General features: G+C 39.7%; 3 protein-coding genes across 14 annotated transcripts; 2 read left to right on the plus strand and 1 right to left on the minus strand.

The window, feature by feature from the left end:
* Positions 1 to 5,367: 5,367 nt before the first annotated feature.
* Positions 5,368 to 41,730, plus strand: DUSP22 (dual specificity phosphatase 22). 11 transcript variants are annotated; one of them, XM_015854495.3, is made up of 7 exons: positions 5,368 to 5,490; positions 10,517 to 10,550; positions 16,317 to 16,399; positions 28,832 to 28,881; positions 33,524 to 33,598; positions 35,355 to 35,526; positions 38,278 to 41,730. In XM_015854495.3, the coding sequence occupies exons 1-7, from the start codon at positions 5,470 to 5,472 to the stop codon at positions 38,461 to 38,463; spliced, it is 621 nt and encodes a 206-aa protein (XP_015709981.1). In that variant the 5' UTR covers positions 5,368 to 5,469; the 3' UTR covers positions 38,464 to 41,730. The 11 variants fall into 11 exon arrangements, 10 of the variants coding, with proteins under 10 accessions (XP_015709981.1, XP_085396426.1, XP_085396428.1 ...); XM_085540296.1 differs by lacking the exon at positions 5,368 to 5,490 and adding an exon at positions 10,275 to 10,343; XM_085540299.1 differs by lacking the exon at positions 5,368 to 5,490 and adding an exon at positions 10,282 to 10,428.
* Positions 41,731 to 55,279: 13,549 nt separating this feature from the next.
* IRF4 (interferon regulatory factor 4) lies at positions 55,280 to 66,025 on the plus strand. Its single transcript, XM_015854500.3, has 9 exons — positions 55,280 to 55,380; positions 56,165 to 56,452; positions 56,801 to 56,987; positions 57,467 to 57,552; positions 58,116 to 58,257; positions 59,739 to 59,846; positions 61,061 to 61,414; positions 64,070 to 64,182; positions 65,740 to 66,025. The coding sequence occupies exons 2-9, from the start codon at positions 56,249 to 56,251 to the stop codon at positions 65,881 to 65,883; spliced, it is 1,338 nt and encodes a 445-aa protein (XP_015709986.1). The 5' UTR covers positions 55,280 to 55,380; positions 56,165 to 56,248; the 3' UTR covers positions 65,884 to 66,025.
* Positions 66,026 to 90,384: 24,359 nt separating this feature from the next.
* EXOC2 (exocyst complex component 2) lies at positions 90,385 to 209,814 on the minus strand. Of its 2 annotated transcripts, none has more exons than XM_015854490.3 (28): positions 209,738 to 209,814; positions 196,892 to 197,047; positions 192,039 to 192,215; positions 189,621 to 189,747; positions 180,488 to 180,601; positions 176,525 to 176,649; positions 165,464 to 165,544; positions 161,476 to 161,621; positions 161,299 to 161,380; positions 160,756 to 160,858; positions 158,122 to 158,240; positions 148,495 to 148,620; positions 147,361 to 147,485; positions 143,380 to 143,448; positions 142,969 to 143,126; positions 140,750 to 140,871; positions 137,812 to 137,873; positions 134,441 to 134,521; positions 133,870 to 133,929; positions 133,099 to 133,160; positions 132,136 to 132,202; positions 130,118 to 130,234; positions 127,169 to 127,310; positions 102,096 to 102,151; positions 98,304 to 98,426; positions 95,736 to 95,797; positions 94,163 to 94,222; positions 90,385 to 92,039 (listed from the first exon to the last, which is right to left on the minus strand). In XM_015854490.3, the coding sequence occupies exons 2-28, from the start codon at positions 197,007 to 197,009 to the stop codon at positions 91,946 to 91,948; spliced, it is 2,778 nt and encodes a 925-aa protein (XP_015709976.2). In that variant the 5' UTR covers positions 197,010 to 197,047; positions 209,738 to 209,814; the 3' UTR covers positions 90,385 to 91,945. The 2 variants fall into 2 exon arrangements, with proteins under 2 accessions (XP_015709976.2, XP_015709979.2); XM_015854493.3 differs by having other exon boundaries at positions 209,516 to 209,814.
* Positions 209,815 to 288,358: the final 78,544 nt, after the last annotated feature.

The raw sequence follows: 288,358 nt of genomic DNA on the forward strand, positions 1-288,358 counted from the left end.
GATACCTGTGAACAGCACATTCTTGAACTGTAGAGTGTCCAGTAGGTGCAGAATTAGATATGCATCAGCTCAATGAACACAGTGTTTATATGGAAAACAGCATCTTCCCCTTGGAAAGACACTGGTTGAAAAGAAAGTGAAAGAGCTGTCAACTTTAAAGCAAGTGGAATCCATCCCAGACTACCAATTCTTATCTTCTGTTACATAACTTTACGGTTAAACTGATGATTGTGCCTGTTGTGCTAGACAAGGCATATGGGATATTATAACGTCTGAAAGTGTCTTTAATGAACTTAGGCCAACTGCAGAAAAGTACAGGTTGACATTTCAACAATGGATGTGCTTCATTGGGCCACTTCAGTGAGATACAGCTTGTCAGCAGTTGATGCTTTACTCAGCAGACACTGCAGTGCTAGAAGGCAATGTTAAACAAACAGGATTTGCAGAAGTACAAGGAGGATATTCAGGCAAACAATAACATTTGAAGCCTTGACATTGTTTCTACTTTCAGAGCTTGACATAATTCGCATCTGTAATCATACTGATCCAACCATACAGATGCAATCTTACTTATCCAAGATGCTAGAAGTTACATCTCTGGTGGTCATACACTTACGAACAAAACACATTTTTTTTACACCTAAAAGCTAAGATATTTTGCAAGAGAAAACAAAGTGCGAGGTGGAGAATGATAGATTTAACTGTTTTCAACTTTTCAAATAGAGGAAATATTAAGACATATCCCATTAAGCAGAAAGTACAGGGAAAATGACATTAGAATAAAGATCTCTGTGCAGCATTTTGGCTGGAGGTAGGAGGTAATTACTGAATGTCACAGCCTACGTTGTATAAATTCCCCAGCAGGAAGGCTGGGGAATTATCTCCCTACCACAGCTTCTTCTGGGCTACTTCAGAGATCCCTCCTGACTTGAGAAGATCATGCAGCAGTAGCCTCCAGTTGAGGTGTGAACCAAGGTGATCACCAAGCTTCTGTGGGAACTGCAAAATCAATCTCTTTCTGCTCCAAATTGTTTCCAGGGACTATGTAAGAAAAATTCAATGGATATGATGGTCTACAAGCTTCCTGCAGAAAGGTTTTGTGAAACAACCTCTTTTCCTATGATTCCACTTACTTATATGACCTAGAAGGAGCTGTGTTTCCATTTGAGAATGCTTTGACATGTGCCCAGAGAAACAAATATATACCTTGCTTATCAAAGAAATGTGTTTGGATATTTTCATTCACACTCAGCAATGAACTATTCTTAGTAACCAATAATATGCACGTGCCACACAGTATACTTGTTGATTGCCTTGTTCTTATTGAAATAAGAGCTTTGCTTTCAGGGATCAAATATTTGACTCCTGGACTGATAGAAAATGTTGTACTCTTTTTATAACATCTCACAGTGTAAAATAAAGAGGCCTGCCAGGACCAGTTTCTTTCTTATATAAGCATTGGAGGTAAAGGTATTAAGTTGAGCTGGTAAATATATGGAACAAAGTCAAAGCAGTACGAGTTTCCATTCTACTAATGGAAAGCTTTAAAGATTTAAAAATTATGTATGTTTTAACCAGTTAGTGAAACCAGAATTTTCAAGGCTTGCTATATCGTTCTATCTTCTAAATGGTTAAGCCAATTGGTCCACAGCACTCCCAATATCAACACTTTGTTTGCAATCCTTCATTATTAAGCTGGATTATTTTTTATTAAGGCCTTAAGTATGTACAAACAAAGTGACTGCTGGTGGGTTCAGAGACACTGAAGTGCTGTAATTTTGTACATAGTTGTCATGGCAGCTGACCTACATCTAAATGATCTCGTACAGATTTCTCAGCCATTGTCTGGCGTTGTTCTTCCTGTTTGAATCATCAGTTCCTTTTTTGGGAGACCTGCCTTCCACAAAACCCTCCTTTGTGCCATTTTGGCCTCATCTGCTGGCTCAGCCCTTCCATCCTGGCACACTCCATATTCTATTGGTGTTGTCCATTAGTGGAAGGGTAAGGCAGTAGGCAAGGCAGTAGGAGACTATGGGCTCCCAGCTACTCTGGCTGTTGCAAGCAGCTTCCGAAAGCTGAGCTTTGCTGAAGCAAGCCACAGTGGCAACTCCCTTCAGTTTCAGTACGTAAAATATTCTACCACACCATTGTTTTTGATGGGAGCCAAATTTAGCCTTAAGACTGAACTTATAAAACAATGAATGAATTCTGCTCTGTGAATACATGGCCGTAAATCAGGAGGCCATCTTTTCCATCCAGTACAACAGCTCTAAAATGCTTTAGCAATGTTCAGAAGCACAATTACCAAGTCGAAGTTTACAAAGCAGAGGCAAAGAGTCTTCCACACTCTTTTCCTTCCACTGAACACCCTCACTTAGAAAACAAGACCAGTGCTATTTATGAATGTTAAGGTTTTGTGCTGTTTATTTCTGCTGAAACAGTTCCTTCCTGTCAAAGCAGCCCATTTGGGAGGAAAACTGACTATTTCTGATTAGCCATCCCTTTTATCTCCCTTCTTGCCACCTCTGAGAACTGAGCTGTGACGCAACTTCAGGGGAACCCAGCCCAGGTCTTATCAGTTCCTGGCAGATCATGGATAGCTGAGATGCCTCCTGTCCATGGCTGAATTGCAAGCTCAGCAGTCTGGGGTTTACAGAAAGTGAGACCAAGAGATAAGAAGAGAGCATTTACTCTTCTTTTTCTTTCTTTTTCCTACATAACAAACTCTAAGTACTATTGGGGCAGAAGTTTTGACTTTTTTTTTTTTTCCTTTTTTTCTTTAAGAATGCTTAGTTTCAGTATCAGTTCACTCCTGTGTGTTTGTTAGTTTTTAGGTAATTGCAAAGAAGATGATCACTGTTGCTGAACTCTTTGCATCACCAGACAGACTGCAAGTCAAGAAGTAGAGTTTACTCAATTTACCATCTTCAAATCACAGAGTGATAGAAAAATGCCAGATCTGTGGGATTATGTGACGTTTTAAAGTGATGTCTCTTTTCAATGATACTGAATGTTATGAGATTTGTTGAGAGCTTTTTGCTCTTACTTGCAAGTTGGCTTATTCAGTCCAGTCATCTAGGGAGAGCTTGCTTTTTAAAGAGGACTTTCAAAGCATTACAAACAATGCAGATATTAAGTGCAAAGAATATCACGAGGAGCGACCATCATTGAACAACTATACATTGATTCAGACCTGTTGAATGAACACCAAGGATTATGTGACAGTTTCTTAAACAACAGTGAAGAATTAGAACAATCAGCTTATGGAATAATTGGCAAGAGAAGTGAATCTGGCAACAATATGAGGATTACCCCTCTAGAATGCTGGGGAAGGGAAGCAGATAATATATACATCATGATAAATGTGCCTTTCCTCCCACTGCTTTTGAATCTCAGTATGTAACACTCTCTCACTCTGATTTTTGCTCTTTCGCTGTAGAAAGCTATACACATGCAATGAAATTCTATCTGATGGAAAGCACTGCAGGCTGAAGGGAGTCATGAAACTTGAAAACAAAACAGAGACGACTGCATGACACTTCCCATTCAGAAAAAATTGTCAGATGACTAAGCAAGATGTACTCGTATTCCATCTGCATTGCCTAAGTCAATGTAGTGATTTCACGTGCATTGCCCACACACAGGACTACTCAGTCCTCTTTGCAAAGGACAGAAATACCAACCTTTTTTAGATAATGGAAGTGACCGTGCAAGACTTTCAGCATACTGAGCACAGGGGTTTCCAGCTATCACAGATTGCTTAGTACAACACAGATGCCTGCAGTAATCAGAGATATTGTTAATTGTTTATCCTTTTGTCTCATGAACAGAAAGCGTTTGCTAGAGTTGCTGGCAAAGGACTCTTTCACTTAGGAGGCAGAATGTATTTAGTAGTTATTATGGCAAGCAGTGATTCATACCCTTTGGACCTCAGTCGTATTTTGTGTGCTATAAGAATAGAGTAAATTACATTCTAGAGAGTTTTGCCAATGAAATATTAAAGCTAATATCTGTGATAGCTCTGATTGCAATACTTTTTGGAAGTACTGAGGAGGAAGAGAGGAGAGAAGTGAAATACATTGTCAGTAACTATCCTTCCAGCCTTTCCAAGAGCTGCTCTGATGTTTTTGTGGCTAAGGATGTGACATACACATTAGGAAGTATTACTTCTCGGAAAGGGTAGTCAGGCATTGGAATGCACTGCCCAGGGAGTAGGTGGAGTCACTGACCATGGGAGTGCTCAAGAAACGTTTGGATGTTGTGTTGAGGAATATGATTTAGCTGGGAAGTATTGGTAATGGTTGGACTAGATGATCTTCTAGGTCTTTTCCAACCTTGATAATTCTGTGATTCTGTGATATACCACAAACTGTGGAGCCTCATGAAGGGGAAGATTCAGGTGTGTGTTCTGCTGTGAGCTGCAGCAGGACCAGGCATGTTAGTCAGTCATGGATGTATGTGAGATGTTCTATGGTGTAGCCAAGATCCTTATCCCTAATGGTCCACATTGAAGCATGAGAGGGCTTCCAACTAGCAGGCTGACATAGTCCCACGGAAGAAACAGAATCACAGAATCACAGAATGACCCGGGTTGGAAGGGACCTCAAGGATCATGTAGTTCCAACCCCCCTGCATACCAGGGCCACCAAACATACACATTTACTAGATCAGGTTGCCCAGGGCCCCATCCAACCTGGTCTTGAACACCTCCAAGGACGGGGCATCCACAACCTCCCTGGGCAGCCTTTTCCAGGGCCTAACCACTCTCCTAGTGAAGAACTTCCCCCTAACATCCAACCTAAATCTTCCCTCTTTTAACTTAAAACCATTTCACCGTGTCCTGCTATTGTCAGCCCTTTCGAAGAGTTTACTCCCCTCCTGGGAGTAAGTTCCCTTCAGGTATTGAAAGGCTGCAATGAGGTCACCCCGCAACCTTCTCTTCTCTAGGCTGAACAAGCCCAGCTCCTTCAGCCTGTCCTCATAGGGGAGGTAAAGAAACCAAGCTATATGGAAGGCAGAGGAGCTCTGAGCTTACCCTTGTACCACAAGTACAGGGTAATACTGGCAGTGCAGCCTGCAGACAGGCCGTATTACAGCAACAGAGAGCATCTCTGAGGAGCTCACCCCCCCACCCACAGAGTGGAGGCGCAGCTCGGCGCTCCAGGTGAGGCAGCACCGCGGGGAGCGCCGGGATCTGTAGTTCTCAATGCGAGGCGGCCAGACTACAAGCCCCAAGGGCGGCTGGAGGCAGCTCCCGGCTGCCCGGCCCTGCGGCTCGCCGCTCCCGCGGCCGGCCGAGGGGCGGGGGTGATGCTTGGCGCCTCGCCCCGCCGCTCTCCTCGTTAACCAGTCCGCTCGTTCCCGGCCGCTGCCGGCCGGCCCTGCCCCATGAGCGCCGCCCCGCCGCCAGCCGCTCGCTAACCGGCAGCCGCCCAGGGTACCGCCGGCGGGCGGCCGGCAGGCGTAGCCATGGGGAATGGCATGAACAAGGTAACGCCGCTCGTTAAGGGCCTCGGAGCCGCGGGGCGAGTGCGTGTGCGCGGGGGCGGCCGCCGAGGGTACCGCCTTTGTCTGGTGGCGGCACCTGGCTGCGGAACAAAGGCGGCGGGCGGGAGGGCTTCCCCTCGGCTCTCGGGGTTTTTTCGGTTTCCTTCTCGTTGTTTTTCCCTCCCCTACGAGGCGGGGGGAAGGGACGAGGCCGTGCGGCTCCTGGGCGCGTTTCCTGCCCGGCCGCGGCCACGGAGGGGCGGTGGAAGGGGGGTGGGGGTGCCGGTTTCGGTGGTGCCCGCCCGGGGGTTCCCCGCACGGCGGCCCCCGAGCCCTGGCTGCCACCGGACCGCGGGGCAGGAGAGCCCCGACCAGCCTGCGGTGAGGCAGGGAGGTGGATCTGTGCCGCTCAGGGTGTTGGCCTCTCGGGCTCTCGGTGTCGGCTCTCAGCTCCCTTGGCGCCTTGTGTTGTGGAAGGACAGCTGTGATTCCTGTCAGCATCTCTGCCTCTGCCTTAGGGGCAGGTTTGGAGGTGCGGTGACTGGCCCGCTGTAAGGAAGAGGAGTTGAGTCATCTCCTTTGTCGAACATCCTGCTCTGGGAGTAGCCTTGCACCGAACCTGGCCTCCTTGCAAGCAGTATAGCTGGAGATGGGTGCCTAGTGGGGTGCTGCTGTGGTCAGGCTGATGAACATCCTGGTGCTCCTCCTGCATGGGGGTGCCCCTCATCCTGTGGGCAGACACTTTGGGATAAGACAATGTAGGCAGGGAGAAGGCCTGGGTGGTTAATCCAGCTGAGTGGTAGGAGTGACGCTTCCCCTGGTTCTTCTCTTCAGCTCTCGGTTTTAAAGTGTATTGGTCGAATCATGGAATCATTTGAGTTGGAGGGAACTCTCAAGGGCTGAGTAGTCCAACTTCTCTGCAATGAACACCTACAGTGAGATCAGGTTGCTCAGAGCCCCATCCAGCCTGACCTTGAGTGTCCCCACCACCTCTCTGTAGCCACCCTCTACAAGTGAACAGTGAGGAATAAATACAGCTGGTATATTGGTAGTATTTCTCTAGGAATGTCCTGCCACTCCCAGTATTTTGATGTGGGATGCTACCATTGCAATCCAGGGGGAGAAAGCCTCAGCCCCTTCAACCTGAGCATTATTTGCTCTGTTTCTTACTTCAGTGCTCTGTGAGCAGACAGTCCATGACTCAGGGAAATCTGGTCACTCTGGGTTTGTTACGTGTTGTCCTGATGTGTTGCAGCCAGAGTGTTCAGAACAAGCACAGCACCACGTTAGTTCTTCTCTCTTTCCTATGTAACCAAGAGGGTGAAACCTCCGTTGGTCTGGAGGGGCTGACTCCTTTAAGGAGGCTGTGATTGTGCTGGGTACTGATTTATTTTTGCAAGGGTCCCGTTTGCAGGTCTGGTACATGGCACCTTCAGAATGTGCCCCTGGATCATCTGTTCCTTTTGATCTTGTGAGTCAGCGAAAGCCAGAGAGGTGAAGAGAGGTGTGGACTCATCAGCTGTTGGATTTGCTTGGCTTGGAGGAGTAGTCTGTCAATACAAATTACCTTAGTTTCCAACTGAAGTGAGGTTTTTTTGTGTGTGTGTGTGCGTGGGGCAGAGCTGTATTTTGCAATAAAAGGAAATAAGCAGTTTGTTCAATGCTGGATTATTTCATTTAGAAAATCTCTGTACTGAAGCCAAGGAAAGAGGATTAGTGGTGACCCATAATAGGGTATGGTAAGGAAAACTCTGGAGACTGCTGCTCTTGGATTCTGAGCCTTTCTCAGTGGCGCGATCCCCTCCTCTTTTTCTGTCACATGATACTGATGTATATTATACCAACTGACTTTATGCAGCTATTGCTGTTGATTGGAAGGCTTGAGGCCTGGCATTTTTATTTCCTTATTTATCTTTAATTATTGCTTTCCTCTGTAAAATTAGCCATGTTAATTCTTTTCCTTAAGCCTACCCAAATATCCTGATTTTTCCCAAGTTAAGCCGAAAGCATTGGTTTCTAATGCTATTCTTACTCTGCTTAGAGAAAAGCAATGGTCTGCTGACTGCATTGACTTCAAACTCATCTCCTGGCTGCTATTAATTTTCACATTTATTTTTATTTTTCGGTTTTATGTAAGTGCAGGATGAGTCATGAGATTGGGCTTAGGAAAGGTGGCCTTATTTGTCTTCTCACTTAATGCCTAACTTTGACTTGTATTCAAAGGTCAACCTAAGTCTGCGGTTGAAAATGACAAAGACGTTTTCCAGGAGCTGAAGTCTAGTGGCAGAAACGGTGATAGAAATGATAGTACTTAGATCTGGCTGGCTGTGAACCACGGCATCCTTAGTCAAGAGTTTTTTTCCTGGGTTGAATCTTTGTATTGTTACAGTTTAAACACCCACTATTCATACAGACCCTGCTGAAGGGGCGAGTTGAGTGTTAGCACTACGGAAAGAGCAGGTAAGCTGTGTTCATTGTAGGAGCTGATTCGTGAGGAACGTAAATCACCGTGGACAGTTGCATCTAGTTCTGTGGAAGTCAGCAGAGCTGTGCCACTTAATGTCAGCAGCAGCAAATCCCTCTCCCTTGCTGGCTGATGAGGTGGGCTGACCTGTTCCCCCCCTGCAGCCTTTTGCAGCCTCTCCAGAGCACCCATCCTTACCAACACAGCGTAACACAGCGTAATACAGCAAATAGAAGTATATTTTTTCCAAGAGGACTGGTGAGAAGCCTTAGCAATCCATGGTAGGGCTCTGTGGTCACGCATGGTGAAGAGCGCGAGCTGTTCTCATGGGAGATATGACCAAAGGCAGGCGTTGCTCTTCTCGTTGTTGGTTATGCAGCCTTCTGTTATTGAGTCCATGGTCATTTTGGCATCGTTTCGGATGATAGAAAGGAGGCTACTGTTTTTATTCAGAAAGCAGTGGTTGAAAAGTTCACAAAAACAACCACCTTGTGTTTTTCTCCTGTGACTCCCACCCCTTCTCTCGCACGCTCCTGGCAGCCATCGGCCCTGGTTGTGCACAGCCTGGAGTTGCAGTTGCTGAAGTCAGTGTGAGATGACACAGCTGAAAGTTCCCAGCCATAGTCTAGTGCTGAAGTATTAGTCAGCACAGTATGAAGATTCACTTCTTTCCAGGTAGCTTTCACCCATAGTCATGTTTCTTGCTTCTAGAATGACTAGGACAACAGGGGCAACATCTGGCCTTGGTTGCACAGTGTCCTAATTTTCTGCATAGCATACAGCGTTGCTTCATAATGCGCTGGTGCAAATGCAAACATCTTCTGCTTTTGCTGGCAACAATCTAAAAAGCCTCCATTTTAAATCTCTCCACCCTGGTATCTCTTTAATTTATAATGTTTAGCCTTAATGACTGCAGCTGAAGCTTTCATGTTCTCTCGAGAGCACGCTTTTGATGCAGAAATAATGTCCTGGAGCCTAAAATGCTGTAGTGTACTGTAGCGGGGGATGTGATTTGAGACTTGTGCTGCACATAGTCTACAATAGCAAGGCTATTTAGAATAGAAAGGTGATTAAATTTATTTGCATTTTAAACATCAGCTAAGAAAGTTGGCTGGGGTGGCCTGGTTGGTGAAGTTGGTTCCTAACTAGGCTCACTTTTTGCTTTAGAGCATGCAAGGAGCCCAGAGCAGCTATCTTTTAATAATGATTGCAGACTTGAGCTCCCTGCTTTAGAGCTGTGATCACCCAATGAAGCCTGGAGGGAAGAATACTTGTGCAAAGCATGCACGTCATTGGAGCTTTGCTGGTTTTTGAGAGGCCATGTAGTAATAGTGAACGCAACATTTTTATATCTGGGGAAAGCCATGGCATTAGGACATACTTGAAGGTATTTCACAGGTCCTGCCTGGCCTAGGCGTGGTGCACTGGGTTGTCTTTCAGCAGGCAGGCTGCTGCAAGGGGAGGCTTGAGTGATAATCCTCAATGAGAACTTGCCATGGCTTTTGGAACTTGGCGGCTGCTGGACGGAGCAAAAACGGGTGGAGTTTTACCTTTAAATAGCCACGCTCAAGAAGCTGTTGCTGCTGTTGTGATGACACATGGGTGTTGCTAAGGCTTTCGGAAGCCAGTGCTGACATATCTGTATTGGTGGTATGCTTTGCATGCACCAAAGAAAAGCGGATCATGTGCTCTCAGTGCCACAGTTCTGCTCCCTTCAAAGGATGCGGGTGTGGATCAGATTTTTCAGGTGTCAGAAGATGAAATTTTTGACCAGAAAGCATGTGCTTGGGCTGCTTGTTTTATTTTTATGCCCTTAGTGCCGTTCCCAAGTTGGGAGGGGTAGCACTGCGGTATTTATCCCTGTGTGTGTGCACAGGACCAGCCCTCAGCTTGACCTTGGTGCTCACGAGTTAATGAAAGTCTTCTAACCGAGGCCTGCGCAGGCTGCTGGGTGCAGTGGGGTGAGTGGGCAGATCTGGGAGAGGAAAATGCAACTCACAGACTGCAATCGATTCTCACTCTGTAAATGCACAACTAGCTGGGTGCAGTGATTTCCTCCAGCTAAGAGCCCGGCAGTGCTGTATCCCCCACTTGCATGGCTTTACACTTCGAGGGTTCCTCAGGATTTTGTGTTGCAGTGCTTTATCCAGCTCGCTTAGCAACTCTAGGCAAATCGCCTTCTCTTTTTGAAGTTTCATCATTAGTTAACTGAGTGTGCTCTTATCAAGCTCTGTGTGTGTGTGTGGGAGGGGGGTGTTGGGGTGTGTTCTGAGGCACACTCCATGTTTGTCAAGGGCTTCTGATATCCTTGGAGAGCGCCCGTTATGTGAGAGTCCACATGATTAACAACTCTGGTTGTCAACAAGAGCTTTTGGAGAGCCATGCATGGAGAGTAAGGCAGCTTGAGAAGGTTGCAGAGAGGCACAAAATGCTGCCAGCAGGCTGGAGATTGCATTTGACAATGGTCTGCTGAAGTAGTATGTTCCATCCTGTATGCAAATTGAACTTTGTCAAATTGTGTTACCACAAGATATCTATATTTGATACTATATTTCTTTCTCACAGATTCTGCCTGGCTTGTTCATTGGCAACTTTAAAGGTAAGATTAGTTTTATCATTATTTCTAGGCTTGCTTGACAGGGGTCTCAGGTTGTTGTTTCGCAGGCCTGGGGAGTTCACTGATGTCTGTGCAGCTGCTTTGACCTCATCTTGTTTCATTCTTGGATTCACCCGGTAGCATTTAAAGAAGAACCCGTTTGCCATCTCATCTGTGTGCTGTGCTGCAAGTAGTTTTAAGAAAAGACAAATGAATGCCATCTCCTCAGTTCATGTTTCAGCTGGAATTCCTAAACACTGGACTGCCTTGAATGATTCCTGTGCTAGGCAGACAAGCATGTGAGCCAGGCAGATTCTTTGTAAGGCTTACAGCGAGCCCTCCTTATAAGTAAAGCTTAGTGTGCCTCCTGCATGTTGCTTTCTTTATTTTGGTTATTTGTAACAGCTGCCAACCAGTTCTGTTGTCGCTGCGTGCGAGACTGGTAGGTCTGCAGATTGCTGTCTGACCACTGATACTTGCATTGCCCGTGCTGCAGATGTATGATCCTCTACTTGTTTACCCTTTTGCATGAGGTTTACCTTTTGTTCCCAGAAAGACAACCATATTTAGAAAAAAATAGGAGACTTCATATAGGCATCCAAACAAATGACCGGTTCTCAAAGCTCCCTTTTAGTAGCAGTTGCAGTTGACTGTCCCTGCTCTGAAATAAAGGAGTTGTGCCTGTACAGTCTTTTTGAGGTAGAGGTGCTATACTTGCTGTGTAACGAAGTAGGACTCATGGGGGCTACTGCAGCATCATACCCTTCTCAATCTGTCCAGTACCATAGCTGGCCTGCTAAGATTGGACAAGGTCTGCTCTGCATTTAGATACTGCTGTATGTCTTCTCTGTTCCCCTCTCCCTTGCCTCTCCTGCACCAGAACCTGCACCTTCATTATTTTCTGTCTGAACTGCCATCTGATTTACCTGACTCTGAACCTGAAAGCTCTAGAAGACAGTCTTGCTGCCTGGGTCCAGTGCTTGCTGCTGCTGTGAAGCAGAGCTGAATGCCCTGGGAAGCAGCCCAGGGTACACGTGAAGCTGAGAGCTGCCTTTTGCTACACTGGGATGCCAACACAAGCACAATGGCTAGTGTGTGAGACCAAGAGCCATCTTTGGGCCCATGATGGGCTGCTTCAGCTCTGCTGATAAACCTTTGACAATGCTCCTAGAGGAGTGAAACTCAGCTGGAGCATCTGTTTCTTCATGCAGTTCTGTTTTCAGCCAGAGAACAATATGACCAGCTGAGGGGAGCTGACTGGGGTTGCAGAGTGTCAGCACTGCCTGTGCCAGGGTTGTGACCCTTGTGCTTGCTCTGCTTTGCTGGTTCAGCCGTGTTTGCCATCGATGCTACGTCAGTCACTTCTGCACAGGGAGCAGAGGTGTGCATGGGGGTGGGTAGTGTTCCTGGAAGCATCTCTTGGAAAAAAAACAGACTGGAATGCTTCAATTACCCACATAAAAGAGGGAAAGGGCAGGCTTTAATATCAATATCCTAGATATTGATATTAAATTATTAGAGTCTGTTTTTAAATTGATTAAAAACCCAAGGAAAATGTTCACTTATTTATTGCTATGACACTTGGTCACGTTGAGTTTAATTCTTAACCTCCACAGGCATCATTCTGTATCTCTGTACAGGTATTAAACACAAACAGCAAGAGAGAATATTGATGTTTCAGTACTTCATTAACATAAAAGTGAAGTTTTATTGTATTAGCATCTTTGGCTTTTTCTGCAGCTCCCATCTCTTCCAGCTGCTTCAAAACAATTGCAGTGAGCTTTCCATGCAGTGAAGTCATCCCGTTTAGGAGCAGGCAGTGGGTTTATCACCAGTGTATTTTTCCAGAGGAGTTTGATCACCACGTTCCCAGGGCATGTTCTGATTTGTGGCACTCTTTCAAAAAGTGACTAATGAATTTCGAGACTTCCATAAGGGGGATTGTTGCTGAGAAATGCTCGGCAACATGTGCTTGGGCTTGGTTAGAATATCCCAATTTGGGCGGCTGAAACATGTAGCTACTAATACAGACAGGGCTTTTAGCAGAGTGATTACTGTAATGCTCTACTTAAAGAATAGCCAGGCTGCTCAGAATTGAATGAAGTTCCATATGGTCAGCAAGGGTAGCACTGAATCCTTGGTGTTGTGTATTTACCTGGATGCAGAGTCGAGGCACTCTGGTGTGCTCTGTGTCTATGTGCAGGGGGTGAGAAGTTGGCAGGGAGCTCTGAAATGCTCTGATCTGCCCTCTGGAGGATAGTCTCTCCTCCTTTCTTCAGTGGCCAACCAGAGAGCACAGGGAAGGAGTGTTTCCATAGCTGGTTCCTAAAGACATCATCCTACTCATGTTTGTCTCCCCACTGAATGAGAAACCTCTGGGGAAGCTGGCACTCTGAGGGAAGAGGGACAGTGTTCTGTAGTTCCTGCTAACTGAAAGCAGGATGTGAAAGGGTGTTAAATGCTGTAGTTGTGGAGGTGTGTTGTTTGGAGAAGGCATTCAGCGGTTGTTCTCTGGAATTACTTACTATTCAATATTCAGCAATATTTCTGCTTTATGCCTTAATGTTCCTACCATCTTTTTATGTGTAATTAACACAAAAACAGTGTATGCTTGAGAAAGTGCAAGCTCTTCTGCCTTTAACTGTGAGATAAACTAGTGCCCAAGAAAAACCTGTAGGATATATCTGACAGAAATGGGAGCTGAGCTTTCCCACTGTGGTTTGAGTGCTGCTGCTATGTAAGCTTCTAGCTGCATCACAGTGAGAGGGGTTTCTGCAGCTACCTTAGGGTGTTTAGGTTAGAAAGCATGCAGTCCTGACTATGGAAAGCACTGGAATACATGCTGAGATCCAACTCTCAGTCTCTAACACTTGAGTATGTCTCTTCTTGTTATCTTTGAAGATCTGTGGGCATTGTTGTGCTCAGCAGTAGCAAATCAAAATAGTAACGTTTAGTGTAGTTGAGATTGCACAGCTAGAGGGCAGAAAGATTCAAGAAGAACCCAAGGTGTCTATAAAAAATAGTCTAGACTGAGTTTGGTCTGAAAGCCCAGGGGGATTTGGAACTTCTGGGCTTCCTCGGTGACAATGAATGAGGAGTTATAGCCTCGAAATAAAGGGGAGGGGCAAAATTAGGAATGGGAAAGTAGTAGTAAACTCTTCAACCTGGCTGTAGTTTAGGGGGAAATTTAGATAGTTGCAGTTGCTCCTTTCAGATGAAATTCAATTCTGCAACCCTCAAAAGACAAATAGTTTATTGTGGGATCACGTGCCTGTGTATCTTCTGCATCGGGAATTTGGTTTCCCCTGAAAGGCACCTGAGTAGCTGACAAAAACAGATGCTTTGTTTCTTCACAGACTGATAGGGCAGGGAGCTTTTTCTGCACAAATAGAACAAATTAGTTTTTCCATGATGAAGTTCCAAGTGTATGTTTGATTGCTTCTGTAGCAGTTGTAAGCCCCAGAGATTCAAGAGTTTTTCTACCTTGAGTATTTGAGGAGCTTTTGTCCTTCATTGTGTGTTGGAAGAGTCAAGTTTTTCCAATGGAATATTTGGGGGCTTTTTGATTCGAAGGGGAAAGCCGCAATATGAGGCTTAATTCCCCCAAAGAGTCCGGTGTTGCTGTGAACGAGCTGGAGAGTCTAGGGAAAGTTTATACTCTTCCCATTGCTGAGTGCAGAAAGGTGGTATCCACCAAGTGGTTCTGCTGTGTTTCTAGATCCATTCTATTATCAGCTTTGTAGTTCTTTTGAGAACTACATTTTTTCCCTAATTCCCTAAAGCTTTATTTCAGATAGTGAAAGCAGGTGAGGATGAAGATACTGCTGGGATGCAGCTCTAGGATAAAGCCATTTCCAGCTTGCTTCTAGGAATATCATTTATGGCATGATTTTGATTTGTTGAAATGAACTTACTTAGCTGAAGGACTAACATCTTTCAGTCCTATTGAGTTGCACCGTGTCCATTAGGCTTTTCAGTCTGCCTTGAAGCAGTTAATGTTCATTGTGGCTTTTGTCTGCCTTATGTGACAAGCCACTTCTTACCATGCAGGTCGTACCTTATCTTAGGGAATGGGGTCTAATTGTGCCCTTATGCATTCACACCAGGAATTATATCTAGCAGGTTTTCAAGTCTGTCTCTAGTCTTTTGGGAACTGAAAGCATTTGCTTTTAGGAATGTTTAGGCTGTTTTCTAGGGCTTTCAGAACCTTAGGTGTTCTCTGAGAAATCAGGACTATTCTATATACTTCTCATAAACCCAAAGGATTAGGAGACCTCTCCTGGCAAACATTAGCGTTTCTTCTTTGAAATGCCTGCTCTGGGATTCTTAGGAAATTCTAATTGTTCTATGAAGCTGGACTTAGATTCTGTTTCAGATAGAATTTGGGTTAATTCTCTCCTGAAGGGATAAGTAACTGTGTTGGTCATACAAGCACAAACCAAACAGTAGCTATTGGGAATTGATTCAGCTCTGACTTTTCATTTTATTAGCCTCGAATAAGCTTTTGCACTCGGATTAATTTTAAGTATTCTTTCCTGTTACAGTGCTCACGTGGATTTGTCTGTGGGGGGAGTATAATTAAATGTCCAGTTCCTCTTTGAGATGTAGAAAAGGCATTGAAACTTTATAGTGGAGTGGAGAAAGATGAAGCAAGAGGTGCTGATTGAGCTCTTGCACGTACACAAAAAAAACGTGTACAGGTGATACTATTGTTATTTTTGTACCTAGAGAGAGCCGGTTTGAAACCTTTGTGGTCAATGTTCTTTTTTTGTGTGCAGCCAGGCTAATGTGAACAGATTGTATGGGCTAATTTGGAAGGCAGGTGTTCTCATCATAAAACCACCGCTGTAATAGCTGTGATGTGTTGTGTCATACTCATGGGAAAAGGTCAAGAGTAAGTGGACATAAACTAACTTTTACCTGTATTTGTGGTTCAGCAAGGTCATCTTCTGACATGTAGATCATTCAGTGGAGGGAAAGTTGCTCACTGATGACTAATGATCTACTTTACCTTCTTTCTCATAGAAACAAAACCATATTTTCACAACATCTAGCATCAAAATCTGTTGCCCCAGTTTGCTTTCCAGTTTTGAATGTTTGAAACACCTCAATTAAAGGTCTAGGAATCACTTTTTCACTGCTGTGTTTCCTCATTACAGCATTTTTCTTCATGCATTCAGAATCTTCTCAGTCTCTCTTCATATTTAAAATAATGCTGTGTATTAGGTAAATGCACCATATTCTTTACTAGTCCACAGAAAATAAGAATCTAGTTCTGGTGGTGGCTGGCCCATTAATACCTTAATTTGAGTGATTCAGGCCAGGTGGCTTGCTTCACTACTCAGCCTGAATATGGCAAGGTCAGTGCCTCAAATTATATCTCTCAAAGTGGGATTTGTGGGTGAGAGGATTTCTTGTACAGCTCTGACTGCTTGTTCAGATGGCCATCACCTGCATGTTCACATGCACAGATTTACATTTCAGATGCAAAATATGTGAAACTTTTGACTTTAGAACACATTCCTGAGTCACTTAAGCTTGTTCTTTATATAGTATTTAATTTGGTTTGGAGTTAAAGTGTTCTTTTTTCCCATCCCTCTCTGATGATGGTGTTCTAGAACAGCTGCATTTGCCGTTTTGCTTTACTACTCGAAGCTTTGAAAAGAAATGTAGCAATGATGTTGTTTTTTAACATGCTCAGGGGAAAAAGGAATCAAGTGTTGTTTCAAGAGATTAAATATGTCTTCCTTTTTTTTCCCTTTACTGCAGATGCCCGAGATGTAGAGCAGTTGAGCAAGAATAACATTACGCACATTCTTTCAATTCATGACAGTGCCCGTCCTATGCTTGAGGTAAGAGGGATGGAAACTCCGTAATAAACTCTTACTTTGACACTGAGAGTCACAGCTACCTTGGGATTTATATTGAGTTCTGTTTGACTGGTGTTTTGAAATGGGATTTGAAAATGTTTGACAGCTGTAGACTTGGGATCCTGTCACAAATGTTGCTGTTGCTGCTGTTGCAACAAGAAGTAATCTAGCTGACAGAGACAATTAATAGCGTCAGTCAGCTAAACATAACAACAGGATTGTTATCAATCTAATAGTAAAGGTAAGTTTTTTTTGTGTGTTGAATTCATGCATCACATCAACAACAATATTCCTTCTCCCCTTTTTGTGTTGCCAGCTTGCCTTTGTACTAGGCCACTTTCTTAAGTCTTTAAAGCAAATTGTTGTCTGAGTAGTTTGCAGTCCTCCCTAGGGCTTGGGGCCTGGGAGAAACAAGTGCTCTCTTGTGTAATGTATCTAAGACAGTGGAGCATCTGTAGGTCTCCAACACTTTAACACAAAATATTCCTCATTTTACGGAAGGGGAACTTATCTCAAGAGTTGAAATGACTTGACTTGCTGTGTCATCTTGAGCAGTGAAAGAGCTGGAACCAATCCGTAGCTCTCTTTGACTGTTGCGCTTTCTTCTTTATGCCACATTGCCTTAAAGGGAGAAAAGTGTGTCACGGCTCTGCTACACCCTAAAATCCTGCTGTTTGATTTATACTGGGAACTATCTGTCCACTTAAATTCACTAGCTTGTTCTCAGCATTTCGTTTTTTGTGAAGTATGGCAAAGTAGGAGATAAGACCATTGGTGATTTCACCTCTGGAATCTCTCCTTTTCACTCTTATCGCATGAAGTCTCTAGTGGATTCAGTCCTAAAACTGAAAACTACAGACTTATTACAAAAGCTACAAAACTTCCACTCCTCTCAGGCAAACCAGTAGTCAAGCTGAACAAAAGATAGCCCTAATATGTCATGATTAAAACAAAAATGAAGTTCATGGGGAATTCAAGGTTTCCCTTTAGCTTAGAAGTGGGTTTAAGCGGAGTTTACATGAGCTGTAAACTTAGTAGTGTCCATCTGACTTACAATGAGCCTGATGCAGGTTAGTTCTGAATCACTGAACTTCAAACTGCGCTTAGTTGAGAAGAGATGTAGTTGCTTCCTCTAGCGTGCTGCTCTCTAAAATGAGTAGAGGCTTGATTTGTTTTATTATCATTATTAGAAAGGTAGGAATGCTAATTATGGCACATTCCAGCTGCAACCTCAGGTCAGTGTTTCTTGTGGTGTTGGTGGTAATGCTGACAGCCCACATGTCTTCCTGACATGGCGTTGCATCTGTTTGTGGGTCTGTGTGGTGAACAGATCTGGGAGCTTGTGTGAGCCAAACATAATCAAGTCACCATTTCTTCTTGTAGCTATTTCCACAAAAGACATCAAATGTTAAATTTGCTCAGCTCAGTTCCCTATCTGGTTCATGATGCAGTCTTATAACTTACAGTGGTAAGGGAGCAGTGGCTGGTTGAGGGTAGGCTTTCTTTGTTCACCCCTTCCTCTGAAATAAATATTTCTCTAAGGATGCCTTCTGCTTTTGCAACACGCAATGTATTCTTTTCCTTGCAGGTACTGTGGAAAGCAACAGTTAAACTTCTGTAAATAGTGCAAGGATTTCAAAGTCCATTCGTTTGAGAGCTGAACTGATTGTTATTGCTTTATAATTCATAGTCTTACTGTGAACTTATTTTATCTTCATCTGAATGTTTCTCTTTTGGAACAAAGATCTAGAAGATATTGTGTTATTTCCTTTATTATTTGCATCTTCCCATGTAGGTTTGTTTACAGATGATATATCCATGTAGTGCTTGAGGCTTGTTCTCAAGTCCACTGAAGTCAAACATATTCTATTAAGCAAAGCTTTCTCTGCAAGCCATGAAAGGGTAAGTGGTTTTAGGAACAGAAGACTCACTGTTGCTGTCAAAGAGGATTTGGTCATCTTTAGCTGTCTCTGGAACAAATAAATATGGGTGCATACTCTCCAAGAGATGCCAGATTACTCACATCTTGCCTGTCATGTTTTGAAATTATGGTAGTGACTGTTACGGTGTGAAAGTTGTTCTGATACAGCACCTGAAGCTACAAACCTTGGGTAGAAGATGAAAATGAGCAATCTGGTTGCGACGTCGGTACTGGGAAGGAACAATACTCAAGAGGGAAAAAGCCATTGTCCAGTATATGTTGAAAGAACCAACTTGTTAGATTATAAAATTACTTTCCCTTTAGTAGCTTAAAGCATTGCCCTCTCTTGGCAAACCGCTCTTAGCTGATTGTGTTTAAAATATTCACAGTAGTTTATAAAATCTGTGCTTCTTTCTGTGTTTTATAAGTATTGCAGTATTTGGAAGTATTTTCTTACCAGCTTGCTAGAAAATGACTGAAGAGTTTCACAAAAAACATTTGTCTTATTGGTTTAGGTTTCATAGTGTTTTTCTGTTGAAGAGATGATTAAAAGGAAGCTTTTCTCACTGAGATTTGGTTTCAGAACTTATTTTGATGATCATGTACAAATCCGCGTGGACTTCTAAGCTGTGTGTGGCTCATAATCGGTGTTCAGCCTTGGGAAGCTACAGTGTGCTTTCAAGTTGGAATAACGAGAAAAAGTAGGTTGGTAAATGAGTTTGAATGTAAAATTTCTCATACTTTCAGATAGTGTAAGCCTACATTAAGTACAAGGCATAGAACTGTTTTGTGAAGCTTTCAGGTGTTTTAGACTGAAAGGAATCTGCCAAAATCTAGACTAAGCTATATTGCAGTATTGCCCTGTAGTTGTTCTTATTTAAATTATTTCAAGGAAATATAAAACCAAGCTTAAATCTAAGTAATGTTTAGAAAGCACCCTGAAGCTGTTGTTCCAGTGGAGCAGACCATTACTAAATGGGATATTAACCTCTTAGGTAAACATTTTATGTTTTAAAGATGCATCTTTATTACTCTGCCAGAAAAACTATAGGTAACTGGTGGCGTGTTCCAGTGAAAGGACTGTGTGCTACACTCAGTAAGGCTTGTTACTTCAGCTGTACAGGAGTCCTCTGAATAAGAGTGATGTCCATGTACATGCTATGTTGTCCAGACGTGGAAGCAAGCTGGCTCCTCCAGAGCACATTGGGCAGGTGCCATTGGAACACTTGCAGAGGTTTTATAAATCCACACAAAAGCCATGTGCAGAGGAGAACGATTAGATTTCTTGTCACCTGCTTTCTAATTTCTCTCCTAGCTAGTTCAGATTTGAAAACCTCTGTTCAGAATGTGAGAGAGAGTGAAAGGCAGATGGGAAATCAGATACCTGTGTGCTTTAAGTGGTTGTATAGCTTGCAATGACCTGTTGTAGCTCTTAGTTGAACTCCTTTTTTGTTTTAAGGCCAAGGCAAATAGCTGTTGGGTTTAAGAGACCTAAATGCTGAAATATCTGACTGCTGTGATATCCAGGTATCCTAACCAAGCAGTCAGTCAGAATATACAGAGAAAGTGGACACTTAATTCCTCCTAAGCATTTCAACCTATTGCTTCAGAGAAGCCTAACTGAGCCAATTTGAGCCTTTGCTTTTGGACTGCCCTTGCAAGCAGTGTTCTTTTGGGTTGCTCTGGGAAAGGTGGGAAATGGCCCCCAAGGGACATTCCTGTCAAGCTCAAATGCTGCTTTATTTCCTAGAACTTTTCAGTATGTCAGGGGATACAAAACCTAACACATTCAGACCTACCTTGCTACTACTGTTGAGAAAGACATGCAGCGAAGTCATGTTGGTGATATTTACCTTTACTCTACTCCTTTAAATTTGGGATCTAACCAGTTTTTTGACAGTTGATCTAAATGAAGGAGGTGAAGGCAAATCTTGTTAATCTTGCTTACAGAAATCTGGTTGCAGGTTGTTTCACTCTGGAGTTTCCAGGCTTTTGATCCTGTTTGGAGGGAAGCAGGAGTGCTAGGAATTATTCTAATTTTGAGGCTGTTCAAGCTCAGTCTCGGAGACTGATAACCACAGAAGAAGGCAGGGAATTTTCTGATTGAAGTCTTCAGGTCCTCACGCAGAGAAACTGTATTGGAATAAGAAATGAAGGTATATGTGTTCAAGTTGGAAGTAAGCAAGGTTTTTAACAAGGAGGATAAGTAATTGCTGAAAAGTACAGCCAAGGAAGCGATGAATTTTCTTGTGCTCCACTTTTGTGTGAAGTTAATTAAAGTGCAAAGTCTCTGAGCTTTGTACTTCCATGTCAGAGCACTTCTCAGTCCTTGGTCTGTCCGAGATGCTTTGAAGTGCCAGCTGTGGCGATTGCTGAGTATACTGCAGGCACCTGTCCATCAATCCAGAAATGGACTGAAACTACCAGCTTCTTTCACTTGGTTCACCACACATTTGTCAGTTATTAATAATTTCGTGTTGTTTTTTTTTCCTCTTAACTAACACCAGAAGTTTGACTTAGTAAATACTTAACGTGCATTACTTGTTGCCTGTATTTGTGCAGTCCTTTGGGATTAATGTATTTACAACATTCTCACTGTCAGTCTGGCCAGTGCTGCACTGCAGGCAGCTAAATGCTGCACACTCATCTTGGAGTTATCACAGTAACAACGTAGATCTTAAATCAGCAAGACTTTACCTGGGCATCCCTGTACTGTCCTCAGTCACAAAAACTTTCTGTGTTTACAGCAGTTCTATTTGCAACGTGTTGCATTAGGAGTAGGCTTTTGCATGTGTGCTGCTTCTATATGCCTGTGAGTTTTTAGTTCTGTGTATTCTGTTGCTAGAGAACTTGTTTTGCTTTTATTTTTAGTTTTAGTGGCCTTTTTCAGATGGCTTGTATCAGTATATGTGTGTAGTCATTTGACAGGAGTGTGAGTAAAATCCTGACAAAATATGCCTGATTTTTCAGGAGTTTGGGATGTTATTATTTTTCTCTGCCCAGTACAAAAAAGTTCTCAGGAGTTGTGGACATCCCTATTTCATGTGAATAACCCATCCGTATCCTTGTGATAATCAGGTACTCAGATGCTGTTCTTTCAAGTCTTGTGGCTTGCTAGACTTATTCTCTAGATGAGTGATCTTAAGGCACTAGACTATTGAATGCTGCAGTGTCTTCTGGTTGCTAAGAAAATATTTTAATATCTACGAAACATCTTTTTTCCTCTAACTCTCTTAATATGCTATCGTATAGATTGTTTTAATCTTCACTCTGCAGTTAACCAAAGTACCATCAGGTTATTTGTTTTTCTTTCCTTGAGTATTCTGATGCCATTTATGGTATCATTATTATCTGGTATGTGCTATCTCCAGAGTCAGCGGCTTTTCTCCTTGTTTTCTTGGACTGATGACTGTATATAACTGGTAGGTAGTTGCAGGGGGAGTTAGGGAAGGGCAAATTGCATCTTGCTCAGTTTGCTTGCTTGTGCAGCCAGCACGACTGAACCATATATATGAGAATAAACTGTATGGTCCAGTAGAAATAGGACCGAAAATACTCTGTCCTTGAGAAGCTAAGCCAGAATAGAAAAGCGCAGTTAAAATGCTGTGCTGTTATCTAAGAACAGTCTTTCTTGCTCCTTGAATAAACAATAAACAGATGAAATCACAGAATCATAGAGGTCTCTTCTCAGACCATCAAGTTCAACTGTCAGCCAGTCAACACTGTGCCCACTGAACCGTGTCCCTGAGTGCCACATCTACACGTTTCTTCAATAGTCGTAGCCTGCAGGCCTAGTATATATAATGCATTTATATCAGGCTGCTTCAAGATCTGGATCTCATTTCATTTTTCAAAGCCTGGTTGGATGTTGTAAACCTTAATGCAATTCCAGTTGGACATGACAGTCTTGAAAATGTGTGAAGATCATCTTTAGAAACCTGCATAAATATCATTAAGAAAAGCAAAGCAAACTAATCTGCCACAATTCAGATAAACTGCTTCAATAAAGATAAGTATTTTTTTTGTTTATTTGCGTGTATGTATGCATTGGTGACTTTGTGCTGAAGCAAAGGGAATAAAGTCCTGTCATGCCTCTTGACAGCCCTGAAAGTGTTGACACTGACACTTGACAGCTGAAAGCCTCTTCAGTTCTTTCTTCTTTGGCTCTGTAACATGAAGGAATATCCCCGCACAGAAACAAAGCAGTCCAGAAAGCACTTGTCTGGGACTAGAAGCATACCAGTTTTCAAAGTGAAATAACTAAAAAAGGGAAAAATAGGGAAACTAAGCAGCTGGCATAAGCTAGTTCTGGACAGAGAAATGCTATTCTGAGAAATACTAGTGTATTAAAACTGCATTACTGAGTTGGATAGCATACAGAAGCCTTGAGTTGGAGGAACCCATTCATACATGAAGACTGCATCTCAGTGACATGATGAAAGAGATCCCTGCTTCATATGACTGGCAGCACATTCTGTGCATAGACTCTGCTGTCCAGAGACTTAGGGGAACTATTAAAGAGTGAAATGAAAAAGAAAGTCTTCAGAATCAGAGTTGCTAATATATCAAAAGGCCGTTGCTGTTGTATAAAGATAGCAAATCATTTTGTCAAGTCAGAGTATTGCCTTTGTATCTACAGCAATAAGCTCTCATATGACCAGTGTTGCCACCAGTGGAAGTGATCAAATTTCAGCCTTTTTGCTATCGTCAAGGGGAAGTATAGAAACTGCCTCTTATAATTAAAAATGCTGAACTTTCTTTTATGGTATTTCAGTGCTTTGGGGGTAAGGTTTTCCCCTTGTGAGATGTTTCAGAAGACTATGCTGAGCAAAACAGGTACTACCTTTCTCTCACGTGTAGTGGCACCAGAAGATTTTCTCCAGTTTGAAGTGATGCCCTTTTTGGCTTTGGCTCTGCTTGTGAAGTTAGGAGCTCTGACTAATTTTTCAAAAATCACTTTGATGTCCCATCAAAGAAGCCTCCAAGTGACTTCCACGGAGCAACTTTTAAAGCTTGTTAGGCTGGGTCTTCATCAGGATTTACCCTTGGCGAAGGCTGCTGTACTGGTGATGCAGTCAGATCAGTTCATTGTTTGAATTGCTCAGTATCCACTAGCTGTGTCAGGGGAAGCATGTTCCTTTAGTGGCAAATGGTAGGGAAGAGAGGATGAAGAATGTTTGAAGCTTGCAGTTGTTTGTACAAGGGATTTTTTGTCCAGCAGATGTCAAGGCTGGTTGTTGGGTACTGTGTTGACTGGAGCAGACCAAATGCTTTGACTTAGACTGTGGCAAAGAGGTTGTGTTGAGGGAGTTAATCCAGATGTGTAAATGTGAATGTGTTCTTGAGGTTTAATACTTGTGTCCCAGGGTTCCCTGAGATGAAGACATAGGTGTGGGAGAGATTGCTTTAATGTAGTATTCAGAGCCCCCTTAGGGGTCAGGGCCTAGTGTGATAGTTGGTGCTCTGTTGGTGCGCGTGGGCCATAGAGTAAGCCAAGCTGTAAAGGCCTTAACAAGGTCCTTACTCTAAGCTGAAGTATGTAGTTCTAAAGGAGCTAAGAAGTGTAAAGTTATTGGTTATTTCTCCTTGTTTCTCATTCTTTCACAGAATCACAGAATGACCCGGGTTGGAAGGGACCTCAAGGATCATGTAGTTCCAACCCCCATTCTTTCAGATAAGCCAGGTCAAAGATAGAATGAGAAATGATATACAGAGCTCTTTGTAAGTCAGGTCAAAGCCATAACTTTTTCAGTGTTTCAGCATTATGTTAGAAAGGCAGATTGAGTAGAGATTATGTTTGAGTGGACTTAATGATAGGGACTTTTCAAAAAATGTTACTAAGAAAACTGTGCAAAAACAAACAAAAAAAGAAACACCCCAAAACCAACACCTCCCCTACAAAAAAAAAGCCAACAAACCACACAACAACCAACCATCATGACTGGCTTATAATAAAATAGTTTTTACAAGACAGTGCATGCTATGTGTGTAAATTCTATTGCAGGAGCTTTCTGCAGTTCATGTTCTTTATCTAATTTCAATTTCATTTGTATTTTTTCAAAGTCAAACCTGAGTGTGTTGTTCACTGAAGTCAATTAGCAGTTGTTGGTTTTTTTTTTTTGCTGAAACACAAATGTATTTTCTATGAGTCATTAATAAAATCAGCACCAGAAAGCAACTGAAAGGACAAGCAAACGGTTGAATGGTTTTCAGTTTAGCATGTTCAGTTTGGCATATTACTGAGCAATACTCTTAATCTGCTCTTGTTGGTTTGGCTTGAGGAAGCTTTGTGCTGGCTGTTTCCCACTTTAGCTTTTTTGCTGAAATGCCCCTAAACAAAAATAAGTCCTGTCCTCATCTGTTGATGGGACGACTCAAATTAACACGTTTTTTGACTAACCTGAAAGAACTTGCCAGGTGCTGGAGGTTTTCTATTTGCATTTGGCTTCACAAATTTAAGTTTAGGGTTTTAGGTTTAAAAAAAAATTCTTGGAAGTCGTTGATGGCATCTTTACATAAATTTAAATATAGAGTTGTCTTTTGCCAAAAATACAATTCTGCCCTTTTATTTTTTTAAACAACAGAAAAAGCAACTTTCAAATAACCTTAATAACCTCTTCCCCCACCCCTCCTATGGGAGTAGAAATTTTGTATTTGATATTATTTTTTCTCCTTTCACCCCTGTCTTTTAAATTCTAGATTTGGATTTCCAATACTAATTGCTGTGTGGAAAAAGAATGTACTAAAAGAACTGAGTTTTGTGTAAAAATCCCTGGACTGTTTTATTTCTCAGATAAGTTTGTATGATTTTGTTGAATTGTGCCTCATTCTAAATCACCTCTTGATGTGTTTTCTCATATAGAAAATAAAATGTCCATGTAGGTGCTGCATTTCTCTCACAGTACTGCTTTTTTGCGCCTTCTCCTGTTTGGATGTGAAGTTTTTTCTTGGTATTGAGACTAAATTTGTGTGTTCTTTAGCGATCTTATTTTCAGTCACTGACCGAATATCCGACACGTAGTACTTGTGGATGTGTCATTATGCTACTGCAAAATTCTGCGTGTTCTTCTACGAAAACCTGAATGCCAGTTTGTATGGTGTTAATTGAAATGAAGCAGGGATTACTTAAGCTAAAAAGAAGGTAAATAGGTTACAAATTGAGCACAACTGGACTGTTTTCTTTCCTGTGCAGTCTGTGGAACACTGGATTTAATAACAAAGATGTAATGATACTTCCTTTCTTTTTTTCTTTATGCAGCTAAAATATTAGAAAGTTCTTGTTTAGTCTTACTGACTTTTCTGAGTGTGTAATTCCTATGCAGTTACCGATATTGCTGGACTGACCTCAAAAAGAAAGACAAATTTGGAAATGCCTGAAGTTCCAGTAGTATCTTCAGTGTAAAATCTCTGTGCATGCTCACATATACATGCACACCTAAACCTTTTTACTCTTCATACCTCGATGCTCAGTGTCACAGAGCTGCTTCAGTTCTGGAATCACCGAAATTGTGCCAGTGTTGTTGTTGCTCAAATACCAGTGAATTTTAGAAATTTTACTTAACTCTCGCTTGTTTCACCTTTGACAATCTTGAAATCAGAATACTTGCTCTAGTTTTGTTAGCTCTCACTGTATCGGTTTAACTGTAGCATTTAGTTTCAGGGCCTAAGAGACAGAAATCTAGTTTTGGTGGTTACTGTGTCTGCTGGAACAGAAAACAGAAAAGTAAATAATGTTTTATTCAATTTTTTTTTTTCTCCTCTCTAATCTTAGCATTTCAACAGAAATGTTTTTAATTGTTTAGGACATCAGTCCGGATCATGAGGTGAATAATAATGAAAAGATATAGAAAAGTGTGTGTGTGTTGGAAGGTTTGTTGCCAAATGTGATTGCTCCTTTTCACAGAATGACCCGGGTTGGGACCTCAAGGATCATGAAGCTTCAACCCCCCTGCCTGGCAAGGCCACCAAACTTCCACATTTACTAGATCAGGTTACCCAGGGCCCCGTCCAACCTGGCCTTTTCTCCGTTGGTGATTTAAAAGTTACAACTGGGGAGTAGTAGTGATTCGAGAGATGGGCAGAAGAAAGCTGTGTTCAGCACCTCATTGATCTGGAAGCTTAGATATGAACTGGTGAATATTTACTGGAGAGCATGGTTTTCTTCTGTGTTGGCGTATGGATGGAATGTTTTGTTATCTGAGAACATACATGACCTCAGTTTAATGAAAAAGTTAGGTTGATTTTTTGATAATCTGAAAAACTTGAGAGATAAGACGCAGCTGACAGAAATGTTTGAGTAATTACTTATTAGCACCAGTCCTCAAAGAAGTCATTTTATTACTTCATGTACAATTTAAAGTAATATTACTTCTCTCCAGTTCTTGCAACAGCAAACTTTTCTCTGTGCTTTGACAAATGCCATTGTTTTGCAGCTATTGGTTATTTTGTCACACCTGGTTTATTGTATGTAGTGGGTGTGGTACAGTACCTGTTTTAAAGTGTTCTGTCCTTCCTCCACCAAATGGTTTTTAGGGAGCTGTCATTCCTAAAGAACATTTAGAATGAATAAATAAGATCAGGACTTGCAGGCAGTGTGAAATTTAACTTGTGTTTTGTCTTAATTAATGTGGGTCTTGGGAGCAACTGTGGATGTTGCGTATACAAGCAGATTAAAGCTTCTTGAGTGGAACTGCTAACAAGGTGATGGTCTGGAAGTTGTTGAAATCTTCACTAGGAGCTGGTCTGTTTGACTGTTAAACTATCTTTTGATTTTAGTTTGCTTTGTTTAGTTGCCATGTTTCGCTAATTGTTGCCTGCCTACGTCTTACACTTTGCGGTTTCAGAATGGCAAGTGAACTCTTCTAGGTAACAAACAGTGTCTGTATCTTTCTTTCATGCTAATACCCTATCTAAAATTTGTTCCTATTTACTTGTTCCCTTGACTTAAGCTGTTCTGCTTTGAGGAGTCCCTTTCAGATGGTTCATAGATATTATCTGTCTGCAAGATATGTGCACAGAAAGGATAGCGATGCCTTGGGGCACAGAAACTCAAGGTCATGACAGCACTTGTGAAGTTTGTTGTTTTTTTTGTTTTTTTGTTTTTTTTAAACAAGAGCAACAAACAGTAATTAAGAATCATTTTACTGCCAATGTTTTAAAATTGTGTACCCAGAATGTAAAGAAAAGCTAATCCCAGAAGTCAAGCTGCAAATGGCTACACAAAAAGCCCTCAGGGCTCATCTGTGGATATCTGCCCCCATGCATTCTTTTATAGTTGCTGTATTTCAGGTATACCATTAGGATGAATGATATTTGATTCTGTTATTGTTTAAACAATGAGAACCAAAACTTGATGGTAGGATAGAATCCTCAGGAGTTACTAAGTCTTGTCCAACTGCTTGGGTCAAAGTTAGAGTTCTGTGCTTTCCCCCCCCCCACTTTTGTGAGAGTTGGGTTAAGTAACTGTACAGTACTTCTGAAATGCCACCTCTATTTCTGAGTGCTATTTCACTGGAAGTGGTGCTGAAGACCTCCAAGAAGAGGCTCTGGATGAGCCATTCAGTACCAAATGTGGTCTGTCATAGGCTAGTTTCATGCCTGCTTGTGGTAGTGGGAACTAGCCAGCCATGACAAAGAGAAAAAAAAAAGAACGTTGTGGCTCTTCAGCTTTTAAAGTGAACATGATCTGAAAGCCCCTTTGCACTCAATGTGTGAAGAGTGCTCAGCATGTGCCATAGCATCTGAATCAGGCATCCCTGATGAAGAGCAGTACAAACTGTCACTTGTTGATGCAGATCCCCTTTGGCAGTGAGCTGCTTTGGCTTGTGAACTGCCTTATTTCCCAATCTCTCAGCTACCTTCTCCTAGGTAGCTATCCCACAGTCCCACAGAGTACCACATACTGTCTCTGTCTTGGCATTGTCATTATGGTTCCTTCCCCCTCATCTGGTGCTGCCACATCTCTGTGCTTAGCATCTGCCTGCAAATCCTTTCCTGTTCTGGCCATCTTTTCCAAACCAGAAAACATTGGCTTTACAAGTACATCTGAACAATTCTCACAGCTCTCCTTATCTTGGATACTGAAAGACTTGCAGTGAATAAGCTGCAACCTGTGTTCTTGGAAGTTTTGAAAGCGTATCTAGCTGACTTCTTAAATGGAAGTGGTCTTTTTCTTAACTGTCATAGGGACAAACTGACCTTTGAAAATAGAATGAGTTAAAATGAACGTTGACAATGCAAAGCAGGAGTGTATGATTATAGTATTGCTTTAAGTGTACCCAGTAACACTTACAATGCGTCAGAAATGCTTACCTAACTTCCCTAATTGATGCTATAACTTGCTAAGTTAGCTGACTAGGAAAGAGAGGCTAACTTTGTGGAACAAAAGTATCCATTTTATGAGTCTCCTTCTTGAAGTTTCCAAAATAATAAAAGTAATTGAGTGTATTTAACTTGGATGTTTTCTTCTCATTTCTTTTTGCTTCTTTACACAGGGGGTGAAGTACCTCTGCATTCCCGCTGCTGACTCACCTTCACAGAACTTGTAAGTTTTCGTTGAAAATAAAACACAAAACCCCAGAATTCCTTCAGTGCTGTGCTATATAAATAAGTATATAGACGCTCTTTATTAATTTTTGCTGTGTTCCTAATATATTCCCAGTTTATTCCAGCAAATGTTTTTGTAAACCTTTGTTGCTTATCTCTTCTTTTTTACTAAAGCAGTCTCTCTAGTCGTTGAAGAAAGGGAAATTATTTGAAAGAGCTGTGAAGTTTGGTGCTTCAGGAGTTAAATTCCTCACAGTGTGCCTAAGAGGTGCAATATGCAAACTGCTCCTGCAACTATATGCTCTGGATGGCTTGTACCTACCTCTGAAGGCCCCACTTCTCTTATTAGTAGACTGGCATGGCAGGGAATTTGTCTGCCCTGGAATGATTCTTGCCTCGGAGATGTATGTACTGAAACTGTTGTGTGCCAGTCTCAGTTTTTCTTTCCACTGCTCACGTTCATGCAATGCTGATTAACTTGACCTCGGTTTTAATGTTTTGAACCATTGAACTAAAGGAGCATAGCAGATCTCGATTCCAAAGAGAAATCAAAACAAATTTTCTAAGAGAATTTGGATGGTAACCAACTCTTTCCTCTAGAGCTCAGTGTTTATGTTGGGGAGAGATGAGGGGGGTTTCAGCCACATCCTGCCAGAAAGTTTGGTAGAGAAATAAGTACTTGAAAGAGGCCTGGTACGTACGGGAGGAAACGCAGCACTGCTTTTCTCTCACATCACAGCAATATTCCGGCTGATGCTTTCGGTGAATATTTTTAGAGCTTATATTTCTCGTACCCTAGAAAGATTCCAGTATGACACTTGTTGTCTATTGGTTTGCCTTCCCATTCCGATGCATTTTTGTCAAAATCTTAAATAAATCCCTGTTCCAGGACCCTGATTTTCAACATGGGTCTGTAATGAGAAGTCAGATAGTTAACTGCCTTTGTCAAGCACAACTGGCCATGTTTGTGACCTTGATACTTAAATTTTAAAATTCAATCCTTTTGTACAGGAGAAAAAATATCATATTGTTTGTTGGCATTCGGGGATCTGCTCCATTTCTGAAAATATTTTCCAGACCTGTTTCATTTGTAGAGATCAGGATCGTTTCAGGAGTGGAAGTAAAGGGGCCAACATTTCTGATGATGTTAATCACTGTCTTGCTTTGTCCTTTCCTCACTGTTTTGAGTATCAAGGAATTACATTGAAAAACCACCCCCCAGGACTTAGCAACTGTCTGGCATGTTACCAGAGCTATTAAAGCCTCTGTAAGATACAATATTTGCATGAGTATTGTTTCTGTTAGGCTGAAGGCGTCTGCAATTCTTGCTTTGGTATCAGGTGGTTGCAGGCAAACGTCATTACTTCTAATACTGAGACATTTTATCACTTAAAATAAAACTTGATGAGTAACTGATTTTTCTTTTTTCGCTTTGTAGAGTGCAGAAATTGAAGTAAAGTCAAATCACGATGCCCACAAGCAGTATTTTTGCTTGCTGTGCACAGAGAGTCCTCTGAAAGCAAGAGGAAATTGTTTTTCTTCAGGCTTAGAGGCTATGACAATCTTATCTAGGAGCGAGTAGCTGCACTACATGCACCCTCTGTTTAGGGAATGCAGCTGAGGAACGGGAAAGGGAGTATGTCCCTCTGCAACATCCTTACATATCTACTTCATTCTCTGGAAAGACACTATGGAGTTAGCAGGAAAAAAATATAGTACCATTTTGTGTTGCAGATGCTTGTGTTTTCTTAGCAATCTGAGTGGTACGACTGTCTGGACGTGTGCTTCTGTCTTACCTGTCTGGCCAAATGGCAGGTTTGTTAGAAGCTTCTGAAACTTGGTTGCTATTTTCTGGTTGCTGGCAGATTGAAAGTGTCCAACTGACGGCCCTTACTCATTGAATTTTGGATCTCTTAGCTCTTAATCCATTTCAGCTGAGTTTGTGTGAGGGGAGCTTTGGTTTCTTGTGTGTGTAATGCACATTTATTTGTAGTAAGCTTGTTTAGTGGACATCTTCCTTACAGAGATGATTTGCCAGTGAAATACAACAGAGATTCCCCTGTTAATATGCTAATGCTCACCAAAGGGGCTCAAAAGCTCGTCTAGGCTCCTCTGTTCTTCCCCTACCTAGTGTAGGAATGAAGCAGTTGCTTTTGAGATCTGAGGTGCTTCCTCAGAGTCAAATGCATGTTTTCCTGGACAGTGAGAATTTTGTCTTGGGCCACTGACTTCCTCAGAAATGCCATGTCCTACAGAACCTGTTTTTAAGAAGGCATTCTATTGGAATCTGATCTTCTGTTTCTGAGCTATTCTAGTTAGTTGTCTTAGTCTATGTGTTTCTAAGGAACTAACATCCAACTGTCAGGCCATTAATGGTGACAATACAGAAGCCTGTTAAGGAAAGAAATTTAGGTGGATCCCCGTGTTTAGGCTGCCAAAAGGAAAGAAACATCGAGATACTTATTTCTATCTGTGTGCATTCCTTTTAATATTTATAGTTATTTGCAGGAGCCTGACTAGCAGTTCTGATATTTAGAGCTGGTATCATAACTCATCCCTCTGGCAAGCTTTGGGTTATCTGGTTAGCCAGTGCATAAGCTTAGACAACTTTCACATCCTGCTGGCAGGGGCACTGTACTAGTTCTTCTCCATGTGGTGTTTTTCCCCCCGAAGATGATGCAGTTCAGTACCCAGGTTTAAGCTTAGAGATGTATAAGTCAAGATGTCACATAATGAATTGTCTTGAAGTAGCTGCTTTGTTCTAACAAACAGGTTAACATTCAAGGCATTCATCAAGTGCTTTCCTGTTACAGATGATAATTATTGATTTTGCAATTAATGTAAGATTTGCTATCAAACAGTGCTTATTGGAGCCAGCAAAGACCATGTACTTCTGGAAAAGTACATTTTTCCTTTTCTGTGACTTAAAGTGAGAAGGGATTGTCATTCTACAGAGCAGCCCTGACTCTAAGCTTGGTTCTTTCTCTTCTCATTTTCATGAATGCTTGTAGACAGTTAGCAGTGAAATCAGCAGACTGAGTATCAGCAGAAAGGAAGGACAAATAAGACTGAGTGCATGGAGCTCACTGCTAGCTATATTTAGTACTTTATAAAGATGCTCTGCTCATTCACAGATACTTTTCAAACCAAAGCACTGAAGTGTTTAACCAAAACTTGTGCCTAGACCATTGAAGTGAATTCACTGATGCTTGGAGCTTCTCTGTTGGCCCTGTTCTCTAGAGAAGAGGGAAGATGGCTCTGTGAGGTAGGGATGTTGTCAATCGAGCCCTAACCAAGTTTCATCTGATCACTTTTGGACAAGCACTCCTTCATTGTATATCAGCTGTGCCTCTTGCGCATACAGCACAAAGTCTTATTTGTCTTCTTGAGTTGCCTAGGTGAAGCTGCCTGTGTTCCACAGGCAGGCCTGAATGTCATGTTGTGTTGGAACTCAGCCAGTGAAAATGTCTCAGAGCAGCAGTCTGGGCATAGAAATGCATTTGCAAGGCTTCCTCTCTCTTCTTCATTCATCCTGCGAAATAAAAAAATCCTGAGTTTACACACTGCCCTAAAACTTGAGGCTACATCACGCCTTCAGGTTTTTTAGTCAATCAGATTTCCTCTGGCAGTTTTCCACAGTGTATCCAGTGAAACAAGAATTGCCTCGAAGAAGGAGTCGTGGGCTTTATTATTCCTCTTTTTGGATATGTCAGTTTAGGCTTCATCACCTCTGTAATTTCCACAAGCACTCTTGCAGTACTGTTGTCCTCCTCCAGGTCTTAGTGTAATATCAGCAGCTGCTCTGTTGGGCAGGAAGGGAAGTTTCCTCTTATGTGTGCATTCCTGATTTTTGTGTGGCTGCTGGTGCTGGGTTGAGGTTTTTTCTACTCACCCTTGTGGTATAATATATACTTAGTGTGGGGAAACATTTGAGTACAGGATGTTCTTTCATGGGTATTAAGTTCAGTGTGCTTTTCAGGTTCATTTTTGCCTACAAGCCTGCTATTGAGTACTACTTAAGAAGCAGCCTCCTCTGTGCTGCACAAATTGCAGCTGCTTGCAAGCCTAAAGTGCAGGAGCACTCAAAGGCTATGGAAAACTCCAGCTGAGTTGATCCAAGAATTGCTGTTGGCTTCTGTGTTAGGTGGTAGGCAGCCCCAAGAGCTTTGTATCCTGAAAGGGTGAGCGCTCTGGGGCTGAGATGCAAAGAGGTGAGGTTGCAGGCTTGCTGTGAGATACTGCTTTGTAAGAGGCAGTGTACTTTGAGCATTGCTAACATAGCTGCACTCTGTTTCACCTAATGTCTGAGTATACTCAAGGAGATATGAGGTCAAGTTACCAGAGGAATAAAACACAAACTGAAACATAGACTTGCTGTTCATCAGAATGAAGTGTTCGCCAAAATTTATCACACTGCAGTACCTTAGATACCAGTTCCTCCCTCAGGTAGCATGGTGAATAACTATGCCAAGTGAATTTTGGGTTTCGTTGGGGGATGCTAAGTTTTACATTGCAAGTCCTGTGTTCACTTCGAAATTCTAGAAACAGGATTAGGTGAGCTTTCAGATGCATTTCTTTCTAAGTAGTGATTTTACTAAATCTTTACACTTTCTTCACTCTCTTTCTGCTTCTGTTTTCAGGGCAAGGCATTTCAGAGAGAGCATCAAATTTATTCACGAGTGCCGGCTTACAGGTGAAGGCTGCCTAGTTCATTGGTATGTATAACACTGGCTAAAGAAACTTCTTAAAGGTTTCCATGCCTTTACTTTATGTTCATCTTCACTCAAGATGGATGGTACAGGGTTCTCCCTTAGACAAGAAAACCACATTACTTTATTAAAACAGTGTTTCTATCTGTACTGCTGTGACAGTGTGCTGCTGGCTTTCTGTTTCTGATCTGTTATGAACAGAAAAACAGTATTTTGGGCTAAGTGGGAGTTGTCTTCTCTGGAGATATTCAAGACTCACATGCAGGCTTTCCTGGGGAGTCTGCTTTAGCAAGGTGTTGGACTCAATAATCTCCAAAGTTCCATTCCAGCCCCTACAATTCTGTGATTCTGTGATTCATCAGTTTAATGACAAGTTAGCACTCATTTCATAGCAAAATCCACCTGAACTGAAGTGCTGTCGTTATTTGAAGAGCATCAGAAGACGCATAAATGTTACTAAAGCCTTATGCAGCTCCTCAAGGAGCTTGAGAAATTCTTGAGCTTCTCTCCAAATCAAGCCTTTCCATAGGTCCTTCCTAACAAAGCACCACTAAAATCTTTGACTAGAGATTTTATTTATTGTTGTTAATCATTGTTTTTTAAAGACTTCCATAATCCTAATAATCTAATCAGTTTATGTGGCAGCTATTTTGGTGACTTCAGTAATTTGTTATTAAAAAAAAATAAAAAGCCCTCTGAAAGTGAATTGATATATGTATTTTTAAAATTTTAACTGCTGAAGTGTTCTAAAGTTGCATTTCTTAATAGTGAGCTTCTGATTGGAGAGATGCTCCTACGACTATACAGTGTAAAAAAGGAAATCCCACCCTGGGTTTTTTCTTGCTCCCTGCTATTGGTTGTAGTCTATGCTGCATGTCCAAGTGGCATATCTGAGTCTGTATTTGGAATCAGTCATCTCTTGATCTGAGAAACAAATTTATATATGGGCTCTGAGCGTAAATCCTCAGTTTGCTACTGACTCGTGGCAGGGTGTGGACGGGTCATTCAATCAGTCTCTGTGTATGTAAAATGGACAAATTTGTCTGAATTCTGATGGTGATAAAAAGCTTGTATTTAAATTTGTGGCATACTTCAAGAGCATGAGATAGCTTGGAAATGCCAGGTGAAAGAATCTGATATAAATGCAACTCAAGCTCATTACATATATAGTGATAGAAAGAGTTAGGAGTTTTTCCAGAACAATGAAATCAGTACTAGGGAATGATTCTCACTTTATCCCAGTGTTTCAGGAAACTGGAGTCCTGAGAACCTAAGTCACACCAAGCATGCAGAGAAGAAAGAGGAGAACAGCTTAAGCAATCAGACCTGTGCATTTTAACAATTCAGTTAATTGCAGAACCTGTAAAATGGAGCTTTTATTGATGAGGAGGAGGGAACAGTCTTATTTTTGTGCTTTCATCTGTATAGGCAAAAGACTGGGTGACTTATCAAATGATTTTTGACAAAATCAAATGTAACTTAGAAATGTATGCTCTCCTCCCCTTTTGTGAGCACTTAATGTTTACTGCTTCTTTTCTAATCTCATACAAATTATCACCCAGAGCCAACTTGTTCAATCTTGTTATAGATTTATTCTGAATCATTTGAAAAAGTGGTACCAAAACCCCCTTAACTCCAATACAGTAGTATTTATGGTGGCAATTAATGCAGCAAACCTGCTGTGGGGTTGGTTGGTTGCTTTTAAATGTAATTGAAGTAGAGCTGTACTTCATCTGTTTATTGTACTTCGTTTTTCATGCAGCCTTGCAGGTGTCTCTAGGAGTGTAACGCTGGTAGTTGCGTACATCATGACCATCACAGACTTTGGCTGGGAAGATGCACTGTCTGTTGTCCGAGCAGCGAGATCCTGTGCCAATCCTAACATGGGCTTCCAGAGACAGCTACAGGACTTCGAAAAGCACGATGTTGATCAGGTATAACCTACAAACAAATGATATGAGAAACAGAACTCCAAGTTGGGGCTACTTCTCACTGTTCTGAGGTCTGCCTGGTCTGTCTTGACTCCTTGGGCACACTTAGTGAAAGTGACTTCTTTGGTAAACCTGCTACACTAGGGAGGTGCAGGAGAGTATCAAGGAATATATGGGATGGGTGTAAAGATGAAGCATAACATCCACGTACACCTTGTGCCCAGCTGTGTTCTCAATCCAGTGATCTTAATTGTACCAAAGACGTAATACAACGTTTGAACCTATAGAGAGAGAAGATAAAAAGATAAGGGGCTCAGAATGTGGCAGCAAGACCAACCTTTAAGTCGCTTAAAAATATTTTTTCCTCCATATTCATTTGAATTAGTAATTAGGAAGAAATCATAATAGTAAATCTGCTACTCATAAATTAATTTAGGTAATCATTAAGATCTGTGTCTTCTGACAGCAATACCTTCTATAACTGAGACTTAATAAATATTTAAATGTGGAGAACAGTCTCAAGATTTTCTTATTTCCTATCCTCTGAAGGCTTTGTAGGCGAGGATAATTAAGGAAACAATAGAACTGCAAAGCAATTATCATAAAATGAGTTTCTTACACCTAAAAACAACCATTCTATGCAAAAGACCTGCTCCCCGTGCGTGATCAATGACTTCCATTTATGTTAACTTCCTACTCTGCCTGTCCTCTCTGCTTTCCAGTGCTCGGCCTATGGTTCTCTGGGCTTTCCTGGATTGTACTTAGCAGGAAAATCAACAGCAGAAGCCAACCAGAATACGTCAGATTAAAGAATAATAGATAAATTTATTATTACATACCCATCATTCTGCTACAGAATGTCCAGAGATCAGAAATGACCATTTGTTTTGCATAATGCAGCTTGCAAATGTAAACATTTGAGAGTTTTTTTTAAATATTTAACTGAATGTTTCCTGGATCGTTTGGAACTGGTGTAAATGATAGAGTTAACTGATTTTTTTTTTTTTTTAAGAGGCAAAAGTCAAAGGGGGGACTTTCCAGCCTTGTCTCCTTCCTCCCTTACAGTCATTTCTGCTCTGGGCAAATTGGTCTGGGCAAACAGCAATGACAATTAAGGCTATATGCAAATAGCCCGATAAAGACAGTAACGTCTTTTTTTTCATCCATGATGGACAGGACATTCAGCCTATTTCGCTGAGGGGGAGGCAGGAGGCAGTAGCTTGCAAAAAGAAATATCCACCTGTAGTCACTGGCTGGGCTGTAGTTTCCTACTGTCTCTTAATAACAACCACATCCTTAGCAGGTGTCTGTTTACACACCTGATTTCAGTGGAATATTGCCATCTGCAAAGGGTGTGAACCTTTTTTTTTCTTTCTGATTTCAAGCACTGTCAGTGTTTTGCTAATGTCTATTCAGAGTGATATCCTGTGGGGTTTCTGGGATGGAGTCCCTTAGATCTTGGTCTTACGTGAGGGGTTTAGTTGCTAAGGTAGTCACGTAGTTTGCAGTAATTCCAGATTTCCAGGTGGAGGCCTGAGACTTCAGATTTTCCTTAGTATTATCATGGTCTTTAAGGAATAGGAGACAATAACTCTGTGTAGGTCTTGCCTCCCAGTGTTTAAGTAGATGGTCTTTACAGCTAAAGTCCATAATCCCCAAACAGAATAAATCTGTGGAAGTTAAGGCTTTTAAAAATTCACAGGGGTATTATCTCCACTGGAACAGAGCAACTGTGGTCTGTATCTTTTTGCTGCTTTTATGGTAAAGAGCAACAAAATTGTTATGAGTGACTTAAGTAGATTCAAATCTTCAGCTGGCAAAGAAATGATAGAAAAGAACCTGACAAAGATTTGTGAAACTAAGCAGAATAGAGGAGGTGAACAGATGTGATTTTCTTTTTTCCTTGCAGTGTGAGGTAGAGGTATCAACTGGTTGGTCCCAATCAGATAAAATCATACAACAGGTACTTGTGGATGATGTTGGCAAAAATATGTGGATTCAAAACTATGTGGCAGAAGAAAAGTGCATTTTTTTGTGTCAAGCACAAAGTTATTGCCTCAGCGTCTAAAAGTACCTGAGCTGAAAACTGCAGGAAGGTGTGGAAATCACAGGGAAGATGCCCCAGCATTGTTGCCCTTCCCCTACATTGTTCCCTCATCTTCAAGTGACTCTGGTCCTTTGGTTGTGTACCAGTCAGTCATTTATGTCAGTAACATAGAGGATCCTATGCTATAGCTGTTAGATCTCCTGGTCTTTTTCTTCCGACTGGTTACCTTTTCTAGTATCTGCAGTGCAATTTCTACTACCAGTGTTAGTTAGATCAGGATGAAAAAATCATATTAGTGTTTCACTTTCTGGTCTTTTAACTTTTAGTAGTTCTGTAAGCTTGCTTGTGACTTGCGCTGATCATGCTAGTGTCCACACTTACGTATCTCATTGCTTAAACATGCTTGTACAAGTCTAGGATGTCCTTGCCCAGTGGATGTTCCTTATTCAGGATTACTCTAGTCAGCCAAGCTGTTAAGCAAGTATTTCATTTTAGAGAATGTAAGGGATCTCACTGATTTCATATGTGTTCCTCTGCCTATTCATTCTGTGCTCCTTTTGTAGGATATGCAGTATTTACATATTTTTTCAGATTGCTTGTGTTCTTAAAGGCTCTTGAAAATCTGTACGGCCGGAGGGAATGTTACTTGTGCGTAAGCCTCCTGATATTGCTTCATCGTGTTGTATCTGTCTGTTTAATCTCTGCAGTTCAGGCAGTGGCTGAAAGAAGAATATGGGGAAAACTCTTTTCAGGATCTGCAAGAAGCCAAAAACCTTCTGAGCAAGTACAAGGAGCAGGCAGAATTGCAGCAGAGTACTGGAGGAAGACAATGGAATAACAACTTCTCATCTGTGCCATCTCTCTCATACAACAACTACACAACAGAGACCTAGTCGTAGAAGGTTGAATTTTTCTCTCTACCTTTGAAGAATATTTTGCCATAATTTCTATCCCATCTTCAAGACTCGACAGTAATCATGCAAACAATTGATTTGTAGAAAGCTTCTTGATGAAAATTGTACATTATGTGTGTGTGGATGAATGTGTTTAACACGATTTTATAATTCAGGCAGGATCTAGCTCTCTGTACGCTCAGAGACAAGATCCAATTACTGTGGCTGAGCCAGTCCGTCAGCCACAGCTGTTATCCCTACATAGCCTGGCATTTGCTGTGAGGTTAGCTCAACTTCTTTTGTTGTAGGCTAGCAAAGGGCTCTGAGAGATGAACTCTAGTGATTCAAGCTTTGGCACTTTGACATCTCTGCACTTTTAATGTGGCAAATGTATTATTGCACCTGAAGAAGGGAACTCAAGTAAGTCTACTGTTCACAGTCCATTGTCAAGTAATACCCCATGGACGGACTTGTGCTCGAATGCTAGGCTGTAAACTGGGGCAGGTTAGATATGTACATGCACCTTTCTACCAACAGTAACAGCTAGGGGAGAAGTGGGGCAGACAGCTCTGAGTAATAACATCTTCAACTGCCACAGTTGTACTTGCTTCAGTGCACGTGAGACAGAGCTGTCAGCAGAACTCCCGCAGACAGAAAACACAAACTGCCACCGCAGTTCAGCTGATACAGTGATTTAAGCCATGTACCTCAGTTGTGCTTAGGATCTCCCAACATAAACTTCTCTGTAGTGTAGTTAGTCAGGTCTCCGATGCCACTGATCTTCATTCCCTGTGGAACACATGCCTCTTCAACACATGCCCCTGTGCACGTGATAACGTGTCTCCAAAGAGTGGGCTTGGTGTGAGTGCGAGCACCTGTTTCTTTCCTTGTGCTGTGGTTTGCTCTTTGACTTCAGCTACCTCAAAAATGCTGTACATGTCATTGTGGTTGTAAATGCAACCTTGAAAATGGCCTTGTGTAATCTTAATCTGGCACTGAGTAATGTGTGTGAGTGTGTGAAGGTGTGCGTGTTTCACAGATGTCTGTATCTGAGAAGTTTGTTTTAAAATCACCCATGTTTCACAGTAGAATTGTTTGAATTTGGTTTTCTGCCATTTAAAAACCACCCTGTATTTTGCTGTGATCAAATCAGTAGGAATGCATTTGTAAATTGTTTTCAGGTAGATTCAAACAAGAGGCCGTACACCACTGCTCGTGGTAACACGGTGTGTTGCTCGAGCGGAGTCATTGCCTGACTCAGGTGCATTCCAAGCGTGTAACTTCAAATATGTCACCACAGATGCTGGGCAGTGTATTGGGTTGCAATGGTATCATGGGGAGGGCCATTGATGCTGAGCTAATGGCTTCTTGCCTTTGGCTCAAAGGATGAAAGGCTTATTTTTCTTGAAGATTGAAATAAATAAATCTGAATAGTCAGGGTATTGAAAAACAAAAACAAAACTCATTTGTTTCAGTTTGTGATGTGTATCATGTTAAAAGCTGAGCACTGAGTGAGAGGCAGTCAGCATGTTAAGTACAATTGTCATCTCTTTCAGTCGCTTTGGTACTCTGACCCTCCCATCCTTCCGCAAAATTCCTCTTTGTGTGATTTCCTGCTTGCTTGGAGTGGCAGTGAATTCTATGGATGGGAGCAGTGCTTTTTGGGGTCAGGTGAACTCTGGCCTTGTTAAATATCTTCATGGTCTGTGTTGGCATGATAACAGAAGTCTATGGTGTTTCTCAAAGAGCTTGATCTGCAAGTAAGTAGCGTTCATGAATTCCAGCACAGCAGCGCCCAAGTTGGCAGCACCCCCTGCGCTCTGAGAGTGACCGTGTTAATTGCAAAAGGCATTCTGTGATAACAGGGTCTAATATACGCTCAGGATGGTGCTCCATTTGTTCAGCCCTCTCAGAATAAGTTAGTAGCGTAATATCCGCTTGTCCCTGGAGGGTGGCTGCCAGAAGTATTCCGCTTACTCTCTTGCAGGTATCCAGTCAATCCATCCTGTAGGGGACTACCAACAGTACGTGCTCTGTTAACAGATTTGACGCTTGTCCTTGCAGTAGTAATGGTGTGAGTGTTGATAAGTTGGCAGATTTTCTGCTCTGGCAAATACAAGGCAAGATGGGAGACATGATACTGTCTGTACATCCAAGGTTATTCTGCATTGGTTTTTTAAAGTAGTTTGATTATCCCCAAAGAGTCAGTCCTGGAAACAGGACTTTTTGTAAAAAGCTGAATTTGTATTTAGGGCCATATAGCCATATCAATGTGCATTATGCTGCAACTGGAAAGTAGATACAGGGTAAAGCAGGAAGACAGAGGAAATGCCATATTGTTATTAAGCAGACGTGCTTCCCTCTTTTTAGAAGACAGGAGGTATTTTCTGTAGGCTCTTGCTCCTACATCTTAAGTGGAATCTTTGTATTGAGTGCCTCATTTCAGGGTGACAGAAGAGGAGCGGTGGTCTGAGTGAACTTGATTCTGAGTGAACTTGAATCTGTTTCCTCTGTGTAGGGAGCACTGGGGTACTTTACTCTTTTATTTCCATAGAGTACGGAAGAGAGAGTAGCTACAATTCCCACCTCTGGCTTTTTCTAGAAAGGGAAAGGGGCAAACACTGAATACTTGACAGGATTTGTCTTCCAACCAGCCTTTCAGTGGCAGTTAGCAGGACTATCCAGCTATCTGGAATGTGACTAGACCCCCGTCCACATCTTAATAGTTGGCCTTTACGGTGTAGATGATGCATTCAGTTATTTTGTTTCTGTACTTCCAAACATTCTTGTGATGATCACTGGAAAATGTGTAAAGTTTGTAACACTTTATTGGATATCCAGATTTGAAATGTATAATCTTTTTTTTTTTTGGTAAGCTTGATATCCGTGTTTGATTATAAGCAAATGTTATACGATGTAGGTAATGGGTAAATACACTAATATTTATTACCCTGATTTTTAACCTGGAAAGAGTTGCTTCCTTACATCTCTTGGTTGATTGGGAAGATGTGGTGCATCATATCTGTTTGTTTTTTTTTTTTAAAGGACAGTCATAACATTGGTTGCTGTAATGGCCACTGTCTATAAGGAAGTCAGTGAAAAATGATAGTATTTCAACTACTTTGAAAGCTCTAAACCTGGTAAGCTTCTTGACTCCGTCTTCCTGTTCTTGGGCATCTTAGCAAAGCCTTGATTGCATTTTCCAAATGTTTGTATTTAATACGTTCTACAATTTTTTTACAAATAAAAGTAAATGTTAACAGCTGATCTGCTTGTGTATTTCTTGAAATTAGCAGTGGTCTCTGACAGGCTTCTGGGCACCGTTTGTGGCCCTGCAGGTACAGTAAGCGTAACACTGACCGATTGGGGTATTTAGATGGCTTTTCTCCTGCACACAGATTGACTAAGACTTCTCATCTCCTCACCAGGCTCATGCAGGTGAGTTCAAGAATCTACAGAACAATCATCTCTTTGATACTAGTCCCAAAGGATTTGCTTGTTGCTGTCTTGTTGCTGGCCCATCATCACAACAGAGTAGGTAGGAAACCTATTTATTTATTTATCACTCTTCTGTGAGACACTTTATTCTGTACAAGACACTGGTCTGGGGCTTCATTCACTGCAAAATGTGGCTTAACTAAGCCAAGGTTCGAGGCTGTCTGAGGAAGATGATATAAGTGGTAGAAGGTGGTGCCAGAGCAAAAATAAAAAGCCAGTCTAAGTGGGGAAAAAGCCCCATTTAAATTCCCACAGATAACACAGCATTTCTGGTTGGCCAGAATTACCCTCTTAGCAGAGGTAGTGTCATTCAAACCCATCAGAAAACCCCCAAGCCCCAACGTGAAAATGGAGTCAGTTTTATCTAAGTTGCCAAATCTGATGGCCGCTTTACTCATTGCTGGAGGGCTGAGCTGTGATTGTGCAGGGGGTGCCCTCCTCACAAAGGCATTGTGCTCAAACAAAGTGGGGTTTGGGGCTCTTCTTCCTGCCTTCTTTTCCCCCTGCCAGCTCTCGCTTGCTTCTGGGCTGCTGGATATTATGTGGATGTTTCCTCTGGGATATCTGAGATGCAATTAATAATGTTCCCAGCTGAAGCTCTAATACCTCCATAGATAGCTTTGAATGTGTTAGATGCTATTTTTTCAAGATGTTTCATTTCTGCTTCTTCAGTGTTAGCTGCTTTTACACTGAGGCTCTTCAGTTCATCCCCCTTCTCTTTAATTTCTCTGTAAGACTTCAGTGCAGCCCGCTATGGAAAGCCTGCATTAATAATTACCTCATTTCTCCAATGCTGTGTCAGAAATACATGCTCTAGTAGAGGTGAGCCAGAGAATGTATTTAAAATGTAATTCCTGCCCATTACAAAACTCTTCTAAGTTTTAGGGGAGGCTTCCTTCTGTCCCCAGGGAAAAACAACTTCCAAATGGAAAACTCACTGTCGCTCTGGCTTCTTTCCAACCCCTCAGCACCTTTCTGTGGTAGTTTTTGCCCAAATCAAATGTAAAAATGAACTGTGCTGCAGCCATGGTGCCGTACTATTGATCTCAAGCGCACATTTTGTCGTCTTCGGTGTTATATATAACTGTTGTGAGTTCTGATTTGATTCGTGTAAAACTGTCCTTCCACATACTGAACTGAGGGAGCCAGAGGGCAAAGCACGTCCTTAGATGTGCTCATAACCTGATGAAGATCTTGGTCCTTACACCATCTCAAGATGATTGTACTGGAGGAGGGAAAATGGTGATTGTCTCTGGAAAATGTTAGACAGCATGAAGAAGGTGACCTTGCACCTTAGTGTGTTTCTGTAGAAACCCCTGGAGATATTGTATGGGACAGAAACAGCTTTTTTTCACACTTAATTCTCAGTAGGGCTTTAAATACAGCTCTAATTTGCCATGTGACCCAGCTCCTGTACGTTTAACCATTTCACTGCTATGTTTAGTAGTAATGTTCTGTCCTCACCTAGGGAACAGATTTTAGTTTGTCTATGTTTTATTGTATGAAGGCTGCTTCGAATGTAATGCCTCCTGCTTTACGGTGTTGGCCCATGACATTAGAGGCAGATGCTGGTGGTACGGCAGTAGAGGTTGAACCTTCCTACCAATATTCCGCTACATGTTGTTGCTGTGGGACAGATGGCGGCAGAGGGGCAGTTGGACAACATGGCATCTGACATGGAAGTATGTATGAAGCAAAGGAGTGTCACAGAATTCCTCCATATAGAAAATATGGCACCCTCTGACATTCACAAGTGATTGCTAGACATTTTTGGAGACCAACCAGTGGATCGACCACCTGCATAGGAGCGCTGTGCATCCAAGTGTTGGGAATTGATGGGTAGAGAGAAGAATCCCCCAGGTATTGTTCCCTTGGTGCTGTATTAGAACTTGAATTACATGAAGTGCAGATGTTATTTCTACCTGGAAAAAGGAGTGAAAAGAAACAGTTGCAGACGAATTCTGACTGTGATGGCCCTAGACAAAATTCATTCCATAGGTGCATCTGTTGAACATAAAATCTCAGGTAACAATAAAACTGTAGGAATACACCATGTGGCCACGATGTTAGGAGGGATAGGGGCAAGGGGAGGAGAAGTAATACACAGAAAACATAAAAGCATTGGAGTACCTGAAGGCAATACAAGAAGGACCTGTGATAAATGCGCTGAGACATTCCATGCACTGCAGAAAGGAGTCTGCAGATTAAAAAAAAAATGAATAAATTGAATGGGAATCTCTGCTATTTCATATGCTTTAGATATATGCTTAATATTCTAGAAAGAGTGATGTCCTGATTTTCCCCTAGGTTTTTTTTTGTGGAAAGAGCGTGCATATGGAGAACACATCTAATAAAAGCTCTTCTGGCCAATGAGAGCTGGAGGAGGAACAAAAATAGTGCCTCCTTGGCCAGGCAGCAGCTGCTGCTTTTGGACTGTTTCATGGAAGACGTGAATTTGATTCATTTCCAAAGACAATTTGGAAACTCCAGGCAGCAGAGAAAGGGACTCCCCCTTGACTTGGCTGTTATTCTCTGAATTGCAGTTGTGTGAAATGCAGTCAGCTGTGCTTCTCGGGTCAGTTCTGGGGGATGGCAGTGTGTAGGGTTTTGTTCTCTGTTCTTCAGTTCAAGAAATTTGGGAGCCTCGGTGCCTCGAGTCAAGCACAATGGATTTCAAAAGGCTGGGGAAGCTTTGCAGCTCCTGCTGTGGCCACCTCAGTGGAAAAGTTCCCTTTAACTTCAAACCAAAGCAGATCTCAACTGCATGTTGAAGATTCTCTGCTGGTGGACAGTGCCTCCTTGATCTCTCTGGTTACCAAGCACTGGTTAGGGCTGTCTTAGTCCCTCTGGACCTCCCTCCTGTCCAGACTGAGTGAAGGTGGTAGCTGAACTCTGTGCTGTTCTTCTATTTGACAGGGCCAGGTCTTATCCAACATTAACATGAAGCACATACACTAGGGTGCTCAGGAACTAAACTTACCTAGCTGAAAACAACCCATGTGAGGGCTGGGCTGCAGAAATAGCTGAGATAAATGTAGGAGAGCACCATTTGGTGTCTGCTCCGACAGTAATTTGCCTGCTCTGATGGGAAGCAATAATGGGGAGGAAGAGACAATAACCAGTGAATCAATCCACACACTTGTTTAAAAATACCTCCGTTCTGTGGCTTTGGTTACAAGAACGCTTTGTGGGCCACAGAAGAAAAGCATTAGCAGTAGTTTAGGCCATATTCTGATTTCTTTTTTCCTTTCATGAAGTCCCATGAATCTCTAAGCAACAGAATTTCCACCAGCGAACATACTGCATGGAGAAGGGGAGCAGAGGGGCAGTGCATCTTTTAAGCCAACCGTTGCAGTTAAAGCAAGCAGGAACTTCTGTAACTAGCAATAGACTGCAGTTAAGAAGCACATTTGTTTGAGAAGGGTCAAGGTGAGAGACTAGAGACGCCAATTTTGCTTTTTAGATACTCTCCAAAGGGGGATGATGAATATACTTAGTCTGCCTCATGTTGTTGTGTATTGAGGAAATGGGAGCTATATGTTTCAAGGATGATTTTTACCAACCCTTGCAGATGCAAAGGAGAAAAGATGTGGTGGTCAGAGAAAGGATGGCCTGTGCTATGGCATACCTCCTCCTCCACCTGTCAATGATGATTGGTGTGGGAAGATTTGATAAAGATCGGATCCTAGAGAGGCAGTATTTATTTTAATGAATGTAGCGATGAAGTACAGCCAAATGTTAAGGTTTCAAAAGAACTTCCATCAACTTGGTGTGTTTGAAATCCTACAGGCACCAGATAGCCTGAGCAGCAAACAGAACACTTGTCAGACTTAAGCAGATGCCCAGTGGAAACCTCTTTGAAAGTAACACACAGAAAGTAGTAGAAAAGATCTCAGTCATCGTCTGACTTTGGGTTGTTGTTCAACTTAGTTTTTTTCCTGCGATCTTCTAGAGTTCATGCCAGTTCTTCTCAGTTTTTCTTGCTGTGTCTTGACAATCACAGTGCATGGTTGTTAAGACTGATGGTTAATAGTAGAACCAGATAATATGATCAGAGTGAGGTTTGTATTGGCCCGGCTCAGTGGAGGTAAGAGAAACCTGTAATGATGTTTTTAGAAGGAAGCCAAGCAGGACTTTAATTTTGGTCTCTTGGTTTCCTGCAGCTTTATTACAGGGGGAAAGCAGTACAAGCAAATAGCAGCACCTGGAATGGAATGGAAAAATTGGAGGAGCTCTCAGGAGCTGCATAAAACAGTGAAGTATAGCTTTGTTCTGGGTCTTCTGAGATGGCAGAAAAAATGGCAAATATTACACATGAAACAAAGAAAGGAAAATGGGCTCTTATATATATATATATATATATATATATATATATAACTAGCACTATATATATATATGTATGTATGTATGTGTATATTGATTATTTGTTGTGGTTTAATCTGGCAAATGACTGAGCACCACACGATCATTCACTTACTCCCCTCCTTCCCAGTGGGATGTGGGAGAGAACTGCAAAAAAAACCAAAATACCCACTCCAACAAAGTAGAACTTGTGAATTGACATAAAACTATTTACTAAGGTAGATAAAAGGAAAAGGATAACAGTTAGAACTACATATGTATGTATGTATATATATGTGTGTGTATATATATGTGTGTGTGTGTGTGTGTACATATGTATGTATGTATGTATATGAATGTATATAACAAGAACCACCATGCCAGGAAGCATGTCACAGCTGTATATGCCAGTCCATGCTCCTTCTACTGCTGTCTTTTCTGAGTCTTTACAAAAACAGACTTGTAGATGGGGAGGGACACCTCACAGTTCACATCTGCTAGAGCAGTACAGCAGCATGGATGGGACCTGCACACCAGCTTGCTCATTGCCCAGATGCTCTGCCCTCATGAAGCCAGTGGCGAAGCTCCTCCTCCTGAGATTAGTGACAGCAAGATCTGTCTTTCGGTGCTTTGAGTAACGGTTTAAGGCCACCAAGTGGCCATTTCTTTCTTGTTTTTTTCTCTTCAAGGCAATCAGAGACAGCACCAGCCTGCCAGAAAGGCAGGCATAGTAATAAGGAGATGTAGCAGGGCTTCGTCTTCTACAAGACAAAATCACATCACCTCTCTATGTCTTATACTGTTGGGTAGCCACAGATAAATTCTCCTGTCTCCGAGGGAAAAGAGTTAGAGAAGCTCTGAAAACTCCTGCAGTTATGGCAATGTGCTCTTATAGCAAACGCTGGCAGCTATTTGCATGCTTTTCAAGGAGGGAGAGCCAGGGAGCACTGCAGGCAGATCTGGGAGGCCTGAATACACAGAGGTGCTAAGGAGGAGGCTGGCCTGTGACTGAGTGGAGGTGTTGCAGGGAAGCAGTCCTTTACTGTGGCCAGTTCCTGCTCTACCATCAACCAGTGGTGCCTTCCCACACAGCAACAGTAAGAACAGCGACTACTACAAATAAGCACAATGGCCAGTTGTGTATCTTCTTTTCTTATTCTTTTTATTTTTTATAGCAGGCACTATGTGTGTATATATATATATATATATATATATATATATATATATATATATATATTTACCCAATCCACAGCAAAAAGAAGAAAAAAAAAAGAAAAAAGAAAAAAAAAAGAAAGAATTATGTAACAAAATGAGTAATGCTTAGTGGTGAGGGAATTTCTTGGTGTTTTCTATCATGCATTGCCTTCGGTCGAAGTGTGCATAGCTAAATTTGCATCACTGGCAATGTGAAGAACTTTATTTTGCTTCAAAAGGAGAAGCACTCGCCCATGCTAGTAAGTCACCCTTCAGAGTATCTATCCTTCCTGTTCGTGCTCACCAAGGGTAGCCACGCATGCAGAGATCTCTCTTTTTTCACTGTCAGAAGAGAACAGTTTGGTGCTAAAGTCAATGCAATGGGCCATCCCACCTCCATCAGCTGCCAGCAGCTGCTGCAGCTGTTACACTCATCAGAAGTCACCGTGGGCCGATGTCAACTGTCAGACAATGTTCAGAGAGTGTTCAGAGTCTGTCTGAGAGAAATGGAAATGAAACGAGGTGGACACAGCGTGCTTTCAAAGGGGAGATTTTTCATGCCACCAAAAGGACAGAAGCACACCACTGCCACTGAGAATGTCCCTTCCCACCTTGGTACATCTCCCTTTTATGTTCCCAGTGCTTTGTTTTGGACAGTGTGAGGTGAGTTAAAGCCAAACGCTGACCACGTGAAACCCTCTGTCTATGTGCATGCTTCCCCAGCAGTCCCTGGCAGCAGCTCTCATGTCATCTATGATGTTTTCTTCTATCTACATTCCACCAAGCACCAAATGTCATTCCACTGACTAGGCGGTTGTGGATTGCCTCTCCTTATGTAGCAACATCAAAAGGTGCTGCAACCTGGAATGGAGAAAGGCATGAGAAGGAGACACACTGACATACTGCTAATGTAACTCAGTCTAAGTGTTGGGTTATCTTAAGCATTAGGATGAGAGGTAATGCCCTTACATTACACTAGGGGAGGTTCAGGTGGGACACTTGTGGATGTGGCACTGAGGGATGTAGGCAGTGGGCATGGAGGGGATGGACTGGTGGTTGGGCTGGATGATCTCGGTGGTGTTAGTGATTCAGTGATTCAATGATTCTACAAAATCAAGGCTTCTCTTTGTTAAAGTGGTCACAATTTTATGAAGCTTTCTGCAGACTTTTGATGGCATTTTGGCTCTTGCGTGGTGTTTTTCTTTTGGTCACAATTGGTAGTTTTATCCCACATCATCAAGGTGTTTGTTTGCTCTTTGCTAATGGAGGTACGCTGTCAGCATCTTTGAACACAAAGGCATTGTGACCACTGGACTCTGCAGGGAAGGAGCACTTGCCATGGAGGGCTGTAAGTGCCAACATTGTCACTGCCCCAGATTTGGAGAAGAATGATCTCCCTCCTGCCTAGAGCAGCTGCTTTACCAGAGCAGTGTGTTCTGTTCTGTCTGCTCTGTGGGTTGAAGCTGCTCACCTGGCTCTGCCCTGCGCATGAGATTAGCTGCATTTTGTGGTGCAGCCAATAGAGGTGTTTCATGTTTCTGAAAACTGCCAGAAAGCACTCAATGATCCATTTACTTGCAAGACTGATAACCAATAGCCGGACAAATTCTGACCGTAGGTACTTGTTACTTCCCTTTCTTACTCTTCTTCAAAATCCTTGTTAACACAGATTTGTTTTTGTTGTTGTTTGATTTTTTTTTTCCTTTAAATCATTCTTCTGCACACCTAATAGGGCTGACTTGCTTCTCGTCAAGGAGAAATGCCACTGCAGATTCATTTTAGTCTCACATTCACTTGCTCTTGGAAACAGCCAAACTCCTGCATGGTGCCAGTGTGAATGAAGAGTCAGGTCTCCACTCAACAACACAGGCAAGTTGTGCTGCTGCTTAAGGAAAAGCAATTAAAAAGTGGGATTCTCCTTTAAATAAGTTCACTTCATATTTTTTCCTTTGGGGCTGTGAGTTCTGCTTTATCAAAAAGAAGAAGGTAACTCAGACTGTGAGGCCACCAACACCACTTTTTCTCAGCCACCTGCAGTTCATCAGCATCTGCTCCGTATGTCTATGCTGAGAACTTACCGCTCACTAATCAAGGTAGAATGAAACAAAGCCATGTTTCACATTGTACAGGGCATGCTATACCTACAGCCCCTGAAATATCTCCTTCCAAAGTGCTGTATGTGCCTTGAGGGACTTCCATGCCAGAAGGGTCATGGACAAGAGCCAACTCTTCCAGTTTCTTTAAAGCAGGGAAATGCCAGTGGCAGCTGCATCTGTGTTTTAAGTGAAACTTCACAAAGCTCCCTGCATTAAGTCCTTTTCTCTGTCATTTAAATTCCTGCTTTGCATTGCTGTTCTCAAAGATACTTCCACACACATGGACAGAAAACCCAGACAATTTTATTTTTAATTGAAATTTGTAGTAGGTAGTGGGAACAGAATGGTCAATACTTAAGTAATATAGATCTTGTGGGTTTTTTAATGTTATGAGTTTAGCTTTCAGCATCTTGTATTCCTCCGCTGTACAGATCTCTACCCTCCCCAAGTCATTTTCTGATTTAATTGAACTCCTTGCATACCATCTTCTTTGAAGTGGAACCTCAAACCCAGAATGTACAAAACCAAGATGATCATTTGAACCCAGCAAATGAACTGTAGTTGAAGTTAGATGCAAGCAAGCCCAAATACAATACTTGCTGTATTCTGATATGAAAACAAGCAAAGCTCAGTTAAAGCAAAAATACCTGATGTGGCCAAACAAGCAGCCTCCCATCCCTAGGACTGCATTTTCTTTTGTTTTGTTTCCAAAGGAATCAACTCAGCCTTTACCTTGCTCTTCATTGCAATAAAGAGTATTTAGATTGGGTACTGTCTCTGGAGCAGTTCTGCTCCTCCACTCTTTTGAGATGCCATGACCAGCTTGGTTTAACTGCCTGTAGCACAGTTGAGCTTACAAGTAGGTGGGGGACTGACTTTTTATATGGGCTGATAGTGACAGGATGAGGGGAAATGGCTTTAAACTAAAAAAGAGGAAATTTAGGTTAGAGGTTAGGAAGAAATTTTTCTACTCAAAGAGTGGTGAGACACTGGCACAGCTGCCCAGAGAAGCTGTGATGCTCCACCCCTAGAGGCACCCAAGGCCAGGTTGAATGGGGCCCTGGGCATCCTGAGCTGGTGTGGGGCAGCCCTGCCCAGGGCATGGGGTTGAGATTGAGTGGGCTTTAAGTTCCCTTCCAACCTAAGCCTTCCCATGATGACACTGTATTCAGAAACAGAGCCAACACAGAAAAAGAGAATAGGAAAAATACATTGCTCTAGACTAAACCATTGCACTATTAATCCAGCCTTGGCACACGCTTACTCCAGTTTCTTACTTCAGTCAGCAAAAACCCCTCTTGTTATTGCTTTTGTTCATAATGCTGGACGATATGATTAGTGACGCTGCTTATTCATGTTTTCATTCCTCAGCTTGGAGGAATCACTGGATTCATGTATCCAACACAAAGGTGACTGCAGGGTTGTCAGATATCTTCATCTTGACTTGCTGTGATTGTTGGTGAATAGGTAGTGACACGGAGCTGCCTCATGGTTTCTCAAGCAGTGCAGAGCGACCTTTCAAGAAATACTTTTTAGCAATACAGGCGTTGTTATTAGTATCCTACAAAACACAGGCACACACATGTGCACACACTCACAGACAAACGCAAAACCCAAGGTTTTTGCTCCCTTATGAAATACTGAAATTTAGAGCATCACAAGAGCAAATCCCAGTCCTCTGTCTAGTTTTGTGCAGGAAAAGTTAATGCTGTGTGGTTCTAGATGATTACACCAGTCTAAATGCTGAAGCACTATGCAGTTCATATTTTTCATACTCATCTTCACTCCTTCGGTTTCCCAAAGGCAAATTTCTTTTCTTTTTTCTTCCTATGCTGTTTTCTTGCACTCTCTCAGGGCACTTGCCATTTGCCTCATGCTCACCCACAAGGCCCAGTGGGAAGTCCAACAAAAGCTTTGCTGTGGGTTGATGGGGGAAGACATCAGCGCAGGGTTTATGAGCAGTGTCCTTATCTTGGTGAACCGAGTGTCCTGTGTCAGCGAGTGAGCATGCCAAGCTTCCCTCTGCGCAGCACAGTTGCTTCAGGTATTGTGATGCACGATGCAAAGCTGGTTTAGTAGCAGACAGGAGCTGGGGCATGGAGACATAAAGGCAGCCGTACAAAAGGCAGCATGAAGTATTCTTGTCTATGAAGCAGAGGGGAAGTACATAAAAAGGAAAAAAAATGTACACCAAATTCACCAAAAATAATCACAAGTAGAACGTGAGACTTTTCTGTTGAAAATCACAAAGACATGGCTGTATGCTGATATCCTAAAATGACTGTTTAATTACTAATATGGAAGACGCATGATAGAGCAACACTGTTCCAGAAGTCACTGTTTGAAATGGAGGAACTACAGATATCCTCCCAAAATGAGAGGAGAATGCTTGTGTCCTGGTTTTAGAAGGAATAGTTTTCCTCCTTGTAGCTGGTGTGGTGCTGTGTTTTCAGTTTAGGATGAGAATAACACTGGTAACGCACCAATGTTTCAGTTGCTGAAGAACAGTGCTTACAGTGAGTCACTGATGCTACTATGGGTCTGAACTGTACTCCTTCTTTGGGTGGTGGAGGGCATTGCACCAGAAATGGGGATGTGTGAGGACTTCTGAGGGAAGAAGGCACTCACTGGAAACTAGTTCCAACAACGAGGCATGAAGCCCTTCAAAACCCTGATCTCAGGAAAGGGATCATGGGGCAAACAAAGATGTAAATTTAGCATCTGTGGACTTCTCAATGCCACTTTTGGGGGCTTAATCCACTTCTGAAAATGCGTTTGCTGAGGTGCTTCAGCACCATTACTAGCTGGGTCCCTGAAGATCCCTCCAACTCAGTCTCCATGTTTGTACCCATTGGGACAGCCCAGTTGCTGGGTGACTGCTTCCAGGCCCAAAGGGGCTTGCACAGCTGCACCTGAGGCCATGCAGAGCCACAAGGCAGGAAGGAAAGCAGGGCCCAGCTGCCCGCTGTCTCCATCCAGGTCCATAAGATGGTTCCCAGTGGCACAGCCTCCCCTACCCTTACAGCACGCCGTCACCAGTGCTGGTGAGGTGTGACCAGTGTGGCACTCTCAGTGAGCGGGAGCAAGGCGAGCCCTGGTTAGGTTCCTCTTCTTCATGAAGGGGATTTCACGGTCTCCAGAGTGGGGAGAGCCCCTGAACGGTGGCAATCCTCACAGGGCCCTGCTGCGTGACGTGTTGCCTCCACCACATTCCCAGCAGGGCCCTGACGTATGGTCAGACGGGCAGATCACATGCCTCTATGGAGAGGCCGGCTGGCCTTGCCCCAGGGGAAGCAGCAAGGACAACCCTTCTGAAGGGTCACCCAAGTTTGAGGAGCATCAAGTTGCAGGAGATTTAACACGTGCACCTTAGAGATCAGCGCTTCCTAAGAGCCCCGGCTCCATGGCTGCTCTGAGCTCATCTCTGGTTGTTCTGCTCTGAGTGCAATTCCCACGTGAGTCAGCTGGAACTTCAGAGGGTTTTGGTGAAAGCAGAAGCCAGCTTTCTATGCACTGGGCATCAGCGAGTGGCTGTTGAGAAGAAACAGTCACTTTTCCTGGCATGCCTTTAGTCAGTGTGACCTTCAGAGTGTGAAACCAGGGGCCTGGTGGTGAGTGCAGTGGTTAAACAGCAGCAAGAGCGTTTCACAAGACGACTTCATTTGACACTGAGAAAACTTCCATGTAGACACTGAGGCTTTAGGGCAGAGTTTGTAGGGTTAGGTGCTCGAGGTGGTGTTGAAATCACTAGAAAAAGCAGCAAAGAGGCTGTGAAGTGCTCTGAGTGTTCAGGTCAGGAGCAAGACCAGTGAGGGAGAAACAATCTCAACGTACACCAAAAGGACGTGGGGCACGGGCAGCCTCCTGGTGTGCTGCTGCAGCTTCTGATGCAGATAACACAGTTGCGTTATTGATCAGAGTTTTCTACTTTGCAGTCTGAAATGGTGGTCCTGATTTTTTTGGCCATCTAAATGGCTGTTTTCCAGAAACCCTCAGCAATGAAGTCGGCAAAACTAATGACATTATCACGTCTCACTCATAGGAAGACTTCTTTGTAAAGCTAAGTGTGTACTTGGGAGTCTGGCTTTAGCATCTACTCTAAGATTTGGGCAACTGCACATGGTTTTCTAATACAGTTCTTTTTGCATAAAGACAGCAACCAACCACCCAGATGTGTATATATATAGATATATATGTATGTATATATACTGTCTTTATTTTTTTGTGAGGGGTTTGATGGAATGCAGATCAAATCTGCATGTTTCACAGTAGCCAATTTTTTTCTGTCTTAAAAAACTGCAATAAAAGGTATAACAAGCCTTCATTTTGTAGGGATATATTTCAGGATGGTTTTGTACTTAATGAAATTACAGCTGGTGGCCAGTTTTGTGTCTTGGAATCAAACTATGGATTTTTTAGGAAGCCTTTCAGATGCCTTTGAATCATGGAATCATTAGGGTTGGAAAAGATCTCTAAAAACACTTAGTCCAACTGCCAACCCATCACCAATATTGCCCACTAAAACATGTCCCTAAGTACTACCCTTTCCTTAAATACTTGCTGGGATGGTGACTCCACCACCTCCCAGGGCAGCCTGTTCTAGTGCCTCACCTCTCTTTTGGAGAAGAAATTATTCCTAATATCCAACCTGATAGTATCCAGCCTCCTGGTAAAGCCATGGTTCCTTGTCCTGCTTTATGGCGGCTGTCCCCTCCAATCTCAAAGAGATGTTCCAGTGCTTTGATGGTTCATTAACTCATGACTGCAAAGATTTGGTGGGAGCTGCCAGTTCTTTTTCTAGAGGATGGTGTGCTATAAACCCAGTACCTAAAAATGGCTGTGCTTCTCACTTCCCCCTCAAAACGTGGCGATAATTACATTTAAATTTCAGAAGATGGCGTTGAAGATTTGCAATTAATATCCTAAGCCCCACGCATGCCCTGCTGCCAGCGCAAGGCGCGATGGCTGGGCTTTCATCTGATACGTTACAGCAGAAAGGATGTGGATGTGTTGGAAACGTTACAACAGAACAACAACAAGAAAGTGTAGCGGCACGAAACACGTGTCAGAAACCCGAACGAACTGAGAGACCTCCACGACAGCTCGAACCTCGCACTTTTTGACATCCAGCTCCTTCGGGCTGCTGGCAAGTGGGTCACCCACCTCCCCGGGCCCAGGAACAGCTCAAGAAGGGGAAATGATGGGGTCAAGAAGGGGTCATGATGGGATCACGAAGCGGTCTCGTGGGGGAGAAGCCACGCTGGGGTGTCCCACGGATCCAGACCCGGCTCGGTCCTTGCTTCCACCCCGCGCTGTCTGAGCTGGGCTCAGTCGGGGTGCGGGCAGCGGTGGGTTGGGGGGGTGGGAGCCGCCGGTCCCCGCGGCGCCGTCTGGGCCGTTTCTGGTGGGTGTCGCTGCCCGGCTCTGTTACAGTAAAGCCAGCCCGGCGAGCGCAGGTAGGAGTTTCCCCGCGCTATTTATGTCTACGTGTGTGTCTGCTTCGATTAAAAAAAAACACACGCGGACTCGCAGAGGGCGCCGTGCCGCTCCCCCCCGCCCCGCAGCGTATGTTTACCAGCAATGGGCATGTGTCACTGCCTCAGATGTTTTCCAGCTCGCGAAGTCCCCGCTCCACTCTGCCGGCTCCACCTCCGAGCGGGGGCCCGCCTCCCCCCCCCTCCCGGGCCCGGCTCCCTCCATCATATAAAGAAACTTCCCGGGGCCGCCGGCCCAGTCGCGCTGCATCCGACGGAGAGCAGCCGCACGGCTGTGCCCGCTCCGGCGTCCGGTAAGCGGCAACGGGAGCAGGGAGCCGTGCCCCGACGGGGGAACCCGAGCTCAGTCTGCGCTGGCGGGAGGAGCGCTGCTGGGGGCTTTGCTCGAGGTTCCCCGTGAGCACCAGCCGGGGAGGGATGCGCGGACCGGGTTTGGTGTGCGGGGCGTGAGGGATGCGGGGATGCGCGGCTCCCACTGCGGTACTTTAACGGGGGCACCGAATGTTGTCCGAGAGCGGAGGCGAAGGCTGTATTTAGGGGAGCCGCCGAGCTTTGGAGCAGAGGGGCACTCGGTGCCGGCTAACTTTGCAGAGCTCTGAGCGTTACTCTTTTGGGAGCAGCTGAGCGTGGTTTTATGTGGGATATCGCGTGCTCGGATGCGCCTTGCTTAAGGGAGGCTGTGAAAGCACCTTTTCCAGTGCAAAGTGGCTCAGCGAAGAGCCACATGAGTCGTAAACTTGTGTGAAGCCCTCCGATTTGTGTGGGTCTGCCCTTGCATAGCAAATGTGCTTCCTGATTTTTATTTTTTTTTACGTTTTATTTTTGTTGCTTTTTGGTTAAAAAGATCTAGTGGAACTCAGGGCGGGACAGGAGGTTATGCCTGAAGTCATTCACGCTGAGCATCTCAACCACCCGTGTGTGCTCATGCAGAACAGCATCACTGGGGCAGGGAGACCTATGTCAAAGCCCACGATGTGGGGGGCTGCCTGGAGTGGGGGGGCTGCTGGAGCTCTGTGCTGTCTTTCCTAGGTGCTCTTAGCATCCTTTGACCCTTAGGTTACCCTTTACCTCCCACAGCCCCCACGGAGCTGGTGCTCAGCCACGTGTGGTGTGGTGGGCTCAGCAACGCGCCCCCAACCCTGATCCCCTGTTACGAGTGGCATGAACTTGGAGCCAGGAGAGTGCGGGATGAACTCGGTGAGCTGCGGAAACGGGAAGCTCCGCCAGTGGCTGATCGACCAGATAGACAGCGGCAAGTACCCGGGGCTGGTGTGGGAGAATGATGAGAAGAGCATCTTCCGCATCCCATGGAAGCATGCTGGCAAGCAAGACTACAACCGTGAAGAGGATGCTGCCCTCTTCAAGGTACGGCAGTAGGGCTGCTCACTCTTTCTCCTTACCTTGTGTCCTCTGAGATGTTTTCCTGCCTTGCCCTGCTGCTTTTTTTCTTTTCCTAAACCTATAGAATCATTAAAGTTGAAAAAGACCCCTAAGGTCATTTAGTCCGACTGTCAACTCATCACCAGAATGCCCACTCAGCTATGCTGTAGGGAGTAAATTCATGCACATGTGGGCATGGGCATATATGGTGTTTCTAGCATTGTGAATGTGTACCTTATAGTTGATCGACTGAGGTTTTTTTTCTTCTTCTTTATATATATATATTTAATTTTTTTTCTCTCTTGCTCTTTTGATTCCATGAAATGTTTCCAGGCTTGGGCTCTTTTTAAAGGGAAGTTCAGAGAGGGCATTGATAAACCAGATCCCCCTACCTGGAAGACCAGATTGAGGTGTGCTTTGAACAAGAGCAACGACTTTGAAGAGCTGGTGGAGAGAAGCCAGTTGGACATCTCAGATCCCTATAAAGTGTACAGAATAGTGCCAGAAGGAGCTAAAAAAGGTAAAACATCTCAAATTCCCCATGTAACAGAGTGTGAATGTCTGTCTCACTGTAAGCACACGAGGACTGAAGCATGGAATGGCCATGCAGTCTTTGCAGGCATAGGAGCCCAAGTGCAGAGGTCAAATATGTCTCATTCTGACTGACAGGCAAAAACACCCTGGGAAAAAAAAAATAGCTTTCTTGATGTAGGTTTTGAATACAGGGAGGAGCAGAAGTGCTCTGAGCTGTGCAGCCACTGGGCTGGGGATGCCCAATCTGTGACTGCTAGCAGCCAGTATCTGCAAGCAGTCCCATAGCAGACAGGGCCCCAAAGGCAGGGGTACAGCGGGGTATTAGAGGGCACCTGAGGGCTTTTAGCCTTCCAGGGTGTGTGGGGTGTCCTCCCCCGGTGGGTGCTACAGAGCATGTAGTCCTGAGGACAGGCTGTCCTCAGATGTGCTTGACGCCATTTATTTCCATCCCTCTGGTGAACATAGGTGCGAAACAGAACAGCATGGAGGAGCAGCCATTGATGAACCATCCCTTCCCAATCCCGTCTCCTTACACCTCACTACCATCCCAGGTATGACATTGATTGTGCATTCGGTGCTTGTGCCCTGGGCAGGAGTGGCTCTGTACTCTGCAGTGTGTCCTTTTTTGCTGGCATAGCTCTCTTGAGTTCTTTCTGGAAAGAACAAAAAACATTTTATTATGAAAACAGAAATTGGGAAGCAACTTTTCTAATGTCATATGAGGCCACAGGGCATTTGATTTCCTTTGGTGCTGTTTATCCCTGAGTAATTGCTCTCTTCTGTTTGGCGATAGATATTAGTGTACTGCCATCCTCTTGGAGCCAGAATGTAAGCACCCGATGAAGCATTGCTATTCCAAGTAGACATTTACCAGCGATGCTTTGACTGCCTTTTGTTATTTCACCCAGCTTGTTATTTACACCAGTGGTGGAGAAGTTCATTTGAAAGTCCCATTGGTGGTGGTGGCGAAGTGCCATGCATGTAGGCTGGGCAGTGCTTAGACCTCCATGAGCTTTGTGAGGGCAAATAATGCCAGGGAGCTGAAAGCTGATGTGACACACAGCATCAGTTCTGACAGCTACCAGGTAAAAGAATATCTCATTACATTGAATAGGTACCCAACTACATGGTGCCCCATGAACGCAACTGGAGAGAATTTGCCCCGGAACAGCCGCATCCCGATATCCCCTACCCATGTGCCAGCGTCCCCTTCGCAGCTCGCGGTCATCACTGGCAAGGGCCTGGCTGTGAAAATGGTAAGAGGGTCTGTTCCATCCAGGGCTGGTGGTTGAGGCTGATCAAAGAAGAGGACAAGTGGCCACCCACAAGAACTGCAGGGTTCACCTTAGCTATTCACAACTTTCACTGGTGGACCTCATTCACCCCAGTCCTGACTATGCAGACCTTAGATCTCTGCTCACAAACCAACCCTCAAGAGTCCCAAGCTATCTTGAAAGCCCTGAGCAATAAGAAGGGATCCAACCTCCCAGCCCCAGATGGGAATATGTGTTCCTTAGCTATGATTTCTGATTTTGGGACTTCTGAAGCACACATGAGCAAGATTTTTTCCCTCCAGCCTTGTGGGTTAGAATGGTGTTATTCTCCCAAGAGGGCAGCTGAAGTTATTACTTTTTCTATGAGATGACTTGTCATAGGTTGAGCATTTCTTGGGGCTGGCACAGAAGAAGTGGAATAAAGAGACATTCTCTTCCCAAGAGATCTTATAGTTTGAGCCCAGTATAATCATAGATTTCCAAGCACTGCACAGAATCATTGAATGGTTTAGCTTTGAAGGGACCTTAACAATGTTCTAATTTCAGCCCGTCTGACATGGGCAAAATTGGCAACACTAACATCTAAAAAAACATAAGAGAAAGGGAACTGTGTGTCATAGGCACTTGCAGAACAACTCACCTCAAGTAGAGGGGCATTTGCTTCGTGAGGAGGAGGTGATGCAGTGGGATGGGCAGCAAGGAGAGACTTGGGAGAGCAGATACTGAGTGTTCAGAGGACACTTCTCTGGGTGTTTTTTTGTGCAGAAAAATAGAGTTTTTATTCTCTGGGTCTGCTGAAGACAAAATGCTCAATGCAGTGCAACTGGAATTATCAAGAACTGTTTGCTTTTAGCTGAGCTACTTGCTTATAGGCCTGTTTGCTGCAAGTACAGTGTCCTGCAGTACATCTCATGCAGCGGTTGGATGCACATTGGGATACTTTGCTGATGTTGGTGACAGTTGTTGGTGGCTTGTCCTGGGTGTGTCACTGAGCTCTAGGACTTGTCAGGAGGTGCAGTGCTTTGAATATGCCTCACTCCAGCTCCTGGTTGTGGTGGGTCCTGCTGCTGGGAAGAACGCTTGCTTCATCACAGCGGGACCTTTACTGATGTTAAGAAACAGAGGAAAATACCAATTGCTTATGTGATAATTTGAGTACTGATAGGTATTTTTTCAGCTAATAGTAGACCTGGTAATACAATTCCGGTAGTCTCCTGCTGAACAGGGCTTTTTTTGCTACTTCTAAACCAGTGCTGATTCCAGCTTTATTATTATACCTGTCTTAAGTAGAATTCTTTATACTGAATATGTAAACATATTTGAATAATGGGAAAGTAAAGGAGAGGAGAGGGAGAGAGAGTTTGTGGGGCCCAGAAAAACTCAGTTTTGCTTGTCTTTGACCTCTGCCCAAACATTTCTCTTAGGATTTAGGTAGCTGTCACTGACTTTTGTTTGTGAAACAGGTTGTCAGGTGACAGGAACCTTTTATGCTTGTGCCCCTCCTGAGTCCCAGACTCCTGGCATTCCGATTGAACCAAGCATAAGGTCTGGTGAAGCCCTCGCCCTGTCAGGTAAGGCCTGCAGCCCCTTGGGGCTTCTGGGGATCCCTACAAGAGACTCCTACTTTTGACTTGCCCTGGTTGTTTCTTCTTTCTGATGAAAAGAAAAAAAAAAAAAAAAAAAAAAAAAAGAACAAAAAATAACTTATCTCTTTTTAGGGAATGAATCTGTTGCATGGGCTTAAGCCCCTTGATTTGCTAGGATATTGAAGCACTTGTAGCCTGAATTCCGAGGGACGTAGGGGCAGTGGGCTGAGTAGGTGGAAAGCTTTTCTGGCTCTTGGTTTCAGTGCCAGGTAGTGTTGATTAACCCCCAAGGGTGTCTGAAGATAGTGATGGTCAGTGATGTTTAGCTCAGTTTTTATCTGAGAGGAGCCCTGTGGCACCTTGCTGTGCTCCTGCTAATGCCACCTGGCTTGGCTCTGTTTCATTATTTGTGGTACATGAAGACATTTGGGAAAGTAGAAGGGAATGGTTTCAGTCAGCCAGATCTGCAGACATGTAGCTGCCAGGGGCAGTATGAATAACTCTGGGAAAGGGTGCAGGAATATGCTTGTCACAGAAATAGCGGATAAACCTACAGCAGGATGCTCAGCAGGTTTCTTGAGTCTTCTGAATCGATGTGTGTATATTTATATGGGCATATGTGTGTATACTTATGTATGTATACACATGTATTCAGTGCCAGCTGAGTGCCAAGCTGACCGAACTGTCATTTGAAAGGTAGATTTGGGAATTCAGGTATAGCTGTGCAGAGCTGGCACCAGCAGCTGCTTCTACTCAAGCAGCCAAATGCAGGTTTGCAGGTTTCCTGTGCAGAAGTCCCTGTTATGTAAAATCCTTGGAGAAATAGAGGTACTTCTTGATTATATCTGAGGAAGTCTACTGAGCCATTATGTTTAATTGTGACTGGAGCTTGGAAAATGTGATAAACAACTGTTTTTTTTTTATGCTGGCTTTCCCTGCTTAAACAGAAATGTGAAGTTTGCTGGGCATTAGTTCCTACCAAATTCTCACATGAGAAGCCCTCTTAATATAATTAGAGACCATTCATATTACTGTATCCCATGCTTTTTTAAAGGTTTTTGCTAATGTCTTTTGGGTGGTGATGGCACAGAGGCTCAGAATTCTCATGCACGTATGTCACTTGGCCTTAACACAAGTTTAAATCATAACATATTTGTGCGAATATACCATAATCATCCTTTTCATCTTTCTTCTTGTAGATTGTCGGCTCCACATCTGCTTATATTACCGTGAGATACTGGTAAAGGAGGTGACAACTTCTAGTCCTGAAGGCTGTAGGATATCCCAGGGCCAAAGTTATGAGGTCAGCAGCCTGGAACAAGTCATCTTCCCTTATCCAGAGGATAACGGCCAGAGGAAGAACATAGAAAAGCTGCTGAGCCACTTGGAGCGAGGAGTAATACTGTGGATGGCACCCGATGGCCTCTATGCTAAGAGACTTTGTCAAAGTAGAATCTACTGGGATGGGCCTCTGGCTCTCTGCAGTGACCGACCCAACAAGTTGGAGCGGGATCAGACATGCAAGCTCTTTGATACTCAGCAGTTTTTAGCAGGTGAATCCCTCTGTGGCTTTGGTATTATTTCTGAAAAGGTAACCCAGTCACTCTCCATGCTTTATGGGAGTGCTCTTTTTATGATTGCAATTGCCCGTCTCTGCGTCTGCCAGAGAAATACAGCCAGGGAGCAGTTGCCTTTGAGCAATCTTATCTAGTTCTGCTCTGTGCATAGTCAGTGTCCCTGCACAAATGGGTAGGAGTGACAGCAAAACCACACATCACTTTGTTAAGCATAGGGAGGAACCTAATAAAATAGTTTTCCCAAATGTTGGGTGGCAGAGGGAGATGGATTCTGGCCTTGGATCTGCTTTGATAAGTCCAGAGCAGCACTGTGATCTGTGGTCATCCTACTCTCAGCCTGACCCAGAGAGAGCCTGGCATCTGTCTCAGAACATTCCAGTATTGACATGGATTCCAGCAGGTGGCTTTCTTTTCTATCTGGGTCCAGCACCAATTGATGGGGCCAGTGGTACATTTGGGACTGGACTTTTTTCTTACACCTCACAGAGTATGGCCTTGTATTGCAGCCCTTTTGAGCATGTAAAGGTGCCCACCCAGAGAAACTGGAAGCCAGGCCATGCCTGAACATCAGAGGACAGCTTGGGCAGTGGGAGTGCATGCAGCCCCTGGTTTGAGGTGTATGACATGGCAGCCAGGCAGTTTACACATCTCCCATTAGAACAAGGCATCAGTGCAGCATGAGTCTCTTAGAGGAATAATGTTTTGCAATCTGTTTTTAAACCCCCAAAACCTAAACTAGCAGTTGTAGCACACATAATGTTCCAGGGTTGCTGCATCATCCTAGCAAAATGGACAAGCAAAAAATGCATCTAAATGAAAGAAATCTCATGGATATGAAAACTGACAGTTAGAAAGGGGAATTTGAGGTTAGGGCATTGGCTTGAGCTTCAATCACATGCTAATTTAAAGACTCAATTCTGCCGGTGATGATGGTTTTGGAAATCCCTTTCCCTTTTCTCTGAAGGCTTTTTAGATGTATTCTGGGTTTGTCCAAACAGTTGACAGTACCTCTCTTTTTAGAAGCCTGACCCCAAAGAGAAGCTAAAACAATAGCTACTTTTCCCTCCCTACTAAATTACTTATGCACTAAAACCCGTGCAAGCCCAAGGATGTGGTTGTAGCCATAGTCTGCGGTGCGTGCAAAATAAGCTTTTGCATGTGTTGATGCTCAGCTAGGTTTATTACTGACTTGTCATGGACACACTAAATCTGCAAGTCAATTGAATATGTCAGGGTCCCAGACTGCAAGCAAGTTTGAGCTTTCCTTTATTAGGAAATTCAGCCTTCCTTGGGAAGAGACATAGGAGACCTCTGCCAGGAGAGGAAGTACTGGACAGCAAAGAAAGGGGCAGAAGCAGAACTGAGAACTGCAACTGTTAGGATCCTGTTGAGAAGCTGGATCCTGCAGTGCAAACTGCTGCTTGCCATGAGAGTCCTACAATAGCAGTAACTCAGAAAGTGGGTGGATGGCCTCTGGGGAGCACTGCATAATAAATACAGTAAACTAGGGTGGGCAGTAAGTGGGAGGATCCAAAAAGGGAATTGGGAGCATGGTAGATGGTAGCTGCAGGAGGACTGGCTTGGCAAAAGGATCCTCCCAGCAAGATCATTATGTCTAACTGGGGAACTGTTATATCAGCTGCTGAACTCATACTTTGGTCTGAAAAGCTTGAAGTTAGAGTAGAAGCAGCAGGTATATAAGAAAAGATGCATTTGTCATATCAAGTTCAAAGACTCTCATTCCCCTGTATAGCAGGGAGTGCTTCGTCCTTAAGACATGGGTTTTTAACTTTAATTGCCTTTGCAGCTTTTCTTCAGAAAGCATAAAGAAAGCTGTAAATTAAAAGGAACTCTAAATCAATCAATTATGTAGTGATACTTCACATAATGAAGACTTGAAGGAGAATTTTGTATTAGATGCAATTTTCTATGCTGTGGAAGGAAATATATTCCCTAAAACACAAAGCAGTGATTTTGGTCTCTCTCATAAAAGCTGCCACACCTATCTGTTACTGGGGACACTTTGATTGTTGGTGTAATGATATAATTTGGCTTTTTCTAAGTGCAAGGTGTGGGTTAGTGAAGAGAGTATAGGGACACAGAAGACATGGTCTTTTTTTGCCAGTTTTGGTGCAGGGCTGAGATAAGGTTCTTCATCTTCCCATACCTTCCTTTCCCCCTCTAGAAGAATTGGTGGCAGTGAATTCATGGTGAAGTCTTCTAGGTGAGTCTGAGTTTGTGCTTTGCAGTACTTTGGCTCTACAAAGCCACTGGTTTCAGTGATACTTTAGATGTGCTCTTGAGTGGGTCAGGGCTACTGCTGGCATCTGCTCCATGAGGTCTTTCTGACCAGGCCAAATGAAAATGCTTAATGGAAGACATCCTGGTTTGTGCATATGAAATGATTTACAAGGCAAGACAAACAGGAAAATGGCAATGTTATCACCAGCTTCCCCAGTCTGCAGAAAAGTCTCCAGACTCTGTTTCTTCTCCTTGCCTCTGGTCTTTCTCCTGACTTCTCTCATCCTCTCCCAGGAGTTACTTTACCTTCTCTCACTGTGCTCCAGGATCCTCCATTTGGAGTTCAGCCATCCACAGAGACTTTCTTAACAGCTCTTTCTCTCTTCCCAGAGCTTCAAGCCTTTGCTCATCATGGACGTCCACTCCCAAGGTACCAGGTTGCTCTGTGCTTTGGGGAGGAATTTCCAGATCCACAGAGGCAGCGAAAACTAATTACAGCCCATGTAAGTAGGACTTCTTCTTTTGCTAAATGAAACATATCCCTTGGAGGATATGAATCTGCCAGTCAAACTTCTACCTCGCATAGGATGTGAGGGAGATGGCAATTTCATGATAATGCAGCACCTTTGGGTCTGAGATTGAGTTCCCAGATCTGCCAGGACTAGTGGCTCTCAGTAGATCAGAGAACCCAGTTACCCCCCTCTGTAAAGCATTTGTCATCACAAATCTCTTTTACAAAGCCTGTCTGGACCTAAAAGGTACCCTAGAAGAGCTGGGCAGTGTTGTCATTACTGGTGCAAAACCTTGGGCTGCCAGGCCAGTGCAGGACACGGTGCTTTCACCTGAAGTTGCTCCAGAGGCCCAGCCTGCATCCCAGAGACCTCAGCCTTTGGTGTGATGCAGGGACTGCCTGTGCAGCTCCTGTGTTAGGGTAGCTGGCAAGCTCGCAAGCTGGCTGACCACAGTTCACACACATTCAAAGCTAGTGTTTCAGGATTCTATCTGAGAGAGGGTGCTGACAGAGACTGAGACCAGGTACTTTCTAAATTGACTGTATTGGCCCATAAAACCACATGAGAGGTGACAATCCACACGCTAGGCTATAACTCATTGCTTCATTGGGTAGAAAGCTGGTGTCTTAATTTTTCAAAAGCCCCAGGGTAACACAGGACCCAAATCAACATTTGCTTGGGCCTTATTGGTTTTTCCTCAGCCTGAGAAGTTGAACAGGTTGTCCCAGCTCATGGAACTGCTCTATGACAGGGTTCCCTGCTGGTTCTGTCCCTTTCTGCAGGTGGGACCTGCTACAAGTGTATGCTTCCACCCAAATAGTGCCTCTGTCTTATTGTGTAGGGGTTGTAGAGAAGAGCCCAGCTGCAGTGAAGAATTGCTTCAGGTACTGGTGCATAGTGTGCAATGTAAATATTTGCAGCCGGTGCCCTGAGGCCTGTCGAGAGAAATTGGTTTCTAAGCAAATAGAAGTGAAGGCAGTGTTAAGTCATATACATCCCTCTTGGTGATGGGCAGTGGCTGAAGTGGTTCCTCAACAGGGCTTAAAGGAAAAGAAGTTAAGAGTAACCTTGCAATTAGGTTGAAGTCTAATTTAAGAGGTAGTTTATTCTGTGGCATACCTAAGCATATCTGAACATTTCAATTTAAGACCTCAAAGTTCTTGAGAACGAAGATAAGACTTGCAAAGTTCTGGGTATGCATTTAAACACATAAAGTGGTCACAGACATGTTGTATGTCACATTGCTCTCATACGTGGGTGCAATTGCAAGTACATCATCTGTGTCACTGATAAGGCACTCCTCTAGATGAAGACTGAGCAAATAAAGTGTGTGTGCAATTAGCGAAACATTTGTCAGCAGAACAGGCAAGTGCTATCTTAGAGGAGAGATCAGTGAAAACACAGACATTATTTTCCCATTCTGGTAAGCAGAAGTGTTTTGTCCTGCCCTTTTTGTTTGTTTGTTTAGTTTTAAAATGCTGTAAATGACTAACATGGGGAATATGAGATTTTGTCATACTTCTGATTAACATTTTGTCTGTTCTTAAGGTTGAACCCATGTTTGCCAGGCAGCTGTATTACTTTGCGCAACAAAACAGTGGACATCTTCTGAGAGGCTATGATTTACCAGAACTCATGACTAGTCCAGAGGATTATCACAGATCTATTCGCCATTCCTCTATTCAAGAATGAGATCCTCAGAATAAGTGTTTCTAAATGCACTGTAAAGATTATGCAGAGTGGGGGAACTGATCTGGATAGCAATTTGGAGATCCAAATCACAGCCGGATGTATCTGGGGGACCAAAGGTTCAATGATAGGAAAGTGAACTGGGACAGCCATACTGTATGATACAAATGACGGGTCGTCAACGTTTGGATGCTACATCTCACATAAGTTCCACTGTTGCTGGGAATGACTCGAAACTGACGAAATGATTGTTGTTTACGTTTGCTTGCTGTTTTCCTTGTGTTGTGAGGACTGATTCTTACCGAAGACTTAAATCCAGAGTTTACACTGTTACATTGGCAGGGCTATTTATTTTGGATTACCGATCTCAGGGAAGGTACATAAATTTGCGGTGTTCCCAGTTTGAAGCTGTAGCTACTGTAGATAGGTAGCGAATGTAGATGGTTTATTGAGAGTAGCTATACATGTAAATGTTTTTAAACGTAGACTGATAAGCGTGATACTTATATTCTTATGTAGAATTTTTTAAAAACAATGTAAATCTTCAGAGACATATTTTTTTAATACCTGATGGACGTTTTCCCTTACAATGCCACTTTGCTGCCACTGTTAGTATCAGATTAGGCCCCTTGATAGTAGTTTCTAAGCTGAATGGTTTGTGGTACCATGTTATGACCATTTAGCTCACATTACCTGTGGATTAAGTGAATTAACCACTATAATTCTAGAGTCCCAAAGAACATATTTAGAAGTAAATCACTTTTTTTTTTTTTCTTACCATTGCAGACTACTATGCATTATATATACATGTGCATTAGAATTAAGTTGGCAGACATTGAAAATGGCACAGGGAGTGGTCCTGCTACCCTTGGTCGTTGTGACACACAGGAGGCAAGCTGAAGTGATCACCACTTCTGGCTTGTATTGAGCTGAGCTCTGCTGTTGGTGTGTACTTACAGCTTCCTTCCATTGGTACTGAAATGAACACGAAGGGAGAGATTGAGGAGAGCAGAACTTGGCCTCCCAAACTAAGACAGCCCAAGGGAAGGCTTGTTTTAATGTTTGTTTTGAAACCTTCACAGAAGTATGACTTCATGCAGTTTGCAGCCTTGTGTGCTGGAGTGCCATTACAGAGGTGAAGGGAAGGGGTTTGTTGAGTCTGTGTGGTACTAAAACCTTCTCACTGTCACACTGGAGATCAGGTTGTGTGATCATGCTGCTTCAGCTCCAGAGTATGACCTCCGTGTGGTTAATGTATGTACTTCTAAATGAGTTTCTAAATGAGGAAGAAATGAATGGTACTTAGTCTGGCAGCAGACTTGTTTTCTAGGGACTTCTAACTTATACATCTTAAAGATGCATACTTTCTTGGGATATGTTATCCCCTTCCTGCTCCACAGTGCCAGGCAGAACTAATGGATCATTTTTACTTTGTTACCTGAGGTGTTTTTCCTGGTTTAAAGATTTTCATAGGGGAGACCTCTTCTATAGACATTAAAAGCACTGTTCCAGGTGACCTTCAGAGCTTCTGCATATGCTTTTGGTCTGTGCATACATTTTACTGGAATGGACTTTTGAGTTCAAACTGAACTGGTACGATACAATATAATATCTGATGTTTTTCACTTTTTTCTAGTGGCGGTTGCTTCATATGCTCATTTGCTTCAGCTCATGTCTTAGAATAAAGTCCTTATTCCCTACCAATTCGATTTGTATGTGTTGCTTTCAGTAGTGGGGCAAATCTAATGGGCTCAGTCCTACACTGCTAACCTGGATGATGCTGCTGGATAAGTCTATGGGGAACTGCATTTTCAGACAAAAGTGCAGGGAAAGGTCAAAAGGTAAGGATTTTTGCTCTTGTGAAAAATGAGGGATATTAGCTCATGTCCCCTGGCTCAGCCCAGCATCCTATAGATGTATACTCAATAGAGCTCAACCACTGGGGTGAATTTCACAGGGCAGCTGTCATCCATCCACTGGCAGTCAGGGTCTCGAAGAAGTCTGTTACACTCACTAGCTTAGAGAAAAGTGTGGAAAGTTATCTGTGAGGTGTCAGAAGATGGGGAGCATCTTTCTGTTGAGTATCAAGGTACATTATCATTCTTGGCTTTGGAATGAGCTCTCGAAGAGTGATTTAGAAGCAGCTGAGGAGAGAAAAGGAGAAGAAAACCATCTAACTCCTGGCCATGCACAACTTGCTTAGCTTTCATGCATCCAGATCCAGGTGAAGGACTTACTGTAAGCGAGTGGAGAGGCTAAGGGATGGGACGGCGAGAGTAGAAGAGAAATCAAACTCTTGATTTATACCACAGATTATTTTGCACGTGGGGGATTTAAAATTGTGTTTGACTTTTGGAACAATCTTTTGCTGTTCAAAATAACTAATGGATACGTAAAGTGGAGGGGGGGGGGGGGGGGGGGGGGAAGAGAAGAAAAAGGCAACAAGACTAACCCTGAAAACATTTTCTCCTTTTAGTATCTTTCTGCAGTCGCTACGTGAAAACATTTGAAGTACTTCCTACTTCTGTTAACTTCTGTTTATAGTTTCTGAGGTCTACTTCCTTCCTGTTATGATTTCAGTGGTGTTACAAATGACATGCTTTACTCCTGTCAAAGCCAAAGGCATGGCTGGTGTTTTTAACGATTTCAGTGCGCGATTTATCTCAATATTGGTTTCTCTTATTTTAATAATGCTCAAACTGTTTCTTGAAAGAGTTTCGTGCCAGACTTCTGCAACTGAAGTACTTATCTTCAAAGTTTGGTTCTGCTCAGTGGTTTTGCCTGCTACTGTAAACTCTGTGAGCCTTAACGGGATTGTAGGTTAACCAGAAAGAGGAGATGATATATTTTAAGCTGAAATAGGGTGTAACGGGGTTTGTGGAAAAAACACAGGATTCACGTGAAAACCCCCGTGGCCTTTCAGACAGGCATATGTGTGCTGTTTACATCAGCGTTTGTCAGCAACGTGGAGGTGGGGAAACACCACCTTCGCAGAGAGCTTTCAGGAAAAAGAAGCATTTTCTTGCACGCTGTCAGATCATTGTCTGTGAATTCATGTAGAGAGGCAGAGGGAGAGAGAGCACAATAACAAAAAATGGGTGGGTATCTTGAAATTAATCGTAGTATCTCATTTCCCATTCAGTTCTATAAATTACATTCAGCTGAATCTGGATGGTATGATGTGAAAAACTGGCAGGATGTTTTTAAATCTGAATCCCCGGCCCCAGAATAGTTCAAGGCCAGGCTGAGTGGGGCCCTGGGTGATGGGATCTAATAGTTGACAACCTTGGCTGTGGCAAGGGGTTGGAACCAAACTGTCTTTGAGGTCCTTAGAGATGAGAAGCTGTTGTGTCTCATAGAAATCTTAAGGGTTTGCACTTTGGACAAGAGTTTCGTTGGCTCTAAGATGCCAAAAGATTCCCGTGAGTTGGAGCCAGTTGCATTGGAGCTGGTATTCAGGCTATTCACCAGCCAACAAACATTTGCCTTTCAAGCCTATAGCCAGGTAGTTTTGAACCCACATATGGTGGCTGCATCCACTCATCATGGCACTGCTGGCTGTGGACACCCACTGCCTGAGGAATGCACAGTGCTCTGAGGCTTGTGTGTGCTGAAATGACAATCAGCATGGAGCTGAGGTGTCCAAGAATAACAGCTCCTTTGTCTTCCTCTTATACTGGAGTTCTAGATAGATAAACAGTGGATTGGATCAGATGGCTTGCTGTGGAAGATGGGAACTTGCCCCTTAGGGAGTTAGAGAGTAGGGTGATCATCTGTGCTCAAACAGGGACTGGAAAAGGTCAGGTTTCCTTGATTATGGACTTGAATTTGGTTGCCTGCTCTGTACTGATGGGATATTACCTGAATGCTGATGCTCAAATGGCCACACATGAGGTGGTGGTTCATGAAAAGGAAATAGTCAAGAACGGGTAGAGCCCCGTCCATTTCTTTTTCAGCTCTTAGATCTTAAATGTGAGTAGATCCATGCCCTGGAAAACAATGAAAATGAAATGCAGGGCTTCATTTTGCAAATGCATGTTTATTTTTTCTACAGTGCTGGCACAGTGAGGCTGTCTTCCATTCCTTTGCAGGCCTGTTGGCAGTGACAGTGCTACTCATGCGGACCAGGCTGCACACTGGTCACTTCTCTGAAATCGGTCTTCCAGGCTCAGGCTATCATTTCCTTCTCCCTTTGAAAAAGCAGATCTGACATTATACACAAATTCTGTCTCAAGCAAAGGGAAAACAGATGTAGGTGACTTCTGCATAAAGCACAGACAACATTTGTCCACCATATTCCTGGGAGGTAGTTTCATGTGCCAGCATCAATGAGACTCCTCTTATCACTATCAGAGGAAAATGTCCTGTAAGTGCGCGTATCAGCTTGGTGAGGAGTTTAGAGTTGGTTCTTGCACCTTAGCAGCAGTAATGCACTTGCTAAGCCCTCTATGCTGTACTAGTGTATTGTGTGTATCTACATGTGTGTCAAACTCATTTCATCACATCCTCACCCTGTTTTCTACCTTACTTTCTGACTTTCTGATTTCTTTCAAGAAAAGATGTTTAGATCTGAATTGGGTAGTTAGTTAGAGGGATGCCCTGACTTTTTCAGTTCTCTGGGTTGCATATTCTCTGTCCTAATGGCTCTTCTGATCTGGGAATGCCTCCAGAGCACAGGCAGAGGTAAGGCACTTTTAAGTTCTAAGTTCAACTTGAAAGTGTTTGGACTTTTGTCTTTAAAATGCATTAGTCTTTGTTCATGGGTATATCCAATTTATCTGTCTGGGAACTGTGTACCTCATGTAATCCTCCATCTTCTCCTCCTGATTTGATACAGGTACCAGCTTCGGCATGTGTTCATCAAGAAATTTCCTTCTTTACTGGAGGGTTGCAGCCAACTCGTAATGATGTCCCTTGCTAAATACCTTGATGTAGGTCTAGTTAATGCTTCTGTCCCTCTCTTGGGTTCTCTTTCTGTCTTTGTCTGTGTTAATGCTACAATCTAAAGGCAGGGAAGGCTTTTTGCTGTTTGCACAGTGTCAAGCACAATGATCGTTGTCTTTGAAGTTTAGGCTTTGTAAAATATGATAATGAGAAAAGGTGTCCTTGAGTTTTGTCAGTTATGATTCTTACCCCAGAAACCATGAACCATGAAACACTCAGCAAAATGTAATCGTGGCAATCATTCATGCAAGGCTTTCCCATGGGAAGCTGGTGTGCAGCTTAATTCAGCCTTAGCTACCACATTCATATTATATTTTTTTTTTTCTCAGAGAGGCGACTGAATTGCTTCTCATGCTCCTCTTAGAGCTGTTCAGAATTCTCTTGTACAAATGAAGTCTGAGAATTTCCAGCTTCTAGACTAGAACTTCTTGATTCAGATAAGTTCATTTTAGAGCTCAATGACCTGTATTTTTGGTAGGTATCCCCTTCAAATTTCTCCTACAGATCAAGTTTTTTATATCTTCAGAAACCAAAGTTATGGGTGAAGTCTAGCTACAACTCCAATAACTCATTTTCATTTCCTCTTTTCACACATGATCAAGAGGTTTAGCCCTCTTCATGACTGTCCCCTCCCACAGAAAAACCCATGCGAGGAGTAGTGAGAGAGGAAGACTTCAAAAACAGGGTGAGTGACATCACCGTGTATCTACTGTAGAGACGTCAGTCTCCAAGAAATAGGAAAGGTCAGAGCTGTTTAGAGCAAGGGGTTTTCACAAAACGGCTGAAAAACCCAGACCAGGTCTGAAGAAATCATGCCATCCTTTCCCCCTGCCGATTCTTTTCCCCAGATAGTTGAAGACTCTATGTCCAGAAGAGAAACTGCTGTGTGATTTTTAATGTTGGTTTCTATCATGAAGATTAAGCTGGTCATGAAGATTAAGATGGTAGCTTTTGCCAGGTTTGAGCTAGCAAGGAAATAACATGGACTTCCCAGAAGAAAGCTGTGAAAGAAATGACAGATGCTTGCAAGGGAATGGGGCAAATTTCTTTTGTTGTTTTCCTTTTAAATAAAACCCTTTGCAATTTTTTTCCCCCCATCAGTCATGGGAGTGATGTAGGAATGATGTGACCCTGCTCATCACAGCATCATTGTGCCACTGGGCTTCCACCATCTTGGCACAGCCATTGCTGGGTGATGGAGGGCAGAGAGCTGGGACGGCTCCTGGTAGAGGGGAAGCAGGAGGTGGAGGAGCAGAGTAACCCCTTGGCATGAGAGCTGGGAGGGGGTTTGCCTGGTGGCTCACAGCATCCTGTGGACCAGAGTTTGTCACCAGATAGCACCAGACTGAGGGTGACACTGAAGTCTCACTTTCCTTTAAAACCATCTCTGTGTGAATAAAATGGCTTACCTACAATCCCTGCAGATACAGGCACAATTTAAATATAGCAAGCATTGATGTCTATCTGTAAATTACAAAGAAATGAATAAATCGAGGCAACGTAGACCACAAAAAGGAAGTTTGAGATCAGCCCGAGGCTTTGGTTGGTTGGCTCCTGCCTGGGGAACCTGCCTAACCTTCATGATCCCCTACAGAGGTGACACAGCCATGAATCAGACCCGCGGTTCCCGCTCCCCTGGTGGCTACGCCGGGGCTGAAGCTGTAGCAGCTCTGCACGTATGCCCACCTGCAGCAGTTTGGATGTGTGTTGTAGAGCACAGAAAAGTTAAATGAGCCCCTGCTCTGAACATCTCAGGATCCATACCCTTCTGGAAACCCCTGAGCTCATTTTGGGGAGGCAGTGGAAAAGTTCACAAAGGGCTGTAAAGAAGATTTGTGCAGGAAGCTGGGGGGAAAGAACTTGTTTCTTCTTTAAGTTCAAGTTACATCTATTACGTTGCTTGCCATCGCACAGCCTGCTCAGTGCAGATACTTGGCCAGGGGTGCTTGGCTCAGCTTTATTATGAAGGTCAAAAATGTAAAATTGGGGTTTTGCACACAGCCCTTGTGTCTATGGGTAGACAGCTACCTTCACTCCTCTGAAATGGCCTTTTATGCAGTTGGCCCACATGTTTGAGGGAAACAGTGGTGATGAAGTCCTAGAATATTTATGGTGAAACTTGGTTGGGAGAGGAGACAGAAAGATCAAGAGGGCATATGGGAATGGCAGCTTGCTGCAGACCCTCCAGATGTGTTAGGCACTCGGTGTTTTAGGCTCCAGCCAAGGATGAGTGTCTGTCGATGCTTTGAACTCTTATAAACCATGGAGACCAAACTTCAGGATTTGATGTTCCCTGGATGAAGTCAGTAACTCTGGAACCACAACTGTTTTTTACTTTTTGACTGTGCAGGTGACCTGGAGAGCTGGTGGTGTCTCCATGCTTGGAGCTCTCCAGAAGACACATGGATGTGGCTCTAGCCTGGCAGTAAAAACAAGGAAGGAAATAAATGTCTGGCAGGATGCATTGGTCTATATGGCGCAGAAGTGGAGCCAGGGTGATGCATGGAGGTGGAGAGCAAGTGGTGATGAGGAGAGCTGCTGGAGAACAATGCATCTGTCAGGTGTCATGGAGCTAGGGGTCACCAGGGCCATTTTGTGCATGCTGCAGGTGTACATTTGCCCTGCCTCTCGTGAGGGGAGAGCCACTCTAGAGTGGAGAAGTGGGTTTTGGCCAGGACGAGAAGTCAGCTATTTCTCAGAATTAAGGCGGAGCATGCAGACTTGGGGAGAAGGAAAGGCATTAAAAAAAATATAATCAATGCATAAAGTCATCATTCCCCCCCTCCTCCCCCACCAAAAAAAGGAAGAGAGAAGCTAAAAATGGCTGGAAGAAGAGGAGGGTAGGTGTTAGCTTCTGCATGTAGCGGGAGAAAGCTGCCTGCGGGGTGGGGGAAGAGAAGCAGCTGCCCAGCAATGAGGGTAGGAGATGGGTGCTAGAGGAGAAGGGGCAACCCTAGGCCAGGAGCGAGCCTGGAGGCCACTTTAGTGGGTGGAGGAGAGGACAGGAGAGTGAGAGGATCCCAAAGGGTGGGCCTCAGGTGTTGGAGAAGGAGGCTGTGGGATGGCTGACAGGAGGTGGAGGTTTTAGGGCTGTGCCTGGATTCTGGGAGAGCTTGAAGAAAGGGGTCAAATGGAAGGAAAGTGCAGATGAAGGAATATAATGAAGGGTGGTGCAGCCACTGATTCTCTGTTGAAGAGGAGGATGGGAGGACAGGGAAGAGGAATTGGGTGGCGATGTTCAGAAATTAGGAGCTGTTTCTATTTTGAGGAGTCAGTGCTGTGAGGTGGCATCTTCAGGAGATGCAGAGAAACATTCTCAGAGGATCTTACAAGAAGACTTTCAGTCAAAACCTGAAAAAACAGGGAAGAAAACAGATCTTGAACTGGGATAGAACTTCCTGGAATAGATCCAGTTGAAGAGACAGAGAAAAACAGGAGACTCTAAGCTGCTGTAGGAGTTTAGCTGTGTGCCTCTATGCTGAAAAAGACAGAGGAGCCACAGCCAGTGTTGCAGCCGAGGTCATGGCAAGGCCGTGCTGAGAGACAAGAAGATGATGCTGAGGGAGAGAAGGTGGTCATAGAGAAGGAACCGAGAGCCCAGAGATCAGATAAGGAGCCATGTGAATACTATAGAATGTTTTTGAGAGGAGTAAAAGTTAACAAGTGGTCCTGATGTGGTGAAGCCTTAGTGAAAGTGGGACGTTGAATAATTCCTCAGTTCCTCAATAAAGTCAAGTGAAGCTTCCTTGGCTTCGCGTGAGCATCTCCCCACAGCTACTCATGTGCTCCTGTGTGCTTGGAGAGAGAAGTTAAATGATAAAAGAATAGAATACTTAGAACTGGAAGGGACCCTTTAAGTCTGTCTAGTCCAACTCCTCTGCAATGAACAAAGACATCTACAGCAAGATGGGGTTGCTCAGAGCCTCATTCAGCCTGACCTTGAGACTCACCAGGGGCAGGACTTCCACAACCTCTCCAGGCAACCTGCTCCAGTGCCTCATTACCCTTACTGTAAAATCTTCTTCCCTATATAAAGTCTAAATCTCTCTAAAGGCTAAATCACTATGAGCTGCACAGGATCAAGGATGTGTACCAGTACATATGGGATTGCAGTGCCTATAATGCATCTCCAGGCTCACAGCTCCTCTATCTTGGGTCTTGTATAAGCATGGATTGAGCATTGGAAACATTTGGTGAAGTTTGCTAAGGGGCATGTGAAAAGTCAGTGTCAGCTCGAGTAAACCTGTGGCCAGGAGCTGCCCAAAGTCACCCATCCACTCCTGAAGCAATCCCATGCCTGTCTTCTCTCAAAATGTACCCAGACTTGCTTTAAATGCACTGGGAGCAACTGAGCGTTCAAGGCAAGCACAGAAAGTGCAAGTGCTATTTATCCCTCCTTAGGCTTAAGGGTAAAGCAAAGGGTTAAAGCAAAAAGTATTCTGTTCTGTCTAAGGAATATTCTGAGCTGTGCTCAATCATGGTAACAACAGCAGCAACATCAGCAGTATTATGCTGATGGAAATGGAGGTGTTCACACGATGCTTGTGGACACTGAGCAGGGAAGGGCTGGGGGGCTGGAAATCCTGACTTTGTGGTCTGAGATTTCACCCCCAGTGACAGTGAAGTTTTAAACTGCAGAGTTGCTTGGGAGCAGGTCTGTGATGTTACTTAACTGCAGAGGACATCCCGTGAACCTCACGGCTCGTGAGCAAAGCTGCCAGTGTTTTGATGGCCAATTTCTAACCAAAGTGAGTTATGCGGTGGAAAGAATTATCTCATTGTCTGATTCAGTCACTTCAGCAAGGTGTTTGCAGAACGTAGTGGCTTTGTATAGGATAACAGAAAAGCGTTGGGCTGGCTAATTCAATTAAAAGCGAATAACTACAGTCTAGGCACTGACAGCACGTGGGAGGAAGTGGTGTTTCCACTGTGACTGGCATTGCACGACTAGCAAAAACAAGGTGGTTTGAGGAACGCTTGCGTGTTAATGGCATTTCCCTGTTCTGTTTGTCAAGCAAAGGTGGGAATATAGAGTCAGAACTTACTTGAATCAGTTCTTTTACAAGAAAAGAAAAGGGGCTACCATGGGAACGATGCCGAGTGTCTGGCTGTCGCCGTGCACAGGTAGCACTATGCTGCAGGGGCTCAGGCTGTGGTTGAGAAAGAAAACGCTGTGGGGTGTTGGAGATGGGCAGGCTGCCTGGGAACCTCTCTACTCATGCCTACTGTCCCTGTGCCATAGCAGGGCCCATGGTGTGCCACGCAGGTGGCAGGGCTGGTGTTCTCCAGGAGCACAGTGATGGCAGACCCTACTCACAGCCACGGGCCTGGCCATAGAGCTGGAGCAGCTCTAGAGTGAGTCAGGCACTCACCAGACAGCTTAGCCCAACAGCGTGTAATGGCATCGTCCTCTGTGCACACACCTGTGGTCTGCTTAATTGGTTTCAGCTGTTTGAAAAGCCTCTTACCTCCACTGCATAGCAGCAAAAGAAAAAAAAAACCCAACCCTAATGTATTGGATGCACCATTGCTATGGTGCACAAAGGAGCTCTTTCAGGACTCCTCAGGGTAAACACATGACACCCAGCTAAAACTTAGCACTGGAAGAGCTGTTGCAGCTAGAGCTGCCTGTGTGAGCACTGGCTTGAGCTGGCATAGCCTCCTGTCCCGCCCATCATACTCCTCCCAGGGGAGCTTATAAACAGCAAGAGGACAAAATCTGTGATATTGATAGGACATGGGGGAATGGTTTTATACTAAAAGAAGGGACGAGAATGATAGATGATAGGAATACATTTTTTACTCAGAAGGTAGTGAGGCAGTGGCACAGCTACCCAGAGAAGCTGTGGTACTTTATCCATGGAGGCACTCAAGGGCAGGCTGTATGGGGTCCTGGGCAGCTGAGCTGGTGGGGGACAGCCGTGCCCATGGCAGGGCTTGGGACTGGGTGAACTTTAAGATCCATTTCAATCTAAAGCCATTCTGTGATTCTAAGATTTGTATCCTGATTCAAGTTGTAACCCATCGATATGGCAAGAGCTGTCAGCAGAGCATGACTGTGCTATGCACATAGCCATAATGAGCAGCTCCAGCTGACCCAGAGTTCTTCAGCCCTGTGCTCCCCAGCCACCACTGCTGCATTTCATCTGTCTCAAATGGCTTTCTATGGCATCTTGTTCAAGGGAAGCAGTGGGGCTGGCAGGAGCCTGGTCTGGCTGAGGTAGGACCAGCATGTGTCATCTGCAGGCACAGCTCCATACTTGCAGTGACCCAGCCACACAGAGGCTGCTAGACCACACTCACTCACATAAAAGAGTCGTTCCTTCTGCTCTGTGGTTGGCATCAGGAACTCCACATCAGTGGGGTTTTTGTTTTCAAAAGTAGTTGTGTTGCGGGGAGTAGGTGCAGCCCTGCTGCTTTTTCACCCTACCATTGCATCCCCCTGGGCCACCATGGGGCAGGAAACACCATGTAGGTCCTCAACAGCTGGAAGCAAAACCAAAAGCACCATATTAGATGCTGGAAGTGGAACTTTAGTTTATTGCCTTATTTCTGAGTGATGCAGGGAATCAGGACCACCCCCAACCGATGGGTTGGTTGTGGGATATGGCAGCAGGGCAGCTCCCCAGCACCTGGGTACCCAGGGCCTAAGCCCCACTCATAGCAGCAACATCATTGTTGGGTATTGAGCTGCATCCCATGTAGGAGGGTGTTTCTCTTCCTTCTTTCTGGTTTTCTTTCCCCCCCCCCCCCTTTTTTTCTTTCTTTATTTTTTCCACTGCCGTCACAGGTCTGTCTGCTTTGCTTCTGCCTGTCAATAAGTTGGGGCTGCCGGACAATAAGAATTCTGTTTTGCAGAAGAAGCAGGGAGCTTTCTGACATTTGGGGTTTGGGCTTCCTTTATTATTATTATTTTTTTTTTTTTACTTCATTCAAGTGAGAGGGGAGAAAAGCAACAATTCTTCAAAGTTTTCCCATTGAAAAAAAAAAATAAAACCCACAAAAAAACTCAGAGAAACAAATAAATAAAAATTAAAATAATTAAAGAAACAACGAATGGAAGAGTAGCCCACTTCCAGGCAGCGGCCACTGCTCTGTACCAGCACCACTGCCTCCGGCTCTGGCCCAGCCCAATCTCACCAGCCACCCATCTGTAGCACTATAGGCAGACCAGCAGAGCATAGCGATGCCTCTGTCCCCAGAGGAAGGCCACCAGCCAAGGCTGGCCATCAGCGTGAGGAGGCAGAACTCATCCCTACTGCAGTTCTGAGGCTCAGACCTGCTGCTCCTTGCCAGCATCCACAGGGAAAGCTGAGCCTGTGGCTGGCTGGAGCAGCACTGCTGTGCCTGTTTTGCTAAAAACAAAAGGTTTACTCAGAAGTAGAATCGAGGTGCCACATGCCTTTACTCCAGCCCTTTTATATATAGTTCTCATTGCTCCTGATTTTACTGCAGCAGTCACCATATGAATCTCAGTGCAGAAGTGGTGGAGGGGAGGGAGCTGCTGAGCTGCTGCGGGAGCTGGGGACCTCACAGCTGGGGAGTCCCCATTGCTGGGACTGTTCCAAAGAGCAGCACTGACCCATCCAACTCTTAGTAGAGCTGCTGTTTTTTATTGCTCTTGGTGGTGTTTTTGGTTTTATTTCTTTCCTTTTTTTTTTTTTTTTTGTTTTGTTTGTTATCTTAAATGAAACCTGTTTCTCTTCATATTCCCCAAGGAGCATTAGAGTTTTCATTGATGCTTTCCTTCCTGTTTTGTTGGTTTTCTTTTTTAATTTGCATCACCAAGCTGCAAAATGAAGAGCCATATTTTCCTGTAGTGAAGGGCTAAGCAATACAACCTCAAGCCTTAAAACATACTCCAAGAGAAGGAAAGCGAGCAGTGGTGCTTCAACATTCAGTCTAGGCACCTTGGCACCTTGGAGGCAGCAATAGGTTTGCTTTCAGCATGTCTACAACTCTGAAGATCTCCAGAACCATCAACCAAATGCCTCAAGGAACTGCAGTGTTTCCAGCACCCTTTTCCTCCATATGCGTTACAGTGATGAGAGTTGGAAGTGCGCTTACTTTGAAGATTCCCAAATTGATGACTCAGAGTCTCTGCATACGGCACTGATTCACAGCAACCATTACCAGGAGGCCAGCCTTGTTCTCTCTTGGCACTTTTACAAAGTCATGGCAACGTAAACAAAGATTCATAACGGTCAGAACAGAGATCACTCGAGCAGCTTGAAGTATCTATGTAGGAAAGTCTCATACACATATACCTTAGGCCCATACGTTTATAAGCAGAGTTGGCAAATGCTCTTTTGGGATGTTACTTAGGCTCAGCGTTGTTAGGGAATTTGAATGTGAGGGATCTCTTTCCATACTGGCAACTTGAAATGACCTATTTATTTATTTATTTTTCCCATCAGTACAGGGCAACTTCTGAGAAATAAATAATCAGCGTGCCTTTTTCTGCTGCTTCCTTGTACATTAACTAAAGCAGTGCGCTATGAAGTACACACACAAATCAGGTCATCTGCTCATTGAAGCCCAAATGAAAAACGAATGAATCACTCCAAAGCTCCAGCAAATGCCAACCTTCTAAAAACCCAAAGACTTGGCTCCATCTCTAGTGAAGGCGGCTGTGAGGCTGTCGAGCAGAACTTTCTAAAATTCAGCTCTTCGTTTTCATTAATGCTCTCCTCTGCATTACTGTCTAGACATCAAACCAAAATGAGGTTACTCAGAGAAGAAGCATGTAATAAGGGACATTTCTTGTCCTCAGAAGCTTCCTGTCTGCATCAGTGAGGCAAATGGCAGGAGAATGGAAGCCGAACTAATCAGATCCCCCCTCTACCAACACCTTCAAGAGACTACACAGAGAGACAGCTGATAACAAAAAGAAGATCTAGGTTTTGATAAAAAGGAAATAAAGCAACTCAAAATGTGGATGGCATTTTCAAATGGAGTCAAACACCTAGCAGTGCTGGGAATGGCACTTCTTGCAGCCTTATGTGCTAGACCTGCATCTCCCATGGGCTTTCAGGGATACTGTAACCAGCCCTGTGGGTTCCTGGCCACAGGTAGCCTCAAGAGAAGCTCCCATGGCTCCTGCTGGTGAGTCCACAGTCACAGACTCTGCCTTTGCCCAAGAACTGCTGTCCTCGATGGAGTACTGCCTGCTTCTCCATGTCCATGTAGAGATGACAAAGGAGCAGCAGGCATGCATGCAATTGCAGATGGGGAAGGAGGGGGTCTGTGCCCTCTTTGCAATTGTCAGGTGAGTTCTTAACAACACATAACGGTTGGATGAGCCTACATACAACCTGAGCCCTTCCCTAGGGCTTCAAGGTCCTGGCTGGCCTGATGGTGAAGTGGCTTTGACAGGCTGTGCAGCAGCAGTGGGAGGCAAGCACAGGCTCAGGGTTGCTTCTGAATGGGCTGAGCAATTCACTAGTGATCACATGGGAGAAGTAATAGCGGAGCTGAGGATTAAAGTGAGATCACCTGTATCCTTTCAGCGCCATAAGGGAAAAGCTTCTGCACCATTTTTTGGAGTTGAAACTGCAATTGTAGTGGTGACGATGAACATATACCTATCAATCACCTAAATCAAAACCAACCACTCAGAAACACCAACAACCCATTTTTATGAGAAATTGTGTTCATTATCTTAAAGGAGGAGGAAATCCCATAATTCTGTGCAAGGTCTGCACCTGAAGTGATTAGCCACCAGTTCTTGCCAGTGGGAAATTCTTCAGTGGGTGCAAAAGGAGTCAAAAAGTGTTGAGGGATGCAACTGTAGCCCACAAAATGCGTCTCAGTGGATCTAGAACAGAAGAGCAGAGGTAAGGGGCACTTACATATGGCACAAATCACAGGCATTAGGAAGGCCTCAGGGACCATCATTTAGAGGTACAGGCCTCCTTTGCAGCTCTGTTTGACATGGTGGGTATTTAGCTTGTCAGTTGTCCCTTTATTTACAAACTCACTCATCATTTACAAAGCCAACTTATTTACAAAGACTGCTGCTGAAAGTGCCTCTTCTTGAACTCTCGTAGGAAGTTTCTTTAATCAGAAAAGTTTCAGATCTCTGACTTGCATTGGGTTGGTTTTTCTTCTCTTTTGCTTTTTACTTTTTCTTTTGCACTTCATATACAGTGTTATAGAAAATTATGAAGGCTATGTAGTTAAGATCAATGTTAGTCTTCTCCATGTGAGATTTGCGTTAACCCTACTTCAGCAGGCCATTATTTCCTTAGCTCAAGGTAGCAGAAATGGAAGAGACATTTAACTAAAGAAGCAAGATACACTGATGTTATGTCAGACCCTTTGGGTGCAGCCTGCTGCTTTAGCTTATGAAGGTACTTTAAGTTATCATCCTCCTGAGGAGTTCTCATACAGTCCCCCCAGTGCTCCAGGCACTTGGTCTTTCATTGCCTGCTGGATCCTCTTGTATCTTGTTCTCTCTCCCTTTTCCCATGCCCTTGTTTCGCTCTCTCTCTCTCTGCCGTTTATTCTAGACTCCCTTGAGGCCAACCTCACACCCTACCACCACTAGCCTCAGGCAGTTGGTGGGGGGCTGGGGATCCATTTACCTCGCTGGATTTTGCTTGGGTGCAGACCTGTGAGAAGCTCATGAGGAGCTGTGAGACCAGAAAAAAAAAGATAAGGAGAATTTCTGGAGGATTATTTGTTTTAATGTGTCCAGCTTTAGTGAGTGCTCTAGATGATTTTCTCTTCAGAGGCTTATAACTTGGTAAAAATTGGATGCAGCCTTTTTAGCAGGCGAGCATCAAGTTCCTGACACATAAGCCAAAAACCTGCCACATTTCAATTCCTTTTTCCAAAGCCTGGGGGCATGAAAAGAAAGGTCACCAAGTTTCTTGAAGCAAGGGGGAAAAAAGAGCTTATTTTCTTCCAGATAAGTGATTAGCACTTAAAATTTCCAGGCAGAAAAAAAAAAAAGTAATGGGGCAGACTCCAACCTGGAATATTCCTGGCCCAAGCAGTTGTCATTTGACAGTGTTACATGCAAATGGTGTTAGGAAGCATCGGACAACTGCTGGAGTTGCTGGTGCCCCATTAAAACATGTGTTTTAAAACTTCTTTTCAAAGAATGAGAATGGCTGTGCAGGTGTATTTGCTATGGTTGGGGAGAGGTAGCACCCTGCTTCCCTTCTAACCCCCCTCACTTATTTCTTTTTTTTTTTCTGAATGAAAGTGCTTTACAAGTGAAAAATGAGGTTTCTTGAAATGAAGGGGCTGCCTTCTAGTCTGAGCTGGCTTCCATGAAATTGAGAACCTCCTGTGCTTATCTCTGAACTTGTTTCGGGGTGACAAGCAGCTGTCCATGTTGGTGTGGTTGGGCTGGAGCTCCTGTGAGTGCAGCAGCAGGGATGGTTCTGCTGGTCCTTGGTTGGGGTGCATTTCAGGAGGGCAATGCTGGCTGGAGGTTACAGAAAGAAATGGAGTGTCTCTGAAGGCTTCACTTTCCCCCAGACCAAGTGAAGAGTGGTCCTGGGCCATGCATTGGTAGTGACCTCACACAGCAACCATCAACACTACCCAAGACAACTGTTGTAATGCATGTGATAAACTGTTAACTGCAGTTACTGCTCTCGGCACAAGTTATGCTAACAGTCTAAAGAGTATGCACAGTGTTTGAGCTGTTCACTCTCTAATGATCTATAAACTCACAGCCATGAAGTACTGCTGAGGCAATAGCTCAACAGAAAATCTGGTAATTCAGCTTCTTCCCTCTCATCCGTAGGGCTCCTGGGTTAGGACAAGAAAAAACCTTGCAGTTTGGCGCAGCCATTAAACACTGCAGGGATACAGTAGTGAAACTACCACGAAGCCACCAGGTATGCAGGATGACTGCTCCATCACATTAGGTTGAAGCACTTACTCCTCTTCATGTGCAAGGAGAGCACTCTTGAGCACTCCTTCCCTGAGTTTCCACCTTTTGGGACAAACCTAATAGGAAAAGTTGGTGCCTGTGAGTAGTGAACACATCTGAGGAGACACAGATTCTCTGTTTGCTTCCATCTCTCGCCAGTATCACTGTCCCACTGCTAGCACTGTACAGTCCTATCCCATGGTCACGATGCACCATTTCTTATGTCACAGAGCAGATGACATAAATCACATTATCTTTTGCCAGAGAGAAAATCTTCAGTTAAGACTGAAATAACATACTGGTGGGAAGGAAAGGACACTGCCACTGCAAAATCCTCCTAGAGTAACACCCCAGTCCAATAAATCACAGATAAACAACCTCTTCCCAACAAAAATTCAAGCAAAACAAACTGAGCCGAAGACAAAAGAAACGCAAAACCCAAAAGGACCAACAAACCCCAGAGCTCTGACAAAAGACCAGAAATCATGTTTCATTGGAACATGGTGAATCTAGTAGCTGAAAACCCAAACAAAATGCAGATATGGGAAACAGGGAAAAAACAAAAAGCCAAGATGAAGACCAGAAGGAAATGACTGCCTGGGGCACCACTCCCCAAATCCTAATGTTCTGCAGCTTGGCACATTGCTTCAGATGAGTCCCCAGCAGCCCTGCACAGCTTTGCTCCCCTCCCTGCTCGCTGCAGCTCGATGAAAGAACAGGAAGGATGTTTGACTGCAGATTGGCCAGCAGCCACTTTCAAAGGGGAGTCATTTAGTGAGATTCACTCATACTTGTATCAGCTCAACCAAAAAAAAAAAAAAAATTTATATAATAATATGAACACCAGTGGTGAAGCAGCTAGACAGATCTTGCAAACACACTTCATCCTGGACCCAACTGATGGGAAAAACACTCCGTTGTGCAGAATGTAGCATTACAAGTACTGATAACACCTCCCTGCAAACCTCAAGCACCCATTTCCAGATGACTGTTTACTACCACGTGGTCAACCAGGGCTGACCATAATGTGTACACATCTGATTATTACAGCCCCAGCACTGTGCTGGTTTTACTTTCCTTTAAATATGGGTGTGTATGGAGGTGCTTTTGACTAGTCCTTTATTTCTGCAACAAAGCTGTCGTGCGTAAACCAGAATCTGAGAGCTGTTCAACCTGAGGTGGTCAGGCTGACTAAGAAGGATCCCCAAGAACGCTGAACTGCTTTTAACAGCGAATACTTATCAGTCAGTCAGACCTCAGGCTGCAAAGAGACAAACCACGATGCTGCTTCAGTTACTTCAGCCCTGTACCGCGCTTGGGACTGTCTAGAAAGTTCTGGATGATTTTTCATTCATGAGTTATTTTTTGTCCTTTCACACCCATCATCTCATAGATAACTTGACGTGTTTCACTTCTGGAAGGAAACTTTGGGAGGGTGAGATCTGCTGGGCAGAGCTGGGCTTTTGCACTTCTCAATCCCACCCCCTACTCATTGCGGGGCTGAGTCACCGCCCCACAGTGGTGACGTTCCTCCTGGGGCAGCTCTGTTGGTGAAGCTGGTGAGCACCAGGTAGCGACAGGGGTGGTTTCTCTTTTTTTCAGCTTTCACAGGTTCTGAAGTTCTTCTCTGCAAGAGTCAGAGATCAAAGGCCCAGGGTGATGTTAGAAGCCACTCTGGATTTGCAAACCGCTTCTTGAACACGCTCTGAAATCACAAGCTGAGTTAAAACAAGACTGCCTTCTCCAAAGCCTCAAAAGCTGGCCACATCTCAGCCTCCCGGACTTCTGGATCCAGGTTTCTGCCTCCGCTCTGGCATCAATGCGTGAGGCCACAGGCGAGGCATGGAGGCTGATCTGCCACGAGCCATGGGGCACTTTGTCCCATCTCCAGCAAGGCTGGTCTTGACCCATCCAGCCCTACAGCCATATGTCCCTGCTTCCAGTCTCTTCTTTGTGTGATCCTCTGTGCTTTAGCAACCACCTTCCCTGAAACCTTCTTAGGTTGCAGTTGAGGTGAGGGTGGATGTCCAGGCTAGGATGGCAGTAAGGCAGCCTCAGACCCTGTTGAGCTGTGCTGGAGCATTTTAGGCAACTTTGCAATGTCTCAGCCCCATAGAAGAATGCATTCATAACACCATAAGCCAAACACCATAACAAGGTGTCTTGGGAGCACAAAAGCTGTACGAAGAGGCACCTACACTATCTGTTAGGGAAAGTCAGGATTCATCTTTGAATGGTCCTTATCTACAAGGATTCAGCAGTCTTCAAACCTGATACGTAGGTCTCCCTCATCCTCAGTCATAATACTAAGCAACCAAATACCGCTTTGCTCCTTCTTTCCAAAGAAATCTTGACTTCAGCTTAAACCATGGCTGTAGGAGGGCACATGAGGAGTTCAGCTCTGGGACTGCAATTATGTTTTAATGTAAGGCATGATAAAGATGAATGTAGATGACAGGCATACATAAATGCTGCAACTTGTTGGTAAGCAGACTGTGATTACCACGGTTAGGCACAGCTGGCACAAGCAAGGAGATCCAGTGTTGCACTCTTGCTCTTTGACTGTTGCTTTTTTTTGTTTTTGTTTTTTTTGTTTTTTTGGTTTTTTTTTTGCCTGCCTCCCACCTTAGGCGCAAAAATCTGCTTGCTTGTGAAGCTGGTAATACAAAGTTACGAGATGGGGCCACTGTAAAAGTAAAGAGATGAGTTGTGGTGCGCTATGAGAACGGTTAGCACAATTCAGAAGGGTCTGTAGCACTGTCAGGAGGCTATCAATACATACGCAGACTGTACTGGCACTAAAGGTCCTGAAATAGCAGAGTTTACTGAGGATCAAGAGATGTGCACTTACTTGGGACCCTCAGAAAGCGGTATTTTACTAACAAACTAATCCACAAACCACCTGGGTTTGTAAAGCAGACACCAAATACATGAGTTAGAAATCACCTTCCCCTTTTGACATAAACTTTGAATAACTGCTCTAAAAAGCCAACCTGGCGCTGCGGCTGCATAACAGAATGCTAAAATGTGCTTACAGTGGGCACCTTCCTTACACATTTAACCAACTTTAGCTCATTTAACCAACTTTAGTTCTGCTGATTTTTTAAGTTTCAAAACAGGCAGATTGCAAGATGGCAGAACATTTAAGTGGGGCTTGGTGGTGTTTGAGTTAAGGCAGAGAAGTGTCTCGCAACCTGCACCAAGGCATCACCCTCTGCTGCTCCCAGCACTGGCAGGTGGGAATGTCCCACGAGACATGGAGGGAGATTTTCTTCCCTGCACAGGCTGCACAAAGGAGGGTTACAACAGGTGTGTCTACCAACGTTTTTACCACAAGTGGTTGAGAGCACTCTGGTCTATTAATTTATTTTCAAATCTTTGTCTGCCCATATTTATGTCGGGTTCTAAAAATAAGTAGCACCGTTAACATTTTGAATTTTAATTATCTCCTGAATATCTAAAAAGATAAGCTGGAAGGGGAAACTCCCCCCACCCCTCCCCCCCTCCCTGTGAGCAGAAGTACAATCTGGTTACATGAGTGGAATATATCAGAAAAAGTGAGTAATGAGCAGTGAGAAAGACTGTCTCATTTTGCAGTTTTTACTTCATAAATTATCTGATTTGACATTCTGAGCTAAAAATCTGCTTATGAACCAAGAAAGGCGAGGGACGTACTCCACTTGGCTGAAGCAGAATCTGCAGCCACAGAAATTTTGCTGCTTTAGTACAGAGGCACAAACCACCTCCTGCCACTGAGATGAAGACTCTTGCTCCTAAGATCAACATGGCTCTAGAAACAGGTACTCCTGGCTTCAGGTTGGAGTCTAGATAGGGCTTCCTTGTTTTGTGCATTCACATCAGAACTGTATTAATTCTGCCGCAGAGGTACTGTCTATGCACAGAAAGATGCAGCACACGAGTGCTAACCAAAGTTGTCCTCCCTACCTGCACACCTAAGCCCAATTCAGGAGTTAGAGAGAACTCTTATCCTTAATAAATTAATTCTTAATCTGTGACTTGCATTTAATGCATTTTTAATGAACCGCGCTGAGTCTATCAACTCATTTTATTTAGGAATTCTTGCCTGGGAATGGCAATGAGTATTTTATACTGAAGATATTTCACAAGAAAGAGGCAAAGTGGTGCCAAGACAGGCTATAAAACTAAGCATGTGTTAATAGCATCTGTTACAAATAAGGCTGGATTCCACTTTCCATTGTCTTACTCTTTTTTTTCCTCAAGTTGTTTAAATTTTCCAATTCAAAAGGAATTTGGCTGAAGGTTTTCCTTACTCGGTCTTGACCCTGAAGAGGACTGTTAGCAGAAGAGTTGCACAGTATCTATTATGAGCCTTTAAATAGTGAGACCACGAGGGAAAGGGAACACAGGCTTCTTGGATATTCAGACTAGAAAAAAAATGAGGTGCAAAAACGAGCCTTTTCAGTCCCCCACTGCCTGCTCCCCAGAATAAACTGCAGCAGCTCTGTGCTGCTAACCCAATATTAGCACGAGACTGCTCCCAATGAAAGATATAGCAAAGTGTGTTAAAAGTGACTCATCAACACACGTTATTTCAAAGGACTTCAAGGATGTGTCAATGACTGTCCAAATTAAAGCCATCTTGGGCCATCAAGTCATACTGAAAGAAGCATTCAATTTAGGTGCTGTACATCTTGCTCAGAAATAAACACATCGTCTTGGATATAGACTCGTAAACTTAAAGACAAGCTTCAGAACGCAAACAGCACAAAGAGAAGGGAAGATGAATTGCACACATTTTCTCTTTAACCTGTGGCCAGAACTGATTATCTACTGAAAAGACAAAGACAGAAGTGGCTATTGTGTTTCCTAATGAAACTGTTCTCCCGATAATTCCCAAAACTGGGAATTTTTCCCCTTTATTCCATGCAAATAACCTCTTAGCAGGTACTGCAAAGTCAGTAAACAAGCTGTCAACCACATGAAGCTGAAATACTCTAACAGGTAACATAGCTTGTGCAAAATTAATTTGCCTGTAATTATCCATGTAGTGCTTTCTATGGCCTCCTCCAAGAACCTTAAGAGTGTCAGATGTTAACACTGCCGAAGCCCTCATGAGTCTACAAGCGTTCTAACACGTGCACATGCCATATTAATATCTAATACAGAACATGAATGTTGCTAATGAAGATACAACAGGCAAATTTGCCTTTTTCTTTATCAGAGCATAAAAGGTTGCAATGTAAGTAGAGATGCATGTTCAAGCAGGATTTTGTTTTCTTGACTGGTAAATTAATCAGAATATCCCTTGAAGTTTTTAAAACAAACTTACAAGACACAGTGACTTTTATTCTCTCTCATCTCTCATGTGAGATGTTCGCAGGCAAGAGAAATTCTACATCTTACTCAGCAGACTCAGCAGAGAGCTCCATAGATTTCCTTCCACTATCATCTGGATTATCTGGTTTCTTTTTCTTTTCCTTTATTTTTTTAATTTTATTTTTATTTTATTTTATTTTTAAAAATTTTTTAAATAAAGTCTACAATTTCCATTTCACTTTCTTCTGAGGGAGCTGGGCTTGTTTAGCTTGGAGAAAAGAAGGCTCTGGACAGACCTCATTGCAGCTTTCAAGTACTGGAAGGGTGCATATAAACAGGAGGGGGAACAGCTGTGTATGAGGGTAGATAGTGGTAGGACAAGGGGGAATGGTTTTAAACTGAGACAGGGGAGGTTTAGGTTGGATATTAGGAGGAAGTTTTTCACACAGAGGGTGGTGACGCACTGGAACAGGTTGCCCAAGCAGGTTGTGGATGCCCCATCCCTGGAGGCATTCAAGGCCAGGCTGGATGTGGCTCTGGGCAGCCTGGTCTGGTGGTTGGTGACCCTGCATATGGCAGGGAGGGGTGTTGAAACTAGGTGATCATTGTGATCCTTTTCAACCCAGGTCATTCTATGATTCTATGATCAACAATAAATTCTGATCCCTTCTTTTTTTCTGAACGTATGTAAGAGTATTGAACTCTAGTAGAATCAGGATAAACAATGACTAAGTTTATTTTTTTTCTTCTGAGTCCATGCTCAGTACAGTCCATCTCTCTATTCAATACCGCTAGAGAAACATGCTATTATTTCATAGATGCTTCTTTAGTTCTGGAAGGCAAATGGCTGTCTGCATTGAAAACAAAAAAACCCTCACCTTTCACAGTCACACATCTCTGCTACAGTGAAAAGTATAAAGCATAACCTTACAGCACCCCAAGCACAGATTTCTCATTTCCTTCTCTATTGCCATACAGTGAAATTAAACTGGGTTGAGCTCTGGTTCTCCATATGCAACTAGAGGAAGATGCAAGGGGTTTAGGCACAAGATACAACTGACTTGATCCTCAAGTGGTGGGCAGACTTTAAACACTTGAAGGAGATCAGAGCAAGGAGCCCCAGGTCTGTTCACACACTTGAAATTCAGCATGTATATGAAACTTACCATTTCTCTTTTAATATTTTAAGCTCTAAATTGATTTTAGAACTTTTTATGAAGGTGTTTAACTTGGACAAGAATGTACTATCAGCACATGCCATAAACACAGTTTCCAAACAGCACTAATTTAAGAAATAAATATCTAGTGAGTGAGAAGGGACAGTATTTCATCCTTGTTTTATGCTATTTTTTGATCCATTTCAATAAGTTACCTTCCAGATATGTAGTGTAATGAATTTCCCCTTATTTTTTCCACCATTTTTATTTAAGCATTTTTTCTGCTGCCTTCTTCCCATGCCCATTTTGTTACATTCATACAATTTTTGTTCTTTTTTATTATTATTTCTTTGCTTTTAGCCTAAGCAATTCACGGCTATTCAAAATAAATACAGAATAACAGGAGAATGCTTCAACATCTCCAGGAGCTGAATATTTCAACAACAATGTATCACTGAATTTTCCTTTAAAACTTCACCAATTTTTAACAAGGTATTTCACAACCTTATTTACTTCGTTATTTTTTTTAAAGAGAAATAATGCTTTCCAGGTTTCTACATCAGTGTCCTTTTTCTTAAGGCTGAATAGCCTTTAGGTTTCCTACAGGTCCAAAGTTAATGTAGTAATTCACTTTTCTCTTGCAGTTTTTTTCAGTGCTTACCTTTCACTTCTGTTACTTTAATTTCCTTATCGCCTCCCTTTGCTCTGCGAGCCCTTTGTATTTTGATGTGGTCTCTCATCCTTTTCCATGTCCAATACTATCTTTACACCTTTCTTTTTCCTCTTTTTTTTTGCAAAGCCACACCGATCACTACTTCTTTTTTTCTGAGGAAGTGCAGCAACCTGTATACCTCAGCTATGAAGTCCTTGCAACACTAACTCTCCTTCCACAGAAACTTTCAGTGTCTTCTTTAATTCATAATGCTGGATTCATGGAGATCCGGTGCTCTGGCTTGACCACCAGCATTTACCTCAAATCAGGTTGAATTCAAGCAATGTTTTGATTCTTCACACATTATTCTTGTTTGCTGTTCGTGACGTGTTCCACAGTGTACCTTAGCAAGGCGACGCAACAGAATGATACCATACAAAATGCCCAGACCTCTATTACGTTAGCACAGACAGTGAGTTAAGTTTTCAATACTTAGGAGCATTTCTGATACAAATCCAGAAAAACATTTCTTGGAAAGCAAAGAATTCAGGAAAAGCTTACAATCATCTTTCCTAACACTTTATTATTCTGAAAGTAACCCTTTACAATCAAACTAATTACTTCTGTTCATACCAGTATCTGAGACCATGACCAGCTTCAAACAGACAACATTTAACAAAACAACACTGCTTTAGATGTTTAACGACTCTCCCTGTTAATCCACTAACGACATATGTTTGAAATTTCAAACATCCATTCAACACTCTATTATTACATATACACAATTTTAATGAGTAAATACATCAGTATCAAGCTGTTTTTTCACAGCATTTTATAATTACTGAAACTGTGTGTTGTATTTTTAAAGCGTGTAACTAGACTGGCAAAATACATAAGCTGACATAATTGATAACTCAATGCACAGTTTCTGCAAGTATAGAAAGAATACATAATTTTTGCATATTTTACTTAGTGTGTGATTTCAGTGTTAAAATTAAACCCACCCCATGCCACAAGACCACTTTATATTAGTTGCTTCCTCCATGTTTTATTGAGTCTCAAAATGAGCATCAGTGTCAAATCTGGTCCTGCTTCTTTGTTGGGAAGCCAGCTCATAAACTCTGTGTAACTGTAAGCTAATAGCAGCAAAACTGTTCTTGTCCTGTTCACCTCCGAACAAATTCAGGAACCGGTGGTGAAAAGAAGACTGAATAACAAGACAGAAGAGGAAGACAGTGATAGAAAGACTGTAAGAACAAGAAGAGATAACAAGAATGAAAATTAAATAGCAAAAGCAATGACATATTGTGCTCCACCTTAGCTTACCTAGCACAGTCAGAAGTGCTTACTATTGTAGTCCTTAATACTAAAGAGTATTTTTCAATATTCTTAAATATTTTAAACAATTGTGAAGGTTAACACCAGTACTCAAACAGAAGGGAAACACTAAAGATAGAGGAAAATCTGTCCAGATAAAAAGAAAAAAGAAAATAAAAGCCTTCCAAGAAATCAGACTTAATGACCATTACAACTTCAGATTTTAGCAGGAAAAAAAGTCGATCACTGTTAAGCATAGAAATAGTAGTGTCCTCCAGTATACTGTATCTGAATACTTATTAATCACCTGTAGGTTGTAATCTTTATAGAATACTTCTCAACTTGCAGAAGCTGAGTCTTCCAGTCATTTACATCAGCACTGCTCTACATCCAGAAAGTGACAGATTGAAACACCGAGCAGCACGTGTAATACTCAAATTTAAGGCAACAGTTGCTAGAAATACATTCAAACATATTTTTAACAAATGAAACTGAGAATACAGCACGTAAATAAATAAAGATTTCTTCACAAACATACAGCCAAGAAGAGTGTATGTAAACAAAACTTAGTCCCTTCCACCAAATGAAATACAGTAGACAGAAAACCATTTTGTCAAGATAATCATGAAGAGAACTCTCACTCAGCAGGATACCTCAAGCCATTACTCAGAGTTGGATCTCATCATTTCTTTTTCAATGAAATTCCTTCTGATTTCCTCAGGGTCTTCAAAGAAATCCAAGTAGTACAGAAAAATGGGTGACGTTTATTGGTGTTCATTTGTTGAGTTGCCTGTATTGCGTTGATGTCTATGTTTTTATCATTGCTGATGAAGACGTTTGAAAACAGGTCAGCTGCAAGTGCATGCTGCTTTTAAATTTGTTCAGCAGCTCTTCTAACAACCTGTAAAAGGAAATTATTTACAACTTCTGCAGATTCTGAAAAGTGAACAATTGCCAAAAATTTCAACTATTTTGTCCATGACTTCAAATGCACTGCCTGCTTAACTAATGCGCCTAGAATTAGACCAGGTTTAAATATCTCAGTCTTACAGATATTTAGAAATACAGCATCTACGTTGGGATGATCTGTGATGAGAGGAGGGGACGCACACAACTACAAAGACTTCATCAAGGTTATAAAATAGGCCTTTATGTGCCTTTCCATCCTCATGAAGACCATTTTCCTTAAAGAAATACATATGCAAACTACAGTGGTAAAAGAAATAGTAGAGAGAATCATACAGTACTGCTGTAAGAAAGCTGTCAGTCTATATGCCATAAAACCTGTATTCCTATTACAGCTAAGGCTTTTAGCTTGCAGCTGAATTGCGAATGTGAGTTATCCAACTTGCCCTTGGGAGGTATTCCACAGGTTTCTGTTAAGGATCATAGCTGAAAGATCAGAAATTGAATGGTAGCTCCAGGAGAATCATTAATTCCCTGGCAAACATATGCCTTTAATCTTTCTAGGTAACAAAGTATCTGTGAGCTCATTTTGGACAATAGCAATAGTTTGTTGCCAAAAGGGTACACGGTACAATGGATGATATTTATTATAGCTCTCAGACTACAGTTTTGATTACTAAACAGCCAGTAACAGAATAAATTATACTGAATGTCAATTAAAAAAAAAACAAAAACAACAACACAAAACAAGAATAACTCGCACCACAAAAATCAGCATCTGCTTCTTCAGAAAGCCCTTTGGAAGATGCCTATGGCCACACTCATCATTCAGTATCACACTAATGACTGAATAAACAGAAATGATCGGATCTAAATCAGTGCATAAATGTGTATTATTTAATATAATTACACGTGTGCCCCAGTGGCGCAGTGGTAGGAATGCCGCATTGCAACACCGGAGGCCCGGGTTCAAATCCCCTGTGGTGCAAGTGGTAGAAGTGCCGCTCTGCTACACAGAGGCTCGAATCCCGGGGGTTGGACTCGATGATCTCTAAGGTCCCTTCCAACCCGCACGAGACTATGAGACTATGAGATATAGATTATAATGAGCCGTGTGGGATGATGACAATTGTCTTCTAGCAACCTGAGAAATGCAACAAGGTTTACACTGTCTAAGGCTCAGAACTCTGTGACAAATGTAAAAATGAAGGAGTTCTTGATTCTCATCTGTCCCTGTGACTAAGGAGAAAATATAAATCAAAAAACAAACAAGCCTACAGGTGTTGTGGAAAGTCTGAGTTGAAAGAACTGTCTCAAAACTGATTCCTGTGTTTAATTAGGCTAAGTAAGGCAGCAAGAAGGTATCTTTAGACTTCTTATGTCCTGTGAAGGGTAGTTTTGAATACAAAAGACATCTGGGAGAAGACCGTTTGTGGATCATGGATTGTACAAAGAAGCTCAACTTTTTTTCTAATATACTTCAGACAAATCCATTCTAGTTTTACCATATTATTATGTATTAAGCTATTCTTGTAAAATAAACTAACAAATACTGTACTTAGTGCACTGCAGCAGCTTGGTTCTCAAAGTTTGCTGTGGTGGGGAAGTAAGAACCCCAAATGCCTCCTCCTGATGTTAAGACAGAACAAAAGACTCTTCTTGTTTCTAAAATGAAGCAAGCCAGTTTTGAGAGTTGCCTAAATATCAGCCACTGAAAACTTGCACTTTGTTACTTGGTATTTTCTTTATTGCTGTTAAATTCAGTAAGACAAGACAATGGACCTCACAGAAACTAAAATCAGCATGGAAAGCTAAAATGAACTGAATTTATAAAATAAAAATAAAACTACAGAGAATTGATAAGACTAGAATGAGAAAGCGACATATGCTACAAAGCCATTGGCTCCTCTGTATAAATTAATAGGCCATATAATGAATGAGATATGATGAATTACAAGAATTATCTAAATAGGTAATTTTTAACCCTGTCTGAAGATCCTTCTACACTGTAAATCTAAAGGGTCAAATACAGTATAAGTTAACACTCTTCTAGTAAAGCTCTGATATGAAAGTGGCTCCAGAAAGCAGAAGAAAGACAAGAAGGTGCAGTATACTCACTTTTTGTCAGCTCCACTTGAGAGCTGAGGCAAGGCTTCCAAAGCTTGCTTAAAGCTTGAGCTGCAAGGAAAACAAAAATATTCATATTCCCCTGGTACAAGTCTCAACTTTCAGTTAAATTAACAAAATGTTAACTTAGCACTTGATGTTCATGTGCAAATTAAACAAAGTGGCCATGGGCTCAAGCAGGTCTCTCAGCTCTCCTAGTATGAAGTACAACAGATGCAAACAGGAAATGTTCAATCTGCCACTGATTTAAAACAGCGCCTGACAATGCAGACCATTGAAAAATTATAGATAGTTGCTAGCCTGCCTTGTACCTAGAACATAGTGAAGGTTTCTTGGTCCAACTATCCTCTCAAATTAGGGACAACTCTGAGGATACAGGAGGTTTCTTGAGGCAAAGTCAAATTCTGAGCATCTCCAAGGAAGGCAGTTCCACACCTCTCTGAGCAGCAGATGTGGAATAGAAGTGCAGGGAATGATGCAATTCCTGCACAGATTGATTTAATCTTCCTCTACAAAATTAAAACGGTGACTTTAGGACAACTACTACCAGTGAAGAGCCCAGAAATAAAGAGACATCTATGAAGCTCCATCTTCCACAGTTCACAACAGCAACTTCATTTTATTCAATATGAGCTGGTGCCAAATAGCTTACATTTAGGTCTACGTCACTGTCAAACACTCAGAACAGGGAAGCAAGTTTTTTGAAATTGAAATCAATGACACCATAGAATTCTATCATGTGTGATATAAAGACATATCAGGGCCTCAAGTCCTGTAATGTCTCCTACAAAATACTAATCAGATAAGAAGACTAAATCGCAATCTGTGGGAGCATGTAATGTTAATCCTAACAAAAGCGTAGGCAAATGAAAAAACAATGAATGAAAACACCCATATCCAGACCCAAAAAATACTCGCTCAGAAACTTCAATTAACCAGCTTTACTCAAAACTGCTGACAGCTTTCATGACTTGTATTTTTACATGCCTTGACTACATCAACCACTGATGCTGCTAACACTTTCCTTCCCCATTATAATGCTGTATGCATGAGCATGTCCTCCAGTACTTATCTGCAATCTTGCACCTCACTGACAAATTGCTAAAAGCCTTTTGAAGGTTTTCATTCAAAAAGGAGGAGAATATACAAGCTTGTGGAAAGCCCTACTCTCCATGTCCTTATGAGGGGATCCTATTAGTCTCTGGTTCTACTCCCTCCCTGAAGTGGCTGGCAGACTCTTGGTAGTGTGCTTTAAGATAAATGGGATGAAACTCAGTGTCAATTGCTTTTGCTATAACAACAGTTTCTTTAGCAAGTCAACTAAGAACTTTGTTTTGTTTTTTTTCCAACTCTCATTTGATAAGGATGAGGAATACCTGGTTTGTGTTCACAAATTCAAATCAACTGATAAACCTTTAGAAGTAATTAATTTTCTACATACATATGTAGTATATCACATACCTGAACCAATCTTTTGAAAATCCTTAATTTACATCATGTATTTTTGCATGTTTACAAACGATTCCATTACAGTGAAAACAGCAGAAAATGTAGCAGAACTTACTTGCTTTCAGGAGTTAGATATATGGCCACCGTATCCCTCAAAGCACAGATTTCAAGTCTTGCCTAAAGACAGAAATACAAGTACTGAAACAATGACATAACGTCTTCTGATCAAGAGAACACCGCTGTCCCAAACCTTCATCTTTCTTAGAAGCAAAAACTAAAACATGCTACAGCAGTGAGTAGCCTTGGCCTGTAACAGTTCATTTCCTGTATTTCTGGTTGCCACGCTGCTTCGTCAGTTAGGAGACTGCAATAAATTTCATACTTTTGATTCAAGTCAAACAGCCTAAAAACATTGGTTTGTCTCCCAGTAACAGTAACAAAGCTTTGATTTTGCTCTGTCTTTTCAGTTCTGTGATAGAAAGGGAGAGGGATGCTACCTTAAAAACAGAGCAAAATAAAACAAAAAAATAATACAGCGAGTTTGACTTTTCACTGTATGGCTTGCCCAGGGAGGAAGGAAACAGGAGTACAAAAGTCTGTCAATATATGTTTTATTCTTGACTTTGCTGCTGAATTTTTTTTTTCCATTAGATGAGGAAGTAGAATGGTTCTGGTCTGCTTCTCGTCTGTCACCTGGTGGGCACATAAGCTTGAGGATGTCACTCCTGCACGGTTCAGCTTGTCTAGGTACATCACAGGGGGTTGGAACTAGATGATCTTTAAGGTCCACTCCAACCTAAGCTTTCTGTGATCCTATGATGATTTTCACCTACACCATTCTCCACCATACATAATGTTAGACAATGAAGTCAAAGATTAACCAAAGTTCCTATATCTTCCTTCAGTCTTTGAAAAATAATTGTTCTCATGACATAAGTTTTATGTAAAACAAAAATATTCAGAAAGTGATCAAGCATTTCATTTAAATTATAAACTGAATTTCATCCAAATTCAGATTCAGTTCTTCATCATGAAGGTACAATTTACAATTTAATTCCAGTTAGTAATTACATATCTATATTTAAACCAAATTTATATTATATTGCTTTTCCAAAACAAAACTTTAATCATGCAAAATAGACACTTAATTCTGATTCCAACTAAAAATTTTGGTTTTTATGTCTTTCTCCTTATCTCTCCCCTAGGGAGAAAGCCAAGAGCTTAATACTTTCTTTTTGTGCCAGAACATTCTGGCACAAAGTATAAGATAGAAACCACCAATTTTATACCCATAAGAAACGCTTTTCTCACCACAGAATGTTTCACCTTTTTCTGCATAGTACTCCAAGTAGAACAGTCTGGGACTTGAGACTCAAGTCCTACACATGTGATTTTGGAGTTTTTCCTAAGTTCTAGGAGATAGCAGTAGAATGTTTTGAGTTGGAAGGCATGCACAAGGATCATTAAGTCCAACTCCAGTACTGTGGGACAGACTAAAAAAAACCATGGTGTGAAGGCAAATCTTGTGAAAATATGGGCCATTTGATACGGATATACAGATTCAGACTTCTTTTAGGGAACAGGTCTCTTCGTCATTCTGACCAGGCCTAGAGCACTCCCATGCTGCTGTTGACTGCCTTGAGTGACACAGATTTACAGTGTTCAGAGGAACAGAAAAGGAACAGTAATTTACAGAAGGGAGAGAAATTCCTTGTATTTAAGGGTTTAGGCAGTGAGTTCATATGATGGGTCATCTTGTCAAACAAAAATGATACAACAGATATCTTTGCTGCTGTTCACAGATACTGTTTTAGACTAGCAGTAAATCTTATTTGGCTGTCATCTTCCTTTGTTAATTGTCTGTTACATGCAATTACTAACAGCAATTGGAAAATAAGGCTTTCATTTGGTTACTTATTTTCCCATGATAATGTAAGAATGCTGTCATGGACAATAAAAAATGGGGGTTGGGTCTTCCTGCTTGTTACAGTGACAGTAATCATTAAATCAATGAGATTTGCTTTTTAATACTTTTTTTTTTTTCTTTCTATCTTTCTTATAGAATCCTTTAGAACTTATTCAGTAGTAAATAAAACTACCAGTTCTGTCACAATTGAAGAGGGCAGCGTAAGGGTAGCTGTTGAACAGAAATAGCGATTGGGCAAGTGATCAGATCTGCTGAGACCTACAGGATCCTACCCCATGGCATTTTCACGATTTTTAAAAGTCAAAAATGTCATAAACTTCTTCCTTTTCTCTTTAAGACAAAACAGTGACAAGACAAATATAGTTCATTAACATTTCAAGCAGATATCATTCTGGTGGTTTGGGCAGCTTGATCTAGTGACAGATGCTCCTGCCCATGGCAGAGTGGTTGAACTAGATGATCCTTAAAGGTCCCTTCCAACTCAAAACACTCTTATGATTCTATAATGCTTTTTATCTCATAGGATATGGGCAACCCTTCATGTACTTGGACATAAAGAGAATGCTAAAATATAACTAAACCCATGACCTAATATCCCAAAAGGTATTTATCCATCCGTCTTAGAAAGAAGTTGCAGTGTCATATCTTTTACTTCGTTTTCACTGCTACAATAAAACCAACAAATACACAGGTTATACCGCTCTGTTATTTTCTGTTCTAAACTTCAGTGTTTGACAGAACAAAGTATTCAACTACCTGTAAAGCTCCATTTTTGCTGAACGATGAAACACACTGCATCAGCCGACTCAGTTCTTCAGAGACTGCTTCTACAATCCTTGACATTACCCGAGGAACTAGATCTTTGGAAATGGTAAACACCTGATTTTTATAAAACAAGAATCATGAGCACATTACCTACATTAAAAGAAACATTTTATGAAGTAACATTTTGTTAAAAAAACAACACCATTTGTTGATTGAAAGGACCACTGTTTATGGACAAAGCAATTTCAAAGTAACAGGAACCTGAAGCATTTCTTTTGGCATTTGCCCCATGCTTTGACCAAACACCTCTGTTAGTAGCAATGTCAGCTACGTAGTATATGATACTGACAACTTTCTGGCAGTGCCTAAAAGCATTGGGATAACAAAATATCTGCTCTCACAGGCTGCATGCAGGTAGTCAGGTCACTGCAGATAGACTGCTTTGTGGATTGCACCTTTAATGCAGGACTGGATTACTGACTGACCTGATTATGCATTCAGCAACATTTTAAAAAAGCATTTCACAATTTCTTTTAGAATCCTTTAGATGTGGCACAGACTCAGCTGCACACTTGCCTCATCACAGTCAAATGGCGAGTGTCTTGTTGCTCTCTGGTGGAGATGAGTCTTTGAAAAGGTTTGAGAGTACAATGGTGGCTTTTCATTCAGATATTTTTCCCCTACTGAGAGCTGCTAATTTCCAGGCAAAGACATTTACATGCTACTGTTTTTTCCATGCAATAAGACGACCCTCTACACTATTTATTTGTACGACTTTTTAAAGTGATGCTTGGATCCACCATTTGAGGTTCAGAACAGCAACTGCAGCATAGCATCACCATTACCACAGAATTAATTGTTAGATCGATGCCTCAAGAAAAACCTGAAGTAACTGTCTTCCTTAAAGCTTTCATTAAAGAAGTGAGAAATTGTTGGTGAATTAAAAGAATGGTGTTCTACTTAGCACTGGAGAAAATGCAAGCCAAGAGACTGGAACACAGGAGGAAGTGAGATTATAGGTTAAACAGATCGTGAACTTACAGGTGAAGATAAAGCCGCATTAAAACTGTATTAGGTTGGGGGAAAAGATGAGAAAAGATACTGCAGATAATGTGACTAGAGTGGTAAAAGAAAGAAAATGAACTAGATAGAATTTTTAAGAAATGCTTCCCTGATTTCTACTTTAAAAAAACCTAAATAATTAAGTAGTCAAATGTTTTTCCTTGAATAATGTCAGACAAGGAAATGTAATTAAAAGAAGATATTCATACACGCATGCAGAAATAAATTAAAGGAAGCAAAAATAAATGTATAATTTCTTATCAATTTCCAGTGATTTCAGAAATGAATTATATATTAGAGTAATGTAAGGTCCTTTCCGAAAGGGCAATTTGAACCACAGACTAAATAAGCTGATCACATATATGAGGGCTGCTCTGAAAGTAATGCCTCCACAGTGTTGGTGGTATGGCATTAGAGGCTGAACCTTCTCACTAATATTCCATTATGTGTTGTGATGCTGTGTGACAGATGGCAGCAGAGGGGCAGTCTGACAGAATGGTACTTGATATGGAAGAGCATATGAAGCATAAGCGTGGAACTGAATTCCTTCTTGTGGAAAAAAGGGCACCCGGTGGCATTCACCGGCACTTGCTGAATGTTTACAGAGACCAAGCAGTGGATGTGAGCACAGTGAGGCAGTGGGTGGTGCATTTCAGCAGTGGTGACAGTGCCAGTGGGTCAGGTCTGTTGGTGCAGATGTTTATGAGTGTGGCATGCAGGCTCTTGCTCATCACTGGAGAAAATGTAGAGCTACTGCTAATGACTGTGTTGAAATTGATGCCTTTTAGCCGACAAATCAAATAGTCTTATTGCACTTTTTTTCTGTCTGTTGTAGTTTCCAGTGAAATAAATAGGAGGCATTACTTTCAGAGTGACCTATGTATATCACTGATACCACCGCTACTTCAACACACAGCCTACTTTTGTGTTTTGGCCCACACAAGCAGGGCAACTGACATACTTAGTGGTACAGTGAAAAAAAACCCAACACAATAATTTGTAAAGGGGTCATCTTAATCAGCAACAAATACCGCAGAGCAATTCAACTCAGCGTACTAGGAACACGCGTACAGATTTTCTACTGAGAAGAGATTATTTGTGCCCCTAACAAGTACTCTTGATGTTACTATACAGAATCCAGGAAAAAAAAAGAAAGTTCTCAGCAACAGTGAATCATCACAAATTTGCAATACAGTGTCCTTATTTTGATTTCAGTTAAACTTGAATTCAAAGGCAGGAAAACAGTTTTCTTTCCACTTCAGATCATACTTGCTGTTCAGCTGATGGTTAATTTTTGCTGTTTCAAACACCAGAAACTCACAGCCTTGTGAACTAAACTTAAATCTTACGTGGCTAAGAGAATTTTGCCAGAAAAAATGGTGTAAATGGGTGTCACATCTTGACACACATTTTCATATTTCCTCAATATTTCACGTATCAAAATTTACCAAGCAACACCCTATTTGGGCCAAAATCAATATCAGTCTCAATTAAGCCAGGAAAACAGTGCCCCTTTCTGTAGCATAATTTTAATAAGCACATCTGTTAACAGGATTAGCTAAATCAGTCAAAGGTGGCCCTGAATCTACAAAGCTCATTTTTATTAATTTTAACTATGCTGAAAAACTGCAGTAACAAAGAAATGCCATGTTGGCGTGTATTTTTGTTTACTTTTTTGTTATAAAGCATTTGGTAGAATCATCAACACTTGCCAGAAAACTGCTTTAAGTATACGCTGAAAAAATCAAACAAAAATGTTAGGAGAGATTAAAGTAACTTTTTGGAAAATATTTAATGGACTGTGATGATTATTATTTTTTTTTTAAATTTAAGAAGGTGTAAAACAAAAACATCAAGTGAATCTTACCAGGTTTTAGATATATGCGAGAGGTAGAACAGCTCTATTAGCGGTATTTTGGAGCTGTTTCTGATAACACATAGTGATACAATTACAAACACTTAACACTGTGAACAACAGCAATCTGAAACACTGTTGGTGGTAGGAAGGAAGGAGCTTGTAGAAGAAGCTGCAACTTAATGCACTGTAAGAAACTGCATATTACCATTAAAGACCAAGTTACTGCGACTCTACGAGCTGATTAGTTTAATAATGTGTATATTTTAATATACATTCCCTGTCATGAGCCACTGTGTACCTAAGTATTTTGAAGGCTGTGTCATACAGAGACTACAAGAATTTGTATTTAGCTTTTCACTTTTTACCCTATGTATAAGAATAGGACATACACATTGTCTTTTCACTACAAATGATATATACTCAAAATTTCTTTGTAAGTGATACACAAGATTTTCTCTATTTGCTGTGCAAAATAAAGTTAATCAGAGAAAGCGAGCATTATCTCCACCTCTTTCTCCCCCTCTTTTTCCCTTTGTCTCTCTCCTTGCCCTGTATGGAAAGGGAAGAACTCTGCTTTAGATTTTGGCTTTCTTCTTCAGAGAGTGGAAAGAATAAAGTACTCCAAAATGAATAACAGAGTGTCACTGAGGATAAACAGGAACTGTTTATCACTTTCTGCCTTTAAAAAAGTTAGCAGTTTCATACTTGGTTGGCTAAAACTAACCCAGTGCTCTTATACCAATAATGAAGATCACTCAACAGACGGATGATTTTCAGAGGTATGAAAGACAGAATTTACCATGCACAGTACAGTGAAATTATTTGTATGAATGTAAGCATCAAACAATCTGAAGCTGTCTCACCTCTGCATGCACGGCAATGATATTCACTAATGCTTCTTTCAAATAGTTTCTGACACCTGAAAATAAAAACAAAGAAGGTAATTAATCACCGTCATTCTGTTGTCTCAACAAAGTCATAACATTCTCCTGTTCAATACTGTATTTTTTTTTTCATTCCTTTCACTAGTATTTTTGCAATCAGAGGCAGAAAGAGAAAGTTCCATGGCCACACCACTAGTCTATTTCCTTTTTCAAATCAAATGGAGAAAGGCACATTTCCCTACAGCAAAAGCAGGTTCCTGTTTCAGTATTCATCTCTGGCAACCCAATTTCACCACTGTGCAATTTAATAAAAACCTAGCATCGTTAAGATATAACTTCTGGATGCCTTGCTGGGAGACACGTACTGTGGCAAAGAACATGCACTACATGTAAATTCTAAGGAAATGGAAGAAAAGGGCTTACTGTCACTGCTTTGTACCTTTATATCATTACATAAGCAACTGTATATTATTATTGTAGACAGAAATAGCAAGGATTTTTGTTTCTCTGAAAGTGCTTCAGAAGGTATTACTCATGACAGTTTAAGAAGGCGTCACATCTTTCTTAGTAGAAATTTCCTCTTGGGGAAGGTGAACAAGTCAAGCAATTTATTTACCAAGCATATTAAATGATTGTTAATTTAAACCATACTCTGAACAGGAGGACATTCAGCACGGTATGCTTCACAATTAGGACAGGTTCTGAGTCCCCTGAGCTACTGTGGATCTGGAGTAACTTTGCAGAACTAGATTCCAGATCGGGAAGATCTAAAATAGGCAACAATCTAAAATTTGCCTCAGCTGCTTTTCTGGTGGCTCACTTTGTAGGCAAAAACAGATTAGAAAGCATTTAATTCATCACAGTACATATAAACAGTGGAAGTGTAAATGCAGTAATGAGAAGGTTACTGATCCACATGACAGATCAACTTCCATTTTCAACTGCTCCAGCACAAGAGAACATTCAACGACCTCATTGCTCCCTTCAGTAAATTGAATTTATAGTATGGTATTAGAATCTTGGACAAAGACTAGTGAGACCACATAGGTCAGACATCACACTGTGATTAATAGTGCTGTTATAAAAATTACAAAGCAAACTTTTAATTAGTTCATTTTATTTACTCCACTTTTCCTCAGGCTCTCCTATGAAAAATCACTTTAAAAAAAAGATGCATCTGAGTTTATCAAAATGAGATACGCTATAAGAGGATACAGTAACATCTCACAATCACCAACACAGTTGTGGTTAGGTTTGCTTCATACAATGAACATGCTCCCACAGCACATCCCAAGATCTAAACAGAGACACTTGTTCTTTCTTAGACAATTATTAGGGACAAATATTTTATAAGAGGAGGACAAAAGGAAAACAAGACCCCCTTGCAGGAGATAATAATGCATATCTCCTATGTCTATACTGAGAGATATGATGCAGCCTAATATTCAGATTGGAGGGCTCCTTCTGAAGCAGCCACAGATCTCTTAAGAGTGTCTGGGTGAAGGTGGAGAAAGAAGTGCTAGGTAATAACTCCTATTTCAACCTGCTGACAACATGTAGATGAACTCTGCAGCTACATCTCTGTATCAACACAGCCTCTTTCCAAAAGTTCATGGCAGAGAGGCAAGCATCAAAGATGACTTTACTGTTTATTTCTGAACAAGCAAAAGAGCTGCAATCTTTTTAGACAGAAAGTCAACTTTCACTTGGGAAGAAATGTAAATAACTGTCAGAGGTAAAGAAAAAAAACCAAGCATTTCCAACATATTCCAAAATGTCTCTGATGTCTCTTGTTGCTAACTTTATCCTCTTCCTTGAAAATCTGTCACTCTTTCCATTTCCAGTAACCAATAACAAAACAAACAACACAGCACACTAGGTTGCAATCGTATAATTTCTTGTTATCTTAGTAATTTTTTTTTTTTTGCAACAAGGAAGGAAGGGAGGGAGGAATAAAGCAATAGCAGAAATTTTATGAAACTTTTTTTTCCTCCCGTGTAACCTGCAAAACAAAGTAAGGATGCTACACGCCAGTACTTGAACCACACCAAAAGATAACAGGTATGTGTGGAAATGAAACACCCCCTTCCTTTTCCTCTGCTGCTGCTCTCCTCCTGCTTTACTCTGCCTCAGTTTAGATCCTTCAGAGGCTTTGTACCACAGAGGATAAAATTTGTATCACCTCCCATAGCCAAACACAACTCCACAAGGCACCAAGAAGTGGTATGCAAATCACATCAAGAGGTACAGGGCAGATTTGGGGACTGGTTTGCCGTTAAACTCAGGGTGCAAAGCTCGATTTCAGTCTGCAGACCTATGCGGTATTCAGCTCCTGGCTGCCTTCTAGCCTCTTCTTGTGACAGGAGGACCTTTCATGTGGAAACAGCATGTTTTTCTTTTGTGCAAACGCCATGCAAGTTAAAGGCTTATATGGTCCCTTTCTCTAAGGATACTTTAACACTGCTAGAGCACTTTCATTAGTCAGCCAAAGTAATATTCTTGAACTAAGCTGCTGCTTCTCCAACGCAGCAACTCTCACACACTCCAACTCTTGTACAGCTGGGAGCTGCAATGGAAGTACAGAGAGGGGGGCTGCCGTGTGAAAACAGGCAGGGAAGGTCCGTGTCCTAAAGAGAGGAGGCCAGCTGGCTGAGCTAGGAAAAGCGTTATCAAGGAGGCGAGTGAAAAGCTGGGATGCGTACAAACTGAACAAGGTGGGCTGCGTAAGAGGGTGATGTGGTTCGAAGGAAGAATCCTCGTTTCCAACCCATCCCACCAAAGCTCCTGAGGTAGCATACTTTGTGTGCTTTTAAGCAGCTTGGCTCTGCACAAGAGCTGCTAATTTTGCCTGCTGCTGCTGCTGAGAGCAGCATTAAACAACTTTTGACTGTGCTAGTGGAGGTTGCCTATCACCTCTGTGCGAAGAAACCTTCCATAACAAAACTAGTTAAAAGCTCAGTCGCAGAGATGGGGGCTAAAATGAGGTACTGTTAATTTGTACAAATGCGAAATACTAATGTCAGCAAAACCAGCACCAAGTTTTAGGTATCTCTGCCTGAGACAGATTACATAAATTACCATAAATGGAACAGAGAAGGAATCTACAGTAAAAACAAAGTGACAATAGTGTAACTACTGTACATTGCTACCCCATCCCTGCTTTAAGATAGAACTGTTAACTAAAACCTCAGTGAAAGGGCATTAGCAGACATTTTATTGTGCTTCCTTTACCTTGCATTTGTCCTTGGACAAAAGGGTGAGCTGGGAGCTTAAAGATTACTTCTTGCAGCAATTCAAGTATCTAGCAGTAACGAGGTTTTCCTAAGGTTCTGCTATGTCTTCAGAACCCGGAGGCTCAACATAGGCTCAGAGATGTCCTCAGTTTCTTAGATTTTGCAATTTAACAACAAAGAACTAAAAACAAACTGTGCTAATAACAGTAGTAAAGCTATGCAGCTTAGAGGCAGTCCATGCACATGAAGCTGTCATTGCCTTAACTGCAGTACCTCATAGTCTGAAAGATCCTGTATTGGTAAGCTAAACCAGAGAGGGTACAACTGTACTCCAAAACTGCCAGTAAGTGGAGGTACTCAGGGAGGGAAGGGAAAAATAGTTGAGGTGAAGAACACTACTAGAGTATAACAGAATGGACCATTGGTAAAATTAGGCTGGAAACTAAAAAGTAACCATGTTAACAGGTTTAATCTCATTTTGCTATTTAATATATGTTGGTATGAAAACCACTGCTATCTGGGAGTCAGTTTTCTATCTTGAATAGAGTGTGAGTAAAAAGGGCATTCCCCCCCAGCCCCCCAGCCCTTCTTTTTTGCTCTTTATGAAGGATTTTCATTTTTGCATTTAGAGACAAAGCCAAACATATCTGAATGTCAGGACCTGCAGGCATAGTTAATAACAATACTATATTTTGAACTACAATTAGAAAATATCGAATTTCTGATTTATATCACTGCACTGTTTGTGGCAAGCTTTGTTGAAGCAAAGTATTACTTTTCTGGAGTATGATTCAGTGGAAATACAAGCAGTGGCATCCAACTGTGAATTTGTTGTGAAATTCATTTCAAAATGAAAAAAACTCTGTCTAGAATAGAATTTTTGTGCAGCTTTCTCTACGGCTGCTCAGCAGCCCACGCAATTACAGTTTTTGGGACACCGCGTTGCCAGTTCTATTATACAGCACTGAAAGGTAATGCAGCATATAACTGTAGGTTGTAACTATTAGGCTAATCAAGTGAAACATAACATTCTTAAGTTTAAAATACCACTTATTTAGACTATTGAAGCACAAATACAATACCGTTTCCTAGCTTCTGACAGAAACGCGTTAAAGAAAGTCTCAACAAGTCCTTGCAATTTCTCTCAGGAAAATGTTATTATTCTGTTAGAGCATAAATGCAGTCCACTCCCACTCTATTCTTAACATCGAAGAATCTGACTTGCTGGAGAGTTCTAGCTTCCATTAACAAAGAGCCATTAACGCTCTAAAGAAAAATGGATGGGAAGATTTAAGATGTAAAAGTGAAGGACAGTTTCAGCCATCAACTATCACAATGGCTGACAAACTTTAAAATAGCATCTTCCAATCTGGGGCCCTCCACTGTAGATTTTGCTGGTAAAACATCTAGCAAATTAATCTATTAAACTTAATTTTCAATTTACATCGCTGATTAAAATTTTCACAAATGAAATCTGACAGAAAGTCTACATCTATGAGCAATTTTAATGATACTGTAAAGCGGTAGCAAGGATGACTGTGTGAACTATGGGAAAAGGAAAAGGGAAGAAGAGTTGTGGTTCTGCGGATTAACAGAAACTGAACTTCTAGCCCACCAGTGCAGGAGTCATTCAGGAGATGTTCTGAGGGTGCAGCGCTACCAGTTGTCCCACATGCAATTCTAAGAGCGATGCTTCCCCCAAGTACTTAGATGACAGCATTCTACTATGAAACCTCCGAAGTGACTGAATAAGCATGCAAAAGTTGGAACTGCAATGCCGTATGCGTAATTCTAAGATGCAAGGAAGCTGAAAACACTTGCACGCACAAATAGAGCAAACGTTGCACACATGCTACAAATGAACCCACAGGATGGGGTTTCTTTTTTGTGTGTGCCAGAAGCCAACTTGGCTCTTCAAATGATCCTAAGAGTAAGAAAAGAGGATATGAATACCAAACATTTTTCACCTCTTTTGCAGGCTAGAAAACTCCAGTTCAAGGAATGACTTGTCATCCTGCTAGGGCAACATAAACACTCAGGGAAGTGCGTTTGCAGCTTAGATTTGACATGTTTTAACTTCAGTGACAAGGGGATCTTATTTGAAGCTACCAGTGCTGTGTGGACTGTGAAGCTAATCATGCCTATTCTTTGAATGTACATTTTTTTACTCACTGACCAGTTACCAGACCTCTTTTGAGTGAGTTGACATAAACTCTGAGAGACTGAAACAGAAATGAGTCTTGGGCAGGCACAGAGCCACCAACTTAGGGAGCATTCTGGCCTCAGTAGGAGGTCAGTACTTGCTTGGACAAGTAATTGCTTCTGATGGCAGCAACTTTTCTAGTGCCTCTGAAAAGTGAGCACTGAATTTGCTGGCCTTCAGGCCTGAACATGACTTGGTACAGCTAGGAAAACTGATGCCTGGGAGCCTACAGTTTCAAATTGTAAAGCCATCCAATTGTATGCAGTATTTGTACAATTTATTGTTCTATTTGGCGAGTTATGCCAGTAACAGTCAATTAGTCTGAAAACTAAAACTCTTTTTTTTTTTTTCTTTTTTGCCTGATTACTTTCTGATAAAAACATTCCTCAAAAAATAACAACAGAATTTGTCAATCCAGAAAGACAACTGTACCTACCTGCATTTGATACCTGTTATTTTTGCTATGCTGACAGTGAATTTAAGAATAACAATATATAAAGGAAGGTAAACAGAGAAAAAATCATTTCAACTGCTCCATTTTAAGGAATGTACCCACTTTTACATTTATTTGATATACACCATCTTCAATTTCATTACACCCTACTGCCAGGCTTAACTGATCTGATATTGGAAGTGCTGATCACCAAGCTTCAAAAATACAGTACTGCAACTTTACATCTGTCACACAGAATGCTTTGAACGGTCAGTTAAGTTCCTTCAGCTCTTCTCTAAGATTTTAACCTGTTATATGAAACTGCTGAAGAAAAAACCTGCAAACATGTATTGCAAGTCGTTAATCACTGCTGTGTAGTGCACAGTAATAAAGAAACTCAATGATAGCCACAAAGAAGATCTAACTTCTTTAAACAGTCTGATTTTAACTGTTGAATTTCCTACAGGTTCTGGCTGCTGAGGTAGTATTTATCAACTGTTTTAACTAACTATTCTGACACAATTTCTAGTGCGGTTAGGATGTTTTTCTTTCCTCCAAGAACTCCCCCTTACACAAAAAGCACTACAGGTGAGCTGGATACCCCATAGGATGGCAGCCTATTTTCATGATGGCAGGTCTTATAACTCCAGGCTTCACTTTGCAACACACCAAGCAAGACCCATTCTACCTGACAAAGCTTTCTCAGGAACCCGATGGCTCAACTGATGTGTCCTGACAAGCTGAGCCGTCCAGTGTGCAAAATACACTACAGAATTTCACTTTCCTACCCAACCTACCGTTACCCATAACTTGTGACTCAAAGCAAATATTTTATTTGAAAACTAAAACTATAAACAGGTAAAACATTGGGTGGGAGGGGGAAGAGGCATTAAAAAGTGAAACGCTGTCTGAGGTCACAGCAGGTCAGCAGAGAGGTTAATGTTGTCTGCACATAAGTTGCTAGAAGGACTTTAAATAAATCAGTGCCAATATGCCCTGGACACAAACCCTTAAGTTATCTTCAGAACAACTCTAGGTTTCCCACATTTATAGATCACTTCCTGAGACTAGAGCAGGAGGAAGCTCTAACCATTGACTATCCCATGAATCAAATGGGAGGCAGCACAGAATAAAAGTCCAAAGTAAAATGGATGTGCAGCATTCTGAATAAACGTAATTTATAATATAACTTACACACAAAGTATTTCAAAGACTTGGGCTTCAGAAACACAAAGTTTGTATAGCAAAAATTGTTTTACATTATGCTGATGTTATAAAACAGTTTGAAATGACAGTATTTCACTTGGGTTTGGAAAAAAAAAGTACATATACAAACAATTTAGACTTAAACATTCAGGATTACATGAAAAAAGGTTACATGTACCATCAATGAGACCAAGAGCATGCCTGGGACCATTAAGAATGCATTTGAATTAAAGTGTTGTTTCACAAAAATATTTAGTAATCTAACATCAACTATAAGGGAAAATTTAATGCAATTGACAGTCTATTTGATTCAAATATATGTATAAACTGAAAGAATGAAAATTATCTTATGGACAAAAACTTTGCACATTTCTAGAATAAGAACTTTGATTTGCTTCATTAGAAAATGATCTGAATTATTTCATATTTCTGAAAATAATTTTAATAGCTAGCTACTAGTTCCAATTACTGCAGTGAAAACAATACTTCATTTAGAAAAATGACCTTCTAATTTCCAAGAAGCCTGTAGGGTTCAAGATAGTCTCCTAACCGTGGAATAGAAAGAAACTTAACTTGTTTGCAGACATGAGTATTTCATGAACTGCAGCACTTGTATCTGAGTATGTCATGCCTCTTTACTAAGTGTCCCCACCCACACAGTGTTATCACCTAACCCAACACCCCACAGATGTTAAAAAGATAAAGAAAAAAAGAAGTAGAGATGTGACTGGGAATTTCCCCATGGACATAACAAAGCAGCTCACTTCTACTCTTTACAACAGGTTTCTGCCTTCAGAGATGGCTAATAGGAAATCAGCTTCATATACTGGTACTTCAAGTGGCCTGTTTTCTGAATTAAGGTAGTTATAGAAGCATATTTTTTCTAATTATTAAAGTCTTATATATATATATAATATATATATAAATATATATTTTTTATATCTATCTATCTATCTATCTATCTATCTATCTATCTATCTATCTATCTATCTATCTATCTATCATCACACTTTGCTTTTTCTTGGATAAAAAAATCTCCAGTACACTGCAAGATCCCAACAGTAAAACACTGATGTCTGACAGTAACTCTAAAAATAGAACTCTACCAGGTCACAGCCTTTACCACAACTAAAGCTACTTGATTTATTATACTCTCTCTTCCTGTTGACTCGAATAACGTTTGAATTGATTTTTAAAAAGCTAATAATTACATCCAGTCAAAAAATAATGAGAAGTGCAAAGAATGACCCTCAGGTGAATGTTACTGCTTCTGCACTCTCCAAGACAAGAAACACAGACAATACTTCCTGGAGCAACTAAATGGATACCAAAAGCATGGTCAGTAATTTTGTTATTTCGCAGTAAGATTTATGCAGTCTGATTCACAGAACTACTTTTGCTACCTCCAAACATGATTACATATATTATTAAAAAATACGTGCATAGTGTTACTAACAAATGAGCAAAATCCTAACTGGAAAAAAAGGGTGAAGTTCAAGGAAAGACATTATTTAAAATTAAAGTGGAACTGAAGATGCAATTACAATATTTACAGACTTTTATGGATGCATTTGATACATCTGAACCAAGTGAAATGTAATATGAACACATCAATGCTATTAAAGCAGAAAAAAAACACAGTGACTCCAGAGCCTCATTTGAATTGAACAGAGAACATAAAAATTTTCTCTAGGCCACTTCCTGCTATTGCTGGAAACATTCCCTCCTTTAAGCAGAGATGGATTTCAAGGTACTGTACTTAGTGTTGTTTTCAGAACACATTCAGAAGAAAATGTGAACGTGTAGGCAAACTGGAAACTCTCTGGAGAGATTACCCACTTACTTAACCACATTTCCTGTTTTTTTAACCCATTTGTCCTAAGTCAGTCCTTAACCACTGACAAAAATAGATACAAGTGTGCTATAAATAGTTCATTAGTGGGTCTTTCTTGGTAAGACTGAAAATGTTTTGATAGATCTATTGTTCATGCTAGCTCCACACTAATTAAAGTGAATAGGAGTAATGTTTGCTTGAAATTCTCCTCCGTATAACTAATAGTAATTATGATCATACAACACCCTAGAAATTAGAGCGCTAAAATCTAATACTGACCTAAAAAATATCTACTGAAAACTGAAATTTGATGAAGAAGAAATAATTTGTAAAGCATCTGGGAAAATGGTTTTTCAAAATGCAGTTCTGACACAAGTGAGAACAAAATCTAATAGCTGTGAGTCAAGACCTGGCCAAATACTTTGAGCTCTCAGGAACAGAGCACTACAGTTTTGAATTAGCTGCCTTGCTCTTACTTTCAGCCATGATACTGTTGATGTAGCTAACGTGCTGAATGTCACTTGAAATACTTGACAGAGGTAGCCACAAAACTATTTTCCAGAAACTTCAAACGTAAAGGCTTTCAAGACTTACACTATTTGTACTTTGCGAACTATTTTAATTCAAACAATAAAAAATTACTTTACGATGTTCAAAGAACCCGAATGTTTCTGTGTTTCAGAACGATAGGCGTTGCAAGAGCTCTAACGACTGTCAATACCGTAGTTAATATCTTCATCAATGCATGAACATCAATCTACAAGAAGAGGTTGCCAAAATAACTGGAATGATTCTGCGCCCATGTGCATAGATTGCACTAAGGTGTACTTAGAAGAGAAGCTGCAGACATGGTTGTGAACTTCATCAAACCTGGCTCTGAGGGATGGCTGAAGAAGTCTGCGATCCAGAATCACGGAATCTCCCATTAGATGGGTCCTATAAGGATCATTGAGTCCAACTCCTGGATCAGTACACAGCAACACTCAAAATTCAAATCGTATGTCTGAGCACATTGCCCAGACACTTCCTGAACACTAGCAGCTTGCAGCCATGACCACCATGCTGGGCAGCCTGTTCCATGCCCACCACCCTCTAATGCAGACCCTTTCCTCATCCCCTGGCACAGCTCCATGCTGTTCCCTCGGGCCCTGTCGCTGTCACACAGAGCAGAGCTCAGCACTCCCCCTCCGCTCCCTGTGAGGAGCTGCAGCCGCCATCAGGCCTCACCTCAGCTCCTCTGCTCTGGGCTGAGCAAACCCAGGGATCTCAGCTGCTCCTCACACACCTTGCCCTACAGACCTTTCCCACTTTCATAGCATTCCTCTGGATGCCCTCTGATAGTTCTATGTCCCTTTAGTCCCACGATGCCCAAAACTGCATATGGTACTCACACTGAGGCTCACACTCACACAGTGTGGAGTGGAACAATCTTGTAATATGAAATGTAAATGGCAAAAGAAAGTCAAAAATCCTTCTGCTATACAAATAGCATATACACAAAAACAGCAGCAACAACAAAAAACACAACAAAACTTAATTTTGAGCTTATAGTTGTCCATACATCTTCATGTAAGCATACACAGGTATCAGTTCACCCACATCCCTACTTGTAAGCAAGAGCATCAATAATGCTTAGCTGAGTGCCTGAGAAACAGGACCCATGGAAGCTAGACTTTTTGTTGTCATTTAATTATTATTACAGTCACAGCCATTAAACAGTGTTGTATATACACAAATGCCCCGTCAGCGTGGATGTAACCCATATAACACAACCTTGATACAGACTAAGAATATAAACACTTCACGAACAACAATGTGCTGCCACACACATTCAGCAGCCCATAAAAAGATTAAACCTTACTGTATCTACTTCAGCATTAACAGTGTTGGGGTAGTTGAGTCTTTTTTTGTTTGAAATTAAGTAGCTGTGTGACTTATGGGGAAACTCAACAGTATCACATAATCAAACCATCAGATATTTAACATGGTTGGTATGAAGTAGGTGAAACAAAATTATTCTGTAAGAGAAGACATATACTACCAAAACAAAATCACTGTTCTCCCTGAGTGGGAAAAAACAGGCTTGAATAATGAAATTCACGTACAAGACTCTTAAACACAACAAATCCTCCTTCTTCATATAAATACACTTAATCATGTCTTAGTATCATCTTAAGTTTTCCTACTACCATCTGCTACCAGCAGGATGGCTTCCTAAGCAAAAACTACTTTATTATCCTCAAGGAAAATTCCTTCTTTGTTTTGTTTTTTTAATATTTCCTCCCTCTGTCTCCCTAGAAATGTAATGAACAGACTGTTACATGTCCTATTATCACTAGATTTCCACTTCAGAACAATTTTTATGCTGGAAGTTTTTCTTTTGATACAGCAGGGAATGTTAAAAACTAATACACAAGGTGCTGAAAAAAAATATCAACAGAAGACATTCCTTGTATGGCAAGTTTGCCAGTGATTTCAGCAGTTAAGGCAGGAGTGAAATGCTTCTGTGTATCAACATAACACAAAGTGGGCAACAAACAGGATTTTTCTTGCTGCAGAACACATGTAAGTTATCAGTCTCCCTCAGCAAGAGAAACACTGAGGCAAGACGCAATACTGTACATGAGAGAGGGCGGACTGTTTAAGCACACATTTGATACACGTAGGGTGTGTAATAATGCCTCCTATTTATTTCCATGAGAATCACAGCAGACACTAGGAGGACAATAACATGTTTGACAGAGCCAAATCTACTAGATTTAGAATATACAATTTTTCGATATAGTCACCGCCTTTATCTATGCATTTTTGCTAGTGACAAACAAGAGCCTGCACACCATGCTTACAAAAATCCATATGCCTTGTTTTCCATATTGCTATTGCCACTGATGAGATGCACTACTCACTGCCCTGCTTTGTTCACATCCACTGTTTGGTCTTTGTAAACACTCAACAAGCATCCACGAACATCAGTGGGTACCATTTTTTCCTGCGTGAAGGAATTCAGTGACACACTTTTGCTTCATATTCACTTCCATGTTAGATGTCGACCTATCAGACCGCTCTTCTGCTCCCACCTGACACACACCAACAAAATATAATGCAATATTGGTGGGAAGGTTCAATCTTTACTGCCATACCACCAACATCTGCCTCTGATGACACAGGTCTACATAATAAAACAGGAGGCATTTTTTTTCAGAGCAGTCCTCACATGTTATACGTATTTTCAAAAGCACCATCTGCACCAACACTTCTGAAATAAGGTTGGAGAACACTGTCTAGGAAACTACTTTGCTGCTTAAAAGCCTGTTTGTGTTTTGTCAGATTTTAGAAAAAAAAATCAAGAAACCACACAACATAGCAACTACACAGCTGGTGGGCTATGTACAAGCATTATCACCTTCTGAAACAAGTACTCATGTTCTTAGATAACCAGTATTCAAACTTTCCAGTACTGTGCCCTGTTTGGCATTTACCTACAGGATTTTCCAAATTCTTGACAATTGAGCCCCTGAGGAAAAACAATAAACTAATTCTACCTCTTCACAATTTTGTTATAAGGTTACAAATGGCTTAGTGTTATAACTCATCATTTTCCGTGGTCCTTGCCAATCCCAAGCACACCTCTCACTTTACAGATGCTCACATTGATGCCAAGAGATGTGAGTGGAGGGTCAAAGCCAGCAATAAAGACTGACCTCATTATAATACTAACAGATGTCCTGATACAGGAGGATTTACGTAATGGCAAAAAGTGAGGATTTCAAAAAGATGTGTTTCATAGCAAAAACAGAGTAGCTGTATGCACCATAAGGATACTGAGTGACCAAATCATAGGGAAAAGCAATCATTTCTTTAATTCTAAGGTATACTAATAATCAACAACTTTATCAAAACTGAGAACAGCTCAATCCAAAAAACTCAAGCAATATTTCCTTTCACTAACACAAACCAAGCATAGACTGCAAGAATATTAATTTATTTCTTTCAAACACATCATTTTTAAGGCACCCTGAAGGTGTCCTTTCACGATTTTATAAAACCTAAAATTATTAAAACCTTTCAAAACAAGACTTGCTAAGGAAACGGTGTGTTCTTCCCAATTCCTGAAGTTACTGTTACAGTAATAATAGCCTGTCATATGCAAAATGACAGCAATTTCATAAATGAAGAATGGGTTTAGAGATATACTATGTTTATGAATTTATTTGCTTGTCACTCAAACATTATTATTATAAAAAAACGGAACCCAATTGATCCAAAAGATACAAATGTCACAAAGAAAGTACTTGGAACAATACAGACACTCATATGTTAGTGTCCAGTTATGTCCTACATTTGTCTGACCAGTGAAACATATCCCACAGTTACTGACTCAAGACAGATGTACTTTGTAAATGAAAAGGCAAACAAGCAAAAGGAAGTACAGTATGGACCTTTAAAAAGAGACTTTCTTATTTAAAAACTTTAAAAGTTATGCTTTGAGCAAAAGAACTACAAGTAGCAATAAGATAAATATCCTGTCTTTTACCACACATCTCTCTTTGCAATTAAAAAAGCCTACTACTGTCATTGAATAGTATCAATAGTACAACCATAAACAGCAGGCCAAAGAATCTTTCTAAGGTGTGGCACAGATAAAATACAACCCCATACTTCTGGATATTAATTTTGCAAAGGTCTGGGACTGTTCCTAACTCAAAAAACGCAAAAAAGCAAACACTGAAATAAACCACAGAACTGCCTGTTAATATTCTTTCTTATTTTCTTCCAAAACACGTATGTGTCCCACTTGTGGATACAAAGGATTTTTTTTTTGTCCTTATTAATTGAGTTCAGCAAATCAGAAACAAAATCAAAGCTATGGTATTAGCATACAGGCAAACAATCAGGTAGCAATGTTCTGCAGCCGTGGTGGAGGTACTAATGAAGACCTAACGCTTTAGATCTGATGGATGCCTCAGAAGATGTACTGGGAGGTTATCTCTGCTTCATTCCACCAAATTCTCAAGTTTGATTTCTATGGTAAAACACAGTTTCTTTTTCATGGACGTGGTGACGCAGTCATAACTTAAGACTTTCAGACAGTCCTTACTTTTACCAACATATGCATTTAAAACTGCAGCGTGGGCTGAAGTCAAAATGCATGCAGATCAGCAAACCTGGAAATTACTTGCAAGAGGATGTTTAATGGCAAAAAATGCCATTAGTTGGATTTTACATAGAATTTTATTTATTGGTGCGTTTAAACACGCAGTGACTTGGAATCAAACCGCAGCAGCTTTTAGAGATGTTACTACAGTAAAAAGAATAATTTGTTGCCTGCTCTTCTGCCAGGAAAATGTTAAAAAGGAAAATAAAAAAAAGAGAAATTTTGGCTAAGCATGTAGTAACCTGGTAAGATTGCAAATTTATCCTATTTATTAGAATGAAGGTGAGAACTCATACTAGCTTCCAACGTTAGTGTTTCATAGCTTTTTACTTCCAAGTTTCAGTCAATCCCAACTGTGTTTTGAAAAGGGCACGGGTCTGAAATGAAGAATGTCTTTGCATGACCCAAACAATAGATCCTTAAACATTGTTCAAGTACAAATTTAACATTTGGAAGCTATCTGGACTCAGGAGTGACCCATAATAACTGGAAAGCTAAAGATTTTTCACAGTTCAAAGTGAAGGATTTTAATAATTTTGAATTACTTCAACGGCTGAAGTCTAGCACTATAATTTTATCCAAACATCAATAAAGTTTAAGTGTTTCATTAAATTTAAATTGCTATTCATCGTGTAAAGAAATTTTAAGCTAATGAAATGTTGCTTTTTCTTCTTCTTTCTTTCTTTTTTTTTTTTTTACTACAATGGCTCTGCTGTTTTGTTAGAAGTCTATCATACTTTCCCACTTAACAAAAATAAGAGTTCAAGGGTTTTATAACTTGGCTACAGAGAGAACACGCTCTAGGCTGAATTTTGTAGAATTTCTGTACAGAAAGCCGAGACTATCATATTAGAATTTCCAACTTAAGAACATGCATGTGCTTGCTCTCCAGGGCAGAACATGTTACTGAGTAGATAGCTATTTTCCCATTCTGCTAGCTAGCTGTCCGGTGGCGAGGCACATTTTGGAGACTGTATTTCAAACAATGCTTTTAAAATATTAAGAACCACAATATCTTTAACTGCTGCACATATTCAGGGAATAAAAACATTTACAAGTCCTCTTTTGTCCTGAATTCACTATGCTTTATGCTTTACCACAGTGTTTGTCACTACTCTGGCAGCAATCTGCAGAGACAAGTCCAGTAGAATTTTCCTAGAGCAAAAGCAAAGTTTTACTTGTGACTTTCCATTTAAACAAAAAATTCTGAACCTGTATAACTTGAGCTAGAAGATTATAACTTAGCTAGCAGCAGCAGAAACAAAACTTTACAGCACAACAGTCATTAACAGAAACGAGAACCCCAGTCACCTACAAGTAACAACACAAGTTTCTCAAATATTGCCATCTGTGCATACTTGACATCACACTGCCGCCATGCATGCTCTCTTCTTAAATTGGGAACGTGGTTTCCATATGACTTACTAAACTGCTCCAAGTTTAAAGCTCCAGTTTCTATGGAGTATCAACTGACCTTGAGCCCAACTTTTAAAACAGACACTTTGATTTCAACAGGATTTTGTCTTCCTTCACAACAGTGAATACAAAGTATGCTGACTGAATACAACCGTCACAAAAGAATAAACAAATTTAAATATAAAATAGCAGAAAAGAAATAGCTCAGTGATATTTCTAAGATATTTGTAGATAAATGCCGTATAGTAGAAAAACAGTTCCATCCAAAAGGCCGAGACAGAATGACAGTCATGCAGCAACAGCACGAGTGTGGATGTTATTTGATTTTGTCTAGAAAAGGTCAAAGGGACATTAACATTGTGCTAGGGTACAAGAAGAGAGCAGTTCTAAGCTCTTTTAGTTGCCAGTATTATTCTACCAGGTAGTCTGGGAGATATAGCAAAGAATCTACAAGCGAGCACTTCAGTAGAAATGAACATTTGTTTTTGAGCTTATCCTCTTCCTAAAAAGCCTAAAGAGGTTGGGACTACAAACAGTTTTACATCCCATGAGACCTTCCTTCCACACTGTGGTTGTACCACTGCCTCTCAGTATGTTAACGAGAGCTGCAGAAACTACCCTGAACATTATCAAGAACATAACAGAAATCTAGCCTGTGTATGTAACTATCACTCAGTCCACACAACCTTATTCAAAACCAATGTCTTACATTGACTACAAGACAAAGAATCCAGTCATCAAATAAAAACAAGTAACAGTGATTACTGGAGTTCTAAGCTTTTGCCTTTTTGTATTTATGCTCACTCTACCTCCCTCACCATCCTGGGTCTTCAGTTCTGTCTCTCAAAGTCATCTGAAGTATGTCTGAGTTTTTCCCCTCCCATAACTTCATCCATTCATTCCTGCTGACTTTCTCAGCCTGCAAACCCAACCTGCCAATGCTCTCATTACAGCTGCAGAAAGCTTTCTGCAGTTGGATCGTATCCTCCCCTCTCTTCCACCCCCTGCAGGTTTTCTTCATGCTCCTAGAACACTTTCTGAGCTTTTAAACAGAGCTCTAACTTGGGAAATATTTTCTAGTTCAGTTTATTATTTTGGATTTTTTTAAAAACCAACATATGAAAATCAGCTATTGGTTAATTGAATGAGATGATCTAAATGACCCTCTTGTGTTAAATGGATATTTCACCAGCAAAGAAAACAGGAATAAACTTTAAAGGAAAACAAACTGACCAGAAAGAACTCAGGAAAGAAAGCAAGTTTATGAGACCTTTAGGAAAACTTCAGATAAAATCCCTGTAAAAACCAGTATTTTTAAAGTGTAAAACATTAAAATAACTTTTAAAAATTTTTTTAAAAAGTGAAAATACTTTGCTTACAAACACATGAAGCTAAGCTATATTTAATGTTCTTACCAAATAAATTACCTATCATACTGTACAGATCATAGATCTTATCTGATCTATTAGCTTCCAAACATTTAAACTGTCTAGAAATTAGAAGACACAGTATCCAAAGAAAAGCGCTAAAGAAGCTGTCTGGCTTCACAATGCCTCATTCTTTGGAGAAGGCTGCTTCCTTGAGGGATTTACAGTAGGAAATCTTTTGGTGCTTCTGGAATTCAAAGCCAGCTCCAATACAGTATTGTTAGTTACTATGTAAAGACAAAGCTTTACATAGATGTTTTTCTTAATTCTCCTCTGGAAAGGCAGGCGTATAAATATTTTTTTCTTAACAAATACCTGAAAGTCAATAATAATATGTTAGTGTTCAAAAATGGAGGAATAAAAAAAAAGAAAAAAAAAAAGAAGAAAGAAATCAGTCTGTCTAGTTACAAATAGTTGCAATGCTGAAGGAAAAAGAAACCCGCTTCAGCCCTTTTCCGCTCCAAAAGAAATCACAGACTTTCTAATGTTTAAATTACACAATGATGCAGTGCTAAACATGTTTGATAATAAGCTCTCTTGATTGAGAACAGCTTTGAACTCTTTGATCAAATACAGACCTATATGAAGAGTCATAACTTGCAGAACGGTCGAACCGTAAGACTCATTAATGTGTTAGAGGGAAATGATGCAGAGAGTATAACCTGAAATTTGGATGAAACCATTCCATATTCTACTAAAACCAATGTGTCTGCAAAGTCTCAACCAGACCTCAGAATAAAAGAATTACGCATGCAGTGAGGTAAGAAAACAGAACAGAGGGAATAACTGTAAACATTATGGTGACATTTCTGCCTGTCAAATACAAGCTACTGCATTTCTGCACATATAAAGTCTGGAGTCTGTTGAGAGCAGCAAACAAGAAACCTGACTAAAAATATTTAGCAGCAGAAAATCTTGCATGCAAGATGTGTGAAAAGCACAAGTTGATAACTGAAATTCAGTCCATGTGCAACTCTGTATGTGTCAGGAGGATATATATGGAGAATGCAATGTCTCTACAGGATAGTTTCTAGTGTGATTTCTGTAGCAGTCAGAAATCAACCTCCATGCCAGTAGATAAAGAAAAATGGAAAAAGAGGTCCTTCTCCTGTTCTAATCTTTTGCAGCTGTTACCAGTGACTCAGAAGGTACCACGTCAACTCCATTCCACCAGCAAGAATTATATTTAATGTTTATAATTCAGACATCAATGCAATATGTTAAAGAAATCTCACCGTTATCAGAAGTGAGAAGTGTAATGAAAAGTGAAAGTTTGAAAGTGAAATTGAAGAGAAATTTGAGGTTAAGATGAAGCTACACAAATGAAAGTATTTTGAAACACGCAGTGACATTTGTGCATCAAATTATCGTATAATTAACTTTTACAAAATTAATTTAAAAGCTATGATATGATAACCACTGATTGTAAAGTTATAGTATGTGATTCTAGTCTGCTAATAACTGCATGCAGTGAACCAAATGCAGGAACAGCGGTCTTACAATGTATGCAGGATATGCCTGCTGGAATGGTTGTTTAAGAACTTTGAATTGAACTCACCCTAATAAGATTTTGATTGTTGATGTGGAAAGTTATTACTATTTTCTTGCTACATTGATTAAATATCAATTTATTAATGTATGCTGTAAATGGAGTTAGTTGGAATGAAAGCTAACGTATTAGCAAGAGCACTTAAATACTGCGTATAAATAGTAGTACTCCAAAGATTCTCCACAAATCCACATCACATCTGCATTAAACTTGCTAAGATAATTCTGAAATCATCCATTTGAAATGTTAGAAGCAACCTAAAGGGTTACAGAGATTTCAAACCAAACCATTTTGTGCATTTCAGTCAAAAAGTAATTGCCTATTTAAAAAAAAAGTAAAAACCTACTATATCCAAATGGTTTTTAGATGTAAATGCACTTGTCATCGTAAATGTAAGCAGGGTGCTGGTGCCCCAAATTAAACAAAAGAAGAAAAGTTAGGGTTGACAAGCATGTCACTGTGAAACTACAAATTAAATATGCCTTTTGATATTTCATTTATTAACTGTTGAGTACCTTTTCATCAGGCTATTGCCATTACAAGTTCTTTATTAGATTTTAAAATTAGACAAATAACAGATAAGAGATGTGACATGTATAACAAATTTGATTTAGCAGATCTGATGTACCTCATATTTTAATGTAAGAATGGCGTTTGATATATTTGAAATGTTTCAAACAATGCTCTGTTAACATGCCAAATAGGATGAAATTCAGATTTAGCTCTACTATGCTCAGTTTATGCCAAGTACAGAACGAATGCCTAAAAAACACAATCAACTTTCACATGAAAACGTGAGATCACCTGAAACTTTCAATGCAATGTGAAATTTTAACTACTACCAAAAATACTTACTGATAATGGTCTGATAATACCAGTGAAACACAGATACATATTTTAAGATTAACTCACCTCTGCAACTCTGTATACTGTGAACTTTGAATAAATGCCAGCTAGACTGCACAGCAGCCAGCATTTTAGAAAGGAATTATGAAGGATCATCATATTTAAATTACTCAGAAAAACAAACACCCATTTTTGTGTGGTAAGCAAATCCACAGACTGTAGTCTCAAATATACATAGCAGCTGTATATAAAGCACTTCAAATGTAATTATCCTTGCCAATTTATTAAGAAAAAAATAAGTCGGTATTTGCATGCATGCTTCACATTAATAATCTAAAAGACTGAATGTCCTACAACTACTTTTGCTTGTAGTGCACAAACTTCAGCGTGCAGAAATCTTTTCTATCCAAATTCCATGTAACACAACCACTTCATTAACCCTCTCAAAGACACCAGGTTTGGAATGCAGAAGAGAATAGAGCCTAATTTCAGTTGTCAGGTGACTGAGATAAAACATATGCATTTTAAATTCAATTACAAAACAGAATTAATGAAACAAGGAAAACAAATCCACTACCAGAAGAGCAAAGAATGAACATAAGCGAAAAAGCCCCATATACTGAACTAGCTGACTGTTCAGTATACACAAAGAAAAATCATCTAAAAAACATACTAGGCAACTGATTAACACCGTTTCTCATTATCCCTTAAATTTCTCTTAATTGTCAGAAACATAAATTAGAATGATGTTTCAAGAAAAAAAAAAGTCATTGTTACTACATGTTAAAATTGAAGACTTTCTTGTAAAGACTCAGATGCCGTGACCGGAATTAAAATGAACATTTAAATGAAAGTTATTTATTCTCAATAAATAAGCCAATCATGCCGCCTTCTACCACCAGCAGTGAGTCACACCTTAGATCAAAATAAAGGGACAAATGTATAATTACACTGTATACAAGTGTTCTTACTGACATTCAGAACTTCCATAACGAAAAGAGCATGCATGATGAAAATGTAAGTAATAAAAACTTTAGCACGTAGGCTAAATTAAAATTTGCTCAGTGTAAACAGTTTGGCCTCCCTTATGCATATGTTTTTTGTTAGTTTTAAATAAGTAAATGTCTAATAATTAAAGAACAACTGCCTGATAGAGCAGAGTACACGCTTTTTCCACACTGACAGAAGCACGGCATGTTTTAATATAGCGTGTTTTTTCTAAACTTACTCCAAAAGTGGCTTTTCTATCTTCATTCAGATTTCTCTGTAACTGTTCATTTATTACAACACTTCCCATTCTCCTATTTCTCTGTGAATTCCAGGATGTAAGGAAATAGTGTTTCCAGCACTTATAGACAGATAACTGGAAAGACATCAGTGACATAAAGTATGGATTGCAAAGATTTTTGGGTAAGATTTTTTCTGAGTATTTCATGTGTTACAGTTCTTTAGACAGGCAAATTAAACATGACTGTTCAAACTGACAGGATTCAAAGCAGGTGTTTTAAAAATAAAGACAAGATGCTCATTTGACTTGACAACATGAAGTAGAAAACCCCGCAGAGGCAGTAACAGAATTCTGCCTCTACTTTTTTTCCTCCTTTCTCATTCACTTTTGTCATGGTTTTGTAATGTTGCTGTCAATATTCCAGCAATATATTGATATAGTATATTGATTGAAATTGGAATATTGACAGCAACATTACAAAACCATGACAACATTTCAATATCTAACTGCTGAGAGTGGAATTTTGCCTGCAACAGCTCCAGTTAATCCAAAATCCCATTTTATCTCCAACATGGCCTCCATTTTGAGAAACAAGTGCACCCATGTAGGATATCATGTTATTATTAAAAACTGTGTACCCTGCACATAACTTCTACTCATGTTTAAAAGAAAGTAAGCAGCAAACAAAATGGAAACCAGGAAATATTTCTATTGCATTGATCTATATGGCTCAACAACAGAATCGGTAGACGTACATATGTGTAACTTTTTTTACAGTGGATTTACATTGATATAAGTCATTTGGCAAGTGATGTTGACTTTGGAGCCTTGATCCTAAAAATGAAATAAAGTTGATGGCATCAGCATGGCAAAGCATTTGGGATATTGTGTTTCTCAGTGGTTCTACAAATAGAAAGTAGTATTTCCTATTCCAGTAGAGTAACTGGAAGCATGAAGTAATATACACACAATTTCTGCTAGTTCTACAAAGAAATAATGATGAACAGCACTGATGAACAGTTCCAAATATTTTCAGAATTATCTAATCATGGTCAGAAGTAGAGAAATTGAAGTCAAACTTTTTTTATACTAGTAGTGAATATTGTATATTTCCACATATATGAGGGAAGCTTCAAAAGTAGAATCATAGAATCATAGAACTACTCAGGTTGGAAAAGACCTTAAAGATCATCAAGTCCAACCACAGCCAAACCATAGTACCCTAACTCTAATAACCCTCTACTAAATCATATCTCTGAATACCACATCCAAACGGCTCTTAAAGACATCCAGGGATGGTGACTCAACCACCTCCCGGGGGAGCCTATTCCAGTGTTTAACTACCCTTTCTGTAGAGAAGTGTTTCCTAACATCAAACCTAAACTTACCTTGGCACAACTTGAGTCCATTTCCCCTCATCCTGTGTTCTGTCACACAGAATCACAGAATCACAGAATCACAGAATTACCCGGGTTGGAAGGGACCTCAAGGATCATGTAGTTCCAACCCCCCTGCCTGGCAGGGCCACCAAACATACACATTTACTAGATCAGGTTGCCCAGGGCCCCGTCCAACCTGGTCTTGAACACCTCCAAGGACGGGGCATCCACAACCTCACTGGGCAGCCTGTTCCAGGACCTAACCACCCTTCTAGTAAAGAACTTACCCCTAACATCCAACCTAAATCTTCCCTCCTTCAACTTAAAACCATTTCCCCTAGTCCTGCTATTATCAGCCCTTTCGAAGAGTTTACTCCCCTCCTGGGAGTAAGTTCCCTTCAGGTACTGAAAGGCTGCAATGAGGTCACCCCGCAACCTTCTCTTCTCCAGGCTGAACAAACCCAACTCCCTCAGCCTGTCCTCATAGGGGAGGTGCTCCAGCCCCCTGATCATCTTTGTGGCCCTCCTCTGGACCCTTTCCAAAATCTCCATATCTTTTTTGTACTGAGGGCTCCACACCTGGACACAGTACTCCAGATGGGGCCTCACAAGAGCAGAGTAGAGAGGGACGATCACCTCCCTATCCCTGCTGACCACCCCTCTCCTGATGGAGCCCAGGATCCCATTTGCTTTCTGGGCTGCCAGAGCGCACTGCTGGCTCATGTTAAGTTTCTCATCTATCAGGACCCCTAGGTCTTTTTCAGCCGAGCTGCTCTCAAGGACAACTCCTCCCAGCCTGTACAGGTGCCTGGGGTTCTTCCGGCCCAAGTGCAAAACCTTGCACTTTGCCGTGTTGAACCTCATTAGGTTCACCCGAGCCCAGCTTTCCAGCCTGTCAAGGTCCCTCTGAATGGCATCTGTTCCCTCCACCGTATCAACTGCACCACTCAGCTTGGTGTCATCAGCAAACTTGCTGAGGGTGCACTCCATTCCCTCATCGATGTCATTAATAAAGATGTTAAAGAGCACCGGTCCCAAGACAGACCCTTGAGGGACGCCGCTCGTTACCGGCCTCCACCTGGACATAGAGCCATTGACCACCACCCTCTGTCTGCGGCCTTTCAACCAATTGCTTATCCATCTAGTTGTCCACCCATCAAATCCACCTCCCTCCAATTTGGAGATGAGGATGTGATGGGGGACCATGTCAAAGGCCTTGCTCAGGTCCAGGTAAATGACATCGGTCGCCTTCCCTTCATCCACCAACGCCGTCACTCCATCATAGAAGGCCACAAGATTAGTTAAGCATGACCTTCCCCTGGTGAAGCCATGCTGGCTGTCTCGGATCACATGCTTGTTCTTTATGTGATCAAGCATGTTGTCCAGGAGGATCTGTTCCATAATCTTCCCAGGCACAGAGGTGAGACTCACCGGCCTGTAGTTACCCGGGTCGTCCCTGCTCCCCTTCTTGTAAATGGGAGTGACGTGACCCTTCCTCCAATCATCCGGGACCTCACCTGACAGCCACGACTTCTCAAATATGATGGAGAGCGGCTCAGCAACCACCTCAGCCAGCTCCTTCAGTAATGGAGCTGTACTGATACTTCAGTATACAGTATACTTCAGTATAAGTATTTACTGATACTTCAGTAAAAGTAATGCCTCCTATTTTATTATGCTGGCACATGACATCAGAGGTGGATGTTAGTGGTATGGTAGAAGAGGTTGAACCTTCCCACCAATAATCGCTGGCATTTTGTAGCTGCGTGACAGATGGCAACAGAGAGGCAGCCATGCAAAACGGTGTCTGATATAGAAGAGGGTATGAAGGAAAGCCCTATCACTGAATTCCTCCATGTGGAAAAAACGGAACTCCCTGACATTCATGGATGCTTGCTAAACATTTACAGAAACCAAACAGTGAATGTGTTAGATCCACACCAAATAGTGGGTGGTATGTTTCAGCAGTGATGGCAGTGCCAGTGGATCACTTCTATACATGAAGATTTTCATGAGTATAGCATACAGGCTCCTGATCATCACTGGTGAAAATGCAGAGCAGTGCTGCTTATGGCCATGTAGAAAAAATGCATTTTGTAGCTGAGAATTTTCTCTTTCAAAGAGTGTTACTATGCTCTTTATATCTGTTGTAGCTTCCATGGTAATAAATATGATGCATTACTTTTGGAGCAACCTAGATATAAGATTAAAATTTACCTCTATTCCACATACCAGAGCATACTTTCCAAACACAAAACTAATAATGAAAGATAAAAGAAATACTGCTTTCAAAAGTAACAAACCCTACAGTTTCTGCATTTATGTCAATTAGCATGCGCTGTAGCCCATGGATTACAAATGTTTCTTGTAATCACCTAATTTTAAATTATCACAAAATTTCTACTAAGGGCACTAAATACAACTCTGTAAAACAATCAAGCCAAGAACATATGAATTGTCATCTAACCAATTCTTTATTGAAAATTAATATGTCATGTAAAAAAGCAAGTACTAAGTTGCTGCAACTAATTTCCACATAAATACCATGTTCAGAGGATCTAAACCTAATGTGCACAGCATCCACTTGTGGAAAAAAAAGAACAACAAACCAGACTCTTATTATGCTTCTCTAAAATGGAGGCTCTCAGAGCACTTAAGTAAATGACTAACATCTCAGTCATTCTAAATACAGTATTCCTGCCCTTCTTCAATGGTTTGACATTTGTTGTTGAACTACTTTTATATTACACATTTGCTCATAATTTTACCTTTTCAGACCTGTAATTATGTCTATTACCAAAATGGCCGGAGTCTTTGGAAAGAAATCCAAACAATCTCAATGAATTTCATAAGAAAATAGCAAAGATGTCTTTTATAATAATTTCTATTCTATATAAGCAATGAAGCAAAATAATCACAAAAACAAGCATTAAAAAGATTATCAGTGATAAAAGCTGCTTTAATCATTTGGGGGTATTCAGAAATGATTTAAAAATTAAACAAAACCTGTGAGAAAGAACTTATAATGAGAACTTGTCAAAAATTAAAAACAGAGTAGAAGAAAGTTTTTAATTGTACAGTATATTTTATCTTCTATCAATCACTGTTAAAGTAATTTCAGAGTTTAATAAGCAGATATTTACCTGCTGGAACAAGACAATCTTTCCAGTCAAAATATCCTGCATAAATGCCAGGTTCTAATGACCCAACTATGGGATCTGCCTTGGATTCAATGTACATTTCAAACAGTCTCTGATCCAACTCTTTCAAGGATTCCATACTAGCCTAAGCAAAAAAAACAAACAAAAAAAGGTTATTAATTACAAATATTAAATCATATACCCTAAAACCTTAGAACATTGTCTTTAATTTTCCCTATCAAGTAGGGATACTTTTCAGTGCATAAAGTATATAAAAAGCACAAAATCCCACAAAATCGTTTAATTCCAATTAATATACAAGCTTTTTCTGATTGTGCTCAGCACGAAGAATTTTTGGGAAAGATCTAAGAAATAACAAAGCAGGCAGATCATTCCATAACTGACTACTGGCATAAGTTTTTTCTGTCTGTTAGGATGCCTTGATCTTGCATCAAGTAAACAACTGAACATAGAATATATATGTAGAATATATGCATAATAATTTCCATTATAAAACATGAAGATTTCATTAGAATACTTGAAATCTACCAACTGAAGCATTACAATTTCTTGTTATAGATTCATCATCTGAAGATGTATATATTAAGGAGCCACTGACTTCTGAAAACCTATGTGAACTTCCCCACTCCAAGGCATCTTCATATAACATGCATAAGCTGCAGCTCACAAACACCTATGGTATTATTCTGTTAAGAGCTCTCAATGGAGTTTTCTAGTACTTTACACAGCTTAACTACACTGGAAGCTAATGGAATACACAGAATTTGTTCACTGAATCTGAAAAACTTTACATCCTACACAGATCTACTTTATTAAACACTGCAGCCCCTTTGTAGTTATATCTTCTAAAACAATTCTGGAATACATTGCATACCATAAAACGTTCCAACTTCATATGGCAATAAGTGCTAAATGCAAATACAATATACTGAAAAAATCGTGTGACATTTGGTTAAATGTATTTATGTCTGAGTAAGAGCTTTTCAACTACTGCTCATTTTCTTCACGCACTGGGTAAAAAATCAAAACAACAGATTAATATAATTGCATAATTTACAGAAGTTAAGGGATTGTAAAGGCAAGGATGCAGGCAGGGCTCCAGATCAAACAGGCAATTCAGAAAAGGAAAGAAAGAAAGGAAAAATAGCAACTCTTTATCATTCCTTTCTCCATGAAAGACAGGCAAAAGGTTTAATTCAATAAACTGCAGAATAAGGGATGAAGTTTCTTCACTACGTGGATAGCTCTAAACTGTGTTCTCTGGCATACCTATGCACTACCAAGTTAGGAGAAAAGGAAACAGCAATTTCTGTGTCAGGAAGGGAGATACAACTTCAGGAATGAGATCATGAGTTCAGGGGAAAGCAGAGGTATTACTGAGGTCAAAGAATCTGCTAAGTTCAGAAAAGTTCAGGTGGTTAATCTGTTGACCAGGAACAATTTAGACACCATAACTCTCTTGATTTTCTTCTGGCAAACCTCCTTTTATTTGTCATGAAAAGACCCACATACTGAAGGCAGGATTTTCATTAGGCACTGAGAATTTAGCCCTAACTGAAGATCAAGTCAAGTATTTCCTCTACTTCCTCTTCTCTCCCACAGCCTGTTAAAATGTGAAAGAGAACACATTCAAAAATGTTGAGCAATCTCACTAAACTTTATTTTCTCCCTTAGTGAAAAAACATATACGAGGAAGGAGTTTCAAGAGATTTCCCCCTTCAATTCCTTTTGATTAGGGAGAGTGAATAAATATCCACAGGCTGTTCCTATTAGCCTCTGAGGCTAATTCCTAGACTCTCTTAAATTTAATGAAGATTTCAAAAAAATTGCCATCTTAAGATGAGAAATATCTGAAATGATTATTCAATGCCTCACATCTAGCATTGCTGATTGACACATATCAGACATGTAGGACAGCATCAATCACTATTTTCAAAGGGTTAACAGAGATTTGAAATTAACCTGTGACTGCAACATTTGAATTCTGTCATTTACGAGCCTACCAGATACAGCCACATCAAAGTAATGCGTTTCAGTAAAGACAGAGTGTTGAATACATAAGAGGCGTCTCATTTTCCTGTATAGTCAACACAAACTGTAAGTAGCTCAACTCTTAATTGTCTCAGCAGGAATGAATGATGACATACAGAATAATTTCAATTATCTGCTACCAATACACGTGTGCTATCAACACCACATAAGCGCTATCAAAAATATCCTCTGGCTGGAAGTGTTTTTTAATTTCTGTGGCTGAACAGGACAAAGCACATACAGTATGGTATAAGTATCAGTTTGAGTGAAATATTTTACTCTATACCGGAAGAGGTAACATTTTACTAACAGTCAACAAATGTTTCTGGAAATAAAAAAACTTTATGGCTCTAAGGAGTAAGCTAAAAAACATTTCTCATTAAAAAAATGATTAATCTTTACAAAAAGGCAGGGAAATGAGACAGCTACTGCCGCCCACTTTGACATTTTCATTCTTCGAAAAGAAAGAAAAGGAAAAAACAAACACAACAAAAAACTGAACTAGTTTACGAACAACAGCTATCAGTAATGCAGATTGCCAGATGAAATAATTTATCAAGTGTATTTCTCAGATAATGATCTTTTACTCTCTGCATTAAGAAAACACTGACATTAAACTGCTTTACTAAGAAATCTGATAAGCTTTGCCAGGGAACATACAAAAACCTGAGTAAGAGGTCACATTTATTTTCTACACTAGCTATATAGGCATTATAAGAATGCATACAAATGTATCATCACCGCTGTGTCCTTCAAGTGATGCTTGTAGTTCCACACATTGGTAGAAGGCTCACTAAAGAGTCATTTGGGATATCTGAACGCTTAATTCCCAAAGAAAGCAAAACAAGTACAAACTGATTACTTCAAGCAGTCATACTTCTACCCTGTGTTCCCACTTACTTGAGTTATTTTATCAACGCCTTGAAAGCCATGTTTTTCAAAGTGTTCAGCTATGTTTAGGAAGGTATGACGTTCCAGATAGCGACAGTTACTGAGTGCAATTAAAACTCTTTGTTCCTAAAAATTTATTTTAAAAGAGAAAGAGGACAACAGTGAGAAAACAAGAAGTATCGACATGATCAATAATCTTAGTGTGTACTATCATATTGACACCATGTGTAGTAGGCATGCCCATAAATAAAATGAACTTAAGTAATATTTCTGTCAACAAAACATCGATAATTGAGTGAATATCAGGTGTAATGAATGAACATATATGGTTTTTCTTCTAGGATTCAGAGCATTCACTGGAATAACAGTGACTAATTCAGAACTGTGGTTAAGCCTTATTTACAGAAATTAGGTTTGGACAACTCAGGAAGTGGTTTTTAGCTTTTACTGTTTCAAGAAATTTACTGATGACCATTGTAGAAATATAACTGAAGATCATCATCACATGAAGCTGGCTAAAACATGGGAAACAAAACAGGTACTGAACAAATGCATCCGCCCATTCTAAAATACCAGAAGATTTTGTAGTAGTTGATAAAACTTCAGCAGTTTAAAAAATTCTAGGTAGTTATAACTTTCATATACATACAAGAAGATTAAAACACACTGGAGTTGAGATACCAGAATTGCCTTTCCCTGGCTTTGTTGCAGTAAGGTGTAATTTCCAAAGAGGAGACAACCAAACAAAAAGATACAACTGCTATTTCAATAATTTGATTTTCTCTCTTCCCTTTTGTTCCCACCAATGGACAAATAACTTTCAATCTCAGATGGCAATTCTGAATCAACAATGGCAAATATTTTGAAAACAAAATTATTTGGTAATGACATCACCGTAATCACAGTGGAGATCTCATAAAAAGTTGTGTTGACTTTCAGACTCAGAAAAATTCCTGACAGTTTTGTCTTCCAGTAATACAATGACTGATACTGAGATGTGCAGTTGCTTACTACTTTACACGTTAGTCTGTTGGTATACAACAGACTCATTATTTTTTCTATTCTCATCATTCATTTAGAAGAGATGGTGTTCTGTGATTTATAGAAGAAAATAAATGTGGTGTAATTGAAGTCCTAAGTAATGTTTTAGTTTATTGATATAAACAGAAAAAACAACAACACAACAACAGCCATTTCAGTGACACGTGGGAGCAAGGCTGGAACGGCCATGAACTCCACCAGCAATTTATGTCAAAATCCATGTATTTTAAGAACGAAAGATACATGTTATTATAGTCTACAGTTCAGATAATTTAGCTCGATTTTGCAACCTGAAATTGTTTATTGCAGTGGTAATGCATACAGCTCTTATAAATGTGGTAAAGCTTCTGACATTTAATCCCGTACCAAGTCACATTGACCTCAAAAGAGGAATTTGTTAGGCTTCTTGCTGGGATTAGTGCAAAGAATATAAACTTTTTGATATCTTAACAAAGTCTCAACCGAAATACAGAAATAATCAACACTACCATCAGCAAAGAAAGTTTTTGGCAAAAATTATATTGCTCAATATCAATAACTCCATGTATTTAAAAAAAGTAACTGATGACCAGAATAGTTCTTATCATTTAAAACATGCTGATTAATCAAAACACAAGCCCTCAGCTCTTTGAGCACTAGGGCTATTTTCACTGATTTCAATGATACCATTTTAGTTTCTTAATTATTTAATAATCTTAATTAAAGGTACTATGGAAAGATACCATGGACAGTGGTATCTTTAAAATATTTATATTTTAAATATATTTAAAATACCCTTACATTCAAGCATTATATCCATATAGTTTTTGTATGTACGTATACATATATATGTATATTTACACTAGAAAATGCCTCTCAAAAAAGGAAACTAAAAAAATCTAAAACAATTTAAAAAAGAAAAGGAAAGATAAAAAGAACCATACTGCTGGAATTTTGAGAAGTACTGAGTTTCACATCAACTTGTAAAAACAGAAGTCAGAACTTACTGAAGTAAGACTGGAGTCCTCATGTATACTTCCAAACAAATCCGGAGATGAAACATCAACTGAAAGACTAGGAATATTGTTTAAAATGAGTTGCATAAGTGATTTTGAGTACCTGACATATGGTGAATTCAACGAACAAACTGTAACCACAGAATGGTATTTTATTGAATAATACCTCACAGCAGATAATAAAGTAGTCCATGAGAAGATGCTTAGAAATGCTGCAAGTTCTTTGTGGACAGCCAGTACAATTTTAGCTACAGACTTTTCTGAAAAGCATTTTCACTTTCTTTAGGTTCTTTGGTTTGCCACAGATTCTGATCTATTTTTACACTTACCCAGTCAACAGTGGCATCCAAATTGCAAATAAAAGTGACATCAGAAACACAGTTAATTGCTCTCTTCCTAACACAAGTTGAGGGTACCAATATTTGCTAAGTCTCAAGCATTTTACTAAGAAATTATTTGAGCTCCTGGAAATTCAGACTACTCTGACAGTTTTGGTCTCCAAAACAAGTGGCTCATGAGCAACTGTGGAACAAACTCCTATGAATTTAGTGGAAATACTAGACGATCCATTCAAAATTGAAGAGAAGAAAAGCAGTGGCTTTGACTCCATGAATAGACAGAGAAAAGGACAATTCATTTAATGGAAGGTCATGTCAAAAACAACACAAGATCTACAGCATGATACCAAGCCTTCCACTGAATAAACTTGTATAACAAATACCATCTTCATTATCTTGTGTAATACTTATCAGTTCACATCACTCAATATTTTGGAGTAAAATGTATCTGCTCATATTTCCAAGTCTCACTAGCCACATGCAAAAGTATTAATACATAAGTATCAATATGAAATATGTAATACCAGAAGGCACAAAACCACCACCTTTACCGCAATTTGATACTTGCACCCACAAATTCAAAACACTGTAAGTGGGTTATGTTTATTTTACTTACTGTGACGTATCTATGTCACCATCAGGCTTGGTACTCAACTGCTCCAAACAGTCTATGAAAACCTAAAATACAAGAGAGCAAGACATTTCCTATTAGAATTGAAGGGGAAAAAAAAAAAAAAAGAATCTTAAATTTGCTACGGCAGTAGTCAGTAGAAAAGGAACAATCATTATTGCCTTCCACTTATTTACCTTGTGCCTTTTAAAGGTTTACTTCTAATTTTATATGCATCACATCGATGATTGTAGCAAAAGAACAATTGTTATTTCCACCATATACGGCTAAAATCTCATTTGTGAAGAAAGCATTGCCAATAACTTTCAAGACATCAGTCTAAACAGTTTTTTGTTTTTTTTAAAATGAAGTCCAATCTTTGCTTTGCCATAAGATTTCTTATTTGAGAATACTATAAAATTAATTCAGAAGCCTAAAGCATGCTATTACCAGATTTCAAATATATTTATTTTTAAATACTAAAGCTTACTGTAAAAAATATTGGTTTGCAATTAGAAGCTAGATCCTCAGCAGACAGAAATCAGCACTGCTCCCTTTATGACAGTATATTGACACTGACATCACAGCTCAGCAAGTGTCTCCATCATGATGACGGGGGTTCAGCAAAATACTCTGCTGAAGTATAAAGCATTTCTAGGGAAACAATGTACTACCATCAACTTAAGCTACTTTTTGGGAACTGGGCAGGATTCAAAGCATCTATTTTTGTTTGTTCACATTTGTTCACAATTTCATACTTCAAAATGTTTGAGTTACCTGAAGGATCCCAATGCTTAACTGGCACACATCTTCCTGTATTTTCTGCTGCTGGAACACCTGAAGAGAAAACACATTATTATAGCTTCGTAAGGCTTACGCTCATGGAAGGCCTGAATAAATGTGTACATACAGTGAAAACAAAATCATGGGAATGACTGCTGAGACACAGTGCTTCCTCAGATATCAGTTCTGATTATTCTCCATTATATTCTTTCTTCCCATTCTTATAAGTCCAAATAAATAAGCACTTTCACAAGCATGAAAGCATGAAAACACTAGTGGCAAGGAAACTCCAGTACTTAGATACCAGGGTTGATGCACTGCAGAGTCTTTTGAATAATGATCAGTAAGGAACTCGACAAGCTAGTCATAAAATACAAAATAAGGGAGAGGAGAGCATATACACAGAATGGTCCAACGGGAGGAACCAAAATCCTAAAAGCTAGCAGCAGTGAAGAGAATACACCAAAAGTAAAAATTCTGTACCATTCTTTGAAAGTTCTTCATCCGAAACATAATAGTAATTTGCAGAAAAAGAAGAAAACTAGAAGTATATGTAAAAACTTACACTGGCCTCTCCAGGTTTGCAGTCCAGCACAGTTTTAAGAGATTGCAAGGAATGGACAATGCACTGTTCAAAATGGGAAGGCTGAAAGACAAATGACTTTTTAGCTTCTAGATAAGCATGTCATGTAAAACGAATACTGCAACAAGCAAATACATTAAAAAACCTCACATGCTGTATGGTTAAACTCTTTATTTTCAACTTACCCTATACCCCCTTGATTTAAGTTGGGATAGAATTTCACTTTAGATATATATTATCTCTACATTTTATTGCAGCAAAAATCTTCTACAAAGTGTAGACTGAAATGACTTTCACACATGAAGCTGAAGGAAAAAAAAACTGGCTTAGGGAACTGTTTTGTTTGCTTTTTTTTTTTTTTCTTTTTCTTTTCTTTTCTTTTTTTTTTTTTTTTTTTTTTTAACTTCCAGATTTCCAGACCTGAAGTAAAAATGTCTTGGGGCATGTACCAATTTCACTTTGAAAGTGCAAATGAGTTCACAGCATCATAGTCATTAGTCAGTTTTTCTGGGCATTCTTTCTTTCTTCCCTGTTAAGTCACCCTATTCTCTAAGACTGCCTGTTGGTATTAGGCAGAAAGCTTTTGTATCATGCAGATTGGTGTCACTGTTCTACGAAAGAGGGAAGTAATTCATACCTTTCAGTCAAAGAGATGGATGAAAAAGCTAAGCTGTGTAAACTGTGTAAACAGCAGATAGCTCATGGCATGTCACCCACTTAAGGCTTAGGAGTAAGCTGTATTTCTGTAAATGCTGGGATGGAGGCAGAACATGATTTTCAGCTTGACATCACTCTCATGTAAAATTTCTAAACATCTGTTTATTATTTTTCCCAATCGATTTAGAAGGAAAAGAACAGTGAAGTGCTGCTTTTGTATTTTGTCATAGAACACCACACCTCAGGAGAAGAAATCCATTCAGATACATTATTCTTTGCACATAATGAAACTGAGGAAAGCTGGCTCTCTGTCTTATTGTATTCTCTTACCTGCAGCAGTATTTCCTATCTTCTTAAAATAGTTTCTGCCATAAACCTAACACATCTCCAAAGAGAGTGATTGGTCCCTGTTTGCACTGATTCATTTTTGCTACGGTGAACACTAGACTTATTATCTCATTATGTAAAAAACATAATCAACTGCCACCACTGTCATGTCCCAACCACTGCTTCAAGAGGGGGAATCTATGAAGATGCTGTGCACAAGGAATCCATGGCTAACTTCTAAATAGATAAAAAGCTGTTAAATGCTTATTAACAAAGCTTTTTTAGGATACAGCCAACATTAAAAATAATAATAATAAAAAAAAATCAGCAGAGGCTCTTTCCTCCTCGTGTCCGTCCATTTCACAGATGCATAAAGTGAAAAACAGAAAAGTAAAGGGACTTGCCCAAGTCATTCACAACTGAAACCAAGACGAGAAGCTACAAATCTGGTTATAACACTCAAATTCTCAACAACATCCCTTCCTGCAATATGTATATTGTGACTGCTTCATGCCCTCCTACTCAACTTTGAACACGTATTTATAGAAGCAAACAAGAAAAACTAGAAAAAGTCTGTGGAGCATTCCCTTAGATAACGTACACAAAGCAATTCTCCCTCCCACAGGGCCTTTTTGCTTTCACAGGGTGTTTTTAAGTCACATCTACAAGGTGCTTGCTGTGTTTTAGCCATTACTCAATACTGTTTATTTCCAGAAAGCATCTCACTAGTTTATCTGAAATTGGTTTCAAGTCACTTGCTATGTGTAGGCAACCTCCCAAATTAGTTGCATCTCACTTCAATTTCTCGTTATAACAGAGAAGTGACCTATTTATTCGGCTAAAAACCAATTCCATGGAAGTGTGCCTACTAAGTTATGAAGCATCTTGATGTGAACTGAACTGGTTATGACCTTAAAAAGAATTCTTTACTCCAGTAAACCATCCCTAACATAAGATACTTAACAATTAAAGCTATTGTTGATTATATCAGCAAAATCATACTGAAGGTCAGCAGTAATTGTCCTGATACTCAAATAATCCTACTACAGGCAGTTAAGCTACAGATTTTCATGTCCAGATCTTATTTCTTGTCTCAATAGGTGGCATATATACAAAGCCTTTATTTATATGTATTTTTAATGCATAGTATCCCCCATAAGCTGATACAGATGCATACAGATGAGTATGCATATGAAAAGAAAAAAAGTGTATTATTTATTTTTAGGTTTATAATGTATTTTAGATCCAGTAATTTATCATAAACTGGCATATGCTGAACTGCTTTTGATTTTTTAAAAAATGAATACTGCAAACACAGATCTGGTTCTGAAAAATCTTACTGATAGTTGGGAAGAAAACACCACGTATTTATTTAAAAATAATAAGACGAAGGTTGTGTAGAAGTTACTAAAGGCTTTCTTTTAGCATACATAAAATAGCAGAAAGAAATAGAAATTGTACTTAGGTAAGAAGTAAATTCTCAACCATTTTATTCTCAGCTTTGAACTCACCCTAGAACTGCAAAGTTTTATCTACTTTGTTCCTAAATTTCAATCACAGTAACTGAGCTCACTCAAGGAGTTTTTCAACACAAAATCTGCATTCAGTTACAGAACATCAATGTGAGAAGGAATACATACACAATTCAATAGCTGAAGTGACAAAATCTCTAGGTTAATGATAAGTGGTTATACTGTAGACAAAGAATTAACTTTTTACCTCTCCCTGTACAAGTGTGGTAATAGGAAATACTAAAAAACTCATCTTTTTACAGTTCTGAACCACTCCACTCCTCAAGTGAGAAAGGGCTGCTTTTGAAAGATGAGAAACTATGCATCTCAAAGACTAAAGACTGAGCTGTGTTCTCTGCCTCTTGTCGAACAAATGAGACCACTAGAATATCAAAGCTTTCATTTTGTTGGTAATGTGTCAATACTAAACAATTACCCCAAATAACTTCTCTGATAATTTTTGCAGACATAAGAAGCTACTTTATCCTACTGTTAACTTCACCAGCTCTCCTGCGCTTTAGAAACTATGACTATCGAGTAATACAATTACTACGTAATGTTAAAATTCCTCTGACATAACAAAGTACAAACAAAAAAAGGAAGGATTCCTTGAAAAAGGAAGATAAAATAACTCTGTGTTTGGTGATGTGTGTACTGAGATTGCGTACAGTAACAGCTCAATTAAAAATATGGATTTTTAAACTTCCTGTTATTTCATATTTTGATAAGATACCAGTATGCACAAAGTCCAAACTTCCAATTTTCTGGAGTACAGACAGAACAGTTTCATTGCACTTCTTAAAAAATAAAAATAAAAATCTAGCAAAGAAAGTGGCTACAACACGCAAGTTTACCCACCAATGATGTCAAGCCTTCATTGTCAACAACCCAGTCTTCCTTTTCAGCTAGCCTCTTTATATCTGCAAGACAGAGAATGAAAGAAAAAAAAAGGAGGTGTTAATTTTCATTATTAAAAACTCCTTGAACTTGAAAAGATAAACCACAGACACTGGGACAGCAATGACTAGGCATACAAGCACATAGCACTAAAGTCTAGAACTTTTCAGCCTTCTTAAATGACTAACCACGAAACATGCACATAGGACACTGGTGAAACCACACAGAGAAGCACATTTATGATACATGGCAAGAGTTGCATGAAGCCCACCTTTTACTGGAAAGCTTAAAATCCAGAGTGTTAAGAAAGCTCTGGATTTGTTTTTATTTTCTAAATTTTTAATCACAACAGAAAATGTTGTATTTAAGAACTGAAGTCACTAAACTATTACACTCCAGCTCCTACTTAAAAAATGACCAGACATACTGCTTGGCATTCCAGCAAAGATGAAACAGACAGCATATATACTCATAATTAACAACTACAAAGAAGCTCAAAATCACCACACAGGTTTAAGGGTGTATGGTGCTAAGCTTTCTTCAAAAATACATGAAATATATAACAAATTCTTCCGCTATCCAAAAGGTACCAATTTCAACAGGCTTACTGATCCTAACCCAGAGTTATGACAAAATATAAATCCAGAGCTCTTGTTCTGCAAACGAATTCCACTATGGACAAACTTAAAATGATGTAAAATAATTTCATTTTTTGGCTTAATTGACTTATAAACAGAAATCAGATAGAACTCTATAGTTCAGATGGGCAAAACCAGGTCAAAACGCACAGTGTCCCCATGGGCAACTAACTGCTCAGAACCATCTTATATCACAAAACATCCTTTTATATGAGGAATTATTTCAATGAATTACCATCTCTTCCTTAAGGCCAAGAAAGAGTGTAACTAATGCATGCTGAAGAGTATCTTTGCTACTCTAGGTGCCTTAGCTGCTAATTTAAAAAGCTTGACAAAGTGGCAACATCCTGCAATTCCACATCTCATGGAAACAGTCTTATTGAGAATAAAATGTATTTAGAGATCGTAGAGAATAATGACTGATTCTTTATTTTAGCAAAGCACCAATTCAAACGGTACTTCTGTGGGGCGTTAGATCACGCTGGTCAGCTTTTTTGTTGGCTTTTTTTTTTTTTTTTTAATTCAGATCTGAGCTAGCAAAAATATATACTAAAAAAACAATCCATCTAAAAAAAACAACACAACCCCCCCCCCCCCCCCCCCCAACAACAACAACAATTAATTTCAGTGAAATAATTCACCATATTCCAGTCAAATACACTCATGTAAACTCCCTGTCTGATTTGGCATTCATCAGTCTGGGTTTCATGACCTTTATGACCAGTGAACGCACACGACAGAGAAAGAACAGAGATTGCTCTTGAGTGCTGTATATAAAATAACAAGAAAACCCTCTGTGTGGGCAGATTCATCCCACTTAAATAGCTAATGGTAGAATGATCTATCAATTGATCTGAATGACCCTATCAACTTATGACATGCAGTATGAGATTGAGCCTTACATTAATAGTCTCTACAGCTCATAATTCAGATAGCTTATAGAGATTCAAGCTCGAGAAGAGCCCTTCAACTAATACAACATGGGTAGGTCTGAGACCAGTTTACATAGCCCAGTGAGAATACCCATTAGTTGTTCTTTCATCGATTCTCTAAAAACAACAGTTTCTCCAAGGGTCCAACTAATCCAGTCTTGTCTAAAAAAATAATCTATCAGTAAGTAACTCACAGAGATCAATATCTTCATATTTCAAGTAAAATCTTAAACAGTGATAATACTTGCCCCACAGAGTGTAAGAAAGACAATCAGTACACCGGTATGGCTAATATGCTTGGAATTAATGTAGGCAAAATAATATTAATGCTGAAGTGGGATTTAGTCAAATAGGAGACAAAAATACAATTAATATTAATGTTGTATAGAATAAATAATACAGACTTTCACACTTGTCACTGAAACTTTAAAAGTTTGTTTAATGAATGTAGTCACCTACACTTAGCAATTTTAAGCCTTGAGTAAGATGCTTAGATTCATGTCAATTAAATAATGACAAAATGTATAATAGAGAAAAAATTGATTAAACTGTAAATTTAATTTGAGAAGGTTATTAAAATTGTTGTTTTAGCATTGAGGGTAATTAATCCTTCTTAGGAAAAAATGTTGAACTATTAGTCTGAACTTTTATTAAGAGGGAGATTTATTTCCGCAAGATTTACTTCACTTGAATTCAAGTTTCAGAATTAACTACGAGTTGATAAGATGAATTGCCTCTGATGCACACGGAATCACACTAGAGAATGTATTATTGGCCTTTATGATTCTGACATTTATGGCAAAAACTATGTACACTGTTGGAAGCACAAGGATTATATTGTTTATGTTGTAAATATGAGAATTACACAGTGGAAAAACCCACAACTAGAATATTCCACAAAGGGGTTTTTTTTGTTTGTTTGTTTTAAATTGGGCCGGGGGGGTATAAGGAAGACCAGGCAGAAGACAGGGGGTAAGAGCTGGACCAGGGGTTTTGAGGCAGAGGGCACTGCCTATTTAATTATTCACTCTGTGGAAGAACTCAAAAAAGAAAATAAGTGGTATTTCCAATACAGAAAAGTTGCATGATGAGATAAATCACTTGCATTATAAAACTGCCTCAGCTAAGAGAAGACAGATTTCATCTACAGCATCCATCCAATTAAGGGAAGAAAACATTCAGAATACAGAATTTTCTCAGAGTAGCAAAATATTTCAGTAATTCTTGTGAGATATTACAGAATTAACTGTCAATTAAACAACTGTAACAAACACAATTATTGTCTTGAATGTGGTTTGGTGAGCAGAGAGAGATGCAGTCTTTTATTACCTTCAGCTGTGTGTTGCAAAGTCACTATAATGCAACGTACTCGAAGGTCTAAAATAAGATCCTGGATGATCTGAAGCATATCATTAGGTATCTCAAGTGCAGTAAGAGACTCAGAGCTAAGCCTGGAAAGAAAAGAAAAAAAATAACCTAACATGTAAACCTATGAGTCTTTTAAGCTGATAAAACTACGCAAATCTTTTTAAACTGGCTGTCAATACAGTAGCTTCACCCATATTAAGCCTCTGAAAACTAGCTACCCCATTCATAAGTTTACTTATTTGCTTAATTCATAAGCATGAAAATATAGATTTATTTTTCCTATAACATTAATGTCAATTCTTGCACTTTTCCTCCTGCCTTCCTGCAATGATCTTGTCCTTTAATCTAAGATTCCTTCTGCAGCAGAGGTACCTTCTTTTGCTATGTATGTATACAGCAAATCTTAGGTCTACAATGAGGATACTGAATTATAGTCTACCTGTATTAAACAATAACAGTCATCAATAAATGGTGATGTAGCCATGTGTCAGATCATGACGGTAACACAATACAAAATACAGCTACTGCCAAGTGAAGAGTGAATTCATTAACTATTTTGTTGCCAGCAGTGACTGGCCTCATACCACCAGACAGAGTAGCAGAAGATGGAAAGATTCACTTCTATTTTTCCCTTTAGAAATACCAATACAACAGCTCCTTACAAGAAATAGCATTTTAGCTTTTTAAAAAATGACTGTAGGCTACAGACTGTAGTAATGGGCACAAAGTGAAGTTTATTGTTTTTATTTATCTCCTGGGTGTCTGAGCAAGGACAACTCAAATGCAGTTGTTGTTTCTCTTGCTGTTAATACTGAACAATAGATTTTGACTTCTATCAGTTCAGCACAACTACTGAATTTGTAAATTTCATAAATCTGCATTATCTCAGTCATCGATGAAACACAGGGTTTAACAGACATCTGTGAGAAGTTTAAGCAACTTTACACTGCATAAAAGTACGTAGAGCTGATTCCATTCCCAAGTAAGCACAAAGCTTTCAACACCCTCACTTTTCCTTGTATAACTGACCCTAATGCAAATACCATTCTATACCTACAATGAGGCTGAAGTCTTGCAGGCAATAGCTTCACCTTATATTAAGCTCCAATTTGTCCTCTGGAACCTACTCAACCCGGGGAATGACAGAGTGTGATACAAAGAACAAAGCCGCATAACCACCCCCCTCTGTGCTTTATGATTTTCCAAATACAAACAAAAAACAATTGTTTGTAAAATGACTGAAAAGAGCAGGATCCTATCAGGCGCTTCAAGATGAAAATACGTTGGGAATTATAAAGATATGACCTAAGCTACTACATAAGTTTGCAACTAGTAAGGTTTATTTGCAATACACAGATTATTCAGAAGCGTCTATCTGCTTTGTTGGTGTGAGCACCTGGGAAGTGCTAAAAATACTCAACAAAAGGTATGCAACATTGCGACTCATCTCTAGAAAGAATTAACTACGTATGAGTTAACATGTGTAAGATAATAAAGAAGAAGGGTACGCTTAACTCTAATTTTCTTGTTATTGACTTTGAAACTTGCAGGTAAAAAGTACAGTGTCAAATCTAGGTATTACTTGAGTTTCCAAAAGCTAGTGATGATGCTTACATTCTCCATAGAGAAATGGAAGCAAATTCTGTACGTTTACTGAGACATTTTGAAATTGATGACACGCACACTAATTAGTTTATAAATAAACAATTATAAAAAGAATGACATCATGACATCACCTTTCATAAGACAATTAAGAAAGTAAACAGTATCTTAAGAATCACACTATAGTAGAGGCATGTCATTTTTACCCATTTTGGCAGAAATGTGAAGATGGGAAGATGCTAATTGCAAAGCTTCCTAATAATTCTACTCTAAAGAATCAAATCCCACCTCATGTAAATTATTTAATCAAACTTCTACCTAGGTTCTCTGGGTAAAATAAAGAGATTATAATTACATAGTAAGACTATGAGACACCATGAATTAAACTCGGACTCAGAATCCTAAATCTTCCACAAGCAATTTTTTTGTGATTATATTTTTGAAAAGAAAATTAACTTTCTCAGTACTCAGAGTATTTAACAAAAAAAAAAGCAACCCACAAACCCAAAACAATACGTGCTAAAAAAAGTACACATTCTAGCAGTAACAACATATTGCAGGTCAACAGCTTCGTTTACCTTACTGTCTGGATAACATGTGTTAGCCACTGGCCAGAAAGTTCAGATTTCATCTCCCAGCCACCATACTGTCTTGATTCTCCTTCTTTGAGGCTGAAGGGAAGCAAAGCTCCACGGATAAGTTTCTCCAGGGAATGCATAACTTCCTGAATCATTTTCTGTATCAGAATAAGGGAAAGCAAAATCAAACAAAAGACCTACCAGTATGCTTAAGCAGGAATGCGTGCACTTGCTATATATAGCACCTTGTAACATTAGATTTACATAAGGCTCCTCATGCTAGAGAGTCTGGAAGGATGAGGTATAAGGGCACACATGATTTAAGAAATCTGGTTTTCAAGGTGGTGATGCTTAAGCATCCTGCTTGGAAGGGCAAGTGAAAGAAAGCAATGTTTCCTTGCCATAACATACCTTGAAATCATTTTGTCTTTGTCTAGCGTTTTTCTTTGATTTTTCCATTTGGCCAGATTTTTCAGCAGTCTGGTGAAAATGAGAAAATTGAAAAGTGTAAGTATCTCATAACCACTTTTAAAATAATTCTGAAAAAGGGGGGTTTCAATGTGAAGAAGTGAAAACCAATCACTGAGTTTGTGATGTAATTATAAAAACTAACTCATGCTATCTGAACAGGCAGAGACTATACCTGACAATGAACTTTACTTCCAGTTGGTCAGTGTGCTAATGTTTAGTTCCGAGGAACAACGTTTATTTGAAACAAAGCTGGAGATAAGTCCAAGAGCAGCTCAGATAACACAAACTTCATAAAATTAAACTACTCTCATTAAAATGTTAATGAGAACTAAAACATACATAGCCTAATTGTGCAACAGATTTCTATGAAGAAATGATATTCTCCGCATAGAAGCTACCCAGATAAGAATACTGACATGAAGTGACAGATGCTTTATGTAATGTGAGCAATTTGGAATTGCAATGTGTGTAGAAGATGGTATGCTTTTTAAAACTTAATTTTTTTTCTGCTCATGTGCCTATATAAACAGTATTGTGCTGAAAATATTCTTGAGACAATTCAACTGACTGAAAAAGAGACACTGCAAAATAATCAGCATCTTCATGGACAGTTCACATTTCTGAAAACGGAGGAACATCAGCACACTTTGCATGAGACAGTTACAGTTGAAGAAAAACGTGGTTTGACTAATAGTCTTCCTGTTTGTAGTACAACTTTCTGTGGAGTCTACTGAGAAACAAAGCAAATTATAGAGAAAAAGCCATTCAAAATACCATGTTAAAGTGTAGATACAGCTTTATACTTAGAAAATCTCCTATTTAATGTATGTACAGCAACATCTACTGGACAAAGAGTGCAATAACAAGACAATAGTTTATTCTCAGACTAAGTTTACTTTCAGATTATTAAACTAAAATACTATCATTTGAATTCCATCTGTGTTACAGATTTTTAGGATAAAATAAGCATTTTGAATTGAAAATAAAATAGAGAAAAATAGAACCACAGAACTTAACAGTTTTGGAAAATAAAGTGCTATGAAACTGTTATACTCCAAAGCTGAACTCTAGAGTTTCAGACAAGGAGAACAAAGCTGAAGAATTACTGCTGTACATAATAACCATTTCCCTCTTGTAATGCCTGAAAAACAAAAAGAAACTGCACTCCTTTAAACCTCAAGTATCAAATTAAAATTCACACTCTTGCTGCTGGATTAAAGAACAACAAAAAGTTCAGAAATCTTTGATATGCCTTTTCTCAGTGGTTTTGCTGAAGATCAATCTTAATTCTTTCCTGCACAGACAGACCAAAACTATTTTGTGGTAAGACCAACGGTTACTACTCAGATACGCTATTTCACCTAGAATGATTCAAAGAACTACCCTTTTTAAACTGTTGAAAATATCACGTAAATCTTTAACTGACAGTATTGGAAGACACACGAGATAACCTTTCAGAAGTAAAAAAAAAAAACAACAAACCTACCCAAAAAAACCTACAAACCAAACAAGAGAAAATAAATACAGCTTATTATTAATAAGTGGGGATTTTCTTTTAGATTCATCGAAGTCCATTGAAATGATCCTCTATACCATTTTCACAGAACTTTTCTCACAGAATATTAGCAGCAAAGATGACTGCTTCCAGAACGCCAAGTTTCAATAATGATAACAAACAACAAGAGACACGGTAAATATATTTCATAAAAGACATATAAGACCTATATGGTTTCTTATAGAAAAAGATGTCAGGAATGAGCTGTGCTGACAGATTCTACTAGGTACCCTGGAATAAACCTTCTAAGTTATACCACTACATTCTCTTTGCTCCTCTCAGGTGACTTGTGGCAAGCAGATGCTCAAAAGGAACTGAGAGCACAGTCCTTCCTCCTGTTTCCAAGAACAAATGGATCTTACGTGAGGATGAAAATTGGTCCTATGTGTGACCAATGGATCAGAAGAAGCCATGTATATGGAGGAGAATTTCTTAAAAGCTCAGAATCTGGCCCAACAGGAGAAAACAGACACTTTGCAGACTAACAGGAAAAGCACTTTTGCCCCATTCCTCTCCCCACCAGCCCCCCCCCCCCCCCCCCCCCTTTTTTTTAATAACTAACATGGAAAACATGTTTTGATGGGACATAAGGTCACTGTAATTTCCATTAGCCGTTATTCTCAAGAGCAAAATTTCTCAACCTCATTTACAGTTCAAGTCTCAGCTTCCCTTGAAATTGCTTTCCTTTTCATTGCACTCAGAGAAAGAAAAATCACAATAACTTGCAGTTGAATTTGTGAAGTCAAATTTCCAAAGTGCTATTATCAAATACAAAAGTCATTTCCCTTACGAAATGAACAATTTTTGTGAAAGTCAACAGTATCAAGTTTATTCTTGATTCTACTTCCTTCACACAATGTTATGAGTAAATGCAAAACCTTTCTTTCAATTTTTTATCAGGTGAAAATACGATCATGAATAGAATCTATTTCACCATAGCTCCATATAGGCTATAGTACTTATGAGTATTATCATATGAAAACATTACAGTAAAAAAGAGACAGCGGTAAAAGTAGAACTGATAGCTTGAAAATGCAATTCTTTAGATAGAGAAAAGGGAAAATAACAGAATAATTGTCACTGTAGTTCTAATTTAGAGATAATTTTTGCAGTGGAATAATGCAACTGTGATGATTTAGGATTCTAAATACAGGATACTATAAGCATGACAGGATGAGAATTCTCAAGAGATTAAATGAGATTGTTACCAATAAACAAAAACCTTAGGTATATAAATATTTTTTATATATTATATATATATATAAATAAAGAAACCGATCTGAATAAGACTAGCTTACTATCCAACTGCTTTGTTGTATCCTGACTGACGCTATATCTGCTTGAAGACCTTGTTTTCACACTTTTCTAGGATCCTCAATGACCAGCATATGACTTGCAGTAACAAGTCTTTCCAGTGAAAGTTATGTAGATAAGGTATGAATGAGTGCCTAGACATCTCTTGAAGGCACAGAAGACTACATTTTACCATGCATAAATTATGTGTTTATTAGACTTGCTCCTTGGAAATATCCCAATCCTCTAATTCCCCTGAAGAAGGAGCAGCACAGCTTGAGGACCAGAAGTGAGCCAAAACTTATTCTGTGACCACATTTTAGCAATGACAGAAAACCAAAAGTTATTAAAATAATCCATTAATGAGTTCATTATCAAATGCGCCTTTTTCAAACTCATAAACAGTGCACACACAAATATGCCACATGATGGCATGAATCCTTTTTTGTTTTGTTTAATATCTTCTGCTACATGGAGTGTCAACATCATATTTACAGAACTGTAGAAATGAGATAATCTGAGCAAGGACTAGAAGCACAGATGACTACTGCAGCTGACTATTTTCAGACAAAACTCCCTGTACAGAATGCCTGCAAGCCAGCACTCTGCGCCTGGTCATTTTGCAACTCTAGTATTGAAACTATCTTCACTTCCAAATTCTTAAAGCTCAAGAAATGAGTATTCCTATTCTGAAGAAATGCAAAAATTTCTCTATGACTTTATCTTCTGCACATCTCTACCCTTCATTCAATTTGCACTTTTTTCAGACCATAAAAAAAGGGAAGTTTGCTGGTTATGATTAAGAGATGAAACCACACAGATATCAACTCCAGCATCTGGAATGCACACACACAGAATTCAAAGTTATCTCAGTATATGTATTTTACAGTAGCTTATTGGTCGATATTTTTAATAAACTAAAGATAGCATCTCTCAAATGCGTAAGATTTTAATTTATTTTTAAAGCTGAGAGGTTTGTAAAACAACGCCATCATGTCTTCCAATGAAACATAATAAATCAAATGAAATTATTACAGAATTATTAGGACATATTTATATGCAAGAATCCATACCTCACTGAACAAACTTCCATTCACATAAGAAATCCAGAGCTTCCAGAAGTTGGGCAGCTGACTTACAACAAGTTTTGTCAACTTTTCAACAAACACAACTTGCTGTGGTGCTTTGTATCGCCAGGCTAAAAGAGAAGAAATGGAAGGAGAAGAGTAAAACTAAAACCTTTGTATTAATAATATAACACATACTACAAGCTTGCTGTTGCCTTGTATTGAAGAATTGGTTATATGTTATTTACATAAACATTTCAGTGGAAAAAAAATAACAGCATGATCTGTATATAGGCTCATAATTGGTACACATGTAAATTCATTCTTCCTTTCTGTTATGCTTACTAGGTGCCAGTGCTATGACAGTACGCACCTGAACAAAGAAAGCCTATTCTGTATCTAATGCAATTCACTTAAGAATCCATTCAGCTGTTCCTCTGTCATTGAAACACAAACATAAACTAACATAGGAGCAATCAAGACATTAGAAATTTCAGATGATGAGGTGGTGATACTAAAGAAACCGGACTGCTAGGATAGGTTTGTGACCAAGGCAAGCAATGGGAATGGGAAGACCACTTAATCCTCAAAGCTCAAACAATTTCCCATTGTAACCTGGGTCAAGCTGCCATTGACAGTATTGCCTATGCATAACAGGAGTTAACCAGTCAGGCAAAATTAGCTGTATAAGAGTATTGTTAGGCATCACCAAGGCCTCACTACTTTGTTGAGTCAGTAGCTGGCCTTGAATCTTCCTGAAGAACAATGTGCCTTCAGTGATATCCATCTGCAGAGGTTCAGCTCCATTAATTATTGGTCTACTTGTTGATTGTATGGAAAAACACCTGTTCAGTAAAATTTTCTTTCACATCACAGCCAAAAATTTTAGAGAATGTCAATTAGCATTCGAAAATCCAAATCCAAGTTTGATAATTTACCTCCAAAATTTTGTCTTCACAGAGGATCTAAGACAACCAGTGGCAGTAAGTAACACTAATAAAGATGACTAGAAAGACTTGGTATCAACAAACCCATACAATATACAAGCAGATTAGGGATTTCAGTTTGTTTTTCCAACTGTGCAACACAGTGGACATATGTAAACGTAGGTATGTGTTTCCAAACAGAACAGTCACCTACCGTCATTGCGGCCAGACTGAAAACTGCTGCCTCTTTTCAGTGAAGCAGTTTGACTGAGATGGCCAATTGGAGATGGTCGCACATCACTGTCCAGATCTAGCATGGAGCTGTGGAGCAACGACGTGCCTAAGGAAAGGGGGGGTGGGGGGGAAGCAGTAATGATGATTTTGCATATCAAATGATAAGCATGTGCAAAGGAATTCTATATAATAATAATTTCTATATAATAATAATAATAATATATTCTATATTATAATAATTTTATATGGAAGTGATAAAAGACTAAAGTTATCTAGCAAAAACAATCTTGCTTACTTAGGGTGTTTGTTCATCTACATCAATGCTATTCCATAACACTGCTTTTGACTCTCAAAAAAAGCCCAAAATACTAGTAGCAAGTGAGAAATATTCTTTGGTCGGTATGTCTCTCAGCTTTTACAGCTAAGGCTCTACAATTAATTGTTTGAAAGCCATGGATAAATATGTATTTATATGACATTAATGGCAGGACACACACTTTCTCATGGCTCATAACTGAATATTCTTTTGACAGTAAAGGTTTTCTGTGCTATTTACATTGAAAAGGGCAGAGTATTCAACTGCTTCTAAGATATACAGAATGCTTCTAAGATGCACAGAATACAGGTAGCAACGGTACATCCATCATGAAGCAAATAAACTAACAGCATTGTGTTCTTGTGTATGGCTATAAATCACCTTGTACATACACACAATATTTTGCAGAAACCAGAGTTACAGTTTTCAACTAATTTGATTTTCTAGAATATCTGCCCATATGTACATCACTGTAACTTAGTCCTAAACAATCATACAACTTGATAGAAGTAGATACTTGGAGGATAATAAATGTTTTGGAAAACAGCCATATCATAATGATAAGACCATGATTATTATTTTTTTAAGCACATCAAAGTACTGTTGGTATTTCTCTAAGTCCAAATTGTTGCTTTATGCACTTCACTTTAAAGACATTTCTGAAGGTAAAAAGGGACAGCAAGTCACTTTACTTCAGCATCTGGGGCTTAAAGAACAATATTAACCATTGTGAAGCTTACTGCAAACTTGCAAGGTTGTTCTTGAGCAGAATTCTTCCTCCCGTATCAATGGCTTTTTAAGAAATGTCCTGTGGCCTCAAGGAGGCGCTGTCATTACAGAACTCACGGTCAGTTCCTGGATTCGCCTCCTTACTACTCACACTATAAAACACCTCAGCAAATTTGACTCCTTTGCTGCAGTTAAAAACTGCCACACTGCTCTAATCAACTTGGTGAACCCAGCTATCTTTGGCCTGCATTATTGTTCGTTGACTATATAACTCCACTTACTAAAACTGGCTTATATTTACAACACTGTTAATATCAATGAGTTTGCAGCTACGTGGAATCTGCTGCAGTGGGTGAGTGGCACTATGAGCAATTTCTATTATGAGTTGGAGTAAGAATTGGGGACTTTTCGTTCTGCATCAACTAAAACCAGACAGTAATGAGGAAGGAAAACACTAATGCTATCAGGAGTTTTAAAAGTAGGTAATGTATAATGCAAATCCATATAGTTTATTACGATCTAGTATTATCACACTATCCATTCAACACAGATCTGCATAAGGTTACGTAACATCTGCATTTGGATTTAGTATGATTACCAAAGCATATTTTAAACACTGTAGATTTGTAATAATTAATTTGTGGGAAAACATTCCAGCAACCTTGCAGAATGGAGAGGAAGCAAAACAAATCTATTTCTCTCTAGCTCTGAGAAACAAAACAACCAAAAGCAATAATGTATCTGATAACTTGCAAAGATTCTATCCAGAATAAAAAAGAAAAATGTAGAAAATTCTGAGAAGTTTTAAGTGTCTCCCATAGTTCCTTGGTTTCCATAAAAACATGACCCTGAGATTCAACATATCTATGTTTTATTTGGTTGAAAAAAACCAAAAAACAAAAAAACACAAAGAACAACACAACGTGCTCGTAAGGACAAATCAGAAATGTCACAGGCATTGCTAGTAAAAAAAAAAAAAAAGCAAATTTATATGCCTGTTTTATATTTTAAATCAAAAAGTAGCAATCCTATTTTCACAAAACCTGCATTTAGAAAAATGCAAGATACACCAAAGCTTCCCTCTTTGATGTCTTCCTATATAATTCATGCTTTCACCCTTCGAACACCTTGTTAATAAGATGAATTTCTTGTAAACAGATGGTCTCTTAAAATGACAGTGCCAATTAGACCTTGGAATTAAGAAAAACAGATACACTTACCCAAACATCTTAATGTGAATTAGTTCAATTAAATCCATTTGTCTGAGGGAGCTGAAAACCTAAAAATCCTGTATTACTGATATACTAACCCCACACTGCCCAAATGGTTTATATATATTCACCAGGAACAGAAAACACATAAAGAATACTCTCTTGTTCCACCAGAAAAACCACATCATCAGCTTGCAGCCGTACCAGGAAAAGAAAGTTTAACATCAACTAATTTCTTAATTGGTTGTCTAGCATTACAAGCAACTATAACACAGCAGCAGGGAACTACAACAGCACATATACCCTCAGGACTAATAAACATCTGGACTACATTAACAAAGCTGATCTTGCTCTCACCCGACCAGAAGATAGCGCTTGAAGACTACACACTAACACATAAATCTTGCATTAAAAAAAAAAAAAAAAAAAAGTGGGAATTGACTTACAAACACTTTTTCTCCCAACCCAGCTCATTCCTTCTCTGGAGCCAAGAGCTTAAACTTAGCTGCATAATGTAATGCAATGAATTAATATTAGTATGGACTGTAGACAATAATATTTATAAAGTTAAATGAACTACTCAAATACTAACTGACTGCTTTTCATTTTTTTATTTGTATGCTATTTCTACGTTCTTAGATCCTGAATACAGGATAGCAACAATCTCAGGTTTTAAGAAATTAACTCTTCATTGTGTTAATAGCTTTTAGGATATCAGATATACATTTCTGGATGACATTTGTTTTATAAAATCATACTGCATCTTTGAAGCTACAGAAATGCTGGTTTTGTTGTTTTTTGCGTCTACGTGGAGCATATCTGTCTGACCCCCATGACAATTGTATATTTAACCAAGGAAACACAGGAAAAATAAGTGTACTACATTCCCCTCTCCTACCAAGCAGTCATGACATACCAGAAGTACTGTTACATTTATTATTACAACTACTCTAAAATTATGAGATCAAATAATACGTTTTAAGGACCTTAACACTGCTTTAATTTTTTCTTTTTAAGGGATTTTACAGGGCTTCAATTTTTTTGCACACAAGGCACACAGAACAACATACAAGTAATTCAGATAGTGTGTGAGATACAAAGAACACAGTGCCTGATACAAATAAGATGCTTTTTTCTGACCCCTCTGCTCTAGTGCAATAAGATATCATTAGAATAAGAATCTCAAATAAAATCCAAGTGCAATGCTTTCTGAGGTCATTTAAATTATTTCCACTTTTCCTCAAACTTATCAGGGCTGGAGCTGATACAGAATACAGTGTAACTGTGGCTGATGCACATGCCTTGAGGTTTTGTGCATGCTGTCTGCACACTCCTGGCCTCGATGTAAAAGACAACTAGTGTGAAATGTGCCTAAAATAAGACACTTTCATGCTCAACAACTGAAATCTTTTAAAGGAGCTTGATTTCTGTGTTATAAAACAATTACAGAACCAAGTGTAAAGAGGTTCCATAAAGCTGCCAGGCCATGGCTGTGTCTGCTTCTCTCAGCCACCTCAGAGGACTGGGAGAACCCCACCTCTGGCTGCCACCCAGCCGCATCCATACCACTCAGCCGAAGCTTTTTAAAAGGCTTTTTGCAAAAGATACTGACTGACTACAAGAAGTTTACACAAAGCATCTTTTGCAGCAACAAACAAAAAAGTTAACAAGTGGCCAGCCTCGGGCCGAGTCATTCGTCAGCGTGATTTTCCACGGCAAGTCAAACAGCAGTCATTACACAGACTAAATGTATATACACAGCATGTATATGAGCAAGATTAGGAAAGAAAAAGCCTCTACAGATGTGCAACCAGGTGAATACAGTTACTGTATTCTTTCATCCATTATGTATCTGGGAGTGAATTTTCTCACAGGCCACAATGGTGAGGGAAGGCTGATCTATAGCCTCCGGACGCTCAGAAGGGCGGCCGACTTCCTTACCACCCTTAAACACCTTTGAACATTTTTTCCTGCGCACAGCGGGCCCTTGTCCTGTGCTGCAGCCTGACCACCCACTGTTGCTTGTTGACCAAACACGCGGTGCCTGGAGCCTGCACTGACACAACCAGGATAAGATTCCTTTCAAGGACGCCGCAGAGAGAATTTCAATTTGTCTGGGCAAGAAATTAGGCGAGCAGGAGAAATTACCTAAAAATTAACCTGCTCAGCAGATGAATGACTGCATTTTCTTTTCCTTGAGTACCTTTTCCTTACTAGCATTACTAGCAAAGAAATAGGTGTGGGGATAAAATTGCTTCAATTTTAAGGAAAGAACATTTCAGGAACACATTGAAAAATGAACATTTTAAAAAATATTTTTAAAATCTTAAGGCTAGTCTTTGTTATCCCAGTTGTAGAACAAAACCATTTTTTTGGTTCACCACAAAAAAGGGCAATTGGGTATACTGTTATTTTCAGAGGCGTTCTAAGTATTTCACAACGTAAGGGTAAACCTTACTGTCAGTCCCGCAGGCCAAAATACACTGAAGCAAAAGCCAAATACTTCAAGCTCAGTGTATAAACAAAAGTGATGTCATTTTACTACACCAGCTCCAATGGACACTATGATCTTCAGTGACTCTGAAAACAGTTTGCTTCTACTTCATTTCCTGTGTAGTGATTTAAAAGATTCAAGAAGACACCAAGGTAAAATTCTGGCCAGAGGACAGATTCCTTTATCTTCAGTGTTACCATTTCTTTTTCAGCTTTGCTTTAAAACTACACGTGCTTCTTTTTAATCACAGTATTTAATATCTGCACGAGATAGGTTCTTACTATTTAAAGTATTAGATAAAGAACAGTGCCCCCCCGCCAATCCCCACCAAAAATCTAAACAACAACAAAGTTACAGGCACAGGTGGTAAAAGACAAAAACAAATCTGGTGTCAAATTTTGCACTGATTAATTTTTAAAATTTAATTAATAACCCATTAAGGGTTTGCTTGACATCTGCTGTCAAAAGAGTATTTCTGCTACGGACAGGGGATGTAGTTTAGACATGAAATGGTTCCCAGCTGCAAGAAGTCTTCTTCCAGATGTACAGTAAGCAAAGGCAATGGAAGAGAACCAGCTGCTAGGATAACAAATTGAAAAGGCCCTTTTGACACAAGCCTTGCTGGTCTGCCTGATCTAACAAAGATAGATCATTCATTGCATGGTGAAAAGAATCTCAGTGTGGCACAGAAGACAGACCATTGCAGTTTAAGTATCCATCTCCCTTCTTCACGCTACATACAACTGCTGTTATATCCTGGCACAAAAAGCACTTGCTTGTACAATATTCTGAGTGCTGCAAAAATTGCCTTCTTTCAACAGTTAGAACAACAAAAACCCCATCACTACGACTGAACTATTATACTTGAATATCAAGAACTACCTCTACGTTGGGAACATCGAAAACATATTTTGCAGACTGAAGGGCAGTAGAAAGGCCATGCTACCACTTTCTTAGTGTTTCCACGTGCAGGTTTGGTTTCTTAAGGGTATTAACAGCTTATATACTCTAAAATTACACATATCACAAAAAGACCAGTTAGAAGATGCTTTCAGTCAGTTTGAAGATAACTGTCCCTATCCATTTTAGCTCAGATGATCATGAAACCTGTCCAGCCAATACTGAAGGCTAAGCAATAACCATTGGCCACACAGGAAACGGTCCAATCTCCATAGCTTCTTTTTCTGGTACTCACAGTATGAATCTCATTGCTTGATTCATTTTGGCTAGCTGCCTAGTGCCCCAGGCAGATTTTCAACTAAACCTCATATATTTACATCTATTTTCATGCCATTTAACATTATTATATCCTCCAGGTTTCCTGTACTCCAACAAGTCTGAAAAGCTGAAGACCATACTAAAGATCTAAAATTATGCCCCAAAACTAGGGGAACTGCCAAATAAAGTTAAAAATTACAAATATAACAATTTTTTAATTGAAGGGAACTGTTTTCTATCCAGATACCAGGTCTGAAAGTCCTCAGGCTTCTCCAAGTCTTGGTTCAAAGCTCAGAAGAAGTAACTCAGGATTTAGCCAAAAAAAGGCACAAAATATCATCAGCACAATTCAGTTTGTCATCCACGTACCTCTTGCTAGACATACTAGAAATACCACTTCGAGTATATTGGTTCTCTATGTTAAATTTTATATTTGTAGCCACCAGAAGTATTCATTTTCCTTGTTTTAGTCTCATCTGTATCTTCTTAACAAATAACTATATATGAAGTAAAAGCAGCAAACCAGCTTTATCTACCTCAGAACCTTCCAGCAGGCTGCAATAGCAGAGAGCAATCAGATTTATATGGATTCTGTCATTGTTTCAGGAAATCACTTCACAACCATAATTAAAAAAAATGCCATTAACAAGGGGGCACTCATTAGACAAAGGTAATGAATCCACACAGAAAAGTACATTTACTTCTTGTCAATACTGGAGCTTTGTCTTGACTGTCATTACTAGTGGCCCAGACAAGACGATACATTGACACTATTTCTTAGTGAAGATAGGAGTAGATCCTATTTCTCTGTATGAAAAAACTAAGCGTTAAGTCTCAATGGTCATCCTCCTGGTACTGCGTAAACAACTTGGAATGCACTGTTAGTTTGTTATCAATGGGTATATTTGGACTAAGTACTCCTTAGAATGCATTTGGTTTTGTTTTTTAGCCTGTTTAGGAAATAATTACAATGGTAGCCACCCTTTCCCGAATCATGACCCACAAATTCTTTGAGAACGTTTGGAGATTCACAGTTAGCTACCAAACTCTGCGCCAAGAATGTTAATAGAAGACTTCTCCAGATAAGAAAAGCAAAGTTTCTTGTATAATTCCAAATCCATTTCAGGTAGTAAAATTCATCATGTATAACAACTTACAGCTCCAGTGTGCTTCCAAAACTATTAAGTCAGCAGCAAAATTATTTGGCACAAACTCAACAGAAAGTTGAAAAATAAAACACAAGTATCTATTTATGCATTTGTATGCAATCTGTTACTCCACTGAAGAGCTTTGATTCAGTTAGCTTGAACCAACAGAAAAACTGCTAATATCAGCCACAAATGTTGGTACATTCAAGGTGGGACTATTCACATACTCTAGCAGACACCATCTGCTAGAAACAAAGGATATTATCCGTACTGAGGAGAGAAACCTAGGAAAATATCTAATGCATTTGTCAAGAGGCTGTCAACATTATGACCCACCTCCTCCTCCAAATACTACATGTTCAAAACCTTTTCTGGAAGCATATTTTAAGGACACTAGTCTGAAAATTTACTACTGTTATGTTATAAAAATAACTTCTGAGTTTATGAATGTATAAAACCTATTTCTGATTTCAAGTTGATTTGAGTCCTTGAAGTCATGCAAAACCAATTTGATATCTGAGCGAAAAAAAACACTCTTTTCCTTCTAGAAAATTATGCATCAGTGAAAGTAGATGAAAATAAATTCCATGTCTCAGATCACAGTCAGCACTGTTCTGCTTGGCAGTTAATACCAACTCTTCCAAGTTTCCTCTTTGCCTTCTCCCCTCTGGTGTATGTTAAAATTAAAGATCCGTGGAAAGAAGAAACTGAGTTTAGCAACTTTCCTTTGCTCAAGCTGATATTGAATGGGGAATACTATGAATCAGGATCAATATAATGTGCGCAAAAACTAAGGACCATAGAAAAGGATGAAAGAAAACTATTTAAATGGTACTAGCTTTTTAAAATAAAAGTCATACTATATTAGCATTTTTTTTTTCATGCAAATATTAACTATTCATACATGCATTTACTGGGCAGACAAGTTATGCAAATTTCTCCATCTGTGAGCCAAACAAAGCTGCTAACATAATAAGTTCCTTTGATATTAAGGCTGAGGTAAGCAGAATTGTTGCAAGAAAAACACCAAAAAGGTTAAGATTTTCAAGACAAGCCGTGGAATTTAGGTCCATTTTTGATTAATTACTGGACCATGCACATCAATATTATATAGACTACTACAACAAAGAAGTCACAAGTATTTAACATCTTTGTGCCCCTATTTTTTCTCTTAGATAAGAAGCTAAGGGATTGGTATATAATGTTTTGCAACTGAAAGGAGAAAAAGATAGTTTAGAATCATTAATATTGGCCATTTTCACTAGTGAATTTTGCCCTTCACGGATATATACTGCAGGGTCGGGTCTCTCAGGTTGTTGGGAAGGATGAGAGATGGTGAGGTTTTGGAAATGTTCTGGATTTTGACTATGAGTACAAGAAATCAGCCTCGCATTCCAGCTGGTCCCATAGCACTCAATAACGTGTTGTAGCAAAAAAAAAGTCCGTGTATACTTCAAGCTACAACTTACTGACATCACTGTCACATTAAGCACACTGCGAACCCTATACCTGAAGTTGTAATCTCTGCTGAAGAACAAAATGCGAGAATCTTGCAGCAATTAATTTCACAGCACTTATCTGCCACAGCTCTGACTAAGAAAAATTACTGTGCTTCTCAGAAGAGAACATCTCAGTTGGCTTGGGATAAACAGAGACAAAACGGGAATTACTACTCATTTTAGGAAAATCAGTAAACTTGTTAAGACTACTTGAGAAACAACACAGTATTTTCAATTTCTAATCCAGGTTATAGATTTAACTCCTAGAAACACCAGGTCTGTAGTTTCCTGCCAATTCCCTTTTGAAAATACAAAGATGTGATGGATTATGACTGGTAGCTCAATTGCTGCCACACCTGCGAAGCATCTATGAGGGTGCATTTCTTCAAGGAACAACACTGGCAGAACTAGACAGAATACAGCTAAATATTCATATAGCTCTTAATGTAAAATAGACAAACTGAATACTTAAGATAATCTCACAGGTCTGTGTTTGAACAAAAAGAATCAGTTTTGAAACTGCACTGGCAAAAAAGAGTAAGAGAACCCTGTGTTATCATTTACTGCATACCAAGAAATTAGACTTTATCATATGGTACTTTGATGTCCTTCATAACAATACACTATCAGTATACTGTACGAAGAAGAATATAAATGGTGGATTTAACGTGACTTTCTAGTACTATTTCTGGAGGACTGTATACCTCAGGTATATGACTGAAATTTTTCCCATTTAAGAAGCTTACAAGTTCTAAATAAAAAACAAACAAACAAAAAAATAAAACAACAAACAAAATTCTAACAGATACTTCCCTTTTATAATAAAGAAAAAAATATATAGTTCAATATTTAGCTTTGTGAAAAGCTATCAAAATTAAGCAGAGAACAACAACAACCAAAAGCATCATTCACACACTAAAACTTGTCAAAGAAAAGGCAATGCCAAATTCCTAAGTGTCAAATACATATAAGTAACAAAAACATATCCTTGCCTTTTTGCTCTTTAACATAGCTCTCCTTACAGTTGTGCATGAGCTGTAGAATCCACTGATGCTGAGCACCGATGCACTGCCAAGCAGGGTCCCCAGGCGCATGAAGATCAGAAAGATATCTGCAAAATCCAGTCCAAAAATCACAGCTCTGACTTGACACATTAAAGGCCTCATTAAAACAGAAATATCTTCATATGTATTTATACACACATATACACAGAGATGTATAATTTTAAAAATTCAAGAACTTGTACCCAATGCAAATGCAAACTTTGCATTCTCACTTCCTAATTTAGTGAAACAAAATTCTACTAAAAAAACCTTATAATAATATACAAAAGCACATACACTGAAAATCAGATTAGGTACGTATTTTCTGTTGTGCCTCTAGAAGTGTTCTCTGGTAACCAAGATTTTTATCTGTCAAAGTTGCAGATCAGTATTTCATGTTTCACTTGAAACCTCTGATGACATCTCAAGCATATAAAATATGGTACTTTGCTCCCCACTTTGCACGTCTCAATTGGAACAGGCAAGTACAGAAGGAACTAATTTTTGGTGGCTCATTAATCCAACCATGGACATGCATAGGCAAATATAAACTAAGCCCCTGGTTGTTGTTTTTTTATTTTCCATTAGGTTGTGCGCACACTGTGGGACTGCATCTTATTTATATGTATATATATATACACTCACAAACACAGGTTGCTCCAAAAGTAATGCCTCTCCTGTTTATTTCCATGGAAACTACAACTGCTACGAAGAGCAAATTCTCAGCTACAAAACACTATTTTTCAACACAGTCACCACCATTACTTCTGTATTTTCACCAGTAATGAACATGAGCCTTCATGCTGTGCTCTCAAATATCTGTCCCAGTGGAAGCAACTCACTGTCACCACTGCTGAAATGCATCACCCACTGCCTCACTGTACTCACATCTACTATTTGCTCCCCAGAAAAGCTGAGGAACACCAATGAATGTCAGTGGGTGCCATTTTTTCCTCACATGGAGGAATTTAATGGCACACCTTTGTTTCATGCTTTTGTGTCCACTGCCTCTCTGTTGCCCTCTGTCATATGGCAACAAATATTACAGAGTATTGGTGGGATTGCCATACCACCACCATCTCCATTATATTCTGCATTAAAAACACAGGACAAATTCAAAAATTCAAGATGCTCAAGATGAAATACACTAACTTCTCTTAAGCAGTGCAGTGAGCGTTTTAACTCCTTCACAGAAGTGATGTTACTATAATAACACCTAAGGTTAATTACGAATGCATTGCAAAAATTGGTCTTCCTTGTCTGCAGTACTTTCACGAACAAAATGAACTGTCAAAGGACAATTGGTGGGATAGATGAGAACATTACACAACCAACCATTTTGACAGGGTGGTATTTATAAACTATGAGCTCATGTCTTTCCTTAACATTTAGGGGGACTTTAGTCATTGTTTAGACACAAGATTTAATAAATAAATAAATAAATAAATACGCATATATCACTAGCACTGGAAATAATGCATCTTCTTGCTTGTTCAGCGATATGTTAAACATTACCTTAAAAATATTAAAAAAAAAAAGTTATTTTTAAGGTTTTTCAAGACTAAAATAGAAAGAAAGAAACAGTAGCCTTTTCAAGACACACAAAATGTTTAACACTCCTCATCTTAAAATGTAACTCTAACAAATATGCAATATTTACACGGCACCTAGAAGAATGAGAAGGACTAAATGCACACTGGTCACTGTCCTCATAAACTAACAAAGTAAAAGGGCAGAAGACTCCAGCATTCCCTGCCTGTGAAACTGGGCTGGGTGAACACAAAAATACCTTAAAGACCTCACACAGGTGTCAGATTTCTAAGAATGCTACGTGCATATTGCATTCGGTCTTCAACTTTTAAGATAAGTGGAAAAAAACACAGAGAATATCAAGCCACACTGGGAGTCCTACCAACACTCAGGGCTCAAAAGCTTGCTAGTAACTTCGTCAAATGTTTCAGAGCATTCTAAATTCTGTTCCCAAGGATTGTAAAGCAGGCTAAGGTCTATTGTTAGGGTAAGGTCTGAGCAACTCAAGTTAGTAATCCTACCATTGGCTTGGACATAACCTTACAGAATGAGAGCAAATATAGGAATTTTAATGAAAAGTAGAAAATTGGTAAATGTTCATGAAATGTAAAGGACATTCATTATTTAGAATGAACAGTAAAAGAGTCAAAAACAAATTTAAACTCAATTCTGGATTAAAAACTTTCTATTATCTGACTCAAAATGATGCATTTTTAACACCACGCTGAAATGGAGCACAAGTTAACATGCAGTCTATTTTGAGATCTGCATCTTACAAAGGATCATTTCATACACAGCTTACAATGAGATGATTTAGAAGAAGAAATGAACATACCTTTATGATTTTTAAAAACTACAATCTCAATCACTCCATAAACAATCAAACATCAATCCAAAATCATTATATATTCAAAAAAATCACAACACAATCTACTTTCAGCTTTAAAAGCAGTATTCAAACTATCATAAAAAATAGTAACTACCCTATTTAGGAAACAATAAAATATGTATCTAATATCATAAATCCAAAGAAGACAAAAGTTGAATGACTACCTTATATAACGTTTCTGATCATGCAGTGTTGATGGAGTTTCAAGGAGTTTATCCAACAGAAGTTCTCTTAAAGCTTCTATTCTGGTTTCAACTTCAGCATAATCTAGGAGTGAGGAGAGGAAATAAATCTCACCCGTGCTTTCAGTAGTAGCATGAACTGAAAATTACATTATTTTTCTAGGACATCAGACACTTTTGGATTTATTATGGGAAAAAATTTAAATATGTACCTGATATTTTCATATACAACAGTTCTATGAAAAAAGATCATACTTTGAAATCTTTCCAACAGTACGTTGGAATTATCCACAGTCCCATTTTCAGTCACTGTAACCCTTTTTTCTCACACCAAATGTCCAGTCTTAATAAGTAAATTTGACTGTGAATATACCTCGCATAGAAAATCTGCTAGAAATATTATTTAACTTTTCCTATATATACACATAACTTTTAAGGATTAAAATCATATGTCTCTTTTAACTACTATGTGCTTTTTAGCTTATATGCTGAGAAGAAACAGAAGTAATACAATACATATCTTACATTTTTTGAATACTTGAACCTCTGTCTTTCCAAAGAGCGACTTGGCCTTTTCGTAGTCATTAATAACCACATCATAATCACCCTTAAAAACAACAATAAAAAACAAATAAACGTTTATATTTATTAAAAGGTAACAGTCATTTCATCAAAGGTTAAAGTATTTTTAAAGGTTTATACCTTCTGGATATTTCTTTCTATATTCAGTGGAAGGTTGAAAAGAAATTTAAAACGCTGAAGAACATTGAGTGCATTTCTTGTTGAATCAGCTTTATCCTTGCGGCCCAGCACTTCTTGGAATAAAGTATCTGCTGTGTTACTGGCTCCTGTTTTAAAAAGGATGAAGTTAAGTGAAATTAGAGCAAGTAAACGGTTTAAATCATAAGCAGATTTTCCTCATTTTAATGAATGGCATCATCATCTAAGCTTTTTTAGAGAAAATGAATAACTATTGCAAAGTTTTTACTGTTTCTTCTGTGCAACAGTTTTTACATTTTACAACTGATGAAATACTATTTCAGAGGGAACCACTTAGCATTTTAATGTGGTAAGACCCCTGTGCAATTAAAAACAATCACTCTTTCCTATTTCAAATGCTTAACTTTGTTGCAGATATTTTATAGCTTGCTTTGGCTCCAGATCTACATTTTTACAACTAAATTATGCATCTCAGGATATGGAAAAAGTCACAGAAAGTTTTCGCTCTTAGAAAAGTATAATTTCATTATGTTAATTAATGCTATAGCTTCCAGAGTTAGGACCGTGAATTTTGCAAGCATCCAGTGTTCTCAAATTAATTCTTAAATACAATTAGTAATGTTCAATTTAAAAGAAACACCTTTAGAAGTACTGGTGATTAAATCACAGACAATGGTGTGACTGAAAAATTAACTAGTTGGTAATTGTAACAGAATGAATATTGTTGTCTTCACCGTGCATTTAAACCCTGTTTAGTTTCATCACATACAGGATAAAGGCTAGGACAATAATTACATGCAATCACATTGTGATATTATTCATGGATATTCTTCCACACAGAAATCCTTAGAACCTTTTATGATGGAACGTGTTCTATTTTGTAACAGAGTTTTTCCATACTTCCTGAGAGATTAACAGTATTTCATTTATATTCGCACACGATTATTTGCATTTTTCAACTCGTGACTTATTTTTAATTAACCAATAAAAGAAAAAAAGAACTGGAAATGTTTTAGCCTTTTTGATCGTTGCATGTAAAAGTTTCTACATTATCTGGTCTGGTGACTATAATTTAAGCAAAGATGAAAAAAATTACATCAGTCTCACTGGGTGGCTTGCATGCCATTTTCTCTAGTCAACACTGTGGGTGGCCTGTTCATGTTAAAAGTAGTCTTTGTAAAATAATTGTTATATCTAAATAATGTTTAAACTTGGTTGAAATTCTAAAGCCCTGATGTAAAAAAATGTTTTGTCACGACAGCTATTCCTACTACATACTATTTAATATAAAATACTTTAACACACTATGGAGAAATACACAATGAGAACAACTAGCTGGATATCTAAATACAGATCACTGGTGAAGTTTGATTTTATTTTCTCTTGATGCTTTAACAAATGTTAATTTTTTTGAGCCCTTTGAGTAAATACATTCGGTTTGTTTGAATTCATGTGTTTCTCATGCATTCTATTAACAGTCAAGAAGAAACGTACTGTATTCACAAAGTTTTATTCACAAAACACCATTTCTTTAATTCACTGCCTTATCAAATGTCTAATTACTTTTTCAAAGTCAATTGGCAACTGCAACAACAGTGATTTCCATCTCCAGTTCAAAACTGCACATTCATTTGTACAAAATTAATGATGTAAAATCCTCAATTTAAGGAAATGATTTTACTTCTTTTTCCTGTTTTACTTAGAAAATGAAGTGTGTTAAATCCAATGCCTTGATCACTTTCAATGCTTTCTTCAGAATAGGTTTCTCTTCTAGGGCTTAGAAAAACATTGTAAAATTTCTTCCCTTCTCTGCTCTTCCCAAATCCCTTCTACATTAACAATTTATCTATTCACTAGTAATGAATAATCTAAAAGTAAACTAGGAAGCTCATGGATAAAGGATGACTGATTATACTTTCCAAATAGACAATATACTTTGTTCAAATTACAGGAAAAAAAAAAAAAGATAAAAAAAGCTCTTGTTAAGCAACAGTTGTCTTTTATAGAACCTGTCAAAAACAAAACTTAATGGAACTTGACTGACCTCCTATAAGAGGCAATTCTTTGTGAAATGAAGTGCAGCCTATACCATGTTTTTGTGAATATACATTCTGTAAGTTATTTAACAATAATATCTAGCAATCTAGCAGAAACTGCAAGCAGCTGCAATTCTAACTACGGAAGCAGATTCTACTTCTACTAACTTCTGACATGTCAATCCAATAACTTGGCACATTCTCTTTGCATGCTTGGTAGCTGTAGAAAGCATCCTTTGTCTTAGGAGTCTGAATCAAGCTATCAACAACAATTGTCATTTAAGATATGCACCTACAACCTATGAAGTGTAAAATCCAACTGAAGATTTTAAGTCAGTTTTGACAGCAGACCCTGTAATTCAAGGATTACAGCAGCACTTGAAAGCCTGTTCTTTGCAGAACAGTAACTAAGGATACTTTTGAATGGTCAGACAAGAAACAAAGCTTTGATCCTAAACTACTTTGCATAATATTATTTACTCTTTTTAAATCCTTGTATTCCTACCCCCCTGCCTTCCACCCATCATGACTTGCAAAGTATCAGAAGGAAAAGCAGCCAATTTTTTTTCGCAGCAGAGCCAAACTTAATAACACTCTGAAGTGGCTGGCAGACGTTCCTCTAAAGATCCAATTGTATAAGACAATCTGTATTATCTGCATATAGATTTCAGGTATCAAGTGAAAAAGTGGTAATACATTATAGGTATGTTTACCTTAAACTAGTGTGCACAAAAACAAGTCACGGACCTTGACACTGCACTCTTTTTTTGCCTTTTAATGTTATGTAACATCATATAATTTTGTCAAAGGAAAAGTGCTCTCTAAAGGATCTGCACTAAGTGCTTGACATGACATAAACACACAACTAGAGACAGCACTATCAACTCCAGCAAATGCTTCTTTCTCCCACCTCTCACACACAAAAACAATCAGCCTGCACATTATATTTTGCACATGCAGACACACATTATCTTTTCACATTATCAGTTGTGTGTGCATGTGATTGAATCTTTTTTTGTTGCTGTTGTTTTGCACATGATAGGGGAATAATGTTCAACCCACATCATTACTGAAAAAAGCCAAAGCTGTTCACAAAATAAAACAAAAAGCCTGCTTTATTTGTGCTCCACACAAAAACACACGCAGTCACAGCTTTCTTCATACGAGAGAACAAAAACAGTGAACTTCCATGTCACTTTCTTGATTTCACAGAACACACTCAGACTGAGTCAGCTATCTGCATGTCATTGCTGCTTATTGATACAGCACTAAGGGAAACATCCATTCCTCTGTGAAAAAAATCACAATGAAACAAAGTAAAATTATCTTGGCAGAAGTCCCAGAATTAAAAAAAGTAACTTTTTGATCTGCTGAGACACATACAAAGCTGCACTGAATTCAAGACACTTGTCTCAATGCGATCTTACAGCTAATACAGAGAAAAGAAAGTACCAAGAGCTTTTCAAAGTTTCTAAAACAAATGCTAGTTCCAAGTAGTCTAAATGATAACACAAAGTGAGAAAGATTCTGTTAACAGATCCTGTTTCTGCAAACAGTTTGTTGTTTTTTTTTTCTTTTTTCCCCCCACTTGCTCAAATATCTTACAATCCTGGTGCTCAGCTTAGCTCATCCTTCTACAGCTGCAGCTATACATATATCCTTGTTTTCTTTGCATGCCTGTAACTGAGATACAACCAAAATTAATTTGAAGAAAATGCTCTAGATTTCCTTTGTTCTGACCACTGATGGTCACAGCAAAAACTGCCACTTACTCAAAAGGTATTCCATTGCACCTAGAACAGCTACCATCAAACAAGAAACAGTAAGAGAGAATGCACTGTTTTCAACTTTCTACCATATTCTGAGGCATATATTAAAGCTTGTTAAAAAGTCCAACATCCAGAAATAGTTGCTGTTGGAAGGACAAAACTTACTGTTCAGGACATTCTCCAGTTTTTGCGTCATGGATCCTTCTACTTTTTCCGTTCCATCCGCTTCCAGTTTTTGATGGATTGCTGGAATAAAGCGTCTAGTTAAAATGCAGGACATTTTAATAGGTGGGAATACATTACATCAAAGTGACACTTTTAAACATTTTTTAAAATTTAATATAAAGTGTTATTTTTCTTGTTAGACATAAAAAATACAAACATGTTTCATTGCAGCTGAGACTAGTGGAGGAGAAGGCGCAGAGCCAGACACTGCAGATTTTTAACTATTACTTTAACACAGATTTACTCTACATTCTTGAACAAGTCACCAATGCTCAAGAAAAAGAGGAGGTCAGGGAGGCAAAATAATCGCATTTAGTTATTTCGTAGAACAAGTATTAATCATTTAGTATTCTGGAAAGTGACCATCATTCAAGGACAAAATAGTTTTGGTCTGCAGAGCAGAATTTCTACGCTGGTCACACTGAAAAGGAATTGCCAATAATTCAAACTTTCAGTGACAGTCACAGGGAATCTGAGTAATCCCAACTCAGATATTACATATATGAAATATCAAGTAATTAAAATGGTATTTCCACTTAAAAACTTTAATTTGTTAGACTATGTAAAATCCTCTACCAAAAGTTCCTGTTGCTTTAGAATAAACTGAGATTACTAAAAAACCTCCCACTGCCTGCTCTGTCTCAATACAGTAATCTAAAGTTGAACTACCCTTGAGAACAGTGATGCTGTTCAATGTTTTTCAGTGAATAATAATACATTTTACTTTAGACCATAAACACAGTTTTGAAAGTAATCTCTCAGTTGTCTCAGCCTATCTTAGATCGGTTTGCATGACAAGGTTTCTCAAATGAATTCTCTTCAGATGAAACTTAACCAGGACACTAATTCCAGATACCTGGAATTCAATCCCTACTTGTTGCTGGTATGTAGATGCAGACCAAAGACAAAGTGAACACAGACCAAAAACACCCTTAGTCAGGCAATCATGTAGCATCAGTCCTACTGTGAATAGTGAAAGAAGGTGGCTATTCTGAAAGAGGTTAGCTCTTTCTTTTATGAGTCACTCCTTGCTCAAAGGAAGAATTTCTACTAAAAAAGCAAAGGGGAAAAAAGGAAAAGTGGCAATTCCAATTATCTTAAATGTTTAAATTTGACTCACTAATTGGTTCATGCATATAGTATCTCAATAAGCTTTGCATTCACGACAATGTGACAGCACTTTCATTTTTGTTATTTAATTCATTAGAGGCAAAAATAATAATAATAATAATAATTTAGATTTAGTATACCATGTATCTTATGACAACACTTCAACAAAATGAACTGAAACTTGCAGATCCCTGCATATTTTAAAGGAACAACAACAAAAATCTATTCTACAGACTATGTAACCTTAACAATATCATATTATTTTATGCATGACATGAACACCACTTACCTGTAAGAATATCTCCACAACTTTGTAACAAATCCACTAAGGGTTCTAATTATGTTATTCCTTTTATATGCATCAGTTGGGTTTGTGTGCAGTCAATTACACTCTTTGCCATTAAAAACTGAACGGCTTGTTCATTAGAACAGCAACCACAACATAAGCATATATTTTTTTAAGCCACATGTTGCAAATGCTACTGGAACTGCATCAAAGTGTAATGATAGGAACTGAACATCCTGTCACCTGGCATGAAGTATTTGAGATTTTTGGTTTCAGGACATTGGTGTTGTAAATTAGGAAAAACTGTCATATTAAATCAATTCATAGATGTGCTCAGACAGAAAATGTTACCAACAAAACGAACAAAAATCAAAGAGTTAAGTTTTACGAAGGAGAAAAGCACTGTGGACTACACACAAAGACATATTAACAGGTAGGATAAACCGAAAGAGTGTTGGGCCACTGTCTAAAATAAGGCAACTTAGACCACAGAGAATAAAAAGTGTAGAGCTACCTAAACTACTCAGTGCGCACACAAAGGGAATCGCTGCATTCCTTTTATGTTTAACATACTACTTTCTTCACATCAGCTATTTTTACACTTTGTATTAATATTTTGCAATAAGGGCATTCATAGGTACAGAAAAGCGAGTTTACAAAAAAAGGTTAAGTTTTCAAAGTAAAAAAACAAAGTACACGTTCCTTCTGTGAGAACCACGTAAAATGTCTCTGAGTTAGAAGTTCAGACAAGAAAAACTATATACAGTCAAGAAAAATATGTGTAGATGTAATCTGATTGGAAGGAATACAGAGATACTCAAAATACCCTTTTCTTCTTAGATGGAGTCCATGTGGTAGCGGGCTGCTGCTGTCTAGGACAGCCCCCTTCTCTTCAGCACTTGCATCTACATGCTTTAATTTGCTGAATCTACCAATCACACGGCTGTAGTGCAGGAACTGTGAGATAATCTGGTGGAAAATTAACTTGGTAAAGAAAAGAGTTTTCTTTATTTATTAGTGAGCTTGCCTAATCCTTGCCTTGGCTGCACTACTGCCATACCAGCAGAGAGGAAGGAGCACAGGGCTGATGGAAAGCCAGTTTACATTTTCCACACTAGCCACTTCAATTGCAGTTTCATTCTGCTGGCAGTGATGAATAGGCAGTAAGAAGGGCTCCCTTTGGAGGCCTGAAGAAAAGAGGGATGGGCAGGATATTTTTCTTGAATTACCAGTTACCCTTGTCTTTGTTGGATTAACAGTAGGAAACCTAGGACAGACTGTTTACCATTACTGATAAACTTTACTGTGAGTAGCACAGAATAAACGAGCAGAGGATTTCGTCTAGATGCTTTAAGCAGGGCCAGAAAATTAACTGTGTTTTGTATTATCTTTGCCTTTATGTTCTCAGGTTGACCAGTTAAGCAAAAATATTTAAAGGCTTGCAAGCTTCACAGCTACAGCAATATAACTAACTTGTAGTAGCGAAGAAACAAATTTAGAGCTCAAAATCTCCAGCCTATGACTAAATTCTGCAAACTGCTTATTTTTTTTTTTTCCAAAACATATGCAAAGTTCAGTCTGGCAAATAGACAACAGCAGACTTTGCAGTAGAATAAACTAGCAATTAATTTATTGTTACTTGTGTTGAAAACAATTTTATTTCATCTAAGGAAGGATACTGTTCACTACTTGGTAAATCTGTAGCAAATTAAACTATTCTTCCAAGGTTACAGTTTTTGACTTGCAAAACGCATTCTTGATTTACTCCTCAGATACTTAAAATCATTCTTTGAGCTAAACACCAAGAGTAGTATTCTCAAACCATCTTCAGTCTAACTCATCTTAAAGTGACAGACATGCAACTTTTCTGCTATGTTCTGATGGAAAGAGGTTCTACATGAACTTAGCATATCTGAAAATTTAACCCTCTTACACAAAACTATGTTTAAAGAAGAAAAAGTACTCAAAACGTACCAAAACTTTTTAGCCAGAAACAGAAAGAAAAAAAACAGACAAAAAGGAAAGACTGACTCAGCAAAGTAGTTCAAAAGACCTCATGTGGTAACCATGAACAATTTGGCACCAAAGAACAATAAGGAAAGGATAAAGAACACATGTTAACATGCTTCCAGCATTTATGGCACTGACTGACTGTCTTTGGTTTGCTTTTTTAAAAGATGTAACAATTTTCTGCTATTTGAACACATCAGTATCATTGATAAGGACAGCACCAGTACGTAGGATAAAAACTCCTCTGAACTGATTCAAAAGGAATGTCTAACCATATACAGTGCATAAGAATCATAGAATCACCAAGGTTGGAAAAGACCTAAAGATCATCCAGTCCAACCGTTCACCTATTACCAACAGCTCCCACTAAACCATGTTCCTCAACTCAACATCCAGTCATTCCTTGAACATCCCCAGGGTCGGTGACTCCAGCACCTCCCTGTGCAGTCCATTCCAGTGCCTGACCACCCTTTCTGAGAAGTAATACTTCCTAATGTCCAGCCTGAATCTCCCCTACTGTAGCTGGAAACCATTCCCTCAAGTCAAAGGGAATACATAAAGACAACGTATCACAAACATTGATGATAATACGTTAGTTTCTTTAGGTTTACATAATGAAAAGTTTGTTATTCTGGCCAACAGCCTGTACTACTATGTGTAATTACTTTTTTCCGGAGAATTTCCAGATATTTTTTTGAATTGCAGAGCAAACTTGGCCTTATTTTGATAAACACTGCTAAGCCAAGCCAAAGCCACCAAAAACTGAAGTAAAGGTAATATTCTCTTTAATTGCTTTTTTGTATTTTGTTTCTCTAGCACTTACTTTTTCAAGTTTAATTACACAACGCAACAGCAAAATTTCAAAAGATAAAAAAACCAAAATAAAACAATGACCACAAAAACTAGAGCACAGTGCCAGGAGGGGAAGTTTTATGCAAATAAGAGACCAAACATTGTTTAGCAACAACGTGAGAGAAAAGTTAACAGACCTCACAGAGGATTATATTTAAGCAAGTGTGACATTTCCAGGCAAATACCTCAAAAACACACCTCAAAACAGCATTTATGACCTATTAAGATTCAAGGACTGGACCCAGGCCCACACCGGGACACTTGAGAATTTTAGAGCATGAAAACTGCTATTATCTTTGCAGTCCTTCTTTGGAGAAGGTCCAGAGGAAACCAATGAAGATGACAAGGGCCTGGGGCACCTCTCTCCTACGAAGATACACTGAAGGAACTGGGCTTGTTCAGCCTGGGAGAGAGAAGGCTGTGGAGAGTCCTCACTGTCGCTTTCCAATATTTAATATTTATAAACACTAGGGAAATCAACTTTTTACATGCATAGATAGTGATACCATGAGGGGGACTGGTTCCAAACTAAAGGAAGGCAGATTTAGATTAGACCTCAGGGGGAAGTTCTCACAAAGAGAGTGGGGAGGTGCTGGAACAGGCTGCCCAGAGAGGCTGTAGATAACCTGTCCCTAGAGGTGCTTAAGACCAGGTTGGATGGAGTACAGTCTGATCAAGTGCCTCGATCTAGCAGCTGGCAACTTTGCTGTGACAGCAGGGTTGAAACTTGTTCATCCTTGAGGTCCCTTCCAATCCAAGCCATTCTATAATTCTGTGATGACTCTAGGATCTTATATACACATAGATACGTATATATAAAATATAAAAATATAAAATATTATATATATATATATATATATAAAAAATATTTTATATTTTTTTCTGACAGTGCTAACCCTTCCACATAGGGGAAAACTAACAATAGAAATGAAAGCAGCTTTTAAATGTTTCTTGTATGTTAAAAATTGGACTGAAATAAAAAATTGAGTAATGCAACTTGAAATTCAGCTGATTATCTGTAGGTTATGACTGACTCAAATTTAGTCAAAGGTCATTTTTTGCATACTTGTTATCAACTGCAACATTTACTAGATGAAAGCAGCAAGTGCAAAACTGATCTTTCCTTTTATGCTTTTAATATTTTTTAAATACAAATTTTCATGTACTTGAAAACCCCAGATTCATAGAACACAACAGACAGCTAAAAGCTGTCACAACTTCATCTATTTGGTGAAACTCTGCTAGTAGTTACTGTTAGCAGCTTACACCTCTAAAAGGAGCATTGATTAAAAGGAAGCAGTATGAGTACTTAGCATAAAAACAGGCACAGCCTTGGGCAACAGAAACTTCACTGTGGACAGAGACTATTCCTGCCATTTCTCACATGTTCAAATCATACTACTTTCTGGCTTGGGACACTGAAAAAAAATTATTACAAAATGCTGTGCTAGAACCTTACCCTTTACAAAGGTTTTGTTAATAGAAGAATTTGTGTAACACAGAAGTTCACTGCAGGTATTGTATAAAGAGGAAGCATCCACTTGACATTTAACTACCTATTACCATTCACTCATTTGACTGGAGAAACATTATCAGGTCACCTTCATCTCAGTAGGCATTGTTCACTGCACGCTCATGTTCTCCTTGCTATGTTTAGCACTGCAGTAACAGAACATACGTTTTCAAGAAAGAAACTGTAATGAGATATGTCTGTCAGATATATGACACACAGTATTCAAGCTTATCACAGGCAGCTTGTTTCCACAGCCCCATTCTTTCTTGATCTCTACTAATTCCCATATTGAAAATTGCCAGGAATAATTCTTCACTGTTCTTAAATTTACGAAGCCCATATTCCATAGCTTGAAGCAGAAGGGAGATGATAACATTAATAGTCATGCCACACTAAAAATGGACCTACTTTAGATTTTAAATTCAGTTGTATGACGTGGACGCTAATCACGTGTTTGAATTTGGTTTAATCAAATGCTTACGTATAAAGAAACATTGAATTGAAAGCTCAAATTTGTTCTGGATAACCATGCTTCAAAGACAGTATTGTCTTTAATTACCAATATGAATGTCATACTTGCATGTTTTGATGGAATTGAGCAACTAAAGTGTCCATTATTTTTACTGTTACTACAATAAAAAGAAGCACCGTAGCCTGAGGTTTCTAAAGCACCTCTGAAAAAACACATTCAGAGTAAACTCATTTTCTAGCTTTCCAGAGGATTCTGCATGGAACCCAATTTGCTTATGGCAATAAAACATAATGTCTCTACAAGCGTATAAACAGTACCACTTTTAGGAATGCTGCTTTCTAGGATGCAATTAGAATTATGGGAAATAAATCAGCTGAACTCCCTGATGCTGACAAGTGGGTCAAGCTGAGGCGCTCAGTTCCCCTCAGCTCAGTTTACAGCTCCCTTCAGCTGACGAAACAAACTTCCTGTTGAACATCTCTGCTGCGACACAATCACTGTCAAACTGTCAGCCAAGCTAGCAGACAGCGAGACACAAGGATCTGATAAGGCAATTCTATTTTCCAAGAAACTAAACCAAGCAAACAAGGGTTCTGGCTTATTCAACTGCTTATTTTCTTAGTAAACCCCTTCCAACACGCATAACATAATAGAATCATGGAATCACAAAATGGCTTGGGTTGGAAGGAACCTTGAAGTTAATCTAGTTCCAGTGCCCCTACCATGGGCAGGGTAGCCAACCAACAAGCAACCTGGTATAAATCTCAGGGTTTTCACTGGATTCTGGTGAAAATATTAAAACAAATATGTGTGTGTAATGCAGTCTGATAGCATGCTTAAAATCAGACTGCTCTTACTGATCCCTACTAATGAAAACACTATATATATAAAAAAAAAGAATAGTAATTCAGTGTTTCCCTGATGAAGTTCTTGTATTTGCAGTAAACACTGTTCCCAGAGTATAAGTTTAAAAAGCATGTACAAAAATATAAACATGAAAAACTTGGTAAAACAAGTGATCTGCCTGCAAAAAGTACCATCCTGTACAAACAGTGCAGAGAGAACAAAGAGAAATAACAACACACTGACAGCTCTGCTACACAACAAAATCCCACAGAGAAATGGAACTGATCTACAGTTTATAAGGCATAGTCACTGGGGTTGGAAAAAACATTCTAGAATATCTGGAAAGGAAAAGTGGGTGCCTAAATTCTTCCTCATTGACATTTTCTCTTATGAGAACACATATGATTTTAGAATATCTTCCAAAAAGTATTGAATAATTAAAACAAAAAAAAAAGATAAGACAATTCAAATCAAAACCCAAACAACTCAGGACATTTAAACTTTACTGGAAAACTGACAGAATGGTTTTCCCTTCAGTCACTTTTCATCTGTAACAATAAAAGTTCATAGAATGGAGTCTGTGTCCAAACTAATATTGATGTAGCCTTGTGCAGATACAATTTCTAGGGGGCATTTTTCTAAATCAGAATATAAAACAAATTCACCCTTGTGCGGGAACAGAAAAATGACATCATATCATCTTGTACAAATGCTGTGTAGTCAGAACATAATGGGACTTTTAATTAATTATTCTTCTGCTAAACAGTTTGAATTTCACAGTTGCATGCCTTGAAAGTATTTTGTTTGCTCTGCTTTTGATTTTGTCTTTAATTTTGCACCTGAGCTGCTTCTCCAGAAATGACTCTATTAATGCTCATCCTGAATTCTTCACACTTTCCCTTTGACAATAATGTAGTAATGAAACACCCCGGAGACAAGATGTGACATCTGGCATGAGGGCCTAGGTGATGGTGCCAAAGATTTCCATTTTTCTTGCTGCTACTGGAATGCTCTTGACATCCAACTTAGCTGTTGCTTTTAAAAATACAGCTCTCTCAAAAGATGTATTTTTTTTTTTCTCCAGTTAGACTCCCTCAAAAACATTCTGCATTAGGAAGAAGAAAAGGGCAAACAAGTAGTTCTGAACTACAAACACGAAAGTTAAATGCAACAAGTTTATTCAGACTGAAAAGAACCCAAAACACTTCTGCATGTGCAATTAATAAGAAATCTCAAAAGAAAAATGCATGTTAAAATACCAGAGAAGACAGCTGTGACCTGAAACACATTTTCACCAACAATTTGGTCTCAGAAGTTAATAACTGAAGACTGCATCGATTTTTATATTCCTTGAATTCCAATTTTATAGTTCTAAATGTACAAGAGATTAAGGTTTGAAGTCTCTAAATTTATTATTATTTTTTTTTTACAGCAAAGTCATTCATTATAACAACTCAAGATACAAAGTCTGCTTCCCTTCGAATATTTAAGGGGGACCACAGGGAGGAAAGACAAACAAGACATTTATTTTGATTACAGACGAAAAGTGGCACCAACCATGAATCATCCCAAACTGTTAAGTTTGTAATTCATCTGAAGGACTACGTGGTTAAACTCTAATTTTAGATAAAGCAAGCATGGATAAGAGATGCCAAACATTATTACATCTATCAGAATTTTAAATTCTGGATGGAGCATTTAGTGAAATAAATAAGTTTGCTTTCTCTATTATTTCATTAGAATTTATTTATTTATTTGCATTCCAAATAGCTGTCTGGCCTCTCTATTTATCAGTCAAGCAGTTTCCAAAGATAAGAAGCTTTTACTTCAATAGACAGGATGAGAAAAAAACATTTATTTGCGTTATTTCTAGAAAAGCCACAATATTTATGATTTGCATTAACTTTCTGCAAATGCTACTAAGCCTTCACTAGTCCAAAAAATAATCTTACAGAGTAACACATGTTCACCAGCACTGCTTTTCTTTCCATAGCAGTAACAGTTGGGAAATAAAACTAACTCAGTACCCTTGGGAGTAGTTAATAGATTTGGATGTGAGAAACAAGTCACATTTCAATATTTGTTCAGGATTATTTAGGATTTTTAAGTACTACAAAAAAAAAAAAAAAAAAAAAAAAAAAAAAGTAGCACTGCAGATTTTCAAGACATTTCAAGAAATTTGCTTAAAAATAGCCTAATGCCAATTCGAATTCTTAGCATTTAATAAAAAACTGGTTAAAAACAGAGTTAAAAAAAATGCCACTTATTCATCCTTCCTCAAGTTTTTTCATATGACTACCATCTTTACTACTTCCATTAAAGCCTTCAATTCTTCTCTTCTGTTACTGAAGCCTTATCTAGATTTAGGCCAAGGTTTTCAAAACTGATCTATTAGAACAGTTCTGGATGGGGTAACAGCTTTTCAGAAATTAAGATCTGTTGTGAGAAGAGTTGTCAGACTTATTAAAATGCGATCTTTCCTATCAAAGCATGCATGCCTGCACCTGCAGAAAAGAGGTTATCTAAGAATGACCTAATTAGGTGAACAGACAAAAGCTATGGATCACTTGTGAAAATACTGTCATCTGAAGGGCATGTCACAAGTTTTAGTCTTGGGCAGAACTATGAATGGAACACCAAGTGAAACAGCACTTCTTTCCCTTTTCCCTGAGACACAGAAGTGGCTATCAGATGGTTAGTGAGTGGCCAGTAAGTAGGTCAACAGAAAAGCAGTATTTATCCAAAGCAGTGTTCTTAAAACCAATAGAAGTGCTAGCTTGAATGAAGCTATGAAGAGATGGATACAAGTACACTTAGTCTACGATACCTGTAACACAGGATCAAAAATGGAAATCCTTCAATATACAGGAGCTGCTCTAAAAGTAATGCCTCCTAGTTTATGATGTTGGTCCACAACATCAGCGGTGGAAGTTGACAGCATGGCAGTACAAGTTCAATGTTCCCATCAATACCCCATTTCATTCTGTTGCTGTGCGACACGGCAGCAGAGGGGCAATCTGACAAAACAGTGAGATGCAGAAGTGTGTATGAAGCAAAGGTGTGAATTCCTCTGTGTGGAAAAAGTGGCATCCATTGACATTTGTTGACACTTGCTGAATATTTATGCAGACCATGAGATATGAGCACAGTGAGACAGTAGGCAGTGCATTTCAGCAATGGTGACATCAGTGGGCCACCTTCACTGGAGATTTTTTATGAGCACAGCATGTAGACCTTTATACATCACTGGCAAAAATGTCAGAGCAACCTATGAACAATAGATATACTATATACATGTATGCTGCCTAGTAGCAAACTTCAAACCTACTGGAAACGGCCCAGTAGAGTCACTTTCTTAGCCAACACAGTCCTTGTCATCAGGTACTCCAGTGCTATCTAGCTAAGATTTTACCTGAGATGGTATGGTATGTACCATAAGTACATACATACACACAGACAAACAAAACTACATATACAGAGAGAAACAACTGATAAAATCTCATTAGTGTGCAATTTCCTACAGTAAGCAGAATATAAAGGCAGAACTAAACCTGTGGGTACTAGATTTTCGTATAAATAATATAGTCTGATTATGGGATAAGGCATCATGGAATAGAAACTTTTACATTGCTCTGGTATGTAAAACATATTAATAACACCTCTTGTTCCACATTTCCTCACTTTCCTGGATTTGTGGGTTATAGTTTCAAAAAATGCCTTCACAATTCCTTTTGGTGTTATCATCTGCAAATATACCATAGCAATAAGCTAACTTGTCTCAGCTTGTGATCAAAGTAACACAGAGTTCAGTTCCAGAAAAGACTGAATATAATATTAAAAACACTGTTCTTTGCAATCACACATGCAGATACAAGCTTTTCTTTTATACCATATTTACAAAGTAAAATTTACCTGACAGAGCATCTTGTGCTTCAAAAAATGTGCTGAGACCTCCTTTCACATAAGCTAGACTCCCCTCATTTTTCTTATTGGCTTGTTTCTTCAAGTTCACAACAGCCATTTTGAGCTGATCAAAACTAGAAAAAAAAAAAAACAACAACAAAGAAGAAAATGCATCATGACATTCAAACAACAAATAAGGTCACCTAATAAATAAACAGAATGAGTTACTTGGAAAATAACTACTGCTGCATAAACTGTTAAAGAAAGCAATTACTAACTAGTTTGATCTATTTACTCTTTGCCTACTCACTAGGTCAGGCTACCCAGGACTATCTTAAGTGTGGTGTTGAACGCTTCCAGGTATGGCACATCCACAACTTCCCTGGACAGCCTGTCTCCCCAACCTCTGAGTGAAGAATTTTTTCTCTTATGTTCCTAGATTCATTATAAAAGCACCATGACAAAGAAGCTCAGAAATGCAAACACATGATTTTCCCCCTTAAGAAGTCTTTTATCCTACCCGCAGGACAAACTCTCCCTAATACAAAAGCATCAAATGAAAAATCTACACCATATCACTGGGTGCAGAAGAAAACAATGAAATAAGGAAATTAAGATATACAGCAATTCTACCAGTAGCCTTTGTACATCTTAAATTGTGGTAGAAGAAGATATACTGCAAGCAAAAACCAAACAAAACTTTAGATCAGGTATTAAAGAAGGCTGTCACCACCTGTCACCACAAAAAAAAAAAAAAGCCAAAACTCTGGTGCACTTTATTTTTTTATACCAATGATGTCACAACATTTTTGCTGTATTTCCTGTTTCCGTCTGCTGGTCAGAAACCACATTAACTCAATGACTGGATTAGTCTACTTGGGCATACAAGAAGTACTTAACAAAAGCTTTTTCAAACTAAAAAAAATCTGTATGGTATCCTTTTTTAGCACTATTTCTGATGATCTAATTGTACGTCTAAATAGTTTATTTACATTTGCCAGGCTGTTGCTGTGGGGGAAAAAAAAAAAAGATGCTATTTTGATTACTTAAAAAGAATTTCCTTAAAGGAAAAAACATACATAAGCTAACCAAAACATTGGTGCACCACATATTTAGCATTTCCAGTACCTGAGGTTACATAGAGGACAAGAACTAAATCTTTCCTCTGTATTTCCTGTACAACAGCAAAAATTATACAGGGCAGATAATTCCAAATTAATAGCGACAGAATGTTTCTAAAATTAGACAACTTGAAGTGGGGAAAAAAACCTGTTTCTTAAAATAAAATTACAGTTAGACTCAAAACATGGTTAGATTTATCTTATCCTTTGAATCATTCTTCTATTTAATGCATTTCCAAACTTTCTGAATATTCAGTACTAAAATTTTACGTTTCCTAAAGTAATATGAATCTTATTATTTTACTAGACCGAGGTCACCATGACTTAAAAGCTGATGATATTCGATGACAAACTGAAAGGTGTTTTTTTTCCCCAAGAAAGATAAAAAACTTACGCTGATACTCAAAAACAAAGAAAAACAACACTCAGAAAAAAACAATCAAACAACACTGAAAATATTCCATAAGAGGAAATTTCAGTTTTACATGACAATGGACTTTAAAGCATTGATCCTTTGGCATAGTACATGGTAAAATGGGACCATACAAGGTAACGTATCAATTCATAGTACTGATGATCAGCAAAATTGGTGTTTTCGCTGACACCTTCTCATATTAGAGATGTGATCATTACATTACACTGCTTTTTATATTCCATGGTAATAAGAATTAATTCACTTTCTTAATCACATATGACATGCACAGGTCAAATCAGATCTCAGCTTCCAGTGGTAGTGACTCTACAGCTTTCAAAGTTCCCTGCTTCTCTGGTTTAAGCCATCTACTATTGTTTTTAATCTTCATCTAACCTTGCTGTTCTATTCTTAGTAAACCAGGAACAACTGATATCCACTTTAGAACTCTCTGCGTCTTTCAGAACAGCATTTTGTAGTAATTTTATTTCCTTTCTAACAGAACTTAATTCATTCAAGCTATACATGCACAGATATTTACATAATTCTGTTCTTGTGGATCTGCTTTCAAGTTTCTTGAAGCAGAGACCAAATCTAGGCAGAAAAATTTAACTGATGCTTAAAACAATGCCAATGAGACTATTTATCCTCACACCTTATAAAACACAATCTTGCTGAAACACTTTAGAGGATGATGGTTATTACCATTTTTACCAGACTGCCAACTAGTATTTATTGTATGTTTCGAACACCAGATCATTGTCTACCACTGCCTAACCCTGGGTCATTCCTAGAACTTTCCACAAGGACAGCTTTTCATCCCACCATGTTGCCCTTCCAGGAAATATCACAGAAGTTAAAATCTTCTTAAGAAGCAGGGCAAGCTCTATGGAGAGAGACAATCTCAAGTCAATTAAAAATGATTTTGTTCACTTTCTCATCTTACTGTAATGTCACCTTCCCTGGTCTCTTCAGCCAGCACTCAACCATCCTGCTGTCCATTCCATTATGAGAGAAAATATTCAAATTGCTCATACACAAAGGCCAAGTCCTCCTCTTTTTTTTTTTTTTTTTTTCCTCAAAGCCTGTTTGTATCCATCACAGAACCCCAGTGCAACCCAATTTTATTCCAGTAATGTTCTTATCTAAATCTGTGTGGATTTAGAGCTCCACTTATTTGTTTCCCAGACTGTAAACAGAAAGCCACTTGAAGCTGGGCACTTTCAGTTGGTTTTGACTTTATTACAGCTCTCTCAGTTCCATCACAGAGCCATACATGTAGCACTCTGATCTCTGTACCTTCAGTTATCTGCAAGCTGCTATCACAGTTCTCTGACATTTCTAATTTGAAGTTTTTGTCACAAACTGCAAACCTGCTGGCAAAAAAATGCTTCCACTTACTTCACTGTTTCAGACAAATCCCATTTCTCACTGACAGCCTTATTCATCAATATAAAGTCCATGGCTACAGAAGTAACAGAAGTGAAAAACGCCACCTTTGAAACTAGTTCTACAGACAGCTGTGAACCTACGGGATGCATCCACTACTACTCAACCTATCTACACTTCACCTGTAAATCAAACAAAATACCAAAGAGTACCATGAGCTTTGCCATCACTTTGTCCTTCATCTCCCTGTATCTGTCCTACGTCTCTCTTGGCAATGTTACAGCTGCCCAAATAAATGAGCAACACAAGGGCAAAGCTTACAGCAAACTTCTTAAAAACACATCAAAAGTTGATTGTTCTTTCTTATTTCCTTTCAGATTGCTAATCAGAATGCCCAGTGGAAAGCAAAAATCATCCTCTAGTAAAAATGGCTTCAAGCAGTATCTGAACACCAGCAAACAGTAGTTTCATAACTCACACATGCAGAAATATACATGTAGGATATCTGTTTAAGCACAAATTACCATGTACAAGACATAATAAAGAAGAACTGTCAAGATTTTTAAGATTTACACGCAAGATTTACTCAGCTGTCCGTCTTCTTCCTAATGCAGCATTTTCCATAGGAGTTAACTCAAAGCTGATGGATATCACTATCAGTTTTACCCTTAAGTCTGTTCAGCATCCTCATCCTGAGCCTGAGCATCTGGAGTTTCCACTCAAGCCCATGTTACTTAATTTCTTTGTTCATAAAGGTATTTGGCTTGAAGCAAGGCAACCGCCGTTTCACACAGAAAATAAATAAATAAATAAATAAATAAATAATAAAAAATCAGGCCACAAATCAAGTCTGGTTAAAACTGACATTCCCATTCTGATCACAGTGAGCAAAATGTCCTTGCTGATTCCAGTCTAAAGCCATACAGAAATACCACAGACAGCAAAGATTGCAGGTATGTTAATTAAATGTCAACAGCCAACGACACATCTACTATACATAGGAATCTACTTGATGCTATTAAAGCAATTATTCATATAATAGCAACAAACCTTGTTGTTGAATGATTCTCAATCAGGTACCACGCAGCAGAGAAGTTTTCGCTAGTGAAATCAGCACTCATCCCAGGGAACAGCGTCTCTAAATCTTTTTGAGGAAATCTGCCTCTGAAAAATGAATGTTCATTTCTTCAGTAACATGCATTATGATGAATTGTTCACAGTTTTAAAAGCTGTATAAGACAGCAGCTCACGTTCCAACAAAATGCAAATATAAACTTGCAATACACAATTAAGAATAAATCTGGTATTTTAGAGGTATTTATGACTGGGAAAGAAAAGACTGAAATCTAAACTAAGTAAAACCACTTCTATCATTTTGATTTTGCCGCTATGCATATGAAAAAAAATAGTATAGTCTATACAATATATTTTTAAAGAAAAAGAACTGCTGCATTCAGAAAACAGGACAAACTCACTATAATACTACTAATATCCAAAGACAGGACCATTAATGTTGAATATGCTTCAAGTCAACTTTACCCTTTAAAAATGGAAATACTTATGTCAAGTAGAGCAAATCAGAATATTCTCTGTAATCTATGAACTAGTATATATCTAACATGACAACACATCATCAGGTTGACTACTTGTAAATGATCTTGCACCATCCCTGTCTAGAGGCCAATCAATTTGCAGCAGGAGTCCATTTGTTTTTTATTCTGTCTTAAAATGCAGAGATAAAGCCTATGATCCAACTGCTTGTGAAAGCAGGTTCTCCGCAATGTTAGTTTTCAAATTACAAGTAATTTTGAAGATACTCAAATAGAAAATGTAAATCATTTGTTTTAAGTCAGTAGAATAAAAAAAAGTTAAATCACTTGTGATGAGCTCATGTTATTTTTCTCAGTCCAGACAAACAAATAACACTTAATCTAGCAAGTGTAATTAATTCACCAAATGTATTAATTTCACCAAGCACACCTAATATATCACCAAATGCACTTACCCCTCTGTTCTTTACCATTTATATCCAATTTTCAAAAACAAATTTTAACAAAGTAGCTTAAAGATTTGTTACTTCATTTTCAGATCACACAGTCAATAAAATCCCTCTCTGATGCTCACAAGCTAGGTGAGCTCTGCTACTCAAAGTACTTTAGACAAAAATGCAAAGCGGAAGTATCTTGCATTCAAGATCAAACCCAGGGGATGGGAGTCAATCCAGAGTCTGCTATTGGAAATTGCATCAAATGTGCACAAGAAACTACTTGCACGGACAGCAAAGTGATGATTTGTTAGAAAGCTATTTTTTTTCCTGTAGCCTAAACGTATATCAGGATGGCTCAAGTTGCTTTTATTACCCAAAAAAAGGAGCAATTTAAATGAAGCAAATCTAAAGGCAAGCATGGTAAAAAGTATAATTACACAGAAATAGAAGTTGTTTTCTCCAAGTTTCTATTCATATCTAAATGGTCATTAGCATGTGCAGGTTCAAACAACCACATACATAATGACACGACAGAAGTCATTCATCAGTAACACCTGATTACAACAAGGGTATGAAACAATACTTTTCCAGAATGAGAAGAGTATATCAATTTAAAAGCAAGGAAAAGTGATGACAGATAAAAGAAGAATAGAGATAGGGAAAACACTGTGAGAAACAAATACAGCAGTTAACAACAAAGATCCCAACGTTACTCTGAGCTCAATGAAAATAGTACAATAATGCAATATAAAAAAAAAAATAATAATTAGTAGAGAGATTCAAGATTACCAATGACCTCGAATTTCACAAATGCCTGTTAGTGAGCAGAAAATGTTCCTTGAGAGATATTTGAAGGCAGTATATTATTTTTCAAAGTATTCAAAAGTGCAGAAGAATTTACAGGACAGTATTTCACATATGAAGACACATGCCATCCATGTCCAACAATTCTTTCATATTAAACGCATATATAATTGCGCCTTTCCAGTATGATGTTTTCATGCTAAAATTAAATCAAAATAACAACAACAACAAAAAGCACTTTTGGTTACCTTGAATGAGACTATGAGCTTTTTATAAACAATATATAAGTGCAGGGAACACAATACAGAAGTATAATTTTGATCTTATTTTTCAGAACTTCAATATATTTCCTCGGAAGCCAACAGAAACAGATACAACACAGAAGGAATACACACTCAATAAATATACCTTCACTAAACACTACTATTGCTACAAGATTCCAAGACATATGCATGACAATTTAAGCTTATGCATGAGTTACATAATTCCTAGAACAAATATAAACACAGAGAGATAAAGACCAATTATTTAGCTGGGGACGTAATAAATTCCTGCAAATGAGTTTTGCCCACAGACTGTGTGACAGAAACAAAGGTTTTTTTCAGTTCAATGTTTGACTGCATTGAAAAGTTATTGGGAGCTTTCCTCCAGCAGATGTATTTGTGTAGAGCCATAAATTAGCAATGCGTTTATGGCCGCTTTTATCTGTGTGGACATTTTTTAGAGACAGTCACAGCAGAGTAGAAACATGAACATGCATGTATGCGGTAGGTTAACAATACATTATATTCTATGGTGCAGTACACTTATTTTTCATCATAAATTCTACAAGTAGTTTTTCCACTAACAGATACGGGTAGCTTGAACTGACTTGGTACAGCTGTCTTTGCAACAAGCTGCTCCCTAAGAAGTTCAATCTAAAAGTGACTATATTTCTCAAATGTCTGGCCAGATGGGCCTAAAAAGAGATTGACTACACAGACAAGTTTGTTTCATTAACTTCCATTAGTAAATTAAATAAGTCCTTAGACGTTGTTCTCATGAAAACTTGCTTAACATTCACTTATAAACAAGCACATATGTGACTTGAGAAGTATTTCTGTTTTACTCATTTTGACATCATAGGCTGAGCATGAACTAGTAGGAAAAGTTGAGATCACGCTAGCACACAGTGAGATTGTCAATTCCTGTTCTGTTGAATTGCTAGTTCTAGAGAAGTCAATTCAGGAAACAACAGTTCTTAATACTTCATCACTGATCAAAAAACAATCACTGCAAAAGTAGCTGGGAACCAGAAAAGGAACCCAAGAAGAATTAAAGGAAAAGAAGTGGTAAGTTTGACATACATGAAGATTCTGCTGAAAGGGTAAAGTCAGAGAAACGCATGAAGGTAAACTGAATTTATATACTTTCTGCTAGGCAGGCTATTTTACTTGCTGCAAAACCAGATCTCGTACTAAAATTCTGGCTAACATTTTAAAGTAGTCTTATTCATTCCTCAGAACTATCCGACTGTAACTTAAAACACAAAACAATTAAAGTTTTATGTACTGTTTATGTTCATGAGATAACCATAATAAAATTTGGTTTCAAGCTGCTGTATACTTTCACATTCCTCAAACATATTTTGACTACCTCTAGTACAGTCATGAAATACTCCAATGGTCTCTGCTTCCACATAAAGGACACATATGTCTGCATTGGATTCAAAATGCATTGGGTACAATCAATTCCCTTTGGTCATATCCGCACAGAAATATTCCATCATCCCAATCTTTGGTTCTGTATAGTCCTTAAAAATCTTACAACAGAACTTCCGCACTAATACAGCACTCAGATACTCCAGAGGTTTCAGATCAGCTGTGATCTCCATAGGCAAATCACAGCCCTCAATCCATCACAATTTAGTATTAGAGAAAATTCTTAAGCGACAGGAAGAGAAAGCAATAGATACAAAAAAACAGGGCTCTTGACTATGAATGCAACTTACTAAGTTGTAACTCCCGTAAAGATTATTTTGCTTCCAGAGTTTCAGTGTGTGTTTTTTAGCATACATGACAATGTACACCAATTAAAGGCAGGTCCAAAAACAGGACAATGACCAAAAGGTAACTTGAACCTCAATTCCATGGGAGTTTATAGGTCAAAAGGAGCAACTTCAAATAAACACAGATTCTGAATAGCAACCAGTGTAAACAACTCAACCTAGAGCTACTCTACACTCCCTCTCTGTCTGGTACCAGTCTCCTGGAAGCATGCTTTGTACCAGCTGTGTTAATCCTGCTTGCAAGAAGACCAGCATAAGGGACACTGGAATAGACTAAACAAGACAAATCAAAAGGTATTAACAAAGATACCTCCAACAGCAAAGACATGGGTGTGCTCTGACAATTGCTCTCTGGTAGTGCTGGGTTTATCACAAATATCACAACTATATCTGAGAAAAGGCAGAATGTGGAAAAATTTACTAAGAGATTAATATGCAGATACCCAAAACTGATTATCAACCTTACAAGTGGTAAACATTACCATTATTTTAACAACATAAAAACAGGACACACGTTCTGCATCTCTCTCCTATAGGTTTCCTTGGGTGCCACTGTGATAAAAGTTTCCACAAGTCTATCATACCCAAGAATGAAATTCCACACAAGTCATTTTAAAATAAACATGTTATCATAGGCTCCAGAAAGCCTCTTCCTATCTCGTATTAGCAAGATGATGTTTACCATTAGGTGGCAGCGTAAGATCGTCTCTTCCCTTTGCCAGATGAACTGTTTTGGAAGCTGGCGTGGGAAGAGGGAAGCATCTGTATTGAGTGGGTGGATATAGAAGTATGTGGAATGTACTTAACATGTCAGCATTTGCTTTCATGTTCGAGATGTATCCACCATAATGACCTCTGCTACATGCAAAACAACAAACAATACTCAAAAATTTTCGAACAGTTGCTGCTTTGTGGAGCGGGGGTCTAATAGCATATGTAGAGGAGGCAGGGAATCTCTCATATAATGGACTTACGTGAGGGGGTGAAAGTGTATGCGACACATCTGAGCAAGGAGTTCATTCACAAATCTTGGGCAAATTTACATTTTTCATCAACTGATTTTACTCAGAGCTCTTTTGAAACGTGTCTGACATACTTTCTTCCCCAGAACTGTTCAAAATCCAGGACACAGCCTACCACTCTGTTCTTGTAACCATTTCAAAGGGCGAGAACCAGTCCAAGTACTGCAACATCACAGTTACTGTTAGTATTTTCATGCCAACTTTCCACACTTCTCAGATTGAGGTCAGTACACCGAATACTCTTTCTCTTCCTGAAAGCTATTCAAGTCTCTTGTAAAGACTTCTGGCTACATCTCTGTAACACCACAGCCAGGAATAATCCTTGGGGCGGAGAGTGGCACGGACTTGCTTTGCACTTAAAGCCAGATGATGATAGAAAACTAAGGCTCTAAGTCCTTATACCATCCAGAAAACTAATAAACTAGAACTCAAATGTTAAATGTTTCAAATATCTGCTTTATAATGTGAAGGAAGTACTTGATAGCAAGGAAACAAAATCCACTAAGTGACAGCGCTGTAACAAAACCGTACTGAATTTACAAATCGTTTAGAACTAAGCACAGTCTGTATTAACAAGAAAGTAATCTCAAAGGATAGGTGATGTACCTCTTTCTAAACTGCCTTTTCTCTGTCACTTGCTGACGACTGACAATCACTTTCTGCAAGGTTAACTAAGCTCTCTCTACTTGAAGGCCACCCACTTCCTGTCATTTCTTCAATGTGCTCCTCTCTAGCTTATTCCTCATTTTCTCACATTTATTCTCACTCTGTTTTTCTCCCCCGTCCTTCCTTTAAAAGCCTGATTTGTTTTGTTTTGCTGTATCTTTGTGTGTTTTATTATTAACTGCATTTGCACTACCAACGCACAGCAAGAGGCTGCAAAGCACATGATTTGAAATTCCACCAAATCAGCCCAATATTAAATGTGTCAGCATCAAAATTCAAAGACACCCTAATTCATACACATTAAAATGGCTTAAAGAAGCTAAAGGTATTAACAAAGGGGAATGCTATGGAAGCTATTCTCCTTGTACGTACCATTCTTAGGCTAATTTTAAAACATCCCAATATTTTAACTTCTTTTTTATTTCTTTTTTTTAAACATTTCTAGTAATAAATCATTCCCTTGCCCAGTAATGGTTAATACCAATAGCCTGCTTATCTACTCCCTTTCTTAGTTCATAATTGCCCATTTCTCCACCACTGTGGAAAATCTTTTTCCCCACTCACCCATCCTTCAAGTACTTGAAAACATATTTAACTAAACAATATGGTATTAAAGATTATTTTATAAAAGCAAACATCGTTTTGCTCCAATTTTTGAAGAAAATTATGCAAAATTTCCCACTAGGGGAGGCATTTAAAATTCCACGCTGAACAGTCCATCTATAGTTACAGCTTTAAACACCATGCAGTCACCTACAGCACATGGGTAGCCCTGACATTCCATGTCTTTTTCCATCTTTTTCTCCTCCCCATGACTTCTCCTTCTCAGCCCCTCCGCACAACTACTTTCTCTCAAACTGCTCATTTTCAACAGCAGTGCTCACCATAATCATACTGTTTCACCTCCACTGTACTTGGAGGTCAGTAGACCAAGAACTTAAACTTGACGTTCCCCATTCTCCCCATGTCACAAAACGGTTTTCATTTCCTACCTGTATTTATTTCTGACTACCTTTTAATTTCTTTTTCACACAAATGTGAGGTTTCATTAGCATGCTTATCACTAATGCTTCCAGATGAATCCTCTAAAATACAGTATTATTAGTTTCCTACTTAACAACCATCCAAACGAATGACTCCAAACTAATCCTAAATTGATCCTGTTCAGGTTTCTTAAAGACAATTCTTAACCTATCAAATTCACACTACCATAACTGTAAGAAGTATTAATTTTGGTTCTACATTTGAGAACCACATTAAACATTTTCTTAAAATGAGAACAAGCTAAAAGTAACTGCACCATAGCCAATGCATTTAATGAAAGAATTCTTGTGTGAAACACAAGAGGGCTGATGCAGCTGAACTGATTATCTTGACTTAAATCCCAGATAAAAATTGGAAAAGCTATTACAGGGTTCAACAAAGAATTAAAGCAGGAAAAATAGTTTTAATGTCAGTCACAAACATTTCATACAATGTTTGAAAACATATTATACAGCTTTTAAGATTAAGTGCTTCAGTGAATAAGTAACCAGACACAGTTAATATATTGCCATTTAAAAGGAAACTTGCTACCGTCTAACTGATTAACAACTTAATGTTAAGTGATGCCAACAGAATAAATCAGATGGACTAAGGAACTACCTAATTTAAACAACAACAATAAAAGGCCAACAAATCAAACAGTGGAGAAGAAAACCTGAGAAAATCTACAGATAAAAGTTCTACTACCGACCACGTTTCTTTTTCCATCAGTATTTGCTTCATCTGCTAACTTTAGCACCGACAGTTTTTATCAACAGTCAGTAAAAATATTAAGTAAAGAAAGATTTTGTCATCTGGGCTCTGAAGACAAGCTTGTCAAGGAAGGCACAAACAGAGGAATGCTAGTAATGTTAAAAGATATAGGTAAGATAAAGGGTTCCGGGTCATCACTGCAGAATGATCAGCCATATCAGTAGCAAAAGTAGCAATTTAGCTAACAAGTGCATCCTGGCTAGTTTACACTGTAACACATTAAAAAATAATAATTGTTATTTTATATCCTGAATTTACAAAAAGGCAATGGAGGGTGCAGCAGACATGAGAGGTCTTCTGGAAGGATCCTGAAACAATGTCCACAGTTCTAGACCATCAAGATAAGAGGTTTGAAAACAAAAGATGAAAGAAGTGTCTGTAAGAAATTACACCAAGAAGTTGGTGAATAATGCTTGAAACAGAAAACACCTTCAGCTTATTTTAAAAATATGGCTTAGTATTTTCAAAAGAAAAATATCTATTTTAAGTAGGAAGGAAACGAGCAACCAGAGTCCGGAAGCTGATGACAGATCCACTAGGAATCCCGTACCAATTTCAAGAACAAAAGTAACAAAAAACCAAAAATTTCAACAAAACAAAGCAACAATGGACACAGAGGATATATTTTCCTTTGTGATGTCCTCAAATTAAGACTGGACACCTTCTGAGAAAACAGTAAAATAAACACAAATCATTGCACTCATACAGAACTAAGTGAAGTTTAAAATATAAAGATGGTAAGACTTTGGACCAAACATTCATACATTTACAAGTATTTAAGAACCTCTTCAAGTCCCATCATGTTTTGTCAGAAGGACTCAGATCTGTAGCTAATAGGGTTTTGAAAGAGCAGTAATTCAGGTAGTATACAAAACTGGAGACAACTGAGTTCTGTTACTAATAATATAATAGAAGACGTTGTCTATTGAGTTAAATAGTGAGAGATACTGATTGAATAAAATTCCAAACAATTATTAACAGAGATACTGACAAACCTCAGATATCAGAAATCGTACCAGGAATTTCTAATTACAGAAGCATACAATTACATTATGCCACCAGTGTGGAAGAGGAATTATTCTGAAATCGTTTGCATTCTCCACCATCTGAAAAAATGGATCAATGAAATTGCACAAGCACTCATCACAAATAGACCATTTAGAAGAAGAGACTCCAGAGTCTAATTTTAAATTGCATTTATTTTTGGTAGAGTTGCTATCTTGATCAAGATAAATACTAACCCTGTTGACATTTCTAGGAGTTGGTCAGGTTTGGAGCCCTACCAGTGTCTCTTTTAAAACTCTATCATCCTGTTTATCAATTATCTGAAAGTTTCTATTTCAGAAAAGGAGTCAAACTCCACCATACTCATGAGCAAAATTAAAAAAACTCTGTGGGTTGGAAAGCAGTATTAATAACTCAATAAAATAAACTAGTTGATGTGGTATAATAAATCACATTTTACTGTACAATTTTTAGCAACAGAAAGCAATCTAAACATTCTTAAAAGCCCCATTAAACTCAGATGCTCAGATGCTCCAGTAAGCATTCCATAACCACAATGTATAAATCCAAAGCCTTACGTTATTTACCAGTGTTCAAAATATAAGCATCAGTGGAGTTCAATACATCAGGCTTTTAGATCTACAGTTTTTTATCTAAAGATCTAATTAACGATCCAAAAAAGGATTGTGAAACAGGAGAGACTGCACACAAAGAACTCCTCTGAGTTCCAAATACTATGCCATGTATTTTTAAATCTTTTCTTGCCCCGTAAACTACTAAAACTTTCCTGAAATTTACAAAGACATATATAGAGAGAAACACTAAAAAACTGGATTAAAGGCATTTGGTACTCACTTGTCTATCTCAATACCAAGTGGATTAGCTGGACGTAGGGACAAAGGGGGAATCCCTTTGTTTCTATCAGTGCGCATGTCATAATAGTTCATTTCATCCACCCAGACAGCAGACTGATCCAAGATACCTAAAGAAAACAAAGCACAAATCCTTAAAAAAACAAGGACTGTCAAGCGCTATCAAATTCTAACATACTGAACTAATTTGAAAGATCCTGATAAATATAAAATAGATGCCTAGGTAATATGTTGGAGGTTGCATTGCAAAACAACCTGGATACAATTAAGCTGAATTGTTTTATTTTAGCCATTAAAAAGGTATCAATAATGGCTGGACATTAAACATTACCTCTGAGAGAATGTACAGGTCCATATAAATGAAGAGCATTTTCCTAATAGCAGCATATTAACATTTTTCATTCCTTCAAGTATTTTGACATCTGCCTAGTCATCTGCTACTTTCAAAACAAGCAATTAGCCAGAGGCCCTCCTATCTGCATATTTTAAGAAAGATCCCTTTCCTGTGTCACTAATAATGAAAAAGTAAGCCAGCTTTGGCCACACGCCAACATGAATGTCTCAAGATGGACAAGGGACTGGCCTTATTTCTACAGCTTTACAGTGATGCTAACAGGTAAAGGTAAGAAAAACAGTGCCTGGGCTCTGGACAAAAATGCAGTTGCCATATTCATCATCAACCCCTTCTTTAACATAAAATATTCAAGATGGGAAATATCCAGTCCCCAACATTGCTCTTTGTTTGTTCTATTAATACTCATTTTCCTCTCACACCACCAAAAATTTCACCATTAATATCTGCTCTTATTTCACCTTTCTAGTGGCCAGCTCCTAGATCAGCTTAAAACAAATGATCAATCATCAGTAAGGTGCTCCAAAATAAACTTTTATGAAGGTTATGAAAGCTGGATTGCTGGATTACAGATACAGTTCCTAGACTGCTTGGCAACATAACTTTAATGGTTAAACATCACAAGAAAAATAATATTTGAGACCTTGGAGAGCAGTTTGAATTACAAATCAGAAACAACACTAAAGATTCAGTTTATAATTTGAATTTACAGAAATGGCTCTGAAAGTAATGCCTCCTATTCTATGATGCTGGCCCACAACATCAGAGTCAGAAGCTAATAGTATGGCAGCAGAGCATGAACCTTCTCACCAATATTCCATTATATTTTGTTGTAGTCTGACAGATGGCAGCAGAGGGGCAGCCCAACAGAATGGAAGTGAGTATGAAACAATGGTGCGCCAATGAATTCCTCCAGATGGTAAAAATGGCACCTGCTGACATTCATCAACGCTTGCTGAATGTTTATGAAGACCATACAGTGGATGAGAGCACAGAAAAGCCTGGTCAGTGAGTTTCACAAGAAGCAACAGCCATGTTCCAGATGGCCATGTACTGCTGTCATACCAAGACATGAAGAGTACCTTGATTAACTCAGCTGCACAAATTGGCAGATTATGACCAGGGAACTCTGTACAGATCCAAGCATTGTCTTCAATGTCTTGGAAACAATAGTGACAACACTGGAAAGGGGGTAATCTTTCTGGATTTTCTGTCACCCAGGCAAATGATCAACTCAGACCATTACATCACAATGCTGACTAAGATAAAGGCTCAAACTTCAGAGTAAGGTCAAAGAAGACAATCTTTCTCTTACAACACAATAATACTAAGCTCCATACCAGTTTGAAGACCATGGAGCACACTACCAATGTTGGCTGGACTGTCCTACCACACCCACCATATAGCCCAGACTTAGCACCTTCTTCTGGTGCTTTGTTCAGGTCACTGAACAATGGACTACACTGGCAACATCTTCCTAGTAATGACTCTGTCATAGCAGCTGTAAAACAGAGAGTCACCTCTGATGGTGCAGATTTGGCTAGCACAGCATGCAGGGTCTTGATCATCACTATGTAAAAATACATAGTTATGTGACTACGTTGAAAAATAGTGTCTTGTAGCTGGAAATTTGCTCTATCAAATAGTGCTATTGTATTTTTTGTGTCTGTTGTGGTTTCTGCGGAAATAAACAGAGGTATTACTTTCAGAGCAACCTATGTATCCAGTAAATTAAAAAGCAGTATGAATAATTACTGGATCTGTTATGAATTTCCTGAAAATTTAACAAATCTGGTGCTTCTGCTTACAAATAAAAAGGGACACTTTTCATTAGTCCTCAAGGATTTTATCAGGATACTGAGGAAGTGGGACTGATTTCACAAATATCATGAATTCATACCTGCATTTGTAGATTTTAATGCTTTTTCTGGACAACTGAAAATTGTCTTGATGTGGACCCTCTTTAAATATACGATTTATTTATACAGGCATTCAATTATATTTTTGTCTAGCAAACAAAACAGATGAAAGTTTGAACAAGAGAAGTACCTATTTTTTCCGGTTTCAGCAGCTTGAAGGAAACAGTTGAAGTTCCTCTACCACCAGATTTTGTAGTGACAATAATGTCTCCTTTGTCATTTTTAGCCTGTCCAACTCGACACACAATTTTACTAGCAGACATCCATTCAGCAGTGAGCAGGCAGTTATGCCCACATATTGTTAAACCTAGAAGGGAGAAAAAAAAACAAATTACAAAATTCAACCTACTATGAATAAAAGTATCTTCTGAAATTCTGTAAGGCAAAAATGTTTATGATGCTTCATGTATTTTAGACACACATGTAAGGACCCTTCTCTAGTGCCTTACATGTACCTACAGTTTAAGAGTTGTGAATACATCTTTCAGATATTCCCCATATGACTTCAGTCCTAGTGTTTTAGTGCCATGTGAGACTGTGCTGACTTAAAGCTTATTTCAATGTATTCCATCAGTTATGGAGCTACTGCAACTTAATAATATCCTCTATCAGCAAGACACTAAAGAACTGCTGTCCAGCAGTGCACAATATAACACTGTAGAAAGTTTGCTTTGTGTGACTTGGCCCAACAAAAAACAAAAAATGACTGCTAACTATTCACAAAACAAAACAAAACAAAAAAAAACCACACAAAACCAACAATGTTCATTCAAGTTTATTTAATGACACTTTGGCAGACACAGAAGAGGATACTGGTTTTAAAAGAAAAAAAATGCTCCTCAACAATTATTCTGTCCTCATTTCTTCTGTACAAAATCTAAGATTCTGCTGAATAGACTGCTGTTGTTGCATGAATATCAAAGAACAGTCATCTGACACTCATTTTCTCCTCTATGCTTTCTCATAATTGAAGTAAAAATGATGCTTTTTTCTGGAAGAAAAAAAAAAATACATTTTATCCAGAAAGCTCTTTCACAGAGAAAGATTAGGGCATATTAAAGTGAGTAAAGCTTAAGTGTCAGTGTTTAATTTAGTTAGTGTTTAGCATTTAATAACAGGCTTAACAATTAAGAGTCAATATACACTTTAATATGAGTTCACGTTTCCTGGGGCTTCATATCTCATGTGGTCAGACAAATCAGACCAACTGACAAACCAATCTCATCAGTTGGTCAGACCAGGACTCTGGATCATGGAATAAATGGATTTTTTTTCCTCATATCTTCAACAAGCTTCACATTTCCAATTTGACCTTCCTTATCCTGAAGAATTAGGAAGCGATACTATCAGGTCCCTAACAGACTTTGTAGAACAACTTCATTACTGTCTTCTTAAATAACACCCTTACCATATATCTAAAATGACAAGGCCATGCTGGCTGTACTAGACTATGTTAGTCAAGCATAGCAGTTCTTTCCCTGTTGGCTTGGCTTTTGTTTTGAATTTCTAGAAAGCTATGACCAATTTAACAAATACTTTCAGACAGAAAAGGATCAGCATATGTGGCTCAGTACCAAAGCTTCACACTTACTTTTTCTAACAATTTAAACCTCTGACATTACACAGCAGACAAATTTGGCAGCTTTCATGATTTTGTCAGACATTAAAATGCCCTATTCCCTGCCAAAATCTATTTTGAAAACAAAACCCAAAAAATAAAAAACAGAAAGGCCCTGAATCTTATTACAACTGAAGGCAATTTTACTTGAGCAAGGGCATGAGATACATTTCTTATACATGCCTGAAAGGAGGTGAGGGAGGGAAAAAACAAAGAGGCAAACCAAGTCTTCTAAACCAAAAACAATTTTGTTTGCTCTCTATTTGCAACATTTTAGCCGGGCTAGAACATATATTTTCTTGAAAGATGCTGGGGAAAAAAAACACTTATTTGTGGTGCATGGCTTTTAACCTTAGACTAAAATTATTAAATCTTTCTGTTTTATGTTAGACTTCTCTCTGATTGGGAAAAACACTGCAGCAGAAATTAAGACTAACTGATAGCCTGAACCATCCATAAAGACAGATTTTCACCCTAGAGTTTAAAAAAAGCCTGAATTCTTGATATTAACATATTCATTTGAGTATAATCTAAGCTTAAGCAATCTGGTAGAGTTGAAGCTTTCAATAACAATTTTGAAGATGCTTGTAGCAATTACTTCCCACTCACTGGAGGTTCTTAAAGCTCACAAGAGAACATCACATGATCTGACACTTCTTAAATGGAGGAAAACTATGTTTATCTGCATCTCAAAAACGCAAACTAAAGTCTCAGCTTCTTATACACTTCACTAAATACAGCAATGGCACAGGGTAACTGCTGAAACAAAGGCATTTGGGCAGATTCTCTGGTGGTAAAAATAAAAACTCCTTCCTCCTCAAAACAGAGACAATTTCTCCTTAAATAAACCTTATTTTGATCTGCTGTAAAGTAAGAGGATATTTGAGAATGCAATACTAGAGGTCTAGTTTTTATAGAGTATCTTGGAGAGCCCCTCTACCTATTTCAACAAACAGAAACAAGTAATTCTCATGAGATTTTCCTATTTTGGCTAAGCTTATAAATCAACAATTTTACAATGTCTTCAAAAACTGCAAATGTCTTAAAAGACAAGCTAAACCTCAAGAGCATAAATGCCATGTGTATCTCCCTGATTTGATGCTTTGTACTGTGAGCTACAGAGTTGCAAATAAAATGTTTATGTAGTTTCAAAGATACAAACAGATTACAAGAAGGCTCTCCCTTAAACGAAAACTAAAGCCATATTCTATTATGTGGTACTCCATGTATCTAAAAAAAAATAGCTTATTGCTTTTTGTTTTACTTTAATGTATCTCAAGTAGCAGACTATAAATGTTATAAAACCCTCACTCAAAGTTGCTTAAATCGCATGTTTACAAAGACTCACTTTTGCAAGTATTTCCATCCAAGTCACAGGGACTATTTACTTGCCTAATGTAACTATGAAACCTTAATGCGTCTGGGGCTTTAGTCACATACTGGAAAAGGTGATATTCAAATGAACTAAGTGGAAAAAGAAATTACAGCAAATCATTTTTTACTTTTACCTTAAAACATGAGATTAGCAGCAGCTATGGTTGCAGGGTTACTCCAAAAACAAGGAAACAAACAAACCATTAGCAGTGAGTCGGCTATAATTTTGAGAAAGAGTTCAGGAAATGCCTTCCTTTCAAGAACCTACATGGAGATCACTTACATAAAGACCATACCAATAAACTGATGGGGTTATACATTAACCACATAGTTGCATAGGAATATATACTCACCCGTAACACCATCACTTTTTGACTATATCTCAATAAACATTCATACAGGGTACCACAACCCTATCTAGTAGCTCAGGAAAATACTAATTATTCTTTAGAAGAGGCAGCAAGCTGAAACTAGGGGGAAAAATTGTACTATTTCATGCTTGGCCATAAGGTTCATTGTGGTGGCCAAAAATGGAATTTGGGAATCTTGGTTTACTGCCATGAAGTGAAGCATTGGTTCTAGCAAAGCCAAACAAAATTCCAGTGGACTTCAGAGGAGCCATGATTCCTCAACAAATTGTCTCTAGCATGAATACCAAAGTGCACATACGTTTAAATTCGAAAAAAAAGAGAACAGGAAATTCCAGTAGTTATCATTACCTTGGATTTCCAAAAGATTTTACTAAGTCCTTCTCTAAAGGACTAAGAATATTAAGCAGCCATAGGATATGACTCACATAAATGGCTTGCTAAAAGACAGAAGCAAGGCTGCAGTAAATGGTATGTTTTCACTGAAGAAAATTTCCACATGGCATGTGCTAGAAGCTCTGCTGTTCAATATACTCATAAATGACAAGTTAAAGAGGTTACAACGTTTGCTGATGATATTAATTCATTCAGAACATAAAGACAGTAAAAGCTGAACAAAAATGCAGACCAGATCTTATGAGACTGAGTGGTGCTATAAAACAGCCACTGAAATTCAACGAACAAAGAGATGCACACAGGCAAAAGCAATCTTACATTCACAGATGGCAGGCCCTAAACTGACTGCTATACATCGCGCATTAAAGCGTGGGACTACAGTAAGCAGATCAGTGAAAAACATCAACTTGATGTTTAATCTTAATTATATGGCAAACAATTATAAGAAAGAAAATTAGCATACAGTATTATGTAAATGTACATTCACATCCTGTACACTGCATGTATCCAAGATGATGTTCTCCTATCTCAAGATATTAGTAATAAAACCAATTCACAGAAGAACAACAAGGAGGGTCACACACATATGCAGAAAAGTTAAATTTGCCTGTAATTCTCATCCTTGAGAAATGTCAACAGAAGGTAATGATCATCAAGATCTACACAGAAGAATCACAGAGAAGACTGTTCACTCTTCCAGTGTAAGAACAATGACAGTTCAAACGAAGTTACCATGTTAAAATCAGAACAGTGAAGGTTCTTCACACAGTGTGTAGTTGAATTGTTGAATCCACTTCGTCACAGACTGTTGTAGTGCAAAAGACAATTAGTACAACCATCTCAAGGAACAGTAATACTCAGTGACCTTCACAATATACTGAAAACAGCTCTGATAGAAAGTCTCGGTGCCTAGGAAAGTAGCAAAGGAATGTACCTTTGCATCTGCTTTCTTCTCATATACTCCCACAGGCACTCATTAAGTTTTCAGTACAAGATGCTGAGTTAGACAAAGGGGCCATTTAACAAAATACAGTTATTCTGATTTGCTAGACATTGGGAAGCATCCCTGAGTTCATGGAGTGAAGTGTATAGACGTGAAAGGGCATTTCTCACACACAACATGCAATAGATTTTACCATGTTATTTGCAATGAAAAATACAGTTCTAATCAAATCCTAAACATGCCATTCTACAGTCTCCAAAGTTGTACATTTATTTTCAGCTTACCGATCAGGTCTGTTGGCCCAGTTCCCAAATTTTCTCCTCGAATTGTCACTTTGGTCCATGAGATGCCCTCATTGGGAGAGATGCCAGTCACAAGCGGGGGCTGGCGTGCTCGAGACATGATGCCCACTTAGTTACTACAAACTAAGTCACTTGTACCTATTGAACAAGAAACAATCATTTAGAAACACATTAAAGTTATTTTAAAAGCCTGTTAAAATGACAGAAAAATCTGCATATGTGATACACCATTCTCAAAGCTCTTTCTGCCACAGTTATCAAACTATAAAGAATATCTACACCTTTTTTGCAGTCCCATTTTTTATAGTAGACATAGCCCTACTTCTGAATTGAAAAGAAAATGTAGATTCAGAAAAACAAAGAAACAAACCCTAAACCACCAAAACACTGAATATCATCCAAATCATACCAAAAATTCTCACTCTTTTATTATAAAGTTACCAATCGCATTTCTCAGAAGGTTCGAAATTGCTAAATAATAGGCTGCAGACATATATGAATTACTTCCCTATCAAGAACTGACTGCCTGGCACAAACACTTCCATGGGGAGGAAATCCCAACACTGATTTGTATTAAACATCAAGATTTTGATAAACTGAGAAAAGAAAAGCATTACTTACGAACACTACACTAGCAGAAAACAGCACTAACAAATCACATCCCAAAAGATAAACATTAAGGTACATAATATTATAATAATTTCTTTTTAAAAAAAAGCATTTCCCAAAAGAGTATTCAATTAAATCAGAAACACGAGTATGGCACCTGTGTCACACAGCCTACAATGAATCTGATTAGAAATTCCTGTTGCTCATTAGCAGTTTCCTTCGTGCATCTACAAGAAGCAGGACCAAGGAAGAAGCTCCCATGGTTAAGAGTAATCAAATACTGCCACCTGAACAGAGACCTGCCCCTATCTACACCACAGATGCACAGCAGACGACTTATAATAAAACTTTACTGTAAAAACTTCTCAATTTCTCAACTTTAAAGCCAATGCTCAAACCTGAAATCAGTGCAAAATGTGAACTGAATGCTACACATGCACTGAAATATTCAAGTTCCAGATAGAACTGTTAGCTTTAGAGAAATATTTGAGACTACTGATGAAGAGCATGCAATCAACAAGAGATGAAGACTCTGGTTGGAATAAGCACAAACGTAAAAACTTGCAGTCTGTGAGCCATGCCCAGTAGATAAAGGATTATCTGCTTAGAGCTCACAATTAATGAACAAAATATACCTCCGGAACCAAAGCTTTTTGATGTGAACATCTGAAGTCCCAAGATTGAAAATGATATTGTATTTTTAGTTTAACATTAATTTCTCAGGTTCCTGCAATTAACAAGTGGATGAAAAAGGAATTCAACAATTTAGACTCATGGATCCTCTTATCAGCTGCTACGTAAAATGCTGGAATGTTTCATATATCTAACGTGGGGCTACAGAAATCAGTAGAGATTGTCTGCAACCTCGTTGCTGGAGCAACACAGAAGGAGAGGAGGACAATATCAGCAGACTATGAAGAATCAGCTGTCAGTAATCTCCAGACACAGTAGAAAAGGTTATGCTCTGGCAGGCATTCCCCTCTCTCCTGCACTAGTAAGCCCTGCTTATGTTTCATTCTCTATTTTACAGAGGCAGGCAGTCCCTGCCTCACTTCAAAACCGAAGCCAGGTCCAGGTCCTGCAGCTGAACTATTTCCTGCCCTTATCCTGCCAATCTTCCCTCTGACTTCTTGTGCACAATGTCAACAAGAGAGGACAAGAGGGGTTAATACCCCAATGCTCCCTCTGAATCCTGACACCTTGACAGGTTTTCTTCCTTACTCCCATCCTACTTTTGTTCATATAGTTCAACTGAACTACTCTTGATCTACTTCCTCGCTGAAAATGATAAAGTCAATGCGCTGTCAGTATTCCTAATCCTGGAGCTGCGCAGCGTGTCAAGCTGTTGTCTCACACAGACTGAATTCAAAGCTCTCTTTGCTACATCAGCAAGGCATCATCTGACAAAACAACAGGCAGCACAACAGAAACAATCTTCCCGAACCTAATCCTACCTGAAACACTCAAAAAATGAAAACATGGGGGAAGTTTAGTTTACTCCTATGCAATTAGAAAGTGCATAGGCACAGAAGATCAGATCTTTCAGTATAGCATGTTTCCCCTGGAGTCAAATGCAAAGTTGATATTGGAAAACAACTAGGTGCATAACCTTAATAGAAGGAGGAGAATAAACTCTATGTACATTTATCTACATTGACTTTGCAGCCTTCTTCCCATATCCTCAGTAGAGCTCTAAGACAGATAACAAATGTAAAGAGTGGGGCTACCCATTCTGTTATATTCCATAGGAAGCAGAATACACGGAGATATCCGTATCATGATGTAAAATATCTTCTATTTTCCAGGAACAGCTTAGAAAAATCTTTATGGGATATTAATCAGCAACAAAGATGTAAAAAAAAAAAACCAAAACAAAACAACTACACATAACCAACACCTTCAAGAACTCAGAGGTAACATGGAAGGAAAACTCTTGAAGAAAATGAGCAAACTAGAAGCCATTAGTGTATTTTTTGGTTGATTCTCACCCAACGTAATGGTTCCCTTGCATTGTAGCTACTGCTTCTTTCAAAATACCTAGGCATAACAGATAATTGGCTTGCATCAATATCAAAACTCAAAAGTAATATTACAACGCATCTCTCTGGATTTCAGAAATTGGCACTGTATCTCTCCTGATGGTAGGCTGAATAAATGCAATAAAAATGCTGAGCCTCCTGAAGTCTAACATTTCTTCTAAATTATTTCCATACTTATTGCAGAATTGTTTCAAAATACCTCACTTGGATGAGAAGACCAGAGTAAATCTGAACACATTACAAGAGCACTACAGCACTGAGATGCTCTATTATTTGATTTCACTTTTTATTTTATTATTTGAATAGCAATTGGTTTCATTTCTTTCAAAGAGTAAATGAAGAAACATTACGGAATCTGTCCTTGCAACAGAGATCAAACAAAAGCTTCAGTCTTCATTTATAATATGTTCCCCTCCTTTTGACACACATGGCAATATGCAATACGACTAAATTGTTTACTGGGAAGCATAACCTGCATAGTCTTGTGATCCAAAAGAGACTTCCTATTTTAGTGTATTTTATTAATATTTGGGGCAAAGCTGAAAAAATAATTATTTTTAGTTTCTTTAAGACCCTGAAGTTTCATTTTTTCATTTTCATTAAGCCTAAGTAAGAATGATAACTGCAATTCCACAATCACCCTATAGAGAAATCTTATTTTGTTAAAATACATTTATTCTACTTAACACTTAAACACATATATCAGCTTTCTTACTCAAAGGAACTTACTCAAACTGGTTCGTATACAGAGCAGGGGAGATTGCACAAAAACTGTTTTCTCTATGAGAAACTCTCAGAAGATGCATTTATCAAAGAAGTGTTAACAAGACTACTTTTTTGCGATGAACATTGTTGTTTTACACTAACAGAAGTCCCTTTTCCCTCGTCACTCTCCTCTCGTCTTTCTAAAACTTCATTTCCTTACAATATCTCCTCAGAAGTTTAACATGGATGACATCTGTTTGACTGCTCCCATGATCTTGCCCATATTATTCGGCCATAATTCTTGTTATGAAGTGGAAGGAGTTAGAAAGCCTCTGCAAAGACCACCTACTACAAAACCATCTCGAAAAATGCCTTTCGTAAACATCATCTTCATCTTTACATGAGCTCCTCAAATAAACTGTCCTCTCGCAGAGGTTTAGCTCAATAAATAAATAAATAAATAAAAATCCAGAACACTACAGGCTTGCTAAGGATGGGACATTGTCGCTCTTTATCCTTAGAAAAGCCACTTTTAAAAACAAACAGTAAAGAAATGAAATATCATTTACCGTTAGGAAAAACACAAGTCTAGACGCTGTACTGAAAACTCCAGTTCGTTTAAAACAGGAATTCTTAAACAGGTTTCCACATTAAACTCTCAGGGAAAAGCAGAGACGACACGGAGAAAGGACACCGCCAACACCCACCATAACTGTTCTGTAACACTGAGCTCTGCTTACTGTTCTTGAAGCAATACCAAAATACTATATAAGTGAAAAAGTGAAATTCAGGGTTTACAGATACCAAACTGGCCTGTATGTTCAAATCACAAAGTAAAGCTACAAGCACGACAAAGGCAGAGAACTTCAGAAGATGAGTGGTGACATGATGCAGGTAATAAATTTCACCAACAAAAGAATTAGCAGTTGAGAGGTGCCAGAAAGGCGTTCCTGGCTTCTAAATAAAGAAAGTGAGCTGGTTCCAGTGACTGAAAATTCACTGAAGTAAAGTTTTCAGTAGCACTTTGTCACAAACACTAAACTTAAAAGACGCTCTGGAAGGAAGACAGAACCAAGGTCAACGCAAATGTCACAGTCATCTACCAAAGGGAATCTAAGTTGTCAAGGAGGGATGAAAGAAAAAGCTTATGTCACAGCTCTGAGAAAGCCTGAACTATACGCAAGGTGAAAATGACATTCACATACAATTAAAGCCTTCAGCTATCGAGTACCTCTTTGTGCTCAGTCACATATGATACTTGTGACTGAATACCGCTTTAAACAATTTGACACAGGTACAGTAGGAATGGCCACAGCACCTTCCCTGTTCAAATCACAGTACGCCTCCAACATTGCTTGCTTACCAAACAAACCCCAAACTAGTGTGTCAGGTACTCCTGCCACGCTAAAACTGCGGCTTTAAATGCTTTCTGAATGAACAGATTTATGAAAAGGATGATTTTAACCAATCAGTAAATGCTCGGATTCCAGAATGTAGGTGATGGCTTTTGCACCTTAAACTACACGTACTTGTGCTTCTACTAAATACATCCAGGTATTTGCTTTCACTAGGAAACCAAGTGGGTCCCCTGAGTACAACACTGTACGACAGCATCAGTGAAGGAACACGGCAAATGACCCTAAGAAGGAACGACAAAGCAAAAAAGTTTTCTATGTTTGCATTCAAAACCATTACAAAATGACAAAAAAACATTATTGCAACCTTTTCTGTGCTTTATCTTCCCAACAGTATAAATTCAGACAGACAATCTACATAAACTAAGATTTAAAAGCATCCAAAAAGCAGCACTGTGAAAATAACTGACATTTATTAACCCCTCTGGAGATCTTCAGTGCCCTAGAATTTCCACAGCCTTCAACACTGCATTAATAATACAAAGCCCAATCCTGCAAGCTTGCCAGGAAAGACTGGGAAGTGAATAAGCTAAACAATGCTGGAATTCCAAGTGATATTAAGAATCTACACATGTTTATTTAAATAATAAAAGAAGACTTGTCAATTTAAACAAGAAATGCTCACAAATCTTACATTTCGAGGGGAAAGAAAAACCCTCTTCAAAACAAAACTAAGCTACTTATAATGAAAAGATGAACAAACGGGGAAAAAAAAAAGGGCAATTTAATGGTCACAGAGAAAACAACAAAGCCTCATTTGTCTTGGTCTGTCATATCCAGCATGTTGATTCAAGCCAATATTAACACTGACAAACACGTTAACCTGTGGGACAACATCACAGGCCAAAATCAATTCTGATTTGGGAAGATGAGCACGTTTTGAGACTATGAAGAAGACAGAGTATTAAAAGACATAATACCCTCTTATTTTCAGAGGGCTACTGAATATTGCAGCCAGTTACAAAGTCCAAGAAGAGACCTCAGTTTGGGGATAGGCAAAGGAATGACTGCAACTGCTTTGCTTTCACAACAGCTCTACCTGTCTATTTCATCAACATCTCCAAGGTCCCACTTTACTTAACCCAGCGAGGTACACCTTCGCGGCAATGTATCTTGACACGCTGAAAGCAAAATAATCACAGCACTCAGCAATGCCATTAACATTGTCGAGTGGCGAGGAATTAAAGGTTGGACCCCAGACAGATGCTAAGAGAGCGCTGGGTAAAAGAGCTCGGGGCATTTTTCAGAGCGCACTGCAGCTGCGAGGGATTGACACTGCTAACTGTGGAATCAAGCTCAGGAGAAACTCCGGGCACAGTTCCGGCATCCGAAATAAATTAAAGTAAACAGTGTTGCTCTCTCTCATCCACCCTGTTAGCAGGCTCTCTGTTGAGCTGGAGACCACACACCCAGACCACACAGCACCAGCTGAACTCACTCGCACGCAACATCTAGAAGCTGTCACTCTGCTGAGGTATGGAGAGGAAAAAGAGGGGGCAGGAGTGCGAGAGAGTGAGTGTGTGAATGTGTGTGTGTGTGTGCACGTGTGTGTGTGTGTGTTTAGAAAAGCTGCCCGCTCTCCCCTCCTATCATTACAGCTGGCTAGGTTTTGTGCGGTTGTGAAGGAGGGAAAGAAGGGAGGGATAAAAAAAGACCTATAAACTCACTAAGAAAACATACTGGTCTTGGCCTTTTGTAGTAATGATTTGCATTCCTCCTGCACTAGTTTAGTAGCTGTTGAAGGACTAACAAAGCATCCATTTAGCATCAATTAACCTTCTATCTATCACATGTCAAAATGAAATCCAAATCCATAAAAATCCTTTTCATTGTACATATTTAACAACAGCATCGTATCAGTTATGACACACAGCATACCTATATCCTGATACATTGCTAACTCAGCAATTGCCATTGGTTATTTATTTGGAGAGGGGAGAGACTCCCCACAAAGAACACTTAACTATACAAATGAGATTACAACGTCAAAATGCTGAATTTTTCTATAAACACTCCATCCTGAAACGAAGCTTTGCTCATTAGGATCTTACACCGTAAACATCCTGAAGGAAATTAACGAGCCTTATATTACAAGGAGTTGTGATCCTTTGCAAAGACGTAAGAATACTTCATTCTAAAAATAGGTCAAAAAGAAGATTCCCTATTTATTGCAGGGGAGTTGGACTAGATGACCTTCAGAGGTCCCTTCCAACTCCAAGGATTCCATGATTCTATCAGATAGTTCTAGTGGTATAGATGAACAAAGACTTCTACAGCAGTGTGCTTGCAAGGGATTCTTTGATTTCTTTTAGTTCTGAAAACTGTTTTACGGTCAACTTTATCACCTGCTGAAAGACAAAGATTTGAATGAACCATTTGAACATTATTTTAGTTACAGAGGAAGTTTCCTTTCCCTCCACTCCGCCACCACAAGTATCTACTCCATCAAATTCACTCACAAATCTAATTTAATCCACTTCCGTGGTCCAACTGCCCATAACCACAGCCACACTGTCACCTTTTGTCAAAAATCCATTCACTTAAACGACAATGACCACCACCATGTGCCACTACTAAACAAAACAAGCAATGCTACAATAATCCAAATGTCAATTCTAGCCCTATAAACTTGAATTAGGATATTTCCACAGGAGAAAATCATAAAAAATAAAACAAAATCCTAGAAGTATCACCTTACGAAATACAAGTTCTTTTCAGACAACTTAGCTTTAAAATTGGGTACCTTCACAGCGAAAATAAACAAACTATTCCTCCAACTTATTAAGTAGGCTTACATACTATTTTATGCCAGTTCTCCAATGAACAAACACTTCTGCTACTACATTATGCATTACAGCACCTATTCATTACCAAGGCTCAAGGCAAACCAGTTACATTTTCTGAACACCTGTTCCTGTTGTGCTAAACAGGCTAGAAAAGAACAGCAGCTTATAAGAAAGTGTAACTCAAGGAAGCCTGAGCACAGATGTTTCTCCCCCAAAATTCTGCTATTTTCATTACAAACTGCATTGCAGCTCCCCAGAAATTGTGTCATCTACTTGTTAAAAGCTTCTGTATTTATTACGTGACACATCACCATAATCTAGCAACACTGTGAAGAAAAGCTTTAAACTTACATACATACATATATACATATATATATATATATATATATATATATATATATATATATATATAAAGCCAACTCAGCTTTACACAAAACCATATCACAGACCGCCATAAATCTCCTGTCCATGTCTAAATTCTCAAAGCACATGCCTTCCTACATCTGCTTCCACCTCCAAAATCCAGTAAGTTTGCTTCACTTAGAAGTCATTACTTCCCCCCCGTCTTACATTTAAACCATTCATCCCTTTTTTCTTCTAGGTTTCTAAAGTTTATCATAGTTTTCTACGTTATTTTAGTTCCATTATTTTGGGGTAAAGAATCTTAATGCCTTCATCATCTCTCTATCTTATGTTATTCACGGGCAGAAATTAGAAATCAATACTGCAAGCATCACAAAACTTTCAAGCACGTTATGCAAATGCACTCAAAAAAATCCAGAAGTTCAAAAAATAAACTAAATAAATCCCAATGGGATGGGATTTATTTTCTTTTTAACAGAGAAAAGAAACAAGACACCGCAGCTTTTTTCTAAGCCCTGTAACTATACACAATATTCTTTATAAAAACACTATGTAACCACTGTAATTACACAGTTCATATGACTGAAGTTTTAACATGCATTCCCGTAGGTAGGACTGCCGCATTGAAATGAATATTTGCTGTGTGGCTTTTAGGGCAGTTTCTTTTGTTTCAAAGCTATTTGGAAGGTGAGGCACGCACTTGTGTTACTGATGTCCCTCTACTCCTCGTGTTCTCACCCAAACATCACATTCCATACCCCGCTATGGGAAATACACAAGATAGACACAGCGGTATCTCTCTGTTCACACAGGCAAACTCATGCACAGCTCTGTGTGAGAGCCTACATGCACAGGCATTTTTCATATATATTTCAGCCTGCCTCTACCTTACATGGTCCCAACCTTCATTTCCACTTACCTACCTAAAATTCACAACTACTGTTGGGAATTATCTTTTCAGATGAGTGAAGTTGTCTTGTGAGAGACACTGCCTTCCATGCACAAGAAAACATAAGGGAAATACATCTTCTTCCTACATAGTCTCTGTCTAAAATTCAGGTTCCCAGAGAGAACGAAGGCATACATATTAAAAACACAGTGACCTTAAGAGCCATCACACTCTCAGAACTTAAGAATAGAAAATCTGAAGCTGTTGCTTTTTTAATTGAGATTTTAGGATGACCTGAAAAATTAAGTTAGTCTCCAACGCAAAAGTTGGCATTCAAAGAGATAATTTTGCTCAGCCAAATCAAAACCTGATAAGAGCTTTGGGATGCACTTGTCTTAATACAAGGTACACACTATTTTCAGCATAGCCACAAAGCGAAAGGAAAAATACAGAATGTAAGCCCAACTAACTGAAACATCACAGATTTATATCATCTGATCCACAGGCACTGTTGTGCAGACAGAACTTCCCCCAGCTTCTGTGCAATATACTTAAGGTTTGTTTTAGAATAGTCAACTGAAAATTTGGTCCGTAGTTCCCTTATGGTCAAGAGGAAAAAAAAACAACAGCACAACTTATATGGGTCTTTGGGTCTCAGAAATTTTGTTGTTCTTAAAATCCAAACAAATAAGCAAAGAAAGGAAACACAGGCTTTCACACCCATCCCTGAGTGCAATCGTAGAACTATCTACTGAAAACACCGAGCATGCCGTATGCACTGATTAATAGCTGCTGTCAAAGAAGGCTCTCAATAAAAAAGCACTAAATAGTTCCAAATTCACATAAAAAGTGCAAATGTCTCCATATATATAAAACACGGGGAGGAGAGGAGGCATTCGATTTAGCTTTGTTTAAAATATTAAATGCTTACCTTCCCTTCCCCTAATCAAAATACGCAACAGAACAATCGCACAATTAATCCTCATTTTCAAGCATTTGTCTCATTACTCAGCTTCAGGGAAAGCTGCCTCGGATTCGTTTTTTCAGATCACAGAAATGAGGTTCTCCCTCCTCCTTTCTACCTAACCCCATATCCTACAAGCACCTTTACAAACAGGATTTCCCCATTACCAAGCACCTCTCCCCTCTCTTGGGGAAAGCAAACTGAAAGACAACACTGCCCAATACAGATTTACAGAAGGTAGGTGGTCTAAGACAAAAGGTTAAGCTGAAGAGCAGTGTCTGACTTCCGCTAAAGATATCCATTCATTCACCTATTTTCTGATTCCAGCCCTTCAGCTTGCTTATAAGTACAGCACCAGATGCCACTCATACTAAAAAGCCCCCGCGGAAGATAAATTCAGAGTAATACATGCAATCTTTTGAGCATTATTTACCAGTTCTTCATTCTGAACTGAAGTACTACTGATTTCTTCCATGCAAAACATTCATGTGCCCTTTTTGCATAATTAAACTAATGCACAGACAGGTAATAAATATCCACTTGTGCTTCACGGGCTTGCCTCGTTCTGGAGAATAAAAGCATAGTTTAATTCATGTATTCTTTCGTTCAGTGGCTGTCAGAGCCTGTATGTTCAAGAATAACTTTTAAATACACACTTTTGTGATCATGCTATTCAGGTCTTGCTCTTTTCGCCTCCCTTAAATGGATTCAAAGGGAAAGCAGAAAAGCCCAGATGAAGAGAATCAAAAGTAACACACAACTGATGATTAGTTTCAAGTACAATGCTCAAGACTTTCTGGATTTACAGCCAGCCATATCAAACTGACAGAAATTGATTAAGTAGGGTTTAACATAACATATCTCAAGCTTTCATCACTAAAAGAGGTCAGTGGCCTCTGTTTCTTGTCTACCACTTAATGTGCTTCAGTGCAACTTCACTTCGAGGAGTAGCATCATGAACAGACCGTATCAGTGGATGCTATTTCATGGGACCTTGGGAAACTACTGGTGAATCACATTTTAACATCTTTAATATGTGTGTGGTTTTTTTACCTCAAATATTCTCAGCATGAGGAATCCTACAACTCAAAACACTAAGACCTGAATACCACAGGTCCAAAAACATCCAACTGCTTCACCTCTGATAAACACTAAGAAAAATTAAATTTTCCATACAGGGAAAAAAAAAAACCAACAACCCGACTTGCCACCAGAAGTTAAATTAATGCCATTTTCTGTGAAATAAATCACACTAGTATAACGAAAATCATTGCATCCTGTTTAAAACAACAGAACCCCCGGTTAAGTAAAAACACTGTTGTCCAAGGGTGGGCATAAATCACAAACCCTGTAAACTAAGCGATCCATGGGAAAGAAAGCAGCAGCGGGGCGTGCTTTCGGCTGCTCCTTGCTGGGTCAGTGCAAGCTGTGACAGACACTACGGCGATAGGGAGCTAAGAATTACAAAGCTTTTCTTCAGGGGAGTAAAAATAAAGCAAGCAAAGCAGGTTGGATGTAAAGGTGACAAGTTTCAGTTGCAGTTTATAATTAAAAAACGACAGCCAAAAAAAAACACCTCAGAAACTATTGGGTGTCAGCCCTGCCCACGGGAGGAGGCTGGAACTGGATGATCATTAAGGTCCCTTCCAAAGGAAGCCATTCAGTGATTCTAACTGAATTTCTAGTGATTTCTAATGGTTTGAACACTCCATCAAAAGGAAAAAGAAAACCCCGGTGCAGTGAAATACATACAGGTCTTAAGGAGGGGGGGAAGCGTTTACAATCAGAAAACGAGGAAAAACAATGTGAGATTAGAATTTTAAACTACATCACGTATCAGAGGGTTTGAAACTAGATGAACATTATGGTCCTTTTCAACCCAGGCCGTTCTATTATTCTTTGAATGGGCGTTAACAGCTCAGATTTGACCTGATGTTCTGCCAGACTAGGAGGGTTTATTGCTTCGCTGGATGTGAATTTAAAGCGTTTGAGTGTGTTAGAAGCTGTTCATCTAAAGGAGCAAACAAGACGCAGGTGGGAGGAAACGCCAAAGAAATATATAAAAGAGGGAGAAAAGGCAACAGCTTGGAAAAAGCATTATTTTGAAAGCCGGGACAGAATGGCAGGGTCCTTATTGGAAATGCAACCCATCCCCACGTCCAGGCTGCTACCCTCAATTAGAAACCGCTTTGTGGTTCATCGTTAATCACAGAATCACAGAATGACCCGGGTTGGAAGGGACCTCAAGGATCATGTAGTTCCAACCCCCCTGCCTAGAAGGGCCACCAAACATACACCTTTACTAGATCAGGTTGCCCAGGGCCCTGTCCAACCTGGTCTTGAACACCTCCAAGGACGGGGCATCCACAACCTCCCTGGGCAGCCTGTTCCAGGGCCTAACCACTCTCCTAGTGAAGAACTTCCCCCTAACATCCAACCTAAATCTTTCCTCTTTTAACTTAAAACCATTTCCCCGTGTCCTGCTATTGTCAGCCCTTTTGAAGAGTTTACTCCCCTCCTGGGAGTAAGTTCCCTTCAGGTATTGAAAGGCTGCAATGAGGTCACCCCGCAACCTTCTCTTCTCCAGGCTGAACAAACCCAACTCCCTCAGCCTGTCCTCATAGGGAGGTGCTCCAGCCCCCTGGTCATCTTCGTGGCCCTCCTCTGGACCCTTTCTGAAATCTCTATGTCTTTCTTGTACTGAGGGCTCCACACCTGGACACAGTAAGCGAAGTTTTAAGCACCCGTGCCTCTCCCGGCCTACTTCCTGCACAGCCCTCAGCACACGCGGAACCACCTCACGGTAACCAGCAAGGCCGGTCCCATATGGCACTACCTGCCCCCCAGCACAGCACGGAGCCCCACGGCCCGCAAACAGCCGCCCCGAATCCCTCCCGGACTAGGGGCGGGGCGGGAGAGCGCCTCGGTCTCCCCCCCGGGATGGGGACGGTCTCCGCCCCAGCGCAATGGGGGAGGACCGGGGCTGCCCCGCTGGGAGCCGGCTCCGCAGCGCCCGGCGGAGGAAGGGAGGGGCGGGAGGCCGCTCGCTGTCACTCACCGGCAGCCGCCGCCGCGCTCGTATCCGGCACCTGGGGCAGCGCCGCTCCCGGCAGCGCCTCCGCGTCCGGCGGGAGCAGGCACCGGCAGCCGCCGCCCGAAGTCATCGATGGAGTGTGGAGACATCGAGAAGGGGCGGCCGAGCTGCGGGCCCCGCCTAATGAAGGCGCAAGAGGCGGGGTAGGCGGCCTCCCTTGGGTTGGGAGCGTCTGCTCGTAGAAGCTCGGAAGTGGGGCAGTACGAAGCTCTTCTACTGAAGTAATATTGGTAGCAGCAGCAACGGCAATCGTAATAAATAATAATAAACTCCACGCTCTTGTGATGCAGCACAAGATGGTGCGGGGTTGCATGGTGGTGCAAGAGGAAGGCACTGTGCCCGTGAGTCAGAAGGACAGGTTCCTACCATCTCCTGTCTCCCAGAAGCATTGCTTGTGTCCTACAGGCCTGGTGTTGGGGCCTGTAAATGATCGTCACACCACTCCTGTATCTGTGGCATGGAGAGTTTGGTGTTGAAATTTCAAGTGTTGGTTCTCCTGCTGCCCCTCAGATGCAGGTGTGCTGGCCCTGAGTATGCTTGGGGTTAGAGCTGCTCATTCCCTCAAATGCCTGCAATGCCACATGGGCAATACCAAGGGGTATTCTCATCCATCAGGCTCACTGTTGGGTGGAGGACAATTGCAATGTTTTTCACGTCATTAGTACAAAAAGGAGACTAACTTTTCTTCTGAAATGGAGCAAAGCAAAGCTGTGCAGTTCCATTTCTTGGCTCAGTTTTTATTCCAGGTTGTTCCCCAGCAGCCCGACCCCCTGGGTAGTGTCTTTCCGGCACCGCTGCAGGGCTGCACAGAAACAGGACGCAGCTGTTACAAGAGCTGGCGGTAGGCAGGCAGCACGGGCAAAGCTTGGTCGTGCAAATTCGTGCTGGTTTCCCACTGAAAACATGGGGTGATTTCTTATCAGACCATCTGTCTGCACGAGGCACCTCTGAACAGAGGCTCTTCTTCCTTTTGGAAAGGAGACATCCTTTTTCCCTTTCTGCTGGGATTGTTTGGAGGTCGGTTGCGAAAGCCAAGTGCAAATGAAATCAGAATGGAAAGCAGATAAAAGGCAATGAGGGAGAAAACAGAAAGGAGAATCAGTTTCTCAGTTTTGCCAGTCCAGGCCTAGATTGAGACATTAGTTGGAAATATCTTTCATAAAACCTCAAAGAACGTAAGCGCTATAAAAAACATCATGGCAAGGAAATGTCATTTCCCACATGTTTTTTGTTTTTTTTTTTCCCCGGAGGTGAGAGCTGCACAAGGTATATTATAGGCTGTAATATCTCAGTGGATGAATATACAGCTCCTTACTGACTCTTCCCTCTAGCTTTAGTTAAATAGTCACACGGCATCTGCCTGAGGAACAATGAGAGACTTCAGTGTCATGCTTTTCACTAATTAGCTCCAAAGTTCTTACTGGTGACTGAGCACTTTTCTGTTAATACCCAGTGCAGAAAGACAGTTCATCTGTCCTTCAAGAAAAAGTAGAGGGGAAAAAAAAGTATGACTCTTTGCCACCCGTCTGAAGAAGATGTTTCTCCTTCTTGACAACTTGTTTGCATTTTCTCATTAAAAGCCTGTCACCAGTTGTGCCAAATAAAACCACGACTCCAAGAGTTGGGGTTGATATGGAAATCTCCATCCAGCCCTCCACATACCTGGGTGCAGCCCTGCCAGATGCTCTCTGGGAGTGGAGTGCGTGCCCTCAAATCCTGTTGGCTTTAAGAGCTGCACAATGGGAACTGTCTGCCTGGGAGATTTTGCAATAAGCAACCCAGAGTTTAGATGTAGATTGAGCGGCAAACTACAGAGTCGGGCTGAATTTTTTTGTTGGGGAGTTGACTGCAACTTCACTTCTGTTGTCAGCACAAATACCATAAAAGGGTGAATCAACAGCAAGGGGAATCTGAGCTTCAGAAGAGACAAGCTCCAGTATCAGCTGAAGTGAGAACAGACTGCAAGATCTTTGTACCTTTGGAAATATCACCTCCCTATCTAGAGTTTTAAACCAGCTGCTTGGCTGTGATTTTATGCCGATCTTGGTCTTAGGGAACCAGTCAGTACAGCTTAATGGGGCCAGAATCTGCAATAGCAGGAGACTGGAGGGTAGCTGTGTGTGGGTTCATAAGCATATACAAATCCTGCTGTTGCCAAGAGTGGCACCCAAGACTCTTATGATCTGCAGGGGCTCTGGATAATATTGTCAGAGAAGAGCTTCCTGTGTGCAGGAGTTTGTTGAATCTAATGTGGGTGGTTTTCCCAGCTGATGTACAGTGACCATGTGGTAACTATCACCTACCCCTTCAGTGACTCCAGAACAAAGCTGACAATGACTGACTACAGATATAACCCACTGGAGAAAAGAAACACTGCCCCACACATCCTTTTAGAACAAAAGGAGGAAAACTAGCACTGTCAGATACACAATCAAATATATGGCTTATAATATGTATATACCATAGTATATAATATATATCTGCTGTCATATATAATGCTGCTAATATAAATATATTACTCCATGGAACTCCAGATACCATTAGAGAGATTAATCTGTGCTGTTAAAACTGAGGAAATAAACGACAAGTTGTAATATAATGACCTGGTAAATAGTAAGTATCGTTCCTCAGAGAGGTCACGAAAGTAATTGCTCATTCATGCCTTTTTCTAATCCATTTATGCAGATTTGACAGTGATCTGTAAACAATACATCTCTCTACAAAGTTGGGTAAACAGATATGAAAGCCAGGAGAGATTATTATGATAATCTTGTCTAACCTGAATATGGAAAGCTGTAGGATTTCCTCCAGCCATTCCCACACCGAGTTCTTTGTGCAATTGTTTCTTAGAAAGACTTCATTTTATTCACTGGGCAGCCTTTTGCACGTTTTAAGTCTCTCTCTCCTTTGTATTGTTTCACTCATTAAGCAAAACAGTGCTGTTAGAATCCTGGTGTTCTTGTTTTCTGGCACTCAATGCCACAGAGTGCAATGTCCCATGCCAGTCATCTTTCTGGTGAAAAACATTTTAAGAAAGATAAACTCCAATTGCAATCAGTTATCAGAGCAAAATAATTGCTTGGCCTATTTTGCATTCTCTCTTCCTTCTCCTACACCCTCATATGGCATTTGCCTTTTTACAGCAGCGTAACAGTGTTGACTCGTGTCTAGCCTGTGATTCACTCTATGTTTTTTTCTATGAAACTGCAATCCTGTTTACTTTTCCCCTTCCTGTATCCAGGGAACTGGTGACTCCATGTCTGATTTTCTACACTTGCACCTTTTGAATATCATCTTTTCTGTTGCATTTTCTTGTCCTTAAAAAACTCTCCAGTTTGTCAAAATCACCCTGAATTCTAATTCTGTTCTCTAACACACCTTTAGCTGTTGTCTTCTTCCTGTCCTCTTTACATCCACATTCCATATATTGTCAGATAATTAGTAAGCAGTGAGTAGTGTCAGATTCAGGACAGAACCTTAAAGAACTTTTCTCAATGTATTTTTATGATTTGATATTGGGCCATTTTGCTATCACATCACCAGTCATTCTTCTAATCCTATGGGATTTTCACTATGAACCATATTGCCTTTGCTTATTCTTGAGGAACATTGCCAAAAGCTTTTCTAAAATGAAGATGCATGAAGTTTTACTACTTCTATCCTTTGTGCAATAGCTACCTTACTATAAAATGAGATCAGATTGATTTAACAGAATCCATTCTTGACAGATTCATGTTGGTTGTTACATATTTTCTTTGAACGCTTACAGAGGTTTTGCTTGATCATTTACACAAAATGAAGCTACCTGATCTGTAAATTACCATCTCTTTTTTTTCTGTGGGTACTTAATTTCAACTGATTGAAATCAAGAGGGTTGCTTCCATGCCTATGATAGGTGCCTTCTGAACCAGAGATCATAGATCTGAACCAGCAGCAGTTCCAACCTTGTTCACTGGAACCAATCTATGATCCTTGCACAAACTTTCTTCACCTCACTGCTTCTGCTTCTCTTCATTTTCTTGATCTGTCAATGGAACATATCTACAGATGTTGGCTTCTAGCGGTTCTCACCGATTTTGCAAAAACTTCATAGAGATGTTTCAAAGCCGAAGCAGACTTCCTGTGTTGCGCTATGCACCCAAGTCTATCTGCTTTCTGCTTCCTCCTGAACTGAAAATCACCCAGATGTATGTTGTGAAACCAACATCTCGGAAGTGGTCTACCTAAAATTTACACCTTGATTTCTTCCTTTTTTTTTTTTTCCTATGTATAGATACAGAAATAAGTTCTCCGACCTCGGCAGCCTTTTGACCATTATCTAGGAGTTTAAGCCAAAAACTCTCATTATGATGTGAAATGTATTAATCTTAGCTGAAAGGCAAGAGAGAACAAAACAACGTACTGATCAGTGTTTGCCCCCAGATGATTTCTGGTATGCTTTAAGAGAAACAACATATAAATTAATGCACACGATATTTGGAGTTTTCTTCCAGAACACGTACAGTCAGTTTTTCCACATCAAAAAAAAATACAGTCTTCTGCACTTTCAACAATTTCCAGCAGTACACAAAATTCTCTCACTGTTTTACTTTCTTGGCTAACACTACCCTAATTCTTGCCTTTCAAGGCTTGTCCAAGGAATCTGTGCACTACTGACCCAGAGGCATTGTTTCTCTAAACAGCACCAATGAAACAAATTATTAATCTACTCTCTGCAGCTAAAAATACCAAATGCCGCATACTACAGCTCTGTCACGGGTGTCACGACTACATTGCATCAGTTTTAATGGTTTTTGGAACTGACCTTCATTTACTGTGTGTATTGTAAAATGGTAGATGCAAGAAAAAGAAGACCAAAACCTTAAACAGTTTAAAATTATGCCACGTCTCTATTTCAAAGTTAAAATATATAATTCAAAAAACTTTTTGCATTTTTTTCCCCTGGAAATGCAGGATAAATTCTGTTCCTCTTTTTCACAAGAGCGAACTGTGGTGCGACTGCCATCACTCCCCTGCTTTCAGGAACAAGCAGGGAAAAGCTGTTAATTAGATATTTTTGGTGGCTTCTGAGATCATGTTGAATGAAGGCAGATGGCTCTCTTGTCCTGCTGCCTGCCCACCCAAGTTTCCCCCACAGGCTCTCGTAGCAGTCAGCACGTCCTGATGTGCCCTAGTGAAAGTCAGCAGGAGTAGCAGAGGCCTCATATTTAATAGCCGAGTTGATTTTGATGAAACCCAGTGAGAAACGCTTGTTTCCCATACTTGCCCCATTCACAAGCTCTTGTGACACGTCTCTAGAGGGAGGATATGTTGAGCAGCCTAAGATCAGCTTGGGTTTTGTCATTACTACTGCATGCTAGCCAGAGTGCCTATTGATTTGTAATTTAATGTGCATGTGCGTTGTCTTGCAGGAACATGGCTTTATTTTGCAAGCACTTAGGAGCCAGATCAATTTTGTCCAGCGTGTAGTATAATGGGGACTATTTTTTGACAGCTGATACAAATCAATAAAAAAACAAAGGCTGATTACACAATAGGCATATCACAAACACACACACTTTTCAAAACCACATTTATTGTAAAGGAAACGATATGGGTTTATTTTGTTTTTTTTGGTATGTATTTAATGACATAAACAAACATTTCATCTATTTCAAAACCCCTTCTTGGCTGTATTTTTCTTCTTCCTAAACTTCCTTATCTTTCTTCTCTTTTCTTCCCCCCACCCTCCTGAGCTCTCAATGTTCCATGGTTAAAAAAAGGAAGGGAAAAAGAAATAAGAGATTTCACTTTACATCAGTTAGATACAATCATGAAGTTTCTTCTAGGGACAAATAAATGGTTAGCATTAAAATGTGGATTTTGATCGGTGCCCTAAATGTGTGATGAAAGGTACCAGATCCGACAGCTTAAATAGAAAACCATTAAATACATGACAATATTTGATTTTAATGAACCACAGTTCTAGTTTTTAATGTTTCTTATTGCCACTTATTCTTAGATTCAGAAGACTATCTGAAGTAAATGCACATGAGAGAGGTGTTTAGCTTTGCCTTCAGATCTACAGCGATTTCCACAGAAATTTCTGAAAAGAATACTAGGTAGTGTTTAAAAACATAGTGGCTTAAATTTATATTGTTAAATCTGTATTTAGTCCTGAAATGTGCTGAGGACTCTGGCTGTGATCCAAGAGAGCACTTACGCTTTCCCATTAACTTTAAAACACGTTCAAGTTTATTATTCACTTTACCAAAGGAACTGAACTCTAATACTTAAACTAAGCATGCACTTCAGTGATCTGGTGGGCTGAACCTTATTTAACCCTCTACGCCCATTTTGCCCACTATTCAGACCCTGATTCACTTTATTCACAGTGGTGCTGGTGATACTTGTGAAACTACTGGGTTACAGATTTCAAGGCTGTTTTATCAAAAGGTCCAAGTGCCTACCAGACACACTTTAAGAACCTACTCAGATGCACATTTCAAAGCATAGATAATAGTCAATGTCTGAATGTTGTTACAACTAATATATTTATCTTCTGCTTGTTATTATAATTATATTTTGCACATCCAAATCCAACATTTGAGCAATATTTATCTGCTTCTGAAAGCTCTATGAAAGTTCCATTGCAGTGGATGAGAGTTGCTTTTCTGTACGTGGGAGGAATAGGACAATAAGTAGCAGACCCTGTAGCAAAGAATACTCAAGTCAGACATTAGGAAGAATAATAACAGTAGGAGCAATGTTGTACTTGGATGGATTGTTTAGGAAATAAACTGAATCTCCTTCATTGGAAGCCTCCAGGAACTATCTAAATAAGCATCTACCAGAAATGATGCTATTCCTGGTACTACAGTCATCCTTCTTTACATAGCCAGTATGCACTAGGCAAATTCAAAAGATGCCTTAGTGCCCCTGTGCAACTATTAATTGTAGTGAGACTCATACCAAGTGCTTACTGTCTACTGCCTAACCTTTTATGTTGATATCTTTGTATTTTCTTACATAGGAACCATGTCATGATTTAGTTATGAGCGAACAGCTGTACTAGACAAATTTACAAGAAAAAATGTATTTATTTTTGCAAGTGTTTCTAGCAACAGAAAAAGGTGGCACGTGAAAACAGTGGCTAGAAACATTTCCATTAGAGCAATTTCTCAAAGCTATCAGCTGCAGTTAAAGCCAACATCAGTCAGAATTTAACAGACATTTTGGCATTTTTTTAAGGGACACTTGTAGAAACAAATAAAAAAAAAAATAAATTAAAAGGTTAGAAAGAAAAGCCAAGACTGGAAAGAAGGGTTAGTACAGTGGTGATCGTTTGTGAATGTGATAGTCAGTAGCTTGTTACTTTTCAGGTCTGTAAGAGTCCTTGCAGCAAATCTGCCAGCTCTCTCCAGTTCATAACCACCATGCCCCAACATCCCCCAAAGCTGCCTCTACTATCTCTCAAAGAACGAGCCTAGATCTTCTAAATCTTCTAAAACAAGTGATGCTCTGGTGATCATACAACATACATTTACTTTGTGGACAACAAATGCACTTTTAAAAGTGACCATTGTGCCTGCCATGCATTCTCGGCCATCCCACGCAATGCCTTCATTCAGCTAATGCCAAAGTGATAGGATAGCTGCATCTTCAACAAGAGGCAGAAACCCTCAGCAGGGAGAGGGATGGGGGGAGCGCTCATATTCTATTGAAACCCCCTTTTTGATCACTGCTCACATTTGCAAGGCATAATTAGCCAGGTGTAAATATACAGTTAGTAGCAATACACATTTGCACATGCCAAACACATTTGGATAGGTTGCTGCTCTACGCATAGCTTGGGGCATTTTATTTTTTGTTAATTGCCAAAATCGACCTTTTCTCTGGGAAATGTGCAGGGAGGAAGTTTGGAAATAATGCTGTAATGAGCTGGAGAGGGTCACTTATTTTGGTGTTTTACTCAATTACAAGAAAATGTTTAGTGATTGCTTGGATAAAAAATCTCCCAGTTTCAGTGGCAGATGAATCTCCAAAGTGGTATCCTGCAAACTCAGAAAGAGGTACAGGCATTTCCTTTGTTTTAAGTTTTATTTCCTCTTGGCCTCCAGTTTCATCTCCATTATAAAATATCCATAAATTCAAATAATCTGGCAGTCTTAAAGCTACGTGCCTTCAGGTAAGAACTAAGCCTACCTTCAGTTTGTTCTTCTTCCAAATAATTTCTGGGATACAAATCAGTATCCTAATGGCAAATTTATCACGACAAATTTCTGTACGCCTGCATTCCAGGAATCGAAGTATGATTCTCAAAAATGACAATAGTTCTAGCTAGAATATTGAAGGGATAAAACCAAACACAGTGTTCATTAATGTTAACATGCTTGCACCAGTCTTTATGGTTTTTTTTAATCCTTCTCCAAACAGACAAACAAACAAACATATATATATTTTTAAAAAGCAATAAAGCAAATTAATGATGTAGGTCTGCAATTTTGAGGAGGGATTCGGAAAAAGATTTGTACCCAATTGTGTTCACCTATGAGCACAAGGCAGGGATGATGAAGTGACCCCAGCTGTTGTAAGACTGTGTTCCTGCAGGAATGTGAGGAGACACAGGGCTAGGGCCAACCTTAGATGCCAGCAGAGATGGAATTTGCCTAGAGAGAGCAGGGGGGCTTCTTCTCCCCCACCCTTCACACACATCATGTAGGGATTGAACTCTGCAAGACTTGCAAAGAATACACGTTATATTATCTTTTCATTTCCACAGCATCTGTGCATTTAAACTTTCATGACTCACTGTGTCTGCGTGTGATCGTCTTGTACATGTATTTAAGTTGCTGCTCTTACCTCTGATCTTGAGAGACAAAAGCAACACTGAATTCTTTTTCCATTATATGTTTTTACAAAAGAACTACTGTAAAAATTAATCAAAGGTATGCTGGTTTTTATTGTTATTTTTTTAATTTTGGGGGCGGGGGGGTGTTGCTTTTCCTCATATTGCAGTGATTTTGAAATTGAAACGTTGCACTGCTGAGAAAGTGCCATGAAAATATAACCCACTACATTCCATGAAAATAAATAAGCAAGGCCACCCAAATTTTCAATTAGTGCTAGTGCAGTATGCAGGAAATGGCTCGGGAACCGTCAAAGGCAGCCTTAGGCTGGGTCGTGGATACGGAACAGTGACAGGAAGGTTGGAGGCAGGAATACAGGCTCAGTGTGAAGATGGCTCCTCTCCAAGGAAAACGGCATGCTAATAGGTTAATACTGATTTCCTGAAACATACAGCCTGGGTATTACATGCTGGAATTTACATTCTGACAAAGGCAATCGTGGAGCCTCGAGTCTTTGCTTTTTTGGTGATGAAATAACACTAGAAAGTTCAAGCTGCATTATATATTTCATGTTTTAAGCTTATTAAACATTCAAAGTACAAACTGTGCACATATTTTTAAGCCACCTGAAATAGCAACAGCCTCACAAGTTTGGAAAGCTGGTATGAGAAAAATTATGTTCCAACAGGTCAGGTTTGTCTACAGTGATGCCATCAACAGATACTGGCCAGGGTTGAGATAGGCCACTTTCAGAGTAGATCTGCCCCAAATTCAGAAATATTGCCCAGTCAAACAGACGTGCACAAGAACAGAAATAAGACATGTTCTTTTAGCACAGCCTTTGCAGACAAAGAGGTATTTTGAAGATACCTAAGGACTGAGTCAAAAGTTGGACAAAGCGCCTCAGAAACTTTTCCGGCTAAACAGTAGGAGAGCAGAAAACACATCCCTTTGGTCAAGTCAGAGGAAGAGCTACTGTAGATGGCAGAAGAAAATGCACTAAACCTTAATTCTGAAAGCACTTGCACAAAATGAAAGAAAATGAAAAGGAGAAGAAACTGATCAGGAGAGAAAGCCCTGTCTAGCTAAAGTATCCAGCCAACCTTTCTTGACCTGGGAGGTAAGAAGCTGCAGAGCATCCTAATGGAAAGAGATCTGTGGGCCCTTCCTGACAGCAAGATGAATCGGAGCCAGCAGTGTGCCCTGGCAGCCCAGAACGCATCATCTGACAGGGATGCGTTTTGCACCTCTTCTAAAGGAAGTCATTTTAAATAAGCATTGGAAAAAATTTTCATCAGCACAGAATATTTGAAGTTCCAAGTAACTTACCTGCTTTTGAACTTCTTTAGCTTAAAGTCAATAATTGTGTCACTTGCCTGTGAAAGAGCAATTAACAGAGCAAGGAAGGAAGTGGAGGGAATTTGGGGGGCTTTAATTTGTTTTCACACATCATGGTACATTTTTTGGTCATAGGCGATAATTATTTAATCAAATGGAATTTGCCCAGTGGTATTTCACATGACACCACTGCCAATCACTGCAAAGCAAACAAACTCTTCAGATGGTGAAGGGAAAGTTTACTCATCTGTCCTCCGGTGAGCTGCCTGCTGTGAAATCTGAATGGCACATCTGATATTGCTGAAGTGATCCATGGGCAGCTGAGTGGAGCATGCACCAACTCAGGGCAGTGTTTTCCAGTTTAGAGGACTCTGAACAAAAGAACGTGGACATGTGGGTACAGCTGGGTATGCACTCGATCACTGTCCAGAATCAAGATGGCCTTCTGAATCAAGGCCATATCTTTTATGAAAAGGTACTTCTTCTCTGTAGGAACAGGGAGCCTCATTTCCTTTCCACGTGAACACTTGATCCATGATGAATGTTTATAATGTTCCCCTTCACCAAGTTTCTTAACTGCCGAAGAATAAATATTTAAAGAATCACAAATACTCTAATCAAAACCACGTAAGATGCTACAAGAGTGTTCCCTATTGTATGAAAAAACAAAGGAGCTGAAGCTTGCAGAAAACTTCATTTTCCTGGTTTGAAAGCTGATCTACTGTATGATACAGTATGTATTATCTTTGAGCAATATTTTTAAAGCAATGCCTTAAATGCCATTCACTTAATTCTTACCATATTACTATAACAAAACTATGGAAACCCTGCAGAAGACTGATGGAGAAGAGTTTGGGGGTCTCATCTGAGGATGAGGACTGAGTGCTTTGGCTTCTATTCAGTGGAGTCTTGGGGATTAGACCTGTGTTTAAGATTAAGGACATACCTAAGTGCCTCGCTGGATGGCAGCCAGAATGTTCAACATCTCATAGGACTGAGCCCTTTGCTGGCAGGCCGAAAAGACTTTCTGTACTGAACAAATTCTTTAGCTGGAGTTAAAGTTATTGTCAAAATAAAAAGGCACATGTTTCCCCATTGCAGTCTGTAAATAACACCTGTATACTTAACCCCAGAAGCAGTGGGTCACCTAATAGAAACTGCTCACAGATTTTTGAAATATAACTGTGCACACAGAGTTGAGCAACAAGACTCTTACTTTAGTCACAAGTGTTAAAATCCTCACTCAATGGAAGAAAATGGGAGTATTGCCATTTTTCTCCCTTATTACATGACGCAGCCAGGTGTGGCTCCTCCTACCTCTAAGTTTGACTTTAATATTAAATTAAATGGCAATTCCATGTGGCTAGTGATCAAATTATCCAATAATGCCTGCTTAAAGAAAAAGGTGGAAATAATATTATTTTAATGCAACTGATGCTTCCTGAACTTTAATCAAATGGCACAGATGGATGAAATTAGCCAGACACAAAAATACAGAGATTCAAAGGTGATTTGAACACCTTTGCATAGGTAAAATTCTTCCTCAAGTTAAGTCCCCTCCCCTTCTTTCTCTCTCTACAATTGCTTTTAACAAATACAATGGAAATAAAGCTTTCCTGCTTTAGAAGGTAAGAGCATCTATAGGAAAACAGAATCACGGTAACTCTTGACTCCCACAGATCAAAGATTGTTTCCTCATTTCCTCTCTGCTGGCATGTACTGGTATGGGAAAACGCCCTGGGGTATGATCACAGTGAATGGTGAGAGAGCTGCCCCTCTGGGCTTTCCAGAGGCATTTCTGGACTCCCATCACCACCTGTCTGCTTCAGCAGCAGCCACACGGTAGATACACAGACAGCACCTGACCACCACGGCTGCAGCTTTCTGGACTTTGGCCCCATCCACAAGCCTGAACTGCAATTGCAGCCATGTGCCAGACCACCTGCAGGCCAGCACCAATTTCTGCAGAAGCAGAACGTGATGAGAGCAATTTGCACCTTGCATGTTCTGTATGTTTGTAATTAGTAATGAATTAATGCAGAACATTCCTTTGTGAGTCTCTTTCACCAGCAACAGACATGTCCATGTATTTGTGCCAAGGGGGAGAGAAATACATTGTTGGCATCAGCATTTTCTGTTTTCGTATCTCCTTGAGCCTCTGGGTTTAAGTGTTATGCATGAGTGAAAACTGGCTCTTATATTATCATTAATTTTCACTTTAGCTACCGAGAAAAAAAGTAGTCTTTTTCTACAGTAAACAGCTACAGATGCCAATTCAAATCTGGAAAGGGAAAAACTAGTAGAAGGAGGTGAAGAACTAGATGCACACAGGCCTTGCTGATGGAACTGTTAACAAAAGCACAGCCCCACAGCAGAATTACATTCCTATCTGCTCTGTAATATATAAATATACATTCATCCTCTCTCAAGATACAACAGTAAAACAAACAAGAACAACAAAAAAAAAAAAGATGAAAAATTAGCTGAACTGAAAAGTAAGCATGGTGACAGTGAAGGGATCAGATGTGCAAACTTGCAAACGTTCTACGACTTCCTATGCACAAGACTACTGCTGTTTTGATTTTATGTTAAGTGGGTCTGCATACGAGCTTTACCTCTACTAATTTTCTGGTTGTCAAAAACCACCAGAGGGAGCCCTCCACCTCTCATAAGAAAAGCACGCTGGGGTTGACAGTGAAAAAATGAAATAGAAACTAAGCTGCCCTCGAGTTTCAAAGAAGTACGGTAATTTCTGATTCACTAAGATCCACTTAGATGCAAAAGCTCTGGACAGGGACATTTGGTATGCATAAACCAGCTAAAAAGAGGAAGAGAGAGAAGGGATGCCACCTTTGGTACTTTGCTGCTGTTTTCCTTCAGTTTGTTCAGTTTCCCGTAATTCAGCTGATGTTGAGTTAGTGCTAGGAAGTTACGCTCAAGCAAACTGAGGAAAATAAAGCTGTGTGCAATTACTTGGGGCACTTTTTATATAAAAGCATAGAACTGTTTAAAATACCCTTTTAAATTGTGATTATGATGATGATTAATGCAACTCACAATAATTCTAGTATGCCAGAAGATAAATTTTAAAGGTTCAGGTGAAATAATGCATAAATAATGCACCCAAATATCATACAATATATGTCGCTTAGGAACATGCTTTCCAGCCCTCTGTAAGGCTATCAAGTTCATGAAAATTCTGTTAGTTACAGCATGGCATCAGAACTGCCTCCCACTGTCAGTGGGGTCTAGTTCCTTGTAAGGACAGGGACTCAACTGGGGTAATCACTGGGTGTTTGTTTGCAAGAAAGCATAGGTAGCACCATGTCATGAAACAACAAGGTGACCCTAAAGGTGTCTACACTGTAAATATTAGTGATTGCGGTGACTATCTTAAGGAAGTACTTCCAAATATGCCAAGGTATACTCTGTGGTTTGCTACCAGTTTGGCTATCAGTTGGTCACTGGTTGATGTAACTAAATGCTACCTTGACTAAAATGTGAAATAAGCATGGAACTGTGAGGTGGTCCAAATGGACTTAGCAGACAAGATGATCAGAAAATGATTCCTTCCCTGATGCAAAAGTTATCCCAGATGCTCAGCAGGGCTCTGACTAAAACAAAAGTAGATTCTGGGAAAAGCTCAATAGGCTTGACATGATGATGCAGCATACACTATGCTTTATTATTATTATTATTATTATTATTATTATTATTATTATTATTATTATTATTATTATTATTATTATTATTTTGCTATCGCCTAAGTCAATGGCTTCAAGATCCAAGCCCTAGTTTCACAGGAGGAAATGAAAAGCTTCAAGTGCAGAAAAAACTGAGAGGAAGGTGAAGCAGATCCTGACACAAACCCTTTCTTTGAATTGAGATTAAATAAGCTCCAAGTTTCTATGGTCAGGAATTGAATCTTAACTCTAACTAACTCCTGGGGAAGGCTCTGTAACACGCTGCTCTTTTTTTCTGGGCACAGAATAAAAGACATCTTGCATACATCTTTCCCTTGATGAATAGTCACAGGCTTTAATTACAACATTTTTCAAATCAAGCTTCAACTAATAACTGGCTAAGGCTGTCTGTAAGACGATGTGGGCCTTTGTGACACTTTATTTCTGGAGGTGCACACAGAAAGTAATTACCTATGGCTTTTGCAGATGTAATTGCAGAGCATTATTTTCAGCTTTTGCAACAAACTTTTCCCATTTGTTTTAATTCCACTCTTGTGACCTCAGCAATAAAGGAAATCATTCTTTCCCAGTTCTGGCTCTGTAGTTCTCTGGGGAAGAAGATGCTTTAAACAATGCCTGAAGTGCTTAACTAATATGCAGTTTTGTTTACATACACATTACAAATGGACTAGTCAATGCCACAGAGCGAAAGCCAGTAAAATGGTTTGGCAATTCTTTTGCAGCACACATCTTGATTATGATAGAGAGGGAGTTCTACAGCACTACGGATCTCAGCACAAAAAGGATCTAGTTCAACATAAAACTTAAGTATTCTCTTCTGATCTGTCTTACTTGGGCTATAGAACAGCTTGTTAGAAGTAAGTAAATAAAAGGAATTAAAGGTACTGTCATTTTTTCTCTCCTCACTTCCTCTCTAGGAGAGGCAGCACAGAATTGCAGACAGTTTATTACTTGGATCAAATAGAGATCAGCTAATTTAAAATTTAAAAAAAAAAAAAAAAAAAGGTATTATTAGAACATCATAATTAAGAGGGGAAATTGTTTGAAAGCCAGGAAATTCTTCATTTATTTTTCACATTTAGGGCTTCCTCATTAGGAGAGAAGTCTGATTCTTACAGAGGCTGCACAGATTACAAACACTGAGGTACGGAAGAAGATGCAGTGAAAGAACTCAAGCCTTGGTCAGACTTTCCAGATGCATCCCACAGGTGGAGAATGGACACCCTTATGGAGGAGCTCTGTAAGGAGCCAATGCAGAAGTCCCAGAGATTACTCTCATGTCACATCTCTCATAAAATCTAACCTACATTTGCTTTTGTTGTTTTAGACTGATAAAAGATGTGTCTTTGCAAAACATAAAATAAAGACAAAAACTTCTGGTTCCTCTCAGGGCAAGTGTGGGGCCACAGCCGCTGCTCCAGCCCCAGGCTCTTTCCTCACCTCCTTCCCACGGCGCTGCACAGTTGGGGTTCCCTCCTGCTGCCTCCTCAGCTCTGCTCCCTGCCCATCTTTCTTTGAGCTCATGAGTCACTTCCTCTCCTCAGATCCCACCTTTCAAAACTTCCTTTTTCCTCCTCAGGGTATGTCCAGAAGCCTCTTCTGAAAGGCTCCTAGACCTTTCAGATGTCGCTGGGAAGTAGCTTGTTCACATGCCTGGTGAGATCCAGCCAAAGGAAGCTGTCACATACGTGTGCTGCCCACCAGCCTCCTCTCACCCTTCCCTTCACCATGCTGCAGCTGTGGGACAGCGCTAGGGGCTTCTTGCACCCTCCCCTGACCACAGGTGTGGAGTAGGAGGGGGGAAGTGGAAAGGGTATAGAGACTCAACCTGCCCTGGTGCCTTCTTTGCAGTGCTCCCTGCCTTTCATGACAGGGAGAGCTCACCCATTCCTGCCTCTTGCAGGCAACCTGCGCTGGAGGAGATACAAAAAGAGGAGATGGGGTTGTGTTGGGGGCACCTGTCAAGGTCTGAGTGGTGGTGCAGGCACAACTTGTTCTCTGGGAGGTCTCTGTGTTTTATCAGCAAGATAATCACCATGGCCGATGACTTATTCTGCAGGCACGGAGGCCAAATCTGCCTGTACTCAGCAATTTAATGTGAAGCTATTAGTTAACTCTCCTATCTGTCACTGCTTTTTAGAGATCAAGTTGTTGGATCAGTGTGCTTTGAGTTCCCCATCCTTCGAGCTGCTTAGAAGACTGTGTTTTCTGCTATTGGACCTCTGAGACCTTGTGACCCAGCATTTTGCCTACCTGTGAAGCTGTTATCACTTCTTTACAGGGCAACACTGCGTGGGCAGGAAGCACAACATTACCAGGGCCAGATTCTCAGCTGCTTCAAAACAGCATCTGGAAAGTGGGGCTATTCAGATTAATGCTTAGCCAAGAATTCAGCCTGTTGAAGTTATAACAAGAATGTGCTTATGGAAGAGATTGGTCATTTGCTTTACAGCAGGGAGCTGTCATCTTTTGTTCTAACTTCAGGCCACACTAATTAAGCCACTGGGCAGACAACTGCAGTAGTTAAGAAAGGGAATCAGTGTGGTGGCAAAATGTACTGACTGCTTCATTAGTATCTTCCATTCTCAAACATTACAGTATTTTTTCATGGCCAAAGATACTCACGCAAGAGGAAGGGAACAAGGAGAGAACAAACTCTGCATGCAAGTCTACATATATCACTGTGGCTACTGAACTGAATTTCTTTCGATAAGCAGATTACACTCCTTTTCAGCCTGGCATGCCTTGGAATGCACTTGCTCTGATACACTAACATTAGGCCCCATGTTCACTTCCTAAGTTATCAAGAAATACCAGTAGAAAATCAGTGTTTAAAGAGCATCATCTATATCTTCTTCCAAGCATTCCAGTTGCTAATGGGATCTGGAGGGAAGACAAAATGAGATTTATGTCACTTTGCTCTCTGTAGTATGAGAAGGGGTCTGTGCCCCAAAGATTCACTTTCTTAAAGTCCTTCCAAACTAGAGAGGCACTTGCGCAGTACCAGCTTATTTTCCAACCACAGAAATACAGATTAAAGCAACAAATGAACAGTCCCAAACTGTCATGGAGAGCTTGTGATCTTCCACCACTGCTAAAGGGAATGCCCTGGAAATAGGCCACGCTCCCTGCTGTGAATTATCCCCAGAGGAAAAAGAGAGCAGAACCCAAACTACACATAGAGGATGAATTAGTGACACAACATTCTCACCAAGGCCCTGTATGCCAAACCATAGACAATCTGTTTGTTTTTGTTTCTACAACACAGAGCCCTTCTACCCATAGACCATATTCTGCTGGGCTATGATGTAGGATGAGCTGGTCATTTTTTCCCATCTGAGAATAAGAGAAAATTCCTCAAACTGCTGGGTTTCAGATTACTTGGCAGTAACAATATGTTCTCACTTTGCTGAAAACTTTGCACCACACATTTGAGTTACTATATGAGGCCTTATCAGGCAGAAAATTAATCTGTCAAGCAAAATCGTCATGACTTCTTCGAGATAGAAATTAAAAAGTAGCAACAGCCAAAACTTGCAGCTGACTAATGTGGGGTGGGTGATGCTAAATAGAGATAAGAGTAAAGTTTTCTTGGGGAAGAAGTGCCATTTCTATATAGACTGATTACTAAATAACCATAAAATATAATAAATACTAAATAATCATAAAGTTAAATAGGAATATAAACCTATAGGCTGTATGTGGCTCAGGGCAGCCTGGTCTACTGGTTGGCAACCCTGCCCATAGCAGGGTAGTTGAAACTAGATGATCATTATGGCCCTTTTCAACCCAGGCCTTTCCATGATTCTGTAAAACCCTATCCCCTACACTTTTTAAATGCTTTTATGTTCACAAGGCTTTTATACAAAAGGTACAATACGAATGACATCTTACCGCTAAATATAAAATAGAGTTTCTTTTTACCAATGTGTCATCATAAATTTCTTATCAAAGGTTAACAAAGAAAAGGATTTCTCTTTTTCAGAACAGGAGATCAGATTTGGTAATGCCTGTACTCATTCAACTTTTCATTCCAAACATCATCCATCATGCTGTACGTCCCTTGCACTGGACTGCAGAAAACATACCACAAATTCTACTTGGAATAGTAATGCATCTTGAACAAAGCTGACTAAACTCAAAATTAAGTTTTCAACAACTGTGTGTTAAAAAGAAAATCAATGAAAGAAAAACAGAGAGCTCTACTGAGCAAACATCCCGAAGTTAAAAAAAATATGTTTTGATTGATGAAGGAAAAAGCCATGACATTTTAGGTGGCCTAAAAGAAATTTCAAGGATCATATTAAAAAGAAAGCTGGCATTGTATTAAAATATTATTATCCCGAGGGATAACTGGAACATACTGAAAAAGCAGGACACAGGTTTGGCTTCACCCTGCTCTCAAAGCAGTTCATTAAATCTTGCTTTCTTTATCTCACGTCCCCAAGTAGGGGTGTTTACCTTCAGAAACTTCAACTTTCTTGGTCGTGAGGCAGCTCTAATCCAATATCTTGATCCTCCCACAATCAATTAATGCCTTGCTAATCCTATCCTGGCCAGGCACAGTGTTTAAAACTAAATGTATTACATTATCTAGAAGAAAAGTATTCAGGAATCTAGGTCTGAATCCAAGATACTTTTACCTCTATGGAGAGGTCAAGACAAAACACTCAGTAAGATTTACTGAGCTGCAATATCCACAAGAAAACAGCAAGGTAAGCTCTAAGGAGAACCAATTTCTTTCATCAAATCAACTGCTACAGCTGGAAAAAGCAGGCAATGTTTCAGGCACAAAGACCCAATGCAGCTATGGGCGACATTCAAAATGTAATTTAGATTAGCCCTGCAGTGGAAACAAGCCTTTCAGCATTGGACATTCACAGAGTTAACTCTTTTTCAGATATTTTTTCATACACTTTAGAAAACATTTTAATGTTGTAATTAGAAAAACATTCCCAGCTTCTGTTTTAAAGACAATAAAACCCCAGATACCTCTATAGGATCTCACATGCTAGAGCTATTAATACAAGGACATTTGTCAAAATCAGACATAGTTTATTGGAAACTTCTGTCTCATTTCACAGATTCTCAGACCAAACACATTGATTCCTGAGGACTGGCAGCTCTTTTCCGACAGCTTGATATCCACCCTTACAGACAATGGGCATCATACGCTCTCAGAAGAAAGTGTTGGTCAATGAAATTGCTGTGCAAAATGCAACTTCCTAATGAGTAAAGCTGCCAAGTGAATGTCTTCACTTATGTATTTTGGGTGTTACTCCTTTCAAAACAATACCACTTAGGTAGAGGAAAGCAGCTGATCTTCTTTTTTGAGTATATGTAGGTTTGTTTATCTACTTCCAACCACTGTTACACAGGCAACAAGATGGCACAGATGTTCCCATGGGCATATCCCTTTTATGTACACCATCCTCGTGGAGACAAAACTGCTCTGAGAACAAACTCCCAAATTTCCATTCCCCCTGTGCATTGTTAGTTGGATTCCTGAGTATAAACTCAATCCCAGTTGGCTACAGCTGTGCAAATCTATGGACAGCTCATCCTCCACTAGCTGTCATTAATATACTCGTTTCTATGCTATTTCTCTTTCAGATACTGAAACAGCAGAACAAAGCAAAGTCACGGAATCAAAAACTCCCAACAAAAATAGCCTTCATAAGGAAAACCAAACAGCTCCTTGCATTTGTATTTTCTTGTCTACAGACAGCCTTGCCAGCAGGAAGGAAACAAGGTGTACTCACAATGAAAAGAAACAGGCCCCTTCTCCATTGCTGGGGCCTCTGAACTTCTGCTGGTGAGGCAGCTGGTAGTCATGGCTTGGGATCTGGAGAAAAACCATTGGGACTTTCTTGCCTTTCTTCCCTCTTGGGGAAGCACAGCTTCCTCCTCTCTGGGTGGCCTATCCAGTGACGAAAGTTTTGTTCTTGTGCTCCTGGGTGACCCAGGAGTGAACCGAGCTCATTAAATGTGCTCGACTTTCCTTGTGGGAGGAAGAAATAAAAGTGGAAGTTGGAAGATTCAGGTATGACACTGCATTTCTATTAATGACAATAGATGACTTATTTTCTACTTTCTGTAGAAATCAACAATATTTCACTCATGTGATGCATTCTCCTTCAGAGACCAGAGCGACTGTCAGATCAAGCATTTCAAGACAAGTCATTTCCAGAAGAGAGGAGTTAGACACACTCTTGATCATGTGCTTCTGTTTATTCTGTGTAAGGGATCTAGGACACCTGTGTTAGTTTTAAAGCTACTACATGTACAGCACTTGACTGCTATATTTTGGCAAGTCCCAGCTGTTATTTCACATGTGTGAACTAAGAAATTACCCAAGGTAAACACAGACTTAGAAGAAGTATCAAAAACATTTACAATAAAGTGCAAGTATGGCCCAGTATGTCAGCCTGCTAATATACACAGTGTGCTGGCCACATTCTATTTTCTTTTAGAGCAGCAAAGGAAAAGAGATGTAACAAAGCCTGTGTGAAGCATCGTAACTGGTTACCAGTCATTTCTCCTAAAACACCAGTACAAAAGTAATTCTTCTAACACTTAAAAGTTTTTACCAGCCAAGCTTACCCAAAAATGGGCAACCCTGCACAAAACATTTTTTCTTTCTATTCATCTGACAGCATTTAATCTAAAATCAGTTTAAATCCAGATTACTTACATGTGTGCACATGTTCCCGCTCCTCTCATACATACACAGTGTTAAAAGGACATTGCTGATGATCATTTATTTTTCTCTGCTCATGCTGCATTTCATAATATCCCTTCTCTTGAAATACTGCCAGACAAGATTGTCTTTAATACACTTCAGTGGCGTCAAAGGAACCTCAGGAAATGAGGACTGAGGTGAACCTAAGACATATTCTGTGCCACTGGTGCTCTGATTATACTGCTTTGAACAGGAGGTACAGATTTGCACTCCTGATGTCCTGCCTTCAAAAATGTATTCAGCCCACTTTCCATCTTCTCTGATTAAAGCCAATAATTTTGACCACTTCTGTTTCTTCTTCTCAATTCTGTTATTACCTACTCTAGCCCACCATCAGTTTTGAGTCATGCCTCAGAAACTTTTAGATTTCACTAGAAATGAGTTTTACTAGAAAAACAGGGTTTCTTTATCTCCATGATTTCCTGTATATAGGTCATATCATTTCTACTATAATCACCAGCTCTGCATATACTACTCTTATGTGTATGCTTTCCTGACATATCCTGACATAACCACCCAGTTTGTGAGACATAATTTTTATTGGGCTAACGAATAAAGAAATAAGAATTCAAATTGCAGGGGTCAAATAATATCAGGATATTAAAGATCATCTAATGTCAACCTCTGATGTAAATGCACCCTGTTCTATTCAAGATATACAATGGGTAAATTAGCTTGCTGTGTAATAACTGTGTGCTGCTTTGTGATCAAATAATTTCTCACTCAAAAGCTTAGAGGTGAATATCATGTTCGTTCCATGCAGGATGCAAAAATGTTCAGCTGAGTCATCACTCTAATGATAGGAGCTTCAGACTCAGTGGTTTGCTTACATCAGTCACTGATCATTCACAGCTCCCATTCATCATAATCCTGAACTGCTCACATTCACTCAGCAACAATTCTGGTTGACTTTTCATCATTCACATGGAAAGCCTATACCAACAATTAAATCTCTTGGCAGAAGGATTCAAACTCATTTGAAGGTTTATAAAAGCACTAAGGAGAAATAAAAAGCATGTATATATTTATGCGTAGATCAATAGCATTGAAGAAACATGTAAGTCTCTGATAACAGTACAGCTCATTTTGTCAGTGATGAAATGTTAATTTGGTGAATTCAGCCACTTTCTCATTCTCATGTCAGACAGTGCAGTGCATTTTATAGTGACAGGTCTAGAAATTCTTGGGAGCTGCATGGAAAAGGAGCTGTATTTCAAAAGAAGAGGAGAGACAAAGCAACAGGAAAAGGAATATGCAGGTATCTAAAGAAGTTCATAGAAAGTCACTGATACAGGACTGCATTGCATGACATAACAAAGAAGATTTGTCCAAGAACAGGCAAGTATCAAAAGAAAGTAGTTCTGGAGGTACAGGGCCTTATAAGGACTCTTTCAAGGGCTCAAACCAATACAGAACTATCAGTGCTATGAGAGATTAGTACTACAAGTTAGGAAAATAATATAACTGCTTCAGCTTAAAAGAAGCAATCTATCTTTATTTCTCTTTAAAACAAATTAGGGATCAGACCACCAGCGTTTCTACCTTCTGCTTTTGCTCATGGTATTCATTGATTATAAAAAATGTTGACATTTCACTTCAACTTTATAAAAAAATTATTCCTGTCCCCTAATGGATGTGTTATTTTTCAAATGCATGACATTTCATCACTGGTGTTGTTGCTATGATGGTCTAAAGATATACAAGGCCATGTTTGTACAGAGAGGCATTTTCCTTTATTAGATTGAGTAAAATAGCTGCAAAACAAAAAGACGAGCTCCTTAATTGCATCAGGTTAAACTGTGGAAGTTGCTGAACTTCATATCAAGGCTTCCACTTCTGGTCCCCTTGTACAGACTTGCTGTGGGAGGATGGCATATAACCTGCCCATCATCTGCACTGCACAAGAGGAGGTCCTGATTATGATTCCTACTTCTGAAAAATTAGAGGATTTCTATTCTCAGAGACCAAAGTGGGCTTAAAGGGCTTTTGATAGGATTTTTACTCAAGCAGTGGAAAGTTTGGCAACATAAATTTGCATCTTTCTAAATCATCTGCTGGCAAATGACATCTAATGGCAAACAAGATCCTCTCACTGAAGCCTTGCTGCTTACCTCGTGTCATGGTACACAGTTTGGTGACTATTCTGCTTCTATTCTAAAGCAATTACAGAGCTCATTTCTTAAGTATTTCATAAGGAATTCTTGTGTACTAATCCAGCACAAGAGTTATCTCAACTGGCCAGCAAGAGTGAGTGGAAAAGAATAGAAAATCCTCTGCATTTGAAACAAATGCAGATATGTAATGTTCTGTAAAAAAATCCCAAAACACTCCACCTATCATCAGCCCACAAATATATGGACAAATAGGGATTAAAACTGCAAATAAATTAAACATGATTTATTATATTTCTCAAGGATTAACATAGGACCAATATGCTGGAATGCCTATCTTCTAGAAAGGTGGAGGTTATTTTTACTATTCATCTCTTGTTAGGCTGGCAACAAGGCAGTTCTTAGAGTATTCAGCTGCAGGAAGGAAGATGAGAACAGACACTTACCTCTGGTTCTGGGATATGTCCCATGAGGAGCCACATTGCTACAACAATATACACTTTCACTTGGATCATACAATAGATGAGAAAGACCGAGTCACCCTTGGGAAAGGAAAAGCTGTTCCTCAAAGTTGTTTTGCATACTGGAAAATGTCTAAATTTTCCTTTGGTTCCTTGGATAGTTGCTACATGAAGATTCAGCTGGTTAAAATTTGAGAACTTTTTACACACCTTATAGTATCCACAAAGGAATGGACACGTGAATTCACTTTACATTGAGGAAGAAGACTTTATCTAAGGATGACATGTAAGTTCATACATACTTTTTATCTTTAAAACATTTTATGTAGATAACATTAGCAACGTTTTTCTGTTTATCATTCCTTAAAATGCACACACACACACCTTTAGCGTGCACATTGGTATGTATACATATTACATGAATACACAAATATGAATGTAAATTATAATGCAGTTTATATGAAGAAACATGTCTTCTGCTCTGATCAGTTCTCCACAGCATAGGCCCATGTTTCTGAATGAAATTATATGACCCTGAAAGAGGACGTGAAACAACACAGTGTATGATGGAGAAACTTTGGTCCTTAATGACTGTTGTCTCTTCTACAGCCTCCTTTACTCCGTCTCATCAATCCTAGCTTTCTGTGAGATATTATTATACAAGCATGTATAAATCACTATGGGATAAGCTAAGACTCTAAAGGATCCTGAACATAAAGACCAGACTTAATCTACGCCCATCCAAACACTTGAAAATGAGATGGGCCTTTCACATTACCTGCAATGAGAGTTGGATTCTCTGAGTTGCAAGAAACTGTTGCAGTAAAAACACAGCTGAAAAGTAGGTCATGATGTTCCAAGGGAAAATGAGACTCTAAGAACACAAATACCTTTTCCAAGCTAAGTGTAATTTCACTGATCTATAAAATGCTTGTAGCATTAGTGCTCATCGTCTTAAGAGTGAACTGTTGGTTTGTATGCAGAAATCCATACCTTAATACTGTATATTCACTGTGTCCAGGTATATTTTTATCACATGCTTGGCTGACTAAGTAGTCATTTTATGATCTGATAAATTCCAGAATCATTGACAGGTTAATGCTAATGGCAGCCAGAAAGGGCTCACAGTTTGCTCTCCTAATTGCCTCTTTCCCAAAAAAGTCACAGAACCACAAGAAGGGTGAGCAGAGAAGTGGAAAGGCAAATGCTGTACACGCAACCCAATAGCAAAAGTGTGCACATTTGTTGCCTGCAGTGAGTGTTGGATTCACATTCATACTAGGTCACGTGAAGCTGAGAGGGAGTGGTGCCAGGCCCTCAAGTCATTCTGTAACATAACAGGCAGATTACTCTAATACAAAAAATGTAAACCATGATAAGTGAGAGCAGATTTTAGCTATGATAGTACATGCAGAATTCAACGTGTGAATTAATTCTTCGATGGAAGTCTGAGCTGTTTTTATTGTTGATGGGTACATTTCTATTCGTCTTATAGTTTTAGAAAAATTTATAATATAAAATAAGAAGTATAATTTTACTAGGTTGTTTTTATTCTCTGACTCAGATTACCCTAGATGAAACATTGTGACAGGACAAAATACTGTATTCTGATTAAGAGCCACTGAAATGTTTCAGTTCCAGCTGAAAGAAAGGTAGCACAAGACCAAGACTTTTTAAATATCTGAGTTTTTTCTATTTGTTTATTATTTATTTTCCTTTGAAGAGACACAAAGCAAAAGAAAACTTCTGACCTTAAGTCAGAATATCCCCAAAACCTAGCTAAAGGAAATGGACCTGTACACTTCTGAGTATTCTAATAAACTGTTGAAAAAAAGCATGTTCTTTGTACATACATATGTCTTACTGTGGTAGTTTCAGATGTGTAGTGTAGGACCACCTGGAATAACAATGGAGCCACTACAATCACTTTGTGCATCTGCAGACAGGATTGGGTCCTATCCATGTACAAAGAAACTTTTGCTTTTGGAGATGTTCTTCGCCAGCAACACCTTCTCAAAAAGCATTAGTCACAATTCTGAAGCTGGATTTCTGTCTCATGTCTGTTTGGCGCAAATCTACTGTAATTGACTGGCACTCCTGATTAAAGCATCTGCGTGACAAGGAAACCCTGTAAAAGAAAGTCTGTCTGTAGAGTTCCAGCTAAATGGTAGATTTTTATATTTATTCCTTACTCTAGCCTCCAGTAGAAATCAGATTCCTTGAGTTATGGATAGTTCCCAAAGCCAAGGAGAGCCAAATTTCTGTCTTCCATTACTCAATGGGAAATGGGAGAACATAAATGCATGCTAAGTGTTCCAGTTAGCCAACATCACATCTGACCCCTTCTCAGAAAGACTGAGGGGAGGGAGTGGGTAGAGAAAACACTATGATACAAGGCATTTTGCAAATGTCTTACAAGAGCATCACCCCCTGAATGGGGAAAAGGCACTCGACATGTAGCTGGCAGCTATGTTAAGTGTGCCTATTTAAATAACTACACTCTTCAGAAAGACTCCCAAATATTCCATTTTTTTTCCTTACATTTCTTTCAGTAACAAAGCCATATATTTATATATTAAAAAGCCCTTAAAATGTCTGTTCCGAGCCTTCCAAAGTATTTTTTTTCTACTTTTTAATATGATTAATAACTCTAACAGGTATTCTCCAAGCCAAACAGCTGGGTTATTGCTCAAGAAACAGCTGTTTCATTGCTAAATATATCCTTATTTCAGCAGCCATCAACTTGCTAGCACTTTGCTGGTTACTTGCCTTTAAACATTTGCTGATAGCGAGAAAGTCCTGGTATTTAATCATAGCTGGTGCTACAAAAGCCGGAGCTACTCTGAAAAAATAAAACACAGAAAAACATTGAGAAGAGGCTTTTTTCTTTGAGGGCAGGGAGGGGTTTTTTTGTTGTTGTTTCAGTGCCACACATTAGGTTCCGACCAGATGTGCATATGGATTAAAAAAAATAATAAGACAAAAAAAAAATAACCCAAAAAAAAAAAACCCTTTTTATTCAAAAATGTCAATATCGTTTAACAGCAAATGTAATATAATTACAGCATTCCATAAACATTTAACAAGACGCAGACATTTTCTGCAGGAAAATATTACCAGAGTGAGCCTTTTAGCAGTTTAGCAGTTAAATTAGTAATTTCTTTTATAACATCTGGTGAGCAGTCTCTAATTTCTAAAGTTTTGGAACCAAAAGACATCGGGCAGATTTTGAGTTATGAATAATTTGCCAGTTGTTTACCTTTATGCCAATCTAGTTCTCCCCTGCATAGATGCAATCGAATATGCTACAAATGTGTTTTCCATAAAAATCCCTAAAATGCAAGAAAGGGAAGGTAGACAATGAATTCAAGCAAATCTGGGCATTCGCAGGCACTGCCGTATCTGTCACTGTGCCCGCAATGCTCTTGACACCTGATGGAGCTCGGGGCCCTGCTCTGAACTCCTGAACTTCTAGAGTGTCTCTGTGCCGGGGCTCAGGCCAGAGCAGTTGGCCATAGTAGGAATCTTTCTATAAAATCGATGGATTTGGGATCAAGTCCAATGAGGAGCCCTCATGGAAAGTGGAGTTTCTATGAATGGTTCTGCCCTAACATACCAGTTTTTCTTGCTATGTGTTTTTCCTAACTTGGCTGAAGATCTCAGACATGTCTGTCATTGCCACCCCCCCTTCTCATTTCAAGCACTTCTCTCCACTTCAGGCAGGGCTGTAGGGCTTATAATGATAGCCGCTATGACAGGAGGTAGGTCAACTCACTATATTTCCTCCTTTTTGCTTGAGGACTAGACAGGTTCAGCATTTTGAGACTGGAATTAGTACTACAGCCCCTATAATCCTGTGCATTCAAGTGGAGACCACCAGGAACTGATGTATGGCTAATGCTTCACAAACCTCATGTTGGAAACTCTGTGATAAATCTTTCTGTAATTTGTTGATTTCCAGAACGCATTTAATTTACTGCCACTTACCTTCATTGGGTGATAATAAAGTTAATAAAATTTACCGTTTGACATCATGTCATCCATCAGTATGCAAAAGATCCAAGATTTTTGCCCTTCTCTGATGAAAGGTTTAATGATTCACCCATTTCTAAATGTCACGATGTTTATTATTTAATCCCTAATAACAAACCTACAAGATTTTTAGACATCTTCCTGACAGTACATGTTTTATACATGCTCTTCTGATTTCTAGAAAAATCTCCCATACTTTCCAAAAATGACCGCTGAAAATGTCCTTCATGTTTTTCCTTTTGGATTGCTTTTTCTTTTGTATTGTTTTTTAAGTACCAACATTGAAAGACTTTTTTAACACCCATTAAGAAATTCTTGTTTGAAAATAAACATCATGGGCTCATGGCACGGAAGAGGATTTCTTCTTGTGGATGCTTTTGTTGTGCACCATGACAAAGCATGGCTGGGTTCTCATCTGTTGGATATTCTCCATTCATTACAATTATCTGAGACTGGTGCAATTACTGTCCAGATGGCATCTGGTGTAAAGCACAGTCATGAAGGTTTAATCTGTCAGATCCTTCCCTTTCTCTATTATTTTTCCCCCAAAGTTCAGAGGAAACACAAATAGAGCAGCAGATATTGGTGAGTGTTGTGCCTTGGTAGATCCCTTCCAGTCCCCTTCCAGCTCATGCAAACATAAACTACCCTCAAAGAGACAGAAGAGACAGAATCTTCAGCAAACTCTGTTTTGCTCTCAGTAACTCCATTTTCCCTGTGTGGGAAGGGAGTAAGCTGGACAATTCCTTCTATAACCTGCAAGGCCAGCAGCAATTATATTGCAGAACAGAGCAATGGCAAATGCCAAGCAGTATCAGGTGTTAGAGGTAGTGCATACCACTTCAGTGAACTCATGCTATTTGGAGTAGGATGTCACAGCACACAGAATCTCAGACCTGATAAGGCACAAGGGGACATGCAATGCAAAGGACCTGTTATTTGTCATTGAAAGAAGCACAGGATCTGTTCAAACACTGCACTGAGTTCTCTTCAAGTCTTGCTCTGGTGATGGCCTTCTGCCCATTGCAGCTCAAAGGGCTAAGCCTACTCCAGCCTACAGGAGCATACCCATTGCTTCTTGATGTTCCAAGAAAAATAGAATTAACTCAAGTTCAGGATGCATAATTTTGTAGGATGGGAGATGTTTTAATGGAAGTGGTGGGCATTTTTTCCTTCCTGGCATTTCTTTGCTGCTTCTCAGAGCAGAGCAGATCTGGGATGTGACACCCTGCGGTAAGTGCTCTGTCCAGCTGCAATATAAACAGAGATTTTTGCTGCACGTTCTAAAGCTGTAACATTAAGGAGAATAATGGGCAATGTTTTTAGATATCTCTGTGTAAACAAAGAATTTTATTACAGTGAATTACCATGTTAATTTATGAAAAGTAAACAAAACCAAGTGCAAAACTGATTCAATGTATACCCTAACTTCCCTGGTGTCTAATGAAGTGACAGTGATGAAATCAAAACAAATATCTTTGTGCTTCATAAATGCAAGGAAAAATTCTTCTGTATTTAATCACCGGCTGAGTCGCTGACAATGCTGGCACACCAACACCACAGGTTTTAAAATAAATATGTCACATTTTCTAGTGGCTGAGGGCACAGGCAAACTCGCTGTAGACCACCATGAGCTGTATGATAACAAGGATGTAGGAAACAGCAGATAAGGCTCAGCAGTGAGTATTCCCACCAGTCTACACTTTCTGATTTCCCCATTCATCTGTAAGCTTCCACAGAATCAAAACTAAGACAAACACTTCATATTGAATGCCTTCCCTGGACAAAGAATTTCCTTTGGTCACAAGATTATTTTATTTCTGGAAGAAGACATTGAAACCTGTGCCTATGGATGACAGTGCTACTGCCACCCCACATGTTATTCCTGTCAAGTTTATGCCCACGCTGGTGTGAACCAGGTGCAGGTCCTCTTGAAAACTATGTGATCACAGGAAACCCTCTAGCCCAGTGTTTGTGGAAATGGCTGTAGCCACCAGATCCATTACGTAGGCATACATCCAAAGGTATTGGCTGGTCATGCACAGCCTCAAAGCAGTTAATTTCAGAAGGCTCCCTGTGTTATTGAGCTGTTTGACAGAACTTCTCAAAGAGGTGAATTTTTAATAGGAATCTTTAATAGGAATGTAATCCTCATCTCCCCAGAACAACTTGTGTGCAGGTGTTGCTCTTTCCCTTTATTCTCTCAGATGCTCAAAAGGTGATCATACATTGGTTTTTAAACAGAATTGGGGTTTGAGTGTCCACAATAGTGTGACCAGCAGGTTAGTGTATGTTGGAAGACTTTGGCATCTGCATGTTTGAATCAAGTTCCACAAATGGATAGAAGACAGAAATTTGGGTTCTCCAAAACCAGGGCCAGACCAAGTCATGCTGATGAATAGCCATGCAATATGAAAAGCAATGCCATACCAACTTGTAATCCTCAGCTGGTTACATTTATTGTGGATCTGACAGACATAATATGAAACTGGTTTAGTTTTTGTGCCTGTGAACTGGACTATTGCATTCTTTAAAACAGTCTTTTTTCTGCTATCTCCTAGGAGCTCTTCCTCGGAAAATTATCAGAATGTACAGCCTCCTTTAGAAACTCCCTTCTTTGTAATTCGTATTTTAGAATAGAAACATATGCAGTCATAGTTACTCTTTTTATGTGGAAACATAATAGAGAAGCTTGGGGACCGTTGGCATAGTTGTATGTGGCAATTCCAATATCCCTCTGCAGTGCTAAAGATTAATAGGATACCAAAACCTGTCAGTTGCAGCAGTAATAAAAATAAAGTTGGTTTTGAGTCCACGTGTCACTGTCCATATGATCCTTAAGCTGATTAAGAATCCAGGGTGTTGGCTGGGTGTTAGCAATCAGCCAGGTCCTTGGACTCAGCCTCCTTTGGTTCTGCCAAGGCATAATTACTCTGACATCCTGCACAGACCAACTCTGCCTCCTTTTTAATAAGCTCTCTTTTAGAAAACCATTTATAGATAAAATAAAGGAAAATTATTGAGCTTATTTTATATTCCTGAAGAAGGAAAAAGCAAAGTAAATTAAGTCCAATTTGCATGGACTTCTGAACACGCACAGATTTGGATATAAACTATGGGGCAGACAGAACATTGTAGCCTTTATAGTCAATATTTTATTAAATTTTTCCTCGTAAATGTTGCTGTGTCTTTATTGCATTTATTCAATAATAGGAGAGCTTTCCTATAACTAATTCTATGCCACAAAATTTCCCTACTTGTTAACCTGTGAGTGCAGCCTAATGGATAGCATGTCTGCCATACAACACGGTAAAGACAGATCCAGGTATCAAGTTGACTATATTTTTTATTAAAATACCTTTTCATATGGTCAGTTTCAAGCTGATGACTGCATTTGCTACACCTAATTGCCATCAGTGTCCACAAATATTTTGCATCTTATGAAAATATCAAATCAAGTCCTTTATGTCAGTTGAAGCAGCAGGTTGTATTATATAGTATAAAATCCCATTTTATGAAATTTCATAGAAATACAGATCTGAGTTTGCACTTTCCATTCTTTTTTGAACTTTATAGTCTTTATATGGTAGAGCTTTATTAATTTTTTTTTTCATTGTAAGTCTCAACACATTACTGTTGCATCAGGGAACTAGGCAGCCCCATTGTGGCTAATTTAACACCTGTAATTGCCATGGCTACCAACCAAACACTTGCTGCCTTTATAAAGCAAGTATCTCTTTCGTGTTTTAGAACAGTGGTGAGTTCAGTTCCAGGGGCTGTAGCTTTTATTAAAAATTCTCTTAACTTTATTCATCAATGCCATCAGGGATCACTATGAGCACACTATTTCTCACACTTTTTTAAGGCCTGGAGAATATTACCTTAGTTGGCTAACACTGACCTTCTTTGTACTATATCTCATAGATCCTCATGTAATAATGTCTAAATTGGATATATTTTTTTCCTTCCTTCTTTCTTTCTTTCTTTCTTTCTTTCTTTCTTTCTTTCTTTCTTTCTTTCTTTCTTTCTTTCTTTCTTTCTTTCTTTCTTTCTTTCTTTCTTTCTTTCTTTCTTTCTTTCTTTCTTTCTTTCTTTCTTTCTTTCTTTCTTTCTTTCTTTCTTTCTTTCTTTCTTTCTTTCTTTCTTTCTTTCTTTCTTTCTTTCTTTCTTTCTTTCTTTCTTTCTTTCTTTCTTTCTTTCTTTCTTTCTTTCTTTCTTTCTTTCTTTCTTTCTTTCTTTCTTTCTTTCTTTCTTTCTTTCTTTCTTTCTTTCTTTCTTTCTTCCTTCCTTCCTTCCTTCCTTCCTTCCTTCCTTCCTTCCTTCCTTCCTTCCTTCCTTCCTTCCTTCCTTCCTTCCTTCCTTCCTTCCTTCCTTCCTTCCTTCCTTCCTTCCTTCCTTCCTTCCTTCCTTCCTTCCTTCCTTCCTTCCTTCCTTCCTTCCTTCCTTCCTTCCTTCCTTCCTTCCTTCCTTCCTTCCTTCCTTCCTTCCTTCCTTCCTTCCTTCCTTCCTTCCTTCCTTCCTTCCTTCCTTTCCTTCCTTTCCTTCCTTCCTTTCCTTCCTTCCTTTCCTTCCTTCCTTTCCTTCCTTCCTTTCCTTCCTTTCCTTCCTTTCCTTCCTTTCCTTCCTTTCCTTCCTTTCCTTCCTTTCCTTCCTTTCTTCCTTTTAGGATCTGCTGACAAGAGTACAGAAGAAAAAAAAGCTAGCAGTATTTGAAGGCTCAGCTAGAACAGGGATTAGAGAGAATCATGTCATCTTTAGTTCTGTCCTTCATTACATTTTCTCCATACAGAGCTTCATCATACACCATTTTAGTAAATCGAACAAGGACCTGAAGTTCATCTCTTATGAGCAGCTACATTCTCTGCTGCTCAAATGTATTGCTAATGCAGCTTTATACTTTATCAAGGTAAAGAACCTTGTCTGCATCATCACGGATGAATTGTCACAGTATCTATAGTCTGCATCCTAACAAAGATGACTTCAGCTTGTAAACCAAAATTAAAACATAGAGATTCAAATAGAAGATTATAATTCTTCAAACTCAAAGGACAGGTAGATTCCACAAAAAGCAATTGTTCTAGTGCCCAAAGATATCATTTACACCTGAGTGTGACATCCCATGAATGATGCCTGAGATAAGAGACAACGTACTCTAAAGGGACTGAGTAGGGACCCACCAGCTGCAAGACCTGGCATAGGCGAACCCAATGGGACCAAATTCTGTATTACATTAAGATTACACTACTAGTTGATTTCATTACTGCAGAGATATTTGGGAGCCAAGGAAACTGGTGAGAAGGTGTGAAGTATGACAGGAAATGTAGAAATAAAACCCCACAAACCTTGGGTCCTGGTGCCAGAGTCTTCTAGGATATACCCAGAATACCCTACAGCACCTTGGCCAGGGCAGGAGAAAGCATGTAAGTGGTTATCAATTCGTACAGCAGCATGTGCCAAGCACCTCAAGCTTCCCAGTGGCAACAGCAAAATGGTGCAAACCCGACTTGGGCTTACACAGGCTGAGAAATCAGGACCCTGGATCTGAGGCTTGAGATCACTGCTGCTTGGCAGTAGTTCTCTGTCTGACAGGCAACTAAACCAGGTGACTTTGGTGCTGTGGTTCTGACATCAGTTTTGAATGAAAAATGTATGGATTTTCAAAATGACAAGGAAATGTTGTAATGTCTCCAGATCTGTTCACTTCACCCTCCTAGTTTAGTGGGAACTGGTCAGAAAGGTCCCATGAAAAATACGCAACACTTCCAGACTAAAAAAAATAAAAGAGCTTGGAATGCATTGAAAGGAGAAATAAGAATGTGAGAATACAACTGCAACAAGCTTTTTGATCATTAACCCAGTAGGAATGTTACTCAACTTCATACTTGTAATGAGATTGTAGGATTTCCTTTTCAGCCAGCTGCTTCAAAAGTAGAGGAAGATGCCACTATAACAAATTTGGCACAGCTGATTCAGATGAGGAAGACATCCTTACACGTGCTGTATATCGGTTTGCAATCCCGAGTAGAAATCAAAGAAAGAAAGGAGAGATGCTTTTTACAGGACACATCTCATGCTGCTGTTACACTCAGCAATATAAATCTGCCATTATTCCACTGGCTTCATTCAGTTACATTCTACAGATTTTCTCTATTAAAACTAAAAAGTTTTAATTCCACTTTTATTTATATACATGTCATGTAGGTTATGAGGCAAATTAGTTGTGCTGAAAGCCAATGAATCTGCATTGTTCTCAAAGACAACCTGAGAGACAGCTACGGTAGAGTTTACATTAGAGGAAGTTTTAAGGTTCTACTACTGCCTTCCCTGTGACACGAGGTAGAGACACTCATTCCTTCTGATTTGTGTACCTCAAAGCTATCTTTTAGAACAGAATTCTTTAAACATAGAAATATATTTTCAAAGCTTTTTTTTTTCTTTTATTTATTTTATTTTTAGATCTACTTCCACAAGGACAGCAAGCACTGACCACAGACATACAGCTGTCCTCCACCAGCCCCCTGGAGCTGGTAGTCGGGACTTGTTCGGAAGGCAGTGAGGAGCAGCAGCAGCCGGCAGGGGTCATGGTGACACCAGGCCATTGCTGCAACCCAGCTTTGGTCAAGATGAGGCTAAAGCAACGTCATCAGCTAGCAAATTTCTAGGGAGGATATGTCCCCATATCCAAAATTTTATCTTGAAATTAGAGATAAAGCAAGTCTCAAAATGCTTGATAACAGGCTACGTGTTTCAGCTTCTTTTAATTCAGCTCATATGCCTCTTGCTTTGTTTCAGATCAAATGCCTCACTGAACTTGAAAATAATAAAGAAGCACAGCTAGCCAAACAGCCTGAGATCACAGCCCTACAATAACAACCCGGGACGCTCACACAATAGAGAAGAAAAGCTCCTGCAGCAGCAAGGAAACAGCCTTCAGCCTCAAGCTTCCAGGGGGGTTAAAACAACAGCGAGTTAAACGTGCAGCTTAGCAGAATGGGAAAACATCTCAGTCTTATGTTCTCTAAGTGAGAAGCCACAGAATCAGAGATTGTGTACTATAACAGAGCTGCACGTTGAACCCACAGCTGCTTTGCATGTGAAGACAAGATTTTTCTAATGCTACATGGGGGCGAGCATCTGAAATTAGTAAGAATGTTCATACACACACCGAAACACAGGAAAGTCCCTAAGACTGAAAAAAAAAATAAAAAATGAACCAACATGTATTTAAGCGCTTCCCTGAATCAGGGCCAGTGTCTGTGGTAATAATCAGAGCATGTTAATAATCAGGATGCTTTAATTCATATTCAGTTGGTTGTCTTTTTCCCGTAAAGAAAATACACGCATATATGTATTGCTCTACAGTTTTATAGTTTTATCATAGTTTAGGACATTATAAATTCCTTCCTGCTAAGCACTGGACGTTTAGTTGCACTTAAGGTTGCACTATACTGAACTTTTCCACATTCAACCTTTTTTTCTGCCCTCATGTACAATAATTACATCCTCTGAACACAACTTTCCTTACTATACAGCTTGTTGTGCAGGATGAAGCAGTATCATATCTTCCTGAAATACAGTTATAACTTTTTTTCTGACTCACCTAGAAACCCAGCCATATAATTGTTGTAGAACTATTTGCTTTGATGCTGGAGATAATCCGGAGGTCGTATTTTGTTATGAAGATATTTGTGTTTGTGAGTGCTTGTAAAATAGCACCAGTTCTGAACTGTTTTTGTCTCTACTTCAAGAGTGACAGTTGTAATCTGTGACTGTGCCAAGCTATAAGAGAGACTGTATGGACCTTTACAACATGCAGAAGACTGGAGAACATTCACAGGATAACAATTCTACTAATACAGTGATTTTCATTGTAAAGACAAGGCTAGTGGAATCAGGCACAGGCATGCTGGAATTGGGCATAAAATCAAAGCTAATGACATTAGGTAGATTAAAGAGTGAGGGTGATATCGCTTGTAAAAGTTATGTCTGATTCACTGTAATATCTGCAAATTCAAATTTCCTCAGCAGCCATTCCTCAGGTGACCTGTTTGTTCACATGCATGTAGAAATTCATATAGTACATAACTATGTACGTGAAGTCAGGGAATGACTTCTTGCAGATTTCTAGAAGAACATGACTTGAGGTTTCTTGACCCATGCAGAAAATGTGACCATCTCACGTTCCTCCAGATGAAGCTTTGAAACATAGCTTCTCTCCATCTCCCTACTATCACTGGAGCACTGCTATAAATCTCTGATTGCTAAGATCAGTGGGAAGGAACCAAGTTCAAGGCTATGTTTTTCCAGAAGAGGCTAAGCCAGCCTAGTAGAGTTGTGCTGATTAATACTAGCACGTGGTTTGGCTCAAGTATGTTCCTAATCAGACTGGTATTTTTTATTTATTTATATATATTTTTTATACACAGCCTTAGCCTTTTTCCATCAAAAGCATGGGACATGACCAGAATATTTTTAGAAAGATGCATTTCATGAGAAGTTTCAAAACTTTACTGGGAATAACTGTTTGTGTAAGAAATTGCTCAAAATTGGGGAACTTTTCAAATAAAATTAAGCAGTTTGTATTTTGGGGGATCATAGCCAGAAACTCGTGACAGAGCAAGATTTTGACAAGGCTCCTGTGCACAGGCTTTGTAACAGGGTTCAGAGGTGGCTAAATAGTTGAAGAACAAAGTTTGTTTTTCTTATTTTGACTGCTTGATCATAGCAGTGCAATCAGAATAAAGCATGTTCTACCTACTGCCTACTGCCATATTCCTGCGCTCCCAAACATGATACAAGACACACCAGTCATTACTAGCAAAAACTGAGAGATTTTTCTTGTGCTAGAGAGTTCAGTTGGCTCTTCTCCATTGTGCTGTGCTTCCAAATCCTTTGCACATTCCCTCTCAGACCTCAGCGCCCTTAACCCTTTCTTCCACATCTAGTACTGCTCCTGTTCCTTACAATATCCCCCTGCCTTACAGTTGGTTGCAGACATGAGGTGGTGAGGAAAGAAAAGCTACAAATGCATCTCTTGAGATTTTCAATGTTAAAAAACAAACTCTAATCAAGGTCTGAAAAGTGGAAAATGTCATTCAAACAAAGCAGCCCTCCCATTGTGGCTGCCCACGGCCAGGAAAAGGAGCTGTGCCTTTATCCAGGAAGCTTGGACTTGGAAGAGGTAGGAGGCACTAGTGCTAGAAGAGTCCATTGGCAGGGCTGAGACATGAGTTCTCACCAAAGAGGATGCTTCAAGATGTACATGGGGTCTGCTGAATTCTTTTTTATTTTCTGCAGTAAAACCACTGCTCAGAGTCCAGAGGAGGAGATCTGCACTTCTTCAAAGAACTAGAAAATGATCAAGAACTAAGCTATGTGCGTCAAAGGCAAACAATATCTATGTGAGTGTGGTTGCTCAGTCCAAGAACAGCAATGCTGTGCTGCTACTGGAGCATGAAGCATCTCCAAAGGGACTGTCAGTGCAGTTGGTTGGGAGGTTCTGCCAGGCAGCCAGATGTTGTTGTTGGGGAACTGTGTCCAGTACAGCTCAGCATCTGGGACCCATGATTATCACTGACATGGTGGAGAGCTCTGGGATGCAGCGGACAAAAGGTTTTCAGAGCTGTGCTCCACCCTTACTCTCAATTAGCTAAGAAACTTTCTTGGAAAGTTGGGGTGCTAAAAAGGGCAAGTCTTAAAACATGACTGAAAAATAACTTAAGCATGTTATTTATACATTAAAAAAAACATGTGCCTCTTATTAAGGCTTTTTTATTCTTCTTTCTTACGAGACCATTGTTTGAGAACTGGGAAATATATACTGAAATTAAACCACTCACTAATACTTATATTGTATTTATATTATGATGCATATGTGTGTGTGTGGAGGTGGGGGTAGAGGGTTCCTACAGGTGATAAGTTTGTGCCCAAACCTGCTCCTGGTTAAATCCAGGCTAAACTCCCACTAAGACTAACAGGAGGAGAGCCTGACCTGATGAGGGTCAGTAAGGCTTCCCCTGAGCTCAGCAGGTTCTGAGCCGAGTCCAAACGATGACTGGGTTGACAGAAGCTCATTCAAATACACTTTGCCTGAAGATGGTGATAAATCATTTGCTATATTAAGTGAACATCGAGGAAACTTGTGTATTTTTGTGATTATTTTTGCCTGGGTGAAATCAGAGGCACTGTGTAAATCTGGAGTGGAGTTTGTTAGTTTTCTTTTTTCTTTCTTTTTTTTTTTTTTTCCTCTTTTCAGTTTATGTTTTACACATTAAAGTCAGTTGCTTTCAAAAATGATGGCCTATTTTTGTTGTTTTCTGGGGAAAGACCTGATTTTGAAAGCATTTTGTATTGGCTGTTCCAGCTGAATCTACCTGCAAGGAGGAGCATTCTGTAGCTCTGAAGAGCTCTTAGTCTCAAACTGAACAAACTTGGAGGCACTTACGTGTTCCTATTTAAAAAAAACAACAACAGTGAAACAACAAACCAAAAACCCAAGCCAAACCAAACAAAAGAACGTATAAGGAAAACAGCGGCCTGATTAAACAAAGCTCACAACCACATCTTAAGTCTCACTTATGGCCCCATTCACACACGTGCTTCAGTACATGCTGAAGTGTGTTGCTGGGAACTGGATGTGCTAAGGCCAAATATATCTGACAGGGTTTTGGTGACGGATGCCCAAGTTGAGCACCCAGAATTCTCAGAGGTGGGCATGGTACTATGCCTAGATTTCCCACCTCAGCCCCTGAATCTGCAAAAGAACTTACTGTTGTGGGGTTTTATTCATCTTGGTATTATAAGAAACCCAGGCAAACCAAATCAGAAAGACCTCTCCTATGATCTGCACTTTGAATAGCCACTTGCAGCAGCGCTGAATGGATGGAAAACATTGTTCATAGCACCAGCAGTGAATTCTGCTGGCCTGGCATTTCTGGTGCTTTCATGCACGTAGGAAATTATGGCACAGAGTGCGACAGTTCATAACAGTGGCAAGCACAGATTGGCTGGGCAGGCAGGAAGGGGCAGGAAGAAAACAAGAATCTGTGGCCACAGCCTCTCTCCTGATCGAATGGAGCCAGCCAGAGCAAAGCTCACACTGTGTCATGCAGCTGCCTGCTCAGTCTCTGTTATAGAGGGAAGAGTTTCCAAGTACAACTGCAAGGAGCTTCACAGCACAACCACTGAGCAGCAAGTTTTCTGTCCTGAAACATTACACGAGACAGATTGCATTAATAGAGACAACCCGGGTATTTATTATCTGAAAGCTGATAGGAGATTGGACATAAGCCTCTGGTACTGTTTCAGAGCATTGCAAGTGCACAGTAAAGGCAGTACTTAGTTATAACTATATTTAATAGGAAACAGGAACATAGCACTAAGATACGGACTAAGGTATTTGCCACACAGGCAATAGCTCACATCATGGACAGGTAGAAATGAGGTGCCTTGGTCTGTTCAGCCCAGAGCAGAGGAGCTGAGGGGAAGCCTCGTGGTGGCTGCAGCTCCTCACATGGAGCGGAGGGGCAGCGCTGAGCTCTGCTCTGTGTGACAGCGACAGGGCCCGAGGGAACAGCATGGAGCTGTGCCAGGGGAGGGGCAGCTGGGGGTGAGGGACAGGGTCTGCACCAGAGGGTGGTGGGCATGGAACGGGCTGTCCAGAGCAGTGGGCACAGCCCCAAGTGCTGGAGTTTAGAGAGAATTTGGACAGTGCTCTCAGACATAGGGTTTGGATTTTGGGTAGTGCTGCATGGAGCCAGGAATTGACACACTGATTAGTCTCTGTCTCATATACTTCAGATAGCAGAATGCTCTAAATAGCTGTTCTTCTTGATTTTATGATTGCATTTCCAGACTACCCAAAATTACTTTTCCAACTCATGAGTTTCAAGGAAAGCTTAAATGTGAAGAAGGAAGAATTTAAAATAGCACCTTTCATAAACAATGGGATATTTTAGTTATATAATAAAAAAACAAACAAACAACAACAACGACAACAAAACAGCAGTGATTTCTTCTAAGTTGTGCACACTATATGTTCTCCTATTCTCACTCAGAGGGAACTCTGAGCATGTGTATTATCAGTGGAGAAGCTGGTCTTAATGTATACCTATGCCCTCTATTGAATGAGAACACATGTGAAGACCGTCTTAGTTTTAGCTAAGACAAAGAAATATGGCTTTTGTTCATAGAATCGTAGAATGGGTTGGGTTGGAAGGGACCTCAAAGATCATCAAGCTGCAACCCCCATGCTGCAGATTGTGCTGCCAAAATCAAACCAGGCTGCCCAGGAACCCATCCATTCTGGCCTTGAACACCTCCAGGGATGGGGCTCTGGAGGCTTAAGTTCAACCCATCAGAAATCCTTTTTGTTGACCTAGCCACACTTCCACTGAAGTTGATGGGAATCTTTTGTGGATTTCGAGAGTCATCAGAATGAAGGTAAACACAAGTTTAGTTTCTAAAAATCCTGTTCATTATTTCACAAAAAGGATTTTGCTCTTTCAGCAGAGGCATCTGTACAGAGCTTAGGGAATCCAATACTGGACAAGCTGAAACACATTTATTTTATTTATGTTACATCTACTACATAACATCTGGGCTTAATGTAAAAGTACAGCATAGCAGACTAAAACACTGCAATCACAAAATGGCCCCTAATCTAACCTAGCACCTTCTCCACGCATAATCGATTTGCCCTAAAAAACAACAAAACAACCTACACAGCTTAGGGAAACAAATGCAAGTGTCCTGTGTTGCATTTGTCAAGCTGAAAATTCTCATGGCTGTGCAGCTTTACAATGCTGTATGGCCAGCCACAATGTTTTCCTGCAAAACAGGAGCCCTAGCAATTCACTCTTGTAGGAAACATAATCATTTGTGGTAGAAGTAGGTATTCTAAGACAGGAGGTGAATATTCTCACTGTTAGAAAATATTTACACTTGCCCTGAGTTGGAGCTGCAAAAGAAAGAATATTCTGCATTACTTACTCCAAAGAGCCCTCATGTTTCCTCTGTTTCCTTTTCTTTCGCTGTTTTTTTTTCAGTACATCACCTTTATGACACTTAGCACTGACCACACTGAAAGATAAATCAACAGGAAAACTACACCTACTGTTCCAGACAGCACTGTATGATCTTTTTGAAGCACAAAGGAACTCTTTCCACTCACTCCTCATAAATACTCACATTTAGAAAGAAAGAAAACAAAATAAGAAATACTTTACCCCTTTACTTCTCACGTAAAAGATGCTGTTTCCAAGACATTTTGGAGAGAAATTAAATTTATTGCAAGTTTTCTCTGAGAGAAATCAAATGTTTGACTCATATTCCACAGATGGTAAATTGTGATCATTAATATCATTCTGGGGAAAATTAGACTGCTTTTAATCGCTAGTGTGCTTCTGCAGTCTAAACCTAATAACGTCCCTTTCACTTTCCTTAACCAGAGGCTGGGGTACAAAGGGCTGAACTCAGCATCAAGTCTAAATGTGCTATATCTGGTACAGCGGTGAAGCTAACGGCAGTTTTTAAAGCCCAAGGAGTGAAAATGTATTTCAGGAAGCTACAGGGCTATTTTGGGCAAACGGATGAGGAAGTCCTGTAACACCAGCCTATTTAGAAAACCCCATTGGACTGTGAAACTTTTTCGGCTTCTAAAAACAAATGCATAAGAAAAGAATCTCAGTTACCTTCAGATGCACAAGAGTAATGCATTGGTTCTTATAAGCACCAAGTCTGAGCACATGCTTTTGAAGGTAGTATTTATGAACATATTACCAGGATAACATGGTGGCAGATATATGTGCTGGATGCAATTGAACCTTTCATTACAAGGTGAAGATGGGCATCTCAAAGCTTGGAAAAAGTAACTATCCTGCTAACATTCTCTCAAGTGGCTTTCTGGATAATGCAAAGAAGCCTCACATCTGTAACACTGCTAATTTTCTGTTATGAGACATATGTTCATTTCAACCTATATATCAACTACATGGCAGTTATGTTTTGCCAGAACTCCAAAAGAGAAGAGATTGCAATTTCTAAATTAATTTTAATAGAGTGAAATCGCTGTAGGGTTTATTGAAACTTTAATATATTTCTGAATTGAGATCTTAATGACATTCTTGTAATGCCAGGAAAAAAAAATAAATAAATAGAGTAAGAAAAAATAAGATAGATAAACATAAAAACACTGACTGCTTTGTCATTTCTGCTCAGGAGACTTTAAAATTGATTCTTTGTGATTACTTAAATATTAGGAAAATATTAATAAAATATTTAGTATTGAATAAACTATGGCAAGCTCTTGATGCAAATCTGACACAAATTACAATGCCTGACTAAAACAGATGGAGGTCAGTTCTTGATTTAAATTAACTCTTGTTCATTTTTTCCTCCAGATTTCTACAAAGACCTTCTGATGTGACACAGTGTAAAGAAATCAGATAATAAAGAAAAAACATTTTTCTGGTAAAACTTTAATGTAGAAAGAACTTGTGCTGGATTCTGGGATTATATCAAGACTGCTAAATAAATCAGGGCCAGGAAACATTCCTGGCCTTGAGATAAAGCAGCCCAGTCTGGCTATAGGATCACTGCACTTGGCCTTGGTCTTTCTCACCATCTCGTCTTCATCCTTTATGTTGCTCTGTGGTGATCCAAAGATGTAGTTACAATTTTGGTAGGCCTTTATTACTATTATTATTATTATTATTATTATCATTATTATTATTATTATTATTATTACTATTTCCAGTTCAACATGCCTGAAATAGCACATGAGTCCAATAGAACAGTATTTTCATTGCGTGAGTTTGATGCCTGTGCTGCACGAGGATGCAGAGATGTTGGAAGGTCTAGCACCTACTGGACCTTGAAAGTCTGTGCAGGAAAGAAGGATTTAAGGTTGCTTTAATCTCATCTATAACCTCTACTGGGAGTGGTTTCTGTTCTCTGTCTTCCCTGTGCCAGGTGTAGGTACTATATTAGAGAGCACCACTTGGCAGTGCCAGAAGAAAACTAGAGAACACACACAAAATTAAGCAGCACAGACACTGGTAATCAAAAATGCTTCCTATCAGAGTTTCATTTAGCAGCAGAGACACTTTGCCAGATCCTAAAGAGCCACAAGTTGTGATAAAGGTCAAAATACCTTTTTATACCATGCAAACGTGTCTTTGTCTGTGATTGCGTAACTATTATGGTCCATCTCCAAGGGAGACACGATGAAGTATGTGTGAAGGAGGCCATCTGCTCAAGGGCAAAGAGAAAGGAAGGAGATCCCCCACATTATGCTCTTGAATCTGCCTGTGCCGTGACTATCTGATCCAGTTTCTGTCACAATTTCCCCATCTAAAAACATAGGTTATGATGCTTTCTAAGGAGAAGAGGCTGGGACTGTAAGTAGTTTCCTAGGAAGCATTCATAGGAAAATCTGTTATTTGACTGCATTACTTAAACTGTGTCGCCTTGGTTAACAGTTTTGAAGGGTATTTAAACACACAGCCTTAGTAAAAAGCAGAAAATTGAGAATAAATTCCTTCAAAATTAGAACTTGAGCCCAACTAAACTAATTCCAAGTTCAGGTATGAGTTCTAAAATGTCTCTTTTACTCCACTTTAGCTAAGGTTGCTATGAGTCATACTGCTGCAAACACAAGAATTTCACACAAAATTTCTATATGCTGTGGTTAAATTCACAGTTATTCCTTAAAATTAGGGGCAATTCCTCACAACAAATAAAACCTACAAGAAATTAGAAAGACAGATGCATATTAAAAACAGTCAGAGGTGAATTATACTTAGCGCCAACAAAGTATTGTGTTAGGAGTCCTTTATTCCATTGACTATGTAGCTTTGCAACTTTAAAGAGTGTTTAAAGGTACATCTGTATGCCCTTGACGAGTATGATTTTTTTTTTTTTCCTTTTAGAAATACATTTTATTCCAGTTGCTTACAAAAGTTTGGAGAACCTTTCTTTAGAGAAGCACTGGAGAAGACTGAGGTAAGGTTCAGCAATTTTATCACCCACAAACTCAAGTGGCATGAAAAGAGGTACATCATTTTTTTCCCCGAAATGTGGAGTTGAGTAGCAGCTACTCCCTGCCAACGAAACTGATTTTATCATTCAGTGGTAAAATGATTTATCGGGGCTGCATTTTAAAAATACCACTTTTGTATTTTATTTAAGACAACAATGAAAAGTCTTCTAGCAGTTCAAACTTCTTGCCTTTCAGCTTTGGGAATCATTCTCATCCTCGTGTTATGAATGATCAAACCCAAGAAGAATAGATTGTAGTTATATAACCAACTCACTCTTGTTGTTTTATACCTTCCTCTGCTCTGGTTTTATGCTTTCACTATCCCTTTTCATGTCAAAAACAAACCAAGTCCCAGAAAATTTTGGAAAGATCAAGGGTCGTTCACATACAGAATTCTTGCAGGAGTAATGTGGCAGAACAAGGACTAGCAATAATGGTGACAAAATTGCGGAAGCATTGATTTAAGGCAGCAAGAAAAGAATTTAACCTTATAGCTGTGTGTCACATGACAGCTGTTCCAAAATCTGTCCCACTCTGACATCACATTTTACTTTGAAATAACATCTATATTTGATTAACTCCTATTTCTCATTTACATCTTCATTGTCTTAGTAGTCCACCATACATCACAAAAATATTCTTTTATGAACAGAATGCTAATTTATAGCACTGTGATACTGTCAGTAGGCCTTTTGTGGCATACCTTTTTAATTCTTAGACAACAGATAACACTTAAAATAGATATTGTGCTATTATTAAAAACTCCCACTCCACCATACAAACAGATCTGTGAAAACTGACAGAGAACTCATGTCCATGAGTACAAAATCTTACAACAACATTTAAAACAACATTGGTTCCACTAATCTCTGTAGAAATTTCTGCATGTTTTCGCATAACTAAAATTGTGATAAATAGAGCCAGACCTTTAGTATGTGCTTTCACCAACATTTTTTGTAGCCAAGGCCATTATTTTTAGGCACTTTGTTAAATGACGCATGTCAGCATGCATGCTTCATGTATGAAGCACCTCACACAGAAGAACACACTGCTGTTCAACTTTCTTTAATTTCAAAGTTTTACTGGGGTTCCTACTTCGGCCTGTTACTAAATTTACAACAATGATAATAAAATCTTTTAAAACTCCCCAGATACATCTCACTCAGAGGAAGCTTTTTTTTTCTGGTACTGGTAAACATCTGAATGTAAGCTGTTTCGTTTCTTTCTTTCTTTTTTTAAGAGAGCACTTCAAAAGAAAGAAAACATATGTTGTGGCTGGCCTTTGTTATCCAGTTAACGAAGAAACTAATTCATTGTTTGGACAGGCTATTGAGTATAAAGTAGCTGAATTTTTGGGGAGAGATCAAGTGTTTAATATAACGTATGATCTGTATTGGCTATGATTTGTTGGAAATACAGAGAATCCAAAATAATTTCAAAGTAAGTAGACTAGAAGGCTTATGGAGATTGTCAAAAGGGATTTTTAAGAAGAGTGCATAGCTACTGTTGCTCCAAAACATTACATGAAAAAACTGAGCTACTTCATGCACATCAAATATTGAAAGCAAAAATGTTCTTTATGGATGAAAGCAGAAGGAATTCTGTAAAAGCAAGACCTAGAGACTATGCCACTGAGAAATGTGCAGAGGTCACAGCCTTATTGTTAGTTTTTACAGAACTGTATTTTAATTAAGACAGAGTTCAACCGTATAGTCACAGTTAGAAAAACAAAATATTGTATTCAATATGCACACTGTGGATTTAATATAACAGAAGGGTGAAGACTGAGGGAGCATTGGTGCCAGTAGGCTGGATGCACGGCACCTGGGGAGATGGCCACATGAGCTTAGTTTCACATGTGAGGACATGTTGAGCACCTCCACCAGTTTCACTTCAAAGAGCTCACTGGATCTAATATCTGCTAAAGGACACCCACCCTCAAATCTCTCTTCAGAAACCTTCACTTGCTCTTCTGGATGCTTAGTCTTCCCAGGTTCTGTCCTTGCTTCACCTTCTTTGCTTGTAGAAGAGGTAGATGAGGTGGTTTCTCCCTTTCTCATTTCAGGTAAAGTGGAAGTTCTGGCTTCTCCTCTGGACTGAAATTGACATTTTTACCTCTCCCTGGGGCTCAGCCATTCTGTGCAGATGCTCAACACCCTCCTGACCCAGAAGCAGGAGCCTTCAGCCCCCTCTGTGAGCACTACCAGGATTATGGAGATAGGGAGACCATTGAAACTGAGCCTGGCTTTGTAGACTAGCAAATGATGTAGCATTTCTGAGGTCAGAGGGCAAGTCCTGGGATTCTTTCAAAGGGACAAAGGAGCAGTGGTGAAGCTCTTTTTAAGAAATCCAAATCAAAAACCTTACAGAACAAAAATCAAATAGTCATTCCGAAGAAGTAATTTAATAGGTCATACATTTAATAGATCAATCTGAAAAGCATGCAGAATGAAACAATCAGCAAATTCTTTACAAAAAGTGAACTATTGAATTATGTTTTTGGAACATATGAAGCATTGCTAAGTGAAACAAGCAGCATAAGAGATGACAGGATATTAAATCACAACACCTTTAGTTTTGGACAGGTAAGTGTCAGGAGCCAGAGGCAACATAAAAACTATTTAAACCCTTAAAACAATAATTTTTTTCTGGGAATAATGTTTTTTTGGAGCCAAAATTACTTATCCTTGACAAAAAAACACGGTTTAATTTCAAAAGCAAACAAACTTCATGCAGACCAGCAGCAAAATAATAATCAATTGCTTCAAGACAGGTATCATACAATTCTCCAAAATGATATTTGGACTTTGAAACCAGCAAACCTGTGTTCAAAACCACAGGTAGATATACTAAGAAGTCTAGCTGACAAAAGCCCTCAAGTGAGACCTGCTTAAGCATAGGTAATGTCATTGCTGAAGTCAGGCATGAGAGGAGACGTGTGAGAATGTCTAAGATGTGCATAATATTTGTCCTCTTCAGAATTTGGGAGGGTTGGTGCCCTTGCACATAATGAAGGGAGAAATGTTCCCAAGGAACAATAACCACCAGAGAAGATGGAATTACCCAGGCAGAGTCTCTACGAACAAGATTAACAGATATGTGCTACAGAGGTAAACTTGAACCAATTTTCTGGGATATCCAAGTTTACAGGCGAACTCAGAAACTACTCTGACATGTGACAAAAGAAGCTCAAACCAAAAGACACAGCTATGTGTAAAGCACAGAGAAAATTATCAGCAATAAGTGAGTCCACAAAGCATAAGAACAGTGATTTCAGATAGACTAGACTAGCTGATCTACTAGTTAGATTCACCACCAGTAGTCAATAATAATAATAATAATACATGTTAATAATAATAATAATGCTTCCTATGTTCCAAAAACAGCTCTTTCCACATGACAGCATTGTGTACTTGGTTTAAAACTATAATTGTTGTCAGATGAGGAAACCTAAAGAAAGGAACAATGAAGCCATGAAAACTGCAGAATGCTTTAAAGAAATGACAAGCAGATCAGTGTCACAAAAAGTGATTGGTTTAGACAAAAGCATCCATATCCATAAACCACTATATCTTCAAACTAAATGAAGAAATTGAAGACTTAGTAAAACAAATAACTGGAGGAATCTTCACTTACTGACCAAGTTAATGTACACAAGCAAAAATAATTGATAAGAACAACATTTAGATGAAAATTCCATTTACCTATTAAATAAATGCATTGCAGACTCCATTGTCAAACTAGGACATAGTCTTTCATTGCTCACGTTTGCCTTTGCTATCTGTGTCACAAAGAGATAGTATGGATGAATGCAAAAGAAGTTAAGTGATTTGATAAAATTACATGAGAAGACTCAGAGGAATGATGTGCTTATATTTAGTTCACGTGTTGGATGACTTGGTTTACATGCAAGTAAAAGCAATGATTCTATCCAGGACCGCAAACAAGAATCAAACTTTTGGAAAACAAGTGATCTGTTATAATCTCCAAATATCCCACCACAGAAGAAGAATCTAACAAGAACCTTGGCAGACTCTAATTCTGGCCTATATAAGTCAGAATGGGTGAAATTCTTCTAGAAATATGAAAGGAATTTTAATGTCATACAAGGTAACAACTACATTTGCCACAATAAATTAGATTTGTTCATCACAACTCTATCTTAAGAACTAAACTACGGATTTCCAATTTGAATATTATTTCCATGTTAATACAAGGATGTGAAGGCTGGAAACACATCAGACAAAAACAGATGTCTGTATGATTCTTGAAGAAAATAGTTAGGCATGGAATAGAACAAACCTCTGGCAGGCAAATGTCAGTACAGATTTGATAGCTTCACGGCTAAAAGCTATCTGAAAAAGCTATGTGCTAAAAATGAAGTAGAGCATCTGCTGTGAGAAGGTTTTTTAGAGGAGAGGGACAAAAGCACTGCTTAACACAGGGAAAATGCCATTCTCCAAGAGCTGCAGTTCCTGACTTTCTCCAGCCCTTTACCTGCAGCTCTTGCCCTGGTTCTTTCTATGCCCATACCTTTCATGGTCAAGCTTTGTAATGGGTAGTGTGGAAATGAATCTCCCTCTCCTCCTCAGAGGGAATGGGAAGAGGCATATGGATGAGTAATAAGCAAAACAACTGTACAGCTCATTAGCAATATCCCCTTGCAGTGTGCCAGTTTACTTGCATTCAAATAGTCATTGACTAAGGAGAGTATATGACAAAGCTAAGACATTTAAGGTAATTTGACCATTCTTAGCAACTATTCACAGAATGGCCTGGGTTGGAAGGGACCTCAAGGATCATGAATCTCCAAACCCCCATCACAGGCAGGGCCATGAACTTCCACATTCAATACTAGACGAGGCTGTACAGGGCCCCATCCAGCCTGGCCTTGAACACCTCCAGGAATGGGACATCTACAGCCAATTCCTGCAGCATTTCTATTTTTAAGCTGGACAAAAAGTGTTCATTTGCAATTCCCTTTGAAAGAATTCTGCAGCTCTACTTCTGTGTAACATAATGGAGAAAGCAATCCCTTACTGCCCAATGGAAAACATTCCCAGGCTGTGCTTCTTCATGAGCTGACCACTGCTTCTCAGGAGGATCCTACTCTTGTGACTCTTGACCTCAGCTTTATTCCAACCATCTATCATAATACACTGATGTGGTTACATAAAACATATCCTGGAGTTCCCCAAGGCAATGTATATGACAAATATGCACTCTTCTACCCATTTGGAAGTGTGTAATTGCATCAGATGAAGTAATTAGATGTTCTAGATAATCCCTAAAATTACGCCTAGAGATTGGATTTTTTTTTTTGAGTGATTACTCCCTTATTAACATTGAAATTCAGTACAACTAAATGCAAATGAGTTTGTATAACATACTAACAAATTAGCTCATAACTAGAAGACAAGTTTGCCAACGTGGTTGCAAAAGAACAATCTGCCATAATTTGCCTTTGAACGATCTGCATCCTCATTATGGCCTGAGAACTAAGACAACCAATAAAAAATGAAGGTTTTGATATTGTGATTTGAAGTGATATTCCCTTTTCCTCCCACAAAGTAACAGAGAAAAAGCCTTTTTCTATAGGCACTGCATAATTCCTACCCATGGTCTTTACACACGGTACTGAGATTATCACTTCCACACCTCTGTGTTAAGGAACCAAGTAAATCCCTCCATTATCTTATTTTTACTGGGACTGACCTCCAAACAGAACAGGAAATCTCTTTGTAAGCAAATTCCCATAACCAGTCCCCTTGCTGTTTAGTCTGCATTGGATTAAGCACTGACTTTCTTGCTTCTTTGATTGGCAACTATAGTACTATAAAAACAAATGTACAGAGTAAGTCTCACCAAAAAAGCCTCCCAATCTGCAGACCCTTTCAGCTTTATTTGGACTGAAACTTGATGATAGCTCTACTAGACAGGAAACACTCACCCCTCCTTTCTAATATGGCACTACCAGGAAGGCGCATTTTCTCACAGATCAAGCAGCTGAGTGGGGAGGGGGTGGGAGAGCAGCAATACCAAAGGCCTTCTACAACACATGTCTCAAAAATCAAATGGTTGTAAGACGCGGAAACTGACAACACTGCTTATTTAACCTAAAAGTAATTCTTTGATTGATAAAAACCATGGTTTACACTATGCTTGAAGTTAGGTGAGATATGGGAAAAGCAAAGCACCTCAATCACTTAAAGCCCACTATGCTGTGGAATATGAGAGAAGCACACTTGAGCAGCTAAGCACTTCTCTGGTTTTCTCACTGGGTATAATATACTGCTTGCTAATGACCCTCCACCATGCTGTAAGGAAGCCCCCTTGAATGAGAGCTCTGCCTTCGCAGATGCTTTTCAAGTGGCAGGCACACAACGAGCACTGACATAAAATCTTAAGATAAGGGCACATGAAACAGGAAAGGGGACAGATGTATTATCCTGCTAATTGTGTAGCACATCTATTAAGATACAATATTTATTTATATGTAGCTGAGACCCAGATATACTGTGTTATTTACTGAATGCCACCCAGCAAACAGGTGGCTATGGAAAACCTATGCTAAATGAGTCTTCTGTGAGCTATGCTGTATGAATCTTCATGCTAACCAGTTGCCCTTAGAGTGACCACCACAGAATGTAGCTCTGAATACTTAACTGAGCATGTGGGCTGTATTTGTAAGCAAGGATTAACAGCCCTCCATCAATAAGAAAATCTTATTGAAAGGGTGATTTTCACAAAGAAATTTCTCCAATATGTCAGTGACAGTGTCTCCCAAACAAGACCTCCTCAACTTCAGAATTTGCTTGCACTTTATGATAAAGGTATTCTGAAACAGCAAAATGTGTGTTTTAATTCCACTGTAAAATTTGTTTTAGGCAGAAGCTTGGCATTGAGGAGCTCTGTCTGGCAGCCTACAATTAAATACATACTACTCATCTAAAAAATAAAGCTTTATCTGTGTGTGTTTGCTCCCTAGAGAGGTGGGGAGATAACATCCAAGGGTGAGCATGAGGCAGAATTCCCTCAATGATGGGCACCATCCCTCAAAGTGTGGCCGTGACAGGCCCAAATGGGTGCTGTAACGGAGTCCACGGACAGCCCCAGGCATGCCAAGCAATATGCTCGGGACCGGGTCCAGTCCAGGAGCCCCATGTCAGAGGGCAGCAAGGAGACAGAGCTAGAAATACATCTACAACACATTCATGAGGAGTTAATCTGGTACACAAGTGATGTGCAGCATGGGCCCGGTGTTCATCCATGGGCTGAGCTGGGGATCCTTAGCAGGACTATTATCAGGACAGCCTCTTTCATTATCTGTTTTCTTTGTGAGGTCTGAAGACAAAAGGGAAATGAACTTCCCTCATACTTTAAGTCTGGTCCTTAGAAAAAAAAATAAATACCACAACACATTCTTAATTACCACAAGCTTGTTCTAATTTGTAATCTTGGCAGAGGGGGGCACAACTGAAGAATCAAAAGAATGAAGTATTTATTTTTGAGGCTAAATAGGAGATTCATGCAGCCAAACTGGCATTACACAAAGAAGACACTGGCAGATGTGAGGTGCAAGTCCTGCTTCCCTCATGCTTGTTGTCTAATTTATACAGTACTAGCTGTGCCAACTGATTGCTCTAATTGTTTGCCCAAATATCAGCCCTACTATGTACACTATACTGGAATGATTCTATATTTGTTGGAAAGATATGGATTCAACTCTTACTGTTACCAGTGTAACCATAGACAGGAAATACATCCAAAAACTAGAGAGTCTATATAGACAGGAACATACGAGCACATTTCAGTCACAGGAGAAAATCAAAAATCTGCTGTTTTTCCACTGAGATAAGAGATGGATCAGTAGCAGATTTGAAACCGTGAAACTATCTACTTGTCAAGGGGCCGCTGAAGAATCCAAGTTCTTACAGGAAATCAGACCTCAGGGCAGAAATATTCCAAGAGGTGCTCAGACTACCATAGTAAGAGAAGTTGGAGGTAGCCACTTACTTACTGCAAAGCAGAAGGATGTTAAACCCATGGAGCTGATGGAAATAGAGCCACCTCAGGGGGCCATGGGTTCTTTTTTTTCCCTCTTAGTTATACCAATGCCCTAACACTTTAGCTCATTTTCATTCTTCTGGGTCTCTTGCTTACTACATTTGGCATTCACATTATCATCTTCTAGGCTTCACATAACAAAGCAAAATGCAAGAAGAGGAGAATGCCTCCATCATATTTATATGCTTTGTGTTATTTGAAGCATAATTGCCGCACCCACTTTCATTTTACTCACCTGAAGACACTTTAAAAGATAGTAGAGGAGTTATTACGTGTTTTTCCCTCTTCCCATTGCTGGTGATGAATAGCTGTCTTCTGTTGGCCTGTGTTTTAATTTGGTGTGGAATACATTAGACTCTTCTCATGAACATCACCTCTTGCACACAACAGTTCAGAAATAGAACTGTTTCTGCAAAATAAAAAACTAAAAAAAAAAAAAAAAAAAATAGAGAAAGAGGAAAAAATAATAGATGCATCCAAAATAGGATCACTTAACAATTTTCTCACTTGCAACAGAAGGACTTCTGGTGGTGCATTGGAGCACAATTCTCTGCCCAGCCCATAGGAAGTTGCGCCCCAGGAGAAAGGGGCTGATGTCTAAAGGTAGCCCTCACTCAAGCTGGCAACAGACCATGGCTGCTCATGCTGCCTATTCTGAGCCAGCTGTGGGGGTTGATGGGTCCTTTCACAGGATGACACAACTCTCTAAATCGGTGCTAGTTAAACCTGCCAAGGGGAGGGGAAAAAAGCCTTTAGTATTTGTAGTAAGTTGAACTGACATGGCAGAGGCCAGTTGGAGAGGGCAGGGTCTCATGACCATAGCCCATCAATCCAGTTTATCTGCCCTTTTGGCAACTGGGAGTAATCATGTTGGTTGGGTTGCCCATGGAAGTGCAGCCCAAGCCCCTTGCCAAATGCTTTGATTACCAGGCTGGGGGAGAGGGGTGACCCCCAAGCTCTCTGTGCTATCTTTTGCACCTTGCCCAGCACCACAGGCCATTGCCTGGACAGGGCCACTCAGGAAGCAGCCACAGATGGAATTCCAGGGCTGTTCCCTCTTCCAGCTGAGAGATGCAGGTCTACACCACACAGCAAAACATCAGCCTTTGCAGGGCCAAGGAACCCTTATGCTGCACTAGGCTAGCTAACTGTCCTTACTTTCTACTTGGCCCACAGCAATACAGCTACATATCCCCACCTCTGTCAGAGGGAGGATGTGAATCTGGGTCTCCTGCCACCATAGAAGGGTTGACTGAGGCTAAGCCACCACTTCCTTCAGCTTTGCTATTTATTTTTGTGGCCAAGAGACAATCCAGGCTTCTCAAAGGAGGTTTGTCAGAGCTCCCAGTCATGGATGCCATCAAGGGTTAAACATGAGATGGGTTTTCACTTATTGAGCACAGGAATGGAAGAAAAAAAAACCCACAAAAATAACACAAAAAAAGAAGAAAGAAAAAACAGAAGCAGTTCCAGGCATGCCCAGGAGCAGACCTCTGGGCACCTCAGGAATTTTCCTGGCAAGGACGTAGGTACTTGCAGACTTCAGACGCCTCCAGGGCTAGGCAGTAGCTGAACAGGGGTTTTGAGGATATAAATTTTGGCTGCAGATACCTACAGAGGCAGTTAGGCAGAGCTTACTTGCCTAAACCTTTTTTTGTGGCTCAAGCCCTAAACTAATATTATGGAAAATACCAGCAATTATTAGGGACTCCTTATCAGATTGGATACATATTCCTTTTGCATAACTTTACCATGGCCTCATTCATGTGGTGCTTAAGGAGGATGAATACCTGTTCTGCATGAGTAATTATGCCAAAGTCTGGTGTGAGAGAGGTAGTTTATGACTGCTGAACCAGTCCAGCTCTGTTTACCTATAGAGCTTCATCACTTAAACTAAAAATTGGCTTTACCGCTAAGTCTCCCTTGTCGCTTCATTTGTCTGATTGCAAACAGATCCCAGAATATGTAGTTGCACTAGGATGATTGATGCCAAGATGCTGCACTGAAAGGGAAATATTCTTTTAAGTGTTATCACGTCCACGAGCATAAGCAAAGCCATGTCACATGACAAAATGTAAATAGAGCATTTCTTAGAAAAGTCGTTTATTTGCCTTCATGATTTATTATTCAGTGACGTGTAGGCTATTTTTTCTTTGTTACTGGCACTCATGTTCATAATAACAAGGCACTTGACTTGAAGGTATTTGGCCAACCTTTCCAAAGTGCTATGTAAGCAGTAATCAGAGAGAGCTAAGTTCGTGAGTCAACAAATTGCTCTCCCATGCTGATCAAACAGTGTTGGCATCTCTGTAAAAAAAAACATAATACAAAAACGGATTTAGGACTGGCCTACTCAGTTCTCTCTCTAAAATTATTTGTTGTATTTGCATTTGGCAGAGTCTAAGCTTAAAATAACGAAAGGTGCCAGTTGTTTTATTAAGGATATTTTACATGTGATTTTCATTTACATTTAGAAGGATAAATGAGATATCCATGGGTTTTGTTGCCTTAAATTCTGTTTAATTTACTCAACCTAGGGACAGATGCTTCTCTCATTTTACACAGTGCCTCCTCTGCCTGTCATAGAAAGCAGCCTAATGCTTGGGTCAGTGCTAGTCAGGTCAGCAGAGCTGAGATTCATTGTGGAAAGCTTTCATTCCATCCCACACAGGGTTACTATTATTAAAGCAAGTAACAATCAGATAAAGTGCACAAGTTTATATAAGAGAAGGAACACAAACAAAGTGGAATTTGTACTTACTTTCTATCACCCATGTCCATCGTATGTGCTCACAAATCCAGGCGCTGAATCTGAAACATATATTCCCATGCTTAGTCTTGCTACTTCACTGTGTAAACGAATGCCTTAAAATGAAATATAGGTATTTGTGTAACTCATCGCTACTGAGTGCAAAGTGTGTACGGCTACATGAATTATTGCATTTATTTTCAGTATGATTGCCAACTGGGAAACGTTTTGGAGACTTGGATTAAACTGAAATAATTTCCCCACCCCCCCTCACCCACCCAATTTCTTACATGAAATGAAAAATGAGAAGATGTCATTTTGCTTTGAAGACCTCCTTCTGACCCCCAAAATGAAACACTTCGTTTTTGGACAAGTGTATTGAAAGCAAAGGAAATTAAAAGGCTTGATTTCACAAAGCAAGATGTGATGTTCTGTCCCCTATTTGCTCAACAGCCTGGATACAAAAGAGAAATCCTTTGGCTTCCTGGGGTGAATGAAGTCACTATCTCTCCTCCCTGGGGATGCCACTCACCATCTCTTAGGTTAAGAGACCTAACCAGCCTGTTACCTGTCAGCTGTCCAATTTTCCTCTGTGGAAGTGATGCACAGGGAAATAAGCCAGGATAAGTTGCCAGAGCCTGAACTGCTGCCTCCAAAGGAGCAGATTACCTTGCTATAGACAAGATGCTCCCTTTAGTGGATATGGTAATTCATGGTCTGAAACAGTAATTAAGCACTTGGTGGGAAGGCAGGGCCAGCCCTGGGGAGCTCAGGTACATGCAGTGCACCTGAGTGACTGGAAGGTGTGGAGACAGAATGCACCCATTCTCAGCCCTCATTTAAGGGTTGGCAGTGGAGGTAAGGTTATCTTGCTGGACACCCCTGCCTATCTGCAGCCTTGCAAAGGCAAGCAGCTCTCTTCCTTCCTTTCTGCATCTGCTGCATTTGAGCTTGTTCTCATTTGCTGGAGCTAAAGACTTTCCACCCTGCTGTTTATTGTACTTTCCATCCCATTATAGTATTAGACTCCCCCATGATACAGAACTGGGGGTGGAAGCAGTTCCAAGCTGCCCTCTATGTGGGGCTGTTTCATTTTGTCTGTGTAATTAAATTTTCTTTGAGCCCAGGGTTTGCTTTTTCTTGGGGAGGGAGTCCCATCAGGCTACATACTTAAGCAGCTTTTTAACCAGAGGGTTACTTTAGCATTTGGTTTCTACCAAAGTGCTGTTAAAATAGTTTCACTTATTGCAGGACCACAAACATCTGTTAATTATGGGTCCAGATTTTATTTCTTTATATATTTTAATAGCTAAGTCTTATTGACCTTCACTTAAGCACTTTTGAAAATTTTACCCTGAATGAAGGCTGCTGTGTTGAAAAGTGCAAGCAATTGCCATCATGGGAGTCTTGGACTCAAAGACAGTTTGCAGACCTCATTAAGCCAATGAGTTTGCCAACTACACTCTTCTCAGTTCAGTGAAAGCAAGTTAAGCTCCATATAGCAAAACAGATGCAAACAGCAGAGGCTGTCTGACATGCTCAGAGAGAACTGAGCTCACCCAAGTAGATCCCTCTGCTTTGCTATCAGAAAACTTTGGCTCACACTGGTAACAGAGCTCTGAGAGACAGCCTAAAAAGAAGCAGGGCAACAGGGCGGCACCAACATGGGGCTGATCAGTGAAGCAGAGTCGGGATTTCTTAAACAGGAATAAGTCTCCTGATTATCCTTTGTTTCAGGAAAGATGACTTCTCTGTTGAGAAGCATAGTTACAGTGAGAAATCTTGATTGATGCAAAACAAGACTGGCAAGACCTCTAGAGCCCAGATAGATAGAGCTATTTAAATAGGCTAGCATGCCAGAAGGTCTGCATTATGCCATTAAAAACTCTTGTCTCGTGTGCAGGGCTAAAACAGAGTTTTGAGAAAGTAAGATGAGCAAAGACACAGTGCTATGATGCTCCAGGCGTCCAGCAGATCCAAGAGGCAAACTACATGTGTGAGTGCTAAACATGGAAGCAGGAGAAAGCCTTGAGTGAGACAAATCTTGCTATGGACATGTAACTAGCAATAGTTCTAGAGGGAAAGGCCTCAAGTTGTGCCGGGGGAGATTCAGGTTGGATGTTAGGAAAAACTTTTCCAAGAGTGGTCAGGCACTGGAACGGGCTGCTCAGGGAGGTGGTGGAGTCACCAATCCTAGAGGTATTCAAGAAACGTTTCACTGCTGTACAGAGGGACATGGTTTAGTAGGAAATACTGGTGATGGGTGGATAGTTGGACTGGATGATCTTAGAGGTCTTTTCCAACCTTGGTGATTCTATGATATACTGCAGACACCCAGCTCCACCACACTGACAGGAGCAAATCCACCTGGTGTTACCACAGTGATATTCAAAGGGCAAGACTAGTTTAAAATCTTCTGGTCCAAAAAAAAGATCTTACTGGTGGTATTGGTATTTAACCAGGGAACTCAAAAAAATCTGTGTGTGGCAACACACTGATTCACAAAAATGTCAAGACTACTCAGTTCAGTGCTACTTAGGTGCTTCATACCTGTGAGACAAAAGAACATCTATGAAATTTCTGACTGGTGTCCTGATTCCCAGGCCAATGTGGCCTATAAAGTCTATCCTTCTTGTCTGAAACATCCTTAGCACAGAATACTTCCAAAAACAAAAGTATTTTTCAAAAGGCCAATATATTTGCACTGGAGTAATTAAGATGAACCCTCAATGCTAACAGTCCTTCAGGATGTATTTGGCATAAAATACTCTATGAGATTTTGGATTCTCCATATACTTTTATTCAGCCACAAACCTTTGCAAGCACCAGTTTGGTATAACAACCAGAAGCTGCCCAAATACAATTCCCAAGATTGAGATATAGATGAATATCTCACAGTGGCATAGCCATTAGCAAATTCTATGGAAAAGAAGAGGGGGAAAAACAAACCAAACCAAACCAAACCAAACCAAACCAAACCAAACCAAACCAAACCAAAACAAAACAAAACAAAACAAAACAAAACAAAACAAAACAAAACATGTATTTGGAACACAAAAGCATGATAAAATCCTCAAGTGAGCATATTTGAGACCCTGTTTTCACATTTGATTTACAGTTTCCAAGTATTTATCACTTCAGGTGGGATTCTACATATTGACCATAGGTAGAACACACCCCATTTTATGATTCCCTTATCTTACCTAAACAGGAGACAGATAGTGACTTCTATACCTGCACACAACTTGACAATAGAAAGGAGTGATGTATTGAAATTTTCCTTATCACCTTCAGTTCCCACACAGGTGTTCCTGGCGATAAAACTGCTAAGTGTTATAAACAATGATTTCAATTAAAGGTAACAACTGATCTGTAAGAAAGTTTTTTTTTAAAAAAATCATTTTCTGAGTGGGAAACTGAAAATTCTTAAATACAGGAGCATCTGAATTTTGTCACTATGGCCACAAAGCATAGAATTACTGCAGTAAGACAAGTCCATCTTAGACTTTGTAGACTTTTATTTTCCTGTGAGAAATCATCAACAACCTCAGACCTATCCATTTTTATTTTATGTCTGCCTTATGCTTTCTGTATCTGTTTTATGCCTCAGTCTCTCTAGACCTTTCCATAATCACCTTTCTTTCACATATAGGTGTCTCTCTATGTAATCTTTGAAATTTGGAGTGAGACACTTGGTGGGTAAATTTGTTTTAATTGGTGAGAGGTTAGTGAAAGTAAGAGATTCTTTATCTTTCTTACACCTAAACTGCTGTTTATACCTAACAGTTTAAACTACTTGGATGTTTTCATAAGGTCAAGGCTTGTCTGAATAATTCTCTTTTAGCATCTACAAGAGTAACCATGTTAAAGGCAGAAGTTTCCAAGCCCACAATGTGTGATTTATTAGTAGTAGGATTCAACATACCTCAGCTACCCTTTACTTCCTATTGCTCCACATGAAATGCACAGTACCAGTACATAGGTGCAACATGCCACTACGCAGCAGGAACATCTCTACAGTGTCTGCTTAGCAAGCACTGCTTTCTCAAATCCTCTCACAGAGAAAGGGTTCTTCATCTGAAATGGACAAGATTAGAATTTTATATTAACAGAACCACTGGCAGAACAGTTGTTGCAAGGGCTACTTCATACAGAGTATCAAATATCTCTTGACTATTCCTATACCTTCTGGTTAAGCATCAGATATGCTTAACACTTCTCAAGAAGCCACTTCAAAGAATCAGGACTCCATCAATATAACCTAGCATGCATTAACCAAAATGGAATAGAGCTCTTGAATTGTTTTTACATTATTTTTATCTGGAGTGTCACAAGCTGTTACACAAGTAGTCTTTAACCTTGTTGTGGTTCTTGTAATGTGAGGGTTGGCTGTGGGTTACTCCTCACACTCCAGCACCACCAGTACTGTCTCATGGAGTTAGCTCTTTGTTGCTTTGCTCTGCCAGAGTCCAGTAGGATGCCACCATCTGTCAGAGCCTACGAGGAGGCATGGTGTTTAAGAGTGGATTCTCATGAGAAAGACGGCAATGTGAACAGGAAATAGCCCACTAGGAATCCTTTCTTGGGACGAGCTCCTGTGGAAAAGAACAAACCCTTATTGTCACTATTGCAGTTTTAACTTTATATTCTTGTGCTCATCCTTTGATTCATTCTCTCTCCCCCCACTCTATTCCCATCCTTCGGGTGGGAAACAGGATATTTTGTGAAATTCTTTCCTTCCTGTGTGGGTCTACATGACATCTTTAATTAGCAACTCCTTGCAATGGAAGTGAAAAAATAAAAATGTAACTATCCTGTCAAGGGGCTTATAATAAAGTTGCTTTTTGAGCAGGTATTTAAGGCAGCATTTTCTGTCCCTTACTAAAACTACTTATATTATTGTTTTAAAATATCACTAAAAAGACCTATTAAAAAAAAAATTGAAACATACTCCCCTGCAGACCTTGGAACCAGGGAGAGCTTTACTAAGAGCATCTCTCTTTGTGCCTCACTGAAGAAGAAAGGAATGATGTGAGAGGGACCTCTGTCTGCTTCCCCAGGCAGATCTCCAGCCAGTTGGCAAAACTCTGACCTGGAGGGAATATTTATTTCATTAATTTACCTGGGAATTGGTCAGAGTGTGATTACCTTCTGTGGAGATCCCCTGTGGCTGAGGGGTCTTTTCTAAGGGTAGGATTTTATGTTATGCAGGCACAGACAACAGTGCTGGATTGAAATGAGGTCTGAACAGAGAAAAACCTGGCAAGCTTGGAGCACCTGGCCCTGCTACTTCACTGCTTTGCTCTGTATGATGGTGTGAGTAAAGTTCTGTAAGACTCATTTAGAAGTGCTGGCCTTAAACACCATCAGTCCAGTCCAAGTGATTGCTCCCAACTCCTGGATCTCTTCTGGCCCTTTCCTCCAGATCCACTGAGAAGAAATTTCCTTTTCTAAATATCTCCAGGCTGCTGGTAGGGCTGCACAGTCCCAGGAGACACTGATATGGTTTCTGATACTCTCACACATATGGTTTTATTCTCTGATGTTTTACTTGGCATCTGGGAAAACTTATTTACACCACTACAGAGCAGCCTGCACTCGCTTTATGAAAACAAGCAGTAACCGCACAAGAAGGAAGAGCAGGGAAGAACCACGCTCTGCATACCAGTGTGGCATTCCTTCTGCACCAAAAGTGCAAGGGTGTGAACCAAGAACACCTTGGAATGAATTACAAAGTTGTGCTATCTGTAAGGTGTCTGACATGCCCCAAATGTACTCAAAGGCTGGTCTGCAAAGCACTGGAGGATCTCAGCATGCAAGAGATCACATTGGAGAAGTGTCTTACAGAAAACATATAAGAAATTTTCATGCCAAATTTGTGCGCCCAATCTCTGAGCTGCTCTCCCACACTGTCCACAACCATGACATAATATAAAGTAACTGAAGGCACTTCCTCCTGGTTTTCGCACAGATCTAATCATGAAATGTGTGTGGTCACGTTTGTACTGGAACTGCACGTACAAAGTTTGCACGCCCCAATCAGTTATCTTACAGCAGAAAATAGAAACTACTGCTACTGCCAAGGGCCAAACCCAGCACTCTGAGCAAAGACTACCAGTGTGCGAATATTATTAATAGCATTAAATGTTTTTATCACATCTTGTAAAGTGTTATCAATCAAAGTACAGGTGTTAAGCAGGTAAAGGCTGTAGCTTGAGGGAATAGATAAGAACTTTTCTCTATGGATTTTAAGCACCATTCCATAGTAGCTCTTAGAGAATGTGTCAGGATATCAAAAGGAAGAAAAGGGAAGAATTTTTTCAGGCTTGAGGCAGAAAAAAAGAAGGAATTTGGTAGATAGTTTTAGGGGAAGCATCATAGGCCTCTCAGAATGACTTTCAATGCCAATCTCCTTCCAGTCACAACCAGCTGTTGCTTATACTTATGAAATAATCTGCCTTTTTCTTTTAAAAAGCATTTTCTGGTGTTATTAACAACTATGTCTTGTGAATTTGTGAAATACATGTGGGAAAATGGGAAAGGACATGTGAGCCATGGGAGCTTGTACTCCCATGGGCATCCAATATAAATGTGCAGCAACATTACACACAGGCCTATTTGCTACGCTGGGACCTATTGCACCTTGCTTGGCTTGCACCAGTCCTGTACCAAAGTGTTATAAATATTTAATAAACAGAATATAAAGAAATCAATTTTAATGCTATAACTGAGCCCCCTATAAAGTTCCACTATTACTGCTCTGCTGTATATTACACATAATCAATTCCTCTGGCCTCTTTTACAAATGAGGTGACTTGGTGGGTTGGGGCCTCAACCTTTTATCTACATTCAGATTCCACCTGAGGTTGGGAGGCAAAATGAATCTGATAGCTTACCCTAAACCCCTGTTTGAGTACCAGGCTCAGGGCTCCTGCAACAGCAGGCTCTGCTCAAGGCTGACATAATCCCATAGAGTGGCATGACTGAACTCACTGCGCTGTGCCCACTTTCTCTGTTAAAGATGCCTCTTTCTCTCTGCAAGACCAGAAGGAGCTGTACACATAACAAGGAAAGACAAGAGACCCATGCCCATTGAAATGTGAACAAGTTTGTGTTTTTGAGCTGGAAATCTGTAATTCAGAGTAAAATTTTGTTGTTGTTGACCTCATTTTTTCCTTAAGTACTTTCTTCATCCTTTCTTCTTACATCAAGAAGGAGAAGAAATAACCCAAAGGAAAGACTGGAATAAGAGGTATGGGTTCTAAGCAGCCTAAAAAGAGGTGAAAAAGTAAAAGCTGTTTTTAGTCTGTAGTCAGTTGTTGTTTTACAGCTGGGAAGAAGGGCAGAGTTGTAGCAAAGGATTCTGCTTGAAGCAGGCATCAGGAAGCAGAGACCAGAAATTTGGTACTGCTTCTCCAGTTCTGAATTCCTGCTTCTGAAGCTGAATTCTGAAACCATGGGAAGTTCAAGCAAAAACCAGTCACAACAAAGCAAAACATTTACTCTACTAGAAAAAATAAAATAAATCTCTGCAATATTTTCTACATGTAAACTGGTATCAGAACTACCAGCCTCCTAAAACAAACCACTGCAGATGAACTTCCTCATACACAGGTGCATCTTTAAATGAGTTGATTTTGTTAGCATTTCAGCTGGCACTTGACTGTACAGTTGGTTCAGTTAAAATGTTTTTAATTACTGTATTTTATTACAGTGAACCACTCCTGTAGTCTCACAGCTATCATGAAGAGCCTTACTCTGTCTTTTTTAATCCAATGGCATAAATCTGTTTGCAAAGGCAATGCCCCTGAAAAGGTGAGAATTGCTTTGTGCCTTCACTGATGGTGGGTTGAAACTCACTTCCTGACTCTGAGCCCTTTGGAAGCTGGAGACAAAAGCCCTGAACTTGCCAGCCCAAGTTTTAGCTACCTTTGTGATCCAGGTATGGAGAAGCTAGCTGTCTAGGTGCACTGAGAAATAAGTGAGTTGATTTATCCCACTCACAAGTCTAATCTAACAGATCAGTCCCTCACCTGAATGCCCAATCCCAGTTACTAAGATTGACTAATTTGAGTAATTGAAGTGATCTTACTTAATGTTTACCTTAAATGATCTGGCAGTCTGATTCAGTTAAAATTTCAAATAGTCTCTGTGCTTTTGATCTCAAATTGACTTCAAAATCAACACAGGCTTGGCTCAGACAGAGTCCAAAATCCCTGTAGTATATCCTGTACCATAACCATGCTCAAGCACTCTTCCTGATTTTACCAGCTTAACTAAATCTCACCTCGACCCATCACACCTCTATTGCAAAGTGGGGTCTGAGCTGCAGGACAATGCTACAGAAACTCCTGAGGCTGAAAATAGGAGGGGGGAAGGAGGGAGATCTCTCTACCTCTTTCTTTAAGATGCTGTGATTTGATGGCTGCTTATCTCCTCAGATATAAGAAACTGTCTGTGCGTAATAAGATCAAGAGCCAGCATGTCCTTTCTACACAAGTGACACTTAATTACTTTATATAAGACACCAGAAAAAAGCATTTCTATGAATGAAAGCTCAAAGCACGTTGAATCCTTTAAAAGCTTTCCTTCTCCCTCATGCTGACTTCACAGCACTGCTACAGAGAGAAGAGCTTCTAATATTCAAGGGCACTACACAAGGCACACCACTTCTTTTAACATGAAAAGCCCTCCTTAGTTATATATGCTTTTAACAGCTCCGTTCCTTTGTGTGTTTGTTTAACAGGTACAGTGTAGGTACTTCAGAGCAACTCTATAATAGTCTTTTCAACAGTGACTTAGGACCCTACCTACAGGTGTGGAGTGCTGAGCTTGCTGGTTTTCTGAACTGTGACAGCTAAGTATGCAGGCAGATGCCTGGGGAGGATATTTCAAGTCAATTCTGCAACTAAACTTGTACAAAAAAAAGACTCCCAGGCACCTTGTTTACAACCTGGTATAACAATATACCTTTGAAAATTGCTTTCTAAAGATATTTTGGCTCTCATTTCTCTGTTCATGCTGAGGCTTTTTGCTGCTAATTCCTGATTTTAAAACCAAGGGAGCATAAGTGCAAATAGCTGCAGACACACAGCCAGGCACCCGAGGCCTATTAATATCATTACCTGTAATTAGCATCTCTCTTTATCATTTACCCTTTAATACTGTTGAAAGGAGTAATGCGTAAACACTTCCAAAAATCTGGTCCTAAGAGGTGAAGTATTTTCAGGTTAAACAGAGGTTCTCAGCTCCCTTAGAAATACTGCTTTATTATTCCTTTTTTTACCTTGAGTCTACAGAAATGTTTGTATACCACCTAAAACCACAAAGCCTGATTTTTATTAGGCTCTCGGTAACACTGGTAGGTTATTATTCTAAGATACCATCGTGGAAAAACTTCAGTTATAACTTAATTAATTTAAACACTGTCATTACTTTTGAATGGAAGCATTTTATCCAAGCAAAGGATCGTTCCTAAGTGGCTATATTTGTACTGCAGAATAAGCATGGTTCTAGGGTTCAGCTGAGGTCGGCAGTTGGTTATTGTATTAACACTTATGTTATACTGCTGCCTACAGGTCCATATTTAAAGTTAGGGCGTAACACTAACTTGTGCTTAAACAAGGCTCTTGTCCTGAGCCTTATAAAACATGCAGGATAAGAAAGGTATGGGAGAAGGTGCATAGCCAAAGCAATTTTATCTTTTTGACACATTTTAACACAATCATTTTTTGTGAATACAATTGAATGTATCTCTTCAGCTGCCTCGTAGCCATGACACAAAGGGCTGGTTTTATTTTGTTTGTTTGTTTGTTTCAGTAGAGCTGCATACAGGAAAGCAATTCAATAGGAAGAGGGTGATGCGGGTGCTTGTGTTAGTGGTACTATGGAACTACTGGGAATGCCAGCCTTCCCTGCAACAGGGAGTATGGAACAGGTACTATGGAACAGTGGCAAAATCACTGATGATTATTTGTAGCAAACTCTGATTTACATTTGTGGACAAACACGTATTTTCTAAAGCAAACATAGGTGTACTTTGAAATTCTTACGTATACAGGTTATGCACAGAAAACACAAACTTCTAATACCTAATCTATAGTCTACATAACCCTTCCATGTTGCCCATGGACACTAAGAACTTCTCACATTGTAGCTCACTAGTATAATGAAAAATGAAATGTTACACTTGCCATCCACTTCATCAAAATAAAAAAATAAATAACTCTTGGGAATTCTGGGGTAAAGAGAAGGCAATTTTCTTCTTCAGTTCATGTTCACAGTTCTTCCTTGGGCCAGTACCTCTAATTGCCACAAACATGTTTTGGATTTTAGAATACTGTCTGAATACTAGAAGTTTTCAGCCTAGTGCCTATAGAAGAGCAAAGCACATCTACAGACACTGCCTGTCCTTACACAACTGATTTTGACAACCCACAATGCCACTGACTTCAGGAAAAGCTAATGGCAACTGAAATGGTGTTCCTCCATGTGCCACAATACTGCATTTGCCTGTAAAAGAGATCCCTTTATTTGAACTATTAGCAAACTGCCATCACATGAAGATCATATAACCTAATAGAAATGTTAGCATTTCACAGTCAACATCCCCTGCACCCTGGAGGCTGGCTGAGGTATTCGTCATCTCTAATTAACTTTGTCTAACGTTCCTAATGCTAGGAAGTGATTGCCACTATACAATTTTCTATGTAATGATTGGTCAATTTGTTGTAATATGTCATCAGGATTATTGAATTATTAGCTATAATTACAATCGCAGAGTCAATAGCAGAGTCACAGCAAGGGTAAGTAAACACTACAGAATTATGAGGAATGGGAATACCTTTCTAACAGCTATGGCATATTAGTAGTACAGAGACCACCCACCGTAACAGTGAGGCACAGTGATAAATTCCTGCTCAGAGAAGATGGAATTGGGTATTTCCCCTTAATGGACTGAAGTCATCTTGGTGACATCCCTTTAAAGCTCCTCTCTGGTTTCTACCCACCATCTGTGGAGCATGTGTGTTAGGTGGTTTAAACTAGGTAAAAAACATGCATCTTGCCAGACTCAGTTTACAGCTACCACTTGGAAATCATACACTGATCATACCTGAGGATGTACCTTTCACACTCACAAAAGTTTACAGCCTGCTTTCATACACCACTTCAATTACCCCAAGTCCTATTTTCAGAAGTGGCCTGAAAACTTCCCACAGCCTTTCAAGGCAGAGGCAGATGCTTCATTCTCCAATGCCCAGATCCTCAAACAGTGTATAGGCATTAATTTCTTGGTATCATTGATAGGTTATATGATCTCTTGGAGAGCTCATCTTAGTTATTTCTGAGAATGGCTCCACAAGGTCCTCTATGGAAGAAAGGTTTGATGGAAGTGACTACTGCTTTTCATTATACTTTTCAAATAACAGAATATTTGCTTTTAAATGCTGGACCCCACTTTTCAGACGTATTCAACATTTTAAAGAATGCCAAAATTTTAGAAAAAGAGAATATCCAGATCAAGTTTAGTACTTTCAAGGAACCCAAAGGAAAACTGTTTGAGACAAGATATTCCAGATTTCAATCTGACTTCAAGGTGTGCTGGGAAATGGCCAGAGAGTTGAGTGGATGGAAACACAACCAGCAAATTCCAGCAGAGACTGCAAGATTCAAGGTCTAATTTAGGGCTGTTGCATAGATTATCTAGCTGATGTGCAATCACAGCCTCACAGGTTGAAAACGTGACACCATGTTTTGAAACAAGAAACAGATCATTAAAATTAAATCAGCACAATTAACATCACAACTGAAGCTTGTTCAACCAGCTGTGGATATCATTCGAGCCACCCTTTTGGAGGAATTTGAAGTCAAACATTTATAGTTATTTTACATGTTTACAGCTGCCACAAAAGAATTCTGGGTAGGCTGCAGCTCTGCCAAAACCCAGGGTAGGCCACAATGGTATTGGAGCTGAAAGCAGCTGGACTACAGCAGTCAACCAGAGCCATACGCTGATTTGCTGTGTGCACCTGTGTCCTGCCCTAATGGCCCTTACTTAGTCTGTTTCAGTGGAAGAGAAAAAGGTTGCTCAAGCTTTAGCTATGGTGAAAGCGATTTCTGAGTAACAAAACTGTAGCTGTAGTCCTGCACCCTTTTTTGGAAATTTGGCACAGCTGTTTGTTGAAGAGGAGGTCTTGATCCAAGCTGGCTGGGTGACAGTGCAGTATGTTCATTCCAAAACTCTGCAGGTATTCCAATACATCTATGATCTTGAAATGAAAACAAAAGCTTTTCATCTGGAAGGATGTTGAGACATTTATTTTTGGGTTAGAGAGATCAAGTTTTCAATCAAGCTTTCAGATCAAACATGACTGGAGACCTCAACCTGGAGTACTGAAAACTCCCCATTCATCAACACAAGGCTCTCTGCAAAACATTTTGACATTCAAGCAGACATATATCTCAGTTAAAATTTATTTCATCAAACGTGTTCTGACCAATTCTATTCTTGAGATGACATTGTGTCACCAGTCTGTGGAAGGATTGGTATTAAAAAAAAATGAAAAAAACCTCATAAAAATAGAAGGCTGGAAAAGAAGCAGAGCAACCACCAATTGGTCAAAAGCCATTTGTCAGCAAAATTAAATATAAATGTAGACATATTCTGTTTCATCACATACTGTTCCTTCTAGGGGTGAAGGGCACTTAAAGTCATTTCTCTATTTTGGAATGAGACTGTAAGACAAACAGTTTATCTTCAGCTTGGCAAAAGAAAGTTACATTAACGTCCATCTAGACAAAAGTGGTGCGAAACAGAAAATTTTACAGTTTAAATAGTATCTCTTCTTCAGCTGAGTATAAACTACTTCTTTTTCAAAGGATGCAATTGCATGCCACTGCTTTGATAGAAAAATTCCAGGGAATTTGGGAAGCACAAACCCATGTGCACACACACATGCATATATATATATATAAATATATATATATGTACTATATATATATATACATGCACACTACGTAGGATTTATGCATAGATATATTGGTGTATACATGCATACAAATGACATCTAGAGTTCCATTAAAATACTTTTCCTGCCTCCTTAATAACCATAGTTACAGTAATCAATCTCCTTAGATGGAACAGAACAGGACTAAGCTCTGCATTCTCCGATCACCAGTATTCATACAAGGTAATTTTACGTTTCATTTGCACTAGTGATGACAATCAATTTTTCCCCATAAGAAATTTTCTAGTAAAAGGAATGTTTGAAATGTTGAAAGATTTCCCCAAAGAAAGGTTCTTGAAACGAATGGGAGCTCATTTATCTTTTTCTTTGCATGTTGGGAATGGAGAAAATTATGAATCTCTCTCCTCACACCATTATGTTATCAAACTACAAGGAAGTATGAATGGCATTATTTCTGATGAAGCAGAAACTGGAGGGAAAAAAAAAAAAAAGCAGAGAAAATGCAGTGTTTAAAAGCCAACCTCCTATTGGGTGGAAACATCACCATTTTTCATTCTAACAGTCTTCTCACCTTTTTAGAGGAAGATGAACTGAAACATGATGCACATTTTCTGTCAAATTTGAAACAGTATTTCAAAAACACCTAACTTCTCATGAGACTTCATAGTTTGCTCTTTTATTTACTTTGAAACAAATTTCAGTGTATTCTACTTTGCATTTTGAATTATCTGAAATTTCAAACTGAAAACTTCAAAGCAAGCCATCTCCGCAGCCATTACTTTTGCATGATTTTGATCAAAGCCATGGAAATTCCTGGTTCCACCCTGGAATAATGAACTGGTCCTGGTTTCACTTGAAATCCAGCTCTGAGGAGCTGACTTACCTATCTGGCTTGAAAGGATCCCGCTGTCTTCACCTAACCTGAGAGCATCTCCCCAGAACAAAGCTCTCCTCCAACTGGAGCACATCCATGCAACAGTCTTCATCCTTACTATGTGGGGGGCATCAATGTTTCGCTGTCAACCTCCAGTTTACCAATCTCCTCCAAGTTCAGAAAGCTCTTTCCTCTGTGTCCTGAAGATCAAGGTTTTTTAACAATTCACTCACTAGCTGTGTTTGCCTGAAGAGACCCTCCCACCGCTCTTTTATCCTCTGAAGGCAGGCCAATTTTCAGCTACAGCCTGATGGTTGCCTGGGTTAACCTCTGCCTTGTTTCATGAGGCTTACAAACCCCAATACACATTCTGAATAGCGTGTCTGATCACACTTCTTTGGCAGATAACCAGAAAAATAGGAAAGCACAAGCATGAAGCTCCTATCATCTTCTGGGGGAATGCCCAGCAGGCAAGCAGGCAATCATTCTTGTGCATTGATTTCTAGGTTGTTTGCAATGGAGACCCAGAAAAGGCAGCTCTGCAACAGTACTGTAAAAACACCATTTCAGTGCACATGCAAGGCAAGGCCCTGGTGTTGCATTAATGCCGCATTTTCTCCTACAGTGACTTTGAGATGAGCATCTTGATAGAACTTTTTAGCCCTGAAATATGTGACACTAAGACGGCTGTTAAAGATGAAGCCCACCCCTAGCTTAATTCAGATAATTTATATTCAAGTATTCTGGATTTGATTTTTCATTTTTCAGTTCAAGGCCTTTTATTCCATAGGCAGTTTTGCTATTTTTAAGACATCTTTCCATTACACTGGATACCTCTACTCTCGTCAACAGTGACTGCATGCTGAAGCAGTATGTAACAACACAGGCAACAGGACTTGTTTTACTTCAGCTTACTTTGAGTGTTCACCCTTCACTGAAGCGTGTGGGGGGTGTTGTCTGAAAGCAGGTTCAGGTTCAAATGGAAACTTTAGGCAGGAGAATCCAGGTTTTGTCGTTGGTCTAGCCTTCAGTCAGCAGAAAATTGTCCCTCTGTATAAGTGGAGCCCTACAGGCTCCTCTAGCTGACTCTGGGGGTTGAATACATTCTCTGGACACACAGAATTCTTAGAGCGTAAGTTATCCTTCCTAAAACTGGATGTTGCCAAAATAAGTGGAATTTAAAGGAATATGCATATTTGCCTCAGTGTTATTTTCTTTTTCTTTTTTCCTTTTTCTCTTTTCTTCTTTCTTTTTTCTTTTTTCTTTTTTCTTTTTCCTTTTTTCTTTTTTCTTTTTCCTTTTTCCTTTTTTCTTTTTCCTTTTTCTTTTTTTTTTTTTTTTTTTTTTTTTTTAATTAGAAAAACTAAGCAGCTCAGAATTCACAATTAAATCCCAGCTCCTTAGGACTCTGTTCTCCCTTACATATTTCATTGCTTTGCCCCAAATCCAAAACATACATTTAACCACCTCTTGCTAAGGTCAGTAGGATTTATTTAAATCCCTGTCCTCCCTGAAACACAGAGGAACCCAACTCCCCTGCTCTTATATCACGTAATCTTCTCAGATTTGTTCCATAGCGTGGCCTGGGAAAGAAATTGTTTCAAGGTGTACAAAGCATCTGCTGCTGTTGATGGACTAAAACCGCTGAGGAGCTGTTGCCAGGGGAAGAAAAAAAAAAAGATCCCCCAGGGCAAAACAGAACACACAGGAGGAGAAAAGAAAGTGGGGCTGGAGGCACAGAGTCCCCCTCGGACTCAGCCCTTCTTCCAGATTTACTGAATTCAGTGTGGGCACTGGGTCTGGCCAAGCTTGCTCATTATCTGCGTTTATCTGTTTGAGGCCTCACAAAGCTGTTCTAAAAACAGCAGCTCTGACTCTATTTCCTGGCAATTTATTACCTGATAGTGTGTCAGCTGAGGGCACCCAAAGCTGCTTATTGCTTAGAAATGTGTTTCCCCACACAACATCCTCCTGAAGACACCTGCATGGCTGCGGGGAGGAAGGGGAAAGAGGCAAAGGTGTGCCACCTCTTCACAACTTGGAAACACACCGAAATGTTTTATCACCCACATTGATTTGTTGATCTCCATTTACAGTGCAAGAAATTGGACTACACACCCAGAGGCAGCAACATTAAAATTTATAACCCCCCCCTCCATGAAGCCAGATCTCCCTCATACACGGCAACAGATTTGAAAGGAAGGGAAGACAGGCACAAGAAGGGAAGTGTGAGATGGAGGGCAAAAGCCAAGGGAAAGTCCTGGAGCCTGTTAGTCCTTCCCTTAATCCTTAGTCTTAAACTTTCTCTTGTACGTGCTGCCTCCCCAGAGCCATTTTCTCACGTTAACACAGCCAGCATGCCCTGCTCTCACTAAGCAACATGGCTTGTTAACAGCAATCAAATTAGAATCCACCTTTTAGAGCTCTAAAAGCTAAAGCAATCAAATGGGTAGGTACATAATCATACTTTTCTTCACATATTTTGGGGTCAGACATATATGCAACTTTCTCTCCTGCAGCTTCATTCCTAGTCACCAACAGAGCCCTCCTTTACTCAATTTTAGTGATAACAATTTTCTCCTTGTCGAATGACACTGCCAATATTTGTCACACCTTCGACTGGGTGCTTAAAGCAGGTGCACACATTAAACCTTCCAAAGAAAGGATCTGAGTATCAGATAGGGATATTCCTCAGCATAAGATTTCACAGTTCACTTCAGTATACAGTGGATAACAAATAACATTGTATTCCACAGATTTTTATCAAACTATTTCAATGAAGGACTTATCTCAGACCAACTGTTAGATACAAACCAAGGTTTTATACAACAAAGCCCACTGGAAGACAGAGCAAATAACATTGAAGTAGTGGATCATTTATATACTAAGCATATTTTCCAACTAAATTCTGTCTTATCTAACAATGCAAAGCTTTGTTTTGAAGCAAGTTCTACTACTACTGCTCAAGAAACCTTTCCTCAATATCACAGTGAGAGTAAATTTCTCAAATACTAATTCACAGCACTTTTTAAAAGAACATGTTTATAGAGGTTGGAAGGAAGGCCAGATCAAGTTGATGCATCATGGCAGTACATATGTGTGAAATGAATTGTTTTAATAGGAAAGAAGATGAAGATAATCTCTCCACTCTGTTTTCTTTACTGCTTTTGACCCTTTTGGTCATCTCTGTGAAAGTAACACTGGCCACTTTTGTTTATTTTTCTTTAATTGAAAATTTTTAACTCTGAAAGCTGAAAAAAAATGAGGTATCATGCTACACCAGCACATATCCTTGTTTCCAGATGCAGCTGCCTCAGTATGCAAGGGAAAAGGTGATTTCTGTCCTTCTCCCTGAGTTTGTGCTCTATTTGCAGTAGCCACCGTCTGTAGAGAGCAGTTTGGGTTTGCTTTGTGCTTACTCCAGGTATGCTAAGGAGCTGCATGGAAAGGGGCCTTACCTGTAGACAGCCTAAACACTTGTAAAGTTGGTGGAAATAGGACAGACTCTGACAAGCAGGGGGAAAACTCCTCAGAGGTGCCCTATTATCAGACAGAAAACTGGGCATGTTGATATTATACAACACAAATGCAGCACTTGAATCATAGCATAAAGCTTGGGATTTTGGTGGTGAAATCTGAGTGGAGATCTGAAATCCAGAGGCTCCCCTTACCAACATTTCTGTGATCCCAAGGCCTTACTCAGATAAGAAAAATTTCCCATTCCTGGATGGTTGCCGAAGTTGCCTTTATAGTGTAGTTTCTTATTTTCTTTCTTTTCTTTTTCATTTATTTTTTCTGTTTTCCTAGCAAAGAGGGATAGACAACTAGACATAACAGGTAAGAATTCTTGTCATACATTTGAAGGAGAAGAGAGAGCCTAGAGAGACAAAACCAAGTTTCTACTGTTCTTTTGTCCAACAGACTAGAAACTGGAGACTTCTTTCAGCAGACTTGGGTATGTTGGTCCAGATCTTATCTTACCTCATGTCTAGGGCACAGACTTGGATCCAAAGCCCTGTGTCCCATTCCAGTGTCCTGTGAAGCAGTACTGAGAACTCCAAGAGTAAGCCTAATACAGCCTAGTTACATCCCATCCAGGATCTGAGCTAGTATTTTATTTTGTTGATCAGTTTTAATGGCAAGCTTGGAGCTTGCACAGGTTTCTCCAGGTCAGTGATTGCTGTAGACATGCCCTAAGAATACCCTACATTCAGCTCTACAGAAAAGTGCTGGCAATAAGCGTATATTTATCCTAATGCTAAGCAGGTACACCGAGTCACTCTTCAATTAGGAGAGCAATTCATTGTCCAAGGTATTCCACAAGGCACTTGGATCACACATGAGCCAGTGGTAAGGCTTCTCTCATTCCACAGAGAGTATTTCTTTGCCCAGATAAGCTGTGGGTGCCTCATCCCTGGAGGCATCCAGAGCCAGATTGAGTTGGACTCTGGTAGGTGGCAATCTTGTCCATGGTATGGGGTTGAAACTATCTGGTCTTTAAGGTCCCCTCCAATCTAAGCCTATGAGTCTCATCTTGGACAGAAAAAATATATTTTTCATTCAGCTGCTGGTAAACAGTTATAGTCCAAAGGCTTTTTCCTAGTTTTTCTGTACTAGATAGCCTCTACCAGACCAACTACACTGACACCCATCAACCACAAAGCCTACAACTCATGGTGCATTTGAGCTTAACAAAAGCCTTGCTACACTGCAATAATTAAGTCCATCAGGCTCTCAAGCAACCCTTGCAGACTTCACAGGTCTCTTACAGGTACAAAGTAGCACAGTAGCAAACCGAAAAAACAGCACATGGCTCCATTTCCCAGCGTCAGTAAGAACACTTGCTAAGAATGCAGGATCAAGCCATTACAAGGAAATGTGCTCATTTCTGCATTGCACTTGGAGCACTTCTGAGGTTACTGTTCTGATGTAATCTGGACTTCTTTTCTCAAGACTGCAGTCATGCCCAGATGTATTCCTTTGGCAAACAAGAAGACAGTTTGTCTCCCCAAATCTGGGAGTGACTTTTCTGTGCTGCCTGTCCTTGCAGCTTGTGTGTCTGTAAAAAGCACCTCAGTTGTGCTAGGCAGCTCTCTATGCTGCACCCTTTAGCACCCTTCCAGCTCGTTTCAGAATGCACTGTAGCCACAAAGTGGGGCTGGAATTTTACCATACAAGTTAACATTTTTTGCAAGGGATAACTTCCTTGTTTAAACTATCTGAGCAGTAGGAAGGTGGAGCACCTTAATAATTTGCTTTTCTCTTTTATTAGTGAAATAAAATGCTCAAAATATCTGAGGGTGTTGGAAGAGAAGTCTCTCTTATTGCATTCCTTTGCAGGCGGCATTGCTTTTGCAGGACACCTGTCTGCATGAAACTCTGTAAACGCTTCTTAACAGGTCCCCAGGTAGCAGAAAGAACACAGCTGCTAAAGAGCGTTAATGGCAGGACAGCTGCTTGGCTGACAGAATTGGAACCAGCACGTGCATGTGCTGGGACTGTAAACAGGAATGAATTTTCCTAAAAGCTTTATAAGTAAAAATGTTTATTTTTGGAATATTAGCAAAATAAAAGAGTTACAATGTTCCTTTAATTTTAAGTCAAAACGTAATGACATGCAGCTTTTAAGAAGGTTTATTTTATAGAAAAGTCTTAAATTGAAACAAGGTGGCTTAGAAACAACTTCAGAAATACCAAGGATTTCTTCTAGATGTATGTATAAAACACACTTAGGCTTTCTCTTTTTTTTTGCCCTTAATGTGTAGTAAAATTGGTCATGAAATCCTTCTTTCTATAAACCACACATCAGGTACTGGGGAACCCTTTTCTGGCTGCCAAGTCTGCCATAGATAAAAAAAATGCTTGGTGTATGGTGTGTGGAGATGTCACAAGGTAGGTGGAATAGGTCCTTCACAGGCTAAGGTAAATCCTTTGATCACTGTGAGTCGCTCCCAACTTGGGTTACTCTATGATTCAATAAAACAGAGATTTTCTGTTTCAAGGATGGGCTCCAAAACACCTGATTCTTAATCTCAGCCACAGCCTTCCTCTGAAGCAAAGAACTCATTCAGTGCCAAAGAAGTGCCCTGTTTTGGTGGACACAACTCAGACATGAGACTGCTTACAAACAACTAGCATCCTTTTGGAACCTCAAGGACCTTTTGCTCAGATCTATGTTGCCTTCTGTGCTTTAGCTTTCACAGCTGTGAAATGGAGATAGCACTACTTAGAAAGTTTGCTCTGCCAGCTGCTGCAGTGATTCAACCAGGAGTGTTTAGGAAATCTTCAAGCCCCTTTGAAGGAAGCCAAAGTGTAATTTGTGTTGGTAAAGAACTCTATTTATTTGGTTTGGAAGGTTCATTTCAGGACAGCAGAACTCAAACCCCAACCTACTTTCCCCACAGCACTTTAAACACAGCACTCCAGACCTCACCATGTGAGCAAAGCTCACCTTGTCCTCTTGAAATGCTATCACTACCTAGTTAGGATAAACAGAGACCTTTAAAAACCTACAGATTTCATCCTGTTTCTCAAAGTCTCTTGAAGGCATTTCCTACCGCCCCTACTACACAGCCATGAAGCAATCGGTGTGCTTCATGAAGGGGTGGAAATAGCAGCCCCATTACCTGTACATAGCTGTTCACAGCTTCTCATCCTGAGCCTGGAGCTGAGTTCAGTTTAAAGTTATTAATTGCCTTTTTCACAGCTGGCACCACAAGCCTCGCATGTTGGCTCAAAGCGTGATGTGATAATTAGGCAGGGTGAGGAATCTTTATAGGTTTTGTTCTTTGGCAGTATTTTGCCTTTGATCTTCTCTGCCCTCCTTTCCAGGAGAGTTATAGCATGCCAGCAGGAGCCGGTCCGGGCCTTTCATCAACCTGGGGGGAAAACTTCTTCCCATGCCCCACAGCACTCTGCTCTAAGTCTTAAACTTTCCATTCAGTTGACTGTTATGTGCTAGCTGTGAGGTGCCTATCATCAGAGAAGCATGTATGGTGCACCTTCCACCACAACACAGATCAAATCAACACATTAAAAGAGCAGCAGGAACAAAGTTCAGTAACTAAATACACGAATAAACAGGCTTCTGCTAATGCTTTTTCTACAATAACTTGTTTGAAACCTTGTCTTTTTCTCTGCAGATCTGACAAAGGTTTCTCACTGAGGCTCCAGATTCTAACTCAAACAGATAATTATCTTACTTACTTTGCAGTTACTTATTGAATAATTATTAACCAGTTAACGGATGGTATAGAAATAGTTAAACAAATGAAGGAATAAGTCTGAGAACATTTATGGCTTTCTGAATTAACTGTTTCCCTAAAATGATCATTTTTGACTTTAGTCATTTATCCCCTCATCCAGATCTAGTCTTTCTATTTGTTGCACTCTGTCTCTCCAGTCCTGGACTGACATGAAACACGAAGGCAGCAGGTAGGTCTGAACTAAAGAAATTTCCCCCCACCCCAGGCTTTTAGCAACATAGCATTGCAAACAGTAGGAAAGTATCAGGGCCCTGGGAAGCCTAAACTGGTGGGAGTTTTACAGCACACACAGAATAAGTGAATGAGAGAACATTTAGTATAGCTATTTGCTTTTTCTACCCTGCAAAGGAAATAGAGCTTCATTTTAATTTTAAGTTGAAGGAGGTAAGATTTAGGTTGGATATCAGGGGGAAGTTCTTTACCAGGAGAGTGGTGAGATGCTGGCACAGGCTGCCCAGAAAGGTTGTGAATGCCTCCTCCCTGGAGGTGTTCAAGGCCGGGTTGGATTGGGCCTTGGGCAGCCTGGTCAAGTATTAGGTATGGTGGATGGTGGCTCTACATGAGGCAGAGGGGTTGGAGCTTAATTATCATTGGGGTCCCTTCCAACCCAAGCCATTCTATGATTTGATGATTCATGTTAATTACAAAACAAAAGCATAATGATACAATTACCTGTTACTCGGGGATGTATGTTGAACTGAGTCATAAAGCTGTTTTGAAAATGCTACTAGAAATTAGACATGGATAAAATGCCTGAAACTACATACACGACAACAAGGTTACTATCAAAGCATATGTATGTTAAGAAATGATCAACTGTAAGATATGCTATACATAAAGAGTAGCTCTCTAAAGCTGCTTTCCAAGATAATTCCAGTGGCTTCTTGTCCTCCCAAACAGAGTATGACAGCCTGCTAGCAGGTTTTGCTTACTGCTGTGACTGTTTTAATTGTAGTAGTAAATGGAAGTACTGCACGTCTCCTCAAGTTTCTTCTAGGTAAATCTGCAGAAATTCCCATAGGAGATTTCATGTGAATGTTCGGGAGCTGAAGCTGGTACAGAAGCAGATATCTTGCCATTACATCTCTTATCTGATGGCTAACATGTTGCTGCTGTTTCCCCAGAGATAGATCAAAAGAACGAGCCCCTCTAAGTGCATTTGACCTCCCCTTCAATCACAACAGGCTGAGCTGTGGCACCTTTTGCCCTCTTGTAGTGCACTGCCTTACCTCACTTCCAGATTCCATGTTGTGTCCCTGGCAGCAGCTGGCTGAGGCTGCCAAGAAGGAGCAGGGACACAAAGCAGCAGCCCACAAGCTGTTGCTCAACAGCCACAGGACAGCAGCACAAAGGCAGGAAAAGGATCATGTAGGAAATAAAATTTACCAAGGAGATATTCCAATTTCAAGACCCAAAGACAGTAAGAGGGTGTTCTGCCATGTAAGTACTGGACTGTCTGTGGACTGTAACAAGTCAGTCCTTCTCATCCTTTCATGGGTTCAGCTTCAGCAGGTATTTTTAATACTCAAGAATGCTTCCTACAGTCTCCTCTCCATAGGCAGGAAACAGTCACAGGAGTGAGGTGAGTAATTAACTGGGCTAGGTAACTGACTCACAAAATAGCGAAGAAAATGAAGAAAAACAGTGGAAGAATATGATCAGAGCCTCAGAGAAACTTTAAAAAGAAAACAACAGATATGCTACAGCTACAGCTAGATGGAAAATAACAAGAAGAAGTCCGTGTAAGGGATGAAAAGTATAGCAACTATGGCCAAAAATAAAAATAAAAATGAGATGAAAAGGAAAAAAAAGGTAGCACAACAGGTACATCAGCTTAGAACTGCATCTATGGGTTTCTTGAATATTTCTAGAGACAACAACTCAACTAACTCCCTGTACAGCCCATTCCAGTGCCTGACCACTCTTTTTGAAGAAATTTTTCCATATGTCCAAGCAGAACCTCCCCTGGTGCAGCTTGAGGCTGTTTCCTCTCTACCTATGGCTGTTATCTGGCAGAACATATTGACCCCACTTTTCAGGCAGCTGTAGCGGGCAATAAGGTCTCCTCTGAGCCTCCCCTTCTCCAGACTGAACAGTCTCAGTTTCCTCAGCCATTTCTTTTAAGACTCATTCCCCAGTCCCACACACTAGTTTTGTTGCCTTTCTCTCAGTATGCTCCAGGACACAAAGACATTGATGTCTTTCTCATAGTAAGGGGCCAAAAACTTAACACATTACTTAAGATGCAACCTTGCAAGATCTGAGTACAGAGGGCCAAACACCTCCCTGCTTCTGCTGCCTACACTATTTCTGGTACAAGTCAGGATGCCATTGGCCTTCTTGGCCACCTGGGCACACTGCTGGCTCATGTTCAGCCAAACATCATGCCACTGAAGGACATCAAAACAACCAGCAGGTGGATTGGTCAGCTAGGATAGTAGTGGATCAGGCAAATCTGGATTGGCAACATAAGGGTGATTTATTTCTGGCTTAGTGGGCCTATGATACTTCAGGTCATCAGGAAGAGATGTAACATATAGATGGGCTGAGAATCTAGGGGTGGACTTGATAATGAATGCTATTGCACAGGTTACCCATGAATGTGAAACGTGCTGCAATTAAACAAGTCAAACAGATAATGCCTCTGTGGTATGAAGGACAATGGCTGAAGTATAAATATGGGGAGATCTGGGAGACTGATTATATAACACTCCCACACACACACACCACAGCAAGCATTATGTGCTAACAATGGTGAAAGCAACCAGATGTCTGGATACATATCCCATGCCACACACTGCTACCAGAAATACTATCCTGGAACTTAAAAAGCAAGTCTTGTGGTGAATTGGTGTCCCAGAAAGAATTCAGTCAGACAATGGGACTCATTTCTAAAATAACCTCATAGACACCTGGGCCAAAGAGCATCTCATTACCAGGTATATCACATCCTCTATTGTGAACCAGCCTCTAGGAAAATCGAATGATACAGTGGACTGTTAAAGACTACACTGAGAACAGTGGGATATTCAAATGCTAGGGCACATACTTAGCAAAGGCCACCTGGTTAATGAACATTCAGGGATCTGCCAGTCAAGCTGGTCCTGCCAAATCTAGCCTCCTACATACTGATGGCTCATGTTGAATCTTTCATCAACCCAGCTCCCAAGTCCTTCTCAGAGCTGCTCTAAAGGCATTCTCTGCCCAATCTGTATCTGTGTTTGAGATTGCCCCAGACCAAGTGCAGAACCTTGCTCTTGGCCTTGTTGCACTTCATGAGGTTATCATGGGCCCACCTCTCAAGCCTGTCCAGGTCACTCTGGGTGGCATCCTTTCCCTCTAGCATGTCAACTCCACCACTCAGCTTGGTGTCATCTGTAAACTTGCCAAGGGTGCACTTCATTCAA

The sequence above is a fragment of the Coturnix japonica genome, chromosome 2 (genome assembly GCF_054131305.1).
Source record: "Coturnix japonica strain WE chromosome 2, WE-NBRP24, whole genome shotgun sequence".
NCBI classification, from domain to species: Eukaryota; Metazoa; Chordata; class Aves; order Galliformes; family Phasianidae; genus Coturnix; species Coturnix japonica.

What these genes read in the sequence shown, in the direction of transcription:
- EXOC2 (XM_015854490.3), bottom strand. Translation starts at nt 197,009, where the DNA reads ATGTCTCGAGCACGCCAGCCCCCGCTTGTGACTGGCATCTCTCCCAAT. An exon ending in TGGGCCAACAGACCTGATCG is followed by an intron (nt 192,216 to 196,891) that starts GTAAGCTGAAAA and finishes TCTCCCTTCTAG; the next exon opens with GTTTAACAATATGTGGGCAT. An exon ending in AGATTGTCTTGTTCCAGCAG is followed by an intron (nt 102,152 to 127,168) that starts GTAAATATCTGC and finishes TTTTATTTTCAG; the next exon opens with GTGTCAGAAACTATTTGAAA.
- DUSP22 (XM_085540296.1), top strand. Translation starts at nt 10,290, where the DNA reads ATGATTAACAACTCTGGTTGTCAACAAGAGCTTTTGGAGAGCCATGCA. An exon ending in GTGCCCGTCCTATGCTTGAG is followed by an intron (nt 16,400 to 28,831) that starts GTAAGAGGGATG and finishes TTCTTTACACAG; the next exon opens with GGGGTGAAGTACCTCTGCAT. An exon ending in AAAAGCACGATGTTGATCAG is followed by an intron (nt 35,527 to 38,277) that starts GTATAACCTACA and finishes TAATCTCTGCAG; the next exon opens with TTCAGGCAGTGGCTGAAAGA.
- IRF4 (XM_015854500.3), top strand. Translation starts at nt 56,249, where the DNA reads ATGAACTTGGAGCCAGGAGAGTGCGGGATGAACTCGGTGAGCTGCGGA. An exon ending in AGGATGCTGCCCTCTTCAAG is followed by an intron (nt 56,453 to 56,800) that starts GTACGGCAGTAG and finishes AAATGTTTCCAG; the next exon opens with GCTTGGGCTCTTTTTAAAGG. An exon ending in TACTCAGCAGTTTTTAGCAG is followed by an intron (nt 61,415 to 64,069) that starts GTGAATCCCTCT and finishes CTCTCTTCCCAG; the next exon opens with AGCTTCAAGCCTTTGCTCAT.